The sequence below is a fragment of the Dasypus novemcinctus genome, chromosome 9 (genome assembly GCF_030445035.2).
Source record: "Dasypus novemcinctus isolate mDasNov1 chromosome 9, mDasNov1.1.hap2, whole genome shotgun sequence".
Taxonomy (NCBI): domain Eukaryota; kingdom Metazoa; phylum Chordata; class Mammalia; order Cingulata; family Dasypodidae; genus Dasypus; species Dasypus novemcinctus.
Genome location: NC_080681.1, coordinates 6,550,951 through 6,836,756, shown reverse-complemented (window position 1 = coordinate 6,836,756; position 285,806 = coordinate 6,550,951). Strand labels below are relative to the sequence as shown.

Below are 285,806 nucleotides of genomic sequence, written 5' to 3'. Positions count from 1 at the left end.
AAAAGCAATTAGTAGGGAGTGGATGTGCTCAAGCAGTTGAGCACCCGCCTCCCCCAAGGGCGGTCCCAGGTTCGGTTCCAGTGCCTCCTAAAGAAGACAAGAACAACGAGCAGATGACGACAGACACCAAGCAAAAACCACGAGCAGACAACGAGCGAAAACAACCAGCAAGACAATGAGCAGAACAGACGAGGGAGCCATCTGGGGAGGGCTGGGGAGGAATCAATTATTAGACGGCTTTGTAGCATCTTCATGATTGAAGGAAATGCCCAGTTTCATTTGGCCCTGACTCTAAGGCAAAGACCCTTTACAGACCCCAGCACAGAACCAGGGCAAATGACTTTGCCTCTCTAAATCCAGGTTTTTATCTGTAAAATGATGTCTCCCAGGTGGCGGCTGTTATTGTTGCGGTGGCAGCAGAGTAGTAGCTAGGGACCTCCTAAAGTCTGGAAATGCTCGGGTCACTTCTTGGTATGGACAGAGTTATCCCTATAAGCTGCCCCAACAGGCAGTCACCCTTCTCAGTCTGGGTTTCCTACCCCGAAAATGTCTCTTAATGGCCCCACATCCTACCTTGAGAGAAGCACGCATGCTTTTGGGGGCTGAAAGAGTTTCAGCTTCAAGAGACGTCTAATAAAAAGTAAATAGGGAAACGGACTTTGGCCCAGTGGTTAGGGCGTCCGTCTACCACATGGGAGGTCCACGGTTCAAGCCCCGGGCCTCCTTGACCCGTGTGGAGCTGGCCCATGCGCAGTGCTGATGCGCGCAAGGAGTGCCGTGCCACGCAGGGGTGTCCCCGCGCAGGGGAGCCCCACGCGCAAGGAGTGCGCCCCCTAAGGAGAGCCGCGCAGCGCGAAAGAAAGAGCAGCCTGCCCAGGAATGGCGCCGCCCACACTTCCCGTGCCGCTGACGACAACAGAAGCGGACAAAGAAACAAGATGCAGCAAATAGACACCAAGAACAGACAACCTGGGGAGGGGGGGAAATTAAATAAATAAATAAATCTTAAAAAAAAAAAAGTAAATAGGGGAGCTGATGTGGCTCAAGTGGTTGAGCACCTGCTTCCCACATGGGAGGTCCCGGGTTCGGTTCTCCATGCCTCCTAAAAAACAATAACAAACAAAACAATTGGAAAAACCAACTCAGGGAAGCCGATGAGGCTCATGGGTTGTGCGCTGGCTTCCCACATACAAGGTCCCAGGTTCAATCCCCTGCTTGGTCCCTCGAAAAAAAAAATTAATAGCAGAGCAGATGGAGCTCAGTGGTTGAGCACCTGCTTCTCATGTACAAAGTCCCAGGTTCGATCCCTGGTAGCTCCTTTAAAAAAAAGCAGATACGCCTCTTTAACTGTCACCCAAAACTCTAGTCATGCCCACCTACCATCCGAGGTTGGTGGGACATTTGTTAGCTGAGGAGGAAATGTGGGCAGCTAAGAAAAGGTGATATGTGAAACAGTCTGCCCCAGTTTCACTCTTTTTCTAGAGATTGAGACTAAATTGTTTGCCAAAGAAGATCATACTCAGCTGATAGTCACGGTCTCAGAAGAGTTTCCTAAAGCTCACTTGTGTTTTCGATGTAATTTTCAAGTGTCTAAATAGCCCGTGTTCTAATTCATTATCCAGTTAATTTCTATCTTAATATAGTATCTTTACAATCTTTAAATGACATTAAATTGGCTTTCAAGCGTTTGAGAGTTGCTTTCCTCTGGACCAAGCCCTCCAGAATTGCTCTCCTCAAGCTCCCTAGTAGAGAGCGTCTCAAATGCCAGTGTGCATCAGAATTCCCCGGAGGTGGCATTTGAACAGACTGCGGAGCCCACTCCCCGAGATTCTTGTTCAGTAGGTCTCTAAATCAGCTCAAATTTCTTTACCTCTATGAGCCCTGTTTATCATTAAACTAGGATACCTTCTTCACAGGGCTGTGGAAAGGATGGGAAAAAGATCAGATATGTAAATGTATTCAGAGCACTAATGGAAATTTAATAACCATCAAATCCCACGATGGAGGGATTGTGATAGAGAGAAGGGGCAGATGTCACAGAGCGCTTTCTGGAGAGGATACCAGAGCAGAGCCTTGAAGAATCAGTAATGGAGGGGGCAAGGGAGCATGAAAAACTGTGTCAAAACTGGGCGAACGAAAACCACAGTTAAATCAGAAAGCTGCCAGAAGTCCCGCTTTGCTGAAGCAAGTATGTGTATTATCATAGGCACCTGAGCAGGGACTTGAGAGCAAGGACCTTGGTGCCCTACTGAGGAGTTTCAAAGCTATTCCGAAGACAATGGCAACACATTTCTGGTGTTTTCTACGTAAACTAGTGAAATGAAGTAGGGGTAGCAGGACAGGAAGGGGTACAGGCTGATGCCTGTGTTTCTATCTTCAGTTTTTATTTAGGGGATGATGACACCGCCCCCCAGGAGAAATGCCACAGAGGAAACACCTGGTTGGGGGAAGAAGACAAGACCAATGTCGGCCGTGTTAAATTCAAGGCACTTGGAGGGCACCTGCATAGGATACCAAGGGGCAGTTAGATACAGAACGCCAGACGTCTCAGGGAAATCTTGACATACAGATTTGGAAGACCTCAGCGTGTAGGTAGAAATTACATCCACAGGGATAGATGAAATGACGCATGTAGCAAAAGAGAAGACCAAGGAGAATTCTAGAAAACACCCACTTTTAAGTGCAACCTCCAGCGGAGCTCAAGTCAAGTCTAATGGCAGTGGACAGGGCCCCCGTTTTTTTATTTTGTTTTGTTTTTAGGTACCTGAGCTGGGGGTTGAACCTGGGACCTCGTATGCGGGAAGCTGGCGCTCAACCGCTGAGCCACATTGGCTCCCCTGGGAGGTTTTTTGTTTGTTTGCTTATTGTTTGGAGGCAACGGGGACCGAACCTGGGACCTCTCATGTGGGAAGCAGGCGCTCAACTTGAGCTTGAGCCACATCTGCTCCCACAGTTCTTATTCTCACATCTGAACACAAGCAAACTCTGGTTTAAATGGGCATCAAGCTCAGCCTTGGCCAATGGTACCTACACCATCCAAAACAGCAGGGCAAGGGAATGTCACCGAAGGCAGCAGGGGACTTGCAGGAGCTGGGAGGGAGAGAACGTACTCATGAGCAGTGGGAGGTGAGTGTTATCACCAGCACTGCCCTCTCCTCACTCCTCAGTTGCCAGAATCCCTAGAGACACAGGTCCAGGAGCAACTCCTCCAATGGGACATCCACTCGAGATGGGTCACTGCTCCAAGAATTTTTGCATGAGTGAGATCTCTTGATTTGCCATAGCTCAGAAATCATCGCCAGGGAGAAAGATATTGTAAACTGTGAGTCATCACAAAAATATGGGAAGCAAACGTGGCTCAAGTGATTGAGCTCCTGAACATGGGAGATCCCGTGTTCAGTTCCTGATGCCTCCTAAAGAAGACAAGCAAGACAGAGAGCTGATGTGATGGGGTGGTGTGGTAAGCTGATGCAACAAGATGACACAAGAGACACAAGGAGGAAAACATAATGAGAGTTACAACAAAGCAGGGAGCAGAGATGGCTCAAGTGATTAAGCACTCCCTCCCACATGGGAGATCCTGGGTTCGATTTCCAGTGCCTCCTAAAAAAAATGGAAAATGAGCACACAATAAATAGCTCAAACATGAGGGGGTATTAATTTAAATTAAATTAATCTTTTTTAAAAAATAAAATAAAATAAATGTAGGGGGAGCAGTTGAATCTCAAGTGGCTGAGCACCTGCTTCCCATGTATGAGGTCTGAGGTTCAACCTCTGGTACCTCCAAAAAACAAAACATACAAATAAAAAAAAAAACAACTCTCATTGGGGAGCGGATGTAGCTCAGTGGTCAAGTGCCTGCTTCCCATGTACGAGGTCCTGGGTTCAATCCTGGGTACCTCCCCCCCCCCCAAAAAAAAGGTGGGCCTCTTTCCCTTCTTTAAGACAAACAAGATGCCAGCATGGATCACCAACACCCACCACCAATGCCCTTATCCCATGGGTGGCCACACCGCCACCGGCGGGCCTTGTGTCAGAGCAGCCCGTGCACAGGTCAGGCTGCCTTGCCCGCCTGCCACGGGCGTCTGAGGTCTGACCTCAGGGAATAGACTCAGAAGCCTGCCCCGGGATCCAGGATGAGAGCACAGTTCAAGAACAAAGAGAAGTAGGAAAGAGTTGGGGTGCTCTCTTTGTGGGATAGGACTCCAGAGTGGCAACTGGGGGAGCTGGTGGGGAGAAGGAAGCTCCCCCTGCAGCATCCTGCACAACCTGGTCTCCCCTTAAGGAGATCCAGTGTTCACGGAAATCCCAACCTACTGATAGAGGAGAGGGAGTTTCAAATGTGTTTTCCCCTTCAATAGTGAATTTAAGTATGATTTCACGCATGAACGTTCCCTCGACCCTCAGTTCAGAGAATACCTTAGGCACAGGATGAAGCGTACCTGCATTGGGGTCTTGCTACCCGCACGTGGTTGCTAAGTATCAGTTATCTTCAAAGCTGGAGCCCCTGGGGCCTTCCTCTCGTGAGAACGTCCCCAGCCTGCTGTCCCGGAGATCCGAGATCCGGGGCTGAGGGGCAGGGGGCCAGGAAGGCATTATCTGAGGTTTCGATAGGGGGGTCACAGGCTAGGAAAACACAGGAAATGTTGAACCAGAAGGAACGAAAACACAGTGTCCAGATGGGAATCTGATCGCCGTGGACCTGTCTTTAGTGGAGCCAAGGTGGTGGGATGGGGCCGGGCAGATCTAAACCGCCGGACCTCTGAAACAGAAGCGCAGCGGGGCGGAACACCTGGCGACAGGAGCCGACGCCGGGCACCTGGTGAACGCCTGGGCGCGGCCGGGAGCCGCCGTGGGCAAGCGCGCGAGTACCTGGGGCCGGAACATACCATTCTCACAGGCTACGCCCGAGAACCTTCTGGAGGGATTTGTTCCAGTTTGTGATCACTCCTTGGAATGTTCAGGCTTGAACTCTAGGTTTACAGAGCCCATCTCCCAAGGCAGTGTTCCATGACAAAGGAGTCAGGGCAATCGAAGTCACACCTGGCCGGTGGCCTGTGAGCCAGGGGGAGGGCCGGGAGCCCCCGAAGCTGCCCATCTGTCCATCAGAGGCTGGACCTCAAGGCCCTGGCCCAACGAGAAGGAGGGCTGCTTTCCCTTCTGCTATTTACAAAAGGTAACCGCGTCTTTATAGAGGAGAGAGCTGCTTCCCACACGCCCCTCTCCCCTACGCGGTGGAAATAAAAAAGAAGCTCTTCTCCTTAGCAGTGGATGCCAGTTCAGTACTTACTGGCTGAATTAGGTACGAGTTCAATTCGGTGGGGGCGAACAGCGATTTCGGCTGTCTGCCATAGGACATTTTCACAAAGAAACCCTCCAGGGCGGCGCTTCACCTTCAGCACAGGCGCGTCGGGCGTGTGCGTCTCCCTTCCCTGCTCGGCGTGGCCTGGCCTTTCCCTTCGGCCTGTCTGGGACGTCTTCCCGGGCCCAGACTCCACGGATTTGAGCTCGGTTTGGAAACACCGAATCCATCACTTTCTCTGAGCGGCTGCCCCTGGCTTACGTTCCAGGCACAGTCAGGCTCAACGAGCAGAGCGGCTCCAGCACGGCCTCATCGCGTGGGCGACGGGAGAGCTGGGTTCACCCACTGCTCCACGGAGCCGCAGGAGGCCTCTGAAAAGAGGCTGAGACCCCGCCTAGGGAAACAGAAGCCTAGTCCCGGGAGAGCGGCTCCTTCCTGGAAGGTCTCTTGCTACAGACCTCGTCGTGCCCCAAACCAGTAAGAGCTTTCTGGACGGTGTGCTTGGACTCCCTCTAACACGCAAGGCCAGCAGGAGTGAATAATTGCAGCGATACCATCGCACTGCCTTTGTCTGGTCTGGAATCAGCATGTCCCTCCTACTCACGCCAGAGGCTGACTGACGCCTCCTGACTTGGGAACTAGAGAGAGGGGTTACTTATTCCCACGCCTCTGTGTCAACCACCCACTTCAGGATCCTCGCTTGCCACTCCCGAACAATTAAAAGCCAAGGTCACCCGTGTCGCTGAAGAAACTTACAATTAACATCCCAGCGTAGGCATGAGAACCTCCAAATTGACTCAGATTGTTTTTGAAAGGGTGGTAGGAGAGAGAGACCTTAGCCTAATTTTCATCTGGGAAAAACAGCTTTTTGTGTTTTCACAGTTCTTTCTTCTAAAGAGATTTTTAAAAACCACCTTGAAGATAAACTCTCTCAGATTAAACAACACTAATCATTTTGTGGCTCAATCTTGCAAGCTTTTGAGACAGTATCGACAATATGATCCACGTGGTAGATGATGAAAGGAAGATCAGATATGATCAAACTGACTTGTGCCACCAGTGGAGAAATGGAGGCCAGTGGGGAGACGTTCTATGTAGCACAAGGCTACTTACTAGGAGGACAGAAGCCGGAGCCCCCGTGGCATGGTTCCAAATGCAGTGCTTTGTCTACCACATCAGGTAATGATCCCACAACACCTGGGAAACGTCTCTCAGAACTGCTGATCTGGTTTTGGTACATTCAAAGTGTTCACCATACGCAGTCACACTCAGCGAAGTAGGAACGCCCGCCTCCGCCGTGCCTGCTCACGTTTATTATAGAAAGAATTAGCCTTAGGCTTTCACATGTCACTCTCATTCACTGGGTCTCTGTGGACAAGACTCAAGGATTTGAGGTCCAAAGCTAGGGAGAGAGGCGGGAGGCCAGAACGCAAGGCTGTCTGTACTGGGAGGGAGACAACACGGGGTACTTGGGGGTGCTCAGTCCTGGATGACATCACAGCACTCAGAGATGTAGTGTTTAATGCCCAATGCCGCTCCAAATGCCGATTTATTTGGCCTGGGGTGGGGCCCAGGCACTGGTATTTTTCCAGGGTTGCTTGGGTCATTTACTCGTGCAAATAGAGTTGAGAACTACTGAAGCGCAAACAAAGGCGCTGCTTGCAACAGGACGTTTTCCTCTGTGCCAGGCTGAAGCCGGCAGTCGGAACCTTCATCTCCACCAAACCTCCCCTTCACTTCAGAACGGGAGTCTCCGAGCGGACGCTGCAGAGGCCAGCGCTCACCAGGCGGCCGGCGGACCTGCGCCGCCGCAGTCAGTGTGGGTTTGTGCACTTTTGTGTGCACGTGTGCATACGCCAGTATGTTTCCGTGTGTACATGCACACACACACTTTTTATTTCTTTAGACAAAAGATAAGTACTAAGTGCTCTTGAATTTTCCCTTTTCCTTCGTAGTTTTGGAAAAGGAGTGGGATCGTTAATTTGGGGGTGAAAGAGCACCCCTTGATACACACATACACACACATATGTCTGCAACTAGGCCCAATTTTGACAGAATAATTCTTGGTCAACTTCAAAGAGACAAATTGTTGTACCCATCACAGTTGCCAGCAAAAAATAAAAGGGGGAAGAAAACAAAAAAAGAAACAAACAAAACGTCCTCGAATAGAGAACGTATCAGATTTTAAACTGCTAAGAACAGACGCTACGCTTGATCTCAGCCAAAAGCAATGGTTTGGCGTCCCCCACTCTGCCACATATATGCCTGTCCCCCCTGAGCTCCCCTCATGCATCAAAAAAAAAAATCCCAGGGAAGCGGACTTGGCCCAGTGGTTAGGGCATCTGACTACCACATGGGAGGTCCACGGTTCAAACCCCGGGCCTCCTTGACCCGTGTGGAGCTGGCCCATGCGCAGTGCTGATGCGTGCAAGGAGTGCCCTGCCACGCAGGGGTGTCCCCCGCATAGGGGAGCCCCGCGTGCAAGGAGTGCGCCTCGTAAGGAGAGCCGCCCAGCAGGAAAGAAAGCGCAGCCTGCCCAGGAATGGTTCCACATACACGGAGAGCTGATACAGCAAGATAATGCAACAAAAGAAACACAGATTTCTGGTGCCGCTGATAAGGACAAAAGCGGTCACAGAAGAACACACAGCAAATGGACACAAAGAGCAGACAAATGGTGGGGGGGGGGGAGAAATAAATAAAAAATAAATCTTCAGGAAAATATTTTTAAAAGTCCCACCTGCTCGGGCTGCCGAGAGCATTAAGGTAGGTTGGCATATGGCGCACAGAGAGGTGCCTTGATGAGTGTGGCTCCTCTCTCCTTTCTAGTTTTAGGGGGCCCCAGGGAAGGCGCCTGCAGGCCCCCGGTATGGGAGTAAGGGAGCGAGGGTGCGTGTAGGGCCCGCGTGGTGAAAAGGGCTCGGTCCAGGCTGGGCGCGTCAGAACCCTTCCCCGCCCTCGGCGTGCTTCCCTTGGCCCAAATACGCATCTGCGTCCACCGCCGGGCACACCGACCCCCGGGGCGAGCCATTCCGGGGGCTCCACCTCGGCTGGGGCGGGCGCATCTGCGCACCTTCCGTCTGGGCAGGATTAAGCCACCAGGAGTGCGGAGGGGACGGTGGGCTTTGGCGCCGCGGCTGCAAGGACGTCCAGCCCGCCACCCAGCTGCAGCCGGGCGGCTCCCTGCCAGCCCTCTCGAGAGCAGCGGCTCTGAGCCTTCTCAGTTCCATGGACCCCGTGGCCAGGCAGGGGAAGCCACCGGCCCCTTCCTTCCTAAGCCCACACTATGCTGTGTGTTATTTAATAACATGCCACGCCCGCACCCACTGCCCCACAAGAGTGACGGCTGTTTGAATTTCCATTCAAGCGCAAGGGCCCCTTGTTGAGAGGCCCTGCCCCAGGACATTGGGACAGGCACGAGCGCCGTACCCTGCCCCAGGGCTTCCTGCCCTCCTCCCTTCTTTTGTTCAAGCTTGCTGCTATTTTTACTAGAACCCAAGGGTTCTCTGGGCACAAACTATTTTTAGAAGAGGTGAAATTCACATTACAGATCTGGGAGGCCCGGGTTTGAACCATTAAGGGCCTGTCCTGGCCTCTTCTGCTCTCCCTCCACTATGAATCAGCTTTCCAGCCCTAACTCTCCTCCTCGTTTTAAATTCAGCCCACGTTATGCCTCAGGGGCTTTGTCCCCCACAGGAAAGATGGACCTTTCCTTTTGGAGCCTCAGATGGAGGTTTTCTTTGGCCATCCGAAGTTCTGTGGGAATCCCTGAGCAAATGGTTTCCCGGGCTGAAAACTGGAGCCTAGAAAAGGCAAACACTTCCTGTAGAGGCGTGGGTGGGCCCTAGGTGACAGCCGGGCGACGGGCAGAGAGGGGCTGTGTCTGAGCGGGCTAATTCCAGGCACCTTAGGGCCCGGGCCCGCCTGCATGGGTGGGCTCCGGCCGCGCCCCCGGGGCCTTGGGAAGGTCTTAGCCCCCGCCCTGGAGGGGTCCCTGCAGTTGGCCCTCGAGGTCAGCCCCCCGCTGCGCCCTTCCCGGGCAGCGCTCCAATGGCCGGTCCAGGTTGGGTCCCCTCAGGACGACTCTGAAGGGGCACCCCAGCCTCAGGGATCCTGTGAGCCAGCCGAGGCCCCCGGGGGACAGGCCCGACTGCGCCCCCGCCTCTCCAGCGGGTGTAGACTGCCAGGGCACTCCCGTCCCCCTCTTGCGGGGTGATGGCCATCTCAGAGTCCACTTCCCGGGAGCCCGACTCCAGCAGACGGCCGGAGAGCTCAGCAACGCTTCCCCAGGCCTGCTTTTGGTTTTCCATTGGCACTGTCATTAGCAATGGAATTCTTAAAATGCAAAGGATGAATGCGCTCCCACAGCCTCCACCCTCGCTCCCCGAAAGGCAGCCCGCAGCCTCAGCGGCATGGCTACCGCTGCGGGGCGCCTCGACTGCAGAGAGCGGACGGGGCTCGAGAGGTTGAGCGCCTGCTTCTCCCACGGCAGGTCCTGGGTTCAGTTCCTGGTGCCTCTTAACACAAACAAAGGAAAATATCAACTCAGGGGAGCCGACATGACTCCGTGGCCGAGCCCCGGCTTCCCACATATGAGGTCCTGGGTTCAATCCCCTGGTAACTCAAAAAAAAAAAAAAAGCAGAATCTCAGTCCCCATTCCTGACAGGATAAACTAGAATCTATATCTGAATGAGCTGCTCTGATGACTCAGATGCAGATCAACGTTTGATAAATCCTGGCCTCCAGGATAATTTCCAGGTGGGAAATGGTTAAGCAGGAATGTTTACTGGTAGCACAGAAGAAGCAGTATGGGCCCCCTTTTGTTCTGCCAATGGCAGTTCAGAAATTATTTTTCCAACTAAAAGGAGTTGAAAACCCTATTATTATGTAATCACAAACAAAGGGGTGGAAAACAAAGGCAGATGGTCAGACAACAAATTGCTGGAGTTAGGACACCGAGCTGCAATATATATATATATTTTTTAAAGATTTATTTATTTATTTCTCTCCCTCCCACCCCGGTTGTCTGTTCTCTGTGTCTATTTCCTGCATCTTCTTTGTCCGCTTCTGTTGTTGTCAGCAGCACGGGAATCTGTGTTTCTTTTTGCTGTGTCATCTTGTGTGTCAGCTCTCCGTGTGTGCGGCACCATTCCTGGGCAGGCTGCACTTTCTTTCGCACTGGGCGGCTCTCCTTACGGGGCGCACTCCTTGCGCATGGGGCTCCCCCACGCGGGGGACACCCCTGTGTGGCACGGCACTCCTTGCGCACATCAGCACTGCGCATGGGCCAGCTGCACACGGGTCAAGGAGGCCCGGGGTTTGAACCGTGGACCTCCCTTGTGGTAGGCGGACACCCTAACCACTGGGCCAAGTCCGCTTCCCCCGAGCTGCAATATTAAGCTAACGGGAAAAGCAATGCTGAAGCGATGAGTAAAGTACGCTCCACCTTTCTCAGGGTAGAAGGGAAAGATGCAAAGCCTCTCTTGCCCTGTAGTAGGTGAACCATGAACACAAGCGGTGACTTAGAACTTTCCAGAAGGATAATAAGGAACCTAGAATAAGAAAGCCTTCATAAAGGACAGCCACACACAGCGGGACAAAGTCATACACAAATAAATCCCATTCTCTTAGTCTCACCGTCTAAAGATGTCACCATTCTTCAGCGAGAGGAACTAGCTTATCCTACAACGGCGAGCGCTGGCTGTGAGCTCAGGCTCAGGTGTGATGGTATAACGCAGCACTTCCACGGCTCTTGTTTCAAAGTGAGGGTTCGGTCGTTCTCCGCAGATCCGTCTGTGGCCCTCATGAAACCCTGTGTTAACCCTCCTCTCTGGAGTTCCTTAGAGATGGGTATCTAGGCAACGTTTGACCTGTACGTGCCCCTGATAAAAAAAAAGTCCCACTATACAGAAGAGACAAGCCCTGGTGAGTGGCATTCGTAAAGAGTGTGGATGTGGCATGATTTATTTATGTCTGGATGTGGCCTGTGCCCTTTTGGGGGCGGCAGGGAAGGAGGGAGCAGCAGGGACTCTGCCCACAGCAGGCGGCCCCAGTAGCCCCTGGGGAACATGTGCTGTCAACAGCTCTCGGGACAAGCACGGGTGAGATGGAAGAGACCATTCTACCCTGTCTCTCCCGCAGAAGCAGCTGCACGAGCAGGGCAGAGCCCATGGAACTGCTCCTTGAGGACTCCAAAAAGTACGTGGAGGGGAGCGGATGTGGCTCGGGCTGTTGAGCGCCTGCTTCCCACATGGGAGGTCCCGGGTTCGCTTCCTGGTGCCTCCAAAAAACAAAAAAAAACAAGCAAACAAATGAAAAAACCAATTCAGGGCAACGGATGTGGCTCAGTGGTTGAGCACCAGTTTCTCAAATATGAGGTCCTGGTTCAATCCCCAGCCCCCAGTACCTAAAAAAAAAAGTAAACACGAGCAGGTGGATTAGGGAAGAACAGAATTTCAAGGACTTCTGAACTGACAGTGAGTTTCCAGTTTCCCGCCATGTCCTCCAGTCAGGATTTGGGGCAGTCCCAAACCTGGAAGTGAGCACCAGAGGCTGGACGCAGGGAGCTCCCTTGACTTACAGCTCAAGGCAGGGGAAAGGAGACTCCTAACAGTCAGAAAGAGCAGGGGAGACCCCCCCGTTTACCCTTTACTTTTGTTCTTTCGTTTTCTTTCCTCCTTCTCTCCCGCTCCAGTCCCCAGGCCTCGCTGTGGCACCAATGGCAGTGGCAGGGACCGCGGTGGGCCACCTCCTCATGGCACTCAGAGCCACGGTCCCAGGAGAATAGGGACCCCCCCTCCTGCTTTTTGTGTCACTCTGTCCTCCCTGCCCTTGGCCCTAGATGTGGGCACATTGATAAGGAAGTATACAGCAGGCAAATAAAGCACCAGCTTCCAGGCCAGAGGATGGGAAAGGGAAGTCATGGAGAAATGGCAAGTACCAGGGAGATCACCAAGGAGGAGAAACTTGGGAAAGTGAACTGTAAAGTTGTTTATAAACTCCTGAGCTCAGGCCTGTGCTGTCCATGATCCTAAACATACACTATGGGTTTCAAAGATTTATTTTACTTATTTCTCCCCACCCTCTCATTGTTTCCATTTGCTGTGTCTGTTTGTTGTGTGCTGGTCTTCTTTTTGGGGGCACTTGGGGCCCAAACCCGGGACCTTCCATGTGCTAGGGAGACCCAAACCCGGGACCTTCCATGTGCTAATTGCTTGAGCCACCTCCACTCCCTGCTTTGTTGTATTTCTCACTATGTTTTCCCTCCTTGTGTCTCTTGTTGTGTCATCTTGTTGCATCAGCTCGCTGTCTTGCTCATCTTCTTTAGGAGGCACCTGGAACCGAACCCGGGACCTCCCATGTGGTAGGCGGGACCTCAAGCCCTTGAGCCACATCCGCTTCCCCACTAAGGACTCTGAGAAATGAATTAAGGGGCACATCACCGCCAAGTCCCAGGTTGGCCACTGGGACAGGTGCAAATAGCACTAAACCACAATCCACAGAAGACTGACAGAATTTTCAGCCTGAATCCATCCAGGCTGATTGCCTGTGAAAACAATCCTGTGGTTGTATAGATCAGAAATCCTGGCTGGGTCTCACTGGGCCAAGATCGAGTGTCTACAGGACCGTGTTTCTTTCTGCGGCTCTCGGGGAGAACCCGTGTTCTTGCCTTTTCTAGCTTCTAGAGGCCACCCCTACAGTCCTTGCCTGGCGACCCCTTCTCTGTCTTCCACAGTCACGTCTCTTCTTGACACAGCCAGGAAAGCTCTCTGCTTTCAAGGACTCCTGAGATCATATTGGGTCCACCTGGGTCATCCAGGATCGTCGCACCCTCTCAAGGTCATCTGCTCAGCAGCCCTCCTTGCACCTGCCGCCTGAATTCCCTTTTGCCGTGTAAGGCAGCATATCCACAGGACCCAGGTATGACACGCAGGCGTCTTTGAGAGGGACTAGATTCCTTCGCTCACTCTTGGCGTATGAAGGCCCATCGCCTCTCGATCCACATTTAAAAGGACGGTCGCCAGGCTCTCGACGCTTGCCCCGGGAAGAGGAGGGTTAAGCGGCAGGGGCTGGGGCCTGCAGCTGTCTCTCGGCTCTTTTCAGCGCCGCCCTCCTGGGATCCTCCTCTCATCCCAGCCCGGGACCTTGTCCCTGTCCCTGCTCCACCTCTCTCAGTCTGGGCTTGGGGCCCACACCTCGGATCTGGGGAATTCCCCTCCTCGGTCTCGCGCCTCGCCCCCCAGGCCCTTGGACGCCACCTCGACTTCTCTCCTGGCCTGAGACTGTCCTGCCCTCCCCGCCCCAACTCCCACTCCCCTCCCTTCAGCCAGCCCTGAGGGGAGGCAAAAAAGAATAGAAAGACAATCACCAGATGCCAAAATAAAATGAAAAAAAAGAGCCTCAGGAACCAGCAAAACAATACCAAAATGTCTAACATTTGTGTCAATGGAGTTGCCAAAAAGGAGGAGAAAGAGTGCAGTGCTTAACAAATGCCTGAAGAAATAATGGCTAAAACTTATCAAAGACATAAGTTTACAGATTCAAGAAGCTCAGCAAACTGCAAACAAGATAAACCCAAAATATCCATGCCCAGATACACCAAAACCAAACCACCGAATACTAAGAGAAATAAAACTCTTGAAAGCAACCAGAAAAAAATGACATATTCCTAATAGGAAAACGACAATTGAAATGATTGTAGATTTCTCATCAGAAATCAGGAATAGGCAAATGGAAACAAGTTGCAAATTTTCGCCCATCAACTTAGCAGAACATTAAAAAATTGCTACAATTTAGTGTTAGGACGTGAGAATATGCTAGTGGGAAAAGAAATAGAATAATCTTTGGCAAGAGCAATCAGGAATCTGTCAAAAATTTAAATATACATACTTTTTCTTTATTAGAAAAATTGTGGGTTTACAGAACAATTGTGCATAAAATACAGGATTCCCATTTACCACCCTATTATTAACACCTTGCATTGTTGTTGGACATTTGTTACAATTGATGAGAACACATTTTTATAATTGTACTGTCCATGGTTTAACTTAGGGTTAACTGTGTTGTGTAGTTCCGTGAATTTTTTAAAAACATTTTATTCTAGTAACATATATTCAACCTAAAATTTCCCCTTTTAACCACATTCAAATATACAATTCAGTGGTGAAGACGGGGACACAACGGATTCCTCTAGGTTCTTGGCTATGTTGCATAAAAGAATTTAAGAACACGTCAGTTTAGTTAGATCAGTAAAAAGAATTAATTAGAAGTGGGGGAAAGAACAGAGCTTGCTGAGAAATGGGAGAGAAGGACAGGAAAACATACCAAGATTTGGAGCAGGCTCCTCCAGGCAGAGAGAGTGAGCTCTGCGTCGTGTGGTTTCTTCTAAACTGGTAAGTGCTCCCATTGCTGATGCTAAGGGGCGGCGCCGCCTGTTATTGGCTACTCCACCAGCGGTGGGGGCCAACGGTGGGGCTGCTTTGGACTATCCGGGGCCAAGGGGGGTCTTGGAAAGAGAAACTGGGACCTCAAGGTTAAATTCAAGGTCCCACTGAGGTCTCGCAGCCCTGTTCTCTGTCGGCCACGTTGTCTTGTCTGTCGGCCACGTTGTGGCTCGTCTACTCCTCGTTTCCCCGGCTAACCTGCCTCAGTGCTGCTAATTACTCCTGGAACTTCCTACTCTGCCATCTTCCCACAATCCTCTGCTACGAATGCTTTTTTGTTTTTTTAAGGAGGTACCAGGGATTGAACCCGGGACCTTGTACATGGGAAGCAGGCATTCGACCCCTGAGTTATATCCTTTCCCTCACTAATGATTTTTAACCTTCAATCCCACACTATGGAAAAACAATGAGAGACAGCAAAGCAGGGAGCTGAGGTGGCTCAAGGGATGGGGCGCTCCCTCCCACTTGGGAGGTCCCAGACTTGGTTCCTGGCGCCTGCTAAAAAGAAGACGAGCAGAAGCAGAGAGAGCACAGCAAATGGACACAGAGCAGACCATGAGCTCGAACAACGGGTGGGGGCGGGGGTTAATAAATAAATCTCTTTTTAAAAAAGGAGCTAAAGAAATTACAAGTCTAAATAACTGATCTAGGAGAAAAGCGTGGGGTATAACCAGGCTCCCTTCAACAAGGGGGCGTATCATTTGCTCCTATACTGCAGCACAACCTTTAATCCTCAGACAAGTCAGGACAGCTATCTCCTCTCCCAAGTGGAAATTCCCATAAGCTTTGGAGACAAAGAAATGGAAAGTCTTCCTCGTTCTTAGATGAGCTCATAAAGACTGCTAAAATCATATGTTACTGAGAAAATATTACAAGGAAACTGATAAAATCTAGGGATTAAAGGATATTTATGTCTCTGCACAAGAAAAATATGAGGTACTTCAAGGCAGGGCATATCTGAGAATTTGAAAATTTCCTGGCATGCACATGTACTTAATTGCAAAAGATGTGTATTGTATACCTGGTAGCATCATTGAATGATATTATTCCACATAGCTTAGGTTCAGCCAAACATTTGATTAAGTCTCTCATAATATGCTTGTAAATTTGATGCAGAAATAAAAGTAAGAGTTTCATCATTGGTTGAGCAATTTTTATGCAAGTACTGATGACCATTGTTGTCAATTCAGAAGCAGTAGCATGCCTCAGGGCTTTGAATTGGGCCTTCTCTCGTTCAACAGCTTGGAGAACTACTTGGACAAAGAAGAGAAATGTACTTACCATATTTTCGGGTATTATACAGTTAGATAGGGGAGCCAAGAAGTTGAATAATGAGATCAGAATTCCCAAGGGTCTACTATAGGCTGAACTGAAAGGCCAGAGCTTTTGACATGGACATGAGCAGAGAGAGCATAAAATCCTGCCCAAATACAAAATGGGAGAGAACTGGCTCAACACCGGTTTGTGCAGGAAAGCTTTAAGTGAATCACAAATTTAACATGAGTCAGCAATTTGCCAGGCCTTTCAAAAATGCGAATGCCAAAAAAAAAAAAAAGAAGGAAAGAAAGAAATGTACCCTGCGTTGTGAAGAACAGAGTGCTCGGAGCCAGCGAGATCCCGTCCTGATGAGCCCTGCCCTGTCAATACGTAGACTGCTAGGACGGGTGGCCATCTGGGCTCTTGGACCGCAGGTACCCTCTAACTCTATACAGTTCTTTGCTTATAATATTCCCTAGAATAACCAATCTGGTAATTCTATCAAAAAATAAATGAAAGGAAGTTTGTTTTATGCATTTATTTATTCATTCAAGCAGTATTTGTTAGGGAAGAAGATATCACATGGCAGTTACTCTGCTAGAAGTCAAGAATGCAAAAATGCACGGGACTCAGTCCCTGAAGTTAGAGTCTGGGCAACGGGCAGATGGGTAAGGGGGTGGGCAGAATCCCAAGCTGGCCTCCCAAGCCCCCAGCCCTGGCACACGTACACCTCCCAGTTATCCCATCACAGCTAATACAGGTGCTGTCGTAAAGGGAATCTGTCGACATCATTAAGGCTCCAAATCAGCAGACAGGGAGATTCTCCACTCGGCCTGACCTAACCGTAGGGAGTTTTCCCGGGCTGGCGGGGCAGAGCTGGTCAGAGTCAAGGCCTGGGAAGGCTCTGATGCCCCACTGCTGGCTCGAAGATCCCGGGGGCCAGGAGGACAGGAATGCAAGGGGAATCCAGGGCGTGCCCCAGGTGACAGCAAGGGAATGGGGACCCCAGGCCGACCACCACAAGGATACGAGTTCTGACGACGACAGGAGTGAATCTGGAAGGGGACCCTGGAGGAGAGCCGCCACCCCAGCCAGCCCCTGACCTCAGCCCCCAAGAGACTCCGCCGAGAACCCAGCCGCGCCCGCCCAGCTTCGGGCTACGGACGCCGGGAGATAGAGCTGGGTGGTTTCATGGCACGAAGTGTGTGGCCGTTTGTCACACAGCAATAGGAAGCAAATAGGGGGAGAGACAAACAACGGCCGTGAGTGAGAGAAGTCCTGGGAGAGAACAAATGTGCAGTGCACGTGCGCGGTCAGCTCGGGACCCGCCGCTGCGCCTCCTCCTTCCTCGGAGCGTTTGATGTTCCGCTCAGGTAGCCCCCCCCATCCTTCATGGCCCCTAACTGTGCCCCCAGCTCCAAGAGGGGCCGGTTAGGGATTAGTCTAGAACGGCGCTGTTGACCATTGGGACTGGACAGTTCTCGTTGTGGGGGGCTGCCCTGTGCATTGTAGGGTGTCAACAGCACCCCTGGCCCCTACCCGGGAGGTGCCAGCAGCCACCCCATCCCACTCCCAGTCACGGCAATCAAAAATGTCTCCAGATAGTGCCACATGTCCCATGGGAGGGGTTACGGCAAGACTTTCCAGCTGAGAACCCCTGATCTGAACGTACGCTGTCCTACCTTAGTAATGATTGCCCCAAACACGGGCATGCGATCACGTTGCCACGCTGAGGTGTAAGGAAAGGGTTCATGGAGGTTTCTGAGAAAATCGTTCTCGTTTTTCAAGAAATGCTGCCACAAGGAACCTTCTTTCTCTTCCCCTAGAAGTCACTGTGCACAGATATGAGTCCTGGAGTTGGTGAAGCCCCTCCAGCCGAGCTTGGGATGGAGCCCACACACAGAGAGGCCAGAATTAAGAGCTCTGCAGAGAAGTGGAGCTAGGACTCTGGAGGAAGGCAGTTCTGAAATCTGCCTGAGCTCCAGACTTCTGGCTCTGTGAGTCAACAAGTACCTTGTTGTTCAAGACAGTTTGTGTTGCGATATCTAGGTTATGCAGACGACAGGCTAACTAGTGCCAGTGTACAAGATGCCATGACACCCTGAGGAAGATGTACCCTCAGGAAGCCAAGACAAGAAATAAAAAGAAAGGAAGGTAGACCAGCAGAGAACGGTCTTTCAGATCACCTCGTTCCATCCGAACAATCCCCAGGGCTGTGCTAGTATCCTCGTCTTACATCTCGGGAAAGTTAAAGGCTCATTGCAGGGCGAGGACGAGTCAAGATTTGAAATAGGTCTTCTGGCAACCGATCCCATACTCCCCCCCTATTTCTCTGAATCCTGATTGCTACCATTCTCCTGTTCAAAATATTCAACATGTTCCATTGTTTCTGGGAGAACATTCAAACTGTTTAGCTCTTCAGGGTTTCCCACCTCTCACAGCCGCGTGTAAAGCGTCATTCGCTCCATGCTGGGCCTTTTCTGGGGTTTCCCCCATCTACACTTCTCAACGTGTTTTAGTCAGCTCTTTCATGACGTCCAAGTTCATCCCCGATGTTATACAAAATTAGCCCTAGTCTATTAAATAGTGAGGTGTCTTCCTCTTAACTCTTAGGGCATTGACGCAGTGTGCGCCCCCAGACGTCCCTAGGCTCCACACAGGGCCCTCGGGGCAGACATCATTTAAAACGTCCATGGCTGTAGGCTCTTCTCCTCACAGACTCCAGCACCGTCCGACTTCTCCTACGAAGTCCTCCTCACTGCGATCCTCTCTTTGGGGGGCTTAGGTCCCACCCCTGCACCCCAATTCTCATTGTGAATGTCCGGAGCCTCAGCCACCACAGTCCCAAAGGGGTCAGCTGGTGGGACTCACCCTGAAGAGGGAAGGACACCTCCCTACCTGCAGTCACTCTTGGTCACCTGGGGCGGAAGCAGCTCTGTTTGTGCTACAGCCCCCACCACCCACCCCAGGGACAAAGCTCTTGAGACCCGCGCTGCTCTCTCTTCTTTGCCTACGCTTCCATAAATAAGATCAACCTCCAGGACCGACTGCTCACTCTGGGCAAGGCATTACGTCAAGCCCTCGACAAGGCCCTCGTCCCAGCCTCCTCACCACCAGAGAGGGCAGATCTCTGTAATATACCCATTTTACAGAACATTCTCTCAGAGCTTGAAGACCTTCAAGAACTAGGTCAAGGTCACACAGTTTATTGAAGAGTCTGGAAAGCCCTTGTTCGATCGTGCTGCTCTTAAGTCACAAACGTACCTATCTCCTTCTCTGTCCTTCCCAGCCTATATCGACGGCCCTTTTGAAAAATGAACTCAAGCAAATCAGCTCTTCTGGCATCCACTCATCGGTCTGCAGATGAGCTTAGACGTGCTGCACGGGGTAGTAAATAATGGTTAAAAGGTTTTGAGCATTTTCTAAGGCTGGGCTCTGTTCTAAGGGCTTTGCATTATTAATGCATTTAATCTTCCAAACAATTCTGTGAGGCAAAACACAAAATACGAAAATGAAGGTAGCACCAAGAGGTTAAGAAACAACCTGAGACCCCCAGCTAGTAAGCAGCGGAGCTGGAGGAGGACGGGCGGGCTGGGGCCTGAGCCCACGTGCTTCCGCTCTGCTGCTGGTGACGGAGCATCCGCTGGGCTCCAGGCGCTGGGCGAAGTCCTCCGCATACCATCTTCTCCAGTCTCCACAATAGTCCTGCCAAAGGTGTGCCCCCGTGTCCACAGCGGCGGAACCTGAGCGTCAGAGGGTCGAGGAGCTTTCCTAAGATCTTGGTTAGTCAGTGTAGAAGTCCACAGTCCACCACTCATCTACACTGTCTTGTAACGTTAGTCACCTTTTCATGTATTTGTGTGGTGGTTTGAAGTGCATGGACCCCAGAAAAGCGTGTTCTTAAAGTTGGTCCATTCCTGTGGGTGTGGACCCACTGTGAGTAGGCTCTTTGGGTGAGTAGGATCTGAAGATGTGACCCACTTCATTCAGGGTGGGTCTTAATCCTCTCATTGGAGTCCTTTGTAAAAGCATGAAATTCAGACAAAGAGAGAGAAAGCCACAGAAGCAAGAAGCTGAAAGCGACAAAATCTGGAAGAGAAGGGAGAGACCCGCAGACGCTGCCATGTGCCTTGCCAAGTGGCAGCGGAGCCAGGATCGCCAGCTGCCAGTCTTGGGAAAAAAGCCTTGCCTTGATGATACCTTGATTTGGACATTTTTCTCAGCCTTGAAATTAAGTTTAAGGAAGTGTATGTGGCTCAAGTGATAAGGCCTCTGCCTGCCATATGGGAGGACCTGGGTTCGATCCCTGGGGACGCCTGGTGAAAAAGAAGAAAAAGAGAAAGTGTGCCTGCGTGGCGAGCCAGGGCCCACATGGCGAGCTAAGTGCCAATGTGGGTGCCCACGCAGTGAGCCGAGTGCTCACGTGAGTGCCTGCATTTTGAGCCAATGCCCACGCAAGTGAGTCATGCAGTACGATGATGCAACAAAAGAGACAAAGGGGAGAGTCAAGGTGAAGTGCAGCAGAGACCAGGAACTGAGGTGGCATAATTGACAGGGAACCTCTCTCCATATCAGAGGTCCAGGATTGAATTCTGGTGAATCCTAGAGAAGAAAGATGAGAAGAGAAGACAAAAAGAGAAATAGATATAGAAGATCACACAGCGAATGGACACAGACAGCAAAATCAGCAGGGAGGGGGAGGGGGAGAGGAAGAAAAAAAGTGTAAGTTTTTAAGTTAACAAATTCCCATTGTTGAAAGTCAACCCAGGGAAGCAGACGTGGTTCAAGTAACTGAGCTCCCGCCTACCACATGGGAGGGCAAGCGTTTGGGTCCCAGGGCCTTCTGGGGAGGATGAGCAGATGCCCGCCCCCTGCAACAACAAGCAGACGCCTAATCGCGCAGATGCCACAGGCCAGCAGACACCGCAGCCCGTGGGGGGAGGGTGGCTCAGGCTGTTGGGCGCTCGCCTCCCGTGTGGGAGGTCCCGGGTTCCGTTCCCGGAGAAAGGCGAGCAAACAAAGAGGAGACAGGCAAGAAACCATCTGGGGGAGAAATGGGCGATCAATTTAAAATAATTTAAAACAAATAAAGTGAAAAGAAAAGCCAAATCCATTTCATAGTACCTCCTTGAGCAGCTTAGCAACTGGCAGGGTTGTTTTTTACAATAGCCCCAATCAGAGTCCCAGCTCCATCCTGCCAAGACCTGTCTGAAAGCTGTAGTTCAGGCCTCTGTTCTGGGCAAGGGTGAAGAAGGAAGGAGATAAAAGAAAGTGGGGGCTGCCCGCTGCTGCTGCAAACAGAACGCACCCACATCCGCATCCACTGAGCCCCGGGGGCTGGTTGCCTAGCAACAAGTTCCTCCCCCCCCCCAGCCTGCTCCACCCCCTTGCCCACCGCACCCTCCTTTCCAACAGCCCCTTCAAGGTGCCTTTGTTCATTTTCACCTGATTTGCTTGGTCATGCGCGTAGCTTGCGCCCTGCAGCAAGTCCAGGAAGCACCCAGTTGTAGCCCAGGAGGCCAGGGGCAGGCAAAGCAGTGCTGTCCTCTGCAGAGCCCCGGCCTGGTGTGCCCAGGGCTCTCTAATGCCCGAAGGGACGGGACTGGCAAGTGGGGCACGGTGGCCGGCTAACTCTAGCCTCTTTGTCACATCCCTGAAGGCTTAAAAAAACGAGTTTTGTTTTTCATCACATAAGTCAGAGCCCATAAAGAGTTGCTTGAAATAAAAGTTTGATTGTGATGGACTTCATGTAGGTTGTCTGGATTTCTTTTTATCTTATCTTCCATGTCTGAAAGTTAGAGCCTCTTAAATTCAAACTTCTCTCTAGTCCAACCAGTCCAAAACACTGTGGGGCTGTTTTTGTCCTAGAATCTTAAGGGGAGGCAGGATAAGGCAGAATACTCAGTTTTCTGAGCTCTTCTTTCAAATCTAAATGAAAGCAGGCAAGAGTGGAGACCCAGACAAGTCCAGAGGCTTCTGACTTCATGATGAGAAGGTGATGCTGAACAAAGAACCAGCCTGCATTGTGACTTTGGTGGGCTGACAGCAGCCTTGTCTTTCTGGGAATGAGGGAGGAAAGTTGTCTTAAGTGAAATGAATTAAAGTAAGTTTATAGGGAGCGAATGTGGCTCAAGTAGTTGAGCACCTGCCTCCCACAGGGGAGGTCCCAGGTTTGCTTCCTGGTGCCTCCTAGAAAAAACAAACAACGAGCAAAACAAACAATAAAACCAATTTAGGGAAGCCCATGTGGCTCAATGGTTGAGCACTGGCTTTCCACATAAGTGTATAACTTCCACTCTAAGTAGTTTTTTGGAATTTTTAGGATTTCCCATGTAGAAGATTATGACATCTGCAAATAAAGCTAGTTTTACTTCTTTCTTTTCCATTCTGGAACTTCTTTCTTTCTTCTGTTTCTTTTTCTTGTCTAATTGTCCTGGCTTGAACCTCCAGTACATTATTGGACAGAAGTACAATAAGCAGACATTCTTGGCTTGTTTCTGATATTAGGGGAAAAACCTTCCATCTTTCACCATTAACTACAATGTTAGTTGTGGGTTTTTCATAAACACTCTTTTTCAGGTGAGAAAGTTCCTTTCTTTTACTGGTTGGCTGAGTGTTTTGTCATGAAAGTGTGTTAGTTGCTGTCAGTGTCAATTTTTTTGCATCAATTGAGATGAGCATGTGGCTTTTGTCATTTTTTTCTATTAATATGTTATAGTAGATCAATTGATTTTCACATTAATCTTGCATTCCAGGAATAGATACCGCTTGGTCATGGTGTATAATCCTTTTTATGTACCTGAATTGAGTTTGCTAATAGTTTGTTGATGATTTGTGCTTCTATTTTATAAGCGATATTTGTTTGTAGTTTTCTCTTTTTTTTGCAATGTCATTGTCTGGACTGGTATCAAGGTAATCCTGAACGCATAGAATTATTTGGGAAATATCCCCTCCTTTTCTATTTTTTTCTTGTTTCTTAAGGTGAAGAGTTAGATCCCTGCTTGAGATTATCTTTTTAAAAATATATATAGACTTTTTACAGCTAAAAAAGAAAGTACTGCTTTAGTTGCACCCATAACTTTTGATACCATGTGTTTTCATTTTCATTCAGCTCAAAGTTTTTTCTCATTTCTCTTGTATTTTCTTGTCCCATTGGTTATTGAGTAGTATGTTGTTTAATTTCCATGTCTTTATGAAGTTCTCAAATTTCTCCCTGTTATTGATTTCTAGTTGTATTCCATTGTGGTTGGAGAACATATTTCCTATGATTTCAATCCTTTTAAGTTCACTAAAATGGTTTTATGGCCTAGTGTATGGTCTATACTAGAGAAAGACCCACATGCACATGAGAAGAATGTGTTCTGTATTGCTGAATGGAGAGTTCTACAGAGGTCTGCTTGGTATAGTTGGTTATAGAGTTGTACAAGTCTTCTATTTCCTGGTAATCTTCTGTCTAGTTATTCTATCCATTATTCAAAGTACAGTATTGAAGTCTCCAAATATTATTGTCGAGCTATCTATTTTTCCCTTTAATTTTCTCTCTTGTTCTTCATGTATTTTGGACTCTGTTTTTGGGTGCATGTATGTTTATGATTGTTATATCTTACTAACAGATTGTCCCTTTTATCATGATAAAAATTTCCTCTTTATCTCTAGTAACATTTTTATTGATATTTTGTCTTATATTAATATAGCCTCTTGTATTAATTTCCTGTTGCCTCTGTAAACAAATCACCACAAAGTTAGTGGCTTAAACAACACAGATTTATTATTGTGCAGTTTTCAAGGTCAGCAGTCCTAAAATCAAGTGTTGGCAGAGCTGCATTTTTTTTTTGGAGGCTCGAGGAGAGAATCCATTCCCTTGTCTTTTACAGCTTGTGGGAGCCACCTTCATGCTTTGTCTTATGGCCTCTTCCTCCATTTTCAAGGTCCGCAGTGTAAAATCTTCAACTTTCTCTCTCTGACCTTTGCTTCCATCATTTTGTCTCCTTCTCTGTGAATCTCATGCTTCTCTCATAGAAGGACCCTTGTGACTACATTGGAAATCCAGGATCATCTCTCCATATCAAAATCCTTAACTTAGTCCCATCTGCAAAGTCCCTTTTGCCATGGAAAGTAATACGTTCAAGGCCACGGGGATTGGGACAAGACATTTGTGGGGGACGCATTGTTCAATTTACCATAACACTCCTACTTTCTTACGGTTCCTGATTGCAGGGTATATCTTTTGGTTCTTTTTTTTTTTAAGATTTATTTTATTTAATTCTCTCCCCTTCCCCATCGTCCTTTGTCTGCTCTCTGTGTCCATTCACTGTGTGTTCTTCTGTGTCCATTTGCATTCTTGGCAGCACCAGGAATCTGTGTCTCTTTTTGTTGCATCACCTTGCTGCATCAGCTCTCCATGTGTGCAGCACCACTCCTGCGCAGGCTGTGCTTCAGTGCGGGGTGCACTCCTTGCACATGGGGCTCCCCTATGCAGGGGATACCCCTGCATGGCACAGTACTCCTTGCGTGTGGCAGTGCTGCACGTGGGCCAGCTCACCACATGGGCCAGGAGGCCCAGGTTTGAATCCTGGACCTCCCATATGGTAGGCAGATGCTCTATCAGTTGAGCCATGTCCACTTCCCTGGTTCTACTTTAGACCTTCAACTATAGAGTCATGCTATCTGCTCTTATCTTTCCTCCAGATGAACCATTCTAGTGACCATCAGCCATTCCTTGAATGACATAGTTTTGGATTCATCATACTGGCTTTCCTTCTCTGCATGCACTAAAGTTGTTGGAATAATAATCACTGTAATATCAATAACTACCATTTGTTACATGCTCACTCTGCACCAAGCATTATGTGAAGCTTTTACATGAATTGTTTCATGGATCCTTACCACAACCCTGTGAGAAAGATGTCATTTCCTGCATTATCTAGAATTGAGGAGAATGAGCCATGGAGAGGTTAAAAAACTTGCAAGAGCCTTAGAGTTAGCAAATGGCCAGAATATGAACTCAATTGTCTAATTCAGGAGTCTCTTTTCTTAGTTCTCTCTTAATAATGTGACACATATTCTGCTCTATTCAAGCAAAATCTGATTTAATAATTTAATAGAAAACAATAGCATGTATAGAGTGTAACAGTTTGATATTATTTATGAATTCCAAAAAGAGATATTGATTATGTTTATAAACTGGTCTGTTCCTCTGGGCATGACACCCTTTGACTGATTTAAATGCAAAGGCTTTATGTTTACTTGATTAAATCAAGATTAGGGCTTTGATTTGGCCATGTCGTTAGGGCATGCAGAGTTGAGTCCCTGCCCCTCCGGTGGGCCAATATATAGTGGACCCTCACACAGGAGAATAGAGAGAGCTCCATAGATGGCAGAGGAGAGGACTTTGTCAGCTTTGATCCTGAGGTCAAGAGAGATGATCCATTCGCCTGAAAGTTTACAGCTGGCGTTGTAAGAGAACAGAGCAGTTGAGCCAGAAAGAAATGAGCCCTCCAGCCTACGATTAGATTAGAAGCTGGGACTACCGAGCCTTAAGAGAAAAGAGAAAGGCCGAACCCTCGCAGATATTGTCCGCCATCTTGCTTCAACACACGCAACAGACATTTGGTGTGGAAGTACCTCTTATGGTACCTTGAGATGGACTCTTTGGGGCCTTGTAACTGTAAGCTTCTACATCAAATAAACACCCTTTATAAAAGCCGACAGAGTTCCGGAGTTCTGGTACTTTGCATCAGCATCCCTTTGGCTGTGACACCAATTTGCAAAATTATTTTTCTCCCTTTACATATCCATTTCTCCTTCTGGCTATCAATGAACATAAAAGAGATGTCTAGAATGATATTCCCCAAGTGTTGACCAATTTATTTCTGGTTGATGGGATTTGGGACATTTTCATTTGTTTCTTTGTGTTTTCTTTGTTATTGGTTTTTGTTTTCTTCTCTTGACTTTTTATGTTGCTCGAGTTTTTTTTTTCCCCCAATAAGCACATAATCTCGTTTTTTAAAATAGCTTTATTGGTATAATTTATATATCATAAAGTTCACTCATTCATGTGCACTCTTCAATCACTTTAGGGTATTTACGGAGTTGTACAACCATCACCAGTCTAATGTTAGAACCTTTCCACTACCCTAAAAAGAATGCTCATTCCCATTTGTAGCTACTCCCCAGCTAAGTCCAGCCCAAGTCAGACACTAATCTACTTTCTGTCTCCACGTGTTTTTCTATGTTGGTTTTTTTTTTAATATAAACGGAATCTTTCAACATGTCTTCTTTCGTATTTGGCTTCTTTCACTGAACAAAATGGTTTTTGAGGTTCATCCATGCTGTAGCGTATATCAGTGCTTTGTTCCTTCTGTGGCCAGATAATAATCCATTTTATGGATATATGCCACATTTTATGTATCCACTCATTGGTTGATAGACATTTGTGTTGTTTCCACTTTTGGGGTTTGTGATTAAAGCTGCTATGAACACCTCTAAACGAGTTTTTCATGTATTTTCATTTCTCTTATTTAGATACCTAAGAGTGGAATTGCTGAATCATAAAATAAATCCATATTTAATTTTTTTAGAACCTGCCAAACTGTTTTTCCAAAGTGGCTGCACCATGTTAAATCACCACCAGCAATGTATGAAAATTCCAATTTCTCCACATCCTTTCCAACACTTGGTATCTCATTTTGTTTTGGATTTTTTTTTTTTGAGGTACCAGGGGGTCTGGAGATTGAACCCTGGACCTCATAAGTGGGAAGCCAGCACTCAAACACTGAGCTATATCAGCTTCTCTGAGTTGGATTTTCCATTCGTTTGCTTGTTATTCGTATTTTTGAGAAGCTCTCAACTGCTTGAGCGACACCCACTCCCCTCTCCTTACAGTTTTAATTTGCATTTCCCTAATAGCTAATGATGTTGAGCTCACTGGCCATTTTAAACACATAACCTTTTTGGAACAACCATAACTCTATTCTTTTTTTTTTAATAAAATTTATGAACTCTGACTTGTCGCACTGATCCAGAAGTTATCTGACCAGTCTTGAGTACAGTAAACATGACTTGTTCTCTGCACTTCTACTAATGCAGTCAAAACATTGGTTAACTTTTTTAACAGACACATTATACCATAGGCTCAAATTAAGCCTTCTTAAGTCAATGAAATACCCCAGATTCTGTCCACATTGACTATTGCCCATTCTCTAATTGGGCAACTGATTTTCTTGCACCTAATTGCTGGCGCTAACTTTTATCTCTGTTGAATTTATTCTTGCCAGCCTAGACCCAATATTGCCACCTGTAAAAATAATATTTTTCTTAATTCTATCACCTCACTTTACCTACCTGGCAACCCCTTTTGTGTCTTGAAAGAATCCAAGAAGGTGGCTTTTCAACCATTAAAGTTTTCATCTTTTCTTAAAATGATTTTGTAATTTCCCATTAACAACACAAGGACTGAATAATAATGCATGACAATTTGTTTAAAATAAGCACCTCAAAAACAAAACCAATGCGGTAGATCTATAAAACTTTTTTTATTTTTCATAAGCAATGCAGACATCTTAAACACATGAAAAGTTGTTAAAACTAAGCACTGTCACTTAATTTTGCTTCATGGTAATAACTACTTTTAACGAACTTATGTTTAAAAAATATTGATGAGAAGAGAAAATATACACAATATCACTAAAATTCAAATATTTCATATGATAGGGTTTTCTGTTACATTTTGAGTCTTTCTAATTCCATAGCAGTGGAATTTTTTTCCTGGAAATTCTGAAAGTGATTTACTGTCACTTTTGCATACTAACTGCTTTATTCATAACCCAATCACATTCCACCTCTTCACTGAAAAGTCTTTTGAGGGAAGTGGACGTGACTTAACTGATAGAGTGTCCGCCTACCATATGGAGGGTCCAGGGTTCGATACCCAGGGCCTCCTGGTGCATGTGGTGAGCTGGCCCACACACAGAGCTGCCACGGGTAAGGAGTGCCCTGCCATGCAGGGGTGCCCCCATGTGGGGGTGCCCCACGCGCAAGAAGTGCGCCCTGCAAGGTGAGCTGCCCCGCATGAAAGAAAAAGTGCAGCCCATCCAGAAGTGGCGCTGCACACACGGAGAACTGACACAGCAAGATGACATAAAAAAGAAAAGTTTTTTGAGTCTGCCCAAGCCAATGCTGATTTCTTCCTTCTCTCACGTTCTTTTGCAGAACTGGAGTGTCCATTCACCTCAATTCACAGTATACCCTCCTCGGTTTGTGCAGGGCCCCTCTTCATTTTATTTTCTCTTTCACCCTCCATCCCTACTTCCTGCTTCCCTGCCCTCTCTAACACCACTCTGCTGTGTTTAATTTATGTCCTTCGCAGTCCAACTTTTGTATGTTTATTTAAATAAATGTGCATCTATTAACTCTGTGTTTATGTTTCATTTTAACATTTTTTTTATTTTAAAAGAAGTTTTAGATTATATAAATGTTACATCAGAATTTTAAGGGATTCCCATATATTCCATCCTCTCTCCTTCCCACACTTTTCCACATTAACAACATCTTTCATTAGTGTGGTATACTCGTTACAATCAATGAACACATATTGAAGCATTCTACTAACCAAGGACTATAGTTTACACTATACTTTATGTTTTGCCCAACACAATTTTATAGGTTTTGACAAAAAGTATTCCTACCCATCATTTCAAAGTCATGCAGGACAATCCAGTGTCCCAAAAATGCCCCCATGTTGTATCTATTCTCCCTCTCCCTCCCCTTAGAGCCTCTGGTGGCCACTGCCATTGTATCAGTGATACAAGTTCTTCAATTGCTAGAGTAATCATAAGTCTGCTTTAGTCCATAGTTGCTTTCTCCCCCTATATTTGTTCATTCCTCAGTCTTGAGGATTTGGGGATGGTGATGCCCACCCTGTCTCCAATTGAGAGAGGGCTTACATCCCATGGAGCAGATTCACGGAACTGTATTGCTTATAGTTGCAGACACTCTCTGCTTCCTGGGATGGGTACTAGCCATCATCATCATCCTTTGTTAGGTTGTCCTGGGTGAGTACAATGAACTGGTAAGTAGGTGTTCCAACTCTGCTGAGAGTCATCAGGGCAATATGCACAGACCAAAGAGTTGTCCCTGGGACATATATTTAACAAGTATAGTGCTAATTATAGCTTCAAATAAAAGGGGAAGAAGAGCCATGTCTAGGGAAATTATAAATAAATCTAAGTCTGTTACATTGGGGAGCATATATTCCAAAGTAAGGCCCACTGACAGGATGCTAAATTCCTGAGATTGTCTGCCCTGCCTATAGTGTCTAGATGTCTCTAGAGCCCTAGAGAGCCCTGTTGTTTGAGACTCTGTTTACTGTGGCAGTCATGTCTCAGAGATCCTGCTGAGACATACGTAAGTGTAACCTCTGGAATAACTTCCCAACTTACTTTGAAGTCTCTTAGCCATAAAAACTTATTTGTATTTAATATTTCCCCCTTTTGATCAAAGTCTTTTTCCCAATTCATCACTAGTCTATGCTTGGTAGTAATCCCTCGGTGCCAGGAAGGCTCATACCCAGGAGTCATGTCCCACACTGTGGGGAAGGTGATGTGTTTATATGCTGAGTTTGGCTTAGAGAGAGGCCACATCTGGGCAACAAGGAGCTTTCAAGAGATAACTCTTAGGCAATATATAATACTAGGCTAGTTTTCAATTTCACTAGGAAAGGTTCATAAGTACAACCATTAATATTAAGAGCCTGGTATATAATGGTCTGTCCTCCTTTGCTAGGCACTGCACGTGTACTCTAGGGATTCTTGCTGCTCTATTAGAGAATGTAGGAGGACTTCCCAGGATGGAAATTTAATATTCTTTTGGTTATTGTATGGGTCTCCACCCACTGAGACAATGCCCCATAACCACTTGAACATGTTCATATGCCATAGACACAAGCAGCAGGTGCACCCCTCCCCACACATCCCTCTATCACTGACTCCCCATCCCAGTGAACCTCCCTTGCCACAACTGTGACCCTTCTGTGATCCCAAACTTCCCCAAAAACAAAGCCAATAGAATAAACAAATAAAAATAGTAAGAAAATAAAATGATATTAAAAATAATAAAATACAAAAATAAAATAATAATAAAACTTTTTCATTGTCTTTCATCACTGTAAGCTCTGTTATCTTTTATGTACAGTGACAATTTCTTCTATATGTTCCCCTAGTGTCTTATTTTTTCATGTCTGTTTTTAATTACATAAATAATACTGTGTTATAAATCTTATCCAAGTCCCTACTTTAATTCTCCAATATTATGGTTTTTATGGGTTTTTAAAAACTTTTTATTTTGAAATAATTTCAAATTAATAAGATAGTTCAAAAAATAATACAAAACCCAGAACTCCAATATGCCCACCTACCCAGATACCCAGATCCACCAACTATTTTTTTACAGTCCTATGGTTATTGCTATTTTTTAAAATTTTCATTCTAGTAACATATAGACCATGTAAAATTTCTCCTTTTAACCACATTCAGATATGTAATTCAGTGGTGTTAGTTACATCCATAATGTTGTACTAACATCACCACCATCCATTATCAAAACTTTTCCACCACCCTAAACAGAAATTCTGTATCCATTAGGCATTAAATCCCCATTCCTTACTTCTACCCTTCTCTGCTAACCTTTATTCTAGTTCTGACTCTATGAATTTGCTTATTGTAATTGTTTTATTTTATTTTATTTTTTTTAAGATTTATTTATTTATTTCTCCCCCCCCCCCCCCCCCAGTTGTCTGCTCTCTGTGTCCATTCGCTGTGTTCTTCTGTGATCGCTTCTATCCTTATCAGCAGCACCGGGAATCTGTGTTTATTTTTTTGTTGCATCATCTTGTCGTGTCAGCTCTCCGTGTGTGCAGTGCCATTCTTGGGGCAGGCTGCACTTTCTTTCGCACTGGGCGGCTCTCCTTATGGGGCACACTCCTTGCGCGTGGGGCTCCCCTACACGGGGGACACCCCTGCGTGGCACGGCACTCCTTGCACGCATCAGCACTGCGCATGGGCCAGCTCCACATGGGTCAGGAGGCCCAGGGTTTGAACCGCGGACCTCCTATGTGGTAGACGGACGCCCTAACCACTGGGCCAAGTCCACTTCCCTGTAATTGTTTTATATCAATAAATCATACAACATTTTTCATTTTGTGTCTGGCTTATTTCACATAATATGGTGTCTTCAAAGTTCATCCATATTGTCATGTATAACAGAACTTTGTTTTCAAGACCGAAAAATATTCCACTGTATGTATAAACAACATTTTGTTTATCCATTCTTTGGTTGATGGACACTTGGGTTGCTTCCATCTTCTGGCAGTTGTGAATAATGCTGCTATGACCATTAGTGTACAAATATCTGTTCTCCAACATTACGATTTTGAGAGTTATCCATATGACACCTATAAACTGGGTTTAATATAATACTTCTGTCTGTTGAATAATACCTTGTCAAAAGCACATACCAGGGAAGCAGATACGGCTCAAGCAGCTGGGCTCCTACTTACCACATGGAGGTCCTGGGTTTGATCTCCAGCGCCTCCTAAAGAAGACGAGCAAGACAGCAAGCTGATGCAAAGGGCTGGCACAGCAAGCTGAAACAACCAGACGACGCCACAAGATGACACAGTGAGATGACAAACGAGACACAGCGAGGAAACACAATGAGAGACACAGCAAACAGGAAGCAGAGGTGACTCAAGCAATTGGGTGCCTCCCACCCATAAGGGAGGGTTCCCAGTGCCTCCTAAAAAGATGAGCAGACAATAAGCACAAACAACAAGGAGGAGGGGGAGAAATAAAAAATAAAATAAAATAAATCTTTTTAAAAAAAAAGGACATACCAGGGTAGTGGCTGTGGCTCAAGTGGTTGAGCACCCACCTCCCACATGGGAGGTCTCAGGTTCAGTTCCTGATGCCTCCTGAAAAAACAAAAACAAACAACAAGCAAAAAAAAAAAAAAAACAACTCAAGAAGGCCTATGAGGCTCTGTGGTTGAATGCCGGCCCTCTACATATGAGGTCCCAGGTTCAATCCCCAGCCACAGTACCTAAAAAAAAACAGGACCTACCAAATATACTTATCCATGTACTTCACAATGGACTATCAGCTTGCCTTCAAAAACACTTTAGTAAGCATTCTGGTAAGATGACTTTACTGAACTCTGCTCCAGGCTGGTTAGAGAAACCGTAAAGCAGAGAGTTACAGTTTCGTTATCTTACAGACACTTTCTCTGAGATGTGTACCCAGGAAGGAGATCGCTGAGTCATAAAATCACGCAGGCTCCTCTTTGCCTGCAGGATGTTGGGTGTGTGCTGCTGTTCTTTTCTCTCATCTCTCAATAAACTCTTCTAAAAAAAGAATGATCAGAACACCCCCTATAAAATCTAGAGTAGTTTACCCTCTGTAAACTATGAACCTTTCCAGCAGTGCAAAGGTTTTGTTGCAGCTCATACTTGCCGGCACTTGGTGTTGTCTGACTTGTTAGTTTTTGTCAGTCCCTTGGGTGTGAAGAATAATCTCAGCGGTGCCCTACTGCGCCTTTCTCCCAGCTGGACAGGCTGAACCTCTAACTCTTACACAATGAGCCGCTCAGGACCCCTTCCTGAATTGCTTATGCATACCACTGTCCATGTTTTCCGTCTCTTTCTTGCTTACTTGCATTGATTCCCTGTGCATTCTGGATGTTAATATCTTCAAGGGTTTGGGCATTGTAAATATCTTCTAGACTGTCACCAGTCACCTGTTACTGTTGCTTTGTCTATGGTGCCCTTCATTGAACTCAAATCTTTCATTTCTGATTATTATAGAATTTTGTCTCTTGATGGCTTGAGATTTTAGGCTTCAATTAAGAATTTCCTACCACCCATGGGAAAACAGATATTACCCTACATTTTCTTCTATTACCTCTAGAGTTTTACTTTCACACTTCTAAATGTAACCCATTCTGAGTTTTTAAATGGGTCAAGAGATTCAACTTTATTTTTCCCTATAGAGTGAGCCCACTTCTTGCAAAGAATTTTCCGAATAGCCAATCCTCTTTTCACACATTTGTTATGCTCTCCCTTTCATTAACTTAGTTCTCATAAACACATGGTTTTATTTTGGGACTTTTCATTCTTTCCATTGGTCCACTTGCCTGTTGCATCTAAACCTTATCATTTTAATTACTATATTTGTCAGATACCTCATTTTCTAATAGAATACTTCTATTTCTTTTGCTTTTTTCTTTTATAAAGTTGCCTTGGTTACTCAAGAGCTCTTTTACTTCCATATGAAATCTAAACTCAGTTTATCAAAATCCCAGTAATTCCTGCTGTGGTCTCGATTTGAATTGTAATGAAGTGGAAAACAATCTGGGGACAACTGACATCATAGCAATGTTAAGTTGCTCCAGTCATGTATTTAGATCTTTTCTTTTGTCCATTAATAGAATTAAATTTTTTGCCTCAGTAATGGTCCTGTACAATTTTTATGAGGACAATACCAGATTCTCTTGTTGCTTTTGTAAATCTTCTTATCTTTTCTATTGCATTTGCTAGTTGATTTGTTGTTCGAGTGGGGGAACTTAAATCTTTAAAATGATTTTGTATCTAGAATCTCTACTGACAGTTTTTTCATTGGTTCTGGAAGCTTGTTGATTGTGTTGAATTTTTCCATAGCGTCTTGTGTCATCTTCTATAAATAGCAGCTCTTTGTTTCCCTTTCATGTCTTATTCCTCATTTCTTTCTACTATTTTTGTCATTTCTGCATATTTAGGCAACAGTAGACTTTACCAGTTATGTGCTAACCTTCCTTCCCGTCTCTCTCCTCCCCTGGAGGAAGAAGCACGTGTGCACGACACAGGGTGGGGAGTAAAGGAAGCCGCTGAAGCCAGCCCCCCGGCAGGGCTGGACCCCTGGCCAGCGCGGGCCTCTGCGTGGAGCGGCGCCTCATCTATGAAGTGGGGGCTGAGCGCCGCAGCTCGAGGAGACGCTGGAGGAAATGAGGTGCGCTCGTGCTGAGGCGGCCGCCTGGCTCACGGTGGAAGCGCCTGCTGAGATCCGCCCCGGGCCTCCTCCTGGAGCCCTTTCTCTCAGCGCCCTTTCAAAGAGAGTCCTGGTGCCATGGGCTTTTCTCAATCGTGCCAGCTGCAAGTCCTTTTCACCCTCGCCTTCACCTTCACACGGCTGTCTGGGTGGGGGTTGGGTCTCTGCTCCCTAGTGTCGCGCGGGGCCCAGTGCCACCCTCTGTTCTCCTCGGGAGCCTCCTGGTACCCCCAGGCCGCCACCCATCTGCCCAGGGCGAAGCGGTCAGACTTCAGGGCCCAGCCAAAAGCTCTTCCCCGGGCCCCGGGGGCTCCCGTAGTTCTTAGGACAGGGTGAGCAGGAATCCCAGGCGGAGCAGAGGCGGCTGGAGCAGTTGGGCGCCTGCTTCCCACATGGGAGGTTCCGGGTTCAGTTCCCGGTGCCTCCCTAAAGCAAAACAAACAAACGGAAAAACCAACTCAGGGGAGTCGAAGTGGCTCAGTGGCTGAGCACCGGCTTCCCACACACGAGGTCCCTGTTCAAGCCCGACCCCGGTATCTCCAAAAAAAAAAAAGTATCCCAGACACGTCCATCTCCCTGGACTCCTGTGGCCCCTCTAGGGGTGAGTTTGGGGAGAGCCAGCCAAGAGCTGAGCGCTCCACCCTTGCCTGCAACCATCTCTACCATCTACGTGTCCAGGTACACACTGGACGTCTTTATCCCGACGCCTTACGTGTGGCTAGTGGCCCCATCAAGACGTGACCTCCACTACGACGGCCACCGGTCCATTCCATCCCACGTCACTCTCTCAGGAGCCAGCCCAGCGCCGGGGGCCACGTGCGCAGGCAGCAGGAGCGGGACCGTGAACTTGGAATCCCAGCAAGCACGATCCCCCCTCTCCCTCTGACTCTGAACCAGTCTCAAATCCCTCCAAGCCTCACCTTCCTTTTTCTGATTACAGGACTAATGAGGTGGCCACAAAAATTTGAAGAGGGGATAGTTGCACAGAACTTGGCACCTGGAAACAATACCTGCTTATGTGAAGCTAAAGGCGAAAATTACTTAAAACAGCTATAGCCAAGAGAAGAGAAATGGCATTAAGAATTATGAATGCCAAAAACTGCTCCAACGATTAAAAATTGTTACCAGACTTACTCTGGGCAATGACATTGAAGATAATTTATAATTTTGTCTCATGATACCAAGGGCTTTCATCAGAGGTTGTTTTTTTTCAAGATTTATTTTATTTATTTATCTCTCCCCACCCCTTCATTGTTTGCGTTTGCTGTGTCTGTTCATCTTCTTTGTTCTTTTTTTTAGGAGGCACCAGGAACCAAACCCAGGACCTCCAATATGGGAGGGAGGTGCCTAATCACATAAACACCTCTGTTCCCTGCTTTGTTGCGCTCTCGTTATGTTTTTCCTCCTCTGTCTCTTGTTGCTAATCTTGTCATGTCAGCTTACAGCAGTGCCTACCCATCGCGCCAGCTTCCTGTCCTGCTCACCCTCTGTAGCAGGCACCAAAAGATTCTGCTCCCTGCCTTTTCACGTCTCTAATTACGTTTCTCTTCTTTTGTGTTTTGTTGCGTCATCTTGTTGTATCAGCTTACCACGCCTGCCAGTTACACCAGGTCGCTGTGTTCTTTAAGAGGCACTGAGGACTGAACCACTGACCTCCCACGTGGTAGGCAGGAGCCCAATCGCTTGAGCCACATCCACTTTCCTCATCAGAGTTTTTTAAATCGTGGCTGAAAGGAGAGGCCCTCCCCTCCTTGAAGACTGCTGCTGCCCCTGGACTTCCTAAAGCAGCCACGATATATTTGCTCTGAGAAGCTGGTCTTTCGGGTGGTGGAAGAAGCTGCCGTGGGCGATGAGATCGTCTTCCTCGGCAGAGAGACAGTTTGAGCAGAATCCCAAATGATACCTAGAGTTACTGTACTCAAAGGCAAGTGTTGCACACGTTTCAAATTATTGTTGAAACAAATAGGAATCACGCTGAATCCCAGCCTTCTATCTTTCCATAAAGGAGACACTGGGAGGAAAGGTAGGTATAGAGCGAGTGTGTATTTGTGAGAGGTAGGGCCCTGAGGAACGCTGCGGGGGGAGGGGGGTTCCCTGAAATCCTTTCCGAGGGTCCCAAAGCAGGAAGGCTTTGAAACTAAGCCCCGCCAGCCCTGGCGGAAGAGCAGGGGCAGAGGTGGAGAAACCCCTTTAAAAAGAGAATTTGAAGAACAAGCCATGCAGTTCCCAAGTTGAGAAGACTCAGGTCAATACTGGGCACCTCCTCAGAGCAGCCCTCCTTGACCACCCTCTGAAACTGTAACCTCTCCCCCGCCCCCACCCTCACCCCTCCTGATCCCTTTTGGCTTTACTGTCTCCGGAGCCTTATTGCTCACCTTCTTGTGTTACCTTATTTATTTGTTTGCTTCCTTATTGTCGGTTCCCTGCCTGAGGCTGGAAGCACCCTCGGGGCAGGGTCGCTCTGCCTTGGCAGGGAGGTTCCCCGGTGTCCCGAGGGCGCCGGGCACAGAGTGGACACCCAGGAAGGTCATGGAGGTGAGCGAAGGGGGCCCGGCTGTATCAGAAAAAGGAAACGGCTACCTCTTGTTTCCTCACATCCGGTGGGGTCAGCAGACCTTGGCGGGGGGAAGTGCAGGGAGGGGCTGGAAACACGACAAAGTGCTTTCGGGAGAACCGCTCTGCCCGGGCCGCCCCGGGTAAGCCCTGGGAGTCCTGCCTGGAACTGGAGCGATAGAGGGGTGAACACGTGCTGACCCTGACCTGCCTGCACCCGCGGTTCCGGCGAATCCACACATTCCTGGGCTTATCTTTCAGCTAATTAACGTGGAGTAATTTGCGATAAAGAGCCTATGGCCCGGGTCTCGAATGAATGAGTAATTCGAGCAGTGACAAAGGTCTTGAGAGAAGGTGGAGGGCATCTGCTCAGGCTTGTGGGCTTCTCCAGTCTGTTCATTGAAGGTGGTGGGTGGGGCCAGGAGAAGGGGTTATATAAAGTCATAGTCAATTGTTCTGTTTCGCCTTTGCTCCCACCCCTCTCGTGTTGTTTTTTAACAGTGAGAAGCAAGAGGATAGAATTAGAAAGGGGGCAGGTTTCTAATGAAATCACCATATTTTTTTCTCCTGTAAGAGCGTGATAACACTAAAACCATAAGGCTAACCAGTAGGGGGTGTTAAAGATGAAATTACCACTCAGAAGTCAATGGAAATGTAGTTAGAGGCAATTACTGTGTGTCCTCCATGTCCCTTGTAAGCTAATTGACCTTTAAAAATAAAATTGCTCTTGATTTTTTCAAATCTCATTTTCTGTGCTTCCGAGATTGCTTCCAATTGTTGTCCATATAGCTTTAAAATCTCCAAATGTACCCTTATAAATAATAGCAACCAAAATTGTTTGGATTATTGTCTTTCCCTTGTATTTTTAAAATGTTCATATTGTATATTTAGCCATGGAAGCATGAATCAACAAATCGTGGTATTACCATAACACAGAATATTATACGGTCATTAAACAGTAACTTTTTAAAGACTATTTTAAGATATGTGGAAATGTTCATTACATAAGCTTATGCTAAAAAAAAAAATAGGACACAAAACCACACATAGAAAATGTTCTCCATTTATGTTTTGCCATGCTTAAGATGATGATTTGGGGATTATGAGCGCAATTATAGGTGCATTTTCTTTTCTTCCTCGTACTACGTAACCATTTCGCTGTCATTTCCCAATTCTCTTCACTAAATGTCATTCTTAAAATCAGAAAAAAAATTATGAAAATGCTCAGATGGCTTTTCAATAGGCCTAATCTTTAAGATATCTTTTTGAAGGAGGTAAGGGGATAGTCATTACTTTTCTATGGTAAAATGGAACTAATGAGACATCATGAAATGCCTTTAATCAAACCATGTGACGCACCTCAAAGAACTGGAATCTGAAAGAGAAACCGACTTGTGGGCGGGGCAGGCCCCACTTACACAGTCGTGACGCCCCCGGCCCCCTTCTTCCCAGTGCCCCTGGGGGCAGATGCACAGGCTTACCCTCCTCTGGCACTGAACGTGCCCCAGCGAGGGGCAGGAGCGAGCCCGAGGCTCCCCCTCAGAGGAAATCCTGAAATGTGTCTCTGGATTATCACAATTTTCAAATAACTGGTTGAGATCAAAGTCTCTCCTTGCCTACTAGCAGCATAGGGCAACCCTGCCGGTTTGAAATTGCTGGAAGCCTGACTCCAGGATCACTGTGCCACTCTCTTCTTGAACTCTTTTAGAGAAAAGGAGCTGCTCTGTTCTTTTCCAAAGCCTCCTACCCAAACGCCCTATACAGAGATAGCGTACTGGCCATGGGACCTTTATAAATGCTCATTACCTCAACAAACATCAGCCTCAAAACATCGGGCACTCATAGAGTACATATACCTTTTTCAACCTTAAACGATAATTCCAAAGTGTTTTCTACAGTTGCTTTGCCATTTATACTTTTCCTGACAGTATATGAGCGTGCCTGTTGTCAGGAACGCTCCAACTCTTGGTCTTATCAGTCTGATATTTACCTATTCTAGTGGGCAAGGAACAATGTCACAGTGGCTTTAATTTGTATTTTCTTGGATATAATCAAACACCTTTTCATATTTTTTACTCTTTTGGGAAGCCCTATTTGTCTCTCGGCTACTTTCCTATTGAGTTGTCTTATCTCTTCCTATTGGTATATTGGAGCTCTTTATATATTCTGGATAGGAACCCTTTGTGTGTTATAAATATCTTCTCTGCTCTATGGCTTGCCTTTTTATTTTCTTAATCTTATCTTTTGAAGATGTTTTAAATTTTAATGTGTTTCAGTTTATCAGTCTTTTCCTTTATAATTGGTGCTTTTATGGCCCTAAAATTTTTTTCACTTTTCTTGAATTAAAAACAACAACAACAACAACAAACATAGGGCACTAGTTCGAGTTCCGACTTGGTGCTCCCTGTATACAACATGAAGCATCTCACAGCCATGTGAGGCGAATCGCTCACCAAATGTGAAGTCTCCAACTTCCTATTTAGAGAATAAATAAATCTTGTGATTTACTTTCAAGTGGCTCTTGTAAGGTTCTGAAGTACCAAATGGCAGCTATTTCTTTTGATTGTGGCTATTGACAAACAAGCAAAGATGATTGCTGGGGCTCCACCACAGAGTCGGCTTCAAGTGTTTCCACATGGGCCCAGGCACTGGAATTCTTAAAATCTCCTTTGACAATTCTCATAATGCTCAGACAGAGAACCAGCGTTTTCAACTGTGAATCTTTGCCTCGATGACATATTTGGTAGCTAAGATTTATTCGATGCCAAATCTTTGGTCAAGAATGCAACATCCAACTATAACACAGATCCCATGGGAAAATAAGATCAGTCTGAGGATTTTCCATGTGGTTCCAAGAAATGTATTGCAGTGAGAGATAAGTATTGTTGGATATTTTATATTTTTCCAGTGCCCCAATACCATCAAAGGAAGTACCTAGAAAAGACCCATTTTCTTCAAGTTTTAGAGGCTGTGGCCAGGACTCAGAACAAATCACAATATGGATCTCCTCCCAAAAAACCACCATGTTACTCTCAGTGAGCTACGATTTAAGGTAAGAAGAGCAGCCTTCAAAAGGAAAACAAGATCACCAAAAGAAGGGCTGACTCCCCGGTGGCTGGTGGAGCCTGTGCTGCTGGCCAGCAGCTCCCAGGCCTCCCGCCGCCCGAAGGACCGTCCAGCAGAACCAGGACCCTCCCCTCCCGCCGCTGCCCTGTTCCCGCGCGGGCATCTGCTTTTCTGCGCGTGAAGCTTGGATGCAGAAGACCGAGCCCAGGCTGGTGAGCGTCTGCAGAGGGGCCCCCAGGAGAGGCTATTTTCGGTAAAGGGAGAGTCGTGGCTAGATGGACGCTGCGCGAGCAAAGGAACAGGCGTGGGAGGAAGAACAAAGAGCGCTACGACACTGTCCATTTGGCAAGGAAGAGGCGAGTAGGAGGGGCGAGAATGCCTCCGAGGCTTGGACAAATGCAGACTGGGAAACGTTAGCGACTCCGCATCAGTGCTCAAGGGTTCCAGCAGGCAGGCGGGAGTTTTGGGGAGGAAATGGGTGGACTCCCTGGTTCAGGCCCGCACATTGTGGATGAAATAATCTTATGGTGTGTCTTCAGATTTAGGCAAGGGTCCCTCTACTCCTTAAGAAGAGAGGTCCTGAGGCTGAGCGGCCGTAAGGGAGCCTGCCAGGGGCTGGACAGGCTCCTCTGGGCTGCTTTAGCCACCGTAGCCCAGCTGGCTTCAACTACCCCCGCTCCGTCGTATGTTCCACCTCACGTCAGCTTCACGCCCCCAGTCTACTGCCCTCTGGAATCCCCACGGGATGCTTCTGCCCCATCAGCCAGAAGAGGGAGGGGACCTGGGTGAGGCTGGTGCCAAGGATGACCTTGGCACGGGGGCAGTTGTCGATAGCCTGACCTGGGGTGCAGATCTGATGACGGGCATTCAGCAGAAGAGGCTTCCCAGGAAAGAGGCAGAGGGGGCCCCCTACAAGAGAGTGCCCACTTAATCTTACTTTGACACCATTTGGACAAACATGAATTTGCTGAGATTCAAAACCGCAGCACACGTGTGTGTGTTTTCAGATGCAGCTCTCTTGAGAAATGACTGCAGAGAGGTCGAGTGAGGTTTTTCAGATGAGCCTGTATGAGCATTCAGGGCATCGATGGAAAATTCTAGTTTAAAGAGCCAGTGTTTGAAAATACATGTGTTGTTGTTTGTTTGTTTTTAAAGACTTTTTAAAAATTTCTCCCCCACCCCCTCGTTGTTCGCGTGCTCTTTCCTCTCTGTTTGTCTTCTTTTTAGGAGGCACTGGGAACGGAACCCAGGACCTCCCATGGGGGAGGGAGGTGCCCAATTGCTCGAGCCACCTCTGCTCCCAACCCTTGTTTTTCGTTCAGAAGCAAGACATGTCTGTTCTTAGAACTGATTCTTTTCCAGGGATACCCAGTTAACGAAACAGCGGAGTGCGGCGGAGAGGGAAGGGGTGGGGGCTTATGATTCAACGTTAAGCAGGGGCTCTTTGACCTTGGGTTACAGGTTATTTCTGGTATAAAATTCTCATTCTGAAAACTCAGAGCCCTCTGCAAAACCAAAACCCCTGTGAGCAAGATTCTTCCCAACCCGTTGCTCCGTCCCCAGGGCTGAGCCGGGCTCTGAGTTGCTCTCAGTCCGGTTGTGCACATTTCAGACACACACCTGGGAAACAAACTCAAACAGAAGCACAAAGTCTTGCTCGAGAGCACTCCAGGGAGCCGCAGTGGCTCAAGTGACTGGGCGCTTCCTTCCCACATGGGAGGTCGTGGGTTCGGTTCCCGGCGCCTCCTAAAAAGACTAGAGGGCAAGCACAAACGGGGGAAGGGGGGCGAATAAATTTTGAAAACTAAAATTGAAAACAAGACCACTCGAGCTCAGAGCAATGCTCTGTCTTCCCAGATCTCGTCCTAGCCAATGCCCCCCGGCCCAGCTCTGTCTCCCCGGGGAAAGGGGCAATGCCCTTGGTCCAGGCAGCCGGGCGTGGCCACCTGCCTGGCAGTGCCCGTCCTCAGGGACCGAGGAGCTGACAGCCTGAGAAAGCCACCGAGAGGGGCAGGGCGAGCATGCAGCCCAGAGAGGCCTGCCTTGCTGCCCACGCATCCCCTCTCCGCGGCTCGAGGCGCTGGAAACAGCCTCCTGAGTGCTCCAGAAGGGCAAGGTGATTTAAATCACACATTTTCTGTGACATGGGTGTCCAAACAGGAAACTAAGGGAATGGGCTTTTCGGGTTTTGTTTTTCGAAGGGAGTGGTTGGCTGGGGCTGGAGGAGTCCAGCCATGACGGACAGCATTCCAAACGCCAGCCTCCGAGCTCTGCCGAGCGTCGAGGTCACCCAATGGAAAACGGCTGCCACCCTTTGCACACTAAGGTCCCTGGGCAGCTGGCGGAACGTGAGCCTGCGTTTAGAAGTCAGCCCGGGACCTGCCAGGAGCTGATGGGAACCAGGTGGCCTGCTGCAGGCGGAATCCAATTACCCAGATGGCAACTGCTCCTTAATTCAAAACTTTCCCGGCGTTTTTCCCCCCGTTATGGAAAATGAGAGGGGAGGGGGATCCAGGAGCCTGGGTGTTCTGCTTGATGAGATTAGAGGCAGGGGTGGGCAGCGGGGCTCGGGGCCTGGCTCCAGCCCGGCTCGCTCCTGAGGAGCGAGGCCCTCAGTCCAGCACGGGGGAAAATGAGCAAAGGTTTTCACCTGCCTTTGGGGACAGGCTTTCTTCCCCCCCCCCCCCCCCCCCGCCCCCCCGAGGAGGTTGTGCCAGCTTCAGGCCGGGCACCGATGTCCAGGCAACTCCTCCTGAAGGTGCCGACGCGAGGGGACCTGGACCTTGTTGGAGCAGGTGTCTTCCCCAGGGGTCTGGTAACAGCCAGGCCGGATCAGACAGGTGGAGGGTGGGCCCGGCTCTGCCCACCGACCTCCCGGCAGGTGCACGCTGCGATCCAGAAGACACGCCTTGCAGTGGGGAAGGGAGACTGGCAGGAGAAGAGGGAAGCTAGCGTGAAGTAGACCTGTTCCCTGCTCCCTTCTCCTCCGCACAGATTTTCATGGCAGCCTTGATCCTTGGGTTTGTCTCTTCCAGGCCAAATAGAAACTTGAAATTAAGGTAAGCTAATTCTTACACTTTCTGAACAATTACTCTGTGGCAGGGAATGTTCCAACGTTTCAGGTGTGTCGTGCCAATTGACCCTCAGAGCATCGCCCCGATGTGGTGACTCATATAATACATTAAAAGCTTCACGTGGGAAGCGGATTTGGCTCAACTGATAGAGCATCCGCCTACCACATGGGAGGTCCAGGGTTCAAACCCAGGGCCTCCTGACCTGTGTGGTGAGCTGGCCCACATGCAGTGCTGATGTGCACAAGGAGTGCCGGGCCACGCAGGGGTGTCCCCTGCGTAGGGGAGCCCCACGCGCAAGGAGTGCGCCCCATTAAGGAGAGCCGCCCCACAAGAGAAAAGCACAACCTGCCCGGGAGTGGAGCCGCACACACGGAGAGCTGATGCAGCAAGATGACGCAACAAAAAAGAGACACAGATTCCCGGTGCTGCTGACAAGAATGCAAGCGGACACAGAAGAACACACAGCGAATGGACACAGAGAGCAGACAACTGGCGGGGAGAGAAATGAATAAAAAATAAATCTTTAAAAAAAAAAGTTTCACGTGACTAAGGAAAATGCGACTGCTTGCAGGAGGCACGCGGTTGGGACCCTGTTACTGGACCACTTGCTGTGGGACCACCTCTACCACCGCCCCCCGTCAGCACTCCCGTCCCCGCCTCCACCACCCCATTAGGGGCCAGAAGCAGACTGAAGAGCCTCGTCAAAAGAAGCAAGGAGCTACGATTTGTTGGCACAGGGACCTCTTTCACTTGAGCTCTCTGGACAGTCGAAACTAAATTATTTATTAATTTGGCCTCTTCTACTTTCTTTTTATCCTCTTAAAGCCCCTATTTTTGCATGTGCGATTAGGAGCTAAGTGGCTTCACATTTCTTTAGCCAGAGAAATTGAATCAATAATTCATCTCTAAAACAGGGGTTCTTAGCCTTTTTTGTTCCACAGACCCCTAATTTATTCATTGCATACATTCATAAGTGAAGGAAACGCTAGTTTTCAGTTCTCAGAGAAAATAAAGATAATGAGTTGATGTGGGTTTTTTTCCAATCAAGCTCATGGACCCCCTGGAATCTTTCCACAGACCCCTTGGGGGCTCGTGGACCCCTAGTTAAGAACCCCTGCTCTAAAAGAAGTGAAAGCCAAGAAATCCTTGGTCTGTTTGGTTTAGCAACAAACAAACAAAAAAACCTGGGAAAACCAGATGAACTGCCAAGGCTTTCCTGGCAAATGGAGCCATTTCCTGAGGTCAGGGAATTGTATGATGACAAATTGTTAAAATTACGTCCAAATTCCCGTTTTTCATCCTATCTGGTCATTTGAAAACCTCTGTTGGGGGGGCGGGAAGTAATGGATAATGAGAATCAAGTTATGCTGCCTGTGTATGCACAAGAGAAGTAGGAAAATAAAATTTGTATTCTCTCGTAAAGATGCATGGGGAGGGAAGTAGATGTGGCTCAAGCAACTGGGCTCCCGTGTGCCATGCGGAGTGTCCAGGGTTTGATTCCCAGGGCCTCCTGGTGAAGGCAAGCTGAGCCACACAGAGAGCTGGTGCAGCAAGATGACTCAACAGAAAGAGACACAGAGGAGGGACAATAAGAGACGCAGCAGACCAGGGAGCTGAGGGGGTGCAAGAGATCGAGCGCCTCTCTCCCACTCCGGAAGTTACCAGGATCGGTTCCCGGAGCCACCTAAAGAGAAGACAAGCAGACACAGAAGAACACACAGCGAATGGACACAGAGAGCTGAAACCCCGGGGGTGGGGGGATATAAACAAATAAATAAATCTTTAAAAAAAAAAAAAGATGCATGGGGAGCCATAGAGGTCTTAGGATGCTGAATCGAAGAAAACAATCAGAGGAGCTTCGACAAATGCCCTGGTTATGCAGGCTTAGCCTAGGATTTTGATGATGCCAGAAAAACCCTCCCAAAGAACAAATGTGACCACGCCTCTCCCCTGCTGGAAACCCCGCAGCGTCTCGCCGTGGCCCACAGCACAGAGTCCAGCCCCTGAGAAGGGCCTCTGAGCCCTCCACCATCTGCGGCCCGCTACCTCTCCAAGCTCAGCGCCGGGGTTCTCCCTCTCCCAGCCCACGCTCCAGCCATTTCAGCTGCCGGCCGGTCCTTCAGCGGGCGAAGGTGATGTCCTGAAGATTTTGCGTCTGCTGCTCCTTTGGCTTGTATACCACCCCCACCCTGCCCCCCGTGACAACTCGTTCCCCTCTCTGAAGATCCTGTCCAGCTCTTCAGGTAGAGCTGACCCCTGCTTCCTGCGTGCCTCTGTGATGACCTGCGAAGAAGCAACACCTGTCCCCAGATTACTACTGCCTCTTTGCCCATCGGTCCCTTACCTGGGAGGTGAGCTATTTGAGGCTGGAGGCTACGTCTCAGTCACCTGTCTACACCAGCACCAAGCCCTGTGCTCGGCTCAGAGGAGAAGGCTAACAATGACTCTTCTGATGTTTGCCTAGTCTTGCTCTTACCTCTGTTCAACAGTAGAGAGTACCAGAGGTAGGGTTGGTGAGGGCTCTTTATGAAGGTGGAGGAAAGAAAGAGAAACTTTCCTGGGAGTTTATCTGTAAGAGTCCACTTGTGGAGGTCACCCATTCACCAAAATGGCAGCCTCCAGAGTACAGCAAGCTGATAAAAATGAATTGCACTGGTTACTATTTGTGAACCTGACCTACTTTTGGTGCACTTTCTACTGCTGTTACAAAAACTTGCAGACTTTTGTAAATGAACCAAACCACTTTTTGATGACTTTGTATTCCATCCTCTGGCAGTGGTTCTTTAAAAAAAAAAAGATTTATTTATTTCTAGCCCCCCTTGTTTCCACTTGTTGTGTCTGTTTGTTGTTTGCTCATCTTCCTTTTAGGAGGCACCAGGAACTGAAACTGGGACCTCCCATGTGGGAGGGAGGCACTTAATCTCTTGAGCCACCTCTACTCCCTGCTTTGTTGTATGTCTCATTATGTTTTCCTCCTTGTGTCTCTTGTTGCATCATCTTGTTACATCAGCTCACTGTACCAGCCCATTGCATCAGCTCATCTTCTTTAAGAGGCACCAGGAACTGAACCCAGGACATTCCAAGTGGTAGGCGGGAGCTCAATTGCTGGAGCCACATCCACTTTCCATGGTGGTTCTTAACTCTTCCAAAGAGAAAGTCTGCACAGACCCTGAAACCCAGTTTTAGTGCAGAGGCATCTATGATAATATATTTTTCCCAGGTAGGACCAACTTCCACAGGACTGTCTCCATTTTTTTTCCATGGAAGATTTTAAGGCCAAGAATAGCAAATCCATCCATCCTAATGATGGCATTTATTTCCTTAGTGCTCAGGGCTGTACTTTCTGAGAGCAGAAAGGGTTAGGGGACAGCTGTCTCCTGCCTGTTCTTTTTTTTTTTTTTTTTAATTTTTTTAAAGATTAATTTTCTTTCTCCCCACCCTCTTGTTGTTTTTCCCTTGCTGGGTCTGTTCATCTTCCTTGTTTTTTTAGGAGGCATCAGGAGTGGAACCCAGGACTTCTGATGTGGGAGGGAGGTGCCTAATCACTAGAGCCACCTCCACTCCCTGCTTTGCTGTGTCTCTCATTCTGTTGTTCCTCCCTGTGTCTCTTGTTGCGTCATCTTGTTACGTCAGCTCACCATGCCTGCCTATTGCGTGAGCTTGCTGTCTTTTTTAGGAGGCACCAGGAACCTCTGCTCCCTGCTTTGTTGTGTCTCTCATTATGTCTTTTCTTCTTTTGTCTCTTGTTGTATCTGCTTGCCACGCCTGCCCATCATGCTAACTCGCTGTCTTCTTTAGGAGGCACTGGGGTCTGAACCAGCGACCTCCCGTGTGGCAGGCCCAGTCGCCTGAGCCACATCTGCTTCAGGCGTGTGCACACTGGGCTGGAAGCCCACCTGAAGCCTCTGCTCTCTGGATGCGGCTGGGACTCCAGCATTAGGGCATCTCTTTGGGGCCTGTCTCTTCTCGGGAGCCATTTGACTTCTGTATGTAATGCCTCAGGAGTTTTTGATTTGTAGAAGACACACGGTGAGGTTTAAAATGCCAGGATATGGTGACATTTAATAGCGTTTTGAGGTGGGGTTGGAGGTGGGGATGAGTAGGAGTCTTGGGGGGGGGGGTAGGGGTGCAGGGAGTTCTAGAAGAGAAGACAGGCTCCTGGCCTGCAACTTCAGAATCCCACGTAAAACACACGAGAAACAGCGAAGTAATCCTTTACTATTGTTTTGTTTACAAAGACTGATATTAATATCAGCAAATTGTTTAAGTGACAGTTATGTTAAAGGAATAATGAATAAAAGACTGAGGAGAATCTACTCGACTCTATTTAAGTTCATAACAGCCTATGACAGGCGCTAACTAAAACACCGACGTTTCCAAATTTCCACGGGCAACGCTTGAGGTCTTCAACAACCATTTACAAGAGAAAATGGGTTGAGAAGACTATTTGGGAGCTTTGAGAGGGAATTAAGAGCATGGCAAATATGGCAAAACGCACCAAGAAGGTCAGAATCGTTGGTAAATAATGGGACAAGTTATGGCGCCTCCCTTAGGAAAATGGTGAAGAAAACTGAAGTCGGCCAGCACGCCAAGTTTACTTGCTCCCTCTGTGGCAAGACCGAAAGGAAGAGACGAGCTGTGGGGATCTGGCACTGCAGTTCCTGTGTGAAAACAGCAGCAGGTGGTGCCTGGGCCGACACCCATCGGGAGACTGAAGGCGTAGAAAGACCAGCAGAAGCGCCACCACTTGAAACACCTCTAGCCTGCAATAAATGGGTTAATTTTAATCAGCCAAAGGAGTGCTGATGCAAAATACTAGAAATTGGTTGGCTTTTATAAAGGGTGTTTATTTGGGGTAGGAGCTTACAGATACCAGGCCATAAAGCATAAGTTACTTCCCTCACCAAAGTCGGTTGCCACATGCTGGAGCAAGACGGCTGCCGACGTCCGCCAGGGTCCAGGCTTCCTGGGCTCCTCTCTCCCCAGGGCTTGCTTCTTTCCAGGCTTAGGGTTCCTCTCTTCCCAGGGCTCCAGCTTAAGGTTTCAGCATCAAACACCAACATCAAAAAACCCTTAACTCCATCCTTTGCCATGCCTTTTATCTGTGCGCTACTGGCACAAGAGGTTTACATAATTACTTAATCAAGTAAACCTATAAATCCAGTATAATCTAATATACCCAGAGGAAAAGATCAGTTTACAAACATAATTCAGTCTTTCTTTTTGGAATTCATCAATAATATCAAACTGCTACAATTCATGTTTAAAAAAGAGAGGGGGAGAGATTAAGAGATGAGTAGAAAATGGGGTCTGGGAGGAAAAGTTAAGAGAGTCAGAATTCTTTGGCCCAAGAAAATAAAGACCTATTGTGATCATACTTTATTTTATTTTTTTATAAAAGTTTTATTTGTATTTATTTCTTTCTCCCCCTCTCATTGTTTTGAGCTTGCTGTCTGCTCATCTTCTTTTTAGAAGGCACCTAAAACCAAATCGGGGGTTTCCCATGTGGGAGGGAGATGCCTAATTGCTTGAGCCACGTCCACTTCGTGCTTATGCTTTAGAGCTTCTTTATTCCCATGTGGTCTGATGGAGAATTAAAAGGCTGAAAGGCAGAACAAGGTTCTATATTGTATCTGCTGCTAAATCTCTTAACGAAACCTTAGCTTTTTTTCATCTTTTGAAATAACATAGTGATATTTAGGTATAATAACATCAACAGGATTAGTATTAAAGAGTTGTCATGAAGTTAAAAGGACAAAATAGATGTGAAGGTGCTTTAGGACAAAGCACATTTTAATCCTGTTATCAACTGACAGCTTTTTCACGGTCAGTGATGGCCCTAAAACTGTGCTTTTTTAAGCAAGAGCTACTACATCTGCTGCTGCTTAAGAGAAAAGAAAACAGTTTTGCCATGGCAGCACAGGCACTGGCTTGGAGGAACCTTCGGATGGTGAGAAGAGCTGGCTTTAAGGCAGTGAAAGCGGCAGCAAAGTGGCTTCTGGGGAATCGGGGACATGGAAGAGGACAAAGATGCACGTTTAAGATGGTTTCCATGATAGCTCCAGTGTAAGCCAGGGCAAAAAGATTCCCATGCTTCCTGATCTCTAGCGCATTGAGCTCCCCAATTTTTATTTCCTATGGAAAAGGTGACCTGGGTGCAGGCTCCGACTCCTCGTCTATAGTCCCTAATTGCAGCGGTGCATTTATTCCATTCAGCAAGCACTTGCTCAAAGTGCTAGCATTCTTGGCTCAAATTACCGACTTGCATCCTATTTTTCATACAAATCTGCCGACTCTCTTCGGGAAGACGCGGCCAACCCTCCAGAGATGGGCTCAAAGCCTCCTCGAGGCCATCCACACTTGGCAGCCTTGGGGTCTGCAAGGGCCGAGTCTCTGGGACAATCGATTTAATTGAGCCTCGAGCCAGGAGCCTAAAAAGAGCTGAGAGGGTAGGAGGCAGATAGAAAAGGGAGATCGACTTTCTCCAGGCTCTTTTCTGCAAGCCCCACCACTCCCTGCTGGTCTGGGAGTTAGGTGCCATTGCGCCCAGGGACTCAGCTTCTTCATTGTAAAATAAGAAGCTTTTCCCGAGAAGAAAAGAAGCCCCTCCCAAGAAAAGGACCTTTTCGGCTTTGGGCACTGTGTTCCAAGGTCTCTCTCGCATCTGAGGCTTCTGCACTGGCCCTCCCTTCTCTTCCTCTGAATTCCGCAGGCGTGTCTGGGGGCCCCAGGGTACAGCCAGGTGGGGATTCTTCCCAGCACTCCTTCCCACAGAAGGTGTGCAACACGTGCTTCTTTCCCACGTTTCCCCCCTTCACCCCTTAAAACCGGCCCTCTGCTCCTGCGTTAATCCTACCCCTGTCCAGACGTCCTCGGCGCAGCGTGTAGAGGAGGACCCAGCGTCAGGGAAGCAAGAGCCAGGGCCTTTCCGCGACTCTGAAATGTTGCAGGTCCGAGGGGCCTGAAATGGAAAACAGCATCATCAAACACCCTAGACACGGAATGGGATTCACCTCCGGAGGTGGGATCGGGTGACGGGTGACGGGGGGTGTTTGTTGATCTGCTTAGGCCATTTCTATGAGGTAGATCGCTCTCTCGCTTACAGCGATGCACACATTAGACTGATGGAGGCTGGGACGCAGGAGGGAGGAAAAGCTCTAGCCAAGGTCCTTCAGTATTGAAGAGGAGAGACGTGGAAACCTTCTGTATTTGTGGGGACAGCAACACTGGAAGTTGTTATTCTCCAACCAAACCTTCCTTGGTGTTATGATCAGAGAACAGACTTTAGAAGGAGGAAGATGGTTCCAGTTTTTGAGATTTTATGAGCCCAGGCAACCCCAATCACTAGCTGAGTGAACTTGTGAGGTCTCTGTGCCTCAGTTTCCCACTCTGTAAGATGCAGGTAAAGCCCTTTACCTTGCAAACATGTGAGAATCCAAGGACATTATATATGCAAAAGCGCCCTGTGGAGTCAATGGCAAAAATATAGATTTTAGTTAGTAGTCTTTTTTTTTAATATTCTTATATGCCTTTTCCCCACCCTGGAACAAGCTAGAACTTTGGGATCCTCCTGGAAGGCACCTTGAGCAACCTTCAGCTGCCAAAGAAAGGGCTACAGAGACAAGGGGGGTGCCTTGCTCCATCTGGGCTGTATTGGGGAATGAATGAATATTTTGCATACCAAGGGGCAGAAAGGAGATCAGCTGGCAGGAGAGATTTACATTGTTCAGACTCCTTTTGCTCTCTGCTTTTTCGCTGCTGTTGTCCTTGCTGCACTCTTCCCACTCAGACCACTGAATAATTAACCTTAAAGAAGCTAAGAGATCTCTAGCAAGAAAAAGCCTCCTGCAGGCGGCTTTGGGGTAGACAAATGAAGCATTTTCTGGAACCTTGAAGTCAGAGCCCTGATAACACTCTGTAAACACCTGCTGTTAACTTGGCAGTGTTAAGAACGAGGGATTTGGGGGCTCTTACCCCATCAGTTATGATTTTGGAGTCAGTTTATAATTCCTCTGTGCTCGAGGGCCTGGACTCCTTTAACCCAGTCTATAGATTACTGAAGGAGATGCCAGCCCTTCGCAAGGCATTCCTGGGCAAGAGGGAGGGACTGTAAGGAACAGTTTCTTCCCAGCAAGGGGAGAATTACCCTAATTAACTGATAAAACAGTGGCTAGTTTTTTCCCCTTCCCTTCCCTCTCCCCCCCATTTCTTTCGTTTTACATTCTTATTTGTTCATGTTAAATTAATACCTGCGGTTGATATAGAGCCAGTTTTAACTTGCTCAAGAAGTTAATATTTTCCTTAGGAGTTCTCAGAGAGTTGGAGTGAGTTTTTCTTGCGAATCGTGTGCTTTCCCAGAGCGTACATGACCTTCGGAAAGCATGGTTGATGATAATAATGTTTTTTTTTTTTTAATGTTGGACAACTTCAGCCATTGCAGCCTCTACTAAAAAACAGAAACTATAATGGGAAGGAAGCCCCGGACGCAACCTGCCCAGGCTCTGGGGGATGGGGAGGGGTGGGGTGGGGGTGGCACGGGGGTCCTGAGCCTCGCACCACACTCCGGGCACGGGGCCCCTCAGAGCAGCCAAGGCTGCGCTGGCGATGACACTGCTGTGTCAGGTGGGGGGGGTGGCATGGGAGTCACCAGACAGGTACCCACACATCCCCTGGAGTCAGCCCCGACGGCTTAAGTTATGCATTCTTCTGGCGTTTCACATTTTCCTTTTCCAAAAAAGCGAATCCGCAAACTGGACTGGCAGGTTTCATTCCCACAGCAGACATCCTTTCGATTGTCACTTGGGGACCTCGAGGCCAGGACACTGAAGGGGAGCGCTGAGGACTGCTGGCCTGGCCGGCGCAGGCTCACTCCTCGCAGGGCCGAGCGCGAGGCGGATCAGGGGCCCCCAGGCCAGAGGCAGCACCGAGCGGGCACCGGGGGGCGGGGGAGGCCACGCGCAGGTGGGCGCAGGGCCCGGACGCGGGAGGCAGGGGCGCCGCTCGGGCGACCGCCGGCCGCAGGGCCCCCGGGGCGCGCGGGAGAAGCCCCTGAGCGCAGGCCTGGCGTCCCAGGCCGCAGAGCTGCGGGGAGCCCGGAGCCGCCCCCACTGCGGACCCCGGGTGCCCGCCAAGGCGGGCGCGTCCCGCCGAGCGGCGGCGGAGGGGCGCGGGCGCCCGCGGCTGGAGGCTCCCGGGGCGCGGCCGGCACGCGCGCCCCGCACGGTCGCGGCCTCGGGCGCTGGGCACGCGCGCCCCGCCCCGCCGCCTCCCGCCCGCTGCGCCGCAGCCCGCGCGTCCCGGCCGGGGGGCGGGGGCCGGCGGGGGCGGAGCCGGGCCGCGGGCGGGTGTCGGGTTGCCCGGGTAACGGTGACGTCCCGCGGCGCGGGCGGGGCCAGCTCGCAGGTTGCATATTTTAGGAAGTGAGGAGGCGGCGCGGGCTCGAGCCGCGGCGGGGTCTGGGGCGCAGCGCAGCGGCGGGAGGAGGCCGACACGTGGCAGCAGCGGCCGAGCAGCCCCGGCGCGGAGCGGCCGCCTCGGCCCGAGCTGCGGGCGCCTCCCCGCCCCCGCCCCCGCGGCGCGAGCTCCGTGCCCGCTCGCCCGGCCCGCAGCTGCCCTCCGCTCTCTGCTTCTCCAGCCACCCGAGCCCGCGCGGGCGCAGACCACCGCCGCCATGGGGAAGGGGGTGAGTGCGGCGCGGGGCGCGGGCCGCCGCGGGGGCGGGGAAGGCCCGGGGCGATCGCGGCCGGCGGAGGCCGAGGCGGAGGAGGAAGCGGCGCGGCGGGGCCGCGCGGCCCACGAGACCACGCGCTCGGGAAAGGGAGGGAGCGCGGGGAGACCCCCCGAGGGGCTGGCGGCCCCCGAGAGGGGCTGCGGGCCGCCGAGCCGGGCACGGAGCGGGCCGGGGTCCCGCCGCTGGGCCAGCCCCGGCGCCGAGAGGCGGAGGGCGAGCGGCCTCCGGGCGCCCCGCGCCGCATCCCCGCGCCCGCGTCCCCTCGCCGCCCGCCCTCGCCTCGCCTTCCCCTCCGCCCGCCGTGCCCGCAGGAAGGGCGCGCTCCTCCCCTTCCCCTGGGGCGCTCCCGCGGGCGCCCGGCGGGTCGGGCCCGCTCCGGGGCTGCGGAGGGCCGGGCGCCGCCGGGGTCTCCCGGGACGCGGGCAGCGGCGCTGGCGAGGCTCCGGGTCCCGGAGGTGCGGGGCCGTCGCCAGCACCCGGCGCAGGCGTCCGCCTTCCCCTAAGGAAAAAAACAACCGGCTTCCCCTGACTGCGGAGCCGGTCGAGCGGGCCGGTGCCAGAAAGGGTGTGTCCCCACCGCCCCGAGATGGCCTTTAAGGTACACTTTTGAGAGCCTTAATGGGCCAGCTCAGGAACACAGGATGTGCCCGGGGCGCCGGGCTCGTCCCCCGAGCTCCTGACTGGCGCGGTGTGTGTAGTTTTTTGGAAGGATGAGTCCCGGAGGCGCCCGGGCCTGCTTCCAGCGCCCACTCGCTCAAGGGCGGTCCCCAGAGGACAGGAGGGGTCCCCAGGGCCGGGGGCGCCGCGGGCAGGCCGGGACCACCTCACTTCCTTCCGCATCGGCGGCACCAAGCCTTGGTTGCCCGTAGTCCCCGCAGAAGGCTGGCTTCCAGGCCGCAGAGGACACTGCCCAGTTGAGAAAAAGCCCACACGAAATAACGCCCCAGTGCCCCGACTCCTGAAATACAAAGGAGCCGGTCCCGAGAGTGCCGGGGGGCTGGGGTCCTCGCCTGTCCCCTGGGCTTTGCACCGTGCGCGCACTGGCACGGCCCCCCTAGACTCCGGCGAGTGGATTAGTGACTGGGGGACTAAATGGATTTTTAAGGAGGTTATTTGAAAGGCTTGGAGCAAGTAGGGAGACGTGGGGAGGCACCATTTGTAGGGCGCTGGAGAGCGCAGGCAGGGCCAGCCCGAGGGGCTCTGGAAATGGGTCAGGGGCCTGTGCCTGTCCCACACTGTCCAGCTGCGGCTCATCCCCTAGGCGAGCGCTGCTCAGGCTCCCCTTTATCTCCAGAGGGAGGAGACGGCCCAGGGTGGGGGAGTCCACAGAGCTCTTAGACGCCTGGCGGAGGCTGGGAAGGTGAAGTGACTGCTCAAGGTCAAACAGCTGGTTGGCAGGTTAGTGACAGATCAGGAGGCCCCGAGTGCCCCCTGCTCTGTGTTCTCACAAGCCTGACGATACGTGCTCTCTTAACCTTGCCTTAAAGCCAGGACTCGGGACATTTTTTCAGATGAAATGGGGTATCTGTGCTTTTCGCTTCACGGGTCGGCGAGATGTGTGGGTCAGTCTTGTTCATATGTCTCTACGTCTCTTTCATAATCGCCCAGGTACTGTAGTGGCAAAAACAGCCTCCCACTTGGGAGGTTGGTGGCGCTTCAACCTAGATAGATGTCTTAGTGGATCCTCCACCACGACGTGCTGAGAGTCTAGTGAGCACAGTTGAACCGTGACTGGTTAGCGCAGGCCGGTGTGCTTGGCTAAGGGGTGGTATTTCCTGCTCCGAGAACTCCGATCCAGTGTGCATTAAGTTGCCTGTGTGTGTGGCGCTGGTGGCCGTGATTCTTCTGGCATAAAGTTGCCCCTTTTGTCCCCAGTGACTTATTGTGATAGTCCCAATGTTCAGAAGGCTATTTCGTGCTGAAACGTTGGGATTTTTCCACACGGGGATTAAATGTGGGTGGGGTGGTGACTAAAGCACTGCTGATAATTGGTTAACCAGGACGCCCGTGCCGCATCTAATTTTTAAGGTCATTGTGCATTTCTCCCCCACCTTTTTTCTCCTGCAGCTTGGGGCCTAGGTTTGAATGATATTTCAGGGGGTTTTGTATCCTTTAAAACGAGGCCCTCAACTTCTGATAAGCCAATGAAAGAACAGCTCTTGCTGAATCATTCCTGGAGGAAATAGGATTCTGGTCTTTTTTTTTTTTTTTCCCTTGGGTGTTTTTTGCCAGTAATTTGGCTTAAATCCTCAGCTAGGCCTGCCACCCAGAACTATTTAGTTCACCAGAGGCACACACCATAACTTACTTAGAAATGCAAGAAACTGTTTTCCCAAGCTTAGAAAGGATGGGGGAGGGGAGGGGAGGTGTCGCTAGATTTCTCACTGCAGTTCTTGATTCAGTTTGAATATTAACTTAGTCACCTAGAAAATAAATCATAGCTTAATGGGTAGTGATTTAAAGAGGCACGAGGGGAAAAAAGGTTCAGGTGAAGTTGCACAAGGCCACACATGTCAGCAGAAATCCTGGTTGTATGGTAACATTATCAGCTGCCCTTTTGGAGCTCAGCTTGAAAGTGTGACTAAATATTCTCTGGCTGCTATAAAGTAAGTACTTTAGACTCAAAACATGGTAAGGCAGAGCCCTCCCAGTGGAAAATTGCCCAGGCCTGGCCAAGAACAAGCCGGGCAGTTAGAGGAGAGCCAGGCACCTGCAGTGGGGAGGGGGGGTTGGGGGTTGCCTCAGCCCCTTGGTCTGTTAATTGTCCAGCCTGGTAGAGTGTAACAGTTGCCTGCTGCTCAGGTTCTTTCTGTACCCTCTTCTGAGGGTGTCTCCCCTTTTGGTAACTGACTCTTTGTTAATTTGTAATGTTCTTTGCCAGTAAGTTTGTAACACTACCAGTGACTCACCTTTGGATGGGAGGGTAGGAGAGAGAGAGGCCTGAATCATAAAATTTGAGATGATTGAGAGAGACGTAATTCCCATATATATATATATATATATATATGAAAGAGCTTTCAAAAATCCAGTGAAATGTTTGTCCAAGTGAGGACTAAAAACATACAGACTCCTGGGAGTGTTTTAAATGCCTAAATTGGCATTTAAAAATTAAAAAGTGGAATTAAACATAAGCACAATAGACTGGCATGCATCCATTCTCCATCCCAGAACTCTTCTAAGTCATTGTTTTAAAGATTTATTTTTATTTATTTTTCTCCCCTTACCCCTTCCCCCCCATTTGCCTGCTCTCTGTGTCCATTCGCTGTGTGTTCTTCTGTATCCACTTGCATTCTTATCAGCGGCACCTGGAATCTGCATCTCGTTTTGTTGTGTCATCTTACTGTGTCAGCTCTCCATGTGTGCGGTGCCACTCCTGGGCAGGCTGCACTTTTTTTGCGTGGGACGGCTCTCCTCACGGGGTGCACTTCTTGCGCATGGGGCTCCCCTGTGCAGGGAACTCCTTGCGTGCATCAGCACTGCATGTGGGCCAGCTCCACACGGGTCAGGGAGGCCCTGGATTTGAACCCTGGACCTCCCATGTGGTAGGCGGACACCCTATCCACTGGGCCAAATCTGCTATCCATAAGTTATTGTTTTAAGAGTTCGGTTTTCTGGTTATTTTAGCGGCAAGTGAGCAGATGAATGACTTTCTGTTTAAATCAGACAATATTCTTTTGAATGTATCCAATCCCAAGAATGAAAAAGAAGCTCCAATAATGAGAAGTTTTTTAACTAAAATAGTTTGAAGGATTTTGTATGGAAAGTTAATTAAAATTACTTTCTTTATTTAAAAACAGAGGGGGAGGGTGGGGGAGCATCCTGAAACTTGAGGTTCTCAGCTGTGTCTCAGCTGTCCCATGGATAGAATACTCTAGTGTGAAGTGACCTGTGTTCTGTTTGCAAGTATGAGGTGAAGCTATTGTTATAGGGTGGAGACCTAGAGAGGGATGGTAACCGAGAGAAGAGCAAATCTTTATAAACTGGGTTTGCTGTTCATCAGTTAGCCTTAAACCCTTGCAAAACTAGAGAACAGTTTTTCTTGCACCTGAAAAACACTAAGGACAAATATTGTATGACCTCGCTTATTAGGGAATAACTAGAAGATGCAAATTCATAGAGACAGTAGATGACAGGGGAGAGAGGAGAGTTAACGCCTCATGGGTAGAGTTGTTCTGTTTGGGGCGATGGAAAAGCTTTGGTAACTGATGGGCGGTGATGGTAATGCAGCATTGTATATAGGTTGGCATCGCTGAATTGTATACTTGAAAGTGGCCAAATGGGAAATCTTAACGTTGATCTATGGTACCACAATTTTTAAAACTTAACCGTATTAGGGACTGGAAATAATGGGAAATACTCCTAATTACTCTCCAGAAGGTCTCCTATTTAGAGTTGTCCTTGACTTTCACTCTTCAGTTACAGGGTTTCTTTATGATTGGTTGGCATTTTCACGGTTTTAAGTCTTTGCACTAGTCTTTAAAAAAACAGAACGAGCCTTTCAGCCTTCTGTGATGGGAGGAAGCCTGAACATTTGTGCCGAAGTCCCTTCTTGGAGCTGCCAGGGCTCCTGGCCAGCCAGCAGGCCAACAGAAGAAACACGAGTGTCCCATCAGATGGGCTCACCGTAATCAGAGTGGCAGCGCTTGGGCAGCAGATCGCTGAGCAGAAGGCTGCCCCGTCCCTGCCAGAGCTGTCCAGGGCTAGACTGCACTGAAAATACATGTCCAGCTAGTGATAACATGAGGAAAGGAGACTTCTCAAATCCACGGAGCCTGTTTTGATTCTAAGCTCTCCTTAGTTGATACATTTTTGGAAAAGATGTAACCAAGTCAGTTCTGAACTTTCTCACATTGCTATGAATTGAGTGTATGAGAGGAAGTGTATTCTTTGGCTGTTCTTTGCATATGACTCACCTCATTGGTTGTGCTGAAATCTGCTGTCTGGAATCCACAAGAAGTTCTTCGCATTCATTTGACTGATGAGTTCTGTTAGTGAGAAAAAAAAGGACCCCAACCCCTACCCTACAACTTTTCTCTCTGGTTTGGATTCATTTGGATCCGGAGCCAAGGGATTTTGGCCAGCAGACCTCATTCCTTTGTGACTTTACAGTGACATGGATCTGAACATTACCTACGTATCTGGTTTTATTCAAACCCTACTTAGTAACAGCTCTGGACGTTTTGTGTTGGTGATCCGAAAAGTTGATTCCTGATGGCCTGTGCTTTGTCTTTGCAATTTGTTTGGGGACCTGCTAACAGCCCCAAACAAAGCGTAAAGTTTTGTGGATTAATGGGCCTTGGTGTTTGATTTATCTTTTCTGTTCTCTTATCACTGGTGAGGGCAGTGCCCTACTGCACTTTTTGGGCTTGTCCTCTTGTGTTCTCTTCTTTTATCCAGCGTATTTGTTACTGTTTTGTTTGGTTTTGTTCACTGAACTTGTCTTCAAATCCTATCGCATTTCTTTAGGGCCTTGTGCAGCCTTTACTCCTTTTCAGCCAGGGGGTCGTTTTACTTCTCTTTCTAGGGTTCAGGGTACCGGTTAAGAAGACACCAAGAATTCTTAGGAGTTGCTTCATTCCTTTCGTAATGAGGCTTGTGCCAGTTATTAACCTGCTGTCTCTCAAACTGACATGTTCTTTTGAGTAGCACTAACCAAGGACTGGGCAGGCAAAATGAAAAACCGGGCCGAGGACAGCAAATGGAGGCGATTAAAGAATAGACAGAAATGCTTAACTCTTTATAACCCGGGTGCCAAATGTGTAGCTGTAGAGTTTCCCGGGGAAGCTAAGTTTTTTCTGAGCTTTGGAACACCAGAGCACATTTTTAGGATTTTTCCCTCCTGGTGATCCTGTAGGTAGACTTAGCTGGCGCAGGTAGGGTGGTCTGGCCAACTCTTGGAGAATTTACGTGGGGGCACGCTGGAAGGGAGGCGCATACTGGCTCATTGTGGGATGAGGCAGCCCGCTGGGGAGAGCTGCGGCTCTTTGACTGCAGCCCAAGTTTGGAGACACTCTGCTGGGCTCACAAAGGGACCTGCTGCTTTGGCCTTGCTTCATCCTCTCGTCTCCAGCACGCTGCACGTGTGGGTGAGAGAAGGCATGTGGAGGCATGGTGGTCCCTGGGGTCCGCTCTGCAGGGGAGAGCTGTTCTTCCCTGCTCGGCAAGTGGTACCCCTGGAGGTGGGGCTGCTGCAGTATTAGGACACCGTGTGTGCTCCCTGGCTGCCAGCCACCTCCTAGCCCTCCCGGCCCTGGCTAGAAAATTCCTTGTAAATAAACTCAACTACTTAATCATTTAGGAGCTAATGTAGGTGTAATGAACTGGGGTGTGTCTTTTTTTTTTTTTTTTAACTTATATGTTCTTTAAGTTTTAGTCAATGAGATGAAATGAAAAACTACCCAAAATAACAAAATGAGGTTTTTTTTAAAGGCTTAAAAATAGGTTTTCAGAGTAAATGAGGAGTGGCAGTCATTTATAGGTTAATGAAAGCCAATTTATAATACTAACCTTTGTGTAACACTTCACAGAGTACCTGGGCATCCGTGATCTCTTTTGTGTGTGTGTTAGTGGGCCCAGGGACTGGACCCGGGATCTTGTACATGGGAAGCCGGCACCCTCAGTTGGTGTTTTCCTGTTTGTTCGCTTGTTGCTTGTTTCCTTTGGTTGGTTTTTAGGAGGCACCAGAGATCGAACTCAGGACCTCCCGGATGGGAAGCAGGTGCTCAACCTCTTGAGCCACATCCTGCCCACGTGGTTGTTTTTGATAATGATAAGACCTAGGAAAACAAAAGCACCACCCCCGGGTCTCTCATTCTCTCTCTAACATAAAGATTTAGCACAGCCGAGGCAGTTGCTTATTAGCAGCCAGCAGGTTCTGCGACCATTCCACAACTTCCCTGCTATTACGGAATTTGCCAAGAGGCAAACGTCCTTCAGGCCTCCTCTGGACTGGGTTGCATCCAGCAGTGGCATTTCCCGCCCTTCTGGTCCCTTCTGCTGGGCAAGGGTTTCTTTCAGGTGGTCTTGGGAACTGCAGTTTTGTCGGCGTTTTCTTCTCGGGTTGGGGGGCAGCTCCCTGTCAGAAGGCCTCTCTGAGTTCTTTTAGTTGTATACCGAGTGTTATTCCCATTTCTTGGATGCGGAAGCGGAGGTCGACTTGTTCAAGGTCATGTAGCTGGCCCTGGCAGAGTTAGGATGATTTGGGGCCGACTCAGAAGTGCCACGCACAGCCCTGCCTTAGGGAATGGACATTGTCACAGCAGCCCGGTGGGCTTGCAAGGGGTCTCTGGGATTTTTCCAGTGTGAAGAGCACCCTTGCAGCTGCTCCTGGGCACAGGGCACTGTTGTGAGGCGGCGGGGACGCTGCGCGGGTGGGGGAGCCTCCCAGGCCTGCCTGGGTGGGGGCTGGTGGTTGGCAGGGGGAGATGCTGGTGGCGGCTGCGGCTCGTACAAACCCGTCCCAGACCCTCCCAGACGTCACTCCGGGCGTTTGGGGTGGCTTTTCTTTGTTTCTCTTTACTGTTTATTCTGGGATCATTTTCTGTACCTGCCGCACCTGCTCCCTGCCACCGCAAGTGTTACTTACTGCTGAGAGGAAGGAACGTCGTCAGCCCAGCATGGCTGCGCGTTGTGAGGACTCGGTGCATCTTTTTGAAGAGTTCCCTCTCCCCATCTCCTGGGCGCGCGTCCCCTTGTCCATGTGGTGGTGGCAGACGTCCTAGCGATGAATCTTTGAGGGGACGGAACCCCTGGGCGGTCCAGGGTGGAGGGGACAGCACCTCAGCCAGGTGACACTGGACACGCCCCACCCCTTGCTGTGCGTTCCCGGTGTCTAAACGAGGGTGGAGGAAGAACAAAGAAAATATGGGCCCCGGTGGACAGCGTTGTCGCCGTGGCGGTTTCGAGAAGGCTCTCAGCGCAGTGCTTCCCGCGTCCGGGGTTGCAGTGCGTTGCTGTGAGAGTGAGAGCATGATCTGAAAGTTTTTATTGAAAAAGTAGGGATCGAGTGCCCAAAGTGAGGGGAAAGGCCACTTTTAGTCGGTTGAGGGCATACCTTATTTAGCGTTTTCCTGGGCCCTGCCTGTCTGTCATCCCCCTCCCACCCTTGAAAGAAACACTAGAAGATAACCTGAACTGACCTCTTGTTACCATGGTCCCCTGTCCTTCCCTGCACCCCACCCTCACCGCGCACACACACACACACACACACACACACACACACACACACACACACACGGACTTTCTGCTTTGAGAACTGCCGTCCTTGAGCCGGATGGGGACTGCAGTAACTGATCTTTGGCTCCCACCAGAATAAGCTAGTCGTATTGTGTATTGTGTTAGGGGGGCAGGCACCGACTTGTGGAAGCCACCCGGCCCTTCTGGACAAACTCCGCCTAGTTATAAAACCTAAAATTCAGAAGAAAAGGAAATTTCGCATGATAATATTTCTCACGTCTTTCCCAAAGGGGTCTACTATAAAATGATGCCTTACCAGCAGGGAGTTAGTTTAAGGGATGGGGCGAGGCACGGTTTACTAGGAAACCTAGATTTCCAGTTAACTTTGCCATTGATAACTGTGACACTATTGGCAAGACATTTTGTAAATGGGCCTAAAACTTTGGAAGGTTGCCAAGACCTTAGCTGCTTCAATTATTCTCCTTTCTTGGAGTGAAAAATAATGGAAATAGAATAAATCAAAGCACGCAGATGGCGAGGCAGAGGGATTCTAACTCTGATTTTCATATATTTAAATTAGATCTATTTTACCCGATACTCCACTTGTTTAAAGAAAATCTGTGAAGTCTTTTTAAAAATCGATGCACACTGGCCACAGAAGTCTTTTAGAGAGCCATAGTCAATGACTTTAAAATGATAATGTTTAGTGTTGTGCTTTCCCATTAAAAGCATTAGGGAAATCCCGCTTTATAATAAAGATTGTGGTTCCTCTTGTCTCCAGTGTGGGGGATTATTTTCCATTTTAACTCTGGCATCAAGAGCTCTGCTCAGCTAGGCACTTACAAATGTGGTTGCTCCATAGTGGAGAAAATGTCAAGAATGCGGGCTATCTTTAGACCTGCTCCATTCTTAACAGATAAGAGAGAAACTAACCCCACTCTTTGTTGGAAGAAGTTAGTCAAGTAATGCTGCAAACGTGACCTCAGAAGCCGAGTGCTGTGAGTAATATGTCGCCACATTGGACGTTTGTGGGCAGCATCAGCTAATATGGAGCACAAATTTTCCTTGGAGTCTTAGAGGGCAGGATCAAATTCAAGTGGACATTGTATTAAGTTGCAACCATATCAGCTATGACCGAAACAACACCTTTTCATTTTTTTTTTTTTTTAAATTTTCATTTCAGCCTGGTAGAATTTTAATCTGGACACATAAAATTACTGCTGTAATAGCTGGCACCAAAATTCTGGAAGTACAAATGAGCACACAAGAGCCGAGAGATACCGCATCCCAGAAGATGCACAGGCATAGTAATAGCATAACCCATCGCTCATTTTAAGAAAATTGTTGACATTGACTTTGTCATTCTTTTTTTTTTTTTCCCCCTGAGATGGCTCCCTCTTCTCTTTGCTTGTTACCTGCTCGTTGTTTTTGCTCATTGTTTGCTTGTTGTCCGCTTGCTGCTTCTTTTGGAGGCACTGGGAACTAAATCCAGACTTCCCATGTGGGAGGTGGGGGCTCAACTGCTTGAGCCCCTTCCTCTCCCCTCCTGTCATTCCTTTTTTCCCCCTTGTCATTCTTAAGTTGTGGTTACAGCAGGAAGTATCTTTGGGCTGGAGGATGTCTGGAACGGGGGGCCCCTTCTGTTCCACTGGCTGAGCTGTGGGGCAGCAGGTTCGGGTATTGTGTAGATAAGCTAAACATTTTACACCGGGCAGGGGAGTGGAACGATCTAAATTTAAACTATGGAAGCAACATTTTCTCTAAAAAGTGTTCCCGTTTTTCAAGGGGCGTAGGTGGATCCTGTGAATTGTGTGATAATGCACATGCTTTTCCTACATCCTGCTTATGTCAAAACATTTTCAGTGACTTTCATTTTTGGGGGTTTTATTTCAGACTGCAGATTGGGGTGGGGACTCCCTTTTATTGTCTTATTTAAGGAGTTTTAAGGACTCTTGGTGATTTTTTTTTTTGTCACTTTTTTTGTTGTTGTTAAATGAAAATGAAAGGTCAGCGTTTTTATGTGAACATTAAAGATCCTTAAGCTTGGAACTTAAAGGCTTTGCAAAGCTAAGAATTAACAAAAAATAAATAACTCGAATTTAAGTGTATTACATCATTTAATCCTCCAAAAAGCGCTCTGAGGCAGACGCTATCTCCATGCTATTGAAGGGGACACTGAATCTTGGGAGTTAGTGATTTGCTGAAGGTTACACAGCTGGTTTATGGGGAGCCCGGGATTTAACTCGGACCACCTGGTTCCCGGATTCAAACCCAGGTCCTGCACCACTGCCTTGAGCTGATCTTGTAAAGAAGCTCCATTCCTCCCTGGAGGAAGACGGAAGGGGCGGTGTGGATTTCTGCAGCACCACCTCGAACCCTCTCCCGTTCCCTGGAAGTGGAAGTGGCTCTCGCAGCCCCTTCTGGAGGGCCTTCCTCCCTGGTCTCGGGGCACTGGGGTGGAGCTGGCAACGCCGGTATTAATAGCAGGTTGCGTCGTTTAGCATGCGGCATAAAGAACAATTTCCCTGGATGGTCCTGCAGATTATTCCAGACAACGGCTAATCTAAAAGCTACCGGAATCCCTCGCTCCAAAAACGTCAGGTTTGACATGCCCTTCGTAACCTACAGCCACACCTTTCCCCCTTCTCCCACAGGTCGGACGTGATAAATATGAGCCTGCAGCTGTCTCAGAGCATGGCAACAAGGGCAAGAAAGCCAAGAAGGAGAAAGACATGGACGAGCTCAAGAAGGAAGTTTCCATGGTAAGTGTCAAGAGGAAGGCTGCTCTTTGTTTTCCTTCTTTGAAAAAACCGAGCATATCTTTGAGGATGTTTTTTTTCCCCCCGTCCCCTTCAGTTAGAGACATGCTTTATTTTATTTGGTTTGTTTTTAGGAGGTACCAGGGATAGAACCCAGGACCTCATAATGGGAGGCAGGCGCTCAACCACTTGAGCTTCATCTACTCAAGCAAAGAGATCATAGCAGCGAAGAGTTGTCGAGGACGATATTGGACAATTTCATTAGGGTGTTGGAAAAGTTATCCGACCACTCTGGTGCAACCTGAGATCCACAGAAGGAACCGGTTGACATCCGGGACTTTTGCTTTTCTCTCTCCGGGTTATGCCCGACATTGGGAGAACTTGCAACCTCTGCAGGCTCTGAAGTCCCCACACGTTTAACCTGTCTAGATGCTGTCTGGTCATCAAATGACTTTTACTGGTGGGAGTGGATGTGGCTTAAGCAGTTGAATTCCCACCTCCCACATGGGAGGTCCCAGGTTTGGTTCCTGGTGCCTCCTGAAAAAAAAACAAAAACAAACACCAGGCAAAAGAAATGAAAAAAACCAACTCAGGGAAGCAGATGTGGCTCGGTGGTTGAGCACCAGCTTCCCACATATGAGGTCCCAGGTTCAATTCTGGTCCCCTGGTACCTTTGAAAAAAAAGGGAGTTTACTAGATTTCCAAGAGTGTCTGGATTTCTTTGAGGTGATGTGGTCGGCGGCAGGGGCTTCCATCACCCAGGTCCCTCGTCCGGGTGAAGAGCTCCCAGGAGACAGCTGCGAGGTTGCTGTCACTAGGCAGTCGTGAAAAGTACAACTTCCTCACTAAAGAAAAACTTGTGTTCTAAGCATAATGATAGTCTTGAGTGGTGATGATGCTTTTTTTATGCCATGATGATGAATTCTTTTGTTTTTGTTTTCCCTTAGGATGATCATAAACTTAGCCTTGATGAACTTCATCGCAAATATGGAACAGACTTGAGCCGAGTATGTTCTGATTCGCATCTTGTTTTACTGAATCCTATCACATTTTTCCTCTAACCTCGGGGCCTGGTAGGGAAATAATGACAGCTGTCCTCTGGGGGTGCCTACTGGGTGTCAGAGTTTGGGCTTTATATGTTCCCGTTTTGTTTTCCCTGAAACTGTTTGAAAGTAGCCTTTTTCCTATGTTAGGGAAGGCGAGAAACCCCTAAGTGGGAACGCCAGGGTTTGAAATTCAGTGGCTTCCAAGCCACATGTTCGGTGACCTTTTGTTTAAAAACCCTCTCTATTTTCCCACGTATGTTAAATTGAGTTGGCTATTTCAACTGGTGTAATCTGCAACAGTTGAAACGTTTGCACTTTTCCCAGCTGGCTCATTGTAGTGTGTCAGGATCTTGGTTATTCTATCAGAAACAAGTATAAACAATATATAAACGTAAAACTGAAAAGTATATACAGACAACTTGGAAGTAAACAGTCTTGGGGTGGGAGGGAGTGTGTTATTTTTACACAAACACTAACACGTCCGGGGAATAACTTGACCGCCCCGCTAATCAGTAGCTGCCAGTGCTTCGATAAAGCGTGAAGAGGGTCCAGAAGGACGTGCTGGCGCCGGCCCCTGCGGTCGCAGAAGGCTCGGCCTCTGAGGAGTGAGCCAGGAGTGACCACGCGCTCCCCGTGTGCCAAGCGCTTCGCACGTACTGTCTCACTTCAGTTATTTTTATTTTCATTTTTATTGTGGTAACGCATATATGCAACATACACTGTCCCATTTCACCCCTTTCGAGTGTGTGGCTCAGTGGCGTTACGTGCAGTCGTAATGCTGTGCTGCCGTCACCAGCACCATGGCCAGAACTCACTCACCTTTTATTAGAACCCCGAAGGTGAGGCAGAGCGAGGCTGAGAGGTGAGGAGTTTTGTTTGTTTTGTTTATTATTGTTATTATTGGGCATGATAGGGGTGATGATGCTCAAATATGTGATTACACCAAATACCGTTGATTGTGCTCTTTGGATGGATTTATGCTTTGTTAATATGTAACAGTAAAATTGATTTAAGAGAAAAAAAGAATCCTAAGAAGTAGTAAGAAGTAGGTTCTCAGAGACACTAAGCCAGTTACTCAAATGCTGTGGGTCTGTTTCCTGACTTGTTAAAAGTGATTAATAAAACCTAAGAAAAGGTTGTCACGAGAATTAAATAAGCTAGGCAGCGTAAAGCACTTAATTAAGTACCTGGCGTGTAGATGGTGCTCCAGTATCTAGGAGTGGTTGTCTGTATATATTCAACCTGAAGATGCCAATACAAACTTGAGGCAGAGGAAGGTTCTCAATATTTCCTTTTTTCCCCCCTTCCTATCTGTTTTTATTTTCCCCATACTCCCTAGTTCATGCAAATATTAAACTCAAGACAAACACAAAATATATATGACCAAACCTTTTAAGCAAAAAGGTGTTTTAAGTGTTTTCTGACTTGGATTTTGATAGTATGAAAGTATCATATTTTGCCCTCTTAATCAGAAGCAGCAGACAATTGTCTGCTCTCAATGAATTTCAGTTTTAAAGCCTATTAGAAAATTATAGGGCCTCAGTACAGTGGGCTTTTGCAGTGAATACTTCTCAGACTTGACAGGTTTACTGTGTATGAGCCCTTCCTTGCCAGGCAGGTGTTTTAATTATATCTAAAATATAAAGTTCTATACCTAACACTTAGCTGTTAACCTAATAAGAGATTAGATGCCTACACAGATTTTTTTTTCTCCTTTGATATTTGTAGAGCTTTTTGTGTGTGTTCCCTGCCCCCCCCCCCCAACAGATCAGATAAATAGAAAACTCAGAGCTCTTAATATACAAAACTAATCAATTAGTTAAGATATATACCATTTTGGTAAAAATGCCAATTAGGCGTGAATCATTTGGTCTGAAACTTAGAAGAAACCAGACGGGACCCAATCTGTCCATGGACCAATTTTAAAAGGCTTTTAATCTGGGGGGGGGGTTGTGGGTTTTTTAGGAAAACTGAGCCGTCGTTCGCCTCAGCCACGTGGGAGATCATCCTCAGAGTTGTTCATGGTGAAACGTGCCAGGTCCCCCCCAGATTCCTTTCCTGTGGCTTCCCGGCTTTCGGGGGCTCTGTTGGTGTGGGAGCAGGTGCAATGTGTCTAACCGATGCCCCCGTTCCTCAGGGCCTGACGACTGCGCGCGCCGCGGAGATCCTGGCCCGGGACGGCCCCAACGCGCTCACGCCCCCTCCCACCACCCCCGAGTGGGTCAAGTTCTGCCGACAGCTGTTTGGGGGCTTCTCCATGCTGCTCTGGATCGGGGCGATTCTCTGCTTCCTGGCCTACGGCATCCAGGCCGCCACGGAGGAGGAGCCTCAGAACGACAACGTGGGTGCACGGCCCCGGGCTGGGCTTATCTGGGCTCCGGGTGCCGGCCTGCAGCCCTCCCCTCCCACCTGTCCTCGTCCCCACTCGGTGGTCTTCAGCCCGCTGGGGGGTTAGCGCCAGCAGCTGTCGCCTTCCGGCCCGCCCCGGGGAGACGGCCGGGCTGGGCGCACCCCGCCGAGTGTGGTCCCATAAATAGAGGGCCTGGGTCCCGGCCCTGCCCTGCCGCCCGCCGCCCTCTGTCTTGCTGGTGACGAAGTGTCTGTGGGACTGACTCTTTTTGGGGGCATTTTTTTTTTATGAGTTCGAAATAAGTTCTATTTCCCAATGATTTTTTTCTCTATATGTTCATTTCTTTAAATATATTTTTTATTTTTTTTTAAAAGATACTTAGATGTTACATAAAATATTACATAAAAAAATGGGATTCCCATATGCTCCCCCATTCTCCCCCGTCGACAGCCTCCCTCGCGGGTGTGGCGCGTTCCGTTACCGTTAGTGGACACGCACTGAAGTAGTGATGCTAAGGAGGGATCGTACTTAACTGACTCCTGGGGCCCTGCGACACGAGGCACAGGAAGGGGGGAGAGCCGTCGTTCCGCGGCCTCGGCCTCTGCCAGCAAACCTGCTTTCCGTGCGGTCAGAGCCTAAGCGCGTGTCCTTGGGTGCTGGGCGCCGGCCAGCGGGCCCTTACCTGTTGGTTTCCTTCCAGCTCTATCTTGGTGTGGTGCTGTCAGCCGTCGTCATCATCACCGGGTGTTTCTCCTATTACCAAGAGGCGAAAAGCTCAAAGATCATGGAGTCCTTCAAGAACATGGTTCCGCAGGTACCTGCTGCTCGCTTCCGCGGCTTCACAGCCCCACCACGGGAACTTAGTGCGGCCCTGACTTGTTCCAGCCACTTAGTGCCCTTTTGAAAAGAGACGGATGCCTCTAAATGGTTTTGGCTCCCCACCTTCCCAGACTAGACCCGTTTTTCACACACCCCAGAGGGGGAGAGCTTCTTTCTGAACATAGACTTGGAAAGACCAATCCCGAAAGGAGGCATGTCTCATGGATCGCCGCGGCTCCTGTCGAGCAGGCTTTTATAACCTGACAGAGACCGGGAGACTGGCAGCGCCTTCATAGGTTCAGATCATTGGGATCATGGGGCATTTCGCAATCGACTGTCCCCTTTTGACCCTGGCTCTCCCCGTGGGGACCCGTTTTCATCCTCTTGCGCGGTGTGAACCGTTTTCTCCTTCCAAAGCAAGCCCTTGTGATCCGAAATGGCGAGAAAATGAGCATCAACGCGGAGGACGTTGTGGTCGGAGACCTGGTGGAAGTGAAGGGCGGCGACAGAATCCCCGCTGACCTCCGCATCATCTCCGCCAACGGCTGCAAGGCAGGTCTCCCCCGCGCCCCGCATGGGCACCGCTCGCCGGGCATTCGCTGGGCACAACGCATCGAGGTCCGTGGGGGCCCACGCCGCTGGCCGCGCGCTCACCGGTGCCTCCGGCTTCCCTCCCGTGCAGGTGGATAACTCTTCGCTCACTGGCGAATCCGAGCCCCAGACCAGGTCTCCGGATTTCACGAATGAAAACCCCCTGGAGACGAGGAACATCGCCTTCTTCTCCACCAACTGTGTTGAAGGTGAGGTGTTGGGCGGCGGGGCACTGTGTCTCGGGCGTGGGGAACAGCACGGCGGGATCGTGGGCGCCGCTCTCGTTTCCCTGGCCCCACGTCCGACAACCTCGGTGCAGCACAGAGCAGGTGGAGGTGGACGGCTTGCTACACCTGGGAAGCCCCGAGGCTGTTTGCCCTTCTCTCCACCTCATGTGCCTCTGCTGCCTCTGCTCGTGGACAAAATTCCCTTTGCCAAAGTCTGTGGCCCAGGGACCGGCTGTAGCACCATGGTTGAGCACCTGCCTCCCACAGCCCGGGTTCAGTCCCCGGTGCCTCCTCAACACACACACACAAATAAAGGTTATGGTTGAAAGCCAGCAGCCGGTCCTTAGAAATGTGGGGGTTTCGTCGTGTGTGGTTTTTTTAAAAACCAGGTCAGGTAGTTGCGCACGCGCTGTGGCTTCTCTCTTGTTGGGTAGCACTGGCACGGCGCCCTGTCCTCCCTAAGGCACTGCGCGTGGCATCGTGGTCTACACTGGCGACCGCACCGTGATGGGCAGGATCGCCACCCTAGCCTCGGGCCTGGAGGGGGGCCAGACGCCCATCGCCGCCGAAATCGAGCACTTCATCCACATCATCACGGGCGTGGCCGTCTTCCTGGGCGTGTCCTTCTTCATCCTCTCGCTCATCCTCGAGTACACCTGGCTCGAGGCCGTCATCTTCCTCATCGGCATCATCGTCGCCAACGTGCCCGAGGGCTTGCTGGCCACCGTCACGGTAAGGGGCGTGGGGACGGCGCCGGCCGCCCCTGCCCGTGCCCCCCGCCCGACCCCCGCCTTCTCCCGAGGCGCCGCCGAGTGCTGCCCTGGCCCCCGTGTTTCCATGGAGCTTTTCTCTAGAGCCTCGAGGGAAACCGACAGTCGGGGCAGGGAAAATTCCCCAGCGTGCTTTTACGGGGTGGGTCGTCACCTAAAAGCATAAATTTTGTTCTTGAATTTCCACTGAGTTGTTCCACGATCCCTCACGGGGCGATGGAGAAAGAACTTGGGGGGGGTGGCGGGAACAGAACGTGGTAACTCCTTGGCCTCTTGCTTTCCTCAGTTCCTTGCTGTTTTGTGGGAGAAGTAAAGCCCAGTATGTTTTTGTTGTTTTGTTTTTTGAGGTCCCAGGGGCCGGGGATTGAACCCGGGACCCTGTGTGAGGGAAGCCGGTGCTCAGCCACTGAGCCACATCGGCTCCCCTGCGTCGGTTTTTTCATTTATTTTGCTTGTTCCTGTTTTTAGGAGGCACTGGGAACCGACCCGGGACCTCCCCTGGGGGAGCAGGCGCTCATCCCCGTGGGCCACATCTGCTCCCCCAGTACATTTTACCACTGTCTTATTTCCTCAGACTTGGAAGGAAGGTTGGAAAGATTGTAGTGTTAAGCAGCGAGTGTCTTCCGTGTCAGGGTGGAGCAGGGGTTTGTCCAGGACCCCAGCCCGCGCCTGAAGGCGTCTGCTCTTAACTCCGCTAGGTGTGCCTGACGCTCACTGCCAAGCGCATGGCGAGGAAGAACTGCCTGGTGAAGAACTTGGAAGCAGTGGAGACCCTGGGCTCCACGTCCACCATCTGCTCTGACAAGACCGGGACCCTCACTCAGAACCGCATGACAGTTGCCCACATGTGGTTTGACAATCAGATCCACGAGGCTGACACCACGGAGAACCAGAGCGGTAAGCGGGTGGGGGGGGGGGCTCACGCTTGGCCCTGCCTGCTCGCGTTGCCTTTTATTTATTTGCTTTTAAGAGATGATGATTTTTTTATTTGTTTTTAAGCTCCTGGTAGTTTTTGTTTGCTTGTTTTTACCATTTGGTAAGGAGTCAAGGATATGGACTTTAGATTTTTTTGATGTTAGAGAAATTAATTTGCATGTGATGGGAAAATGCATTATATTAATTTGGAAATCGGTATCATTTTGGATTTTGCGACTTTAGTAAGAAAACTGAGAACATAGCAATTAAAGCAGAAGATTGGCATTGTTCAAAAGTTCAGTGCTTTATTTTCCTATGCTTTTCATTTTGAAAACTATTAAAGTGTCTCATTTATGCATGAGCGTACATAAACAAGTGTAGAGTAAAAGTCGTGAAATTACAAAGCAAATATGCATGACATCATACAGGGTTCTCATACATCTACAACACCCCACCTGGCACTGTTGGGAAACATTTGTAACAAATTATGAAAGTGCTTTGTCATGGTATTACCACTAACTATAGTTTGTAGCTTACATTTGGTGTGTTTTTCCCCCAACTCACCTTATTGTTTTCTTTTGTTAAACCGTATATTTTAAATAAAGCGTACCATCAGTGGCATTTGATATGATCCCTGAGTTGCACACTCATCATTTCAGTCAATATCAGAACATTTTTATTACTCCAAAAAAACCAGCAGAATAGAAACCACGCTCTTACCCGTATGTTAGTGCTACTCATTACAAATCCTGTGGTGTGCTTTCACCATTTCCATTCATTCCCCAACAGCTTTACCACTTGCACACACATTAAGCTTTCTGTTCTTTGACCACATTCCTCTCTTTTCTTGCCTCCATCAGGTGTTTCGTTTGACAAGACCTCAGCCACCTGGCTTGCCCTGTCTCGAATCGCAGGTCTCTGTAACAGGGCGGTGTTTCAGGCCAACCAGGAAAACCTGCCTATTCTCAAGGTATGCTCGGAGTTCCTGAAGGGCTGTCGACTGCCTCCGGGAGCGTGGAGCTACCCCACGAGAACTGTCGTTCAAGAATTCTTACGCAGCGCCTACCTGTTCACTATGGAATACTAGGAATTGCCTTGTGGGACACTGCGCTGTGTTTAACTTAAATAGTATTGCCCAAAGACCCCAAGTACTTGTACTGCCTCATGGTCTGTATAGGTTGGGAGCAGGGGAAGATAAAGTAGAAAGTGGCCCAAAGTGGGCTTGGAGATGGGAAATAGTTCTTACTGGTTTTTTTAAAAACAGAACAAAACACAAAACCCTAGTTTGTTAGTAAAGTCTTTTTTTTAGGATTTATTTACTTACTTTTCCCTACTCCCTCCTTGTTTGTGTTTGCTGTGTGCTGGTCTTCTTTTTAGGAGGCACCAGGAACCAAACCTGGGATCTCCACTGTGGGAGGAAGGTGCCCAGTCACTTGAACCACCTCTGCTTCCTGCTTTGTTGTGCCTCTCCTTATGTTTTCCTCCTTGTGTCGCTTGTTGCATCAGCTTGCCGTGCCTGCCTGTCGCGTCACCTCGCTCTCATCTTCTTTAGGAGGTACCAGAAACCAAACCCAGGACCTCCACTCCCCCCGGCCTTGTGGTAGGCAGGAGCTCAATCGCTTGAACCACATGCACTTCCTAGTAAAATCTTTGAGAGCTCCAGTTTATTTATAACCTAACCTAGCCGGCAGTGAGGGCTACCTTAGTGACTCGGTAATCATATTGGCATATTAGATCCAGTAAATCCCTGAAGCCATTTATTTTCTTAAAATAACTGAGCTATTTTTTTTGTTTCTGTTTAGCTTGCTTGGTAATGATGCAGAAATAAACTTGAAGGGAAGATCCCATGCCTCATGGAATTCTCGTGAATTCCAAAGTGACTGACATTTTACTGTTACCTGAGGGGGAAGACAATCTCAGAAGGGCCACGTGGTGGCAAGGGTCGTTAGAAGTCAAACGAGCCGTGGGGGGCTCTCTGAACCCGGTGGTAGTAGTTCTAGACAGAAACCGTGTCGCCAGAGACAGATGTGGCTCACCTGTACTGAAATGGCCGCTAAGGGGAAGATAGGATTCTTTAAAGGAGATTTCCTTAAGCGCTTTGAGGATGATGACGTTTATCTTGCGGTAAAACTTAGTTTTTCCTTACGTCAAATTTTCCAGGCTTTAGAGAATAAAGACACATACGACTGTAGGGTCAAATGATTCTGATTTAAAAGCCCCAGAAAGGAAGCAGGCTGGATAACTATTTCAGGTATTCGACAGGTGGGGCCATGTCATTGACATGATTAAAAATAAAATAGCCCGCTGCCCTATTCCAGTTTTAAAGTAGTCCTCCTCATTTTCATGTTTCTTTCCTAACCTAAACCACCTTTCTTATCATACAGGGTTACTATATCTGTAAGGAAGCACTAATTTGCTAATCTGTATATGTGGCCTTGCATGTTGGAGTTCTGAAATGGTTATATGTTGTTTACAACCAGGATTTTTTTTTTAAAGAAAAAGCAAACAGGTCTTTACTTAAACTAGAAGAGATTAATGACAAGATTCACAAAACAAAACTTCCTTTTGCACAACCAGGAATTTTTCGGTATATCAAAATATGTGCATCACACAAAATAGAAGTGTGTAACCTGAAGTTTGGGCTCTAACTAAAATGTTGGCCAATTGTATTATTGTCAGAACTAATGATAGCTTTCAGTTCACATCCTTCAGGCCCAGGTAATTTTGTACCCTTGAGTTATGTTCGGGTATAAACATAAAGTCCTTTACTTTGTCCCTGACAAGGCATTTTCTTGTAAACTGCAGGGCAGTGAAGGACGCTGTAAATGTTTACTTTCTCAGTTGGAATTTTCAAATGCAGAACTAGAAATAGATGCGCTGTGAGCTGCAGCAGCCCTGGGATTAAGTGGTTCTTGCTATTCCTCGTCTGTCGTCTCCTCTCCTGGAATACAGTCCAAATTCTTTCGCCTGTTTTCCAGCAGTGCCCGTCAGTGAGGCTTTTTCAGGGTGATTAACAGACGGTGTCTCTGTTCACAGCGGGCTGTTGCGGGCGACGCCTCTGAGTCGGCCCTCTTGAAATGCATTGAATTGTGCTGCGGTTCTGTGAAGGAGATGAGGGAGAGGTACACCAAGATCGTGGAAATACCCTTCAATTCCACCAACAAGTACCAGGTCTGAGGATTTGGGAGAGCTTGTGGGGTGCAGACCAAGGGCACGGGGGTGGGGAGGGTGGAACATAGAAACCAGGAGAAGGAGAAATAGTCTCCCTCCTTGGAGTCTACAAGCTGTAAAAGCTTTTCAAAACTAAAATCACTCAACCTTTTATGTAAGCTTGGATATTAAATTTTACACTTGACATAAGGAGAAAATCCTAATCTTTTTGCATATTAGTAGAGTAAATGAAGGTAAAGTATTGAGAGAATTTTGTATGTGAAGATGTATCACGAATTTATGACTGTAGCAACATGCTTTGTTTTTCCTTGTTGCATTCAAGGTATTAAGACATTTCAAAGTTCAGAAACAAGAGATCTTGGGTTTTCCTGTCACAGAGCCCAGGTGTTAACTGGTGCTTTTTCTTTTTTCCTTCCACGGGCTGCCACATCCAACTACCCAACGTTTACCTTGGCGTACTCCGTCACAGTTGTCCATTCATAAGAACCTCAACCCATCCGAGACCCGGCACCTGTTAGTGATGAAGGGTGCCCCGGAGAGGATCCTGGACCGCTGCAGCTCTATCCTCCTGCACGGGAAGGAGCAGCCGCTGGACGAGGAGCTGAAGGACGCCTTCCAGAACGCTTACCTGGAGCTGGGTGGCCTCGGAGAGCGAGTGCTAGGTACGAAGAGGAGACGGCTAAGTGCCCAGGGCACGACTCGTGGTGTACTTAGTTACGTAGTAACAGTTGCAAGTTACCATATTGCTCTTTGTACCTTTTTTCTTTTAAAATAAATCAAGTTTAGTGATACATAGTAATAGAGCATAAATCCATCCAATCAATACAATCTATAATCATTGGTATTCAGTATAATCACATAGTTGTGCGTTCATCCCTTCATTGTTAGAGCCCTTTGATTATTCCAGTAATAATAATGAAAAACAAAAACCAAGCAACCAAACAAGACTCATCACCTTTTTTTCCTTAGTGCATCTAGAATGAAGCCATTTCCTGGCAGCCACAGAATGGTTGTGAATTTACAGGAGATCTTATGCAGTTATTTCATAAGTTAGAGTAACAGGAATCACTTAGTTGGTGATGCCATTTGTCTTTTCTACCCTGTGAGAAGCCTTTTCTACCTGTTTTGAGAAAGTAGCATCTGTAGTATTTACAGATCGACGGATAGAAGCGTCTTCTCTGTGTAAGCCTCCCGTTCTCCTTGGCTGGTGTGGTGTAGCACCGCCTGCCTCACCCTGTACTCCGGTTCACCCCTGCTTCCTCGTGTCTAACTCCAGGAGTCTTTCCTGTGTGTCTTTCCAACTTAAAGATCGCCGTCTCCATAAATGTTTTGTTTCGCCACTTGCAGCACCCCAGAGTAGCAGCTGTCTCTGCACTCCACATGGTACCTTCCACTATTTTCAGGGCCATAGTATTGTAATACAACATTGAAAGGAACGTCGTGAAGGTCTCGGTTCTAACTTACGAGATGATAAACCCCGTGGGCAGAACCTGTCCACGCAGCGCTTACCCTTGCAGGACCTAGCACGGCTCTCCACAGTGGTGCTCAGGAAAGATTTTGGTTAAACGAACGGGTGGGCGCAGGTGCTGCCCTCGAGTTTCCGTTTAGGGAAGCAGAGGCCCAGGACTGCGTGATTCGCCCAGTGTTTGGGGGCCAGGCCTGGGACCCCGGCTGGGGCCTCAGCGATCGCCCTTCAATCTTGCCCACGTTAAACAGCCCCTGTGTTTGGGGGCTCTCTGTGGCAGTCTTCCTGAATATCGTCACCCCATCGCGTGTCAGTGTCCATTAAGCCTTCACCGCGTCCTAAGAGTGGGTCTTAGGAAACGGCGTCCACGCCCACCCCCAGCCCTCGCGCCTCCCGCCCCGGGACGGAGCCCTCTCAGACCCTCCCTCCTTGCAGGCTTCTGCCACCTCCTCCTGCCCGATGACCAGTTCCCGGAGGGCTTCCAGTTCGACACCGATGACGTGAACTTCCCCGTCGACAACCTCTGCTTCGTGGGGCTCATCTCCATGATCGACCCTCCGCGGGCCGCCGTGCCCGACGCCGTGGGAAAGTGCCGCAGCGCCGGAATCAAGGTGCGGTGCCCCGGCTGCCGCCTCGGCTGCGTCTCGACGGCCACAGGCCGGCGGGGGACGCGGCCGCCACCACGATGTCCGGGCGGCGGCCGGTGCTCTCGCCGGGAGTGGTAGTTTCTCCTCCAAAGCGTTAGTGGTCCCTAGGAAAGAGCAGAGAGGGTCAGAAGGTTGCAAACGTTATAAAAGCTGTGAGCAGCAAGTACGGGGTTAAAAAAAGAAAAAGGAACACAAGCAAATGAAAAGGCGAGAAAGATTTGTAAGGTTTTACGTTTGAAATCCTTGCGTTACGTGATTTCTGTGTTTTCTTTTTTTTTTTTTTTTTTAAAGATTTATTTATTTAATTTCCCCCCCTCCCCTGGTTGTCTGTTCTTGGTGTCCATTTGCTGCGTCTTGTTTCTTTGTCCGCTTCTGTTGTCGTCAGCGGCACGGGAAGTGTGGGCGGCGCCATTCCTGGGCAGGCTGTTCTCTCTTTTCACGCTGGGCGGCTCTCCTCACGGGCGCACTCCTTGCGCGTGGGGCTCCCTACACGGGGGACACCCTTGCGTGGCACGGCACTCCTTGCGCGCATCAGCACTGCGCATGGCCAGCTCCACACGGGTCAAGGAGGCCCGGGGTTTGAACCGCGGACCTCCCATATGGTAGACGGACGCCCTAACCACTGGGCCAAAGTCCGTTTCCCTCTGTGTTTTCAGTGAACGTTTTCTTTTTTATAGGTTGTGGGTTTACAGAATAGTCATGCCTAAAATACAGGATCCCATATACCACACTGTTATTAACACAGTGTGTGGTACATTTGTTAAAATTGATGAAAGCACATTTTATATTTATTATAGGATATGTGTTTATATTTATGTATTATTATATATCAGTTATAGTCTGTGGTTTAACTTAAGGTTTACTGTGTTGTGCAGTTTCATGGATTTTTAAATTTTCCAGTTAACACATACAACCTAAAATTTCCCCTTTTAATCACATTCAAATATATAACTCAGTCCTGGTAAGTAGTAATACAATGTGCTTCCGTCACCACCATCCGTTACCAAAATTTTTTTTCCATATTCCCCAATAATAAATACTTTGCAGATTTTAAGCATTAACTCCCTATTCCCTACCCCTACCTTATCCCCTGGTAACCTGAAGTCTAGATTCTGGCTTTAAGTTTGCTTATTCCAATTTTTTCATATCGATGAAGTCATACAGTATTTGCCCTCTTGCATCTGGCTTGTTTTACTCAACTTCATGTCTTTCAGGGTTTATCCACATTGTCACATATATCAGAATTTGATTCCTTTTTGAGTGACTAATAGTGTCTTGTGTTTATATACCATAGTTTATCCACCCAGTAGTTGATAGACACTTGGGTTGCTCCCATCTTTTGGCAGTTGTGAATAATGCTGCTTTGAACATGGTTTGTGCAAGTATCTTTTCACGTTCCTGCTTTCACTTCCCTTGGGATATATATAGAAGTGGAGTTGCCAGGTCATATGGTCATTCTACACTTGAGTCTCTGGGGAACTGCCAAACTGTTTTCCGCAATGGCTGCACCACTTTATTTTCCTGCCAGCAATGAAGGAGTGTTGCTGTTTCTCCACATCCTCTCCAACACTTGTAATTTTCCATTTTTCACTAGTAGCCATTCTAGCAGGTATGAAATGGTATCTCATTATAGTTTTCATTTCTGTTACCCTAAAGGCTGTTGACATTGAGCTTCTTTTCATGTGCTTTTTGGCCTTCTGAGAAATGTCTGGTCAAGTCTTTTGCCCATTTTTTAATTGGGTTGCTTGTCTTTTTTGTTGTTGAGTTGAAGGATTTCTTTGTATATCCTGGGTATTAAACCACTATCGGCTATGTGGTTTCCAAATATTTTCTCCCATCAGGTTTATTGTTTTACTTTCACGATAATGTCCTTTGCACAAAAGTTTTAAATTTGGTGAGATCCCATTTATTTATCGTTTCTGCTGTTGCTTGTGCTTTGGGTGTGAAGTCGAAGAAACCATTGCCTAGTACAAGGTCCTGAAGATGCTTCCCTATATTTTCTTCTAGAAGACTGATAGTTCTGGCTCTTGTATTTAGGCCTGTGATCCATTTTGAGTTGATTTTTGTATATGGTATGAGGTATAGGGTTTTGTATATGGTGTGAGGTAGGGTTCTACCTTTGTTCACTTGCAAATGGAAATCCAGTTTTTCCAGCACCATTTGTTGAAGAGACTGTTCTTTCCTGTTGAGTGGTCTTTGCCCCCTTGTCAAAAATCATTTGGCCATAAATGTGAAGGTTGAGTTCAGAGTTCTCAGTCTGATTCCATTGATTTATATGCCTGTCCTTGGGCCAGTACCACACTGTTTTGATTACTGTGGCTTTGTACTAAGTTTTAAGATTGGGAAGTATGAGTCCTCTAGCTTCATTCTTCCTTTTCAAGATGGCTTTGGCTTCCATGTAAATTTGGTGATTGGCTTTTCCATTTCTATTAAGAAGGTTCTTAGAATTTTGATGGGGTTGGTGTTGAAGCCCAAAATGATAGAAATCATTTTGGGTAGAATTAACATTTTAACAATATTGAAAATTCCAATTCAAGAACACAGAATATTCTTCCATTTATTTAAGTCTTAGATTTCTCTTTGCAGTGTTTTATGGTTTTCTGTGGACATGTCCCTTGATTTCTTCTAGTTCTTCATACTAGTGTATAGAAACACTACTGATATTTGACTGTTGATCTTGTTCCCTGCCATGTTGCTGTATTCTGGGAGCTTTGATGTGGATTTAATGAACTTTTGTTTATATATAAAATATTTGGTGTGCTCTGTGTGCCTGCTAGCTGACGTGTTCAGGTGTGCTAATGCATCATGATTTGTTTAGTGTCCCCTGGTATTGGGTATTTGATTTGTTGCTATTTTTTTCCTTTGCGTAAGTAACAATGCCCTAAAAACTTTGTACAAATTATTCCCCCGCCAATTTAGTTCTCCTGCAATATATTGTAAGTAATGTCATTAGGTCAAAAGAATAATAGTAACGGTTTTATTTCTTGTTACATATGATTTTCCACGAAAGTTGGGCCACCTCGATGGTGCTGACTAGCAATATGTGACGCCTATGTGTATATTTTTGACTAATTGTTGGTTTTCAGTTTTACGTTCATGTTCCTGTCCTTTTGCTGTTTGAAGCTGAAATTACTGTTACCTACTTATAAGAGTCTCTTTAAGCTCGTTTTGCTCGGCAGCTGCTTTCCGTGAAGTGTCCTGTTTCCTGTTACAGGTCATCATGGTCACAGGAGACCATCCAATTACAGCCAAAGCCATTGCCAAAGGCGTGGGCATCATCTCAGAGGGCAACGAGACTGTGGAGGACATCGCCGCCCGGCTCAACATCCCCGTGAGCCAGGTCAACCCCAGGTAAGGCAGGGAGCACATCACTCACTGCCCTGAGCGTGCAGACGTTGGTAGTTTGAGATCTTTAGCTTCCGTCCGTGTTTAAGCAGTTGGCCACCAGGCTTGCTCTGAGTAGGGCGCACCTGCACTCTCAGCAAGCAGCCACAAAGTTCCTAAGTCAGGCTTTACGTAAAAGCAAACCCTAATAACCAGCACCGAGGCGCAGCTTGCTTTTCTAAACGCTTGCTAGATGGCCCGTGAAGTAAGTGTCTCACTTAGCAGAGCAGGGACGTTGCTGCTTCGTGAAGCTCAGAGCACTGTAGGAAGGGCTAGTTGTTGGCAACCTGGCTTCCAGCTTCACACACTTACCCTCTGAGCTGCGATGCCCAGCTCCTCGTGCCTTAGCAGTTCCCAAGTAAAGTGAGGGAAGGACAACCACCAGGTAGTCCAGGCCAAAGCAGGACAGCTTTGTATTGCCGTGCGTTCTGCTATAAAGATGGGAAGGGACGGAAGGTGAGGGACAAGCCTGTCCCGGGGTGGTTGTGAGCCTCGAATGCGATAACAGATATGAAAACGCTTGGTGCCCTGGGAGGTGGGGAGGTCCCCTCTCGGTCTGCACAGTGTCCCTCAAGGTGACCACGTCCCACTGACGGCGTGGGGCTGCCTCTGTCCTGGGGTCCTCCTTCTAGAGATGCCAAGGCCTGCGTGGTACATGGGAGTGACCTCAAGGACATGACCTCGGAGCAGCTGGACGACATCCTGAAGTACCACACCGAGATCGTGTTCGCCAGGACCTCTCCTCAGCAGAAGCTCATCATCGTGGAGGGCTGCCAGAGACAGGTCAGAGAGCAGCGGTGGGGCAGAGCGCCGCCTCAGGCCTCCCCGCGGCCGCTTCCTGCACGGTTAGCCCCAGAGTGGCGCTCCCCCGCCAGCAGAGCCACAGGGCTGGACATGCTGCCCAGCTCCTTCCCGGCTCGGCACCTGCGCCAGTGGGGTGACTGGTGCAGGACAGTGCACGTGGCCAGGCTCGGAACCCTCAGAATGTTTGGATAGCAGTATGAATAGATCGAGTGGCCTGGAGCCAGAGCCTCCTACCTTGAAAAGAGCAGCTGGTCCATAACGCACCAAACCAGCCGTTATTTGAGTGGCTCTTGGTGAGGGGGGAGGCTGTGCTTGTGCCACTTCTCAGCTCTGATTGGTAGCCACCTTCTGGTGCTAAGCTGAGCCAGGATCCGAGGACCCCCCCAGGCTCTGGGTGTGCAGTGAGGAGCGGCAGGTGGAGGCATCCCGTGGTGTCCCCGTGCCTGGGCTGAAGGGTGCTCACGGACCCTTTTCCTGCGTAGGGTGCCATTGTGGCTGTAACGGGCGATGGCGTGAATGACTCTCCAGCTCTGAAGAAGGCGGACATTGGGGTTGCAATGGGCATCGCTGGCTCCGACGTGTCTAAGCAGGCGGCCGACATGATTCTCTTGGACGACAACTTCGCCTCAATTGTAACTGGAGTAGAGGAAGGTGAGGACGATACGTTTCAGCGGGCCACCGAAACCTCCACCCGATACGCTCGGTTGTACTGCCTTTCCGTGTGCCCGCTGGCTCCGTTAGACGTCCGCTCTGCCCATCTCTTGCTACACGGGGAACCTTCTTGCTTTCCTAGGTCGTCTGATCTTTGATAACTTGAAGAAATCCATTGCTTACACCCTAACCAGCAACATTCCGGAAATCACCCCCTTCCTGATATTTATTATTGCAAACATTCCACTACCGCTGGGCACCGTCACCATCCTCTGCATCGACTTGGGCACCGACATGGTGAGTGACATCGCAGCGCCCGCTGGGGGCTCAGGGTGGGTCCGACCTGGTACGCTGGCACCGCAATCACGTGGCGGTCCTTACCTAAGATTTTCCGCAGCAGTAGACAGTGTGTGCCCCTTTGCAGCCTCAAAAGATCACGTTATCCCGCCAACACCTGTTCACCAGCAGGGGTAATTGGAGATCCCACGTGCCCTTCCTTCCCTAGGTCCCTGCTATTTCCCTGGCTTATGAGCAAGCCGAGAGCGACATCATGAAGAGACAGCCCAGAAATCCCAAAACGGACAAACTCGTGAACGAGCGTCTGATCAGCATGGCCTACGGGCAGATTGGTGAGCTGCCAGCATCTCCCAGCCCTGAGCAGAAAGCTGGCCCCTCCAAGGTGCTGCAGGAACGGGTCTGCCCCAGACTGGCTGGAGGGGGATTCCGGCTTCAGATCTAGGGCGGCTTTCAAATAGAATGCACCAGAAATACAGGGAGATGTTTTTTTCTTGCTATTTTTTTTTTCTCTCAGATTATCTTCCATTTGAGAAGGAAATGTCAGTCTGGTAACTTTTTGCGAAAAGCTAATTCCTTAGACCTCCGTGCTCTGTGGCCTGGCTCGGGACCGAGGGTGACTGTCCGGCAGGTCCCCGGGGGACACTAGCGTGGCCTTTACCTCGTGCCGGGCCTGGTTCTAACGAGGGGTGTGAACTCAGGAAGGCTTTTGCGGGGATACATGGCATCTGTACTAATACGGGCTGGAGAGGGGTCTTTGAGGAAACTGTGTGGCTTTGCAGGCCTGGCCCGTAGGCTCACGCCAACAGCCGGTCGCCCTGTACTGCCCTTCCACCACTTCGGTGTGAGTGGTCTGGTAGTGAGCAGTCAGAAGCCCTGTTCCCGAGTCCTCAGAAGAAACCTGGTGATGCCGCCCCCGAGTCATTCAGTATTAGAGGGTGACGGCACCGGGAACAAGTGTGGAAATCGTACCCAAGGTGCACTTGACAGACGCCGTCCAGCAAAAGGGTCAGCTGCAGTCCACGCTGACCTCCTCCAAGGGGGCCTGATTGTGAGAAGCAGCAAGACGAGGGCCCAGAGCATGGGAGGAAAGCCTGCCCTGCGGAGCTTAGGCTGGCGGGGTGCGATGGAGTGCGAGGGGAGAGGGCCCCTAAAGGAGGGGAGGAGAGGGCGGTGGGCCTTCTGGTGAACGCCTCGCTTCCACGAGGTGGCACAGGGCCCTGCGTGAACATTTTGAGAGGTGGTAAGAAGACAAGCGTTCACAGATGAAAAGTAGGGAAGCTGGATTTCCCCGGCTCCGCCACCCAAGGGTCATATCCTGATGGAGGCAGCTGATCAAGTCGTAGAGGAGGGTGCCTAAGGGCAGGCCAATAAAACTTCTTTTAGGCTCTAAAAAGTGGCTAAGAAAGCGGAGAAAGCACAGCACTAGGAGCCACCGGCTGGGGCTCCCATCCCATCAGTCGGGAGAGGCCGGGCCGCTCCGTCCTGCCTGTGCCGTTAACAATCACAGAGGCCTCCCCGCCGCCCCCCGGCCGGACGCAGCGGCCGGACGCAGGGCGGGGTGCTCCGCACCCAGAGCTGGGGTGCTCAGGGCATCTTTCCCCCCGCCTAGGAATGATCCAGGCTCTGGGGGGCTTCTTCACGTACTTCGTGATCCTGGCCGAGAACGGCTTTCTCCCCATCAACCTGCTGGGCCTCCGCGTGGACTGGGACGACCGCTGGATCAATGACGTGGAGGACAGCTACGGGCAGCAGTGGGTGAGTCGCCCTCGGCCCCCCGGCCCCCCGGCGCCCCAGCGCCCCAGCGCCCCGGGCCCCCAGTGCAGAGTGGAGGCTCATGCACCTGCCCTCGGGCTTTCAGACCTACGAGCAGAGGAAGATCGTGGAGTTCACCTGCCACACGGCCTTCTTCGTCAGTATCGTGGTGGTGCAGTGGGCGGACCTGGTCATTTGTAAGACCAGGAGGAATTCCGTCTTCCAGCAGGGCATGAAGTGAGTAACGAGGACACGTGCGGGGCCCTGGCTCAACGGGAGGGGGCGGGTGGCTTTTAAGACCCTCTGCGGGCAGCCCAACACCTGACACACGCAGCGGTTTCCGGACTCTTGTTTTGCAGATTTAAAAAGCAAGGGGGAATTTTCTAGGTTTTTCTCTGACCTGAGTGCCTGAGTGATAACAGTACATACAGCACTGGCCTGCCGCTTAGTGCATAGCAGGAGACGAGCTCTTAGGACCTCGGTGTGCTGGTTCTCTGTTTGCTTTGTTGTTGTTGTTTACAGTGGCCCTTGGGGTTGAACACAGTGCCTTGTACATGCGAAGCAGGTGCTCAGCCACTGAGCTGCATCCGCTCCCCTCTGTTGGCAGTTGTTAAAGCTTTTATCATCCCTTAATTTCAGGAACAAGATCTTAATATTTGGCCTCTTTGAGGAGACGGCCCTTGCTGCTTTCCTTTCCTACTGCCCTGGAATGGGTGTTGCCCTGAGGATGTATCCCCTCAAGTAAGTTGATTCTCTTATAGCTCCAAAAGAGCAAAATGGTGTTTGTGGCTTTTTCCCTTGTGACATGCATTATTAGCTCTTACTTCCAGAACTTTGGGGTGGCTGTATACCAGAACGCCTATGGGTTGGAAAATTAGGAAAGCTTGACTTGTTGGGAATTCAGACTCGGAAATCCAGAAGCTGAGACGGTTTCAGCCAGTGCTTAGAATTGGGCCCAAGATAGGCCAGGCAGCTTTTATACCTCGAGTGTGGGCCGTTGTTGAAAAGAGGACTCTCGGGGCGGTTACCGCTGTCCCAGAGGCAGAAGTGGACCCGCACGCTGAAGCAGGGCAGCCTCTGCGGCTGCGGTTTCCTGGCCCTTCCGTCTTCTGCTGCAGCTAGAGAACTTGTTGGCAAGGTCCCGTGGTTTGGTTCCCCTGGTGGCGGCGTCCCGGGAAGCGTCTTCAGTGGCTGCTTTGGCGTGGACATGGGGCAGGAGAGGGCGGCTCGCCGCAGGCCCCGCTTCCTCGCGTGTTCACTGAGGGAGACCCGTGGTTAAGGAAGTGTCCCTGGACCGAGGCGCCAGCGCCTGTGGCAGGCGGGGGCTGCGCGGCGGCCTCCGTGAGCTCTGTTAGGGCTCAGCGTTTCCTCGTCCCCCAGGCCTGGGCCTCAGGACCCCGCTGGACTATGAGAACCCAGCTCGAGGGGCAGAATCAGCTGGTTTTGACCCACACTGGCATTTCATGATTGAATGCCAGGGCATTCGACAAACGCACTCAAGAGCTTCGTAAACACTTTGAAAGCAGAAGGAAAGGAAATGTCCAGCCACCCAGGGATGGTCAGTAGAAAATGTGCTCACCTCATCCCAACGAAAAGCAAGCTGAAGACGGGGGCAGGGGGCTGCCGAGAAAACCTGCTGCCTCGACGTCTGCCCCCTAGACCAGGGCGCGTGGAGCAGCCTGTTCTGAAGGCATCTGCCGCGCTCTGGGTTGACGGCTAACAGCTTCCTCAGTTCTCCTTTCAGGCCGCCGCCTGGTCCCGGCAGTGGTGTGCAGTTGCCCTCTTGCGTTCACGTGTGTGAGTCGCACCCACTTCTCTTTCCAGGCCCACCTGGTGGTTCTGTGCCTTCCCCTACTCTCTTCTCATCTTCGTGTACGACGAAGTCCGAAAACTCATCATCAGGCGACGCCCTGGCGGTAATTCGGGGCCTTCTAACTTGGGAGGGGGCAGGGCGGGTTCTGCGGGCTTTTGTTGTGTTCCTGCGGAGTGCCGGGGCCCCTGCGGTGGCTCAGGCCACGGGACCGTCAGGCTAAACTGCAGCCGCAGCCACGCCTTCTCAAGGCAGGTCTCGAGACTTGAGAGGCCATCCCATAAAACACAAACCGAGCAGGGCAAACCGAAAACCTGGCCAAGAAACCTAAACCGTCGCGCCAAGTCACACAGTATCCCTACCAGCAGGTGTGAGGTCGGCCCCACGTCCAGCGTGGGTGTGCACTCACTGCCCAGGCTCCGTCTCGTGTCGGCGCTCAGCGCCGCTGTCCTGTCGGGGACGGGAACGCAGGGAGGGCTCACCGATTGTCTCTCTCTGCTGTCCCCAGGCTGGGTGGAGAAGGAAACCTACTACTAAGCCCCCCGTCCTGCACGCCGTGGACCGTCAAGCCACACTCTGCATCCGCCACCCACCCCCCCTTTGTGTACTTCAGTCTTGGAATTCGGAACTCTACCCTGGTAGGAAAGCACCGAAGCATGTGGGGGAAGAGACACGTCCCGGAATGACGCATGCCGCTCGGGGGGAGGGGGGAGGGCTGCCTGGAAAACCTCTGTCTGTGGGAATGACAGCGGGGAAGGTTTTTACGTGCCTTTTTGTTTTTGTAAAAAAGGAAAACCTGGAAAGACTGAGAGAATACATTTTATATCTGGATTTTTACAAATAAAGATGGCTATTATAATGGACTTTCTCCGGGGCCTTGCTTCTTTGGTGCGGATGCCCGCGTGTCTTTAGTGCTGGGGTTCTCAGCAAGACCCCCCATCCAGCAGCAGCAGCTCGTTAGAAATGCAGCGCTCTGGCCCCGCCCCAGGCCTGCTGAATCAAACAAAGCGGCAGTCCAGTTTACTAAGCTCTGCAGGTGACTCAGATCCACATTCCAGTTGTTCGCAGGACACTTTGTGCCATGTCTTTTTTTTTCAAAGATTTATTTTATTCATTCCTACCCCCCCCCCCCACCCTTTGGTTTTGCACTCACTGTCTGCTCTCTGTGTCCATTCGGTGTGTGCTCTCTCTGTCTGCTCATCTTCTCTTTTGGAGGCACTGGGAACCAAACCTGGGACCTCCCATGTGGGAAACAGGTGCTTAATCACTTGAGTCACCGCCATTCCCTATTTTGTTGTGTCTCTCATTGTGTTTCCTATGTGTGTCTCTGTTGTGTCATCTTGTTGTGCCAGCTCACAGCACCAGCCTGTTGCACCAGCTCACTGTCTTGCTCATCTTCTCCAGGAGGCACCAGGAACTGAACCTGGGACTTCCCGTGTGGTAGGCAGGCACCCAAGGGCTGGAGCGACATCCGCTTCCCTCATGTCTCTTAGTAGATGGGTTTGCCTGACCCATTTCTCGATGTCCCACCTTGGGTGGCATGGCCATACCTCCACTGCTGCCTTACCAGCCTCACTTCTTGATGGAGAAGAACCTCACCTAACAGGTTTCCAGGCCCTCGGAGTATGGAGATACGGTAAACTGAAGCTGAGGTGCTTCTCCCTGTTCCAGACCCTCAGGCTGTCCTGCTTTCTCTTTCAGGAGATCCCCTCCCTGTAGCCTCAAGTGTTTCTAGACCAAGGTTTGTCTAAGAAGCAGAAATCTCTCTACACAGTCCGTTAGGACATGCTGTGCATTAAAAAGTGGTTCTCTTCCATATAATTTGTTCCTAATTTAGCATCAGATAGCACCATTTCAGAAAGTTAGTATGTGCCAGAAGGCACTTAAGGAAAAGGTGAGAGAGCTCTCTTTACTGCAGGGCCGCCTGCTCTCAGCCCCCACCACCCGGCAACGCGTCCCTGAGTGCTGCGAGCTGGCCCTGCTGCTCAGAGGCGGGCACTGCCGGTGTCGGCTTCATGCAAACACCGGGCGTCCTGACCTCGGGCGCTGCACTGAACGCCACCGCCTGCCGGATGACCACAGGGCAGGCTCCCGTGCGTTTCTGAGACGCTTTGTCCATCCCCCTGCTCCTTTGTGCTGCCCACTTCTGAGCTGTGCAGATGGGTGGGGAGGCGGGGGCTAAAAGGAACCCACACAATCCCACACGCCGGCGCCCGTCCCCGCTGCCCCCCACCCGCTCTGCTGAAGGTTTCCCACGGACTCGGGAGGAACCGGGAGGGGCGGGATGGTCCGTGCCCCCCCACCCTGGTCTCGTCCACCGGCTCCTCCCTCTTGAGGGCACTTTCCCCTGGTAGGTTCTCTCTGCTTAGTAGATAAGTTATCTTTCAAGAGAGCAGTTTGTTCAGACCAACAAGGAAACTGGGTTGAAGCCGATGGAGTGAACAAATAATGATCTCCAGATTAGAGGGTTGTGATTAGAGGGAATTCGTCCTCCTCGGACATCTTGCACCGCTGACTCAGCTGCGTGGACAGTAAGGAGGCTCCCCCACTCTGCTTAGCCTACCACAGTCCTCTGCAGATACTTGCAAAGACCCTTGCTGTGCCCAAACCTACCCCCACGCACCAGTGAAACACGCCGTTGTGATGAAAACTGCCTCAGACCCCGAACTTTGGGGAACCCAGGTAGCTTCTAAGCCAGGGGTTCTCACACTGCTCTCAGAAGTAAGTCAGCCTGCTGGGAGATACCCTGGAGTGGGGGGTGCGAGAAGGCAGGGCAGAAGGGAGGCTGAGAACCCCTCGCCCCTTTTTCCACCAGAACATTGCTGCCTTTTTTCTATGTGGGAGTTATTTTAATAAAAGTTTTATAGGGGGAGCGGATGTGGCTCAAGCGGTTGAGTGCTTGCTTCTCATGTGGGAGATCCCGGGTTCAGTTCCTGGTGCCTCCTAAAAAACAGAAAAGCAAACAAACGAAAAAAAGTTTTATGGACAACTCAGTTAAATGACCTGCAAATACGGGGCTGAAGCTTTTTGAGCTTCCTAAAAACAGTAGAGAACGTTTATAACTGTCTTCACACTCCAACATCCCTTTAGCTCTGTCAGTAGCAGCTAAAAATCACCCTAGAACAATAATGAACGCCTCCGGAACAGTGACCCCCAGCTTCTGCCTAGCCCCTCAAATTTCTCTGCACCTGAGCCCCGTCCTGATCACCTTCATACTTCCCAAGGCTTTTGATCACACACCTCTGGCCACGCAGTGTTTGCATTCCCACTATTTTCAACTTCCTTATTGCCGTCCTCTTCTCATTGACATTTTTAAGGCGGTACCGCGGATTGAACTAGGGACCTAGTACATGGGAAGCAGGAGTTCAAACACGGAGTTCCACCTGCTCTACTCTGCATTTAAGTTTTTTTAAAAGATTTATTTTTCATTCTCCCCACTCCACCCCCGTTGTTTGCGCTCACTGTCTGCTCTCTGGGTCTGTTCCTTGTGTGCTCAGTGTCTTGTTTTTTGGAGGCATCAAAACCAAACCCTTCCGTTGGGAGGAAGGTACCCAATCGCTTGAGCCACCTCTGCTCCCTGCTTTGTTGTGTCTCTCATTGTGTTTTCTTCCTTGTGTCTCTTTGTTGTGTCATTTTGCTGTGTCAGCTTGCTGTGCCAGCGTGTCACATCAGCTCGCTGTCTTGCTGGTCTTTAGGAGGCACTGGGAACCGAACCCGGGACCTCCCATATGGTAGGCGGGAGCTCAGTTGCTTGAGCCACATCCACTTCCTCCACATTTAAATTTAAGTCTCATCCATCTTTTACATCCTTGGCTCCCACCACTTTTTCACTCACCACCATTCCGACCCTTTACGTAACAAGCTTCTAAGAGTAACTATCACTGCCTCCTACCTTCGCCTCCCAGTCATTCCGCAGCCCCCTTCAGTCTCGCTCCCACTAACCACTCCCTGAAACTGTACCAGCCGAAGCCACCCCTTGCCGCCTGTGAAGTCTGGTGGCACTTTCTTAGTCCTTCCTTGGCCTCTTGCACCCCTAAGCATGCCCTTCCTGACGCCAGCCCCCTGCTTGCCTCATTGTCTCAGCCACGGTTCACCTTTCGGCAGCCTCTTCACTTCCTGCTCTTCGACTGTACCTCTCCCCAGGAAGGGGTTTACCCCATAACATGATCATGTAGAGGATGATTCCCAAAACCCTCCAAACAAATCTTTTTCTGAGCCCCAGCCCCATACATCCAGTTGGCTACTGGACATCACTTTTTGTTCAGAAGGCACAGTGCATTAGAGTCTTAACCCTCATGACAAATCTAATTTTGGGTCTCTCAAAATGCACGTGCCCTAGACAGTGACACCCCAAGCCAGAAACCTGTATGTCATGTAAGACTCCCTTACCGTGCTGTGCCCCCACCTCCTACCCAGTCTCCACTCGTGGTCTTAGGGTGGTGGCTGTCTTTAACGGCCCAGAGGCACACCTTGCCCTTCCCTTACTGGGCAACCCCTGGGCGCCTCACATAACCTTGTGTTTTCTCTAGAACGAAGATGCTGCTTCCGACTTGTAAAAAGGATTAAGGGAGGTTGTAGGTAAAGGGATTAGCACGGTGGCTGGTGCCCAATAATCATTTTCTGGGCCGCCTCTGTCCCATACGGCAGCAGCAGCCGCCCGGCTGTTCTCCTCGCCTTTTGCCTTCCCCTGATTCGGTGGTTCCCACTGTGACCCCTGGGTCAGTGACATCAGCATCAACTGATGCTTGTTAGAAATGCAGACTATCAGGCCCCACCCAATTCTACAGGAAAAACTCTGGGGGTGGGGGTCAGCAATCTGCTTTGGTAAGCCCCAGGCGACATGCAGGCAAACTTGGAGAAGCCCTGTCCCATCCATCTTCCAAGCCCCACGCGGCTCCCCTCTCCACCGTCCATGCATCTCGCACCCACTAGGCCAGCAGGGAGACTCGCCTCTTCTCAGCCACCTACCCCTGGCGCGGCCCCCTACCGTGCCACGCCCTTCCCACCAGCACCCAAGTCCCCCTGCCACTCCCTGCAGGCCCACCCACTTCACCTTCCTTCCCCTGGCTAAGCACTCGCCTCTGGGGACTCTAGTCAGGCCTGCCTCCTGGGGACAGGGAAATGGGCATACCTTTCCTTTCTGCACTTAGCGCCCTATGGATGCCTGCTCCCTGCTGGAATGAGTGCCTCTCCAACAGCTAGCGCCACCACTGTTGAATGAACAAATGCTTGTTATCGCTTTTATTTTTCTGCTTTCCAAGCATTATATTTTAAACATTTCCTTCACACCTGGAGCCATTGCTTCTTAGAGCTGAAAATTTTACTGCAGGGAAACCCACGCCCAGGCTTGCCAGCCTTCTGTGAGTTCGGGCCTCTTTCTGTCAAACCTTTGGAGTTGGGAATTGAAGGGTGGAAGAGGGCTGCCATCAAGTTAAGGGGGGCTGTGGCACGCGAAGGTGGCGGGTGAAGGGGGTCCACAGAGGCGAGGTACAAAGAGGTGTGGAGAAGCCCAGGTCCCTGGACCTGCCGGGGTTCCAGAACGTTCCAGTCCATGCCTGGACCTCAAGTTATCCCAGCCTGCCCGTGACACCCTCTTCCCCAATTAGGTTGAAATCCTCCATTAGATAGTTGGTTCCACTTTACAGTTCTTCACAGAACTGTCGATTCTGATTATTCATACTAATTATGTAGCTGTTAGATTAATATCCATTTTCCCTCCATTTTATCTCCAGCGCTCAGCTCTGTGCCTTCCAAAGAGAATTCAGCATATTGTTCAAAAAAGGGGCCACGAGGCCAGGGGCTGGCGGTGAAGGCCGGCGGCGGAGAGACCGCAAGGCTGAGACTCCCACGTCTCTGCTGGGCGCCTGCCTGGGTGCAGACCCCGCCGCGAGCGGGTGTCCTCAGGGTGCAGGCGCCTCCTGGCTGGGCTTGCGGGTGTCAGGCACTGGGGGTGTCCTCCTCTGCCCCGCCCCTCGCCCCGCATGCCTGGAGAGCCCTCAGCAGGGTGTGGGAGTCCTGGTTCCTCAGCGGCCCGCTGGGCAGTCCTGGCAAGTTAACCTCCTGCAAGCCTCTGTCTGTCTGTAAGGTCGGGGAGCCTGCCCGACCTACCTCCTGAGGCCATGGTGAAGGCCAAATTAGGAAGTCAGTGTGGAAGGTTCTTGGCACAGGGCCCGGCCCTTTGGAAGGGTCCCTAAGGGGCCCCTCACGTCTACCCCTGGCCCCCTCTGCCGTCATCGTGCTCGAGGCATCTCCTGAAGATAAACCTGGGGGAGAATGCGTGGTGCTCCCACGTAATGGAAGGGTTGGCGTGCTGCACAGCAGTCGCCACGTGCCAGGCCATCTCCCAAGCTCCAGTCGTTTCACGAATGGAAAAACTGAGGTCCGGAGAGGTGAAGTCACTTGCCCAAGGTCGCGAGCGAATAAGGCAGAGGTGGGCTGCCCGGCACCAAGGAAACCGGGCTCAGGGTCCAGGCTCCTGACCATTTGCGCCTGGCACACAGAAGTGCTAGGGAAGTGCTGGCTGTTGTGGTTGAAGGTTAGTGCTGGGGCCAAGCACCGGAAAAGGTCAGCGAATTTTGATGAAAAACAAAGAGCAGGGAAGGTGAGTGTTGGTGTTAAAACATCAGCTCATGGAAAGTTTCTTGGAAGTGAAGCACATGCTTGTTCAACAGTTCCTCAAATGGATTTGCCCCCAGGAGCTGCTGGGTGACCAAGCTGCAACTTGCGTAACAGGGGAGCACGGAGGCCGCAGCCCTAATCCCAGCCAGCTCTGTGCTGCGCTCCCGCGACGCTCCAGGGCAGAGCCGCTTTTGCCGGGGCTGCGGCTGCCAGCCGCTTGGCGTGAAGGGCAGTCCTCCCCTCCTCCTCCGTGTTAGCAGCTCCTCAGGGGTGAGAGGTTCTGGCGCTGTGCTTCCTGGCCCCGCCCTCTACCAAGGCAGGGACCCCTTCCCGCTCCTAGGACTGCGAGGCAGTGTAGCTCATCTGTGCCCAGCGAAGCAGAGGTGTCCAAAGAGGTTCTTCCATCACGTGAAGGATCCCTTTGTAGTATGAATAATTGCTCCATTTGAAGCTAGTTGCCAATTTTTAAATTATTTCTTAAAATGACAGACCTGTGTAGACATGATTGCTAAGTGTTGTCCCAGAAATGTAGTTCCATCCTGACCACAAGGACAGTCTTCTGTGGGTGGGCTGTCTCCCAAAGAGTAGATGGCACAAGCTCAGAGCCAGCCCTTCATCCCCCGTGCCTGAGCCGGTGAGGCTTCCAGGCCTCCAGACCACAGCCCAGCTCGTCCTGGACGGCAGCAGGGCAGGACTCCTAAGGGAGAGGAACGGCCTTCACAGAGCGTGTGTACCCCGCGGGCAGCACCATCTCTGGGCCTTTATATTTACTTCACTGGATCCTATGAGGTAGATACTATTCCCACTCTACAGAGCGAGGAAGCTGAGGCTCAGAGAGGTCAGCTGATGAAGGGGGCAAGTGGCTGAGCACAGAGCATAGGTCTGTAAAGCCTGGGGTGTCCAGCACATCGACCTGCCTCCCTCCAGGGACATCAAAGCATCCTGTGGTGCCCCTTGTAGTTTTCACCCAGCGAATTCCCCCTTAAACCAGAGACCCACAGGGAACAAAGGCGCACCCAGAGCTGGGATGCACACGCACAGGCGTCTGTCGAGGTACACCTATCCCCACGTCCAGGGACGGCAGCAACCGGCTAGCCGCCTCAAACGCGCAGGGGCGCAGCCACGTGACCCTCTGCCAACTCACGTGCTTCCAGGCCTAGCCCATACATTATTGTTAGTCTTATTATTTTAATCTGGTTGCACCGTCGTCTTCTTGGCGCAGCATTTTGTCACGCAGGGGCGGGGGCCTGCACCTCACTGAGCAGGTCTGGGGTGTTTGTTTGTTTTTGAGGTACTGGGGCCAGGTACTGAACCTGGGACCCTGTATGTGGGAAGCCGGTGCTCAATCACTGAGCTACGCGGGCCCCAGAATGCGACTTTTGCCCAGGTGCACCCCCTTCCTTCCCTCACACCCCTGGCTCCAGGGGGGACGGAATGGGGGTGGCCGCCCAGTGCTGGCTAGTGAGAGGGAGAAGTCAGCCAGGGGGCTTGCAGGAAAATGTTTTCACTCTTCAAAAAAGAGACACAAGAAGAGCTGGTCCTTCATCGCTGTGAATGTTCTCTAGATTTGACTACGGGCTTCTGCAGCTATCTGGCTACCAGCCTGCGCAGAAAGCCAACCATGGAGGCTCAGCATCCTTGACGGACACAGGATTAAGCCCGGTACCAAGGACGCCGGGGCCAGCCACCTCCGGACTGTCTTTTAAGTGGGATAATAAGCATTCTTGTCTAAACTAGATGGAGCCAGGGTTTCTGACACTTGCTCTGAGATGGACCTGAGCCCCTAAACCAGCGGCTTTTGAATGTTTGGATCACAATCATTGAAAAGAATTACTTTTTTATATCACAATCCAGCATACACAACTGAAACAACACTTCCCTTTATTATGTATCGGATCTATTTGGATAGACTCTCTTCTCTTCTCTTCTCCCTCCTTCCTTCCCTTCCTCTACTGAGTCATGACCCCCAGGTCTCAGGCCTCTGAACTGAGGGTGTTGGTCAAGGGAAGTGGGAGCTGGGAGGTGGGAAGGGGTTGGGTGTGTGTGAGAACAGCCTCAGAGGCTCTCAGTGGGGAGACCCTGGCAGGGAGCAGGGGCCTCTGTGCCGCCTTCCTCCCCCAAGGATGACCCACCGAGCCCCTGATGAGCCTTCCTCCAGGGGCTGTGCCCCTCCCACCCTCTCCTCCTCCCCGGCGGCCTTTCTGCAGCCCTGCTGGTGAGGAGACCCGGCTAGAGCTCTTATCTCACCCTGCCTGGCCCTGGTGACACTGAGCCCTGACGTCTGCTAATTAGAGATGGCTGGAAGGATTATCAGGCTCTGGTCTGGCAGCTATGCTCCAGCTCTGAATTCAATACCCAGTGCCCCACAGGGTACGGGCTCACCTTGATAACCCCCCAAGACAAGGCAGGGAGACAGGCAGGGTTTGTTTGTAGCAGAGCACTCACTCTCTGAATGCGGTTTTTGTTTAAGCCCCAAGGCTGGGAACATTCCATGGCCTGGTGAACTGGCTGTCTCCTCAAGGTCAGTCCTTCCTCAGCATTCCTCTTTGGAAACCATTTCCCACAGCTGGCCCCGCTCCTGCTCCTGGCTTTGGGGGCAGTTATATAACTCTTAGGAAGACCTAGAAATGCAAGCATATGGTGTCCTCAATTCCCGGCACAGACTGGCTGCTTCACATTTTTAGCGGGTGCTGAGAGACTGGCTTTCACACACACATACACACACGCACACACACAACCCTGAATCATAACCACATTTCTGCTGCAATGTCGCAGAAACGTCTCCCAACCTCCCCCAGCCCCCATTAAATCCAATATCTGGAGCCATACCATGGTGAAAGCATAGCCCAGTTGTCCCAATAACTTCTGGGGAAGGGGAGGTGCATTCATGAGAAAAAGATAGGACCGAGGGGACCATATCACAGAGCTGCTCCAGAGCCAGGGGTCCTTGCGCCCCTGCATTTGCCTCTCGGGGTTTGGCTGAGCAGATGCTGGACTGCAGCTCAATTCTCTAACCAAAGCCTGCCAAGCAAGGTGTACTTGCAATGAAAAGTTAGAAAAGGAAGTCTGCTTCCAAGATGGGGGTGAATTGGGCGTAGGAACTAGAAAATGTGTTCTGCAAAACACTTTATTCCAAGAACACCAAGTTACAGCACGGAAAGCATTTTATTTAAAAGAAGAAAACATGGGTAAATATCTACAGGAGTAGTTCCTAAGAGCACACTTGTTTAGTAGAGATCAACCCAGATTCTGGCCACTAATGAACTGCGACCTTTGGCAAGTTGCTCTTAACCTCTAAGTCTTAGTGTTTTCATCTTTCAAATGGGTAGACTATTGTGCGTGTGGTTGTGAGGATTAGAATTACGAGCATTTAGCGCAATGCTTGCACAGAGAAGGGGCTCTATAAATGCAGCTGGTACTACAGCCCACTTTAAATTCAAGTGAAATGCCTTTCACCTGGACAAGGGACTACAGAGTCTGGTGTCAGTTGTCTTCGCTGTGTGTCCTGATAAAGTCGGATTTACTGAACAGAAGGGTAGGGGTTAACCTGGCAGGTCCCTGAGCTGCCTATTTTCAAGGCACTGACTGCGAGGGCCCTGCTCACCCAGGAGGCAGGCTTTTAGGACAAGTCACACTTGTGCACCTGCCCTCAGGGACCAGGGGTAGGCACTGATGGGTGCAGCGAGTGCTAAAAGCAGGCAAGACAGGGCAGAGGATAGTCACTGAAGGGGACACTGTGGACGCCCTGCAGGCTCCCAGGCGTGGCAGGCTCTCCTGGGCTCTCTATTCACTTGGTGTCTGCTTCTCTCTGCCCACCTGTCCTCATAAGAAAAGGGTGCTAAAGGTGTGTGTCTCTGACAGCCCAGGTTGTGTATACTCACAGTGAAGAAAGAATTGCTACCACTTCCAAAATCCTAGTGCTATGCCAGGTTCTGTATGTATCTGCAGTTTCTCACTTAATTCTCGCGACAGCCCTGGGCGTTAGATACTGCAGTCTGCACAGCAGAGCCACGGGGAGGCTCTGGAAAGGGCCGAGGCGCTAGAGACGTGACTTCCTGAGCACCAGGCACTGTGCTAATCTCACTGAATCCTCCTTTCGAGAGTAAACTGCCTTCGGCTCTCTGCGGAGATCGCCCCGTCGCCCTGCCCAGAGCCCCGAGTGCCGACTGCGCCTGCGCGGTGCAAGCCGGCGGTCTTCCCGGCAGGGGCTCTAGGGACGGGCTTCCCGGGGCGGGAAGGGCCCGCAGCCCGGCGAGCGCGCTGCCCACGTGGGACGTCGGACCGCGGGCCCTGCGGGGAGCGCTTCCCTACTGCACACGCGTGACCCCACCCAGCCCGCGCGCACGCCGCAGCCCAGGAGGCCGAGGTCCCGGGGCTCCGCGCGCGCAGCCTCGGAAGCCCCCGTCGTCCGGGAGAGGCGCGGGCTCGCCTCCGGGCTACGGCGGCCGCCGAGGGTCAGCCCGCGAGGCGCGCCTCCGACGGCGCTGCCGGGCCAGGCCTCGGCCTGTGACCGCGTGGGGCCCGGGCGGCCTCGCCAACCTGCCCGCGCCTCCAGGGCGAACGGAGGCGCTTCCCGGCCGGGCACCGGGGCGCCGCGAGGGCTCCCGCGGCCCGGGCCGCCCTCCCGCCTGCCGGCGCCGCCGCCGGGCCTCGCCCCGTCGCGCCGGAAGTCGTCCTCTTGGCGGGCTGGGGATGGTTCTGGGCGCTCCAGGGCACGGCGCTGCAAACCCTGGCCCCCAAAGATAAGTAAAAACGTAAGGAGGAAAATACATAAATAAGGGAAACTGGAGCTCAGGGAGAGCACGTGGCTCCAGCTGGCTGAGCGCCGGCTTCCCACGGAGGAAGTCCTCGGCTCATTCCCCGGCCCTGGTACCACTGAGAAAAAGAAAAACGATACAGGAATTTAATAAACAATTTATTAAAAAGAAAAATAACTATAGCTCAGTACAAAAGTATTACGAGTCAAAAACAACGTTTTGAGAATTTGGTTTTAAGAGTACTAATTGTAGTATCATTGTTAAGCAAACCGTTAATATTTGCATATACTTCACGTCATTTTATGTATATAGATTTATTTTTACATAGCTGTGATAAAATGCACATACCGCTGTGAATCCAGGGTGGTTTTCCCCTTATTATTATAACAAAATTTTCACCATGTTGTTAACGAACACTTCTAACTCTAATTTTTAATAAGTCATTTTCCCCCGTAGAGAGGATATGCTATCATTTACCTAAGTATTTTCAAGCGGTTTTAAAAGTTCCACCATTATAAATTATTCAGTAATAATCGTTCTTGTGCATAAAGTCCTCTCCGTTTTTTAGGCCAATTTCCTTAGGCTATATCCACAGGAGTGGAATTACTAGGTCAACGGGTATGCGCACTTAAACACTTTCAGGATGACTGCCAAAGCTTTCCATGGACGCTTTAGGGAGAGTGCTGCTGCTTAGAGGACCCTACCACTTATATTCAAGAAGCTTCTTTCAGGAAAACATCTCAAACGTACTTGCATTGAGATGCAGTCATCCTTCCTGGGAGTGTCTGCATTTAAATCGGGATCAGAGCTTGTAATTGAAAGATACTGTGCCCTGACCGGGGTCTTTCAGGCACCAGAAAGCAGGTTTGGGAGGTTCTTTTGGGTGAGGATGGTTTTTCTGGTGACCCTGAGGAGGTGGCCCCCCATTCTACCTATGCGTAAGACTAAACTTGACTTCCAGCCCCTGTATAGAATTCTGTGGGGACCAAGGATCACAACGTGTGTGGGAGAGAGTTCACTTAGGGAGAAGTAAAATAACTTGTGAATTGACAAATTATCAACTTGTCCTCCTCCAGATGACAAAGTAACAAAGACTACTGAGAGGCGATCACGGGATAATGCCCCAAACAGCCACCATGTCTGAAGGCACATAAATATTTCTGAATTGACTCTACGGTAAAAGCATGGGTTTCTGAGTTGAAAGATCAAGGCAGAGCCTAGAGCAGCTTCTTGCTGGCTCTGTGTAAATCCACTTGTTGTCAGGAATCATTTAAAAAATTTCGCAAAGACATATATATATATATATATAAATAACGGGAGTAAGGCAGATTAAATTTGTGATTAAGTAAATGTAATAGCATAAAAGAATATGTTAGCAACTAGTATTACATGGCCTCTGAGCACTGAAATGTGTCTGGTGGCACATGTGGAAAGGAAAACATAGTGTATATAATGAGTTAAATAAAATATGTTTATGTATATTTAAAAAAAAGAATCATAGGCCAGTGATACCACCATTTGTTATATCTATGATTCCAGGAATGAGTTGGAGGCTACCAGCGGCAGGTGTCACCCAAAAGAGAAGGAGCCTGAGGGTCCTGCAGGAATGGGTGGGGGTGGGAAGGAGATATGAAGCATGCCTTCTGAATCAGCCATCTCCCTGCTCATACCCTTCCTTCCCTGGGACCCTCCCCTTCACTCCAGCTTTAGAGAGGACCTAAAGTCCTTAGCCCAATTGTAGTGGGTGTGGTGATGCCTGTAGCAGTTTGATATGGTTATGAAATCCAAAATAGATACTGGATTATGTTTGTAATCTGGTCTGTACCTGGATGATATTAAGTTATGATTGGGACTTTGATTGGGCTATGTCATTAGGGCGTTGAGTTCCTGCCCCTTGGTGGGTGGGGAACTTACAGATAGGAGGCATGGCAAAGGAGGGTTTTCTGATGTTGGAGTTTTGATGCTGGAGTCTTTTTTTTTCCTTAAAGATTTATTTTATTTTATTTCGCTTCCCCTTCCCCTACTCCGGTTGTCTGCTCTCTTGTGTCCATTCGCTGGGTGTTCTTCTGTGTCCACTTGCATTCTCGGCGGCACCGGGAATCTGTGTCTCTTTTTATTGTGTCATCTTGCTGCGTCAGCTCTCCGTGTGTGTGGCACCACACCTGGGCAGGCTGAACTTTTATCATATGGGGCGGCTCTCCTTGCAGGGTGCACTCCTTGTGCGTGAGGCTTCCCTACATTGAGGACACCCCTGCATGGCATGGCACTTGTGTGCAGCAGCACTGCACATGGGCCAGCTTACCATATGGGCCAGGAGGCCCTGGGTTTGAACCCTGGGCCTCCTATATGGGTAGGTGGACGCTCTATCATTTGAGCCACATCCGCTTCCCATGATGCTGAAGTCTTAAGCTGGAGCCCCAGGAAGTCAGCATGCAAAGGAAAGAGAAGCAAGCCCTGGGAAGAGAGAACCTGAGCCAGGAGAAGAACACAGAGGAACAGAGATGACTCCTTAGACACAGCAGAAACCCCAGGGAGAGAGACAAAGCCATTCACCTGAGAGTCTACAGCTGACCTTGTGAAGAGAGGCAAAGCCTAGAGAGCCTCATAGTCTACGGCTGACCTTGTGGAGGAAACAGAGGACCTGAGCCCAGAGGAGCCCAGGAAGCCTGAACCCTCGCAGACGTCAGCAGCCATCTTGCTACAACACGTGGAAATAGACTTTGATGAGGGAAGTAACTGATGCTTATGGCCTGGTATCTGTAAGCTCCTATCCCAAATAAATACCCTTTATAAAAACCAACCAATTTCTGGTATTTTGCATCAGCACCCCTTTGGCTGATGAATACAATGTCCTACCCAGATTCCAGGACTGATGGACTTATTCCCCTAGCTGCTGGGGACACGGCTGGCAGACAGTTCTCAGCTGTCATCCCTCTCTAAGAAGTGCCACAGTTGAAGGCAAGTGCCTCATTCAAGGTCACACCCCCTCCCCAGGGCAGGCCACATCCAGTGACTGATCAGCCTGGGTATAGAGGCCTCACCCCAGCCTCAGAGCTCCCCAGACTTTTGTTGAGGCTGCGTTAAAACCCAACGTCTCTCTCTGCCCAAGCCTTCTTCCTTATTTTGCTTCCCTTCCAGAAGTACCTGTCGCAAGAGCACATCAAGAAATGGCCTGTATACGAATCCCTACCGGTGGGTCCACTTCCTGGGGAATCCAACCTGAACCCCAATCGTACATAAACTCCTCACCTGCTCATCTCTGGGACCCTGCTCAACACATTTCATCTAGCAGTAATATGTGGGCTAGTGTATGGCTTTGTGGCTTTTTTGTCACTTCTTTGTTTTCTGGGCCTCACAGTTCCTGCCACATTGTCACTCCTATTTCCAAGTGTGGGCGACAGAGTAATGGTCCCCCAACGATGCCCACCTCCTAAATGCCTGGAATCCGTGAACCTACATGGCAAAAGGGAATGGAGGTTGTTGGGCAGCTGACCTTAAGAAAAGAAGATTATCCTGGATCATCTTGATGGGCCCAATGTAATCCCAAGCACCCTTCAAAGTAAAGGAGGGAGGGAGAAGATGAGGATCAGAGAGAATTCAGTGTGTAAAGAAGGACTCAGACCACTGCTGCTGCCTTTGAAGATGGAGGAGGGGGCCACTAGGCAAGGAAGGTGGGCAGCCTCTAGAAGCTGGAAAAGGTAAGGAAGCGGATTCTCCCCTAGAGCCCCAGAAAGGAACACAACCTTTCAACACCTTAGTTTTAGCCAGTGAGCCCCGTGTTGGGTTTCTAACCTACAGAATCATAAGATAATAAGTCGGTATTGTTTTAAGCCATTAAGATTGTGATGATTTGTTACAGCAGCAAGAAGAAATTAATGCACTAGGCAACTATACTCCTTTAATGAGTTCAGGGGGTAACCTACAGGGGAGTTCTCAGCAGGAGCAATGAGGAGGAAGCAACTGGTTTAACCTCTCACCCAAATTACCCATGACCCTGTGGCCTTGAAGCTACTATCTAAGATGAAAGCTTCTGGAATTTCCCTATAACCGACCTTTTGGGGGTGACGTAATAAATTTGAGAATTAGGAAGTGGAGGAGGGCGTCGAGTTCATCTCTAGCAATAGTTTTGGAGTTTCTTTCAGCAGAATTCTTTTTTGGGGTGGAGGGTGGGGGGAGAGGTACTGTGATTGAATTGGGGATCTCATACATGGGAAGCAGGTGCTCGGTCACTGAACTACACCCACTCCCCAAGAATTCTTCTCTTTTTTCCAAAAAATTTTACAGGGAATCATGGATGTCTAATATCAAAAACGGACTGAAATAAAGGTTATCCTGGATGAAGGCCAAATCCCCTTATCTGCCCCCTCACCTGAAGGACTTAAACTCTGAGGACAAACTCTGACAACCTGGAGCCTGTGTTGCTGCGTCCCTGGGCTGGAGAGCAGCAAAGCCAAAACCAGAACTCAGGTTTCAGCCTTCCTGCCTAGAAGCCTTATCAAAGCATTGGCTGAGGACAGGCTTTCTGGGCCCCTTCAAGTTGATGATGGAGTTATGCAGCGGCACCCAACACCTGTGAGTTTCTTTTGGGTGGATCTACTCTTTAATTTACGTGGTTTTTGTTTAGGTTCTATTATGCTGTTGTATTCTAAGGCTTCACACCCTCAGCCACTCCCTCTGTAGATGGGCAAGCAGCTCACTACATGGTGTGATTTGTGTAACAACAGAAGCACCACCTGACCCCAAACCTGTCTCTCCAGCTGCCTGCCAAGAAGCCTGATCCTCCACCCTGGAGTCACTAAGGCTTCCAGAAGGCTCCCTTCAAAATTCAAATTTCACATTTCATTGATTCTCAGGCTCACATTGTGTCACACTGAAACATCTGCAAAATCGGGACATGACATGAAATCCCTAGATTCTTGCAGGTACGAGTTTTTCCTTTCTTAATTGTACATAAACTAATGGAGCACCTTGCAATCAATGGCATCATAGATTTGAAGAATGTGGTGTGTGACCTGGGAAGATGAGAAATAAATTAATCCACTAGTACCCTCGAAGGCTGAAGCAGAGCTCAGACTCCGCAAAGAATGGAAAACCTCAGAGAAGAGCTTAGTTAAGGGAGAAAAGAGCAGCACAAAGTTCTGCTTGTAAATAGGTGTGTGTGTGTGTACAGGTGCGTGCAGGTAGAGGTGCCACAGGATCAGGGACGTGAACAGGAAGAACAAGCGTGAGGGGGGTGGGGATGGGGTTGAGGGAGGGCTTCTCCAGGGCTTTATAAAGTTTATATCCTGATATAAGAGATTAGGTAAAGATTCTCATTTGTTCTTTGACTCAAATGAGATTCCAAAATGGTTCGTAGAGTTTATGTGACAATGACTTCCCTTATTTCAGGGTCTGTAATTAATCAAGTAAGTATAAAATACAGTTTCAAATATAAAGTTAACTCCATTTTACAGAGTGGGCGTTACTTATCAGTCCTGGGACTGGCTAAAGAATAGACGGCAGCTAATGTTAGCCACGAAGGGTAACAATTGGTCAATTGATTTTGTTTGCTCTTTTAGTTCATTTGATTAAATGAGCTGTTAATTCACTTAACCAGAATTCTCTACCTTAATCAAAGGCAACATGTCAAAGGTATTTGCCAATCTTGGGATTTAAGATTTTAAAAATAAAAGAATGCACTTTTGAAATGCAGACATACTTTCATCACCTAATAATTATAATCAAGACAGAAGTTAGTTATTTAAACAATTTTGTTTGGGAACAGAAGGAGAAACAAAAATTGCAATTCGGGGACTTGTTATTTAGCCTTCCCTGCGGCAAAAATTAGCTATCAGTTGGTCTCTGGCCAAGGCCCGGAGTCCTATTTTGTTTGCCTTTCATTAGAAATTTAGAGATGTGCTCCTCTGGAAAACAAATTGGCACCGAGGCATAATAAAATTCTGTACAAAGGGACAGCAGACCTTTAAAAATCATGCAGAGGAAAAACAACAGTTTTCTCTTGGAAGATTCATCATGTTATTCTCTGTATTGCACCAGTATGGATGCAAATGGTTGGAATATTTTTACGTTTGGCAGAAAACCATAAAGGTCTAAAGAAGAAATATCACCCGTGCCTTAATGAAACAGAACATAATGAACCAAAAATCCCTCACTTTCGAAACTCCCTCTCCAGGCCTGCCAGCGCTGTCAGGGGCGGCCTGGGCCCTGTTCCCCGGGCGCTCTGCAGAAGCTGCTGGCACTCGGCGCTGTGCTTGGCAGGCCGCGGAAGGCAAGGCCAGCGAGCTGCGGAGATGCGGGAGTGGCATTCGACGCAGCCCTAGGTGAGCACGTGGGCGGAGGGAGCTAAAAGCCCCGGAGCAGGTGCCATCTGTGCAACCAGGTCCCCGGGTTTCAAGCTCTTTGATGGTGAAGAGTGTTGGCTGAGTTTCTGTAGAACGCGGCCTGCCCCGTTAGAAAGAGGCTCACAGCCCAGTGCAGCAGCCATTTCCTGCGGGCAGGTGCGTAGGTCTCCCCTTGGCAACAGGGAGGCTGCGGATCGGCATTGTGTAGGCCCTGCCCTTGAGGAGCTCGAAGGGGCGGCAAGGGGCAGATGGAGTAGTAAGTGCCGTCACCCGGCCACAAAGGACAGCGTGGTGTGGGCGGGGCCAGGGGGGCCTCGTTCTGGCGGGGACGGGCAGGAGGGGAGGAGGCCGTCAGGCGTTCCTAGTGGAGGGAGGGGTGTTTGGTGCAGATCTCAAAGGAGGAGTAAGATTTTAATGGGGGAAGTGGAGAAAGGGTGGTCAGGGCAAAGGAACAAGTGGGTGGAGCGTAGAGTTGTTTGGAGGATGGGTGAGTTGCCTAGATGGTGGTCCTGGAAAAGGGCGGTGGCCGTGCACCTTCCTTCAAGACCAGGAGACGTGGTGACTGTGGAGCACACCGTCTGTTTCGGCCCCAGTCCCTCCCCTCAAGGGCCCTCACAGGGAGGGCAGTGGCCCACCGTGGCCAGGTTTCCCAGCGGTTACAGGCATCAGTGCACCTGCTGAGCTCCCGCCGTAGCCTCCCTCTGCAGAAGCCAAGGCTTTGCTGGTCCAGCGGCACTGCCACGAGCCCCCTGGGCGCCATGCCCTCCCTGGGCTTCCAGCCAGGGAGCAACGGGGGAAATCCAGCTCCTCCCTCGCCACGTGGAGCGTGATGCGCCCACCGGGTCACCGCCGCTCCCCCATGCCTGCAGCAGGCCTCAGGGGAGAGCGCTGTCGGCCCCGCAGCGCTGCGCGTCCTGGCTGCGGCCGGTGTCATCCCAGTCCCGGCTATGACGGGCACCTGGTGCTGCCTCGGCAATCAGGGCCACCACGCCGACCTCGCGAGTTCCTCCAGGCTGCAGTATGACAAGTGGGGGAGCAGCTGGGGTTACCTCGGAGCTGAGAGCTTCGCTTGGGGCTTTTAAAGGGAAGAAGACTTTCACCCCCAAGCTTACAGGCAAGGTCCTCTCTCCAGCACGGCCCTTGGGCCCGGGCTGGCCAGAGCGCAGGTGGGTGCGGGGTTCCTGTCGAGATGGCGGCTAGCCTCAAGGTTCCCGAAGGTAGCATCACGCAGCAAAGGCCATTGCTGCTCCTGAGAGGATGGGATGAATTTGTGACCTGAGGCAGCAAAGCCCATTGTATTTACTCAGGCAGAGTAAAATCACGTGGCATCAGTAGACACGATCCCTCAGCTCAACTAGGTCAGTGAAAATATATGGAGAGGAGCGGACGTAGCTCAGTGACTGTGCACCTACTTCCCATGTAGGAGGCCCTGGGTTCAAGCCCTGGTGGCTCCTTAAAAAATTATATATATATATGTATGTATATATACGGAGTGAATATATGGAGTATATATATGGAGCTCCTACAATGTGCCAGGCCCTGGGCTGCAAAAAAAGCCCCAGTTCTTTGGGGAAGAACAGACAAGCAAACACTGAAGGAGAATGCGTGGATGCTCCCCCCACTATGAAGCTTTGCCCGACCCCCAAGGCTGCTTCTAAGTGCTCCTGACACACCCCGCGCTTTTCCTGATCACAGCCCTCACTATGGGTTCTGGGCAAATCTGGCTACCTATCTGATTTGTGAGTTTCTAGGCATGTCATGTATGTATGTATATATGTATGTATGTCAGGTACGGGGGCTGGGGACTGAACCCAGGACCTCGTATGTGGGAGGCCAGCGCTCAGCCACTGAGCATATCGGCTCCCTTGGGTTGGTTTTTTGTTTGCTTGCTTACTTGTTTCTTTAAGGAGGCATCGGGGACCGAACCCGGTATTTCCCATGTGGGAAGCAGGTGCTCAACTGCTTGAGCCACATCTGCTCCCTCTTGTTTTTTAACAGCTTTGTTGAGATGTTATTCCTATACTGTACAATCCACCCATTTAAAGGATAAACTTCAGTCCTTAAAAAATCATATCCACAGGGTTGTGCAACTACCAGCACTGTCAATTTTAGAGCATTTTCATCACCCTGTAAACAAAACCAGTTCCCCTTAGCTGTCACCCCAACCCACCCCCTGCCTCCCCAGCCTTAGGCAACCACAAGTCTACTTTCTGTCTCTATGGATTTGCCTTTTCTGGGCATTTCCTATAAATGAGTCATACTTCATGTGGCTTTTGTGACTGTCTTCTTTCACTTAGCACAATATTGTCAAGGTTCATCAATGCTGTAGCATGTATCAGAAGTTCACTTGCCCTTTCTTTAAAAAAAATTGTGGTTTTTTTAGAGCATCGTAGGTTTACAGAAAACTCATGCAGAATGTACAGAGTTCCAATATACCACCTCCGCACAGTTTTCACTATTATCAACATTTTGCATTAGTATGGTTCATTTGTTACAATTGATGAACCAATATCCTTATAGTTACATTATTAACTAAAGTCCATAGTTTACTTTATGGTTCACTCTTTGTGTTTTCCAGTTCTATGGGTTTAAAATTGTTTTTTGGGGTTAACATATATACATGGCGCGGACTTTGGCCCAGTGGTTAGGGCGTCCGTCTACCACATGGGAGGTCCGCGGTTCAAACCCCGGGCCTCCTTGACCCGTGTGGAGCTGGCCCATGCGCAGTGCTGATGCGCGCAAGGAGTGCCCTGCCATGCAGGGGTGTCCCCCGCGTAGGGGAGCCCCATGCGCAAGGAGTGCGCCCCGTAAGGAGAACTGCCCAGCACGAAGGAAAGTGCAGTGCCCAGGAATGGTGCCGTACACACGGAGAGCTGACACAAGATGACGCAACAAAAAGAAACACAGATTCCCGTGCCACTGATAACAACAGAAGCAGACAAAGAAGACGTAGCAAATAGACACAGAGAACAGACAACCGGGGTGAGGGGAGGGGAGAGAAATAAATCTAAAAAAAAACCATATATATAATATTAAAGTTTCCATTTTAACCACTTTCAAGTATATAATTCAGTGGTGCTAATTGCATTCACAAGTTGTTCTGCCATCATCACCATCCTTTACCAAAATGTTTAGAACTCCATTCCTATTTACTGACAAATAAGATTTCATTGCGTAGATATCTCACATTTTGTTGATCATTCTTCAGGTCATGAACATTTGGGTGAACTTTTTAGCTGTTATGAATAAAGCTGCTGTGAACATTCATGTACCAGTTTTTGTGTGGACAAATGTCTTCATTTCTCTTGCATTTACACCTAGGAGCAGAGTTGCTGCATCATGTCTTATCTATCTCCCCTAGAGCCTAGCATGAGACCTTGTTCAATAAATATCTGTTGAGTGAATCCATGAATAAAAGACATTTGATTTTCTTAAAAGATTGAGGGAGGGGGTGGTTTCCACAAAATACAACAACATTAACAGCTACCCTTGGCTCTTAAGCCTTATCACAGTCCCCTTCTTGGCTTTGTCTAGGTTGAGGTAAACCTGGGGTCCATCTGCTCACCTGCCTGATCCTTCTAGAAAGCTGAATAGGCCAGAGTGAGTGGGGAGCCTGCAGGTGCACCCCCAAGTCACCCGGGAGGGAGAGGCTTGTCCGACTCAGCACATTCTCAGAGCAGCGAGGGCCCCACAGTCCAGCTGACCAATCCTGGGAGATGGAGTTGTGGGGAGCCCCATCAGCTGAGAGGGACCTCCCAGCAGGGCTGCAGGATAGGGGGAAGGAAAAGGAAAGGGGCTGCTCTCCCACTGCCCCAGCAACCCGAGACACGCTTGAGGAGGAAGAGTGCAGCTGGGCTTGTGTGTGGGGCTGGGGGGTGGCCCAGGGTACCTGCAGCCAGGTGTGTGCCTAGAATTGTAGTGAGCATGCTGCCCGTATCCCAGGGGGCGTTATCAGTCGCAGTGGGCCACGGCGAGCTTGCAGTTCTTACTCAGGTAGGAGACACCAGGGTGAGGTCGTGGCAGCACACACACCTAGTGCATTGCACACACCCGGTGCACCGCACACACCCGGTCCACCGCACACACCCGGTGCACCGCACACACCCGGTCCATCGCACACACCCGGTGCATTGCACACACCTGGTCCATCGCACACACCTGGTCCACCGCACACACCTGGTGCACGGCACACACCCGGTGCACCGCACGCACTCCTGCCCTGGCCTGCTCCGGGCTGCCTAGCGGGAGAGCACAGGGCAAGCTGCCATCACCGCTGTAACCCAGGCTCCATGAGGGCAGTGGGCAGTGGGCAGGCTCCCTTCCAGCGGGTGCCAGGCACGGCCGCCCTGCTGCAGCCCTGTGGCCTCCTGGCCTGGTCAGGCTCCTCACAGATGGTCCTGCAACACGTGCCTCTGACGGAGGTACTTGGGTCTGAGCAGAATTGCAACAGAGGGTTTGGGTTTCTGGGAGAGGAGCAGAAGGAAAGAACTCTTCCCACCAGGCAGCTACTACTGACTTTCTCTCCACCCTCCAAGGCCAGCTGCCCGCAGCCTGCCTCCCCACCACGGCTGGAATTACGTGGCCACTCCTTCTCATCCATGACCCTCAAAGTTTGAAGTTTGTGGTTATTTTTTTTCTCTTTCCAGTAAGACTAAAAGCCTTGAGGATGAGGGTGTTTCTTCTTCCATGACAGCTTTCCTGAAACCTCTGGAACAAAACCCCTACTCAGAAAGCAGTAGAAATGTTTTCTCTGCCTCTTCAAGTAATGGAGTCCAAAATTCACCTTGTCTGGCCCTTACCCAGAGCCCCCATCTCTTATTTAACATGTAGCCAATACTTCATGCCTAAGTATTATTTTTATTTTATTTATTTATTTCTCCGCCCCTCCCCATCATCTGCTCTCTGCATCATTTGCTGTGTGTTCTTCTGTGTCTGCTTGTCTTCTCTCTAGGTGGCTCTGGGAACCCATCCTGGGACCTTCTGGAGTGGCAGAGAGAAGCTCAATCTCTCGCGCCACCTCAGCTCCCTGGTCTGCCGTGTCTCTTTTTGTTGCATCATTTGCTGGGCCAGCTCTCTGTGCGCTCCTGCACAGGCCAGCACTCCACGCGGGCCAGCTCGCCTTCACCAGGAGGCCCCGGGAATTGAACCCTGGACCTCCCATATGGTAGACGGGAGCCCAATTGCTTGAGCCACATCTGCTTCCCCCCAAATACTATTTTTAAGGTTTTTGTTTTCATTTCAAAAGTAGTACCTGTTTAATGTAGAAAATAAGAAAACCCGACAAAAAGAAATAAAACCACCCATAATCCCTCATACCAGAAGTAACTTCTATATATATTCTCCTGTTTTTTCTATTTATGTTTACCTATTTTTTTCAAAATTGTGATTATAATGTGCATGTTGTTTTACAAACTGCTTAACATATTATGAATATATCATAGTGCCATTAGATAGGTTTGGTTTTTTTTTTTAATGATTTTTATTTTTTATTTTTTTTTAAAGATTTATTTATTTATTTAATTCCCCCCCTCCCCCGGTTGTCTGTTCTCTGTGTCTATTTGCTGCGTCTTGTTTCTTTGTCCGCTTCTGTTGTTGTCAGTGGCAGGGGAAGTGTGGGCGGCGCCATTCCTGGGCAGGCTGCACTTTCTTTCGCGCTGGGCAGCTCTCCCTACGGGTGCACTCCTTGAGCGTGGGGCACCCCTACGCGGGGGTACTCCTTGCGCGCATCAGCACTGCGCATGGGCCAGCTCCACACGGGTCAAGGAGGCCCGGGATTTGAACCGCGGACCTCCCATGTGGTAGACGAAGCCCTAACCACTGGGCCAAGTCCGTTTCCCTAGACAGGTTTTTATAGTACAGTTTCAACAATTGTATATCGTATATTCTAGCAATCTATTAATAACTTTATCTACTCAATGCCCAATTATATTGGCGGCTTTCAATTTGCCCATTTATAAATAATACCATGATAAATAATCTTATACAGAAATAATTTTCCTAGTTATATGTGGCAGTTTGGTATTATTTATGAATCAAAAACAAAGAGAAAGATTATGTTTATAAACTGATCTGTTCCTCTGGGTACGATACCCTTTGATTGCATTAAATTCAAAGGTTTTAAGTTTACTTGATTAAATCATTTTAGGGTTTTTGATTCAACCACATCGGTAGGGCATTACTCTGGTTGAGTCCCTGCCCCCTTGGTGGGTCTATACAGATAAACAGACGCTCACTCAAGAAGACACATGGAAGAGGCGTGAACCCGGGCATTTTGGCCCTGCCATTTGACAGAAAGGAGAAGGCTCAAACAGCTAAAACCCCGGGACGAGAGATGAGCCCACAGCTGAGATCAGAAGAAGCTGGGCCCATGGAGACTTAAGAGGAAGAAGGAAGGAGAGACCAGGCAGAAATCTTGCTTCAACACGTGCCAACAGACTTTGGTGAGAAACTGTACATTTCTACCTCAAATAAATACCCTTTATAAAAGCCAACAGATTTCTGGCACTTTGCATCAGCACCCCTTTGGCTGACTACTACAGTATGCATTTCTAGAAATGGTATTTCGGGATCAATCGGTCTGAACTTGTGTGAAGTTTCTTAAACTCATTGCCTAATTGCCCCTCAGAAGGGTTGGGGCAATTTCTTCTCCGACACCTACAACAATTCCTAATAAGCTTGACTTCTGAGGGGACGCTCCAAAGTAAAAGGAAAGGACAAATGGCTATGATGAGTAGGCCCAGTGACATCAAAAAGAAGGCAAAAGGGAAACTGATAAAGCAGGCATCTTACTGGCAGAAATAGAGAGAAATGTGTTCCCAAAGATACCCTTATTTGTCAAGAAAATGTTTCGCCATACCATTCACATATCCCACCCCTAATGTCCTCTGTTTAAAAGTCAGGGAAGTATGGGGGAGCAGATGTGGCTCAAGCAGTTTGGTGCACACCTCCCACATGGGAAGTGCTGGGTTCAATGCCTCCTAAAGAAAACAATGAGCAAAAACAATGAGCAGACAACAAGTGAAAATAAGCAGACAGCAAGCCAAAAACAATGAATTGGCAAACTATGAGAAAAAACAAGCAGGCAGTGAGAGAAAACAATGAGCAGACAACAAGCAAAAACAAGCAGAAAACAAATGAAGACAACAAGCAGACAACAAGCAAAAGCCAAACAAGCAAGGAGCAGAAGTGACTCAAGCAGTCGAACACCTGCCTCCCATACGGGAGGTCCCAGGTTCCATTTTCAGTGCCTCCGAAAGAAAACAAAACAGACAACAAGCAAAAGTAATGAGCAGACAATGAGAGAAAAACAACACGAGCAGTCAATGTGTGAAAACAACAAGCAAACAATGAGCAAACAGAGCAGAAAGTCAGCTCAGGGGAGCCATTGTGGCTCAGTGGTTGAGCACTGGCCTCTTACATACAAGGTCCTAGGCTCAAACCCCTGTCCTGGTACCTCAAAAAACAAAAAAAAATTAGGAAAATATGTAATGAATTTTGAATTTCAGAAAGAGTCCCTTTCAAAACCATCACAAAAACAGGCTCCCTTTCAGGCAGCCTAGTATAGCGAACAAGGAGGAAACCCAGCTCACCTGCCAATGCCACAGGACATTGAGTCAGTTGCCCTGCCTGGCCCTCGATCCCCCCAGCTGTAAATTAAGGAGAAGAATGTTAGAACCTACCAGCTGGGATTCACGTGAGACTCAAACAAGCTCATGTGTGACAAAGCACGTGGTCAGCAGCCCAGTGCTGACCTTATTGCTAAGACAGGGCACAGGAAGGATGAAGAGGGCTCCCCACGAGTAGAAAATGTCCTTCCCTGGAGATGCCAGAATTCTAGGGTGTGTGCCATCCCCTCCTACTCAGCACCCAAGAACACAGCAGCTGCCCACTAGCAAGGGCGAGCAACGCTGCAGAGACGAAGAGCTGGTTTCCGTCAGGCCCAGGAGGAGAAAGGAAAGGCCTTTCCTGTTTAAATTCCAGTCCGTAAGGTTTTGCTGTAGACACAGCAAACTCAAGGCTTTCCTGGGTCCTTCACGCCGTGGGAATTCAGCCGCTCTACACTCGCAGGTAGCTTAATTGGCTCCGTTGCTAGAGAAGCTGCTCCTGCCGTTTTCCGTGGCATTCGCCTCGGAGCAGCAGCTGGAGGTAATAACGTCCCAAGGTGAAACGGGGAGGCGTGCTGGGAGTTGCTTGGAAGAGTATATAGTGGTACGCAGAGGTAAGTTCTAACCCTCCATCATTTGTGACCAAAGAAGTAGCTATGCGGGAGACCGTGGAGAGCCGTGAGCCGGGAGAGTGGATTTCAGCGCCACGCAGGAAGGATTCTGAGCCTTGGCTTTGCCCCTCACTGAGCGCGTGACCTTGGCGCCTCCGCTAATCTCCCAGCCCATTCCCTCCTCTTGGAAGCACGGTTACCACTCGGAAGCAGTCCTCGTTTATGTGTGCGACGTCTGCCTCCTCCACCAGACACAGGAGAGCACCAGGCTCCAAAAATATTTGCCAGGTGCAGGAGTGATTCCGACCCCCCCAGGACCCCACCTTTAGGCACTCTGCTTTGTCCTCCTCACCTCTTCAAGGGCAGCTTGGTGGCTGGACTGAGTGTGGCCTTCAGGGGTGTCAGTGGCAAGAAGAGGGGAAAGGGAATTAATCTGCACGAGGACAACAGCTGTAGGGAAGGCGACCCGCACCTTCACACAAAAAAAGTGTAACTGCTGAGGGCATTGTTTTTTATTTTTATTTTTTTTTACCGGGACCTGGGATTGAACCCAGGACTTCATATGCGGCATTCAACCACTGAGCCGCAGCAGCTCCCCGGGACCATTAATTTTGAATTGTAAAACACTCTTTGCCCTTTAAGTAAATGTATTAATGTATTCAATAAAAATCAATTTCCCACCCATACCCCCCAAAGAAAAGTTAAAGACTCGAGTAACACAAGGACTAAAAACACATTGTGACGTGCCGGTTGTGCCGTGAATCTCAGCAGAGTTGCAACACCTACTCTCTTAGCAGGACTTAGCAGGACAACTAACAAGGAGATGATGATGGACAACAACCATCCCAAGGAAGAGAGAGTGTCTGCAGCTGCAGGCAAGACAGCTCCATCCATCTGCCCCATGTATCTAAGCCCCCTCTCAATTAGAAGCAGAGTGGGCATCACCATCCTCAAATCCTCAAGATTGGGGAATGAACAGCAGACTAAAGTAGACTTATTACTATTCTACTATAGACTTAGTTATTCCAGCAATGGAAGAACTCACCATTGAAGCTCTGAGGGATGGGAGAGGGGAGAACAGGTGCCATACGGGGGCATTTTCAGGACATTGGAATTGTCCTGAATGACTCTGCAGTGATGGATACAGGGCATTGTACATTTTGTCATAACTTACAAAATTGTGTGGGACAAAGTGCAAATCATCATGTAAACTAGTCCATGGTTAGTAGCAGTGCTCCAGTCTGTGCTCATCAGTTGTAACACACGTACCACACTAATGAAAGAGGTTGTTAATGTGGGGAAATGTGGGAGGGGGAGGGAGTGGAGCAGATGGGAATCGCTTACATTTTTTATGTAGCATTTATGTAGTCTAAAGCTTCTTTGAAAATAACAAAACAGGGAAGCAGATGCGGCTCACCAGTTGACCTCCCATCTATGATACAGATACCCAGGGCCTCCTGGTGAAGCACGGCAAGCTGGCCCACACGGAGTGCCGGCCCATGCGGAGTGCCACCCTGGACAGGAGTGTCAGCCAACCTGGAGAGCTGGCGCAGCAAGATGACGCAACAAAAAGACACAGAGGAGAGACAATAAGAGACTTAGCAGATCAGGGAGATGAAGTGGTGCAAGAGAATGACCGCTTCTCTCCCATTCCAGAAGGTCCCAGGATCAGTTCCCGGAGCCACCTAATGAGAAGACAAGCAGACACAGAAGAACACACAGCAAATGGACACACAGAGCAGACAATGGGGGGAACGGGGGTGTCAGGAATAAATAAATAAATCTTAAAACAAAACACATTGTGGCCAAAGCCAAACACAGGCCAAGGCCTTCTCTGAACCTTCCTTCCTCTCCTTTCTCCATCTCCCACCCAGCACCTCTGTCCCGCGCCCACATCTCTGACAGAAGGCAGCTGCTGTGGTGGGGGGGTGGGTGTACAGGAGCCAGACTTTCCTGAAGAAAAGTCAGAGCAGCGCGTGTGGAGGGCCCCCGAGGCTCGGCCTCGCTGCTGGGCGTTCCTCAGTGGCGGGGAGCTCCCAGGGATGGGGTGCGGCGCACTCAGGGCTGGCTTGGCTTGTCTCTGCATCCCAGGCAGCCTAGGCTGAAGGACGAAGGAGGGAAAGCAGCTCTGAACAAGTGAATGAATGAATGAGTGAATGCTTGCACATGGAGGCCCATTTACACGCCGAGTGCTGTGTGAGGCATGGCCACGTATTTCTCAGTCACTGTCACGGCAACTCTGAGGCAGGAATGGTCATTCTTGTTCAAGGGGTTAGCTAAAGAACCCACTTGGTCCTCCAACTGTGTGCTGGCTGAGAGACAATCCGCGGCTTGAAATACGGGTCCATAGGTGCTTTTAAAAAGTGCCGTGGCGCTGGAGGGTTTTTCACCATGACCTTAGCCTAGAGAGGGTCTCGGGACTGCCCACATAACCAACATCCTGAGAGAAGACCTAGAGCATGTGCTCCGGGACCTGTCGTCAAGAACTTGAGGGAGCTAGTTATTACACTAAACCACAGGATCAGGAGCCAGAAGATCTCGAACCCTTGAGTGAGAAGCTAACTCTAAAATGATACCCCCAATCCTGTTCATTTAAAAAACTTGGGAAGAGGATTTGGCTCAACTGATAGAGACCTGCCTACCACATGGGGGATCCGTGGTTCAAACCCCGGGCCTCCTTGACCCGTGTGGAGCTGTCCCATGCACAGTGCTGATGCACGCAAGGAGTGCCCTGCCACACAGGGGTGTCCTCCGCATAGGGGAGCCCCACGCGCAAGGAGTGCACCCCGTAAGGAGAGCCGCCCAGCGTGAAAGAAAGTGCAGCCTGCCCAGGAATGGTGCCACACACACGAAGAGCTGACACAGCAAGATGACACAACTAAAAGAGACACAGAGTCCCGGTGCCACTGACAAGAATACAAGCGGACACAGAAGAAAACACAGCAAATGGACACAGAACAGACAACCGAGGTGGGCAGGGGGAGGAGAGAGAAATAAATAAAAATAAATCTTTAAAAAACTTAAGAGAGTAGATGTGGCTCGAGCAGCTGAGCTCCTGCCTCCCACGTGGGAAGTCCCGGGTTCTGTTTCTGGGGCCTCCTGAAAAAAAAAAACAAGCAAAACAAATGAGAAAAGCAACTCGGAGAAGCTGATGTAGCCCAGTGGCTGCGCGCCAGCTTCCCACGTAGGAGGTTCTGGTTTCAACGCCCAGCCTCCCTGGTAACTTGGGGGGAAAAAAACAAAACTTAACAAAACAAAAACACTGTTCACAATAGCCAGGTGCCCATCAGTGGCTGAATGGACAAACAAAATGGGCTACAGCCATACCATGGAATGTTATTCAGCCATGAAAAGGACTAAAGTGCTGAGACAGTCTACGGCATGGGTGAACTTAGGAACATTATGCTAAGGGAAAGAAGCCAGGCACAAAAGGCCACGTACTGTGTGGCTTCATTTATCTGAAATATCCAGAATGTGCCAATCCATACATCTGTGGTTGCCGGGGCCTGGGAGGAGAGGAGGCCATAGAGTGACGCTTCAGTGGGTGTGGGGTTTCCAGTTGGCGCGTGAGAAAGTTCTGGAGCTGATGGTGGTGGCGATTGCACAACACTGTGAACGCACCAAATGCCACTGAATCGTACGCTTTAAAATGGGGAATTTTGTTACATGCATTTTATCACAATAAAAAAATTAAGCAAATCATTTAAAGTTAGACTACAAAAATCAATGTGAGGAGGCAGGGGGGAGGACTTGTTCAGCAGTCAATCATGTACGTAATTGCCTATTTTATAGCCTTTGTGATGTTCAAGATTAAGGAAATTAAACTAGCTGAGCTGTAGGACACAGTCCAAGCCACAGAGAACCTCCCACTTTCTACGTGCCCTGGAGGAAATGACATGTTTTATGGAGGTAGTAGCAGTTACTGCCAGATAATAACTTTTCCAGTCTTAGAGAGATGTCCTGAAGATTGGACGAACTAATAAAGACTTTAATGTGACTGCTGCAAAATAAGCACTTAATAAACTAGTCATTATTTCCAGCTTTTCCATATTATAAGTTTTTGTGATGAACATTTTCATCTGTATGAATTTTCTCATATTCAGGTTTATTTTCTTTAGCTCAACTCCCAAAGTCAGATTCCCAAATCAGAGTGTAAACACCCTTATACTCTTAGAAGAGTATAAACACTCCTCACACTTCCTACACATTGCCGAAGAACGTTCCTAAAGAATGACGGCGATGCACACCACGGCCAGCTGCAAGGGGCCAGGCTTTCAGCACCATCACCAGCGCTGGGCGTTATTGGTGACTGACTGATCTTTAGAATTAGTCCTTCTACAAATACCCATCCAGAGAAGCAGTGGGCTGGATTGAGCTGGGTACAGGGCCAGACCAAGCAACCCTGTTGGAATAAGCTCGAAGACAGAAAAGGGCCCCTGAGGTCTGGGAGGGGAGAGTTGAGGAAATCAACAAGGACACAATTTTTTTTACTACAAAATTTCGAGGTTTCATTATATTGGTTTTTTCACTTATGTTCAAAAGTAGAAGCCCTTTTAAATGATTTCCAATCAGGAGCTGATGTGGGAAACCAACACTAGATGCTAAAACGCCTCCTACCCTTCACCGTGTACAGTTTAACTGTTTAAAGTACACTCCCATCCCTCTTCACCCTTCCTTGTTGGCGATTTAACCAAGTGCCTGAGCTGGGCATCTGACGCATCCCTGACCCGGGAAGGACATCGTCTCTGCACCTGCGGCCAGTGAAGTGGGGCAACGTGCAGGTCCTGCCCATCCCCAGGTGCTCACGGTTCAAGGAGGGGGATTGCAGGCTGCAGGTGGAAGGAAGGAATGGTGGGGGCGGTAAAAGGAAGGTTTCCCAAATTGCATTTCCCTTTGGAGTAATTAGAAGGAAACTCTTGGGAGCTTCAGGGTCCCACTATCTTTAAAGAAGGATCCCCAGAGGCGTAGGGCTATCCCGTGTACCTGTTAATAGACAGAAAGCAAGGAACTCTACACCTGGCGCATTGCTTAGGCAAAGTGACCTGCGGGCCCCTGTGCGGGGCAGGCGGGAAGCACAGGGCTCCAGAGCTCCCTGGAGGCCAAGTCCGTATTCCTCACTCCCCAGCATGCTGACATGCAGGTGTATTCCCAAGGCTGTAGTTTGAAATTGGGAGTGACCAAGAGTCAGGGACCTGGAGTCACCCTACTCGTAGGCTAAGGAAGCGAGTCTCAAAATCTAGCGGGCCTAAGAATCACACGTGGGGGAAACGGACTTTGGCCCAGTGGTTAGGGCGTCCGTCTACCATATGGGAGGTCCGCGGTTCAAACCCCGGGCCTCCTTGACCTGTGTGGAGCTGGCCATGCGCAGCGCTGATGCGCGCAAGGAGTGCTGTGCCACGCAAGGGTGTCCCCCGCATGGGGGAGCCCCACGCGGAAGGAGTGCGCCCGTGAGGAAAGCCGCCCAGCGTGAAAAGAAAGTGCAGCCTGCCCAGGAATGGCGCCGCCCACACTTCCCGTGCCGCTGACGACAACAGAAGCGGACAAAGAAACAAAAAAGCAGACAAAGAAACAAGACGCAGCAAATAGACACCAAGAACAGACAACCAGGGGAGGGGGGGAAATTAAATAAATAAATAAATCTTTAAAAAAAAAAAAAAAAGAATCACAGGTGGGAAGCGGGTGCAGCTCAGTGGTTGAGCGCCTGCTTCTCACGTACGAGGTACTGGGTTCAATCCCCGGTACCTCCTAAAAAATGAAAGAAAGAATCACATGTTGGGTGGGCAGTGGGTTATCGGTTAAATGCAGATTCCGAGGCCATCTCTGCAATGGAATCCAGAGATCTGTATTTTAAACAAACATTCCATGTGGCTCTGCGATGGGGGAGGCAGCGTGGGGGGGCGGCTGCACTCTGAGAATCTAATCACCGCGTATTTGGTCCCTGTGAGACCCCTGAATGGGCTGGTGAGCCTCAAACCTGAGTGGCACTCCCACGGCGCTTCTGGGAGGGACCTGGCCGTTTCCAAAGAGAGCAGGGCCGTGGGGATCTGAAGAGGCTGCGTGGTCTGGCTCTGAGGGCCCCAAGAACGGACGCCCAGATCTTTGAGCCTGGAGCAGGGTGGACCAGGGCCCCGCTGCCACCCCGCACACCCCACGCCCACACCGGCCCCTGCATCTGGGGCAGTGAAAGCTGTCCCCCCACACACGGGATGTGAACCTCGGCCTCTGGAGGAAACCCTGTGCCTTTCCACCCACAGGTGATGTACCCTCCCGTGTTTGCCATGGAAACCTCAGCCCCTGGGCCCCTTCTGGGGGCCCCAGAGGCGCTCCCGGCACGGATCCACATCGCGGTGAGCGCCCACCCCACCCCGGCCACAGTGAGGTCGCAGATTTTGAGGCAGGAAGGGAAATAGACCTCCTCCCTCCCTCCAGGAGGAGGGGAAACTGTGAGGTGAGGCGAGGGGCACCCTTCCGCAGGGGCCTCGAGGGGAGCCAGGCGGCGCGCGGGGACCCCAGCTCGCTGCTTTCTCTCCTCGTTGCTCAGCCGCCGTGGTTCCTTGGGCTCCTCTGGCGCTTCAGTCCTCCTGAGCCCCTCCCGGGGCGGGGGAGACGGGGTGCTGGAGCACGCGGGCTGGGGACCCGGGCTGCCCGCGGCCAGCGCTCCCCTGCGTCTGGGAGCAGGAGCAGCTTCCCACGGGGACCCGGGGAGGCGAGGGGCCAGGCGCTCGCGGGAGGCCCACGAGGCCCGTTGCACACGCCCAGGAAGGCAGAGCTCAGACGCTGCAGACCCCCCGCGCCCTGAGGTGCCTCAGCACGAGCTCTTCTGAGGCCCTGTGGGCCCACCCCGGCGCCCCGGATCCCCCCACAGCACCCCGGCCTCCTTCCGTCCGCACACACTGGCTCGCTTCCAGCTGCGGGATTTCGCGTGGCTGCTCTCTCTGCCTGGAAATTCCTCCCCCAGAAACCTGCCTGGCTAACTCCTCCGAGAGTTTACATAAAAACTTCTGGAAGCGGAGGTAGCTCAGTGGTTGAGCGCCTGCTTCCGTGTATGGGCCCTGGGTTCAATCCCCCATACCTCCTAAAACACAACAACAACAAAAAACCTTCCAAGCGAGGCCTTTTCTGAACACCTCCTTTAAAACTGCAGTCCTCCCCCACCTCCCGATGCCCCTCACCTTGCTCTGTCTTCCCTACGCTCCTATCACCTTCTGAGATGCTGAATCCTCTCCTTCTTCCTTCCATTTACTGTTTCTTGCCTGTGGCCCCCAAGCAGACGGGACATTCTCCGAGGGCAGGAATTTCTGCCTGTCCAGTCCACTGATTTGTCCCAAGTCCCTACAACAGTGCCTGGCACATGGAAAGCACTCGGGAATTGTTGGGAGGATGCACGAAGGCTGCTGGGCGTTGCGTGCGTGTGTAAATGCGTGACACCAGTGGCGCTGTGCTGGCCCGCGAGTGCCCGTGGAAAGTGCTCGACAGCCCAGCGGGGCAGGAACTGCTCCCTCTGCGTGTGAGACAAGGAGCCTAAGAGGCAGAGAGGTGGCGGGCAGGCCTGCACATCTTCTCACCCGGGCCCTGGGCGTCCAGGTCCAAACCCCGGGCCTCCCCGCCCCAGCGCCCGCCGGCCCCTTGCTGGGGCCCTTGCAGGGGCTCCATCTGGAGAGGAGCCTCCCCGCCCCATGTCCTGGGGCTCAGGGAGGTGGGCCGGGCAGCTGCCCAGGGTCCCCGTGCCCCGGTGGCCGCCGCCCGGCTGGTGATCTCCCCAACAGCCGGCCTTGGCTCCCCGGCGCACGGCTGCGGCCAGATCACGCCGGATCTGGCTGCGCGCATATGTGCCGGGAAGGGCGAGAGAAAGGGGAGACGAGCAGGGCAGCAGATAAGCGCGGGGGCAGCAGGCTGCTGCAATTCTAGCTCGCCAGCAGCCGGGCGGGCCTGCCGGCTGGCTCGGCGGGCGGCCGGTGGGCAAAGGGCCCGCGGCCCAGCTCCGCCAGCCCGGGGGCGGAGGGACAGGCTGTGACTGTGCGCTGGCACTGCCACGGCAGAGCAGGAAACAAGAGCAGCTGACAGGGCTGGCTCGGGCACACAGGCTGCGCTTTGTGTCCCGGCCCAGACAACGGGTGCATTCTTCCCCCCCTCCCAGTGACGGCCTCCACGGACACGGCCCGAGGGCGCTTTCAAAGGCTTCATCAGCCGGGGATCAGATGACACGGCATTCCCCCTGCTGCCCCCTCCCCGGCCGCGCCTTCTCCTCGCTGACTCTGGGCACAGAGTGGGTGGCCGGCCCCGCTCTGCCCCGGGGGCAGCTGCAAGCCCCGTGGATCTCGGGTCTCAGAACCCCAGAGCTGGGGGGCTGCGGCCCCCACGTTCCCGGGGAGGTGGTGGAGGTATCCATCAGGCCAGCGCAGAGTCGTCCCAGCGGGCGGGCCTGAGCCGCCCGGGAGCCTGGCTGGTGCAGGCGCTGCCCCTCACCCCAAGGGCCCAGGCCGCTCCCACGGAAGCTGGGAGAAGCCTGGGGGGGGGGGCCTTAGGAGGGTGGGCCTCGCTCGCACTGGGTTGAGTGGTCTCCAGAGCAAGGGGGTTCACTGGCCGAAGCCACATGCAGAAGCAGCCGGCACGCGCCTTGCCGGCCACGCTGTGCTCGGCCACACTGCAGGACCGCTTCGGGTCAGCTCCCGGGCAGCGCCCTCTCCAGGGTGCAAAGACGGCCGCCGCCCTGGCGCCCCCAGCCCCGCCTGCGGGGTGGAAGACCCGGCTTCTCCCCCCAGAGGTGGCGATCGCCAGCTGCAGGTCGCCCGCCCTCCGCGTTCTCACCGCGAAGCAGGGCTGGGGTCTCCGCGTTCCCCCTCACGAGGTGCTGCGAGGACGAGCAGAATAGCGCGAGGGAAACGCGGCTGCAGGTGCGGAGGCTGCGGCGGCTGCTGGCGGGGTCCCCGGGGCGGGCGCCTCCTCGCTGAGGGGTGCACTGCCGCGCTGGGGTGCGGTGTCCTCAGGCACAGAGCCTTTCCACTGGAGAATGGCGGCCCCCATACCAAAGGCGTTTTATATTTAGTTTCCACAGATTCAGGAAACACAGACAAGCATAAAGCGAGTGAGTTTTCCATTTTATTGACCACGAGAGTGTTCCCACGCCTTTTTAAAACCATCATACGCTATGTTCAAAGAGTGCGGTTTACTTTCTGTGACGTGCTGGGCCTCTGCAGGCAGCACCGGGTCCCTCGTTCGGTCGGGGCCCCACAGCCACCCTGTGAAGCGGACAGCCTCCCCTTCTGTTTCAGTTTCCAGGCTGCTTAGAGCAAACACCGTGAAGTGGCTCCGCTCGAGCAATGGGGATGTATTTGCTTATGGATGGGGCCCGTGAAAATGCCCAAATCGGGGCACGGTCGGGCGACGCGCTCTGTCTGGGACCCGCTGCCGGCGCCCGGGCGCCTGGGCCCACGGCGAGGCTCGCGGCCGCGCCTGCTGCTCTCTCCCTGCTCCTCTGGGCTGCGTTGCTTTCCGCTTCCGGCTCCGGTGGCTTTCCCTCTTTGCTTCCTTGGTGTTCCTCATTTATAAAGGACGGCGGTAAGAAGACTAAGACCCGTCCTACAGGGAGTGCGCCCCACCTTGACAAAGAAGCCTCCGCAGGAGCCCACGGGCCAGGGGTCCACCCGCAGGAGTGGGCTGGCCTGAACAGCTTGGTTTTCAGGGGTGCATACAGCTTCAAGCGCACAGGTAACGAGGATTAGCAGTTCTGCATACCTAGTAAAGGGCGAGCCGAGCTGTAATGCCCGCCACAGCGGCCTTCACCTCCCTTTAGCTCCACTGCACTGAGGCGCCTGCTCTCCGGCCCCAGGCCCTCGGCCTCCCTCTCTCCCCAGCCTCACCCCACCAGGGCCCCTGGGAGGCTCCCGCCCTCTCCCCAGTCTCACCCCACCCGGGTCCCTGGGAGGCTCCTAACCTCTCCCCAGCCTCACCCCACCCGGGCCCCTGGGAGGCTCCTACCCTCTCCCCAGCCTCAGCCCACCCAGGCCCCTGGGAGGCTCCCACCCTCTCCCCAGCCTCACCCCACCCGGGCCCCTGGGAGGCTCCCACCTGGTGAGCTCCCTGCCCCCCTCCCCTCCTGCCAGGTCCTTACAGACTCCAGGGGCCTAACGTCCACCGTGGACAGCATTCTGCCTTAGATGGCCTGGCTGCTCGGACAACGCCCGTGCGGCGGGCTGGCTTGGCGGCAGGCCTCTCGGCTCACGGTTGGGTTTGGACGGCTAGTGGTCCGAAGGAGGGCGTTGGCAAGGCCACGCATCCTGCCCAGAGCCTGCTGCCTTCTGGTGGGGGCTTGCCTGGGCCTCGGTCTCCTGGGGGGCACCGGCCTCCTGTGCCATGGCCGCCCCTCGCTCCTGTGTCTGGTCTTCTGGTCCTCCCTGACTTCTAGCTCCTCCTCGTTAGACCTGCGGTGATATGGATTAACACGGATTACGACCCACCCTGAGTGCACGAGGACGTCGTCCAAAGAGCCTCTGGACAAGGGGGTTCAAACCCCCAGGAAGGCGTTAGCGTGCGTAATTCACTCTGCCATGCGTTCTGAGCCAAGTGGTCCTGCAGCACATCAGGATATGACTCACCTGTCCCAGCGATCACACTGCTCGCCCACCACCATCCTTCAGCTGCTGCTGACCCTCTGAAAACGCGCTCTCCTTCGTTTCGCGGGGTTGCGCTCCACTCTCTTTCCGCTGCTGTGGGAGCGGTGACTAAAGTCATCTCTGACTGATTTACATTCTCTGGTGCGGTTTTTTCCTTTGACAAGAACTTCTAACCCAAAGTTTTATTTTGTTCACTGTACTCCACTCAACATCTTCCAAACCTATATTGAGTTAAGCCAATTTAAACTGTTGCTGTTATCCAACCAAACTCATCCAGAGTCTTTAAAAAACAAATGAGCTGTGTGTGTTACTAATGATTTTTCTTGGGAAGCAGATGTGGCTCAAGTGATAGCGCCTCCGCCTACCATATGGGAGGACCCAGGTTTGATGCCTGGGGTCTCCTGGTAATGAAGAAACAAAGAAAGCGTGCCTGCATGGCACGTCAGTGCCCGCGTGGTGAGCCGAGTGCCCATGTGGTGAGCTGAGTGCCTGCATGGTGAGCCAGTGCCCATGCAAGTGAGTCACGCAGCAAGATGATGACACAACAAAAGAGATGAAGGGGAGAGTCAAGGTGAAGCACAGCAGAGACCAGGAACTGAGGTCGTGCAGGTGACAGGGTAACTCCACACCAGAGGTCCCCAGGATCAAATCCCAGTGACTCCTAAAGGAGAAAACAAGAGGAGAAGACAAAAATAGAAATAGATACAGAAGATCACACAGCAAACGAACACAGACAGCAAAATCAGCAGGGTAGGGGGAGTTGGAGGGGAAAAAATAAATCATTGGTTATTATTAAAAACTAATAATAATTTTCCTTTCATGTTTTCAGTGATTATACATCAATATCAGATCTAGGAATTTTAGCACATGTATAAACTTCATACAACCATCACTACAGGCAGAATACAAAGCAGTTTCACCCCCCAAAAATCCCCTCATGCCAGAACTTTGTAATCAGACCCTCATCCACTCCTAACCCTGGATAACCACTGCCCTGTCCATCATCTCCATAGTTTTATTTTGGTCTTTTCAAGAATGTCTTGTAAATGAAATGATACACCATGTAAACCCCCTCCCTTTTTTTTTACATTAAACTTCTTGAGATAAATGTAGATTCATATGCAATTGTAAAGAATAATACAGAGAGAGCCCATGTAGCCTGCACCCGGTGCCGTAGTTTGCCAGGGCTGCTATGACAAATACCACACACTGGTTGGCTTAAACAAAAGGAATTTGTTGGCTGACAGTTTTGGAGGGTAGATGCCCAAAATCAATGTGTTAGCAAGGCTATGCCGTCTCCAAAGTCCGTCGGGTCCCAGTGATAGCCATCCTCTACTACACGGACTCTCTCGGGCTCTTCTTCCTTCAGCTTCACTTCCGTGTGCAGTTGCCTCTGATTGTAAGGATTTCAGCCCTATTGGACCACGGCCCACCCTTGCTCAGTTTGGCCATTTCTTAACTGATAATAGCGTCTTGTAGATCCTATTCACACGTAAGTTCCCATCCACCGGACTGCCAGTTAGAACACAAACATGTCATTGTGGGGGCATGATTCAATCCCCAAAACCAGGTTTCCCCTAATGGTGAGATCTTGTGACGCTATAGGACAATATCGCAACCAGGATATTGACACTGGCAGAATCAAGGTACAGAACAAATCCGTCACCACGAGGACTCCTCATACTGCCCTTTCATTCTCACACCAGCTTTCCTCCCACCTCCACCCCTTCCTCAAACCTTGGCAACTGCTAATCTGTTCTCCATCTCTAAAACTTGGTTGCTTCGAGAAGGTTATGTAAATGGAATCATGTAGTATGTAACTTTGGAGATTCACTGAGGATAATTCCTTGGAGATGGAGCCAAGTTGCTGTGTGAGTTGGTAGGTCACACCTGTTTACTGCTGAGTGGTATTCTATGGTACATGTGAACCGCAGTTAGTTTAAAACGTTCACCCATTAAAGGGTGTCTGGGCTGTTTCCAGGTTTGGGCGATTACAAATAAAGCTTTTATGTGAACATTAGCCTTCATTTCTCTGGGATAAATACCCAGGAGTGGGAAGTGGATGTGGCTCAAGTGATAGAGCTTCCACTTAAGATACGGGAGGACCTGGGTTCAATCCCTGGGGCCTCCTGGTGAAAAAGAAGAGGAAGCGTGCCTGTGCGGTGAGCCGGCGTCCCGCGAGTGCCCGCGCGGTGAGCCGGCGTCCCGCGAGTGCCCGCGCGGTGAGCCGGCGTCCCGCGAGTGCCCGCGCGGTGAGCCGGCGTCCCGCGAGTGCCCGCGCGGAGAGCCGGCGCCCGTGCAAGTGCCCACGCGGTGAGCTGGCGTCCTGTGAGTGCCCGCGTGGTGAGTGCAAGTGCCTGCCTGGTGAGCCAGTGCCCCACACAAGTGAATCACGCAGCAAGATGATGACACATCCAAAGAGACACAAGGCGGTAAGTGGATGTGGCTCCAGGGCTAGAGTGCAATTATTGGTTCATATGATAGTGACATGTTTAGTTTTTTAAAGAAACTGATGAATTGTTTCCAGAGTGGCAGTACCATTTTACATTCTACTTGCAATGTATGGGTGATCCAATTTCTCCACATCCTTGCCAGTAGTTAGTGTTGTCACTGTTTTTTAAATTTTAGCTATTCTGATGTCTGTGTGGTGATATATCATTATGGGTTTAATTGCATTTTTCTAATGGCTGATAATGTCACACAACTTTTCATGTGCTTATTTGCCATCTGCCTTTTTCTTCAGAGAAATGTTTCCTCATGTCTTTCACCCATTTTCTAAATAGATTGTTCGATATTTTACTGTTGAGTTTTGAGAGTTACCGATTTTAGTCCTTTGTCGGGCAGGTGGTATTTCCCCCTTCTTGTCCTTTCTTCCTCTTAATAGAGGCTTTTGAAAAGCAAGTTTTTAAATTTCATTAAGTCAAATTTATCAACTTTTCCTTTTATGGGTTGTTGCCAATGAGTTTGTTTAACTCTTTGCCAAGGCCTAGATCTTGAAGAGCTTCTGCTTTTTGCTAAAAGTTTTATAGTTTTATGTTTTACATTTAAGTCTGTGATCCATTTTGAGTTAATTTTTGCAGAATGTGTAAGACTCACGTCAAGGTTCATTTTTATGCCTGTAAGTGTCGACTTGCTCAGCACCATTTGTTGAAAAGGCTTTCCTTCCTCCATTGGATTGCTTTTGCACCTGTCAAAAATCAGCTGTGCATGAAATATACAAAACAGGCAAATTTATTGAGACAGAGATTAGCAGTTGCCTAGCTGGTGGGGGAGAGAGGTGGGGGAACTGAGGATGACTGATAAGGGACAAAAGGTTCCTTTGGGGCCAGTGAAAATGTTCTAACATTGATTCTCATGTTGGTAGCACAACTCAGTGACTACACAAAATACCACTGATTTTTTTTTTCACTTTAAATTGGTGAATTGTATGGTATGTGACTCATGTCCCAATAAAGTCATTATTTTTAAAAATCAGTTGGACTTCTGGGAAGATGGGAGACTAGGAAGACATGGACTCTTCCCTCTGTCCAGAAGAGAGAGGGGCAAAGGAAAAGAATCTTGATGGTGAAACCGTGAGTGGAAGCTGCAGATCCAGCTGCTGGCGCCGCCCCCACCTTATAGACAGTTTTGAATTCATAAGCCTCCAGGCTTGTGGGTACAGACAGAGAGGGCTGCAGGGATCCCCCTCCCCAGAAAAGAAGAGAGAGAACACACCCTAGTCCACTCAGCTTTTGACCCGCAGCACTGGTCGGCTGTGTCTCACGAGCCTTTCCAGGATGGGTGGGAATGCACTGCTTGCCTTGGGAGCCAGCAGGGAACTAGAGATCTAACCCTCAGGCATCCTCTCTGCTGACCAGGATGGAACGTTGAGGAAGCAAGAGAGCGGAATTCTTTCCTCCCTGGGAAAAGGGAGGGGGCTGCCTGCAGAGGTTGGAGAAATACCTCTGAGAATCAGGAGGCTCTTAGGCTCCAAACAGGGTCCTCTATGATGCTGATCCCATCATTGTTAGGCTGCAAACACACCACCTGCCAGGCTTTGAACTGAGAGGGCTACTGAAGATTGCCACCTGCTGGCCATCCAAGGAAGTGCACGTAGGAAAATAAGTAAGAGGCTATTTCCAGCCTTTGCAGCCTCCCACCCCAAAGCTCTTGGAAGTGGGTCTGCAACCCATTACCGGGTTCAAGGCCCAGATTTGAGCACTAACAGGGATAATCCTAAAGACCAAGAACAGGTTGAGCCAAGAAACAAAGGGGAGCAGAAGTGATTCAAGCAGTTGAGTGCTTCCTTCCCACTTGGGAGGTCCCATTTCGGTTCCCAGTGCCTCCTAAAAACAAACAAATGACAAGCAAAACAAATGAGAAAACCAACTCAGGAGAGCTGATGTGGCTTAAGGGTTGAGAACCAGCTCGCCACGTAAGAGGTCCCTAGTTTAATCCCTAGAACCTGGTACCTCAAAAAAAATAAAATAAAATGATCAAAGAACAGCAGTAACACACAGCCTCCTGCCACTAAGCCCCGACGAAAGAGAGTAAATTCATCACCATAATCAGATGCCTAGATATCAGCAAAAAATTACAAGCCACAGTAAGAAAATGGAAGAAATGGCCCAAGCAAAGGAATATATCAAAACCCCAGATAAGACACAGGATTTGAGACAAGTAACCAACAAGATTCTTACAAATTTCCAAAATCAAATTAATGAGTTAAAAGACAATATGGCTAAAGAGATAAAGGGTATCAAGAAGGTACTGAGCAAGCACAAAGAAGAATTTGAAAACCTGAATAGAAAAGTAACAAAGTGCATGGGAATGAAAGATAGAGTAGGTAAGATAAAAAACACATTAAGGGAAGTAGATTTGGCTCAACGGATAGAGTGTCTGCCTACCACATGGGAGGTCCGCGGTTCAAACCCTGGGCCTCGTTGACCCGTGTGGAGCTGGCCCATGAGCAGTGCTGATGCACGCAAGGAGTGCCCTGCCACGCAGGGGTGTCCCCGCATAGGGGAGCCCCATGTGCAAGGAATGCACCCTGTAAGGAGAGCTGCCCAGTGCAAAAAAAGTGCAGCCTTCCCAGGGTGGTGCCGCACACATGGAGAGCTGATGCAGCAAGATGACACAACAAAACGAGATACAGATTGCCAATGCCGCTGACAAGAACACAGGTGGACACAGAAGAACACACAGCGAATGGAAATAGAGAGCAGACAACTGGGGGAGAGGTTGGAAGGGAAAGGGGAGAGAGATAAATTTTTAAAAAAATTTAAAAGGGGAAGAAAGAGTATTTGAGGAAATAATAGCTGAAAATTTCCCATCTCTCATGAAAGAAATGAACTTATATGTCCAAGAAGTGCACCAATCAGAATAAATGCAAATAGACCTACTCCAAGACACATACTACTCAGAATGTCAAATGTCAAAGATAAAGGGAAAATTGTGAGAGCAGCAAGGGAGAAGCAAACCACCACATACAAGGGATACTGAGTAAGACATAATGCAGTTTCCTCATCAGAAACCATGGGGGCAAGAAGGCAGTGATATGATACCATTAGGATACTGAAAGAGAAAAATTGCCAACCAAGAATTATTTACCCAGCAAAATTGTCCATCAAATATGAAGGTGAGTTTAAATATTCACAAACAGAAACTAAGAGAATTCATAAAACAAGAAATCCACCTTTGCAGGAAATATTAAAGGGAGCATTAGAGCCTGAAAGAAACAGACAGGAGAGAGAGGCCTGGAGGAGAGTGTAGAAGACAAGAATAGCAGAAAGGATAAACAAAGAATAAAAAGACAAATGAAAATAAGACATATGAAAACCAAAGAACAAAATGGTGAAAACAAATAATGTATTTGCAGTAATATCATTGAATAAGAATGGATTAAACTCCCAAATCAAAAGATATAGGCTGACAGAATGGAAAAAAAAAACAGAAAACAAAAAAACACGAGCCATCCATATGCTGCCTAGAAGAGAGTCACCTTAGACCCAGGGATACAAACCAGTTGAAAGTGAAAGATTGGAAAAAGATAATCCATGCAAACAATAACCAAAAAAGAACAGGGGTAGCTATACTAATATTGGACAAAACAGATTTTAAATGCAAAAAATTATAAGAGATGCAGAAGGCCATTATATAATAATAAAAGGGACAATCCACCAGGAAGAAATAACAGTTATAAATATCTATGCATCTAACCAGGGTGCCCCAAAATACATGAGGCAAACTCTGGCAAAACTGAAAGGAGAACTGGACATCTCTTCATAATAGCTGGAGACTTCAACACACCACTCACATCATTAGATAGAACAACTATACAGAAGATTAACAAGGAAACAGAATTTAATGGTATGATAAACGAGCTAGACCTGGGAGATATACAGAACGTTGCAACCCAGATTGGGAGGTTATGCATTCTTCTCAAATGTTCATGGATCCTTCTCTGAGATAGAACACATGTGAGTTCACAAAGCAGGTCTCAATAATTATCAAAAGATTGAAATTATACAATGCACCTTCTCAGATCATAAAGGAGTGAAAGTGGAAATCAATACTAGACAGGAAAAAAGTAAATGCAGATGTGTGGAGGCCCAACAACACACTCCTACATAATGACTGGGTCAAAGAGGAAATTGTAAGTGGAATTAGTAAATATATTGAGATGAATGAAAATGAGGCCACAACTTATCAAAATGTATGGGATACAGCAAAGGCAGTGCTAAGAGGGAAATTCATAGCTCTAAACTCCTGGGCGAAAAAAAGAAGGAAGAGCTAAAATCAAAGATCTAGTGAACAACTGGAGAAATTAGAAAAAAGAACAGCAAACCAGTCCCAAAGCAAGCAGTAGGAAAGAAAGAAAAAAGATTAGAGAAGAAATAAATGAAATAGAGAATACCAACAAAAAACAATAGAGAAAATCAACAAAACCAAAACCCGTTTTTTGAGATCAGTAAAATTGACAAATCCTTAGCTGACTAACAGAGAGGAGAGAGAGAGAGAGAGAGAGAGAGAGAGAGAGAGAGAGAGAGAGAGAGAGAGAAAGAGAGAGAGAGAGAGAGAGAGAAGATGCAAATAAATAAAATCAGAATGGAAGGGGAGAAGTTATGACTGACCCCACAGAAATAAAAAGGATCATAAGAGGATATTATGAGAAACTATATGCCAACAAGCTAGACAACATACATGAAATGGACAAATTCCTAGAAATGCACAATCTACACTGACGTTACAAGAAATATAAGAACTTAATAAACCAATCACATTGAAAGAGATTGAATCCATCATCAAGAATCTCCTGACAATGAAAAGTCCAGACTTCACAAGTGAATTCCACCAAGTGTTTTGAGAAGAATTAACACCAATCCTGTTTAAACTCTTCCAAATATTGAAGAGGAGGGAAAATTACCCCATACATTTTATGAAGCTAACATCACCCTAATACCAAAACCAGATAAAGATACTACAAGGAAAAAAATTACAATCTCTTGAATGAACATAGATGTAAAAATTCTCAACAAAACACTTGCCAATGAAATCCAACAGCATATCAAAAGACTTATGCATCACTACCAAGTGGGATTTATTTCTTGTATACAAGAGTGGTTCAACATAAGAAAATCAAGTAACTTAATACACCACACTAACAAATTGAAGGAAAAAACCCACATGATCATCTCAATCAATGCGGAAAAGGCATTTGACGAAATCCAGCATCCTTTCTTGATAAAAACACTTTTAAAGATAAGAATATAAGGAAAATTCCCCAATATGATAAGAACATATATGAAAAACCCACAACCAACATTGTATCAATGGAGAAAGGTTGAAAGCTTTCCCTCTAAGATTAGAACAAGACAAGAATGTCCAATAGCACCGCTGTTATTCAACATTGTGCTAGGAGTTCTAGCTAGAGCAATGAGGCAAGAAAAAAAAAGGCATCTGTAACAGTTTGGCATTATTTATGAATTCCAAAAATAGTTATTGGGTTATATTTGTAAACTGGTCTGTCAGAGATATTACTTTTAATTTATTAAATTATGATTAGGACTCTGATTGGGCCACATCAGTAGGGTACTCAATCCCCACCCCTTGGTTGGCAGAAATCACAGAGAAAAGACATGGCAAAGGACAGAGTTAGGAGTTTTGAGCTGGAGCCTGGAAAATGAACACGCAGGAGAAGAACACAGAGGAATAGAGATGGCTCCTTAGATATGGCAGAAGCCTGGGAGAGAGAGACACAGCCATTTGCCTGGTAGTATACAGCTGACCTTGTGAGAGAGCAGAGCAGCTGAGCCCAGAGAGAAACACAGCCCCAGGAAGAGAGGAACCCAAGAAGCCTGAACTCTTGCAGACATCAGCAGCCATCTTGCCCCCATATATGGCAATACACTTTGGTGAGGGAAGTAACTTATGCTTTATGGCCTGGTAACTGTAAGCTTCTACCCCAAATAGAAACCCTTTGTAAAAGCCAACAGATTTCTGGTATTTTGCATCAGTACCCCTTTGGCTGACTAATGCAGCATCCAAATAGGAAAAGAGGAAGTAACACTCTCACTACTCACAGATCACGATTCTATATTTAGAAAATTCTGAAATGTCTTTAACAAAGCTAGCTGAGGTAATAAATGAGTTCAGTAAAGTGGCAGGATAAAAGATCATAGTGCAAAAATCAGTAATGTTTCTGCAAACTAGTATTGAACAATCTGAGGAAAAAATCAGGGAAAAATTCCATTTACAATAGCAACAAAAAGATTCAAATACCTAGGAATCAATTTAACCAAAGAAGTACAGGACCTATATGCAGAAAACTCCAAAATAATACTAAAAGAAATCAGTGAAGACCTGAACAAATGGAAAGACACTCCATATTCATGGATTGGAAGACTAAATGTCATGAAGATGTCCATCCTACCCAAACTGATTTATAGATTCAATGCAACACAAATCAAAATTCCAAAAACCTACTTTACAGAAATACAAAAGGTAATTACCAATTCATTTGGAAGGGAAAGTGCACCTGAATAGTCAAAAGAATTCTAAAAAGGAAGAGTGATCTGGGAGGAATTTCTCTGCCTGAACTTGAAACATATTCCAAATCTACAGTGGTTAAAAACAGCATGGCACTGGCATTAAGGTAGACATATCAACCAATGTATAAGAACTGAGAATCCAGAAATAAGCTCTCACTTCTATGGCCAACTGGTTTTTGACAAACTGGTCAAGTCCATGTTGACAGGACAAAGCAGTCTCTTTAAAAAATGGTGCTGGAGAACTGGATATCCAAAACAAAAGAAAGAAAGAGGACCTCCAGCTCACTCTGTATACAAGAACTAACTCAAAATGGATCAAAGACCTAAGTATAAAAGCCGGGACCACAAAACTACTAGAAGAAAAGGTAGGGAAAGATCTTAAATATCTTTCGGTGGTTGATGGTTTCTTGGACCTTACACCAAAAGAAAAAGTAGGTAAATGGGACCTCCTCAAAATTAAACACTTTTGTACCTCAAAGGACTTTGTCAAAAGGGTGAAAAGGCGGCCTACTCAATGGGAGAAAATATTTGGAAATCACATATCTGATAATGGTTTAATATCTATGATATATAAAGGGATGCTGCAACTCAACAATAAGAAGACAAACAGCCCAATTAAAAAATGGGCAAAAGACTTGAATAGACATTTGTCCAGAGAAGAAATACAAATGGCAAAAAAAAAAAACAACAACACTTGAAAAAATGTTCAACATCACTAGTGATTAGAGAAATGCAAATCAAAGCTATAATGAGATATTATTTCACACCTATTAGAAAGGCCACTATTAAAAGGACAGACAACTGCAAGTGTTGGAGAGCTAGAAACAATTATTCACTGTTGGTGGAACTGTAGAATGGTAAAGTCACTGTGAAGGACTGTTTGTTAATTCTTAAAGAAGTTGGATATAGATTTACCACATAACCAGCAATAGCACTACTGCGATATACCCAGAAGAACTGAGAGCAGTGACACAAACAGACATCTGCACACCAAAGTTCATAGTGGCATTTTTCACGATTGCCAAAAGATGGAAACAGCCCAGGTGTCCATCAGCTAATGACTGGATAAACAAACTGTGGTGTATACACATGATGGAATATTATGTAGCTGTAAGAAGAAATAAAGTTGTAAAACGTACGGCAACATAGATGAACCTGGAAGACATTATGTTGAGTGAAGCTAGCCAGACACAAAAGGACAAATAGTGTATGACTGTGCTACTAGGAACTAAATACATTGTGTAACTTCATGGAGTTACTAACTTGAATATGGGTCACCAGAAAATAGAAGGAATTTAGAGAATGGAAAGAGGAGGGTTAATTTGTGCAGAATTGGTAAAAAATGATGTGTGTTAATCTTTGGGAATGAATAGAAAAGGTGAAAACCCAATCTAAAGTTTATAACAGAGCTATTATGTGGGTGTGACAGTGGTTGAAAGGAAAAGTCTAAGATAATGTGAATTACTAAAAGGAAAACTAAAAAAATGTTACATGGGACTGTATAGCATAGTAAAATCTCACATGAAATATGAATATGGGTAATATTGCATGTATGAAATGATTTTTGAAACCGAACAAATGTATGTTAATGTAACAAGTTGTTAATATCAGACAAAAAAACTCACAGTATGCGAAGTGAAAGAAACCAGATACAAAGTACTATATATTGTATGATTCTATTTCTATAAAATGTAAATATAAATCAATTTATAAAGATGAAATTAGTTTAGTGGTTATGTAGGGATGGGGAAGGATAGAGGGATTGAGAGGTGAGCGCTAATAAGTGTGGAATTTTTCTTTTTGGAGTAATAAATAGTTCTAAATTTTTTTGTGGTGATGAGTGCACAACCTTGTGGTTATTCTGAAAGTCATTGCTTATACACTTTTGATATTGTATAATATGTGAACTTATCTCAATAAAATGGTTTTAAAATTAATTAATTAATTTAAAAATACTAGAATTTAAAAAAATCAATTGGGCATATTGTGTGGTTTATTTCCAGCTCTCTCTTCTGTTCCACTCATCTATGTGTCTAGCCCTCCAGCAAAACCACATGATTTTTTATTACTGTAGCTATATGATAAGTTTTGAAATTGGGTATATGGATTTTTACCACTTTGTTTTCCGAATTGTTTTAGTTAGCCTAGTTCCTTTACCTTTCCACATAAATTTTAGAATAATCCTATCTATACCTACAAAAACCATACAGGGATTTTGATAGGTATTGTCTTAAACTTGTATATAAATTTGGGAAGAACTGACATCTTTACCACATTGACTCTTCCAGTTCATGAACATGGTATGTTTCTCCACTTACGGAGTAGCTCTTCTTTGATTTCTTTCATCAACATAATGTCATTCTCAAAATACAAGTCCTATTCATGACTTGTTAGATTTATACCTAAGCATTTCTCTCTCTCTTTCTCTCTCTCTCTCTCTCCCTCCCTCTCTCTCCTTTTCTCTATCTTTATCTTTATTGCTATCTCTAATCTCTTTCTTTTGGCACTTATGGATGGTATTGTACTAATTTCAATGTCAAATTTCATTGCTGGTGCATAGATATACAATGTATTTTTGCATTAATCTTGTGTCCTGAGAACTTGCTGAACTCACTTATTAGTTCTAGGAAGGTTTTTGTAGATTCTTTGAGACTCCTATGTAGGCAGGCATATCATCTGAAAACAGGGACAGTTATATTTATCCCTTTCTGATCTGTCTGCCTTTTGTTTCCTTTTCTTGCCTTATTGTACTGCTGGAACTTCCAGTGCTATGTTGAATGAGAATGGTGAGAGCAGACATCCTTGCCTTGTTCCTGATATTAGGGAAAACATTCAGTATAATGTTAGCTGCAAATTTCTTGTAGATGTTTTTTCTTTTTTTTTTTTTAGATTTTATTTTTATTTATTTATTTAATTTCCCCCCCTCCCCTGGTTGTCTGTTTTCTGTGTCTTTTTGCTGCGTCTTGTTTCTTTGTCCGCCTCTGTTGTCGTCAGCGGCACGGGAAGTGTGGGCGGCGCCATTCCTCGGCAGGCTGCTCCCTCCTTCGCGCTGGGCGGCTCTCCTTACAGGTGCAGTCCTTGCGCGTGGGGCTCCCCTACGCGGGGGACACCCCTGTGTGGCACGGCACTCCTTGCGTGCATCAGCACTGCGCATGGGCCAGCTCCACACGGGTCAAGGAGGCCCGGGGCTTGAACCGCGGACCTCCCATGTGGTAGACGGACGCCCTAACCACTGGGCCAAAGTCCGTTTCCCTAGATGTTTTTTCTTAAGTTGAGAAAGTTTTCCTCCCTTCTATTTTCTAAGAGTTTTTATCATGATTGGGTGTTGAATTTCGTCAAATTGTTTTTCTAAGTCAGTTGATATGATCATGTGGTTTTTCTTTGTTAGCCTCTTAATATGGTGGATTACTGTGATTGAACTTACATTGTATTCAACCTTATAACCAGTCCTAGAATAAACTCCAGTCGGCCAGGGTGTGTAATTATTTTTGTATATTGCTGAATTCTGTTTTCTAATACTTTGTTAAGGATTTTTGCATCTATATTTATGCTCTACAGTTCTCTTCTTTTGTACTGTCTTTGTTTGGCTTTGATATCGGGGTAATTCTAGCTTCATAAAATGAATTGGAAAGGGTTCTCTCCTATTCTATTTCCTGGGAAGTATTGTGTAGAATTGGTGTTAATGCTTCTTTAAAGATTTGGTAGACTTCTCCAGTGAAATACTCTGGGCTTGGAGATTTCTTCTTTGGGACTTTTTCTTTATCAATTCAATTCCTTAATAGTTACAGGGTTATTTAAATTACCTGTTAAATATTGAATGAATTTTGTGTTTTTCAAGGAATTGGCCATTTCATCTGTTGTCAAATTTATGTATATAAAGTTGTTCTTTTAAATATACATTAGAAGTTAGTTTTCAATCCATACATGTCCAAAAATAAATTATTCTATTCTCATATTTGATTAACAGTTTAGCTGGATATAGAACTATAGGTTGAAAATAATTTCAAACTATAAACCTAAAACCTAAGCCTAAAACCATAGCTTTTAATGCATTCTATTCCTTGAATTCTAACTTTTAGTGTTGCTTAAGAGAAGTTTGATAACTCTCTGATTCCTGAACCTTTGTATGGATCATTTTTCTCTCCAGATGATTATAGGGTTTTCCCTTTATACACAGTGTTCTGAAACTTAACATTATTCCCTTGGCATGAGATTTTGTTCATTCATTGTAGCAGACAATCCATATCTTTTTCATTATGAAGACATGTACTTCAGTTTTGGGAAATGTTCTTGTACAATTTTGGTTTTATTTTCCTTTTCATTAGAGCAGTTATTGATTTATTTTAATTCAATAGAAAGACTGGAAGACAAAGTCATGGAAATTTCACAGAAACTCAAATAAAAAGGCAAAGAATTAGAAAACAGGAGAGAAAAGATAAGAAATTTGTCTTCCAGTCTTTCTATTGAGTTAAAATTCATGCAGAAAGTACAGAACTGCCTTATACCACTTCCCCCCCAAGCATGGATTTCCCTATTGTTAACATTTTGCATTAGTATGGTGCCTTAGTTATAACTGATGAAACAATGTTATTATAATTATATTATTAACTATTGTCCATAGTTACCTTAGGGGTCATGCTTTGTATTGTACAGTTCTATGTATATATTTTTAAAAGATTTATTTATTTATTTCTCTCCCCTCCCTCCATTGTCTGCCCTCTGTGTCCACTCGCTGTGTGCTCCTCTGTGTCTGCCTGTGTTCTCATTAGGCAGCTCTGGGAACCCATCCTGGGACCTTCCAGAGTAGAGAGAGGCGCTCATTCTCTTGCGCCACCTCAGCTCCCTGGTCTGCTGCGTCTCTTATTGTTTCTCTTCTGTGTCTCTTTTTGTCGCGTTATCTTGCTGCATCAGCTCTCTGCGTGGGCCAACTCACCACACGGGCCAGCTCGCCTTCACCAGGAGGCCCTGGGCATCGAACCCTGGACCTCCCGTATGGTAGACGGGAGCCCAGTTGCTTGAGCCACATGCGCTTCCCAGTTCTATATTTTTAAATCTTTACTCTGGTAACATATATGCAACCCAAAAGTTTCCATTTTAACCACTTGCAAGTATAAAGTCCGGTGGTGTTAAATACATTCACAATGTTGTGCTGTCATCTCCACCACTTTTTCATCACCCCTAACAGAAACTCAGTACCAATTAGGCATTAACTCTCCACTACCCGCCCCACCCCTGTACCTAGTGCTGCATTCTAACTTCTGACACGCTGGATTTCCATATTCTTATTACTTCATGTAAGTGCGGTCATACAATATTTGTCCTTTTGTGTCTGACTTTGTTCCCTCAACGTAACGTCTTCAAGGTTCATCCACTTTCGCATGTATCCTAAGTCATTCCTTTTAAGGGTTGAATAACTATTTTTTATAATATCCTCTCCTCTGATTTAATTCTTCCCTCTTTCAGAAAATCCTATTAGCCTGATATTGCACCTTTGGGGATGTTTCTCTAAATTTCTTATCTTTTCTCTCCTGTTTTTCTATTTCTTCGTCATTTTTTTTTGAGTTTCTGTGAAATTTCCATGACTTTGTCTTCCAGTCTTTCTACTGAATTTAAAAAAAAAAGAACATCTTATTTTTAATTTGCAAGAGTTCTTTGTTTGCTCGTTTCATGATTGTAGAACCTTCTGTAATTCCTCTGTGAAGTTTAGTTAATGATTTTAAACATTTCCTTCTGGTTTCTGCATTGTATCCAGTTCCTCCAGTTCCCTTTTGTTTACTTGTTTGCCTTAGTCTTTTTCTTTCATGTTTAAAGTCTGGTGATGTTTTGCTCGCCTTTCATATTTACAAGTGAAGCACCAAAACAAAGAGAGGTTGGGGAACTCTTTCAGAATAATGGAGACTAAAGAGAGATAAGTAAATACAATGTGCGATCCTAGATTGACACCTAGACCAGAAAAAAAAAGAATGACTGTAAAGGACGTTATTGGGATAATTATCAAAATTTGAATAAATGGGCTGTAGTTTTTTATAACTGTACTGTAATACATTATTATCTATTACATTAATAATATAATACATTATTTAATAGAAAGCCATTGTCATTAAGAAATACACAATGAAGTATTGTGAATAAAGAGCAAGATTTCTGAAATTTACTCTCAAATAGTTAATAGATACAGTGAGATCAAGTTTGCTGCGACATGCAAGCTACATAGCCTCCTTATGCTGTCTCTATAAAGGTTGACCAGATGCTCCTTTCCCCTGTTTCCTAGGAATAAGCATTTGATATTGTCTTGATTATACAGGGGAAAGGCTAATGAAATGAGTAATAGTCATGCCTGTAAGGTTGACCTTGTGAGGAGGATAGTATATAATTTAAGTCATTCTCTATGCATGGCTGAAATGCCACATTAGAGATTCAATTCTGTAACTCACGAGCGCTTTTCGGATGTCACAATAAATAGATTGGGTAGCTATAACTGCAGCTATTTAGCACTGAGCTGTTTAGTACCCATGATTGCCCTTCATACCTCAGTCCAACAAATTCATTTTCTTAATCGTTTCACTTATTTTCATCATCAGTACTGGGAAATTCTCAGCCTTTATCCTTTCCCCGGTTCTCCTCTGTGTCAGAACCCTGGATGGTTTCTTGCCCATTGCCAGAATCCAGCATACAGCAACCCTCAGCTTTCTCTGAAGCTGGGAAAGACCGCTCAGAGCACACAAGAGCAAGTTCATGTCCTGAGGCCCTCTTTCCACATTGGAGGGCAGGAATCCCGGGGGAAGGGCTCCAGCATCTGAACTGCGTTCTACAAGGTCCCATAGAAGGTCCCAGGAGCGTGGAGCCCTAATGGCCCACACAACAACTAGCACATTAGTCATATTGTATTGGCTCTTCCTTCTCTGCCTCACTCTCTCTCCTCTTGCACATTTGTTTCCTGGAGCCAAATCCCAAATAAACCATCCACACTTAAGTGCTTGTCTTCACCTCTGCTTCTGGGCAATCCAAATCAAGGTACTTCTTCCACTCTCAAATCCTGACGCTTCTGTGTTCTGACTAAGCAGAACTACTTTTGGTTTCTTGTTCAGTACAGCATGCTTCTATCATGTCTCTGAGACTTTGCATCAGGCTGAAATAACTTCCATCCTTGCCTGTCTGGCCAAATGATCACTCATCCTTCAAGACTCACCTTCCATTTCATCTCTTCTGGTGTCTTTCACCTTATATTTCACAAGTTTGTTATCCCAATTAAGCTGCAAGCTAGAGGATCTGGCCCTTTCCTACTTATCTCTTGTACCTGCTGTGCGAAAACAAACGTGTTAAATGAGTGAATTAATTCATTTTCGTTATCTGTAGAGAGCATTGTGCACGTCTACCCTCTTTTCTTATAGTAAGAAAGATGATCATCAGAATCCCCATCATTTTCTAGCACTCTAGAAGTTACAAAAACATACGTTATCTCATTTGATCTTCATAATCCTACAGGACTGACAAGGAAATTGCCATTACCGCCATTCATTTTACTACTGAGAAAATTGAGGGACAGAGAAGTGAAGTGACTTTTCCAAAGTCACACAGAACTAGAACCCAGGACTCTCAATGAGTGGTTCAGTGCTCACCCTACTAAAGACATTTTAGGCCTCAGAGCTAAGCTCTGTGTTGTACTTGCCGTGTCTGCAGGAACCACCTCCTGTCCACCACCTCTTCCCATTTGCCGGCCATTCATCCCTAAAAGACAAACTTGCTCGAAGTCTCCGCAAACCTTTCCCCAAATGTTCCACGGCTCCCTCTGAGCCCCATCCAGAGCCGTGGTCCTAGACTGTCCTCACTTTCCAGGTCCCCAAGCCCGTTCTCAACGTTCCCAAGCAACTCTGTGAATCCTTCTTGGAACTCCTCTGTGCTGGTTCGGAAGAAAGGCTGCTCCAAAGCGCCTCTGCCTACTCTGTTCCGACGCATCCTCTGGGTCTCAGCTTATACGTCACTTCATCTGGGAAGTCCTAACGTCCCAAACCTTGTTGGGTTCACCCAGCGTGCTCCGCTTTTCCTTCATAGCTATTACCCCAGCCGTTAGCGATGATTTGTTAGTCTCTTACAGTAACAACGATGGCTGACATTTATTGAGCACTGGGGCTGTGTTCTGTTTTGTCCTTGTTTTTGATTTGAGGTTGCAGGGGCCGGGGATGGAACCTGGGACCTCGTACGTGGGAAGCTGGCATTCAACCACGGAGTCCCATCGGCTCCCCTGAGTTGGGTTTGTTTTCTGTTTTGTTTTGTTTGCCATTTGTTTTGCTTGTTGGTTTGTTTTTTTAGGAGGCTCCAGGACCAGAACCCAGAAGCAGGTGCCCAACTGCTTGAGCCACATCCACTCCCTGTGTTCTTCAGAATCCTGTAGAGTGGAAGCACACTTGGTTAATTGATGGGGGCTGTACTTTGTACCTACTCATGTATTCTCAGTTCCTAACACAAGGCCTGGCACAAAGCGGCACGCAAGGCCTATTTGTTAAATGAATAAGTGAAACTTGCTGCTCTCAAGACACATCCCCCACTGATTCAACAAACAGTCATCGAGTGCCTACTGCATGCCAGATTCTTGCTAGGTGCTGGGGCAACCACGGTGAGGAAGGCAGACGTTGTCACTGCTCCTCTCCCCCAAGAGCTTGCTTACAGTCTACCGAGCGAGAAACACGATTGAACAGGTAATTATTTCGAGATTTATTTTATTTATGTATCTCTCCCCATCCCCTCGTTGTTTGTACTTGTTGTGTCTGTTCATCTTCTTTGTTTCCTTTAGGAGGCAACAGGAACCAAGCCCAGGATCTCCAATATGGGAGGGAGGTGCCTGATGTCTTAAACCAGCTATGTTTCCAGCTTTGTTGTGTCTCTCATTTTATCTTTCCTCTTCTGTCTTTTGTTGCATTATCTTGCCACATCAGCTCACTGCGCCTGCCCGTCGTGCCAGCTCACCATCCTCTTTAGGAGGCACCGGGAACCTCTGCTCCCTGTTTTTGTCATGTCTATCATTATGTTTTTCTTCTTCTGTCTCTTCTTGTGTCATCTTATTGCATCAGCTTGCCCATCGCACCAGCTCGCTGTCTTCTCTAGGAGGCACCGGGAACCAAACTAGGGACCTCCCTTGTGGTAGGCAGCAGCTCAACCACTTGAGCCACATCTGCTTCCTTAAAGGATAATAAACATAATTAGAGAAGCACAAAGTGCTGTGCGACTCCAGTATAGGAATGCCTAACGCCGTTCAGCATTCTAACTCTCCAGGGTGTGCTGAAAGAAAGGATTTTTCCAGCAGCTGGTTGGGACTGGGGTTTGGAGAGGGCACAGCGTGTCCTTGGTGGCCTGCTGTGGTGGTGACCAGCAGGAGGCCTGGTCCAGAGAGGGCACAGGCAGGGAAGGCCACTTGTCCCCTGTCCCTCCACCAGGGCTCCTTCTCAGGCTTCCCCTCTCAAAGCAGTGCCCGCTGTACGTTTGGATCTGGAGTCCTGGCCCTTTGGAAGGCAGGATATCAGCACTATGATTATTAAAAATTCCATCCTGCTTGACCTTAGTCTCCTCGCTGTGGGATAATCCAGTAACTAGTCTCCTCTTAGTACATGTTCCAACAGCCCCTGAGGGGTGGGGGTGGAGCAGAGGGAATATTCTTCTGAGTTAAAGTGGATCCTAAGCATTTATTTGATTTCCTCTTCCTTTCATCTCCAAGCAGATCTCAATGTGCTGCTTGCACAAAAATTAGTACACGGCTAAAGAAATGTGCTGATTTTTGACTCACTTTCTAGACTTGCCCCTGAATAACTGACACATGAGAGGGTTAATTGGGCACCCGAAATCAGGGCTGTGCCCCAACAGCCCTGGGCATTCCTGGGCTAAATTCTAGAAAGGACAGCCAGTGTGTTCCTGCCCTGCTATGGCTGGTAGAGGACAATTCCGCAAAAAAACACAACCGACGGGCAGCCTGACCGAAACCTGACACCCAACCCAGTCCTAACAATGGGACATTCAGAGGCCTGTTTCCAGACCTCGGGACAGCTCCAGGCATACCGCGCCTCTCCAGGGGCCGAGCCCCAGCCGTGCAGGACAGGTCTACGGAGGCAGGCCGATTTCCACCCACGCGGGCTTGCCCCTTGCTTCCTCCTCAGCCTTGGACCCAAAACCAAGCCAATCGCAGCCTCAGTTTCCCCCTAGAAAAGGAGGAAACATCTCCCTAAATGTTTGGTTTGTGGTGAGGTCTGTGATTTGGTTTAAATACTATTCCTTACTGGCTCTGCTCCTGAGGGCAAATCACTCATTTTCTGTGGGGCTCAGCTTCCACCTCTGTGCGATAGGGACGTGCTTCAGTGCTGAGGTGGCGAGCAGCAGGTGGTGCCGCGCTCTGGACGTAGCAGTAGTGGGTCGTCTTACCTTCCCCGGCGGCTGGGCCGACTCCCGGTGGAGCGACGTCACGGATCTCGTGGGCTCGCCGTGCAGGGGCGAGGGGCTTGCCCGCTCCCTCCGCAGCCTCCTGGCTGGCCCTCCTGGGGTCCTTGGCGCTCCTGCCCCGTGGCAATGCCTCTCCCTTCTCTCCTGGGCGCCCCCGGTTCCGCCCTCCTCCCCATGGCTTTCTCCTGACAAGGCTTCGGTACTAGGATGCAGGCCCGGCCTGGCCCGGCTGGCCACCCCTTAACACAAAACACCGCCTTCAGAGGGTTCTGTTTATAGCGGGTCCTGACCTGCAGCAGTGGGGTTCAGATTAAGATCATGTTTGTTTCTGGGGTACATGGTTCAACCCAGCACACAGGCTTATTCAGCTGGTGAAGAGTCATCGAGCTATCTACTAATGACGTGCACGTGTCTTGGTTTGTGGAACCAGCTCTGACGGTGCTTCCTCCAGGAAGCCTTCCCGGATACCCTCCCTGACTTGGAGTTAATCCCGCCCTTTTCCTGTTTGTGCTGCGCTTCTCCCTTTTTTGGCATTGGCTACGCTGAATTGTCATGCAGTGGTTGACATCTCTCTGTCCCCTCTTAGACTGTGAGCACCTTGGGGACAGGACCCAAGAATCCCCAGCCCATGCCCGGGGCTCGGGACGCACCTGCGTGGGCTGCAAAAGGAAGAAAACCAAGGGAGCTTCAGCGCAGCGGCGTTGGCTGCCCCTCCCTTTCTACTGAGAACGCACCACGTGGTGCTGTGGCCCTGCGCTCCAGCTACGGGCTGACCTGGACAGGGGCTCTGGCCGCCCCTGCGGGAGGAGGCCCGTCCTCACAGCCCCTGCGGCCCAGTGCGCCCCCCCCCCCCTTGCAAACCCCGGAGCCCAGAGGGGCACCCATGGGGCCGCGGGGCTGCATCTGCTCACCGTCTGCCATTGCTGCTGCCCGGAGCCAACACTTTGCTGCTCCAGGCAAGTCGTTAAATAATGAAAAAACAAGAAAGGAAGGGGGGCTCCTAGGACCAGGCGGAGTGCTTGTGCCCTTGTGAGCAGACGCACTGCCTGGCAAGGGAATAAAGCCGGCAGAGCTTTCCCAGGGTGCCCCCGACCTCCTCACCTTCGCATCTTCTCCCCCGCCATCCCGCAGCGCCCGCTTCTGCAGCTTCCCAGGCCGCCTGCCTCTCTTCATGCTAGAAATCCTGCCTCTGGGGCTAATGGCCACCGACAAGTTAGTGTGGACACCCGGGGAAGTCAGAAACAGTGCTGGGGGGTGACAAGAGCTCTGGACCTGGAATGGCGAAACCAGGGCCTCGGAGCTAACTCGGTCACCACTGTCCTGGACGAGTCCCGCCAGTTCTTTAGGTGCAAACCGAGACGGGAACAGACCCTCCTGGGGGCAGGGGTGGGGGTGGGGGGCGGTGTAACTAGAGAGTGTGAATGACTCCCACACAACTCCAGGGGTCTAGGGGCCACGGTGCTGCTCCTTCCAGGGGCGGTTGCATTTCAAACCTCACACCTTGCAGCAGGGGGGCGGGAATGTGAGTCAGGCACCTCCCTGGACAGGGGGAGGGGGCAGCATGGAGGAGGGCTGGCCTTGCGGCTCAAGCTCCACGCCCTGAGCGCCCTGCCTCCGGGCTGGCCGCAAACCCGTCCCCCCAGGTGACAGGTGCATCACCGCTTAGGAGGGGCTATTTCTCAAAAGCTTGGTTGAGGCTCCAGCCTCATTTTGGGGACGCTATCGGTGGCCCAGCCCGGCCTGCTGTCCTTATAAAATTCCCTGCAAACACCTTCACCATAATTACTCAAAGTCGCGGGGACCGGAAAACACGGGTGCCCACGTCAGCACATCACGGCGTTGGGCTCCAACAGCAAAAGTGAGATTTCTAAAAACATTTTATTGTAGCGTATATACATACCTGAATATTTCCTATTTTAACCATTTTAAAGTGTACAGTTCAGTGGTATTGATTTTGTTCACAGTATTCCACTACCCTCGCCTGCGCCCATTGCCCCAACACTTCACCCCGTGCCCATCAGTAGCTGTATCCCTTCCTCGCCGCCCCTGCTAACCTGTTGTCCACCGTCTGTCTCGGTGAGATTTGCTTTTTTCTATGTATTTCATATAAGTAAGATCATACAATATGTGTCTTTTTGCACCTGGCTTGTTTCACTCAATACCACCTGTTTAGTGCTCAGCCCCGTTGCAGCACGTATCAGAACCTCACTCTTCTCTTTACAGCCGGGTAATATTTCACTGACTGTTTTGTTTATCCACTCATCTCTTGGTGGGCACTGGCTTGCTTTCACCTTTTGGCTACTGGGAGTAACGCCGCTGTACACATAGGTGTAGAAACACTTCTTTGAGTCCTTACTTTCAAGTCTTTGAGGGATATACCTACGAGGAGGACTGACTGCAGGATCAAATGGTAATTCCTTGTGTAAACTTCTGAGGAATCACAAGCTGATTTCCATAGTGGTGGGACCATTTAGCAAGCCGCCAACAATGCCAGGGTTCCAATTTCTTTGCATCCTTGTCAACACTTACTTTTTTATTTTTTTAAATAACAGTCATCCTAGTAGGTATAAAGTGGTATTTCATTTTGGTTTTGATTCGCCTTTCCCTGATAAAAGGGAGTTTTGAGAGGCCATTTATAGCAAAGGACTGTCAGCTTATCAACGAGAGAGAGAGAGCAAGCTGGCACTAAAATTTTAAAACGGATTTACAGGGTGCCCTGCGCTTTCCTCTGGGTTAACCCTTACCGGGTGTGCGTGCCCATGGGATCCCAGCGAGAGGCCCGTGCAGCCGCCCGTGAGGCTGGCCTGGCCGCCCCGTCAGCGTCCCCGAGGGAGGCTGAAGACGTCTGTCCTCGGATGCCCGCAGCCCCGACACAGCCCCGACAGCCCTGTTACTACAGCTAGAGATGCTGGCGTCTGGCAGATTGAGGATTGGGCCCTGGTTCTGCCACTTGTTCACCACGTCACCCCGGGAAATTTACCAAGTCCTGGACCAGCACCTCGTCTCCTCATGGCAGAGCTTTGCGAATTAAAGGGAGATGATGCATTTCAAGTGCTTACCAGGGAAGCGGATGTGGCTCAAGTGATAAGACCCCCACCTACCATACGGGAAGTCCCGGGTTTGAGCCCTGGGAACTCCTGGTGAAAAAGAAGAGAAAACGTGCCTGTGCGGCAAGCCAGGGCCCACGCGGTGAGCCGAATGCCCGAGTGAATGCCCGCGTGGTGAGCCGGTGCCCACGTGTGTGCCCACGTGGTGAGCCGGTGCCCGCACAGTGAGCCAGTGCCCGCGCAAGTGAGTCACGCAGCAAGATGATGACACAACAAAAGAGACACAAAGGGGAGAGTCAAGGTGAAGCGCAGCAGGGACCAGGAACTGAGGGGGGCGCAACTGACAGGAAGCATCTCTCCAAATCAGAGGTCCCCAATATCGAATCCCTCTGAATCCTAGAGGAGAAAGATGAGAAGAGAAGACAAAAAAGAGAAATAGATACAGAAGATCACACAGCAAATGGACACAGACAGCAAATACAACAGGGCGGGGGAGGGGGAGGGGAGGGAAAGGGGGAGGGGAAAGATGTGGAAAAATAAACAAATAAAGTGCTTACCAGGGAAGTTGATGGGGCTCAAGCGACTGAGCTCCAACCTACCACACGAGAGGTCCCAGTGTCGGTTCCCAGTGCCTCCTGGAGAAGGTGAGCTGGCATGGTGGGCAGGCGTGGTAAGCTGACGCAACAAGGTGATGCAACTGAAGAGACACAAAGAGGAAAGAGTATGAGAGAGACGACAAACCAGGGAGCTGAGGTGGCTCAGGTGATTGAGCACCTCTCTTCCATACAGGAGGTCCCAGGTTCAGTTCCTGGTGCCTCCTAAAGGGAAGGCGAGCAGACACAGATAGCACACAGTGAATGGACACAGAGAGCAGACAGCAACTGCAAACATGGGGGGAAGGGTAAATAAATAAAATAAATCTTTAAAAAAAATAAAGTGCTTACCAGTGCCTGGCACATAAAAACTCAATAAATGATAGTTGTTTTAATATTCTGCCTCAGAGCTAATTTTCTATCAAGTAGAGACCCAAACACAGGCACGGTTAAATGGCCTTTCCATCCTTTCAAGATCCCTTAGGAAAGAAAGGTGCTGGCTTAGTTTGTTAAAGCTGCTGGGAGCAAAATAGCAGAAATGGGTTGACTTTTATGATAGGGATTCATTGGGGTAAAAGCTTTCAGTGTCCAAAACAAGGCATCCTCAGAGATGCTGTCTCACCGAAGGTCGGCGGCTGGCGGCCTGGACTCCTGCCATGTGGCAAAGCAAAATGGCGGCTGACTTCTGCGCTCTCCCCCAGGCTCTTGCTCCCTGAGGTCAGCTGTGGGCCAATAGGCATCTCCAAAGCTTTGGGCTGCTCCAGGGATTCCAGCCTCTGGCCTCTCTCCCAGCCTCTCTGGGTCTCTGTGATCCTGGGCTGCTCCCTCATCTGGCAGGTCTTTCTAGTGAACCCCTGCTTTCAGCGCCCAGTTTCTCTAAGACCCCAGTGAGAGGGTCAGGACCCCCCGGGCTCTGCAATCTAATTAAAGCAGTTTAATCCACAGTGACCTAGTGAAAAGGCCCCTTAGCTCCCTCTAACAAAGGACCCACATGCAACGAACGGGCTTCCGTGCACAGGGTCAGCTTTAAGCACATACTTTTCTGGGGTCCACAAAAGATTCAGACCAGGACTCGTATTTACTGCTATGATTTCTTATCCTTCCATTTGGGCTGTGGTGCAAGCTGAAGGTGAAAACGTGCCTGAGGGTTCGTTCTGGTCATCCATGGAGCCCTGTCCAAGAAAATGAGATGCTTCCAAGCTGGCAAAGAACAGAACTTCCTGAGACAGGTGCAGCCTAAGCAGCCCACACCACACAGAGTTTCCTAAAGCCTCGGCCCCGCCCCAAATCTGGCCCCCTTGGGCTCTCTTCTGGAGCCGGCTGGGTAGCCCCCAGATTCTTAAAGAGAATGCCTGCCCTGCGGGGGCTGGGCTGCCCACCCACAAGTAACTCCCCAAGCCTCCAAAACCATTCAGCCAAAAGAAAAGGAGTCCCTCACGTTTCAGACCGAGCCCAGGCCCCTAATTAAACCACCTTCCCCCAGCCAGTTGCACATCTATGCTGACAATTCCAGCTGCTTTGGGGGACAGTCAGGTAATGGAGAAGGAGAATCTCCTTCCACGGTGATCTCTGCTCAGCAGCTTCCAGGCCACAAACCGATCGTCCTGCCAAACCCTCGGGAGGGTCAATAGTCTAAACATTGATGGAACAACTGGCTGACGCACAGATTCACTAATTCATTTATAAAACAAGTGCATGCTGGGACCCTTACTCCTGCAAGCCTCAAGGGTCAGAGATGAGGAAGACACAGTCCTTGAACTTAAGAAACTTAAAAAATCCAGTGGGAGATTTTTTTTTTTTAATATTGAATGAAATAAATGCTGTGGATGAGCTGCCAGCAAAGCGCTGGGGAAGCTCGGGGGAGGCGCCCCTGCCGGGCGGGGAGGAGCCCTCCATAACGAGCCAAGGACAACGCCGGGCGCCAGCGCCTTCCGCACCCGCCTGCTCGCGGCCCCACCTGCCCCCTCCCCAGCCCACCTCTCCTGAGGCTCTGCCAGGGGTGCCCTCCACCGAGCAGGGCCCCGGCGTCCAGCGCCTGGCTCTCGCAGCATTCTCCGCTCGGCCTCTCCCTGGAATTCAGGCCAGCACCGCGCGTCCCGCCTTGGTCGCACGTCACGCCACGCCGCATCTCAGGGGCTCAGCCTGCAGGAACATCGGTTCGGTTCCCAGCCCTGTTGTGAATAATCTTTTCCACCGTTAAGTAGACGGGGACCTTGTCAATTTGGGGGTGGCCTTAGCTCTGCCTGGGTATAGAATAAAGAGACGAGAGGGTCAGAAGACAGAGGAATGCGCTGACGGGGGCATCGGGTCTTTTGCCAAGAGGAGTTTCAGGGCCCAGCGGCGGGCAGTTTCCCTGTCGTGCCAGTGGAGCGGCTCGATGGCTTAACACAGGAAAATCCCGGCAAGCCTCTGTGATTTCTCATTATCACAATGTCTGGGACTTGGCTGTTTTGAGGTTCCCAGCGTGCTAGTATTCATAATCTGATGGCTACCTAGAACCGAAGTGCAGCCTTGGGCAGACCTGATCTCATCAGCCCCGGGGCTTCTCTTGGTCAAGGGCAGCCGGGGCCTGGCAGAGGGAGACGGAGAGAGTGGAGCTGCTGTGAGCACCGGCCACGGGGCAGCTTGGAGGGACTCAGCTTTGTAGCCGGGGACCCGGATTTGGGTTCTGGCTATCTACATCACCAGATGTAAAGCCTTGGATGCACCGCTTCACCTTCGTGAATCTCAGTTTTCTCATCTTTAAAGTGGGAGTCTTGGGAAGCAGATGTGGCTCACGCAGTTGGGCACCCGCCTACCACATGGGAAGTCCTGGGTGTGGTTCCCAGTGCCTCCTGAAGAAGATGAGCAAGACAGCGAGCTCATACGACAGGCTGGTGCAGCAAACAGATGCAACAAGGTGACGGAACAAGATGACGCAACGAGATGACAAAATGAGATGTTGCAATTGAGATGACGAAACAAGGAGACACAACAAGGAAACACAAGCAGGGAGAGGAGGTGGCTCAAGTGATTGAGCACCTCTCTCCCACATGGAAAGTCCCAGGTTTGGTTTCCAGTGCCTCCCAAAGAGAAGACAAGCAAACCCAGAAAGCACACAACAAATGAACGCAGAGAGCAGACCGTGGTGCGAACAACGGGGGAAGAGGGGAGTGAGGGATAAAAAAAAATACGGGAGTCTTAATATCTACTTTGGTGAAATGCCTCAGATTTACCCAACTGTGAAATCCTTTTCCAGAAAACAGAAATCAATGCAAACAGGAATTAGATGCAGTGAATTCAGAGAACACAAACGTAACTAACACACAGTAAGAATCTAGCTTTTCTTTTCTCCCTCTCTCTTGGAGACAGAGTAGGATGGCCCTCATCTCGTGAGACTTCTGGCTTCCTACAATGGTCATGAGTCATAATTACAATAACTATTTTCCAAACATTTACTCTGTGCCAGACATTGTGCTAACCTCTTCTTTGATATTATCTCATAGAATCCTCCAGATATTCCTACAAGTTAGATGCATTTCACCTCATGTTTACAAAGGAAGAAGGAAAGGGTCAGAGAGGGGAGGCAATTTGTCCAAAGCCACACAGTGGGTGGCAGAGCCAGCATTTGGATCCAGAGCTGAACCTTCCTCACAGCTAGTGTAGGTCCCAAAAGCAAAGGCAGGGGAATGGCGCATTCTGAACCAGTATGACTTTCCCAGGCCATCATCATAAAGTCAACTCTTCTTCCTGGGGAGACTCAAGTCTCTTCTTTCTTCACTCCCTTCCTGGGACCCTTCCAAGAGCAGGAGTGGAGAAGAAGCAAAGCTTCCAGCTTACAAGCTCTGATCCCTTCACAGATGCCACAGCCCAGTGTGACACTGGGGGCAGGCACCAGTAGTAATTATTATTCTAGCGGCCACGCTTATTGAGCAATTATTACCTATGCCCGATTCGTCATGCTCATCATTTCATGCAACCTGTCTGTCCTGCTGTAAGTTCCCCAGCTCTGCGGGGTGCCCTGATGGACGGAGGGCTGGAGTACCAGGCCCCGGGGCTGGTGTTGGGAAGTGCCTTGGCCCCTTGTTTGTGCTGCCTTCTCTTGGGGCTCGGAGCTCCTTCGTCGTGGGCAGTTTCTGCATCCCACCCATTGCTGATGTAATCTCCCAGGTGGAAGAGAGCTGGTTTCTGGAAAGTCACCAAGGGCCACCTGCAACGCACGCTGGACCTGCGTCTGTCTCTTCATTGCTTTGAGCTGATCTGAACTTGGGTCCCTCCCCCCGGTGTGGCTGCGGCAGTAGCAGCGAGAGGCGTGGCAGAGAAGGAGAGAAGTGGCTTTCTGCCGCCTAGGGGAGGGAGGGCTGGGGGTGGCCGTGCGCTCAGAGCCCCAGCCTGCTGTCGGGCCCAGCGGGCACCTTTGCTGTAGGACAGGCTCGCTCACAGCAGCCTGCTGCGGTGCGGAGGGGCTTTGCCGCAAGGCGGGACCCTGCTGGCTCCTCAAGGTTAAGGGGCACCGCTAAGGAGCCCCTCTCGTTAGGGTCGCGGGGCTCGGGAGCGGATGTGGCTCAGGGGCTGAGCACCTGCTTCCCACGTGCGAGGTCCTGGCTTCCGTCCCTGGTGCCTCCTGAAAACAACACCGGAAAGACCACCGGGTCTCTGTGGGCCGTTTGTTTGGGTCGCGTCCTCAGCGTGGGCAAGCGGAGCAGCAGACCCCGGGCAGACGAAGGGAGGGAAGGAGGCGGCGCGGGAGGAGAGCAGGAGCGGAGGAGGAGAGGCGGCAGCGGAGCCAGCCGTGACGGCCAGTGACCGTGACCGGCCACGCAGGCAGGGTCTGCCCAGCCCGGCCGCGGGAGAGCGGGCAGGCCGTTGTAGGGTGGGCACCGGGCGATTCCAGGGGCGTAAAGCTCCGAAAGGGGCAGAGCTGGCCCCAGCCCAGGTCCAGCCAGGGGGGGTGAAGCCACGACTCAAAGCCAAGCTGGACGGGCCTGAGCGCGGAGCCCGGGCGGGAGGGGGGCGGTGGGAGGGGAAGGGGGGGCGTCAGGCCCCGCTGGGCCTGCGAGTCCTGTCCTGTGGAGCCTGTCCGGTGGCAGAGGGGAGGCCCGCGGGGAGCCAGGGATTCCCGCGCCTGCTCTCGCGCCCTCCCACCCTCCTGAGAGCAGGCCCTCCCGACGCAGCTCCAGATGGAGCCTGGGGCGGCCCCGGAGTCCTGGCCCCCAGCACCCAGCGGCCCCCCCACCCGCTCTCCCCAAGGCCGCTGCTCGGCTCGGGGCCCCCCTCTGCCCGCCGGACGCCCCGATGGTATGGGGCCGCCCTGGACTGGGGCCACCCTGCTGTGGCCACTCGGTCCGCAGCATAGACGACACAGGGCTTTATCTCAGTGCCCACACGCAAACCAAAATGAAACATGTTCCTGAAGCGATGGGAAAAAACAAACAAAAACAGTGACCTGGGGTACCGGAGGCCGGAGGCCGGTGATTTCAGTCAACACAAACACGCCTTGTTTACAGCACAAAGAACAAGGCTTGGCCTGGGGCAAAGCGGCTAAGCCACCGAGCCTCGCCCTCCCGCAGCCTCCACGCCCCCAGACCGCAGCGTCCCTCCCTCCCGCTCCACGCGGGCCGCGGCCCAGCCCCGGGACGCGCAGCTCCCCACGCGGTCCCCACGCGGTCCCCGCGCCGTCCCCGCGCCGTCCCCGCGCTCCAGCTTCCCGACCCCCCACCACGCCCGTCAGAAGAGATGTGCTGTGGGGGCGTTTTCAGGGCTTGGAGTTGTCCTGGGTGGTGCTGCAGGGACAGATGCCGGACGTGGTGTGTCCTGCCATGGCCCACTGGGTGGACTGGGGCAGAGTGTAAACTTCAGTGTAAACCACTGTCCAGGTGGTGCAGCAGTGCTCCTAAATGTATTCACCAGGTGCAGTCAATGTGCCACGATGATGACGAGGTTGTTGATGTGGGAGGAGTGGGGTGAGGGGGGTGGGGGCTATATGGGGACCTCATATTTCTTGAATGTAACATTTTAAAAAAATAGAGAAAAATTAATTTTTTTAAAAAAGAATTAACCTGTGCCCCCTCCCACGCCCCACAGTCATATCCCAACAGCCATTTCCAGCCTTTGAAAGGGAAACAACATTAACTAGCTGTGCTCCTACTGCATTCCAGCCACTGAAATAAAGCCTTTCCCACTACTGTGTCATCAACCCTTTCAACGACCCTTTGGGGTAGTTGTTGATCTCATCATTCCATTTTGGAAGCAAGAACCTGAAGCTCAGAGAGGTTAAATGACTTGCCCAGGACATACAGCAAATAGTCCCAGTGCTGGAATCACAACTCTTCTTTTTTTTCACTTGAGCATCCCAAATTTTAAAGTTTTTTGAAAGGGCACACTAAGTTAGATTGGGATGGGCTTCATTCAATCTTTTTTTTTTTTAATTTTTAATTTAATTTTATTTTGTTTTTTATTGATTTTGTAAAAATATTACATTAAAAAAAATTATATGAGGTCCCATTCAACTCCACCACCCCCACCCCACCACTCCCCCCCCAGCAACACTCACTCCCTTCATCATGATACATCCATTGCATTTGGTAAGTACATCTCTGGGCACCTCTGCACCTCATGGTCAATGGTCCACATCATGGCCCATACTCTCCCACATTCCATCCAGTGGGCCCTGTGAGGATTTACAATGTCCAGTGATTGCCCCTGAAGCACCATCCACGGCAGCTCCATGTCCCAAAGACGCCTCCACCTCTCATCTCTTCCTGCCATTCCCCATATCCATCAGCCACCATGTCTGCTTTTCCCATTCCAGTGCCACCTTTTCTCTGTGGGCCTTGGATTGGTTGTGTGCGTTGCACCTCTATGTCAAGAGGAGGCTCAGATTCCACATGGATACTGGGTGCAATCTTCCTGCTTTCAGTTGTAGGCACTCTAGGCTCCATGGTGTGGTGGTTGTCCTTCTTCAACTCCATCTTGGCTGAGTGAGGTGAGTCCAATAAATCAGATAGTAGGAGTCATTCAATCTTATATGCCCAAGAGCTGACTTTGTGTCCAGCAGATAACAGGTGCCAAATAAATACTGTTGAATAAACGAATGAATAAGAGAAAATGCATATGCTGAAATGAACTTGGAAGGCCATTTTTAAAGTATTGATCTTCTGAGATATTATCTTTGTGTGTAGGATTCGGAAGACAATTTGGAAGAAATGGTCTCAGTTTAGTTTGTGTCTTCCTTATCAGTTCTAGGAAAACTAAAAGTGGTTGAGAAGAAAATGTCAGGATTTAAAGGGGACCCGGAGTGATTTATCAAGAGAAACAGTTGTTGGGACTGCCAGAAAAGAAAATATTCTGCGTTCATCTGTCTGAAGGTTGGGTGCAGGATATGTGGAAGAAGAAATAAGCTTGCCTTATGTTGGTCCAGGCCTTTAGAACAAGGATCAAAAAATGAAACTAGGGGAGCAGGTGGAGCTCCGTGGTTGAGCGCCTGCTTCCCAAGTACAAGGTCCTGGGTTCAAGCCTTCGTACCTCCTAAAACAAAACAAAACAAGAAAAATGAAACTATGGTGGGACTGGTTTATCATTAACATATTGTTTTGCAAACATATATTCCAAAAACACTTTTGGGGTGCCTCCTGCCAGTGAGGCACAATCAAAGCAGTCTAGAGAAGGAATCTTCCCTAAATTTTGATGCCTCTTTAAGGAAAAGAGTACAAAATTGCCAAGGCTGCTCCTAGGGCCTTGAAAGGAGTGTATGTGGCAAGATCCCTGAAACTCAAGTTCTACTGCCATCACAGGCAGTCCACCTCTGACTCAAGATTCCCTCCACCCGGATCACTCCCTCCCTTATTTACTTTTTGGTGTATCCTTTTTAATATTTTTCCTCTTATTTATTTTCAACACCACTTTTATCCAGTACTTAGCTTCCAAATTTTTTTTATTTCTGCCCCCACTGAGATGGCTCCCTTGTCTGTTTGTTCATTGTTTTTGCTTAGTGTCTACTCGTTGTTGCTGGGTTTTTTGCTTGTTGTCTGCTTGTTGTACTGTTTGTTTCTTTTTTAGGAGGCACCAGAAACTGAACCCAGGACCACCCATGTGGGAGGTGGATGCCCAACTGCCTGAACCACATCTGTTCCCCTTTCCTCTTATTTATTTCGTTTTTTTGGTGTATCATTTCATTTAACAAAAACCAGTATAATTAAAAAAAAAGAAAAATCATTTAAAAAGCACAAAAAAATTAAAATAAAAAAATAACAAAACAAAAAATATATTAAAAAGCTAATATTTATATCCCCTCACTTTCTTAGATTAAGTATAGCATACTATAAGTTTTTTTCCAACTTGAGTTAACATCAATTCCTGGAGATAACTGAATAGCATTATATAAAATTATTCCATATTCTTTTTCACAGTTGTGTAATTCTCCAGTATGTGGACATATCCTGGTTTATACAACAATTTTGCTATTGATGAACATTTGATTCATTTCCAGTCTTTTACTCTCTAAATAGTGATGCAATGAATGGCCTTGAACATCCTCTTTATTTTTTATTTTTCATTTTTTAGGAGGTACCAGGGATTGAACCCAGGACTTTGGACATGGGAAGCAGGTGCTCAACCACTGGGCTACACTTGCTCCCCAGTGAGAGCTGGCTTTTTTCTTTGTTTTTAGCAAGTACCAGGGATTGAACCCCAGACGTCATACATGGGAAGCAGGTGCTCAGTCACTTGAGCTGCTTCCGCTCCCCTGACCATCATTTTTGTATTTTTGCCAGTACATCTGTGCCGTAGATTCCTAGAGTGGGATTGCTGGCTCCAGGGGCCGATGCATATGGATTTTGTCGAGCTCCCTCTACAGGGGCTACGGGCAGGCCTCTCAAGCCTGGCCCCTCCCACCACTGCCCCCTCACGCCCTTGACCCTGCCGCCCACCGCCCTTGACCCTGCCGCGTGGTGCCTGTGTCCCCTCCAGGGTCTCAGGCTCCTGACTGCATACCCAAGATGCCTTGCCTGCCTCTGGCTCCTTGGATTTGGTCACTCTCAAATTCTAGACTTTCGGACCTCGTAGCAGGCTTTAGCGCAACCCACAAGCCTCCCCGCTCAGTCCCCAGCACCGAGGAGGGGTTCGCCACCCACGGGTGCCCCTCGGGTCTTTCCTCTGAAGGGTTGGGATACTAGTCTCCACCATGCAGGCGGGAGCAGGGGCTCTTAAGGGGTCCGTGAGCTTGACCTGAAACTCAAAAAAACCACACCACATCATCCTTGTGTGGACGTGTGGGCATATTCATTCAATAACACACAGTGTAGTGTGGACTCAGCAAAGGTCCGTGGTTCTCTCTCGACTGGCAAGGGGGTCCCGGGGAGAAGGGAGGCTGGGAGCCCCGGCTGGGGGAGCGCTGGGCCTGCGGGGGGACCTGGAGAAGGAGCTCGCCCCGGCCGCAGCGGGCCTGGCCTCAGCCCGCAGGCCGCTCCTCAGGCCCCAGCCGCTCTGGGCGCGCAGCGAGGCGTCCCTGCTGGGCCGGCCGCTCTCCACCCCGTGCCGCCCCCTTCCCGGCCTCCCCCGGGGAGGCGGCCCCCTTGGGCCTGGTCCACGTCCCTGCCTCCTCGCTCCTCATTAGCAGTGATTGCGTTTCAGAGACTCAAGAATACCCAGCCCCGGACAGACCTGGGAAGCCTGACCAGGACCCCTCAGGAGGCGCCGAGGCTGGGGGCGGCCTGGGGTCGAGTCAGTGAACTCCAGCCAAGCCCTGGCCGGGTGCTAAGGATCCCCCCCGCCAAGCCCTTGTGCCCCCGCGAAGCCTGCGGCTGCCTGGGGAGGGGCGCGGCCGAGCTGCCAAGCCCCTGCCCGCCAGGCGCCCACCCCTTCCCTCCCCAGCCACCTGGGAGCTCCACCCAGAGGGCCTGCCGGGGTCCCCAGCTCCCCGTCCGCTTTGCTGGCCCTGGGAACCGTGAGGGGGACCCTTACGTTCTGTTAACCTCCCCGCCTTCCAGCTGACGCAGGTGCCGAGTCCTGGGAGGACTTGGCACGCACGTGAAGCGGGGTCTGTCAGTGTTGCAGTGGCGCACAGCAGCGGGCAGTGCGTCTCCTTATTTTTTGTCAAGCCGCTGGGGGTCCTCTGAGCCAAACAGAGTTGAACCTGCATCACTGTTAGCACCTGGCCACAAGCCCCACCTGTCCCCCCGCCGCCCCCAGGGTCAGCTCAGGCATCCCCGGGTCACTGCCAGGTCTCTGGACCTGGGAGCACTTGCTACATTTTATGGGCACAGAGGTCAAGGGGGTGCTCCAGAGCATGGGGTTCAGAAGTAGCAGGTTTGAGACCAGAAAAGGAGTTTAGAAATCTCACTTCAGCAAAGCAAGTGCTTGGCGACTTGACTGAAGACTGGCTTTCCAGAAAAATGTCCGAAGCAGTGAACCTTGAACTTCAGAAAAAACTGTAAAGTACTTGGCCTTTCTCATGTGTGTGTTTCTTTAACCTTAAACAAAACAACTATATATATATATATATATATATATACTTTTTTTTCCAGGCACTTACAGAGTGCTACTATGTGCCAGACTCTTCTAAGCACTTGACAAATAGTACCTAATTAAATTCCTCAAAACAACCCTGTGAAGTAGGTGCTGTAGTATCCTGGTTTTATAGATGAGGACACTGAGTCACAGCAAGATTAAGTAACTGGCCCCAGGTCAGCAGAGCCAGGATTCACACCCGGGAAAGTTTAGCCCCAAGCACTGTGCAAAATCTACCGTAAAGCACGAGGCATCTATGGCAAATGGTACTACTCTACTAATAAGAGGGTATTATCACCTCCCACAGCTTCAACTCCTCTACCTGTTTACTAGGTAAACGCTGAAAAATGACTGCGAATAAGCAATCGTTTGGAAAGTGACCCATTCCGGTCAAGTCAGGGGTACAGAGCTCCACAAAGCAATTGCAAGCGCCTGTCTCTGACGCTCCCACCCGCCGCGTCCACTGTCTGACTGAAGGTCTGTACTGAGAGTGACTGCTCGTTTTGCTGCGGCCCGACCCTGGAGCCGGGCTCCTCGAGGAGCTCGTGCGCAGGAGCTGGCTCACGAGCGAGCCCAGCCAGGTGCCTGGGACCCACGTCCCATCCCATTGTCCTGTTTGCTGCTGCTCACATGGAAGGTCGTGTGACTCATAAAAGTAACGTTTCTTTGTGGAAAATGGACTCCACAGAAGGACAACTGCTGGAATGGGTGATGGAAGCAAAGAGATCTAAGAAAAAAAAAGATCACTGATACCTCGAACTAGACGTCTTGAACAAACTAGAGGGGGCGTCAGTGGGCGGTGGCTCAGGGCGTGCCAGGAGCAAGCCACCGTAGGCTCCGCACAAAACCTAAGAATAAGCAGTTTGCGGCTCTGCAAATACCTGTCTAAAAAAGGGTGAGAACGCTGAGAAGGTGTAACCCTGAGGTGTGAGCACATTTAAAGGGAACAGGAGACCTGACAGAAATTTTGTGCAGTGGGCGTCTTGGCAACTGTGAGAACTGACCGAGGTCTGGGAACGGAGGCGTCAGCACTGTTCTGCCTTAGTGCCCAATTTGGTGGGTGCTCAGATCCTGGGCACTCTCACTTTCTTCAGGGAAGAAAGCAAACGGTAGCATCTGGGGCTAAAGCAACCCCAGGACAGAGAGACCTGCGCCAACGAACCCCCACAGTCGCGGGTTCAGCCAAAGGCTAGCCCAGCAGGCAAAGGCTGCCCCAGCAGCTAAAAGCTAGCCCGACAGGCAAAGGCTAGCCCGGCAGCCAAAGGCTAGCCCGACAGGCAAAGGCTAGCCCGGCAGCCAAAGGCTAGCCCGACAGGCAAAGGCTAGCCCAACAGGCAAAGGCTAGCCCAGCAGCCAAAGGCTAGCCCCACGCTCCTCTTGGCTGGCCCCCTTTCCCCAGTGCCAGCCCCGTGCCTGTTGCAAGATGGGCAGGGTCAAATTTGCTCACTCTACACTTGGCCCCAGAGTCCCTGGAGTCCTTGCCCTGCTCGATCCTCTGCTTTCCCACCTTCAGTGTTCCCACAGGACCTTTTCAATATAGAAAGGGACTCATCAGAACAGCTTCTCTTCAGGCCTTATATTTAACTTGCCGCGGAGCCAACATTCATGGCATTAAGAAGGAACAGTAAGAGCAAAGGCTCCACCGACAACAGGGACAGCCAGCGAGCTATTTCGTGCACAAATGGTCCTTTGCCATTCTCATCAAGCTGAAAACAAAAATCCTGCAACCACTGACTAGCAGCCAAAGAAGTTAGATATCTAATTAAGAGAATTGGAACGGTTTTAAAGTCGAACACTTCAAACCTTTGCCGATCAGAACATGTTCAAAGTGGGGATATTAATAAACAAGAATTATTATTATATATAATCCATTTACAGACCTCAGCAGAAGTAAATGCACAGATGCTCATTTTTTAAGGAAAATGTACATTTAGTCATTTCAGGTCCACTTTGGCAGAGGCTTGACGCCTCAGAGGTAGAGAATGTGTGTGTGGGGGCTGGGGGCACAGAATGTCGGGGAGGTGTCGTTTGCCAGGAAATGGCCATTTCATATTGAGCGAGGAGGACACAGAAATGGGAGTCCAAACCAGGTTCCCTGATGAAATACAGGACAATGAATAATATTTTTAGCATAAGTCTGTCTCAAATATTATACAGGACATACTTATATTAAGAAATTATTATTGTTGGAAGCAGATGTGGCTCAAGCAATTGGGCACCCACTTCCCACACAGGAGGTCCCGGGTTTGGTTCCTGGTGCCTCCTAAAGAAGACAAGGAGATGGCGCAATGAGCAGATGGCGCAATGAGCGGATGCTGCAACCAGCAGGGAGTGGAGGTGGCTCAAGCAGTTTGGCTCCTCCCTCCCACATGGGAGGTCCCAGGTTCAGTTCCCGGTGCCTCCTAAAGAAGACTAGCAAGACAGTGAGGGAGCCATCTCGGGGGCGGGGAGGGGGCGGGGGTTAAAAAATTATCTATTGTTTATCTGAAATCCATATTTTACTGGTAATCCAGTGTTTTGATTTGCTAAATCTGACAACCCTAAATCCAAGCTATGCAAGTAACCCCCACGACCCAGAACCGTAGCTGAGTGAGGGGCCGGGAGGAGAATCCTAGAGGGGTCAAGTGCTGCAAAGCTGTGTGAAAATTCGAGCCTCCGCTTCCTCGTCTGAAGAGTGTGGAGAACACCACCAGCAGAGCTCGTACTGCAGAGTTACAAAGCACCCCACCGGCTGTCACATTCGACGGGCTCAGAGAACACGAGGTTATGTGTATGGACAGGCCTGTAGCCCGCGACCGTACACAGCAGGCCCTTGATTTGAGTTCTTATCTCTAACAGAAAGAGAGTTATTAGACAAAAATAGCCCCCAGCTATGAGTATCTACAATATACCAAGCACTTTACAAACATGATCTCATTTAAATCCCATTGTAACCCTGCAAAATAGGTCTTATTAGTGTTTTTCTAAGTTTGGAAACAGAAGCTCAGAGCATTTAATTAGTGTACCTAAAGATATATTACCTATCAACGGGAGAAATGGAGTTAAAACTGGTTAACTCCAAACTCTGTGCCCTTTCCACTCCCTCACTCTTTTCCCCCAGAATTTGGTTCTAGGCAGGTTTAATCTTGCTAAAAAATAGAAGATTATCCTGTTTGCCTCTTCTTACCTCTTCACTTGAAAGAAGGGGTTTTCTTTTCCTGTGGGAACACATCTGTGGTCTCCTGATAAAGTCAGTGGAAAAATGGGATCTGCATTTTAGAAACTGAATTTACTGCTGTCAACCTCACTGACAGGTCTGCTTTGCATAAAATAAACTATACTTGTGAAAATTTGAAATCAAGAAATACATAGCTCCTTTGGGCAGCTGGCAGGAAGTTAAATAACAAACTCTAGGTTCTTTACAGGCTTCTGCTTTGTCCTATTAATCTCTCCACGACCACCACTCCATCTTTTTAAACCTCATCAGAAACGCCTGTTGCTCTTTTACCCTCACTTGCTTGACTAGTGAGAACAGAAAATAAAATGGTAGGCAGGAAGGCTGCCAAGGTGCAAAAAGAGACATCTTTTGTTTGTTTGTTGTTTGATTGCTTTAAGGATTTATTTCTCGCCCCCTGCCCCCACCTCATTGTTTGCTTTCACTGCTCTCTGTGCCTGTTCATTGTGTGCTCTCTGTGTCTTGCTCATCTTCTTAGGAAGCACTGGAAACCGAACCTGAGACTTCCCATGTAGGAGGGAGGCATCCAAACACTTGAGCCACCTCCACTCCCTGCTTGTTGTGTCTCTCATTGTGTTTCCTCGTTGTGTCGTCTTGTCGTATCATCTCGCTGCACCAGCCCATCCCGTCAGCTTGCTGTCTTGCTCGTCTTCTTTAGGTGGCACCTGAAACTGAACCCAGAACCTCCCATGTGGGAGGTGGCGCCCAACTGCTTGAGCTACATCTGCTTCCCAAAGAGATATCTTTTGAATGACAATAATTAGAAGTCAATATCTCTTTCAGCAATACCAGGGATCCTGTTTGGGGGTTTCCCCCAGGAAGGAAGACTTCCTTTGAGAATGCCTGTGCTGTGGGAGAACATGACTAAGTGTTATTTCTTGCAGGCATCGCTTGGGAGAAGACATGGGAGCAGTGTCATGCCAACGAGCCCAGAATGGGAGCTCAAGATGAAGCGACAGCACCCTCGGTAACATGGAATGCTCATCACTCACAGCTTGAAGAGCTGTCTGAAATGTCAAATTGTGGGGAAAGGGCCTCCCTTCTGGCCATGTATTTTCACTCTACGCTTTCCCAGGATGAATTTACCTTCAACTTCTTTTATTTTTATTGGATAAAGATGCCCTAGAACTCTGGGAGCTTTCCCCAGTCCTGCCTGATTCTGTACTGCACTTTTGGACAGAGCAGACAAAGCCGCCTCCTTACCCTGCCCCTTACAACAAGGGCTTCTTGAGAAGGGCTCTGAGGCACTCCCCATGGCCCTTACCCTTTTCCCTCGCAGCCCTCTCCAGCCTCTTTCCCTTTCACTCTCCTTTCACTTTGTCAGCAAAGCTCGTCTTTCCTGGCGAGATCCCAGCGCTTCTACTGATTGTACATTTCCCTTCCAAGCCCTGTTGGAGCTGGTCCCCACCCGCCTCTCGTGACTCCCCTCTTTCACACCGCGCCTCCACAGGGCCCACACCCCTCAGCAGCCGCCCTGGGCGCCCTCCTCCCGCTGCTCAGGCCGCTCACCGATCTGAAGCAAGGGCACTTGACCTTGAGTCTGCATCTGAATGTCAGCTGGAAAGCTGTTTACCAGTCTGTAGGCCCCAGGGGCCTTATTTGCACCCTGCACTTACCTAAGCAGCAGCTCTGAGCCCCAGGGGGCCTTCCAGGGCTCTCGGGCAAGGACGCAATTAGGGAGCTGGGGGCCCTTGTTGCCAAAGTCAGTTTTCAGCTTCCAAAAACAAGCCTTCTGAGGTGATCCCAAGCCCTTCCCCTTGTTTATGTCAGCAGGCTCTCGAGTCTGAGATTCCCCTTTGGGCCAAAGCCCTCGCTGTGGAGCTGCAGGCCTCCTGAGCGCCCTGTCAGCAGATCGCGGGGCCCTCTTAGACAGCGCTTCTGAGCTCCCACTCAGGGCAGAGATGGGGAGACCGCACCGGCCCCCCCAACGCCTGGGGCTGCCAGACACTCCTTTCTTTTATCCCTGTGACTACAGTTTCAGGGGCTGCCCCACGGCCACTGGAAGAAAGCTGAGCTCCCTTTAGGTCTGTTTTAGATCAGGTTTCATCTAAGGGGATTCAGAAGCCTTAAAAATCTGCTCCTTGGTTGTTTTTTGCAGAGTTTGAAGAAAGGGCTGATGGCTCTGGCTTTTACTTTTTTTGTTGGTGTGATAGTCTAGTTCATGCTCCTTGTCGTGTGGCTCGTTTGAGGGGGGAACGCTCTGGCACAGTGCCCTGATTGGGTTCCTACAGCTCTCCGTGCAAAATAATTAACTTGTCATCATAAACAAGTGCAGCTGATGGTGGAGGTGGTGGTGGCAATGACCATGGTGGCTATGATGGCGGCAGGGGAAGTGGTAGTGACAGTGGTGGCAATGAGTGGTAATGGTGCTGAGGGTGGTAGGAACAGTGCTGTGGGTGGTGGTGGTGGTGACTGGTGACGGTAGGGGTGATGGTGGTGGTGGCAGTAGTATGGTGACAGTGGTCAGGTGGGGGGTGGTGGTGATGGTGGTGGTGATGGTGGTGGTAAAGGTGGTAGTAGTGATGATGGTCGAGGTGGTTACAGTGGTGATGGTGATGGTGGTGGTGGTAATGGTGGTGATGGTGGTGGTGGTGGTTACAGTGGTGATGGTGGTGGTGGTAATGATGGTGGTGGTGATGATGGTGGCAATGGTGGTGGTGGTGGTGGTGGTGGCGATGGTGGTGGTGGCGGTGGTGGCGATGGTGGTGGTGGTGGTGCTGATGTGATGGCGGTGGTAGATCATGGTGGTGGTGATGGTGATGGTGATGGTGGTGGTGGTGGTGGTGATGGTGGTGGAGGTGGTGGTGATGATGGTGGCGGTGGTGGTGGTGATGGTGGTGATGGTGGTGCTGATGTGATGGTGGTGGTAGATCATGGTGGTGGTGGTCATGGTGATGGTGATGGTGGTGGTGATGGAGGTGGTGGTCATGGTGATGGTGATGGTGGTGGTGGTGGTGGCAATGGTGGTGGTGGTGGCGGTGGTGGCGATGGTGGTGATGGTGGTGCTGATGTGATGGCGGTGGTAGATCATGGTGGTGGTGGTCATGGTGATGGTGGTGGTGGTGGTGGTGATGGTGATGGTGGTGGTGGTGGTGCTGATGTGATGGCGGTGGTAGATCATGGTGGTGGTGGTCATGGTGATGGTGGTGGTGGTGGTGGTGATGGTGATGGTGGTGGTGGTGGTGATGATGGTGGTGGTGGTGGTGGTGGCGATGGTGGTGATGGTGGTGCTGATGTGATGGCGGTGGTAGATCATGGTGGTGGTGGTCATGGTGATGGTGATGGTGGTGGTGGTGATGGTGATGGTGGTGGTGGTGGTGGTGATGGTGGTGGTGGTGGCGATGGTGGTGGTGGCGATGGTGGTGGCGATGGTGGTGATGGTGGTGCTGAGGTGATGGTGGTGGCAGACCATGGTGGTGGTGGTGATGGTGACAGTGGTGGTACTGTAATGGTAAATAGAAGTGGTGGAGATGGTGGCTGTTGAAATGATGGGGATGAGGAAGGCAATGAAGAAACAAGAGGACAATAAGGATAAAGAGGAAAGGGGAAGGTGCTGGAGGGGAAGAACTCATGTCCATCATTTCTCCTGATTCTGAGACCCTCACCTTTAGCCCTGAGCTGAGAACTCATCTTGTCTTGAAAGATTGTCCAAATAGCATCCCCATCCATTAGCTGCCACATTAACTCTGCCTTTATTGGATTCAAAAATATCAAGTTTTTGCAGGCAATGGGAAGATAGGAAATGAGGAATATACAGTAATTTCTCACAGAGCTTCCCAGGATCAAGGTGCTTGGAAAGAGTTTCATCATCCTTACATGTTAACTCATTAGGTCATCTTGACAATCTTATGGATAGGAAAAGAATACTAAAGATGATGACAGTGCTTTGTATCCTAGCCCTGCTTGCGGGAAAAGACATGGACTTTGGAGTCAGACAGACAGATGAGGGTTCAAATTCCAGGTTTCCCATTGTCTAGTAGCATCTACTCTCTGAGCTGGACTTTCCTCATCCATAAAATGGAAATAACGCCTGTCTGAGCGTAGATTAAATGAGATAGTGTATGTGATACATGCAGAGCAGAGCCTGGCACATGGTAAGTTCTGAGTAAATATCTGTTCCTTTGGTGCTCACACCATTCCCAGGATGGGATCCAAAGTAAGATGATACTTGAGGCAGTTTTGTTCTAACTTCCTGCTTCTCCTATCCTAGAACTTAGCCAGAATCAGTAGGCACTTCCAGTCCTTAGTCACTTTCACAAGCCACATTTGTACTTATAAAGAATCATCTTGGTTCCTATGACTTAGAGTAACACAGCTTCAGACATCAAAACAACAAGGAAAAAACAGAGAGAGTTTAACCACTCAGTTGGTTGTTTTTTCCAAATGCTCCCAACTGGCTTTTTCCACTGAATGCACTGACTGATATTTTGGTTGACTTAACATGTGAAATGATTCTATAACATTTTTTTCCCCACTGTCAGAATGTTTTCACTGATATCTGGCCCAAGTTCCCTTTGCTTATGTCATTCCATTACTCCTACTTACGCCGTCTGGTACCTGAATAAAACATCTAGATTCCACCATTTGAGTTTGTTCCTTTCAAATATTTATAAACCATAGTCATGACTTCACACAGTCAATCCTATCCATATTTAATATTTTCTTTATAAACAAGTCCTATTTTCCCTAAATCATTTATTTCCTCTGCTAAAATCTTTCCAAAATTGCTGTAGCGTTAAGATGAAGAGATGCCCCTAAGCGGATTATTATCAGACAGACTAAAAGTCCTTCTTGGAATCTGGAATTCATTTCAAAAGTGCAGATTTTCTGACCTCATTGCCATTGATTCTGATGTGGCTCTGGGGCAGCGTGGGGTCCAGAAATGGGTATTTTTAACAACCCTCATTCTCCCCCAAACTCCAGGGCATTTTGATGTGAGGTCCCTATAGATTTCACTTAGTGGCACATCAAACTTAGCATGATGAAGAGAAATGTAAGCTATGGCATTTCTGCTTCCTAATTTGCAGTCACTTTCAGACTTGTCCTGCTGAGATTTTATATGAAAGTTACCTGGATCAGAGTTTTAAGTGTCTCCAAATCCTTCAAACACTTAATTCCTTGGCTTACCTCTGCCCATGGCTAAGCACATCCCCTGAGAACAGATTTTGCTGGTTTAACTCCTAGAAGGCAATCTCATTTCCCTGTCTTCAAGATTCTGACTTGAGGAAGAGGCTATGGCTCAAGCAGCTGAGCTCCAGTATACCATTGCATCCTCCCGCCCTCCTGGTAAAATAAGAGAGAGTCGCAGAGAGGCGCAGGCCCCCGCCCGGTCAAGCTACACGCCAAAAAGTCGACGAGGCTACCAGATGGAAAAAAAGAAAGCTTCTGGGCTGGGTGGGGACAGGGCTGAGGAGCTCATGACCACCCCATGTTCCTAGAAATCTAGTATATCGCGTCCTGAATGATGACGACTCCTATCTCTTTTTTGTGAGACTATGACTCCCGTTAATGATTCTTCATTTTTTTACAGCATTTTGTGGTTCACAAAATATCTCCACCTCTATGATTCCATTCAATCCTCACAACAGCTCTGGGGAGGCGATTTGCCAGGTATCGTCGCCACTTGACAAATGAGGACGTGCAAAGAGAGAAGAGCTCGTCCAGGGAGTTATGACAAGCAAACAGAGGGCCAGGACCTAGCTGGCAGATCCTTCCCACGCCTCTGACTCTTGCATTATCTAATCAGCAGCTTTGGAGATGGTAAATCAATAAAGGAGATGTCGGCTTCATTAAGGAATTTGCCCCAGCTCTTTGGAATGGGTACGGAAGATTCAAGTAGGGTATTTTCAACCTACTCTTCAATCACTGCACTGATATTGCCACTGTATGAACCGTTCTCAATTCCACTAAGTTTTAGTCCGAAACCTGAACATGAAGGTGTGACAACTTATCACTTTGTGGAGAGTGGACCTCGTAAGCTGGTGGAGTCAGGCCGGGACGGAAGATGTGCACACAGAGCCCTCTGGCAGAAGCCGGAGAGGCAGGGCTCGGGGTTCCCGGATACGCCCTGGGCCGTGGGGCTGTTATCAGTCCGTGGATCATGACTGAAGTATTTATTGGACACTCACTATCTCCAGAGTCCACATTCGATGATAGAAAAGGGATAGAGGAACGCAGGTGCTCAGGGCCTTGTGAGTCTTTGGACTTGCTGCTCGTACCTCCCTGCATTCATTCGTTCGTTGAATAAGCATTTATTGGGCACTTCTTGGGAACCCCACACCGGGCCGGGCACTGGGCTCCAGCAGCGGACAAGATAGACTGGCCCTGCGTCACCCAGAGCGGGGTGCAGATGCGGCCCCTGGCGTGATCGGCGCTGGGAGAGGGGAGGGCCCGGTGCCCTGGGGCACCTGCAGGAGGCGTCCAGAGGTGGGCCTGAAGTGCACTGGCCGGGGGGCTGCGCTCGCACGAGACCCACTGCTTTGACTTGGACCAGGGCGTCCTTGGTGTGTCACGGGAGCCAGCTGTGGGCCCGGCCCCACCCGCCTTGGCCCTGAGGGCCGGCAGGAGTCAGTGCCTTGCGCTACGGCTCCCTGGGCCTGAAACACTTCCCCCTCCTCCTGCGTCAGCTGTTAGAGCACACACCGCCCCCCTCAGTCCCCAGCCGTTGCTGCATTGGGGGCATGTCATGTTCCACCTCTGTGCCCCCTAACACCTGCAGATCTCTACCATCATCTCTGTCACCCCCACCCTCCGTCAAGTGTCTCCCCCATCGGTCCACAGGCACTTTTGGTGGGGCCTGTGTCGTTTACTCTGTACTGCCTGCACCCAGCCAGCACCTGAAACAGAGCCGTCGGTAAATGTCCTTCGAGGGCACAATGAATGAACGCCCCTGGCTGTCAACATCTGGCTAAGGAGGAGGTGCAAGGTGAACCTGGACAAGTGAAGCTACCTGAAAACAATTAGGTGCAAGTCAACACTTCAATATGTGAAGTCGTGAGGCCACCCCTGCCCCCCCCGCGGCTGTTTCCAGCGCCTCCACTTTATCTTTATCTAGAATGCATACTCCCGCGTGGTCGAGGACTGTGCCTCCAGGAATGAAATGTGTGCACCTGTTGTGTAGGTTTAACTTCCTCTAAGGAGAACAGTATCAGAGAAATAATTGGAATCATCACTAATGGTACTATCCCACCCCAATAAAGAATAAATCATTTCGGAGCTGCTCGGGGTAGGGTCTCTCCGAAATGGGGGTTGAGTGGATAGGTTTCCATCCAAAGGCTGCCCGAGTGGGCTGAGGGAGACTCTTGGGGCTGGAATTAGAGTGAGGTGAGCAAGGTCAAGTCGCCAAGTGCAGGGTCAGATTTATTACCGTTTCTGATGGTTTGATTGTCATGGATTTTAGGGGCATTAATTTTGGTATTTTTAAATACCACATTGAAACACGGTCCTGATTACTGAATCTCTGGTGCCCCCTGACTATCGGGCCTCTCCTCGGCCCCGGCTGCCCCGCGGGGACCCTCGTCCCACGACACCTGTTGAGGGCATACTCCAGGCACCCTGCGCGGGGGGCCGCCTGTGTCCAGCCCCCCACCCCGGGGCCCGCCTGCCGCTCCCAAGGCTCTCTGCTTCCCCTGCCCTCCCGCGGGCCCTCCCAGCAGCCTGAGCCTTCTCCACCTCTCTCTCACCAAGCCGACTGCGCCCACAGCTGCCTCTCCCCAGCCTCGCTCGCGCTCATCAGCACGGTTTCACCTCCGACACCCACACTTCAACACCGCGTGAGGAGTGCTTTGTCTACCGCCCCCTTCCCCATCCCCAACTGCCCTGCTTTATCATCTCTCATGAGAGCCCATCATCTGGGCAGGAAAAGATTTTCACTGTCATCAAGAAGACGATTCCCAGGAAGAAGATGTGCCTCAAGTGACTGAGCTCCTGCCTACCACATGGGAGGTCCTGGGTTTGGTTCCCAGTGCCTCCTAGAGAAGACGAGCAAGACAATGAGCTGACATGATGGACAGGTGCAGCGAGCTGATGCAATGAGATGACGCCACAGGAGACACAGGGAGGAACACATAATGAAAGACACAGCAAGGAGGTGGCCTAAGTGATTATTGCCTCCCTCCCATGGGGGAGGTCCTGGTTTCAGTTCCTGGTGCCTGCTAGGGAGAGGACGTGCACACAACAGACACAGCAAAATGCAAAGAACGAGGGGGAGGGGAGAAATAAATAAAATAAATCTAAAAAAAAAAAAAAAGACACCTCCCTTGTAGAAAAAGTCTCTAAATCCTCCACAGTCTGTGTTACCGTTTTCCGCCTCCAAAAGTGTCTCCTGGATTCTGTAAAGAAGTTGCCAGATTGAAAAGAAAAAACAAAAAACAAAAAATTTTTTAAAAGGAAAAATAGAGAAAGAAAGAGATTGCCAGACCAGAGTAAGGTCTGCCTGCCCCGGCTGGCTGTGCGGTCGAGCTGCCCTGGCTCTCGTGCCTTCCCGCCCACCACACGCCGGGCACGCGCTCAAACCCCAGGGCCTCTTATAACGTTTCACGCATCCCGGCTGCTCCCATGTGGCAGACGGAGAAACGGAGTCCCCGTCAGACAACGTCACCTCCACCTGCCGCACGATGCCACATGACGGATCTGGACTAATACAGAGAGGTACGCCCAGTCGGTCGGTTTGTTTCTTGTTTTCCGCCCTAGCCCCGTGTTCACTCCATTACGCCACGATCCCCGCCTGCCCCCTCCACCCCAGGCCCCCAGCAGCTACCTGGCCGGGCAGCCGGGGCCAAAGCAGGTGCTTCAGCACAGCAACTCTCACCCTTCCAAACATCCAAGTTGCTCTTCGACCTCCGCAGCAACCCATGGAAGAACCCTCTCCCTCTTCTTCTCTCCTGCTTGAACGTTTGCCCCCACTCTCCCCAGCCCCCCGCCCCGGGCTCTCCCCGGCTCCCACGCGGCGCTGCTGACGGCGGGCTGAGCTGCAGCGGCCTCTCCTCGGCTGCTGCGTGCTGTCGAAACACGGGCGCCGCGAACGCGTGCGTGGCTTCTCCTGTCTCGGCGGAACGTCCTCAGAAGCTGGGGACGCTGTTTTTTCCGCTCAGGCCTGCGGAATCTGCAGTCCCAGAGCCTGTGGGGGGTCCGGTCCTGCAGAGGAGCCGTCGTTTCCCGCCCCTGCGGATGGCATGAGCCCCGCGGTGACGGTGGCACGTCTCCACGCCCAAGCCCGGGGCCAGCGCGGGGCCGTACCGGCACGCGGGACACGGTAAGGCGAGCAGCGCAGCGCCAGGCCTGCCTTTTCTGGAGATGGAAGCCCTGAGCCCTTGAGGGCCCAATGGGTTTTGAGGTTCCTGTGGGGGGGGCAGTGCCAGGAACCAACAAATCACTGTGACCCCCATCGCCTCGGTCGGCATCTGAGATCCCCATGGAGAGCGGCGGGAAAGGCTGTGTGGTGGGGCAACCCCGCGGCCGACGCGGATTCGGGGGCCCCGGGGAATGCCATCACTCGGGGCTCTCCAGGAGGCCTCGGTGGAGCCTACGCTTTCGCCAGACCCCACTTGGGGGCCTCACATATATCATCTCGCACGCCATGGGGTCGGTGTTCTCTGCCCCTTTCAAAGGTGGAGAAAGTGAGACTCAGAAGAGAAGATCGTGCAGCTCTTAAGAGGTGGGACGAAACCCAGGGCCTGGGTCGTCTGATTCCACAGCGCGTGCTCTTCACAGCCCCACGCTGCCGGCGTCGGCGCTCCCGGGCCAGTTATGCCAGGGATCCCCAGCCGGAAGTCACCCCCCTCTCACTCACCCGCCATTTGACCATCTTTACTGAGCACCTACATTGTGCCTGGCCCTTTGTCAGGCACCGGGGCTTCCCGATGAAGACGTGGAGCCCGCCCTCATGAGCTGGCGTTGATGGAGGAGCGCCAGCAAGCGAGCGTCCACTGAGGCTGGGCAGGTGCGCGGCGCGAGGTCACCTGGCGTTGACGGAGGAGCGCCAGCAAGCGAGTGTCCACTGAGGCTGGGCAGGTGCGCGGCACGAGGTCACCTGGCGTTGACGGAGGAGCGCCAGCAAGCGGAGTGTCCACTGAGGCTGGGCAGGTGCGCGACACGAGGTCACCTGGCGTTGACGGAGGAGCGCCAGCAAGCGGAGTGTCCACTGAGGCTGGGCAGGTGCGCACGGCGCGAGGTCACCTGGCGTTGACGGAGGAGCGCCAGCAAGCGAGCGTCCACTGAGGCCGGGCAGGTGCGCACGGCGCGAGGTCACCTGGCGTTGACGGAGGAGCGCCGGCAAGCGAGCGTCCACTGAGGCCGGGCAGGTGCGCGCGGCGCGAGGTCACCTGGCGTTGACGGAGGAGCGCCAGCAAGCGGAGCGTCCACTGAGGCTGGGCAGGTGCGCGGCGCGAGGTCACCTGGCGTTGACGGAGGAGCGCCAGCAAGCGAGTGTCCACTGAGGCTGGGCAGGTGCGTGGCGTGAGGTCACCTGGCATTGACGGAGGAGCGCCAGCAAGCGAGCGTCCACTGAGGCTGGGCAGGTGCGCGCGACGCGAGGTCACCTGGCATTGATGGAGGAGCGCCAGCAAGCGAGCGTCCACTGAGGCTGGGCAGGTGTGCGTGGCGCGAGGTCACCTGGCGTTGACGGAGGAGCGCCAGCAAGCGAGCATCCACTGAGGCTGGGCAGGTGCGTGGCACGAGGTCACCTGGCGTTGACGGAGGAGCGCCAGCAAGCGAGTGTCCACTGAGGCTGGGCAGGTGCGCGGCACGAGGTCACCTGGCGTTGACGGAGGAGCGCCAGCAAGCGAGTGTCCACTGAGGCTGGGCAGGTGCGCACAGCGTGAGATCACCTGGCGTTGACAGAGGAGCGCCAGCAAGCGGAGTGTCCACTGAGGCTGGGCAGGTGCGCGGCGCGAGGTCACCTGGCGTTGACGGAGGAGCGCCAGCAAGCGGAGTGTCCACTGAGGCTGGGCAGGTGCGCGGCACGAGGTCACCTGGTGTTGACGGAGGAGCGCCAGCAAGCGAGTGTCCACTGAGGCTGGGCAGGTGCGCGGCGCGAGGTCACCTGGCGTTGATGGAGGAGCGCCAGCAAGCGAGTGTCCACTAAGATGGGCAGGTGCGCGTGGTGCGAGGTCACCTGGCGTTGACGGAGGAGCGCCAGCAAGCGGAGTGTCCACTGAGGCTGGGCAGGTGCGCGGCGCGAGGTCACCTGGCGTTGATGGAGGAGCGCCAGCAAGCGAGTGTCCACTGAGGCTGGGCAGGTGCGCGTGGCGTGAGGTCACCTGGCGTTGATGGAGGAGCGCCAGCAAGCGAGTGTCCACTGAGGCTGGGCAGGTGCGCGTGGCGCGAGGTCACCTGGCGTTGACGGAGGAGCGCCAGCAAGCGGAGTGTCCACTGAGACTGGGCAGGTGTGCGTGGCGCAAGGTCCACTGGTCCAGGGCCAGGTGTGCTGAAACCCAGCTCACGGGCCACGAAGCCACGCGCCCGCAGAGCCGCATCCTCGCAGAGGAAGCACCTTTTAAAAAGCTTCCTGAAGTACACTACGGCGGCTATCTGGGCGGTCCCATTTCCCTTCAGCTTTTCAAGCCAGGGCCACCCTGAAAGACACCCCCGTTCTGCAGGCGCAGCCCCAGTGCTCAGGGAGTGAGTCTACGCCAGAGCGGAGCCTGCACACTAAGGAAACCAACGGCCAGACAGGAGGTCGCCGGTCCGTTCGACTCCCGCCAGTGTCCACGCCCACTGTCAGGGAAGCCTGATCAATCAGACCCCCACCCCCCGCTCCCCTCACCCCACCCCCACCCCCACCCCTGCAAAGTGCCGGGGTGAACGCCCCCTCCAACAGTTCCCCCAATTCATGCTCTCAACTCAGCAGGGAACGGAGTCCCTTGCTTGGCCCTGGGCCTGCAGACCTTCTGCCCACAACTGCCAGACTCCCAGAGGTATCGCTGCAGAGGGCGAGGGAGAAGAGCAGCAACGGTGACAGCAAGCCAAAGCCTCAGGAGTGAGGAGAGTGTTCCTCTTAAAAGAAACAGGGAGCGGAGGTCGCTTAAGGGGTTGAGCACCCACCTCCCACATGGGAAGTCCTGAATTCGGTTCCTGGTGTCTCCTGAAAAAAACAATGCAGAGGAGCTGATGTAGCTCAGTGGTCAAGCACTGGCTTCCCAAATAAGAGGTCCCAGGTTTAATCCCCTGCCCTGGTGCCTCAAACACAAACAAACAAACAACAACAGCAGTGACTAAAGGAGAAATGCTTTAGGAAGAGGGATGAGTTCCTTGTGGCTAACAAACTAAACAAAAAAGCCAACTCAGGGAGGCCAATGTGACTCCAGAGTTGAGCTCCAGCTTCCCACATATGAGGTCCCCGGTTCAATCCCCGGGGCCCAGTACCTAAAAAAAAAAACAAAAAAAGGACAAGTCCTCAACCCTAAGATAAAGATCAGGAACGAGGACAAGAAAGAAGGAGGCAGATGGAAAGAAGGGAAAGAAGAGAGAATCAAAGTTGGTGGAGGGCCAGCCCGAACGCCTTGGCATCGGCAATAAAAAAGTCCAGCTACTGCAACTAGATGGATACGGATTTCCTTTGTCTCAGGACCTGAAGCGGAGAATGTCAGAGCCGGAAAGAACCTTTGCACGCTCATCCAGCCCCTCACGTTCCCGCTGAGGAAAGAGAAACCTCGGGGCCCCCGGGGGTGTCCCCAGGTTTCCTTCGGCCGTCATGGAGGCAGAGCCACGGCCAGGTCCAGGGTTTCCTGAATCTGAAGCCAAATGATTCCCACCACACCTGCGCCCCTGCTATTCCTGCTGTCAGGGGAGAGGGGACATTTGCCGTGTGGGGCTGCCTGGTTATTTGGCACCTGCCGCCCGTCAGCCATCCTAGCTCCGAGGCTGGAAGGAAACACGACCCTGCTGGTGTGAGTTTCGGGGGAATGGAAAATTCCAGGGCAGCGAACACCCCTCCAGGTATCCTTCTGCATCGGCCCTGCCTTCCGAGGCTGCCAGGCCCTTTGGTGCCCCCACCGGTTAATATTTCACTTTGGCGAGCCTTCAGGGAACAAAGAACACGGAGCTGGCCTTGAGGGGTCAAAGGTGGCAGCCCGTGGTTCCCGATCCTGCTTATAAATCAGAACAGAGAATGCACTTTGGATAAGGAAGCAGCTCGCTCTCCTGCAGAACAGCTGGGAGAGCTAATCATAGAAAAGTCTGCTATTTGCGTCCGCCTGGCATTTGAGTTAGGCTCACCTACCTGCGTCCCGCAGATGTGAGTCACGCTCCGCATTCGTGAGTGAGGAGGGCCTAGGGGCAAAGGAGAATTTCTCCTGGCAGCCGGCTGAGCGAAATGCAGAGTCCAGCAGTGACCTTTGCAAGGCCGTCGCCCCAGGATGGAGAAAACTCATCTGGTAGCAATGTCAGCCTGATTCTCCTGTAGGGGAAGGCGCCTTCCAGGCACTGCCTAAGACCCTCCCTGAATTTCCTGTGTCCAGGCGCCCAGTCAAGCACAGGGGACAACAGGCTGCCCCCTCCCTGGGGACCCACGCTCTCTCCCGTCTCAAGGGCCTGGGAGAGCCAAGCAGGCGCCGTGGGAGATTAGCTCCCACATGTCAGAGGGCCTCCTCCCCACTGCCACATTAAGAGGCTAAAGAGCTGTCGCCTTGGGCTGCGGTCACACGCGGCAGGGCGGTGCAGGCAGATCCTCTCCCAGGCTTGGCACCGGCCACCCTCTGAAATGCCACCCCCCGGACCTGCTTCCTCCAGTGGCCCCTGCGGTCCAGAGGGCTCCAGGAGGTCAGGCTGGGCCTGGGCACCCCTCGTCCCCGGAGCCCCGGCATCGAGCTCCAGGCCGCAGCTGGAGAGGCGGCCCCACGCACCCTGACGGTGCAGACCGTGCGACGACTTCCAGCTCTGCGCCCCAAATAAAGGGGCGTCTGGATGCCCCGGGCCCGGAGGCCAGGAGAGGCTCAGGTCTACTCCCCACTGGGCTCGGCTTCTTCCTGTCTTCCTCTCCTCCTGCGCTCCCAAGCCCGAGCACCCAGCGAGGGCCCCGCGCACCACACCGCGGGCGTTGGCAGGCAAGGGCGGCCCCCGTGGACTTAGGCCACGCGCGCGCTGGCGTGTGCCATCAGTGAACGCCTGGGCCCCCCGGCTGGCGCGCGAGCTTCTGGAGCCTCGACTCTGTGTCCACACGCGCGGGGCACGCGGTCAGCACGCAGACAAGGGCGCCGCGTGCACACGAGGCTTGAGCACGTCTCTCTGCCTCCTTGATTCTCCTTGCGGCAGAGGCTGTGTTTCCACGGGGTCTCACGGGGGCATTAGGCGGGGCGGGGCCGCGGTCAGTGTGGTGGCTCAGAATTGCCCGATTTGAGGACAGCGTTTTCTAAGTGATTCCCCGTTATGACATCACAGGCATGGGCAAGAAGCATGCCATGCACTCGGGATTTACAGGAACGGGCGCCCGACATTAGACGCTGTGGACAAATGGGCTGATCCGAATCCCAGTAAGCAACGCGGCCACCCACTTAGAAATTAAGCTTTGTACCGTGCTTCGTGGGCTAAGCGCGGCCCTGCGTGGCAGGCATGGCGTTCGAGCTGCCTTCCCGGTGGAAGGGACGGGCCCACCGCGAAGTCACTCCTTTCACAACGTCTTGTCACCTACTGTGTGTTAGGCCCGGCGCTACACGCTGAGTAAAGCAAGTCGCAGGTGGACCCTGCCTGGGGGGGCTCCCAGCCTGGGGGGTGGAAGGCGCCTTCCCAAGTTCCCCTTACGCTGTCCGCGTGCTGCTTTCGAAGGATCCCGTCAGCGCCGCAGGAGCGATGAGAGCTGAGCAAGTCCTCCTGGGGTGGAGAGGATGACTGAAGCGCGGGCAGCAGCCTGCTCTAGGCGGGCAGGTATTAACAGCGGCACCAGCACCTGACGGCGCTTTGGGAATGCGGCAAGATGCCCGGCTCCTCCTGGCGCCCACGGAGGCCGGGCTCAGGGTGGCCTCCTTGGCTGGGGACGGGGCGTCCCCTTCGCTCAGAAGTCAGCTTGTCTCAAGGGCTCTTCCTATGTGAAAAGGGCTGCCGGATTCATCTCCCCCATCGGTCCCAGAGTTCCAGCCACGGGTGAACGAGCCTCCCACGCGCAGGACAGAAATCATCACTGGAAAACTGGACCCAAGGACAACGAGGGATACCCGCAGGGGCCCGGCAGGAGGTCCTGCCGGACCATACCTGAAAGGTGGGACAGACCCGCCCTAGCCACTCGTGAACTCGTGTGATTGGGAACTTGGTCACAGCAAACACCATAACATGTCAAGCTCGCACCTTCGTGGAGTCGCTCTGGGCAGGTCTTGCCACCTCCAACAGGATTTTACAACTCAGCTCTGCAACTCGAGTCCTTGAACAGCCCGAGGTCTGTTGAGGCCCGTGCCGGGTGACTCACGTCTTCGTATGTTGACCGCCCACCCCCATTCCCTCCCGCCCTCTGCCCGCCCCTACCCCGGCCCCAGGGGCCCTTCCAGAATGGCCTTCTGTTTGGTTATAATGGAGCCTGAGAAATTTCCACCATCCTGGACCTGGGAAGAATGTTCCGTGTACCCTACAGCGCTCATCAGCTGACATGGTATTTTCCTCTGGATTAATGAAGCGCAGTGGAATTTTGAGCTGTTGTTGTAATGATTAATATGTCAAATCAATACCACAGGAGAGGCGAGCGGGAAAGCGATGGGAGGGAGGCTGGGAGGGAGGAAAGGAGGCCAGACGAGAGAAGAAGGGAAGGACTGAGAGCAAGTGTGTGTGCGGGGGGTGCCCACCCTGACCCTCACGGCCTGGGTTGGGGTCTGACCCAAGCACTTTTTGGGGTCCCCCCTGCCCCAGGCCACTCTGATAGGAAGTTGGATTTGCCAGTTTCCTGTGGAGAGGTCTCCGGGAAGGAGTTATTAATATAAGGTTCTGTGTCTTTGGGGTCACGGACTCTTGGAAATTTGAGGACGGGGATGTGTGGGATTTCTCTTCCAGAAAAATTATTCATGAAGTGGAATTTTGCATCCAGGGTTAGGGAGTTCGTTAAACCCCTAGACCTCTGTAAAAAATAAAATAAAAATAAAAGGCCTGTGCGCAGCTGGTGGAGTTTTAGCACCGGGGACTGCGCCACCTCCGTCAGCACCTCCTGCGCAGCGTGATGCCTTTGAGAAACACGTTTGGGAAGGTGACAGTGTGTCAGCCACCGCGCGGTCCTCTCTGCTAAACACCCGCCGCGTCCCAGCCCTCGGGCCCACCCCAGGGCACTCCGTAGGGGTTGCTGTTGGCAACCCCGGGGGTCTGGGCCCTTGAGCCCAGCGCTGATGGACGGGGCTCGGCAGCCCGCGGGGGGGCATTTGCAATGCAAACGAGCCCTCCAGAGCCACCCTGCTCGTCTCCTGCCCGTTACCTCCGTCAGGCTGCACGGCAACGATCTCGTATTCTGGGTAGCCAAGAGCTGGGCTCCGTGGAAATGTCATCAGTCCCACCCTTGAGTTTCAGTGGCTCCTGGATTTCCTCCCCAGTCTGAGCCAGAGTGCTTGCCCTTGGCTGAACCCCGCGCCGGTCCCGTGGGCTGTCACTCAGTGTAGCTGCCTCTCCAAAAGCAGAAGGGAAAGAGCAGGTTCTGTCCACCCCACAACCATCACACTATTACTGTGATTGGAAAAGTAGTACGGAACTGGAGAACACTCGCTGGTCCACCCCCTCAAACAGGAAAGAGTCAGCTAATCCACACACGTGCTGTCTGATTACACCTTTTTTAACTTTTTATTTTTAAATAACTATAGACTCACAGGATGTGGGGGAAAAATGTAGGAGGCGGTCCCGTTCACCCTTTCCCAGCCTCGCGCAATGGTGATGACTTAACTACAGAACACCGAAAACAAAAAACGGAAACGAAACCTAGGAGACTGGCATGGGCACAATCCACAGCGTGTGCTAGGGTTTCGGCAGCCTCAGAAGCACTCCTGCCCTCGTGCACCGTGTGCGCACATGAGGCCGTGCGCGTGGCTCTGTGAGCTTCTATCAGCTGGGCAGCGCGTCACCAGCACCACATTCGAGATCCAGCGCCGTCGCACCACCGCAGGGTCCCCTGTCCCCACTTCCGGTCAGACCCGCCCCGTCGCCCCGCCTCTGACCCCTGACAACCGCTCATCTGTTCTCCATCTCCATAATTTTGTCATTTCAAGAATGTTGTACAAATGCATCCTACGGCATGTAACCTTTTGAGATCGGCTCCCCCACCCCCTCCGCTCAACAGAATTCCTGTGTCCTTTTTCTTACCGAGGAGTATTCCGTGGCGTAGATGTAAATTTCTGATTGTATTTTACACCTGAAACTAACGCTTCCATTTTCCGTCCACTTTATGACTGATGGACGAGGCGGCTTTGTGGCCACCGCAGATGCCCCGCCCCACGGCACTCACCTGGGGAGCCTCCTGGCCGCCTGGACACGGCCTCTGTCCCCAGGTGGCAGCGCCCATGCGTTCGGCAAATGGTGCCTGAGTGAGGAAAGGAGCCTCTCCTTGAAGAGAGATGTCCTGCGGGGCCATCTGTCCAGCCCGTGGGAGCCGGGCGGACAGGCCCCTGCAGAAGGGCATGCTGGGAATACCCTGTGGGTTAGACAGTCCAGGCTCAACCCCCCTCTGCGCCCGCCCCAGGGACCCAGGCTCGGCCTGGCGTGGCTTCACGGAGACAGGCCCCGGGGGCTCCTTCAAGATGTAGCTCAGGTGCTTGAGCGCCAGCTTCCCGTGCATGAGGTCCTGGGTTCAATCCCTGGCACCTCCAAAAAAACAAACAAATGAAAAAGCCATCTCTCATTGGGGAGTGGGTGTAGCTCAGTGGTTGAGTTCCTGCTTCCTATATGTGAGGTCCTGGGTTCAATCCCCAGTACCTCCTAAAAAAAAAGCACATCTCAAGAACCATTGTTTACAAAGGTGGGATCGTTTCCAATCCTCAGCAGAGGGCTTTTCTGTTTCTTCTTTCTTCTTCCTGCTAACTTTCCAACGCTGCCTGCTCTCTTCCCTTCACACCCCGACCCACCCCGGGACGTGGCCCTCCCAGGCCGAGGGGGAGAGCAATGTGTCCCGGGCCAGGTGGGCGTCTTACGGGCAGGGAAGCTGCCGTGCTTAGGCTGGGGTGGGGTGGAGGAGGTGGGGGTGGCTCAGGGGACTCTTCAGCCACCTAGAAACCAAAGGGCAGGAGTACCACGGCCAGGAAAGGAGCGTCTCCCTCTATCTTCCTCTCCCCACAGCCATACCTTGGCTTCCAACCTTTGCCCTTACCATGGACAACTTGAAAAGCTGGCATTTCTAGACAAATAGTTGGAAACAAAGAGCAGCCAAGGTTCCTGAAACTCTGACTTGAGGCCTCAGGTCCTTTGAACTTTCCTAACAGCCTGGATTTCTCCTCCCAGAAGGATAAGGAAAAGGTGGCTGGAGCTAAGTTGAAAATGCAGCAGGCGTAGGTGCAGGCTTTTTGAAAAGAACTAAGTTCCATTCAAAGCCGAGGATCGGTCCTGAAGGTGATGGCTTCAGAGACGCGTGAGCACATCAGCTTCCATGGGCATCAGTAGCAGGCAATGAGGAGCCGGTGCCAGCATCTCCTCGTACAGAAATCCCCTCCACGTGTCCTTCGTGTTGGTTGAGCTGAGGCCCAGGGCCCACGGTCTCTGTTGAAGAGCTAAGACCTTCCTTTAGCCCTGGAGATGGAGTGGGGGCCTTCTTTGAGACCACTGAAGGCTCTCACCACTCCCTCAGTGTTGGGGAGATTTTTATTAGCCTTGTCTTAATAAGCAGAGGTGCTGTGCATTCTGTCTGGGACTTGGTTTACCTGGTTAACGTCCCAAGAACTTGGCATTTCTTCAAGCCACTCAATATTCATTTAAAGGCTGAAAAAGTGCCTTTGTAAAAAGTTGTGTCAATCAGTGAAAATCACCAAGTCCTAAGAGTCTCTCCTGAGGCTCTGGAATTAATAGAGTCTCCAGTGAGTTGGCCGTTGCTGGGAGACTGGGGTAAGCAGGAGGTCACCTGGACAGTCAATATTATCTAGCATAAGGCCATGCCTGAATTAGCCTGTCGCTAGTGGCATGAACATAAGGACCCACTGAAGATGAGCACGTTTCAGCCTCTTTTTTTTTTTTTTAAGGCAGTACCAGTGATTGACCTGGGACCTCGTACTCAGACGCTCAACCACTGAGCTACGCCCACTCCTCAGCAGCATCATTTTCTAACGTGAAGAGTGGTGGGTTATACAGAACATTTCAAACAAAAGTCCCCGAGAAGTCTGTATTTCTAGACACCAGTAACGCCTTCCTACCGGTGAAGAGGAGCAGAACTGACTCCTGCCTGGCGGAATTGCTTTCAACTATAACTGCTCTGCGGGGCCTCTGGGGCCGCGTGCTCCTTCTCATCAAAGCTTCGATTCCATCCCCCCACAGTGGCTTCCTGGACCACCCTCTCCAACCAGAGTCCACCTGCTCTGCTCAGCCAGGCAGACTGATTCAGGAGGGCTCGCCCTTTCTAGGGGAGCCGGGGTTGGCCGCGGTGGGCGCTGGAGAAGCAGCCCGAGAAGAGAGCGGGGAGGCCCCCGGTCCAGCCGAATAACCGCGGGCCACGGCCAGGAGGCGGCCCTCTGTCTTAGCGCCACAGCGGGGCGGAAGGACCAGCACGCTCTTCAGGTGGGCTGTGGTTGTATGAAGCTCTCTGCCGTGGGTCAAGCCACAGCCTGGCCCCCCTGAGCCGGGCACCCGGAGGAGGAGCCAGCCCTCTAGAGGGGCCCAGAGTCCCGAGAGCAGCACGGCCACCCCGCAGTGGGGCCCGAGGGGCAGGGGGACGGCGGAGCTGGGCGCCGAGGCTCCAGGAGCCCTGTCTTCTCTGGGCAGTGGACTCCTGCTCCTTCCATGTCTAGGTGGCAGAAGAGCCTCCTGACCTGCCCCCCACCTGCCCTTTCCACCAGCCGTGCCACCTTCCCCTTCTAGGGGCCTCGCCCTGCCCGGAACACGGCGTTCTCTGCGGGAGCTGGGCAGGGCGCGCGGCTTGCACACGATGTGCTGGGGCAGGTGGGGCGTGTGAGCGCAGGCGGGTGGGGAGGTCACAGATGGGAAGTGGAAGGTGGGGGCGAGGCGGGATGTCCTGGGGCCCCCCTCGCACACTGTGCTGGCAAAACGCAGAGGGAGGAGGTTTTACAAAATGAGATCCGGTTGAAGCCTGTTTGGCAGACTTGGGCAGCCCTCACCATCGCTGGGGACCCCCACTTTGCCCCTCTGCTTCCGCACACCCGCAGCGCCAACCACCACATAAAGTGCCTACTGTGTGCAGGCAGGCCCTGCGCGAGGCTCGGGGGATGGGATTAACCCCGCCCGCTGCCTCTACGCGCCCAGGATGAGGGGCAGCCCGTGCTAAACCCGGGGCGGCCCTGGGGCCCTGGGACCGTGGATCCCGCGGCCGGAAGCTGCCCACCCAGGGGCGCTCAGTCAGCACCGGGTGGCTGGTGGGCGGGGGCAGGAGGGGAGATGGAGCTTCCCACCATAAATCGAAGGCGCGGCGTGCAGACGCTGCCCCGGCCTGTCCACTGGGCTCCCGCGGGCAGAGGTCAGCTCAGGACAGGCCGGGCAGCGCGGCCCTGGTGCCTTTCTCCTCCCCACACGCTCCGGGCGCAGAACAAAGGTCCCTGGTGCTGCCCGGGCACCGCCGGTGGCCCGCGGGCGTGCTGCCACCTGCCGGCCACAGAGGCTGCCTGCGGGGGGCGGGCGGGAGCCCCAGAGGCAGGGACCCCTGCTGCTCCACCAGCCTCCCAGCCACCTGCCACAGGGGCCCGGGCCAGACGTCCAGGGAGAGCAAGCTGGTGACCCGCCAAGGCACACCTCGGGACCCACTGGAAGGCTCTCCAGCGCCAGGACTCTCGAAGGCCGACCGTGGATTCCCATCCTTCCCATTTAGAATGGACACTCTCAGCTAAGAAACAATCTCCCACCCCAGGGGCGAGCTGGTGCCGGCTGTGCCGGGGCTGGTTATGGAACATGTGGGAATTTGACCAGCTCTTTATCAAACCGTTGGCCATTTGACATCAGCCGCAGTGGGAGTGTTTACACCGTGCGAGGAGAGAAATGCCGCCAATTAGGGTTCCCTCCGGCCTAGCTGGTTTGTCAGCACACCACTGCAAGGCATCCAGTGAAAAGTCAAATGTTGGGGCGCAGATGTGGCTCAAACAGTTGGGGGCCTGCCTACCACACGGGAGGTCGCAGATTTGGTTTCCGATGCCTCCTAAAGAAGATGAGCAAGACAGCAAGCTGACGCAATGAGGAGGCACAACAAGAGACACAACAAGTAGGGAGTGGCTGTGACTCAAGTGACTGGGCACCTGCCTCCCACATGGCAGGTACCAGGTTTGGTTCCTGGTGTCTCCTAAAAAGAAGATGAGCAGACATAGAGCACCCAACGAACAGACACAGAGAACAGACAACAAGTACAAATAACAGGGTAGGGGGGGCGGCTAGAAATAAATAAAATACATCTTTTTTAAAAAAGTCAAATATTGTCACCTGGGAGAGAGAACCAGCCATTAGCAGGAGTTTTCGCAGGTAAGCCATTAAGTACGCAATTGTCATAGAGAACAGATACATTTTGATAAGAGAGGTTGTGGGTGAGGGATGTTTTTTCTTTTTTTTTTTTTTTAAACAAAAGCTCCCTAGGAATAACTAATGTAGTTAAGGGCCCTGGAATCAGAAACACCTGGATGGAGTAACAGCTCTTCTACTGTTACTCGGGGTAAACTGTGTGACACGGGGCAAATTCTGCACCACTAGCTCCCAGTAGCTACCTCATCCAGCAGTTAGGAAGGGATGCATTTAAGCTTAGAACATCGCTGAGCACAAAGCAATCAATATATATTAGATATTACTTGCTATTGATCAGAACTGCAATGTCTGAAGCTGATCTTACCCCCTCCCTCCTAAACCACGAGTTTTACCCCTAGATGGGCGGGGAGGTGGGGCCTCCATCCTCCACTCTCCCCAGCATTGGAGCTTTGAGGTCGACCTCACTTTCGGCTGTTCATTTGTGATGTCCCCTTTGGCGAGCACAACAGGGCTTGTAGCAGTTTGATACGGTTATGAATTCCAAAAATAGATACTGGATTATGTCTGTGATCTGGTCTGTACCCGGGTGTGATTAAGTTATAGATTAGGGCTCTGATTGGGCCATGTCATCAGGGTGTTGGGTCCCCGCCCCTTGGTGGGTGGGGACTCACAGATAAAAGGCATGGCAAAGGACAGAGTGGAGGGTTTCTGATGTTGGAGTTTGATGCTGAAGCCTTAAGCTGGAGCCCTGGGAAGTAAGCACACAGAGGAAAGAGAAGCAAGCCCTGGGAAGAGAGAAACCCTGAAACCAAAGGAAAGCAAGACCCTGGAGTAGAGGAACCCGGGAAGCCTGAACCCTTGCAGATGTCAGCAGCCATCTTGTTCTAACATGTGAAAATAGACTTTGTGAGGGAAGTAACTTATGCTTATGGCCCGGTATCTGTAAGCTCCTACCCCAAATAAATACCCTTTATAAAAACCAACCGATTTCTGGTACTTTGTGTCAGCACCCCTTTGGCTGACTAATACAGGCTGAAGTAAGTTACCCGCCCCCCCCCCCCACACCCAACAGAGAAATAAGGTAACACCTGGAAGTCAAAGCTTTAAGGAACAAAGCGTTGGACACAGAACCGCCGCCTGCAGAAGCAGCCTGAGGGATTCTCTGTAAAGGTTCGCTGGGCAGCTAAGTTCAGCAAGGACAGGGCTGGAGTCTGGTTGTAACTACCAGACTTGAATCCTCAATGGTAATGGACCTGATGGAAAGGAAGACCGTCTCCAGAGGCGAGCATCTGCAAGGACTCTAGAAATAGGGAAATCAGAGAGGAGCGCTCTTCCGTGGAAGGAGACAGCAGGCCCAGGGGACAGGAGCCTTCTGTTACAAGAGACGAGGGCCCGTGGGTGGCCGGGAGGCCTCGTGAGGCTTCTCTGCAGCCTCATAGACTAATGCCTGTGACCGCTGCACCCTCCAGACTTGCCCCTCAATCTTTGGATGAATAATTTGGCTTCTTGGATGCTAAAATCCTTGAAAGAAGGTCCACCATGAAGCAGATACAAATATTTCTATTCTTAGAAAGTTTGGTTATAGAGGGGTATCCAGTAAGATTAGATTTGGCTGCACAAGGCAGAACACATAAAATGGTAGCTTACCCAAGATGGACATCTTTTTCACTCTCGTGCCAATGAAATCCAGACATTGGCAATCTGGGACAGGGGTGTTGACTCCACATTCCTCACGGCTCCTTCTGTCTCATAGTTCCATCATTCATTCATAGTTTTGACCTCGTGGTTCAAGATAGCTACCCAAGCTCCAGCCATCAAGCCAGCTTTCTAAGTCAGCAGGGAAGAGCTGTTTCCCAAAAGGCTGGTACTTCTGCCTTGCCAGCCACTGGCCAGAACTTAGCAATGCAACCACACCCAGATGCAAGAAAGGTGGGAAAGGTCTTTATTTGGGGGTGAGGGCTGGGGGCAAACAAGTGCCAGGTAAAAAAATATCTATTTTTAGAAAGGAAGAACGAATGTTAGGGAACACCTACAGTTTCCGGCATTGTGGGTTCACTTCCCTAAGGGAACTTCTGGGCAAGCCACCGTCAGCGCCCCGTCTGGGCACGAGCTGGATTCCCCCGCGACATCCCCTCCTGCCTCAGTGTGACTTCAGCTGCCACATCCCGCCCGTGGCAGAGCCCACTCCACAGCCACTGCAGCCCCTTCCAAAGCTCCCTGCTTTCCAGCCCTGGTCTAACCGCTGACATGCAGTGGCCACAGCCTGGATTGTTCTCAGAACCTGCTTTGCCCTCCCTGCCTCACTCTTGGTCTCCTCCGAGCCCCACTGCTGGCTAGTTCCCAAGGTCCAGGTCCCACCTGACTCTCCGAGGCCGGCTAGCTTAGGGAGGAGAAGACGAATCCCGGACCGGGCAGATACCACGGCTGGGAACCACAAGGCCATGGAATTCCACCTGGAAATCCTCCGAGAGAAAGAGCCCCTCTAGAAAGCTGCTGGATGGACCTGCGCGGATTTTCCTTGATCATCCGGGACCAAGGAAAAGCCCCGCATATTCTCAAGGGGCCTTTTCACTGCCCAACCCCGCCCCGGGGATGTTGACGGGTGGGTAATCAATCAAAACCCCTCCCCTGATTATTAGCAAGCCCAAACCCTCCCATCGGGCAAAGCTGAGTCCAGAGTCTTCCTCCTCCCGAATTCTCCCCTGAGCTAGAACGAGTCACATCCTCAAAAGGGTTATCACAGGACTTAATGTTCCTAGAAGGCCTTGCGCTGCAAGTGTTTCTGCTTTCCCTCCTGGAGTGTAAGGTCTCGTAGCTATTGCAGGGCTGGGGCCATGCGTGCCTGCTGAGCTTTGGTTCCCTCGTGGTATCTACCATTAGTGCCTGCCACTGTCAGTGGCCCACAACCAACATTTGAGCGCTGAGCTGCAGAATAAGGCAAGGGAGCGGGTGTGGCTCAAGCGGTTGAGCTCCTGCTTCCACACGGGAGGACCCGGATTCAGTTCCTGGTGCCTCCTAGAAACAAAAACAAAAACAAACAACCAGCAAACAAACTAGTAAACCAACTCAGGAGAGCAGGTATGGCTCAAGTGGTTGAGCGCCGGCTTCCCACATACAAGGTCCCAGGTTCAATCCCCAGGCCCAACCTCAAAAATAAAAAAGGAATAATGCTAGTGCTCCATACAAAAGGAACACTTGGGAACTGGACATGAACTTGAGCAGCTCATGGGAGGACCTGCTGAGGCTGCTGGAATTCAGAAAACTGGACGGCCATTTGCACCCAGTCGGAGAGCAAGAATTTAGGTGCTATTTGAATATATGGAGCCTCTTCACAAGCAGGCACCCTTACTGGCCTTGTGTCTGAGGGGTCTATGGGGTGATGGGGTGGCACTGTAAAGATTGCTCTCATTCCCTCCCCACCAAGGCTCAAAGTCTGCGGGACTATGAAAAGCAAAAGTTTCCGTTGCTTTTGCTGATGGTAAATTATCTAGTCAGATGACTCAATTTTCAGATAAAGACCCTCAGTGCCAGAGATGCTAGTGGCTGGACCAAGGACACACAGCGGTAGAGTATCAGGCGGGACTTGGACGGTCCCGAGCCCCAGCCCACTGCTTTCTCTGCTCTCCCGCACCAGCTGCCCAGGGCAAAGGCTCCGTGGATTGCCAAGGTCACGGTCAGTGTTGGGAAGTAGAGCTGTGTGCTGGTGATTTTATTCAGTGCTTGCTGTCGGAAGGGAAGCATGCAATCAAGTATCAGAGTTTACATTCTGTTCGGTCTTTCCAGCCATTATTGGTATTTTCCCTTCTTTATTCATTGTCACTCTCTTTTATTGGGAACGCATCCAAATGACTTCCCCAGGTTTCTGTAGGGGTGAGGACCAGTCACGCTCCCTTCGGTTTGTAACTGGGTAGATTTTATTGCTGCACACCAGCCCTTGGAGCTGGGGCTGTTGAACGGCCCCTTGAGGTGGGTTACCAGCGGGTCCACGGGTTACCCACTCATTATGCCGTCCTCCTGCTTAGAGTTGCAAGGTCAAGGCCTGGGGCAAAACGTTAATGGGAGGGAACAACAGGCCGCAAGTTGGGCTGTGCTCTGCTCCTTCCCACTCACTTGCACCTCCCGTAGCTGGTGAAGGTCATGACTACAGCCCAGCCACCTGTGACTCACTCCAGGAAAGGGACGCGTGACTTGAATCTGGCTCTCCCCACTGCTCACCAGGGTGCCAAGACAGAGATGGGCATTGTTCGGGGAAGATTCAGGAAGTCAAACATCCGGAGACAAGCAGGCACGGTCAACTCACCCCACAGGCGGGAGGAGAAGAGCTTCCCCCCACCCTGTGTATTTACCCCCGCGAGGTCACCCAGAGGACTCCTGAGTATTTATTCCCTGGGATCTCAAATGCAGCATTCCCATGGGCCAAGAAAGGGAAAGGCCACCCCTATTCCCCGAAGCCATGCTGGGTGCACCGGCTGTCACCTTTAATGCCATCCTCCCGGGACCCTGAGACATAAGCGTCACTGCGCTTCCCGTTTTACAGACGGGGAAATCCAGGCACGCAGAAGTTAGGCGCTTGCTCGGCCTTGCCCAGCTGCCCAGAGGCGCCCCTGGGATCCAGCCCCGGTCTAGACTGACAGCGACGGGTATGAAGAGCCTTCCCACCTCCTTGTCCGCCGAGACGGGGCGCTTCGTAGCAGCTGCGGACCCGGCGCTTCGGCCCGACTCGGGCTCTCCACGCCCCCCACGCCCGTCTCTGCTCTGACCTCCTTCTCTCCACCTACCCACCATCGAGATCACTCAGCTGCCACGTGAAGATGCCCGTGTCCCCAGACCCCAAGAGAATGCCCTCTTCCACCATGCGACTTGTCTTCCGTTAACTTGCCACGTGCACACGTCCATTCCCAGCTAGTCTCCAAACTCTCGAGGGCATGCACAAGGCCCGCTGCTCCCCGAGACTGCCGAGCGTGACAAATCAGTGTACCTGCCGGCAGCTGTGTACCCACCGATGGGCTGGGGGGCTTCGGAGGGGCTATGGGAGATTGTAACCAAGAGCCAAGCATATGGACCCGGGGGCCGGCGACGGCTGTCTGTGTCCCGTGGCCAGCACCCGCCTTTGCAGCACAGGCCACATAGCCGTCTCCCCCACCTCGCCGGCGCCCTCCAAGGAGAACGGCATTGCCCTGCACCCAGGCTGCGCCCCCCCTCCTGCCTGCTTTAGGGTGGCCTGGCTCCTCACGCCCCTGTCGGTCAGCGAGGCACCTCGCGCTTGGGCACGCGTCGCCCTGCTCCTCCCCAGCGTGCCATCCGTCAGCCTCACCCCAGCACAGTGGCCGTGGCCCGCCACGCCTCCCACCCCTCTGGGCCGCCCACCTCAACCTGCAGCCTCTTCTCTCCCCTTAGCTTCCGGGCCCCCCTCCGAGGCTCTGCTCACCCGAGCCCTTTCAGGGGAGGTCACACTGCACTCCGGCCGCTCCCACTCCTCTTTCTGGTCCCTGGGCCATCCGGGGCCTCCTCAGCACCGCCCCTCCGGCCAGCTCGCCGCGCCCCCCTCCACGGCTGCCCTTGCTCCCAGCCCCTCCCGGGGGGCACGCGCATGGCCCACCAGCAGCCCCCGGCCTTCCCCAGCTCTGTGCATCTGGCCACGCCAGGAGGCGCGTCAGGGTCCCTGGGTCTGAGCGGTGCCCGCCCGGCCCCCACGCGTCTGGGGGGACCCCAAAGGCGCCTCCCGCTCACGCCTCACCCCTCGCCCCGTGCTAGTCGCCCGGCTGGCAAGAGTCAGCGTCAGCCGCCGGCGGGCGCGCACGGTGAGGGGCACATGCCCAGGCTCCGCTCTGTCCCCAGGCTGGCATGGGATCTGGGCCAAGCTGAGGGACTGCCCGAGTCTCGGGCCCTTTTGCGGAGGCAGGAGCAAGGCTCCCTCCGCCCTGGTGGACGTGTTCCAGCGGAGCCGCTGTGGCTCGAGGGGCCGAGCGCCTGCTCCCCACGTGAGGCCCCGGCTCAAGCTCCAGGAGCAACTAAAAACAAAAAAAGTACTTCAGCTGCCATGTGCTTTCAGGTGTTTTATAAACTGTCAAGTAGCATACAACGTAAGGTCATGTTATTACAATTTGCTTTCTTTTCTAAAAAAGTTTTATTCACATACCGTACAAGTCCACCCAAAAGGTACAATCAGTGACTCTCCATATAATTAGAGTTACGCATTCACGAGCACAATCAATTCTAGAACATTTTCATTGCTCCAAAAAGAAAAATCCATGCCCCTCAGATCCCCCTATTATGGAGAATTAGCATTGGCATAGTACCTTCGTTACAACTGATGGAAGAATGTTATAACTGCTAACTACAGTCCAGAGTTTGCCTGAGTTGTATTTCCCCCATATACACCCTATTATTAGCACCTTATAATAGCGATATACTTTCGTTCTAATTCATGAAAGAACATCCCGGTATTTGTATTATTAATCACAATCACCCATAGCTGTAATTTGTTCTTGCTAAGCCTTCACTGAGTAGACCGTCATAGTTTTCCTTACAGCTTCAAAAAAGGGATGATCATAGAAGTTAACCCACAATTTGCAATCTCTGGCCTAATTCTTTGTTCTTCAAGGTGAGCATCTCAGTTTGCCAAGCTGCAGTGACAAATTAACCAAATGGTCGGCTTAACAATAGGACATTTTGGGTTCACGGTTTTGAACCTAGGGGAAATCCAAAATTGAGGTGTCAGCAAGGAATGCTTTCTCCCAGAATTCCCTAACCTTCTGGTGCTGGCTGGCCAGCAATCCTCGTGCTTCCCGGGCTCGCAGCGCTGCTTCGTATCGCATGCCATGCCTTCTCCTTTCTCTTCCACATTCTGTCGACTTCCAACTTGGGGCCCTCCCTGTGGCTTCCTCTCACTTTGCTCCAGTTTCTTTCTCTTGGTAAAGCTTCCAACAATATGGATTAAAACCCAACCTCATTGAGTTGGGCCACCCTTAAGTTTTAAAAAATCTTCAAGAGATCCTGTTTGTAGTTGATTCACAGCCACAGGAATGAGGATAAAAACTAAGAACATGTCTAAACCGAGGTACATAATTCAAACTCCCGGAACGGGTTAAGAAGTCACTAGGGCCCTGTATTAGTCAGCCAAAAGGGTGCTGATGCAAAGTACCAGAACTCTGTTGGCTTTTATAAAGGGGATTTATTTGGGGTAGAAGCTTACAGTCACCAGGCCCTAAAGAGTCCAACTCAAGGTGCCATAAGAGGCACTTCCTCACCCAAAGTCAGTTACCACGTGTTGGAGCAAGATGGCGGGCGAGGTCTGACGGGCTCAGCCTTCCTCTTTCCTCCTAAGTCGCCGTGGGCCCAGCTTCTTCCCATCTCGGCTGTAGGCTGGCATAGGGCTCAGCTGCTCTGCTCTCTTCAGCTGCAAACTCTCAGGCGAATGGCTCATCTGTCTCTGGGTCCCGGGCATCAACTTCTCTCCTCTTCCTCTCCTGTCTATCCTCCTCTGTCTCCTTGACTGAGTGGCCATTTATACAGCCCAGCAAGGGGGCGGGGACTCCACCCTGCATGCCCTAATGACATAAAGATGGGGTCGAAGCAAAGCCCTAATCTCGATGTCATCAAGTAGACGTAAAGCCATTGAATTTAAATCAGTCAAAGGGTATCATGCCCAGGGGGACAGTTTACAAACATAACCTGTATCTCTTTTTGGAATGCATAAATAATATCAAACTGCCGCAGGCCCCCCGTCTCCGTGTTCTCCTCTGCCCATCCCCCTGCGCCCCTCTCCTAGCTCTCCAGCCCCCTCCACCTCCCCACGGTGAAGGAAGGCAGGGGCAATATGGCAGAGGGACAGCTTCATTTCCCCGTGAATGTGGTGGCTGCCTCACCGTCTGCTGACGCTGCTTATTTCCTTACCAATTTCATTAATATATAATTTACATGCAATAAAATTCATCTACTTTAAAAGTACAGTTTCAGCAAATGCCCACAGTCACTTATCCACCACCACAATCAATACACAAAACTTTTCCATCACCCAAACGTTTCCTCCATGCCCAAGGGTTTTTTGGTGTTTTTTTTTTCACTGTTTTTTTTTGTTGTTGATGTTCTTTTTTCCAAGGGGAGTTTTTAAAGAACATCTTTGTCTCTGTCCCTCTCCCCATCAACCTCTGCTATCTTCCATACTGATGATGGTTCACAAAGACGTCCACCCCCACTCAGAAAACATTCAAATACACCAATTGTCCAACTTTACTTAATACTCATAATCTCGCCTTCTCTGCTTTGCATAATGCAAGCTCATTTACTTCCTGGCCGATGCGGCTTTGCATTTTCCCTGGTTAACATTCATCTCAGCTTTACTACAGGTGGCTCTTCCCTACCGATTCCCCTGTCTAAACACCGCCACTTGGCAGGCTGAGCTCCCTCTGCTGTCGCCGGCCGGCTCCTCCACACTGGCGGAGCCCCTGGGCTCCAGGCAGCTGCCAAATAACAAAGAGCTTGATTTGGAACCTCCTGATTTGCATCACTAATTATTCAGACAAATGCAGAGATAAAGTCTTCCTTTTTACCATGTGTGAAAGGGCATGCAAATGGCTGGCGAAAGGAGTGGAAAAAGTCATAATTATCTTTTGTCGTGTGTACCCCCCCTCCCCCCACCCCTCCAACACACACAGGCTAAGAAGTTTCCTGAGGACAGATACCCTGCCCGTTTTGCTCACACAGTATCTCCAGCACCATGCACACTTCTTGGCTCAAGAAATATTTGTTAATGACGGATGGGTTCTATTTTTTTTTTTGAGTACCATGATAATATCCAACACATCAAACGCACCTAACATTTCAGTTTAGTTATTTAAAGCGGTCCCTGGCCTAGACAGAACTGGGAAGCATGAGATGGATCTGGCGGTGCTTCTGGATGCCATGAAGTCCGATCTCCTCGGCAACAAAGGCAGGCGAGTGACTTGTTCAAGGTCATTCAGAATGTGAGCGGCAGACCCCTACCAGACCAGACTTTCCCATCCCCTGCCAAAGGCACCGCCTCAGTCATGCCTTTGAAGTAATAACGTCCTAAAATATCTTTTGATTCAGGCCCACTTTTCTCCCAGGCATTTCTAATTAGGGAGGTTTGTGCGTGGGCTACTCAACCCCAGCTAACCCTGATGAGTCCTCCACAAATGGATGCAGGAATAAATGAACGAACGAATGAAAGCTAGGATCCCGTCGGATTGTGCAGGAATCGTGGTCTCGGCAGTGCAGCGTTTCCAGCGAAAGCCTTAGGGATGTGAGCAAGACGTGAGATGCATTTAAGGCTTCTCCTTTCTTCGTCACAAACCGGCCTTGTGCATCCCCAGCCTTGCATTGCCCTTAAGTCAGGCAGACGGACAGAAGCTGTCCGTGCTAGCATCATTTTTGTTGGACCTATTAGGTTGTTGTTGTTGTTAGCAAACAGCTGATGCTTCATGGAAAATCTGGCATTTGCTCATCCCTGTTCTGTTTATCTGCTGGTTTGTACATTTTCTCTTCTTTATTAGCAGGTGCACTTACTGGAAAACTAGATCTGTCATTTAGTAGTTTCATATGTCCCTTCTGTTCACAACCCACCTGGAGTCAGAATCGTGTCTCTGTGACGGAACAGTTGGTTGCTATAGAAATGACCGTACCACCCCAGGCAGCAGGCGTGCGCTGGAAGGAAGCAGGGTGCTGGACGCGGCGGGGGTGGGGCTGGGAGCCTGCGTGGCTTCCCAGGCTAACGCGTCCTGCTGCTCCTCTTCCTACCCTAAATGTGCTTCTAGCTACCTGTCTATCTATCTATCTATCATCTATCTATCTATCTATCTATCTATCTATCTATCTATCTATCTATCTATCTATCTATCTATCTACCTATCTCACCCATCTATCAATCATCTATCTCTATCACCTATCTATCATCTACCTTTATCACCCATCTACCTATCCATCCATCCATCTTCATTATTTATCTATCTATATCCATCTATCTATCCATCCATTATCTGTCAATCTATCCATCATTATCTATCTGTCCACCAATCCATCTATCCATCCATCCGTCCGTCTGACCTCACATACACACCCACTCCACTGCCACTAACCACCCCCAATCCAAATATGGAAACCTTCCCTTAGCTTCTCTCTGCCTCCAAATCCGACTTAAACTCACCTCCTCAACCTGTCGTGGTTAACTGTTCCTGGCTCATCTGTCCTCCCATCCAAAACCCTCGTGATCTCTAGTAAGTTGGCACGTGGTGTGTTGCTCATGGTACTATTTCCTTTTCTTATCCTGGTCAGACTTGATCTCCCCAGCAGTGTGGGGGAGGGGGAGAGGGCAGGGCCCGTCTGGGCCCGTCGCCTGCACCCTCCCACCAGCCAGGCGGGCTCAGCTGAGCACAGGTGCCTGTAAGTGCGCTCCCTGACTCTGAGAGGGATGGGTGGACCCAGCCCCCGCCCGGCCAGTTCCACCTACTCACCCTCCTTTCTTGAGATCCAGCAACAGGCAGGTGAGCAGCTCTGGGGATCATTTTGAATGTCGGCAACCTAACAAAAGAAAAAATAACCTCTGAAGCTTCCGTGGCCTAAGTACCCTCAAAGGTTAAAGGAAGAGTGAGAAAACAGTGCTTTGTGATTGAGAAGTTTTATTTTGTGTAGGTATTAATGCAATTGTTTCGAGTTGTTCTTCCATCTCAAGAACAAACCCAGGGCACTGTTTTCCCCAGGGCCCATGAGCCCCCTTCCATTTTGTGGGACGCTCTTCTGAATTTTCCCATAAAGGACTGCTGGAGACCGCCCAGCCTGATGGCAGCTCCCCCGTGGCTGGGAGGAGCTGGACCTTTTCCAGGCGCATCAGGGCAAGGGTAAGCTTACCGACACGGCGTGCGGGTTTGAGGCCTTCCCTGTGCCGAGCGGGCAGTCGTGTCCCTCTGTCCCGAGCCTGCTGGGTAGAGGGCAGTGGGCGCCGTCCCGCTGCACGTGGCTGAAGACAAGCAGGGGCTGTGCTGGGCCACGCGGCCAAGGAGGCCAAGTGGGCCTGGGGCCCGGGCTCCTTCCTCTGGAACCTGCCCCCATTCGGTCCCCGAGGCGGGAGCACGCTGCCAGGGTGGCCCCCTCCGGTGAGAGGCAGAAGTCAGGGTGCTCCGGGGTGCAGGCCAACGTCGGCGCAGGACGCCATAGCCCAGGGACGCTCAAGGAAGGGCCTGGCCCAGCGGCAGAGTGCAGGGACCCAGCTGTCCCCTTCCTCCGGGGATCCGTGCCCTCAGGAGGACGGGTGCCAGCCTGGAAAGGCCCGAAAGCAGAGAAGGGCGCCTCCGGCGTGGAGATGGGGCGTGGGGAGTGGCGGTGAGGGCACACGCGTGCGTGCCCATGCACGTGGGCCCCTGTGGGGGCGGCTGGCCGGTGCACTCGCAGGGCCCTTGCAGCGGGGGTTCCTCCTGTGCCTGGCGCTGAGCTGGTGCTGCGCGGGGGGATCTCACAAAGGAAGCCCCAGCCCGCCACGGTAACGGAGTGGGTGGGCTGGTGCACAGTGGGCAGGGGGTCCTGAAGAGCTGGGCTTGCCCCGTGGGCCTGGCGGAGGGGCCCGCGGCCGGGGCTGCCTCTCGTGCCCCAGCCCCCGGCGGGCAGCAGCCTGACCGCCCTGTCCTGCCCAGCCCGGGCTCGGCGCGGCGGGAGGAGACGTCCCTCGGTGGTCCGCCGGCTTCTGGCCAAGCTCCAGTCGGGGCCTTGCGGCCCAAGAAGCGCTGGGATGGCCACTCGGGGACTTTCTGGCTCCACCTGGACTGTAAAAGCGAAGAGGAAATGCCCCTTGGGCACGGCCCCGGGGGCCAGCACCCCCCAGCCCGCGCTGATTGTGTTTACTTCGCAGTCACCCAAGGGTCAAGGGCCCTCTCCAACACTGTCACCGGCTGCCGGGCGAGGCCGCTGCTGAAGCTTGGCCTGCGTGGCCGGTGGCAGCACGGCCACTCTGAGCCACTGTGGAGACAAACAGGCGAGAGCCGAGTGGCCCTCAGGAGTGCTACGGGACCCCGAGACAGGCAGCTTCCAGTGATCCTTCCGTTCCGGGCGAGACGCATTGTCTTTTCCAGAGAAGCAGTTCAGCGAGTGGCTCCTAGGAGAGAGCTGCGCACAGCGCCGGCACCAGGGCCCAGCTCTAGCCTGAGGCCGAGTCGCTCTGGGGGCCGGCAGCCGCCAGCCCCCCGCCACGCTGCCCAGGCAGGGCCCCCCGAAGGCACCAGGGCCCCTGGCCTCTGCCCCGCAGCTGGGGGGCCCCCCAGGCATCCTTCACGCGTGGGAAAGCTGCAGCAGGTGGGGAAGGGGGAAAGGCAGCCCGAGGAAAAGGCCTGCATCCGTGGGAGCCTCTGAGCTGGGGGGGCTGGAGTCGGGGTGACTGCTGCACGGGGAAGATGGAAAGGTGGGCATGGGCCCAGCTGACACGGGAAGGCGGAAGGCCTTAGCCTTAGCGTGGGGACTGCTGCAGGGGAGAGCTCCCAGGAAAGGAGCTGCAGACAGAGCTGCTTTGTGGACGCGCTTGGCCTGGCTTGGTTGATTTTTTTCCTCCTCCTGGTAATTGAGAGAAAATTGCCCTTCATTCCCATAAGATTCATTCTCCTCTCCTTTCTGAAAGCATCTGATTTTCTGTAGGTTCTGGAATGAATTTTCGGGTCCCTCCTGTTATCCTGTACTCATCTCAGCCTACAAGGATTCTGGTGCTTTATAAGAATGTTCTTCTCAGTGTCGGATATCTCCTCATGGTATTTCCAGGCCATTTGATCCTACGGCGTGTATCTTGGTTCATCTTCAACATCAGACCCTGATCTTTGAAACTAGTGGTTTTTAATCAAAGCTGGCTTTATCGGAGGCAAATAACACAGGCACTACTGTTTTAAAACAACGAGCGGGACTGTGTGTGCTTCTGTACACACAGACCAATGGCTCCTCCCAGGAAAGGTTATCTCAGCCAGTAAGCAGTTCACCTGAGCACGGGCAGCCAGGCTTGTGGACGTTAGATGGCGAGCAGACTTGGAGGTTGGGGCACCCAAGGGGCCCAAACCCAGCAGCTCATCAATCCCCTTAGGGGGCTTTCTCACGACAGATCCCCAGGCTCCAGCCCGGCTGGCTGAACTTTAAACAGTGCAGGTTCCCAGGTGCCTGATTCTGAAGTCTCACCAGACCCTCTCAGTCTTTACCGTGTAGAATTATTGGCCAAAGGGTTTTTTCTGGGCAGGGAAGGGAAGGAAGCCAATGTTGTGGTTGAACTTAACACCAGTTGGTGCCCCCTCATCAGCGCCCTTTAAATATATATATACCAAGGAGCGGGTGTAGCCCAGTGGTTGAGCGCCTGCTTCCCACATACGAGGTCCCAGGTTCAATTCCCAGTACCTCTTATATACTGTAGTCCAGTGAGATAGGAGGTGTACCAAATGGCTAAAGTACACTTTAGAATCATATGGTGTGTATCTTTGTTCCTCTTCAAAATCAGAAACTGGCCTTTGAAAGCAGTGGTTTTTAATCAAAGCTGGCTTTTAGGAGGAATATAATATATTCACTACTGTTTTGAAACAATTAGCGGGAGTGAGTGTGTTTCTGTCTTAAACTGGTTTGGAAATAATGTACCCATATGGATTAGCAAAGTAGTATGTATGGGATCTCAGTTGTAAATAGAATAATCTAATTCAATAAACCCTGTAGCGCTCCTTGAAAAATAAAAAGGAGGCTCCTGGGAATCTCACATTTTAATGTTCCTCGGCTGACCTGATGACCAGGCAGGTGTGAGAGCCACTGGTTCAGGAGTCTGTGGAAGCAAGGCAAGGACGGGCCTTGAGCCCAAACCTCTTTGCACCACGTTCACGGTCATTTATGTGATTTCCTGTCTTCCGTTCCAGCTGGTGGGTTTCTTAGGGGCAGACATTTAATTTTAATCATCTTTAGAATCCCCACACAAGGAAGTGGGTGTGGCTTAAGCAACTGGGCTCCCGCCTACCACATGGGAGGTCCGTGGTTCAGTCCCTGGTGCCTCCTAAAGAATATAGCGGGCTGGCAAGACAGGCAGATGTGGCGAGCTGACACAACAAGATAATGCAACAAGAGACACAAGAAGGAAAACATAATGAGAGCCACAGCAAAGCAGGGAACACAGGTGGCTTAAGCAATAAGGTACCTCCCTCCCACATCAAAGGTCCCAGGTTCAGTTCCCGGTGCCTCCTAAGGAAACAAAGATGAACTGATACAGCAAGAGCAAACAACGAGGGGGTGGGGAGAAATAAATAAATAAAATATATCTTAAAAAGAAAAAAGGATCCCTACACAGGGCCGCTTACATTCAATACGTCAGAGCGGAATTATTTTTCAAAATCTCTCCCCTTCCCTGATCCTGAGACACAGTCGAGGTTTCAAAGTGACATGTTCAGAGAGTTGGCTGATGGAGACCAAACCTGGTCACACAGAAATGGGGACAGGCCCCAAACACCTGCCAAGCACGAGCACGGGAACACAGAAGCCCAGAGCTGGCAGGGCCTTCAGAGACCCTGTAGGCCAGCGGTTTTCAAACTGTGTTCCTAGGAACACCGGGGTTCCGCAGCGGGACTCAGAGGGCCTGAGAAGACAGAGATGGGGCCCAGTGGCGGGGCGGCAGGCTGTCACCTTCCCAGGGCAGCTTTGCCCCTCTAGCTTTGTATTGATGCGGCAATAACCTCATAATTGGGCTCCTAGTCTCCTTTTCTTGGCAACCCCCAGCCCAACTCCTATGTCGCATCCTGTGTCCAGAGTAATCAATTCAAAGCACAAGGCCACTTGTCACTCTCCTGTCACGTCAAGAAATCCTCTGCTCAAGACTGTTGGATTTCCACTCCACTCAATACACCCCACGGTTCTCGGCATGCCTGAAGGGCCCACAGCCCAGCCCGCCGCCTCCTGCTTGCTCACCAGCACACCAGGCAGGCTCCTGCCCAGCGCCGGGCACTGCGGCTCTTTCGGAGACGTTCGTCCACAGAGACCCCCTCAGAAGAGTGCCCCGCACCGCCAGGCTCTGCCCCTTAGCCTGCTCTAATGTCTCCACTTCTGGGATGTGAGCTCCAGCGGGTAAGGCCTTCATCTTGCTCACTGCAGAATCCCCAGCACTGAAAACAGTGCTGGCACATAGTAGGGGCTTGTATTCATCAGCCAAAGGGGTGCGGTGCAAAATACCAGAAATTGGTTGGCTTTTATAAAGGGCATTTATTTGGGGCAGGAGCTTACAGATACCAGGCCATAAGCATAAGTTACTTCCCTCACCACAGTCTATTTTCCCGTGTTGGAGCAAGATGGCTGCCGACGTCTGTGAGGGCTCAGGCTTCCTGGGCTCCTCTGGGCTCAGCTCCTCTGTTTCCTCCACAAGGGCAGCTGTAGACTGTGAGGCTCTCTAGCCTTTGCCTCTCTCCACAGGGTCAGCTGTAGACTATCAGGTGAATGGCTTGTTTCTCTTCCCAGGGTCTTTACTCTTTCCTTACAAACAAGCTCTCTGAGTGTTTACTTCCTGTCCTCCAGCTCAAAGCGCAGCATCTAAACTCCACCCCTGTCCTTTGCCAACTCTACCAAACTGCTACCGTGGCCCAGTCGAAGGCCTCATCATAATTTAATCACGCCCAGGTACAGACCGGTTTACAAACAATGCAATGCATATATTTGGAATTCATAACTATATCAAACTGCTACAGTACTCAATAAACTTTTGCTTCCTGAACAAATCAGACTGGTTTTTTGGTCAATCATTCTGCAAGCTTTCTTTTTTTGCACCATTCTGTGTTTATCAAATTCTCTGTGGTAAACATGTACCACTTTTTCAGTCACAAAAAAGCCATCCATGACAGTCATTCCTGCAGGACTCTGCGAGACACAGAGCTGCTGTCGAGTGACTTCAGAAGATGAAGGGGAGACCCTGCCCCAGCCTCCGGGGTCTGAGTGGCCCCAGGACTGGCCTGAACTCCGTGGAGTCAGCCTGAGATGGGAGGAGCCACAGGTGGCTGATGGTGGACGGGCACTCGGCGGGGCCAGGCCGCCCTAGTTACCTCCCAGCAGCTCTCCTGGCTCGGTGAGGGGAGGACTGAGGAAGGAGAGAAGGGGAAAGGGCCAGCCACGTTCCCAAGCCCCGCCCCATCCCCCAGATGGGCCCCCCAGCCTGACACGCAAGCACCACCACACGCAGGCTGCCTGGCGCCCTCCGTGGAAGGCATTGGCCGTGGGCCGCCAATTCACCTGCCCAGCTCGCTGTCCCCAGTCAAGCTTCCCCTTGCTCGTTTTTGTTTTTTTAAGGAGGTACTGGGGATTGAAACTAGGACCTTGCACATGGGAAGCAGGCGCTCAGCCACTGAGCTCCGTCCACTGCCCACAATCAGAGCTGGTTTTTTCATTTGTTTGTAGGAGGTACTGGGGATTAAACCTGGGACCTCGTACATGGGAAGCAGGCGCTCAACCACTCGAGCTGCAACTACTCCCCTCCTCTTACTCTTTTTTTCCTCACTTTAATAATTAATCTTTTATTTTGTATTGCATACTTTAACATTTTACAGCAAAAAAGATTAGGAACTCCTTAAAGTCCAATTAATTACATGTCCTCTGATTCTTTTCAATGTGGAGGCCTAAGCTGTTACGTAAATATCATTAGTAAATACAATTTCTAATTAACATTTTTGAATTTCACTTAGCAATTCCCCACCCCACCCCCAGATGGCTCCCTAGTCTGTTTGCTTGTTTCTTTAGTTTTTTCGCTCTTGTTTTGGATTGTTGTCTGTTCCTTGTTGTTTTGCTCCTAGTCTGTTTTTTCTTGAGGCGGCACCGAGAACCAAATCCAGGACCTCCCATGTTAGAGGGAGGTGCACAACTGCTCAAGCCATAGCTGCTCCCTGCTTGTTTGTTTTGCTTGCTGTCTGATTGTTGGTTTTTGCTCAATGTCTGCTCGTTGTCTGTGCAGTGTCTTCTTTAGGAGGCACCAGGAACTGAACCCAGGACCCCCCATGTGGGAGGTGGGTGCTCAACTGCTTGAGTCACATCCACTCGCTCCCTCCCTGAAACATTTCTGCATACAATTTAATATCTATCAACAATATTTAATATACTAGTCTATGGTAGCAAGAACAATATACCAAAACATATCCATTTCCCAACTGATGGGCTTTTTATAAAAAATCTCTTATGAATGAAATTGCTAGAAACCTCTTTGTACAAGTATGGCTTTTTTTCTTTTAAATATTGACCTGGGCATATACTACTCAAAGAGAATTAGAATGTCAAAAGATAGATCAGCTATAGACCTCACTGTATTCTTCTAAATAGTTCTTTCAAGACAACTAATATACAATGCTACCGGAAGGAGGACACAGGCAATTTTTAAAGTTTTGCTAATACAATAAGGAACTAGGTCAAAGTTGCTTTTCATTTTTAATATTAGGAAATCTATACATCACTCTAAGCATTGATTTTAATTTGTATCTTCTCATCTTTATCCTTTCATAAATTTGTCTCATAGAGAGGAGAAAACTTGAAAAATAAGTATTTTGTCCATTTCACATTGTCTTCTTTCTGTTCAGGATACATTTTTCTTTCAGTTGATCTCTTCTACATTTTCAATAATGCTTTTCAATTTCCACAGTTTCCTTTGTACCACTATCAGTACAATAGACTGGTCTTTCGAACTTTTTTTAAGATTTATTTTGTTTATTCATTTCTCCCCACCCCCTCGTTGTTTGCACTTGCTGTGTCTGTTTGTCCTCCTTGTTTCTTCAGGAAGCACTGGGAGGGAACCGAACCCAGGACCTCCGATGCGGGAGGGAGGTGCCTAATCTCTTGAGCCACCTCCATTCCCTGCTTGGTTGCGTCTCTCATTGTGGTTTTTTCCTTGTGTCTCTCGTTGCATCAGCTTGTTGCATCAGCTTGCCGCACCTGCTCGCTGTCTTCTTTAGGAGGCGCGGGGAACCGAGCGGGGGCCTCCCATGTTGGAGGCTCAGTCGCGTGAGCCACCTCCGCTCCCCTAACTTTTACATGTACCCTTTTAACCCAGCTGCCTCTCACTCCTGAGGACTGTTTCTCTGGGCCTGACCCCCGTGTCTGCTCACGTGCATGACTGATCCTAGAACCAAGAGGCAGCGTCTTGGTCCCCGGGGCAGCCCTTGACCTACAGAAGCCCCCTTACCCCGTGTCCGTGTCAGAGCCCCCAGCTCCCCACCCGGGCTTTCCCGGGCCCCAGAATATTCCCGCTCACAGAGAACTCAGCAGGTCCAGGCGAAGGGGCATGCCTACTCACGACTCAGGAAATGAAAGCCCCTTGGACCTGGTTTTTGGTCCACGTTTTGACAGGCCTTTTCCTTCCTCTTTCATAAGGCCCACTGGAAATAGACAACTCAAAAGAGAACCGAGGGGCTGAGGCTTCCCTCTGCTTCCAGCCAGGGTCCCCATCTGGGGAGAGACCCAGAGTCCTCGGCCTGCACAGGTCACCTGGTTCCCGGCTGGTTTTCTTGTGACTCTCCGGCCAGGTCCCGCAGCCCGGGGGTCAGAGCTGCTGCGTAGTCTTTTTTTTTTTTTTTTTTTTAAGATTTATTTATTTATTTAATCCCCCCCCCCCTCCCCTGTCCCCTGTCCCCTGGTTGTCTGTTCTTGGTGTCTATTTGCTGCGTCTTGTTTCTTTGTCCGCTTCTGTTGTCGTCAGCGGCACGGGAAGTGTGGGCGGCGCCATTCCTGGGCAGGCTGCTCCCTCCTTCGCGCTGGGCGGCTCTCCTTACGGGGCGCACTCCTTGCGCGTGGGGCTCCCCCACGCGGGGGACACCCCTGCGTGGCAGGGCACTCCTTGCGCACATCAGCACTGCGCATGGGCCAGCTCCACACGGGTCAAGGGGGCCCGGGGCTTGAACCGCAGACCTCCCATGTGGTAGACGGACGCCCTAACCACTGGGCCAAGTCCGTTTCCCTGCTGCGTAGTCTTTACTTTTCCCCTCTCAACTCTTTCAAAATGGTAAAAACAGCTCTTAGTTTACAGGCCTTACAAAAACGGGCTGCGAGGCTAGGCCAGCTATGGCCAGTGGGTCATCCAACCTGCTGGCTGTTTTTGTAAATACAGCATTTTGGAATACAGCCACGCGCACCCACTGGCATCCTGCCTCCGGCCGATTTTGCGCCGTAGCAGGAGGGTTGAGTAGTTGCAACAGAGGCTGTGTGGCTTGCACGGCTTATGGTATCCACTCTCTGGGCCTTTCCAGAAAACCTTTGCCAAGCCCAACTCTAGGGTAATAATATAAACATAATTCATAATACAGAGACTATTACTATATAATTAGACATAATCAACGTAATTATAGAATATACAAATATTTAAGTATGTAATATAAATATCATGTATAAATGATGCACACACATTCTTGTTTTCCAGGCAGTTCCCATGCGTTCCCATTTAAGACACAAAGCAATTGTTGAGCTTGGTATTAGCCCCATTTTACAGGTGAGGAAATTGAGGATTGGAGAGGCTAAGGCTTGCCCAAAGTAACACAACTCCTGAAGGGCAGACCCAGACCCTACACCGGGACCCCCGGCCCTCAAGGCTGGGTTTTTCGACCAGATGGAGCTGCTTCCAGACAGGGTGTGTGAAGCCGGGAATACACTCTAGCTTGGGCCGGCCAGCGAAGCAGCGGCAGGTCTCTTGGAGCCAGCATCTGAAAGAACGATGGGCATGGAGAGCGACAGAACAACCTTGTACAGACTCTGAAGATTGCCATGGGACCCCCGTGCGCAGAAAATGTCTCCAAGGGCTGCCTAAACCTGGTAAAGCCTCCTTTGACAGGCCTGCAGGCTGGCAGGAGAGCTGGCCCTCAAAACCCGAATTCGTCCCCAAGATAGTCACGTCACCGTGAAGGGCCACCAGGCTGTGGCGATGTTCCCCCGTGGCCTGGTAGCCCCCGGGGGCAGGCAGCCGCTTCCTGCAGACCTGGGGCTGGCGATGCCATCTCCTGTGTGAGAGCGGCCCCTCGTGGTCACTGGTGGTATTGCTGCCCCCCAGAGCAGCTCTGAAAACCCGTCGGGGCCTGGGGAGCGGCTGGCGGGACTGGCAGTGTCCGAGGCGACTGTCTTCAGCAGGTGTGCGCGCGTTCTGACACTGCTGCCGTTTCACAGAGAGGGTTTCCAGGGCTTCCTCTGGACTTGTCCTCATGGCCTTCCATGTGCTTCTAGAAGTTTTCTGTAGTGGCAAATCCGACTCCCCAGCAGAGCATGTACTTTGTGATGCCTTGTTTTAGTTGCCTCATTCCAGCTTTGCTCCAAGACCTGTTGTGTGTCATATAGCATTGTTAGTTTTATTGTTATGGTTTGTGGTGTTTTATTAGAATTAGACGCCAAAATTATAAACTAGGTTTTTCAGCGTTTCTGGAAAAATCTGATCAGACAACACTTGTCCTGAGTCCCCCCGACCTCCATCCCACCCTGACAGCCAGTGCCTGAAGCTGAGGAGCTGCTGCCCTCTTTGGAAAGGCAAGGATCCTCGAGTTTGCCACAGTTCCCCCCACTCCCTACTGTCTCATTGCCTGTGCTATTTGGTTACATTACCTTCCTAGCCCCTACGTACAGAAAAATGCCGTGATAACAGCTGCAGCATCAGACACCAGGCACTATGCCCAGCCTTGTGCATACATTCTCATTTAACCTGGCAAGATAGGCATCGCTATCCCCAACTGACAGGTGAGGAGACTGAGGCTCAGAAGTCCTAAGAGACTTGCCCACGGTCAAAGAGCAAGTACTCACCCACGCCCATAACTGCAGATGCCCTTGGGCCACCCCCACGGAGCCCTGCGGTTATGACGCTGCACTCACAGGCAGTCAGGCCCGGGTGTAACTCCTCCAGAGAGTGTGAAGTCAGGTTCCCCCGACTTGTGGAAGTGTGTTTTTATGAGTCACGAATGCGATGTGAACTTTGGCTCTGGATTTGTGTGCTTTGCTTTGTCTGATGAGCTCCGCTTGGGGCTCAGGCAGCGCCCCATCGCTGTGACTTCCTCTCCTCGTCCTGTTTTCTTCTTTTTTTTTAATTTTTATTTTTTATTTCTCTCCCCTTCCTGCCCCCTGCCCCCTGCCAGTTGTCTGCTCTCTTGTGTCCATTCGCTGTGTGTTCTTCTGTGACCGCTTCTATCCTTATCAGCAGCACTGGGAATCTGTGTTTCTTTTTGTTGTGTCATCTTGCTGTGTCAGCTCTCCGTGTGTGCGGTGCCATTCTTGGACAGGCTGCACTTTCTTTCGTGCTGGGCAGCTCTCCTTACGGGGCGCACTCCTTGTGCGTGGGGCTCCCCTACGCGGGGGACACCCCTGCGTGGCACAGCACTCCTTGCGTGCATCAGCACTGCACATGGGCCAGCTCCACACGGGTCAAGGAGGCCCGGGGCTTGAACTGGGCCAAGTCCACTTCCCTCGTCCTGTTTTCAGGAATGCCTAGACCTGGCCCCAGGAAGGAGGCGGGCAGCAAAGTATCTTGGCTGTTAAAGACACTGCCCTGCTCCCCCTTTCTTCCTCAGGAAACCCTCTTGGCTCTGTGGGGCCAGGAACCCCGTGCACTGAGCTCCCCCGAGGGACCTGGGCTAGTACTCATCTTCCAGATCCCCCGCTGCCTCTGTCTACCAACACATCCCCGGTTGCATTCCGTTTTCCCAAGCTCTTGTTAAATGATGACTTCTGATCAACGAACTGGGAGCTAAAGGGTGCCAGCGACCACTTACTGAGTGTCCCTCCTGTCCTGAAAACCAGTCACGGGGTCACCACTGCTGGAGGGGACCAGCCTGCGCCTGCAGCCGTCCTCCCCTGTCCTCCCCTCTCGCCCCCCCCCCCCCTCGCCTGCCCCCCAGCCTCCTCCCCGGCCTCCTCCCTCCTCCCCGCCCACCCCCAGCCTACCCGGTCGCCTCCTCGCGCCCCCCCCCCCCCCGTCCCCTCCCAATCTGCCCCCGCCCCCCCCTTGCCCTCCCTACACTAGCCGAGCCCTCTGCACCTCCCTCTTAACCAGCGACTGCCTCTGCCCATCTGATGGCTGACCCGCGTTATCAAGAAGCACCCCGACCTCCGGGCCCCCGCGGCCCCCGCCAGGAGGCAGCGCAGGCGCGGGGCGCTCCCCTGCGCTCACAGGGCGGCCCGCAGGTCGCCCTTCCACCCGCGCCCGGGGGCGCTCCCTCCCCCGCTGTCCGCCCCGGGGTCTGGATGCTGCGCCCCCGGTGTTGGGGGGGGAGCAGGGCCGGGCCTGGCTGCCCGAGCCAGCGCAGGCACTGCCTTCCGCAGGGGAAGCGCCCGCCCAGAGCTCGCCGCGCCAGGCCCGCAGAGGGCCCCAGGAGCCGAGCGCCCTCCCCCCGGCCGCCACGCGCGACCCAGGCCCGGCGAGGCCGCCTTCCCGCCGCGCGCCCTGCCCCGGCTGTGGGGCACAGGCCGCCCCAGCCGCTCCCTGGGGGCTCCGCGCTCAGCCACGCCGCCCCCGCTCAGCCCGCGGGGCGCCCACGGCACCCTGAGCCCGCCGCGCTCACGCGGTCCCCGGGAGGCCTCACGCGGAAGGAATGGATTCATTCAACGATGGAATCAGGGATGTAGCTGTGGCTCAATCAGTTGGGCTCCCGCCTACCACGTGGGAGGCCCTGGGATCCGTTCTCCTTGTGAAGGCAGGCTCGCCCGTGTGTGTGGAGAGCTGACGGCCCACCCAGTGGAGAGCGGCACGGCAACGTGACCCAGCCACGGGAGACAGCAGACACAGAAAAACACACCAACAGTGGACACAGAGCAGGCAGCGAACAAGCCGGGGTGGGGGGGAATAGATTTTTTAAAAATAAACCCTTAAAAAACAAAAACGGAATCTTCCTCTTCTGGGGATTCTTTTCAAACTGTCCCAGGAGCGATTTCCGTTGCTTTTCTACCGCTCAAGTGTAGAACCTGAGCCGTGGGGGGCTGGTGACGGCGCAGAGCTGGGGGCACACTGCTTTCCTCCTGCACCGCGCCGCCTCTGGGCCCCGGCGGGCCTCTGGGCTGTGAGTAACTGCACGCTGGAAATTACCAGGCTCTGCAGGCACGTCCAGGCCGGCTCCGGACAGAGGTGGGACAGTGCCAGGGAGCCGCAGCAGCGCCACTGGGCCATGTAAGGGTGACATGAAGACGCCTTCTACCTGGGGCCCTCCAGCTGGGCTCCCGGGCAACTCCCGTTGAGCTTACCAGGGATGGGAGCTCCTGGGTAACTGCCCTTGCAGCAGAAAGTCTCCGTCCTTTGAGCCCCTGTAATGTGCGAGACACTTTAAGGTCACCTCGGTTGATTCTGACACGGAATTTGCCAAAGAGATATTATTTTCCCCCATTTTACAGATGAGGAAACTGAGGTCCAAGGACTGGGTTTCAGTCACACAGCTACTCAGCGGCAGGACTGGCTTTCACCTGGGTGTGCCTGATTCCTAACTCAATTCCTTTCCACTAAGCAGCACAGCCTTGAAAAAGAACAATATTAATGAAGGCAGGGAGCAGACGTGGTTCGGGCCGTTGGGCACTCGCCTCTCACATGGAAGGTCCCAGGTTTGGTTCCTGGGGCCTCCGGGGCCTCCGGGAGAAGGTGAGCAAACAATGAGCTGACAGACAAGAGAACCATCTGGGGGAGGGGGGGGGGGTAATTAAATTAAAAAGAAAGACCAAGGCAAGGGGAGTGGATGTGGCTCAAGCAGTTGAGTGCCTGCTTCCCACATAGGAAGGTCCCGAGTTCGGTTCCCAGTGCCTCCTAAGAACAACAACGAAAGCAAACAAGCAGACAAACAAAAAAGCCAACTCAGGGGAGCCGATGTGGCTCAGTGGTTGAGGTCCAGGGTTCAATCCTCAGCCCTGGTACCTAAAAGAAAAAACTAAAAAAAAAACACAAAACAAGCAAACAAAAACAAGACAAGAAAGCAAAGTAAAAATGAAGAGAGAACTAGAGGGAAATGGAAGGAACAACCACAGCTGAACAACCAGTGGAAGGCTGGGGGCCCAGGGACCAGGACCCGGTACCTGGGAGCACAGAATACAGAAGCCAAGAAGCAGCCAGCTGCGGGCCTGGGGATGTGGGGAAGGAGCTGGCGTCAGGGCAGCCGGGGGTCTTAGAAGCCTAGAGGGTTCTGCAAATTCAGGGCGCCGTCATATTCCCAGGCTGTGCCCTTTGTTCTCTCCCCATTTTTTTTAAGGAGGCAGCAGAGATTGAACCCAGGACCTTGAGTGTGGAAAGCAGGCGCTCAACCACCGAGCTACACCCGCTCCCCTCCCATTCTTTTTTTTTTAATTCCCCCGCCTTGTGGCTTGCTTGCCGTCTGCTCTCTGTGTCCATTTGCTGCGTGCTCTTCTGTGTTTTCACTTGTCTCCCTTTTTTGTTGCGTCACCCTACTGAGTCGGCTCTCTGTGGAGCTTGCGGGCCGGTGGCACTCCATGGCCTGTGGGCCAGCCTGCCTTCACATGGAGGTCCTGGGACGTGAACCCAGGGCCTCCCATATGGTAGGCGGGAGCCCAACTGATTGCACCCCAGCCACTCTCCCCCTCCCCATTCTTTTTAACAAAAAGATTTATTATTTCCATTTGCTTGGGAAAGATGAACTTCTTAACAACCAGATATCCTAGATCTTGAAGAAAACTGGGTGCCATGGTGTCCAGCTGTCCAGGTAAAAGGCACAGGCAGTGGCGCTGTCCGACTTGACACGTCTCTGTCACCTGCCTCCCAAGAAGGGGGCACAGGAGCCCAGGCTTCCAGCCGGGGGCTCTGGGCACTTGGTGCCCTGGGGAGCGGCGGGAGCAGGTGAGCTGGGCGGTCTCTTCACTTTAAGACTTTGTGCTTTTCCACCCAGACGGAGACGGAGCCATAAGAAAAGATCGGGCTGGCCAGGAACCGCCAAAGAGCTGGCTTCCGGGGTGGCAGGAGAGTACGGGGCGACTACGAGGCCACATTGGGAGCCCAGCTCCTCTGGAGGTATTCGGCACCTCGAGATTTTCAAACTCATCAAGGACTTAAGCACCTAGACTAACGGTGCTTTGCCCCGTGCTGAGCACTCCTCCATACATGATATACACAGCAACCCTGTAGAAAAAGTAATTTTTTTTACAATTTTTAAAAAATTTAAGTTAGTAGATCATAAAGAGCATTACATTAAAAAACATTTTTAAAAAACATAAAAAACATGAGGTTCCCATATATCCCACTCCCCACCCCCCACCCCATCATTTTTGTAAATTTTTTTTTTAAGATATATACATCACACAAAAAAAGTCACATTAAAAAATATGAGGTTCCAGTATATTCCCCCCCCCCCCCCCACCCTACTCCTCCCACACCAGCCACCTCCTACATCACTGTGACATACTCATCGCATTCAGTGAACACATTTTGGAGCACTGCTGCACCACATGGATCATAGTTTATGTTGTAGTTCACACTCACCCCCCAGAACATTCAGTGGGTTATGGCAGGATGTATAAAGTCCAGCATCTGACCTTGCAATATCACTTAGGACAACGCAAAGTCCCAAAAATGCCCCCACATCACATCTCTTCTTCCCTCTCCCTGCCCTCAGCAACTACTGTGGTCACTTTCTCCACCTCAGTGCTACAGTTTCTTCTATTACTAGTCACAACAGTTTCATAGAAGAATATCAGTAAGTCCACTCTAATCCATATTTTATTCCTCCATTCTGTGGACCCTGGGATGGTGACATCCACTCCACCTCTGGATCAAGAGGGGGCTTAGATTCCACAGGATGATGGATGCAATCCTCCTGCATGCAGTTGTAGGCACTCTTGGTTCCCTGGTGTGGTGGTTGACCATCTTCACCTCCCTCTTAGCTAAGTCCAATGAACACGAGAGTAGGAGTTGCAGGGCCCAGCTGGCACATGGGCGGTCCAGAGATTCAAGTCTCCTGAGTATGGACCTTCACTAGCATCAACCACGGGTTCAGTAAAAGTGACAGAAGAGGCATGTGTAGGACAGTCACGTCTGAGTCCAGCTCCATCACACTCAGGAGCACAAATTCCAAAGTAGGGCCCTTTGACATGGCACAGAACTCCAAATCCATCTGGCATGACCATATACCCTGTGGATCTCCATAGCCTTCAGGAGAGCCAGCACCTAGGGTTGTATCTACTTTGTCTCTCTCTGGGGTCCTGCTGAGGTGTGCATAAGCATGACCCCTCTGATTACCTTCCGACTCTTTTTGGAAGACTCTTAGCCATATGAACTCATTTGTCATTGCCATGTCCCCCTTTTATTCAAGGTCAAAAAGCAGTTTTTAACACTTGATCCAACATGTAGGCTGAGATATTCTGCTGATCTGAGTTGACCCTTTTATTCAAGGTCTATTTCTAGTTGCATCACCAGTTAGTGATTTGTCGTAATCCCTCAGCACCAGGGAGGCTGATCCCAGGGGTCATGTCCCAAGCTTGGGGGAAGGTAATGCATTTACATGCTGAGTTTGGCTTAGAGAGTGGCCACATGGGAGCAACATGGAGGCTCTCAGGAGGTAACTCTTAGGCACCCTGCGGCTCTATGCCTAGTTCACATTTCAGGCACACAGGCTCATAAGCATAGTCATCAGTATCAAGGGCTCAATATTGGGCCATTCTTCCTTGTTGGTCTTTGCCATTGCACTCATGAGATTATTGTTGTTCCATTGGGGAATGTGACAGAGCTCCACTGGGTAGGAACTCAGCAGCCCCTCAGTTGACGTTTGTGACTATAACTACTATAAAAATACCCAACATATATCAGAACATTTTTATGTTCCCTATATACATGCCCTGGAGAACTCCCCCCACTCATGTACCCCCATCAATAACACCCCACACCAGAGTTCCTCCCCTGCCATAGCTGAACCTCTCTGTGGTCCAAAACTTCCTCAATAGTGAAGCCTAATATATTGCCAAATTCAATTAATAGGAAATTAAAATATAGTGATGGATTTAAAGTTTAGAAATAGAATACATAATAATTTATAAATACTAAAATAAAGTAAAAATTAATTGGTGTATTAATAAAATGAAAAATATTATAAAGCTTTGTTTCAAAAAATTTTGCCTTTCATCACTGTAACAGGTATTGCCCTGTATGTACAGTGGCAAAGCACTTTCTTTCATTTCTACCTCAGGGTCTACAGCCTTTTATTTTTCTATTTTTTAATTTTGTCTTCAAAAACGTTTTAGATCACAGTAATTCACATATACAATATAGAGGACTCCCATATATCCAACATCAAACCCTTTTCCCCTTTCCCCAGCAATGATCTCTTTACATGTTCATGTTATATTTGCTGCAGCTGATGTACGGATGTTGAAACATAGCTATTAAACATGGTTCCATTTTGGTTTACATTATGGTTTATATTTTAGATTGTACAAATTTCTAAATTTTTAGCTTCCTTGTGTTTTACATTATGGTTTACGTTTTAGCTTATAGACTTCTATGCACTTTTGGTGTAAGTTAACATGTCCTATATCCATCATTGCATGATCTTGTGGCGCTCTTCCATTGCCCCCCAGCTGCCCTGCTTCCATCTATTCTATACCTCTCTCCCCCTCCCCTCAGGGCCCACAGTGACAATCAGTCTTCACTACCTGAGGGCCCAGATTCAGACACTATACTAGATTCTCTCAATAGACACAATTCCCTCTATTTGGGAGTATCAGTCCTCCCCAGGATGGGGGTACACCTTCACACTCATTGTATGGGTCTCCACGCAATGATATAACCCACTATGAGAAGATGAGCACTCACACACTCCCTAGAAGCCTGCCCCTTGCCAGATGCCCCCCTTAAGCACCTTAAACACATAATCCTTCTTTATTATATTTTCTAAAGAGTTTTCTCAACATTTTATTGCTTCAAACATATACTTGACATTCTCACATATTCAACTGTTCCCTCCAGTCCTCCCCCCGATTCCTTGGGCCATCTGACTCATCCTCCCAACCCTAGCCCCCCTCAAGCCCACAAAGCCCCACCCAAATGTGCCCCTATGTCCCCATCTTTTCCCTTCCCTGTACAAATACTTACGTCCAGCTTATCATAGACTTCACCCATGTAGGCATCAGCTTGCAACCTTCCTCTCCCCCCCAAATTCCTTTAAGCCTATCTCCCAGTCTCTAGTTCTCTAGACAGCTTAGTTTGCTTGTTTCATATCAGAGAGGTCACGCAGGATTTGTCCTTCAATGTCTGGCTTGCTTCACTCAACATAAGGTTCTCAAGATTCATCCATGTTATCACATGTGCTTGTACTGTATTCCTTCTTACAGCTGAGTACTATTCCATTGTATGTATATTCCACATTTTATTTATCCATTCATCCGTTGATGGGCATTTGGGTTGATTCCAACTTTTGGCAACAGTGAATAATGCTGCTATGAACATTGGTGTGCATATATCAGTTTGTGTCCTTATCTTCAGTTCTTCTGGGTATATACCCAGCAGTGGAATTGCTGGGTCATATGGCAAATCTATAGCTAACTTTTTGAGAAACCGCCAAACTGTCCTCCAGAATGGCTGCATCCTTCTGCATTCCCACCAGCAGTGGATGAGGATTCCCATTCCTCCACGTCCTCTCCAGCACTTGTAGTCTTCTGTTGTTTTGATAGCTGCCAGTCTTATGGGAGAAAGATGGTATCTCGTTGTAGTTTTGATTTGCATTTCCCTAATAGCTAGTGATTTTGAGCATTTTTTTCATGTGCTTTTTAGCCATTTGTATTTTGTCTTTGGAGAAGCATCTGTTCAAATCTTTTTCCCATTTTTTAAATGGGTTGTTTGTCTTTTTATTTTCGAGATATAGGAGTTCTTTATATATACAGGATATAAATCTCCTATTAGATATATGGTTACCAAATATTTTTTCCCATTGGGTAGGCTCTCTTTTCACTTTCTTGACAAACTCCTTTCAGGTGGAAAAGGTTTTAATTTTGAGGAAGTCCCATTTATCTATTTTTTCTTTTGCTGCTCGTGCTTTGGGTGTGAAGTTCATGAAGCCATTTCCTATTACAAGGTCCTGTAGATGTTTCCCTACATTGTTTTCCAAGGTCTTTATGGTCTTGGCTCTTACATTTAGGTCTTTGATCCATCTTGAGTTGATTTTTATATAAGGTGTGAGATGGTAATCCTCTTTCTTTCTTTTGCATATGGATATCCAGTTCTCTAGCCACCATTGGTTGAAGAGACTATTCTCTCCCATTTGAGTGGGCTTAGTGGCCTTGTCCAATATCAGCTGAGTGTATATATGAGGATCTACATCAGAACTCTCAATTCAGTTCCATTGGTCAGTGTGTCTGTCCTTGAGCCAATATCATGCCCTTTTCACTACTGTAGCTTTGTAGTATGTTTTGAAATCCAGTAGTGTGATTCCTCCAGTTTCATTTTTCTTTTTCAATATGTTTTTGGCTATTTGGGGTCTCTTTCCTTTCCAAATAAATTTCATAGTTTCTCTAGTTCATTAAAGAATGCTGTGTTGATTTTTATTGGGATTGCGTTGAATCTGTAGATCAGTTTTGGTAGGGTAGACATCTTAATAATATTTAGTCTTCCTATCCATGAACAGGGAATATTCTTCGATTTATTTAGATCTTCTTTGATTTCTTTGAACAGTGTTGTGTAGTTTTCTGTGTATAAGGCTTTTACATCTTTAGTTAAATTTATTCCTAGGTATTTGATTTTTTTATTTACTATTGTAAATGGTATTTGTTTCTTGATTTCCTTCTCAGATTGCTCATCATCAGTGTACAGGAATGCTACTGATTTTTGTGCATTGATCTTATAACCTGTTGACTTTACTGAACTCATAAGTTCTAGAAGCTTTGTTGTAGACTTCTCAGGGCTTTCTATGTATAGGATCATGTCATCTGCAAATAGTGAAATTTTGACTTCTTCCTTCCCTATCTGGATCCCTTTTATATATGGGTCTTGCCTCAGTGCTCGAGTAAGTACTTCTAACATAATGTTCAAGAGAAGGGGTGATAGTGGGCATCCTTGCCTTGTTCCTGATCTTAGAGGGAGATTTGAGGATTTCACCATTGTAAATGATGTTAGCTGTGGGTTTTTCATATATAGCCTTTATCATGTTCAGAAAGTTTCCTTCTATTCCTATCTTTTGCAGTGTTTTTATCAAGAAAGGGTGCTGTATTTTGTTAAATGCTTTTTCTGCATCTATAGATATGATCATGTGATTTTTCCCCCTTTAATCTGCTTATGTAGTATATTACATTAATTTTCTTATGTTGAACCATCCTTGCATACCAGGAATGAAACCCACTTGGTTGTGGTGTATAATTCATTTAATGTGTTGCTGAATACAATTAGCAAGTATTTTGTTGAGGATTTTCACATCTAGGTTCATTGGTCTATAATTTTCCTTTCTTGTGGTGTCTTTGTTTAGCTTTGGTATTAGGGTATGTTGGCATCATAAAATGAGTTAGGCAATGTTCCTTCTATTTCGATTTTTTGGAAGAGTTTAAGCAGGATTGGTGTTAGTTCTTTCCGGAATGTTTGGTAGAATTCACCTGTGAAGCCGTCTGGCCCAGGGCTCTTCTTAGTTGGGAGGTTTTTAATGACTGATTCCATCTCTTTACTTGTGATTGTTTTGCTGAGATCACTGATTTCTTATTTTGTCAATGTAGGCTGCTTATGTGTTTCTAGGAATTTGTCCATTTCCTCTAAATTGTCATTCATGTTGGAATATAGTTTTTCAAAATATTCTCTTATGATAGTCTTTATTTCAGTGGGGTCAGTTGTGCTATCCCCTTTCTCATTTCTTATTTTGTGTATTTGCATCTTCTCTCTTTTTTCTTTGTTAGCCTAGCTATTGGTTTGTCAATTTTATTGATCTTCTCAAAGAACCAGCTCTTTGTTTTGTTTATTTTTTCAAGTGCTTTCTTATTTTGTATTTCATTTTAGTTCTGCTCTGCTGTTTGTTCTTTTCTTTCTTTCTTCTTTCTTTGGGGTTAGTTTGTTGTTTTTTTACTAATTCCTCCAATTGTGCAGTTAGTTCTTCAATTTTAGCTCTTTCTGCTTTTTTGATGTTTGAATTTATGGCTATAAAATTTCCCTCTCAGTACAGATTTTGCTGCATCACATAAGTTTTGATATGTTGTGTTATCATTTTCATTAGTTTCAAGGTAGTTATTGGTTTCTGTTGAGATTTCCTCCTTGACCCACTGTTTTTCTAAGAGTGTGTTGTTTAGCTTCCATTTCTTGGTGGCAAACCTGGGTCTCTGGCCCTTTCAGATTTCCAGCTTCATTCTACTGTGGTCAGAGAAATTATTTTTTATGTTTTCAATCTTTCTGAATTCATTGAGACTTTCTTTGTGGCCTAGCATGTGGTCTATCTTGGAGAATGATCCATGTGCACTTGAGAAAAACATATATCCTGCTGTACTTGGGTGTAATGTTCTGTATATGTCTATTAGGTTCAAAACCTCTAATATATTGCTCAAAGTCTTTGTTTCTTTATTGATTCTATTTTGAGATGTTCTGTCCAATGGTGGTAGTGGTGTATTAAAATCCCCCACTATAATTGTAGAGGCATCTATTCCCTCACTTAGTTTCTCTAGTGTTTGCCTCATGTATTTGGAGATGCCCTTGTGAGGGGCATAAATGTTTATGATTGTTCTTTCTTCTTGAAAGTGTATCCCTTTCACTAATATGTAGTGTCTTTGTCTCTCACAATAGTTTTGCATTTAAAGTCTATTTTGTCCAATATTAATATAGCTACACCTGCCCTTTTTTTGGTTATTGTTTGCCTATAAGATTGTTTTCCAGCCATTCACTTTCAACCTCCTTGAATCCCTGGGTCTAAGATGTGTTTCTTGTAGACAGCATACAGATGGGTGATATTTCCTTATCCAATCTTCCATTCTGTGTCCCTTAACAGGTGAGTTTAATCCATTGACATTTAGTGTTATTACTTTCAAGGAATTACTTACATTAGCCATATTTTCTTTGGATTTGTGTTTGTCATATGTTGTTTGATTTTTTTTCTCTTTTTGTTGTTTTAGTTGAACTTACACTCTCCTCCAACTCTGTCTCTCCTATTTTTTCTTTCCTTCTGCAGAACTCCCTTTAGTATTTCTTGAAGGACAGGTTTCTTGTTGGCATATTCTCTTAGTTTCTGTTTATCTGTGAATATTTTGAACCCTCCATCATTTTTGAGTGCTAGCTTTGCTGGATAGAGTATTCTTCTTTGGAAATTCTTTTCTTTTAGTACCTTGACTATGTCATACCACTGCTTTCTTGCCTCCATGGTTTCAGATGAGAAATCAGCACTTAATCTTATGGAGACTCCCTTGTATGTGATGGTTCTGTTTTCTCTTGCTGCTTTTAGTATTTTCTCTTTGTCTTGTGCTTTGGATAATTTGACAAGTATATGTCTTGGGGTGGGCCTGTTGGGATTTATGCTGTTTGGGGTGCATTGTGCCTTCTGGACATGTACATCCATCTCCCTCAATAGGTTTGGGAAGTTTTCAGCCATTATTTCTTCCATCACCCCTTCTGTCCCCTTCCCCTTCTCTTCTCCTTCTGGGATGCCTATGATGCATATGTTTGTGCATTTTGCTTTGTCATTCAGGTCTCTAAGTCCCTACTGCATTTTTTCTATCTTTTTATACATCAATTCTACTATCTGTTTGATTTCAGATCTACTGTCTTCCACATCACTAATTCTTTCCTCTGCCTCTTTCAAATCTGCTGTTATTTGCTAAGAGTGTATTTTTGATTTCTTGGATTGTGCTGTTCATTACCATCATATCTTTTCTTTTTGAGTATGTTTACAATTTCTTCTGTATGCTCTCCAAGTGTTTTCTTTTTTAGATTTTTTTTTTAAGATTTATTTTATTTATATCTCTCCCCTTCCCCCCCACCCCTCCCTGTTCTTTGTGTCTATTTGTTGCATCGTCTTCTTTGTCCGCTTCTGTTGTCGTCAGTGGCATGGGAATCTGTATTTCTTTTTGTTGCGTCATCTTGCTGTGTCAGCTCTCCGTGTGTGCAGCACCATTCCTGGTCAGGCTGCACTTTCTTTCGCACTGGGCGGCTCTCCTTATGGGGTGCACTCCTTGCGCGTGGGGCTCCCCTATGCAGGGGACCCTGTGTGGCACAGCACTCCTTGCATGCATCAGCACTGCACATGGGCCAGCTCCACACGGGTCAGGAGGCCCAGGGTTTGAACCATGGACCTCCCATGTGGTAGGTGGACGCCCTAACCACTGGACCAAGTCCACTTCCCTAGATTTTATTTTTCTTTCTTTCTCTCCCCTTCCCCCCACCCTGCTTGCCTGTTCTCTGTGTCTATTTGCTGTGTGTTCTTCTTTGTCCACTTCTGTTCTTGTCAACAGCACAGGAATCTGTGTCTCTTTTTGTTGTGTCATCTTGCTGCGTCAGCTCTCCGTGTGTGTGGTGCCATTCTTGGGCAGGCTGCACCTTCTTTCGCACTGGGCGACTCTCCTTATGGGGCGCACTCCTTGCGCGTGGGGCTCCCCTATGCAGGAGACCCTGTGTGGCACGGCACTCCTTGCATGCATCAGCACTGCACATGGGCCAGCTCCACATAGGTCAGGAGGCCCAGGGTTTGAACCACAGACCTCCCATGTGATAGATGGACGCCCTATCCTATGGGCCAAGTCCGCTTCCCTAAGTGTTTTCTTAATCTCCTTAATATAGCCCTGTGCTAAGTACTCCTTTATATGTGATATCCATAGCAACCCTGTAGAATAAGTATTGCTAGTCTACTAGACCGATGAAGAAACTGAAGTTCAGGGAAGTGAAGTGACTGACCCAACATTACACGACTCATTAATGGAAGAACTGACAGGTGAACCTGGCTCTGCTGAACCAGCCTGCAGTGTCTCCCTACCAAGCTGCATTCACACATCAGGAGCAGATGCTCCGGCAGAGAAATTCACCAGGAGAGGCTCCCCGACTACTTTATAGTCACCCTGACACTGGCCATGCTCGTGGGGGGCCTGGGCCTGTGGGAAGCAGCCAGCATCCTGGTGCCCTAAGCCAGGACACCCCTCAGCTGCTGCTTACGGCTGGCCGAGGGCCCCACCACTCCCACTCATCACGGGCGTCACACCTGCGCGGCGGGTGGGCCGCGCCCTCGTGTCCTTGCTTCACAGCTAGGACGGGCTCTGGGAGGTCCCATCTTGCTGGAGCACTGAGTGGGGGCAGCCTCCCCTCCGCCCCTTCAGGCAGGTCCCCAGCCTCGCCGTGTTTCCTTCTGAGGGGCTCTTGTTCCCCCAAAAAGGCTGACAGGGTCTCGAGAGTACAAGCACTTGCAAATTCAGTGGTACAAGACTGTTGGTTCTTCTCTCCAGGCACCCGGCCTATCATAGTGACAGTTCCTTAAAGGCACACTTCAACTGCCCTGACGCTCATTTCAGCACCGGGGGTGGCGTGGTGTCAGGGTGGGGAGTTACGTTACCTCCCGGCTGTGGTGTGGTATCAGGCGGGTGCTCTGTTGCATGCTCCGCTCCACCCCCCACCCTGCATGGACTCTGCATGGGCTGACAGCTGCCCCCAAGGCTCCCCTGACCGCACCAGTTCCTCAGGAAATCACCAGCGCAGGCTTGAGCTGCTCTGACTTCCTTCTCACTTCCTTTTAACCCTCTCTCAGGTCCAACTTAGAATGCCGGGCCAGGCCGGAGCTCCCTCAGTGCCAGCCTTAGCCACACTGCTGCTCCTGGGTGGGCCTCTGGCCCCACCAGCTACCAGCTGAGGGCTGGGGTGCAAATCCTGACTCGACAACTTACTGTCACCCTTGGTCAAGTCACTAGAGCTCTATGGACCTCTGTTTTCCCACCTGCTGAATGGGAATAATCGTACTAAGCATGGTGCCTGGCCCAGAGTAAATGCTCAGTGAGTGATAATGTGTACGTGCGTGTGTGTTTTCTTAAGTCTGTCCTCCCCCGAACACATGCCTTTTCTTTACTTTTTTTTACATTTACATTTTTCACCACACACCTCAAGGCTCACGTCATTTCTATCTTCTTAAGCATCCTGGTTCCTTGTTTCATCCCTCCTTTTGCTCTGGGTTTTCTAACCTCTTCTTCTATATCAGTTTTTTTCATTGTCCTTTGCAGCTTTCATTTTCTCTGTTCATTTCCAACAGTTGGTGATAAAAATATATCAATATATACAACATTTTTCAGTCTCATCCTACAGGACAAGGAATGGAAGCTGATGGGTTAACTGTAAAAATTGATTAAAGCAATAAATTAGTTTTAAAGAAGAAAGAGGGAAACGGACTTTGGCCCAGTGGTTAGGGTGTCCGTCTACCACATGGGAGGTCCGCGGTTCAAGCCCCGGGCCTCCTTGACCCGTGTGGAGCTGGCCATGCGCAGCGCTGATGCGCGCAAGGAGTGCCGTGCCACGCAAGGGTGTCCCCCGCGTGGGGGAGCCCCACGTGCAAGGAGTGCGCCCGTGAGGAAAGCCGCCCAGCGTGAAAAGAAAGTGCAGCCTGCCCAGGAATGGCGCCGCCCACACTTCCCGTGCCACTGACGACAACAGAAGCGGACAAAGAAACAAGACGCAGCAAATAGACACCAAGAACAGACAACCAGGGGAGGAGGGGACATTAAATAAATAAATAAATCTTTAAAAAAAAAAAAAAGGAAGAAAGAAAACAGGCAAAGGATACAAATATGCAATTCACAGAGGAGCAAACCCAAAATATAGGAAAAACATAGGAAAAAGTTTCAGAATCTAGTAATTAGGGAAATGCAAATTTAAGTAGCAATGTGATATTGCTTTACCTATGTCAGAATGACCAAAATGAAAAAGACTAATAATATCTATTGTTGGTAGAGATAAAAGGAAAAAGTAATAATTGCTCATGGATGTTAGAGTTTTTTTGAAAAACAATATGGCAACACCTATTAAGATTAAAATTACATACTTTTTGACCTAGGAGTTCCACTTCTGGGAATCTACCCTACAGAAATAAAAATAGCAGAAAGTACAGCTATATGCACAAGGATGGGTAATGAATTATTGTTTATTTTTTATAGGTTTTTTATAGGTTTTGTTTAAACAAAACCTCAAAACAAAGAAAATATCCCTCAAAAGGGCAATGGCTGAATATATTATGACATATCTTAATAGTCTGTAGCCATTAAAAATAATAAATTAGGTAGCGGACTTGGCCCAGTGGTTAGGGTGTCCGTCTACCACATGGGAGGTCCGCGGTTCAAACCCCGGGCCTCCTTGACCCGTGTGGAGCTGGCCCATGCGCAGTGCTGATGTGTGCAAGGAGGGCCCTGCCACGCAGGGGGTGTCCCCGCATAGGGGAGCCCCACACGCAAGGAGTGCGCCCCATAAGGAGAGCCACCCAGCGTGAAAGAAAGTGCAACCTGCCCAGGAATGGTGCCGCACACAGGGAGAGCTGACACAACAAGATGACGCAACAAAAAGAAACACAGATTCCCGTGCTGCTGACATCAACAGAAGCGGACAAAGAAGATGCAGTAAATAGGCACAGAGAATAGACAACTGGGGTGGGGGGGGGGGGGGAAGGGGGGGAGGGGAAGGGAGAGAGAAATAAATAAATAAATCTTTTAAAAATAATAATAGTAATAAATTAGAGCTGTACCAATGACTCCTAAGGAGTGCTGTAATTGATGAGAAAACACAAAATGCAAAGGAGTTAGGTGCCTGCCTCCCACATGGGAAGTCCTGGGTTTTGGTTCCCAGTGCCTCCTAAAGAAAACAAGTGGATGGGGCAACCAGCAGACCATGCCAGCAGCAATGGATGCAGCCCGCGGGAAGCAGGTGGCTCGGGCCGTCGGGCTCTCACCTCCCACATGAGAGATACCGGGTTCAAATCCCAGTACCTCCTGGAGAAGATGAGCAGACAGATGAGGACGCCATTTCAGATTGGGGAGTGGAATTGAAAAAAAAAACATTAAAAAAATTTTTTTGTCTCTAATAAATAATTTTGTATACAATGAAAAAAAAAACACAAAATGCAAAAATCGAGGTATAAAATTATCCCATTTTAAGAACAACTAGGGAAGTGGATGTGGCTCAAGTGATTGGGCTTCCGTCTACCATATGGGAGGCCCAGGGTTTGATTCCCAGGACCTCCTGGTGGAGGTGAGCCGGCCCACGCAGAGAGCTGGCCTGTGCAGGAGCGCTGGCATAGCAAAATGACCAGCCAAAGAGACACAGGGGAGACACAATAACAGACGCAGCAGACCAGGGAGCTGAGGTGGCGCAAGAGATTGAGCCCCTCTCTGCCATTCTAGAAGGTCCCAGCATCAGTTCCTGGTGCCGCCTAAAGAGAAGACAAGCAGACCCAGAAGAACACACAGCAAATAGACACAGAGAGCAGGTAACGGGGGGGCAGGGAGGGGAATAAACAAATAAATCTTTATTTTAAAAAATAACAAATAATGCCAGTCTTCCCCCTCCCAACACACGTGAGCACGGGGGAAGCACGGCAGGACAGAGACCAAGCTATTAACATGGGTTTGGGAGGCTGGACGGGAAAAAATGAGGGAGGACCCAAGCAGAAGGAAGAGGGGGGAGAAATACTGCATTAAACTAGACTAAAAATTTTAAAAGAATAAAAATAAGAAACAAAAAAGACTGCATTGAGAAGAAAACGACATATATGACATAATCATATTTATGCATTAATGTAAAATTACATGTGCATAAATTGATGTAATACGAAAAAATTTAACTATACTTACATATCTTAAACATTTGTTGTTAACCTAAAACATATAAATGTACATTCCTTCACCAATGTTTTAACCCACTGCCAAGATCTTTCCCCTGAGAATGAGTCCATTTTTAGGACTTCTGCCCCATCCTCTCTTTCATCCAAAAATCACCCCCTTAATGTCTTGTCTATAATTTCTCATTTTCATTCCTGGAGGGTGGAGTGAGCATACAATCACTTGCAAAGAAATTTCAACGCAGGCAGCTTTTAGATGTTATGCCTTCCCCACTTTTTCCAATGTCTTGCCTATATCCAATTCAGCAGCAAACCTTGTATTAGCACCTCCCTTTTATTAAGGCTTCCCAAAACTGTCAACTTGGTTCTCACAGAGACAATTATCCTCCTTCTTTTCATTCACATCTCATCAGTGGACATGACATGTATTCAAGTGCAGCGGCGTGAACCAGGTATGGGGACTCACCCAGGGCAAGCACGTAACACATGGATCGACCGCAAGGCGCAGCTGGATGTGGCTGTCCTGCAGACCTGAGCAGCCTCCGGCCTCAGCACTTGGTGGGCCCCAAGCAGTAGCCCACATGTTTTCCAGAGAGCCGGGACCAGGCCTGGGATCTGGTGAGTGGGTTATGAGAGCTGGAGCTTCACCAGAACCCTTAGGTTTAGAGCTGGTGAGCCGGTACCAAGCCGGGGCACACCCACTTTCTAATTGGCAGTTATCCTGTGACTGGAGCATCCTTGGATTCGAGGGGCAGAAGGGCACGGGAGGCAAGGAGGGCTGCGTCCTTCTTCTTATGAGACGTCCTGGAGCACCTGCCGATGTGGAGCAGGCTGGGCTCAGCGGCTCGGCTGAGCGCATCCTCGCGATGCTGTCTTGAGCCTGGCAGTGCCGTGCTGGGCAGGATTCCAGCCCAGCTTCACGCCCAGGCTCTGCTGCTTCTCCCTGACCATGATCTGTCATCTGTTGCTCCATCTTTCCCTCGTCTGCCAAGTGGGTGACATCAGCTAATTCACGGATTGCTTTGATTCTCAGATGAGATGGCTGTTTCTACAAGGGTTTGCCACAACAACAGGACCACTCCTGGCTGTTTCAGACCTGTCCTTCCCGTAGAACATTCACAGCAATAGGGATGGGATGAGGGACCCATCCTAACGACGAGCAGCAAGGTCACGGGAAAGAGCACAGCACCGAAGGGACTTGGAGATGGCCCTTTCCAGTTGATGTTCAGGCTGACTTTTCCTGTCCCCAGTCTAGGTCCCAGACACATCTGCAAGGTTTGGAAAGCCAAGGTCAACATCAGCCAAGTCTTCATGTCCATCTGCATCAAGCTTCAAAACTAGGAGCATGGGCTTGAGGCATTGCATGACCAAGTTCAAGTTCCCTGGATGCCAGAAGATCTCCAAACAATGGGGCTTTACCAAGTTCAATGCTGATGAATTCAAAGACATGCTGGCAGAGAAGCACCCCATCCCGGACGGTTTTGGGGTTAAATACATCTCCAGTCGTGGCCCTGTGGACAAGCGGCAGACCCTGGACTTACGAGAGCTTTGCCAGCACTGCCCTCACCTGACTTACGCCTGCCAATAAACTACTTCCTGACCTTAAAAATAAAAGAAGAAAAAGAAATAGAAGACCTCAACAGACCAATAAAACAAGTAAAGAGATATAATCAGGAAACAAAAATCTTCCAGCAAAGAAAGGGAAACCAGGTAGCGTCACTGGCGAAGTTTACCAACCATTCCAAGAACAATTAACACCAGTCCTGCTCAACCTCCTCCAAAAAATTGAAAAGTAGGGAACATTCCCTAACTCCTTCTAAGAAACCAACATCACCCTCATACCAAAGTCAGATAAAGATAATACAAGAAAAGAGAAATTACAGAACTATATCCTTCAGGAATAGGGATGCAAAAATCTTCAACAAAATACTAGCAAACTGAATCCAATATTTTTTAAGAATTATACATCATGATCAAGTGGGATTTTTCTAGGTAAGTTCAACATAAGAAACTCAATTAATGTAATACCCACATTAATAGAATCAAGGGAGAAAAATCACATGATTATCTCAGTGGATGACAAAGGGATTTGACAAAATCCAACCCTACTTCTTGATAAAAATACTTAGAAAACTAGAAATGAAGGAAAATTGCTCAACATGATAAATAGCGTACATGAAAAACCCAGAGCTAGCATCATACTTAGTGGCGAAAGGCTGAAAGCTTTCCCTCCAACACCAGGAACAAGGCAAGGATGCCCACTGTCACCACTGGTATTCAATATTGAACTGAAAGTTCTAGCCAAAGCAATTAGGTAAGAAGAAAAAAGGCATCCAAATTGTGAAAGAAGAAGTAAAACTTTCCCTATTTGCAGATGGCACAATCTTACATATAAAAAATCCTGAAAAACCCACAACAAAGCCACTAGAGCTAATAATCAAATTCAGCAGTGGTGGGGTACAAGATCAACATGCAAAAATCAGTAGTGTTTGTACGCTAGCAATGAGCACTCTGAAGAGGAAATCAAGAAAAACTTCCCATTTACAATAGCAACTAAAAGAATAAAATATCTAGGAATAAATTTAACCAAGGATGTAAAGGGCTTATCAGTGGACACGACAAAACATTGTGGAAAGTAATGAAAGAAGACCTAAGGAAATGGAAGGACATTCTGTGTTTGTGGGTTGGAAGGCCAAGTGTCATTAGGATGTCGCTTCCAACCCAAACTGATTTACAGATTCAATGCAATCCCCATCAAAATTCCAACAGACTTCTCTGCAGAGAGGAAAAGCCAATCATCAAATTGATATGAATGGGTAAGGGGCCCTGAAGAGCCAAAACCATCTTGAAAAAGAAGAATGGAGTTGGAGGACGCACTCTGACCAATTTTAAAACTTATCGCAAAGCTACCGTAATCAAAATAGCACGGTGCCAGCACGAGGACAGACATGCAGACCAATGGGATAAAACTGCGAGTTCAGAAATAAACCTTCACATCGATGGCCAGCGGATGTTTTTTCCAATTGATTTTTGACAAGGGCACCAAGTACATTCAGTGGGGAAAGAATAGTCTCTTCAATAAATGATGGAAGAACTGGATGTTCACGTGCAAAGGAATGAAGGTGGTCCCCACCTTACACCACCTACAAAAATTAGCTCAAAATAGATTAAAGACCTAAATATAAGAGCCCAAACTATGAAACTCCTAGAAGAAAACATAGGGAATTATCTTCAGGATCTTGGTTTAGGCCTTACACCAAGAGCATGAGCAAAAAAACAAAAAATAGATAAATGGGATATCATCAAAGTTAAATCACTTTGTACATCAAAGGACCTTATCATGAAAATAAAAAGAGAGCTTACAGAATGTGAGAATATATTTGGAAACTGCATATAAGGGTTTAATATCTAGAATGTATTGAAAAATCCTGCAATTCAACAACAAAAAGATAATCTACCCAATTAAAAACTGGGGAAAAAAAGACTTGAATAGACATTTCTCCAAAGAAGATAGACAAACAGCCAAAAAGCACATGCAAACATGACCAACATCATTAGCTATTAGGGAAACGCAAATCAAAGCCACAATGAGATACCATTTCATACCCAGTAGGTTGGCTATTATTTTTAAAAAATGGAAACTAAGAGTTGGAGAGAGTGTGGAGAAATAGGAACAGTCATTCACTGCTGATGGGAATATAAAATGGTGCAGCCACTGTGGAAAAGCTTGGCAGTTCCTCAGAAAGTTAAGTATAGACTTACCATATGACCTGACAATCCTACTGCTATGTATGTCCACAAAATAACTAAAAGCAGAGCCCGGAACAGGTATTTGCACACTGATATTGACAGTGGCATTATTCACAGTTGCTGAGAGGAGGAAGCAAGCCAAGTGTCCTTCAACCAATGAATGGGTCAATGAAATACACGTTTTGTATATTATGTATATACATGCAATGGAATGTTCTTTGGTTGTGAAAAGGGATGAAGTCCTGATACACGTGTCAACATGGATGACCTGGAAGACACTGTGCTGAGGGAAATAAGCCAGAAGGGGAGGACAAGTACTGAATGGTCTCACTGACTGGAAGTTTTTTAAAAGTAAAAATAATAACATTTTGTACCACATGAACAGTGAACCCTAAAATAAACTATGGACTATAGTTAATAGTATAATATGATATTGGTTGAGCCACTGTAACAAAGGTACTACACTAATGCAAAGTGTTAATAAGAGGGACAATTGTGTGTGAGGGGTATATTGGAACTCTACTTTCTGCATGATTTTCTGTCAACCTACATCTTCTCTAATAAAAAATAAATTTTAAAAAATTGAAGGCGCCCCAAAAAACTCAGTAATCAAGGTAAATATTTTAATGCACCAATTTTTAAAAAAAATTAATGTGAAAAATCCATGACGAACAAAATATGAAATTTTAAGTAAAGACAAGAATCTGAAAGAAGTTGCAATGAGCTAAAATTAATTAGAACTCATTTAAGATCATCACTGGGTCAAGAGAAATCTTCAAACATGAAAAGGTTCTTAAATGAACATTGGTTAAACAGAGAAGCAGACTTGAAAATTTTATTGATGTGTTTTCTTACAATAAAGACAGGGAAGTAACATTATAATAAATTGTGGTTTGGGTATAAATACAATATTTAAACTTAAAATAATGAGTCTTAATACATGTACTTTTCAATATTTCAACATTCTTTCAGCTGCCTTAATTACCCGTTCAAAGTAAACCTTAAAATGTAGCTGGGGCACACAGCTGTTCCTTTGCCTCAGACTCTAACGTGGGTCGGCCGGTGCTGGTTCTCAGCAGGTAAGTGCTGATTAAGTGGCTGCACGAGCTGTCACTCCATGAGCGCTCAACCCCGCCCCCCCCGTGGTATTTTTTGTGTTGTTCTTTTTTTTAAAGTAATTTATATTTACATTTTATGGAAATAGAATCATACAATATGTTACACAATGTATTCCGTCCATATGAACAGTAACGCAGTCACACTGTATGTTGCTTGTTCTTTTTTTTAGGAGGCACCGGGACGAGCGTGGGACCTCCCACGTGGGGAGCAGGCCTGAGCCACATCGCGTCGCCGCCGTCCCTTTCCACGGCCTGATTCGCTGTCATCTAAAGGAATGAGGGGTGGGGGCATTTCAGGAGGTTGCAGAGGAAGACGACCTTGCTGGGGGGACTTTCCAGGGACCCCCAATCCACCCACATGGCCTACGCCGTTTGAGCACCAGCTTTCCCTGGCACAGAAGGATCTTGAAACCGAGGGGGCGGAAGACGAGAAATGAGGTCAGGAAGAGGAAGAGCCTGGAGAGCCGAGGCCCCTCGCCTTCTTCCCCAGCCCAGGCGGCTGGAGCCCCCCGCCGACTTCCTGCCAGCCCGTTCCTCTGCCGGGGACGCAGGCCGCGCCGCCGGGCTGCCAGCCCGGCCCTTCCCCGCGGGCCCGCGGCAGCAGGGGCCGCGTCCTCAGCCGCGCCCACCCCGGGCGGGTTTTAGGGCTAAGGGGGTGGCGGTGTGGACAGAGCACGGAAGCCGGGCCGAGGCCTGAGAGCCCGCCTCGGGTCCTCTGCTGGGGTAGTGATGGCACGCTGCTCAGGGACCTTCCCCTGCAGGCCTGAGAGCCCGCCTCGGGTCCTCTGCTGGGGTAGCGATGGCACGCTGCTCAGGGACCTTCCCCTGCAGGCCTGAGAGCCCGCCTCGGGTCCTCTGCTGGGGTAGCGGTGGCACGCTGCTCAGGGACCTTCCCCTGCAGGCCTCCGCGTTCTCATCGAGACCTCCGCGCACCCAGGGTCCAGGGCCTTTGCTACACACCCAGCCTGCGTGGTCACAGCAAGCCCGCGAAGGCGCCCGGGGCAGGGAGGAGCGCAGCCGGGGCCGGTGCGCGGCGGGCAGGGCTTCTCTTGGCAGTGGTGGAAAGTTCTGGCGAGGATAGTGGTGGTGGCGGCACAGCATCGCGAATACAATTACTGTAATGTAAGCTTAGGGTGGCTGGTTGGGAAATTTTATGTTGCGTATATGTTACCCCAATTTTAAAAAGAGAGACTAAAGAGTCAATGGCAGCAAAACGCAACCCACGGTGGAGAAAATGCTCAAGGGCCTTCACGGCACAGCTGAGGACGCTGGCATCTGGCCTGCACGCTTTGTATCATGCTGAATTTCTTGAACTTGACAGCTGTACTTACGGTGGTTATGCAAGTGAGTGTCCTTTGTTCTCAGGACATGGGCATGGAATTGTTCAGTGTTAGAGGTCCATCACGTAGTGCACCTACTCTCAGAGGTTTAAAGGATATATACATATAAGATCGATGATTGACAGATGATAGATAGATGGACAGACAGATGGGTAGAATGATATAACAAATGTGGCGAAGTGCTAATAGTTGGGTATCTAACTGGGTATCTGGATGGGGGTATGTTGGAGTTCTCTGCATAGTTTTGTATTAGGCTTGCAATTTTCCTGTAAGTTTGAATTTATTTCAAACTAAAAGTTTTTTAAAAAGCCCTCTCTCAGGAGCAGATGTGGCTCGAGCAGTTGAGCACCTGCCTCCCACATGGGAGGCGTTTGGTTCCCCGTGCCTTCTGAAAATACTAAACAAAACAAAAAACAAGCAAGACAAACGAATAAACCAACTCAGGGGAGCCACGTGGCTCAGTGGTTGAGCACTGGCTTCCCACATGGGAGGTCCCGGGTTCAATCCCCAACCCCGGTAGCTAAAAAAAAAACAAAACAAAACAGCTCCCTCTGCAGGGAGCACCTAAATCAAGGATAAACCCCTTCTTAGAGTAAACACAAAGCACAACCTGAAGCGTCAGAGGCCTCCAAACAGCAGGTGGAAGAGGGAGTGCGGCATGTGGCTTCTCCAGGAGAGCTGGCGCAGGGAGCGGGGCCTCGGGCGGGACCCTGCTTGTGCCACGTGTGGCGGGCCCTGCGCAAGTCCTATCAGATTCCTCCATCCCAAAACAAGGGTGCCGCACCCGCTTCTCCCCTGGGGGGCGCGCGGGCCGGCACCGTCCCTGGGCGGAGAGGGGCGGGCCTAAGACCAGACTGCAGCCCAGGTCAGGCGAGCGCCGGCTGCGGGCAGGGGGCAGGGGCCCGGGCGCTGCGCGGGGCGCCGGGGCGAGGGCAGGAGGCGCCGCGGCGCGGGGCGGGCGCGGGGTCAGGCGCGCCGGGCGCGCGGGCGCTGGCCGGGCCGGCTCGGGGCGGCAGGGAGGGGCGCCCCGTGGGAGCCTGCCGCAAGGTTCCGCGTGGAACTCAGGAGCCTCCGCGGCTCTTCGCTGAGACTGACGAGGAGAGCGCTGCTCGTGCCTGGTGGCGCCCAGCCCCTAGGGGCCCGGGCGCCCACGCAGCCTCTCCGCCCCCGGCGCCCAGCCTGGCCGGGCCGAGAGGGAGCGCGGCGCCCGTGGGGGAGCGGACTTCTCCAGGAGGGCGAGCCGCCCGCCACCCCCGCTTCTGACGCCCCCGCCTGCGTGCGCTCGGGCCTCGGCACACCCGCCGTCCGCGCGCGGCTCTGCTCGCCCTGTCCAGGGCCCGTGCCCTCTTCCCGCACACCCCCGAGGGCCGCAGCCCCCGGCAGTCACCGAGTAACGCGTGGGGGGCGCTGGGCGCACAGCCGGGGCCCAGGTGGGGGGTAAGCGGGTCCTGAGAACTGACCGCGGGTCTTACGGTGCACTGAGGTCCCTGGTGACCTCGACAAGCAGTGGAGGCCAAAGCCTGATTGAAGAGGGTTCAAGAGAGAGGGGACTCTTTTGAGGAGCTTTTCCATAAAAGAGAGCGGAGAAATGGGCCAGGGGCTGGAGGGGGAGGTGAAATCAAGCCTTTTGATTTTTTTTAAGGAGCCAGTGATGGAACCCAGGACCTCCTACCTGGGAAGCAGGTGCTCAACCACTGAGCTGCATCCGCTCCCCAAGGAGAGTGGGTTTTCCTCTTGGTTTTTAGGAGGTACCCAGGATCGAACCCAGGACCTCCTATCGGGGATGCAGGCGCTCATCCACCTGAGCTGCATCCGCTCCCCAAGGAGAGTGGGTTTTCCTCTTGGTTTTTAGGAGGTACCCAGGATGGAACCCAGGACCTCCTATCGGGGATGCAGGCGCTCATCCACCTGAGCTACATCCGCCCCCTTTGGGGTTTTGTTTGAAGATGAGGGAAATGACGATATGCTTGTATGATCTAGTGAATGAAGAAAACTGAGGGTGAGGAGAGAGGAGGGCAGTGACAGGCAGGGCCCCTGAGCAGGCCGAGGGCATGGGGTCCTGTGCACAAGTGGGGAGCTGCTTTTAGGAGGAGCACACAGTGTGTCCACAGCATCAGGAGGGTCAGGGTGGCCTCTTCCAAGTGCTTCTACTTTCGCCAGTGAAATGGGCAGCAAGGCAGCCAGGTGAGAGCAAGGACGTGGGCTCAAGGCAGCCAGGTGAGAGCAAGGACGTGGGCTCAAGGCAGCCAGGTGAGAGCAAGGACGTGGGCTCAAGGCAGCCAGGTGAGAGCAAGGACGTGGGCTCAAGGCAGCCAGGTGAGAGCAAGGACGTGGGCTCAAGGCAGCCAGGTGAGAGCAAGGACGTGGGCTCAAGGCAGCCAGGTGAGAGCAAGGACGTGGGCTCAAGGCAGCCAGGTGAGAGCAAGGACGTGGGCTCAAGGCAGCCAGGTGAGAGCAAGGACGTGGGCTCAAGGCAGCCAGGTGAGAGCAAGGACGTGGGCTCAAGGCAGCCAGGTGAGAGCAAGGACGTGGGCTCAAGGCAGCCAGGTGAGAGCAAGGACGTGGGCTCAAGGCAGCCAGGTGAGAGCAAGGACTCGTGGGCTCAAGGCAGCCAGGTGAGAGCAAGGACTCGTGGGCTCAAGGCAGCCAGGTGAGAGCAAGGACGTGGGCTCAAGGCAGCCAGGTGAGAGCAAGGACGTGGGCTCAAGGCAGCCAGGTGAGAGCAAGGACGTGGGCTCAAGGCAGCCAGGTGAGAGCAAGGACGTGGGCTCAAGGCAGCCAGGTGAGAGCAAGGACAGGGGCTCAAGGCAGCCAGGTGAGAGCAAGGACGTGGGCTCAAGGCAGCCAGGTGAGAGCAAGGACGTGGGCTCAAGGCAGCCAGGTGAGAGCAAGGACGTGGGCTCAAGGCAGCCAGGTGAGAGCAAGGACGTGGGCTCAAGGCAGCCAGGTGAGAGCAAGGACGTGGGCTCAAGGCAGCCAGGTGAGAGCAAGGACGTGGGCTCAAGGCAGCCAGGTGAGAGCAAGGACGTGGGCTCAAGGCACCCAGGTGAGAGCAAGGACGTGGGCTCAAGGCACCCAGGTGAGAGCAAGGACGTGGGCTCAAGGCAGCCAGGTGAGAGCAAGGACGTGGGCTCAAGGCAGCCAGGTGTGAGCAAGGACGTGGGCTCAAGGCAGCCAGGTGAGAGCAAGGACGTGGGCTCAAGGCAGCCAGGTGTGAGCAAGGACGTGGGCTCAAGGCAGCCAGGTGAGAGCAAGGACGTGGGCTCAAGGCAGCCAGGTGAGAGCAAGGACGTGGGCTCAAGGCAGCCAGGTGAGAGCAAGGACGTGGGCTCAAGGCAGCCAGGTGAGAGCAAGGACGTGGGCTCAAGGCAGCCAGGTGAGAGCAAGGACAGGGGCTCAAAGCAGCCAGGTGAGAGCAAGGACAGGGGCTCAGGGTCTAAGAAGTGAGAAGACATGGGGATTCGCTCCACCTCCTTGGCAAGGGCAGGGTTAAATGATTAAAGCTCCTCTATTCTGGTCAGAGCAAAAATAGCTCTGTCCTTGCTTATCTGGGCACAAGCTATCTCTTTTTGCTTGAAGTTTGAAAACCGCTTCTTCTCGCTAGATAAGATGTGAGTCTGGAGACAACGTTTCTTGTTCCAAGACTAAACATCCTTGAGAAATTTAACTTTAACCCAGCCCTTGGCCAAATCCAGAAATACATGATATATAAGCAAGAGCAATAAACCTGATGGGGCCCTCCCTGCATGTGAGTTTGGTGTGCGAGGCTTTCATTCCTGTGGCAAGTGGCGCCCAATGTGGAGCAGCTGATATTCCCCCCAGCTGAGGGGAAGTTTGGGGAGGGCTCCGGGAACGTGTCTGTGTAATGGAATTGGTCTGGACCCCGCCTCCTGCACAGACTGGACGTCAGCTGCCCTGAGAGGGTGAGCTGACGGCAGACGCCAGTGTAATAGGGGAAATACATTATCAAAGCAACAGGAGATTTATCCCCGCGCTTTACAACTATTGAAAGCAGCTAATTGTACAGTGAAAGAAGAACAAATTATTATATTGCTTCAAACAGACATTTTGTCTGTACTTCCCCAACGAGGGAACCTTAGATTTTGAATTATATTAACTCTAGACCCAGAATTATGGGTCAAATTGTAAACTTTGTATTACTGTTGGTGTGTTATAATTGTTTTTGTGTTTGTCTGTTTGTTCAGCGTCAGTGTCAAGAAAAGTGTGTCTTGTCCTAAAATAAAATGGCTATTTTTCATAAAATCAAAATGGAAATATGCAGGACAAAACTTGAATGCATATGGCAAGTTGTAAAAAGTATTGGGGTAGCATTCAGTAAGAGAATGTGTTCTGTGAAGGTAAACTTTGTCTTAAGATAAAGTAGTTTTAATCTATGTGGATATGAATAATTATAAAAGTTTGTATAAGCATTGTTTGAAGTATTTAAATAGCTAATTCCAAGAAGACATTATAAACAGAAACTAAATTGATAATAATAAAAAGTAACTTCATAATAAGAAAACTTACTGGCAGCCAACCTCCCCTGCCAACTTGTTTCTAAAAAACTGTTTCTAGTATTGCATGCTACTAGGTATTTGGAAAACAAAAGGAAAAGTTATATTTGCATATAACCAAATTGAATCATTATTTTAACAAATTTGTTTAGTGTTGATGGTAATTGCATGTTGTAAAAAGTTTGTTTGGAGAGAGTTTCCAAAATCATTTTGGTAACTTATGTATGTAGGGTATATAGGATGTGTTTTTATTATTTTTTTATTATTATTAAGAAAACAGAAAATAATTTTGTCCTAAGATAAAATGACTAGTTATTAACGAAGAGTAAAATTTAGGACAAAACCTAAATGAACACAGAAAGTGCAGAAGGTGTACAGAAAAGGAATTTTTGTGAATAAAGTTGCAAGTCTTATCACTTTTAAGAGACCATAAAGTTCAAACATGCTTTCTCAATGTCAAATCCTGAAGAGTATCTTTTATTTAGACTGTTGCAAAAGATTTGTTCTTTTACCTTGAAAGAAGTGAAGTAATAAAATACTTAAGTTCATTTAATATATGTTAAATGAGCAATATTTAAGTGTTATAAATTCAAAAGGAATTCTTTAACCCTCTTAAAATTGAATGAGTAAAAAGTTCACATGAATACTTAAAAAGTATACAAAATTCCTAGAAATTTAACAATGTTCCAGCATAATATTAAATAAAAAATAATGCTGTTAATCATGGTTTTAATTATTATTAAAAATAATAATACATCACAGAAACAACCTCCCTACCTGGAAATCAAAAAGCAAATGCTTAAACTCATACTCCTCTAATTTCCACTAACAGCTGCTGCAAAACAAATACTTTAGCTCATACTTGTCCAATTCACACTGAAAGCTGCTAGGGAGTGACACGTAACAGGAAGCTATCATAAATTAAAGTAACACCACTGCTGTGTGCAGCAACCCTAAATATTGTTAGTTTATTACAAAAATTAAAATCCAATTATGTCACTATCACTTTATTTTAAAGCTTGCCCAAGGTTTCTCTAATATCTCCTTAGGCAAGTCAAGCCAGCCTGCATTCATGTGTGAACAAGCCAACAGTAAATTTTGCGGTGCTTTCCCAAAGCTGTGTGCCTAACCCAATCAGCTATCCTAGCCTAATAACAAAAATCTAACTGTATAAAACACATGCAGTTTTAACCCTACTTCATTATATTAATAATATTAACAAATATATATATTTTTACAGAATAATCTCACTCCACCTTAAAACAAAAAAAGGGGAATAGGGTGATAGGTTAAACAAGTCCAAAGGACGTCATACAAATAGCCTTATATACTTTAAATTTTTAAAATCACAATGAGGATGGTTATACAACAGCAGAATGACATTTTCAAACATGAATTGTAAAAATTTATCCTGAAGTGTTAAACAAACCCCTAGATGGACAAGAAGCTCATGGTAACTGGCATGGTCTGTAAACTTACTGGCCTGGGGCTGCGGGTACGCCTGTGTTCTCTCCCAGGGGTCCTCTCTGGCTTCCGGCAAAGTCTGTAAGACCATGCCGTGGCCTGGTGGAATCCGCCGCCCAGCCCGCTGCCGAGCCTGGAAGCACTCAACCCGCAACCAACCAGCACCCCTGAGGACTGCCCAAGGGGCGGAGCCAGTTGCGTGGGGGAGTCTTAAAAAACTGGGCAACCAAGCACAAGCTCTTTTGGCACGAGTTGGGTGCCCTAAGATGCCTAAAAATACCTTTTTTGGCAGTAGTCACTACTGCTTCTGCTTAGGTGGGAACATGGAAAACGTACATACTGCTCACCCTTGTCTTTTAACCCCTGCACTGCTCATCACACCTACTGGGCCCATGTAACAGACCCACCTGGTGGGATCCTGGGCCCCGCTATCCTCAAATGATTCAACATGGACAGGAGGACACGGGGTTCCTCCTGCAGGGCCTCTAATAAGTGAAACTGACTGGAGGCATTCTAGCACTGGTGCCATTTCCTTCAGAATGGAACGACACCCACATAGCTGGAACCAAACAAAACAACACCTTCAAAGTGCCTTCTCCACTCATGTATCAGAGGAAGTGGAAGCTCTCCACGTCCAAGTAGAGCCGCAATTCTGGAACTGAAAAAATCTAACTCAACAAACCACACTAAAAATCTTAGCTCAACAGGTACAATGGCTGAACCCTTCACATGGTTTTCCAATCTAAATTTTAAATGGTGGACAACAACAGGAGGATTAATTTTCCTGTCTTGTTACATTTATAGGATGCTGATGCTTCTTCCAGCTATGGCAATGTACCACAACACCATGAATACCTGGCTGCCATATATACAGCTACTCAAATAGAGCCACCTGCTCATAAAAGAAAGGGAGGAGGTGTGGGGATTAGTTCCACCACCTCAGCAAGGGCCGTGGTTGAATGATGTATTAAAGCTCATCTGTTCTGGCTTCAGAGCAAAAATAGCTCTGTCCTTGCTTATCTATGCACAAGCTGTCTCTTTGCTTGAAGTCTGAAAACGGCTTCCTCTTGCCTTTTCTGCTGCTAGATAGGATGTGAGTCTAGAGACAAGATTTCTTACTCCAAGACAAAACATCCTTGAGAAATTTAACTTTAACCACAGCCCTTGGCCAAATACAAAAATACATGATATATAAGCAAGAGAAATAAACCTGACGGGGCCCTCTGTGCATGAGTTTTGGTGTGCAAGTCATTCATTCCCGTGGCAAGATGTGAAATGGTTGCCCAAAAGAACGAGCTGGCGAGGGGACTAGGGCAATGAAATGAGGAAATCTGAGCAGCTCTATGATTCGTTTAAAGTTTGCGGAGAGAACAATCCACCGTGGAGGTGTGCTTTTTCTCCAGCCTGTTTAGTGGTGCAGGGAGGGAACTGGTAGAGTAGACGATAACCATGGTTGAGATTTGGCCAAGAGCCTGCCCAGGGGAAAGGGCAAGGGAGTGGTCAGGGAGCGGCTGCAATGATGGACCTTGGGGAGCTAACCCTGGTAAGAAGGATGGAGGGAACCGGAAGGGTTGAGGGCCAGATGGACAGAGAATCAGTGGTAGGTCTTGCTGGGGCTGAGGAATCCGGGAGACGGGGCCCTCGGGAGTGACGTGGAAGTGGGACTGGGAAGGAGATGCTATGAGGCTATGGAGGGGCTGCAGGAACTGGGGGTGGGAAACCAGGAGGAGGGCCACCGAGCTGAGAAAGGGGAGAAGAGAGGGTCCTTGGAGGAAGCCCTGCCAGGGTAGTAGATCTGTGGTTTTGAAAGCACTCAGAACGATGACTGGGGTCGTGGTAGAGCTGCTCCGAGCTAGTGCTAACATCTTTGAAGGATGGGGAATAGCAAAAGCTAACTAGAAAAGGGAAGTCAGGTGGTGATATCTGTTGGCCTGAGCATCAAAGCTGAGGAAAGAGCAACAGTCTGGAAGGAGGAAGAAGCAGAGAGGACTCTTCCTCCCCTTAGGCCCAGCACACACACAAGGGGTAGGTGGGAGAGAAAGCAGACACTCGGAGAGGCCTGCAGGAAGCAGCATCCTCGGGGAAGGCCGGGTTCCAGGTAGAGCAGAACAGCGGGGGGGACACTCACAGAAGAGGTGGGGGTCACTGGGAATTCTGGGGTCCACGGATGGGCTCAGAAAGGAGACACGCAGTTAAAGGGGGCAAAAATCTGCAAGTGTTGGGAGTTCTGAGTCCTGGGCTTCCTGTAGGGTTTGACAAACTTGGTCTCGAAGGCAGATTCTGAGAGATTCTGGTGGTGGAAGCAGGGGGCTGGGGGTCTTCCAGGCCCCTCCCGCACTTGCTGACGGCTGTGGCGAGTGGGGATGGAGCTCCTCTGACTGAGAACACGTCACCTGCAGGCCCCTTGTGCACACACCGGCTTGGGGTGGAGAAACGCTCTCTTGCAGGCTGTAGTCTTTCTCCAGGAGTGGGAATTCCAGGGGCGGCGTGGGCTCTGGGTGAGGCCTCTGCACGTGCACCCGGGTGGGCCCTGAGCTCCCCCCGGCCACCCGCCTCCGTATTCCAGAGTGGCTACCACTCTGTCTTTAGGACGTTACAACTCAGGTGTTCTCTGCTCTCACCTCCCCATACAACAGCTACAGAATAAACTGACTTGAGTACGTGGGTTAAGAGATGCTGAGAGAAGTCTCCCTGCCCCACCCATGTTTACAACTGCACTTGGGCGACGGTGATCTGGTCTTTTTGAAAGAAACAGAAAAGAACTAAGTATTTACGTGCTGTCCATCTGTCCACCACAGCCATGGGCCCATCGGGCAAAAGCTCTTTGTCTCTCTTCCCTTTCCATTGCTGATTCCAAAATGAATGGTTTTCCCTTCAAAACACAAGAGAGATGGAGTACAAATTCTAAAAAGCTTTCACATTTCCTGGGGAAATGTGACGTTTATTTTTCTAACTTAGGAAAAACACTGCTAAACCACCTAGTCAGTTGTGTACACATTTACAATTATTACATTATTTGTTATTTATAACTGTCCAGCGTAAACAGTCCTGGAATAAAAAGTGAGCTACCATTTTATTTGTTGATGCCTCTTCTTAAAAAGGAGTTGCAATGAAGGGCCTCCTCCGGTTAGACTTCCAAGGCTTCCCGCAGAGGAGGTGGAATATTCAAGGGGTAGACCAGATGGCATTTCAAAGTTACTTAAACAATTCAGTCGCCCAGGTGATGGTCTCATCGTCTTCTATTTCCAACAAGGGAGACTATAAAAGAATTGTTTTTTCATATTAGTAACTTGTAGCGTGCAGTCTGTGCCGCAGACCGAAAGTCTCCATTACCTCCTCCTCACGTGGAGGCAGCCCTTCTGTCTGGGACCCTGGCCACAGCCCGGGGCGCGGAGCAGCGAGGGGAGGGCGCGGGCACAGCCCGCAGCGAAGGAACAGCCCGACCCGTCCAGCTCAGTCTCTGAGCAGAGCTGAAACTTCCAAGTAAGAGACCCCAAACCCTAGACCCACATGGCAATGAGTCACCCGTTTCTAACAGTCATTTTCTTCTCTGCCACCCAGCTCTCCTGGGTATAAGGTTCTTTCCACCTCAACTTCTCTTCCTGCTTAGTCACCTCCGCGATGACAGAATGGTCTCGGGTTATCTAGACGAAACCAGAGAGCAAAGCCGCAGCCTCGCCCCACCACGCGCCTTCAGCCCCGCCACGGTCCGGGTGCGTTTCCACGGCGTCCAGGGGTCCCCACCCATTCATATTCCGTGGGAGTTAGCAGGAGCTCATGGATCACAACAAAACCTGGGGTCTTGGGTTTTTGACAAGGGTTTCTTAGAACTTCAGCCAACGTACCCACGGGGGCTGTGAGTCTGAGAGGGGCTAAAGGGGGCCACGCTTCTCAGCCCCGCTGCAGCCTGCGCCTGCCAGGCCCTGTGCCTCCCCAGGGGTCGCCTCGTCCACGCCAGAGCCCGGGCCCGCCCGTGACCCCCACCGAGCCTGCTTCCAGCTGGGCGCCAAGCTGAGATTCCGCCTGGAAACCTTTCTCCAAAGAGACGAGAGTCTCGGCTCCCTTTCCAGTGCGGTGGGTGCTGTGATCTCTTCTGTGAACATTTACACAGAAAGGAGGGGCATTGGGACGTCCAGGAATTGGCTACTTTGAACAGTCTGGGGGAGAAGTGGAATCTCAGCCGTGCCGACCTGGCTCTCCTCTGGGATTTCTAGCTGGGCTCAGGGCGTCCTGACGTGCTCTCACCCCGCGGTGACAGGTTTGCATCCGTCTGGCTATGCTTGGCCCACCCATCTCCTGCCTCTGTCCCCGACCCCTGCCCCTCCACCATAGACATTAGCCCTTTAATAACTGAATTTAGGGAACTCTCCCTGCAGCCACAGCAAGGTCTTCGAATTTAACATTTATTATTAAATGGTATAAAATGCACACGAGGCAAAATTTGAATAGAAAATAATGATATGCAGTGAAAAGTAAGTCCCCCCCGCCAAGCTGTCCAGGTCCCTCCCCACTACTGATCTTTCTCCAGAGCTATTTCATATTTGGATGCACTGCTATTTTGTCCTCAGGTTCAAATGTGATATGCTACAGAATCTGGTTCCGAGAGCTTCCCATGAGTCATAGCCCTTCTAGGGTCTCTGGCTGTGCTCTTTTCCAGTCTCATCATCCCAAGGCTTTTCTGCAAAGCTCTCCTGCTCCAGAACCGACAGTGGCTCCCTATTTTCATATCACTCCATCTTAATGCCCTGGCTGACTCCCAAGTATCTCCTTGCAAATGTTCAGTCTCTTTTCCTGTTTCCTCCACTCTAGGTGAGCCACCTTCATTTGCTAAATAAACCGCAACCTGTTCTGTGCCTCCCCATATCCTAGCCTCGGGGGCGTCTCCCACTTGGAGCGCGTTTCTTACTCCACTCTTGCTTTGAAAATCTAGCTGGCATTCTAGCCCTCCAGCAAGTCCGCATGACCACTCTGGCCTCTCCGACGAGCCCACCTGACTGTCGCAGCCCCTACCGTGCATTTCCCACACTGGAACCGTCGCCGTGTGCTCCTGCCCCGGCTCTCCGGGGACTGTCTCACCAGCCAGTCCTTCTCCTCAGTGTGACTTTAGCTCCCCCACTCCTGCCTCCTGAGCCTCTTCCCAGCACCCACGGGCTCCTCCCTCTTCTCTCTTGGTACCTCAGATGCCAGGGCACCCTGTGCTGTCCTGAGGAAGACGCTCCCCGGTCTGCCACTCAGGAGTCCAGCCCTCACGCCGCCTCCACGACGCCGGGCAGCTCCCTCTGGTCACAGGCCAGCACCCCACACTCCTCAGCTCTCCTCCCCAGCAAGGGCCCCCTCTACGCCCAGTAGTCGACCACCTTCTGGGCACCAAGACTCACCACTTCTGCTGTTTCTGCCTTCTTTCGTGAACGATAATGATAATGGTAAGGACAGCTAACGTTTATCGATCACAGTTACCCGCCAATCACTGTTCCAAGCAGTTGCCTTGGTCACCTTATTTCTACATACGGTAGGTTGGTACTATTTGACCCATGCTGTTATTCCTATTTTATTACACTGTCTTCCCCTTTTTCCACAGATGACAACTAAGGCACCGACAGCTGAAGTGACTGTCCAGGGCCTGGGGTTTGGCCAGGGAGTGTGGGAGCAGAGCCTGCAGTCTCTGCCGATAAGTTTGGTTAATATGACCTCGACGCTCTCTCTCAACCTAGCCCTTCCCATTCATTCCTGCTACTACGACACCCTGGCTCAGGTGCTTTCCACAGGGTTACTCACCAGCGCCCCACCGCCAGACCCGTCTATGACTCATCTTACGCTTTGCCAGCACAGCGATCTTTCTCAAGCAGCGCTCTGCTCAAAAGCTCTCCGTGGCTTCCCGGTGCCTTCAGAAAAGCCACCCAAACCTCTTGGCCATGTAGCAACCCAGCCCCATCATCCTCCAGCCACCCCCCACCTCCAGCCCCAACAGCTGCTGCTCCAAAGAGATGCCTGTCACTCTCCCCGCCCTGTCCAGCCCAGGTCTCTACTCGTCCCTCCCCCCGAGGCCCCTGCCCCCCTGACCACCCCTGGGACCTGCCAAGAGGGTCCTTCAGAGCGTCCTTCCGCCGTTTTACTCGGCCAGCACTGCCAGCCGTTCACCGTGTCCGCGTCATAGCCTCTGCTGGCGACTGCGGGCAAAACTCTGACCCTGGCTCTCAAAGGAACCCCAGTCCTTGGCTGAAAGCCGACTGAAGCAGCTTGGCCTTGTTTATGAATTCCAAAAAGTAGATATTGGATAATGTTTGTGCCCTGGTCTCTTCCTCTAGATTGTATTAGATTCAGGGGTTTCTCTTTTACTTGATTAAATTATTATTAAGGCTTTGATTCAGTCAGTAAGATGTCTAGTCCCCGTCCCCTTGGTGGGCAGAGACTCACAGAGAAAATGACAGGGCAGAGGAGAGAGTGGAGTTTGGATGCTGAGGGCCCGGGAAGTAGACACACAGAGAAGCAGATAGGAGAGGAAAGAGAGAAGGCTCCAGTAGACACGGCAGAGGCCCGGGGAAGAGAATGAGCCTCAGAGTCTACAGCCGACCCTGTCGAGAAAGCAGAGCAGTGGAGCTCGGGAGGAAACGAGCCCCGGGGATAGAGATGAGCCTTCTGCCAGCCTACAGCTGAGACCAGAAGAAGCTGGGCCCACAGAAGCTGAAGAGGGAGCCTGAGCCCTCACAGACGCCGGCAGCCCCCTTGCTCCAACACGTGACAACAGACTTTGGTGAGGGAAGTAATCTACTCCTTAGAGCCTGTAACTTTAAGCTTCTACCCCAAACAAATATCCTTTTATAAAGGCCAACAGGGTTCCAGCACTTTGCATCAGCACCTCTTTGGCTGACTACTATAGCAACTATTCCAGAAAGGGAGGAGGAATATATGTGATAGTTGACATACAGCCCTGGGATTCTCAGACCTGGATGTGCACCCCAGATCTAGCACCGGGCAGCAATGTGAGCCGGCCACACAGCTGGACGCCCTGTCTCGGCTCATTAAGAGCGCTCAACGAGGTCAGATACGGGAGGCTAGCAGTGCCCAGGGCGCGGCCAGTGCAGAGGGAGGGGAGGGCAGCGTTACTCCCGCCGTGACCTCCTCCGTGCTCAAGGCAACCAGCATGAGTTGAATCTGGCTCCCACTTCCCGTGGACACTTCGCAGCAGACATGTTCTGGTTCTAGTGCATGATACTCAACTCATCCACTGCGGCTGCAGGGTACTTACAGGGTTCTGCAGTTTCTCAGCCAGATTTCTGAACACCTACAAACAAAATTTCATTTCAATTAAAGAACTGAAGAAAGAAGCTGCAGTCTGGGGTTATTGATTGCCGATGTGTGACCTGAATTTGGAAATCCCAAACCAGTGCCCTGTCAAGCTGATATTTCCTACTATCCCAAATGTTTAAATCAGATGGGCTATGGAGTTGGTCCAAAGAGTTGTAAAAAAAACTGGTCAGAAGACAAAGAAAAACAATGCCACACCTGCCCCCTCAAAGACAAGTGTTGTCAAAATGGTTAATTTTTTTGTCAAAATGGTTAATTTTATGACAACTTTTGCATAGACTAAAGATGAAGGCCAGGTGAGAATGGTTTGGATTAGTGCTGCCCAAAAGAAATATAACATAAGCTGCTTAACTTACTAAATGTTCGTAATAGCCCCATTAAAAAGTAAAAATAGATGAGTAAAGTTCATTTTAATAATATATTTTATTTAACCTAAGATATCCAAAATATTATCATTTCAACATATAATTAATTCGAAAAAATTTAAGGTATTTTACATTCATCTTTTTACCCTTGGTCTTAGAAATCTGCTGTATATCTTAATTTGGACTCGGCCTATTTCAAGGGCTCAACAACCACATATGACTGCCAATTGAGATAGTACAGGTTTAGACATGCAGATAATGTTCCCACTCACATACTTATGCATCAGTTTCCCCGTCGTAAAGGGCATCAGCTCTAGTCCAGAGTTATGCTAGCAGCTGAGCAGTCAGTCCACAGGGTTGACCAGAATGTGTAAAGTTGTTACTGCAGCTAGCCATTTGGAGGAGCTGTTTAAGTCCAGCCTTCTCTCTCACTGAAGGCTCCATGCCAAAAATCTCATAATTTTCCAACTAGTGGCTTTAGGGTTGAGATCTGTCCTGATGTAATTATTTTTTTAGGACAATTTTTCCCCCCAGGCTACAGAGTGTTAACAGTACTGACTATTGGGGAAAGTGGATTTGGCTCAACTGATAGAGCGTCCGCCTACCACATGGGAGGTCCAGGGTTCAAACCCAGGGCCTCCTGATCTATGTGGTGAGCTGGCCCACATGCAGTACTGATGAGCACAAGGAGTGTCATGCCATGTTAGGGGGGTCCCCCGCATAGGGGAGCCCCATGCGCAAGGAGTGAGCTCCATAAGGGGAGCCACCCATGCGAAAAAAGCACAGCCTGCCCAGGAGTGGTGCTGCACACATGAAGAGCTGACGCAGCAAGATGACGCAACAAAAAGAAATACAGATTTGCAGTGCTGCTGACAAGAATACAAGCGGACACAGAAGAACACACAGTGAATAGACACAGAGAGCAGACAATTGGAGGGGAGAAGGGGAAGAAAGAAATAAAAATAAATAAATCTTTAAAAAAAAAACAGTACTGACTATTGGAATAATTTCTCCTTCACTGAATGAACTTCTTTTTAAAAAGTTAAGCCAGCCAAATCAATCAATGGTTTGAAGTCACACGGGCACTCAGGGCCATCCCTCTTTGGTTCAGGCATACTGGCAAGGGAAAATGATTCCGGTTTCTGGGGAACAGTCTGTTAAGGAGATAATTAACTATCATATCCTTACTTGCGGATTAAAAATAAATTTTTTTAAACATTAGCGCTCCCAAAATATTTTACTCATTGGGTAATGACTCCTCCAAACTTTCCACAGGGGATTTTCATAACATTGCTTAGAGGGGAGTCAAATGATTGATAATTGTAGAGTTTGATATCGTTTATGAATTCCAAAAACAGATACTGGGTTATGTTTGTAAACTGGTCTGTTTCTCTGGGCATGTCAGATTGGACTGAATTGGATTCAGAGGTTTCACTTTTACTTGATTCAGTGATGATTAAGGCTTTGATTGGGCCACGTTGGCAGGATGTTGAGTCCCCACTCCCTTGGTGGGTGGGGACTCACAGAGAAACGCACTGCAGAGAAGGGAGGGTGGGGTTTTACTGCTGGAGCCCCGGGAAGTGAACACACAGAGGAGCAGCCATGCGAGGAAGGAGAGAAGGCTCCGTTAGACGCGGCAGAGACCCCGGGAAGAGAGATGCGCCGTCAGCCTGAGCGTCTACAGCTGGCCTTGTGGAGCGAGCAGAGCAGCTGAGTGCAGGGAGAAACCAGCCCCAGGAAAGAGACAAGTCTTGTCCCAGCGTATGGCTGAGATTGGAAGCAGCTGGGACCCCCGGCCTTGGGAGGAAGAGGGAGCCTGGACCCTGGCAGCCATCTTGCTCCAACACGTGGCAACAGGCTTTGGTGAGGGAAGTCACTTAAGCTTTATGGCCTGGTAACTCTAAGCTTCTGCCCCAAATAAGTACCCTTTATAAAAACCAATCGATTTCTGGTATTTTGCATCAGCATCCTTTGGCTGACTAACACACTTAGCAACCCCAGACAATAAGTAAACCAGGAAAGTTTTTGTTTCTTTTCACATGAACTTTTTTCAATCTTTGAAACACATTCTCATCTTTGAAATAAAAGAGAATTTAAGTTCAAAAACTTAGTTTTTAAAAAGTATTCCTACCTTTTGCAAACAGCAGAATCACTACAACTGTTGCTACAGCTGCCACTATAATTAGAAGCCTGTGCCTCAAATGAGCTGTAAATAAAGAAAAGAAATACAATTAGCTGAACTGATCAAAATAAAGATATTTCTAAATGAACTAATACGTATAAGGTTGATATAGACCAGGTCCAGATTTATTAAAAGAAACAAATATTCTAGGATGTTTGTTTCTCAAAATATAATTTAGCATCACGAGTTTGATAGGGTAATTTGGCAGATGTACATAACACCCTTAAAAGTGTTCATAATCAGGTAACTAGATACTGCGCTAAGTGACGTGCCTACAGTCGCACTGAGTCATTATAAAAATGTTGGGGAAGGGGAGTGGGTGTAGCTAAAGTGGCTGAGTGCCTGCTTCCCATGCACAAAGTCCTGGGTTTAATCCCTGGTACATCATTTAAAAAAAAAAGTTGGGCCAATGCCTTAACCTCTTGGTGCCTCACCTTCCTCATGGGGTAACTGAAAATGGACTGGTAAATATACTCATCCCATAGGGGCAGCTGTGAGCTTTAAATGAGTTAATACACTAAAGAACAGATGTTAGCTATTATAAATCTACCCAGTAGATGCTCGTGTTATTTCTACTAATATCCTTTGGCCTTGCAATTCCATTTCTAAGATGACATCCTAAGGGATCCACCAGTGTGCGCCCCTCCCACCTCCCAAAGCCACAGCGCTCACTCCTGAGCCTTTCTTACAATACTGAAAAGCTAAAACAACCCAAGTTCCTTAACAGGAAAATACGGTATGTCTGTGTGGTTGATTATCCAGCTATTTAAAAATCCGGATGCAGGATACATAAGGATATGGAAAAATGTAAACCGTGCACTAAGAGGAAAAGCACAAAACAACACAACAGGTCTAATAGCAAGTACAACGTGGAAAAGATACAAAGACTGTGAATGAATGAGCGCGTGAATGGACGCCTGAGAATGAGAATATGAACGCACGCCCTTTCCTCTAGTACCAGCTGGGATGGGCTGAACAATGAGGCGGTCACCTCTGAGTTTAACTTGAGAAGACCCTGCCCAGAAGCTGCTGGTTGCCATCTAACATCCATTCTCTCCTCTTCGACAACAGAATCCAGGTTTTTAGCAGAGTACACTGCCCCCTATTAAAAGACTGATTTCTCAGCCTTTCTTGCAACTAGGTTTGACTGTGTGACTAAGTTTTGGACAATGAGATGCAAGAAGGGGTGAATGGTTATTTCCCAAAAGTCCCTCTAAAAGGGTCAAAGCATAGCAATCTCCCCTCTCGGCACCTTGCTATGCATGTGCTGGCTAATCTTTAGAAGCCACAGCCCAGGGAAGGTGGCAAGAGCGGAGCTGCCCTGGGTCTCTGGCAACTTCATAAAGCAGCAATATACCCAGGGCTACCCACCTCCAATTTTTTTTTCTTTTTTTTTTAATGTATGGGGCTGGGGATTGAACCTGGAACCTTGTATGTGGGAAGCTGGCGCTCAACCACTGAGCCACATTGGCTCCCCTGAGTTGATTTTCTCATTTGTTTATTTGTTGTTTGTGGTTTTTTTTAAAGATTTATTTTATTTATTTCTCTCCCCTTCCCCCATTGTCTGCTCTGTGTCCCTTCACCGTGTGTTTTTCTGCATCCGCTTGCATTATCCGGTGGCACCAGGAAACTGCATCTCTTTTTTGTTATGTCATCTTGCGGCATCTGTTCTCCGTGTGTGCAATGCCACTCTGGGGCAGGCTGTGCTTTTTTCACGTGGGGTGGCTCTCCTTACAGGGCGCACTCCTTGTGCGTGGGGCTCCCCTGTGCAGGGGACACATCTGCGTGGCACGGGACTCCGCGCGTGTGGCACCACTGCGCGTGGGCCAGCTCATCACACAGGCCACAAGGCCCTGGGGATCGATCCCTGGACCCTCTGTATGGTAGACGATGCTCTATCAGTTGAGCCATATCCACGTCCGTTTTTGTTTGTTCTGAGGAGGCACCAGGAACTGAACCCAGGACCTCCCATGTGGGCAGCAGGTGCTCACCTGCTTGAGCCCCCTCTACTGTCAACACAAGCTTTAATTCTCTCTTCTTCCTTCTTGACCTGTCTGCGGCATCGACAGCTGATCACCCCTGCTTCCTTGCCTTCTAAGAGCCCCCATTCCTAGGATTTCCTTCCTGCTGCCTCGGCGACTCTTCCCAGGCTCCTTTGCTGGGCTCTGTTCCTCTTAGCACCTCGTTGTGGAGTACCCAGGAATCGGCCCCAGCGCACTTCCCTCTGACATCTGCTCCCTCACGCCTAGTTCCATGGCCTTAAGCGCCATCCAGGAAGGTCCAAGGTGCATCTTCAGCCCTGGCCCCCGACCTGAGACCAGACTCGTGAATCTAAGTGCCTCCCCACTTGAATTAGAGCAGGCGCCTCAAACATCACACTTCCAAAACGCGGCTTGCGGTTTCCTCTGCAAACCTGCTCGTCCGCAGTCTTCCCAATCTCAGGAAATGGTAAATAGATTGATCCAGTTCTTTGGGCTAGGAATCTAGGAGTCACTTGAGTATTTCTTATTAGGCACCTCTCCCCCCGATTCAAACCATAAGGAAATCCTCTTGGCTCTACTTTCACAATATATCCTGATTTAGGGAGTGGGTGTACTCAGTGGTACCTGCTTCCCATGCAGGAGGTCCTGGGTTCGATCCCTGGTACCTCCTGAAAAATATATACTGAAATGAACTCCCAACCTCCACTGTTACCACTATAGCCCAAGAAACCATCAACTCTTGCTTAGAATAAGAGTTTCCAAATTGGGTGCGTGCATCCCAGAGGGTACCTAAGATGACCAATTTGGGGGGAAAGAAAAGAATCTCTACTTATATTTATATCATTCTTCAAAAAAATTTTTTTTTCCTGTGGTACCGGAGCTGGGGATTGAACCCAGGACCTCATATGTGGGAAGCTGGTGCTTGACCACTGAACCATCTTGGCTGTTTTGTTTTAAAATTATACAAATTATAATCAATCCTTATTATTCATAGATTGCAAATTCGCCTACTCACTAAAATTTATTTCTAACCCCAAGTCAGTATGCAAGGGCATTTGTAGACATACAGAGGGGCAAAAGCCTGAGCGGCACCTTCCCAGCGGCGGCTGAACGAGGTGTCACTCCACCTTCCGGTTTCAGCTCTCGAGTGCCCCATTAGTGGTAGATTTAGCACCCTCGTTTTTCACACTTTTGGTGTTGATGTCACTGTTTAAAATGGCCCCTGAGCGTACTGTTAGCTAGTGTTCCTAAGAGCAAGAAGGCAGTGATATGCCCCATGGAGAAAATACGTGCGCACTTGGGTTTGAGTTGTGCTGCTGGTTGTGAGTTCATATTTGTTAATGAATAATATATAACAAATAAGATGGCTTTAAATAGGAACACACAGAAAACAAAGTTACTTACTGATCAGTGGATGAAAATATGCTCAGAGGCTCGCAGAAACCGAGCCTTTACTCTCCTAGGAGCACTAGTGGTTAGTATTCACTAACTCAGGCACCGTGGCACCTTCCTAGAACGTTGTAACTATCATGAATGAGAACTGGCTGTATAGTCATAGAGTAGCAGGCGCTTATGCTGTTCCCCAATATTCAGTCTCGCCTACTCCTTTAACTGGGCACAATGCCAGCCAACTAAGGACTTTATCTCCCAACCTCCCTTAGCTAGGTGTGGCCATGGACTCGCCTGTAGCCAAGGGGGTGAGAATGGAAGGAAAAAACGATCCACTGGGCTGGCCTTTAACAGGGAAAGTGGGAAACGGACTTTGGCCCAGTGGTTAGGGCGTCCGTCTACCACATGGGAGGTCCGCGGTTCAAACCCCGGGCCTCCTTGACCCGTGTGGAGCTGGCCATGCGCAGGGCTGATGCGCGCAAGGAGTGCCGTGCCACGCAGGGGTGTCCCCCGCGTGGGGGAGCCCCACGCGCAAGGAGTGCGCCCGTGAGGAGAGCCGCCCAGCGTGAAAAGAAAGAGCAGCCTGCCCAGGAATGGCACCGCCCACACTTCCCGTGCCGCTGACGACAACAGAAGCGGACAAAGAAACAAGACGCAGCAAATAGACACCAAGAACAGACAACCAGGGGAGGGGGGGAAATTAAATAAATAAATAAATAAATAAATAAATAAATAAATCTTTAAAAAAAAAAAAAAAAAAAAACAAAAAAAAAAACAGGGAAAGTCACGCTCCGCCCTCTTCCTTCTCCCTTCCCACTGCTATGAAGCCAGTAGAGAGGGGAACGCCTTTCTGACTCCGGAGAGCACTATTTTTAAGCCAAGCATATTCTAGTATATATTTCCAAAAGGTAATGATTATTTTAAAGACATAATTATGCTATTAAGTGTTTAATATAATCAATATGCAGTATTAAAATTTCTTTTAAAATTTTATTTTACATTCATGTTCGTTTGAATCGGAATCAAGGTCCACATATTGCAATTAGCTGATACTTTCATAAATGTCTTTCATCTATAGGTTCCCTCATCATCTCTCATTTTCTTCCCCTCATAATTTATTTATTGAAAAAGCTGATCGCTGGTCCTGTAGAATTCCCTATAGTTTCTAGGGTCATTTCCTTTATTTGATCAAATTGTTACTTGATCAGATTGTTTCCTTTATTTGATCAAATTCAGCAAATGGGCCTACTTGTGTGGGTTTTGGTTGTTGTTGACAATTGTATTCCCTAAGCAATGTTCTGTGCTTCCCTCTGGGGGCATGTAATTTTCGGTTGCTTCTCCTTTCATGATATTAACTGCCATTGAGAATCACTGGCCACATCCATTATTTCTTTAAGGGTTTGCAAAAATGGGTTAGTCTATTTTTCCTCCTTTACTGAGTAGCTAAAATATTTTTATAAAGAAAAACTTCCCCTTGTCAATGAAGTATTAATAGTTACTCTGAGGAAGAGTTTGCGTAAGAAAGGCAGAATAAATTCTAGAACCTTCCCCTTTATTTACCAGTTTAAAACAATAAGTTGGCTCTCAAGCATCTTCTAAAGGTGACTAGTGAGTTTTCTTATTTGTGTTTAGTATCATTACGAAATCGTGAACTGAACATAATTGATGTGTTTCAAATTATTGCATTTGATATTCTTACTGAATATCAGATTGTATCATCCTGATACACTTCACGTCTCAGACATCCAGTCCGCACTTGGACAAAGCAGCCTGATGCGCTCCAGTGTGGCATGTGAGTACAGACCACGACCCGGGTCAGGAGCGACCTGCTGGTCTCCCGGCCCGCGGCCCGCCGGGGTGTGGGACTGCAGTGCTAACACTAAGGAAGTCCAGGAAAACCAGGACAAAGCGGCCACCCTAATTTGGGCAGAAGGGACACAGAAATTGCTATTAGGTTATTTTTTTCTACAAATTTTCAGTGAAGAAATAAGAAATATGTCATTTTTAAAAGATAAAATACATTATAAGTTCATACTGATACTAGGTTGAACCCTGTTCAGTTGCTAAGAATCAGCTGTTTTTTGCCTCAGAAATGGAAATTTCAATCATATGGTTCAACTTATCACTTTTGAGTAGATTCAGGACTACAGTTTAACTTATCAATCTTATTTGGCATGGCCAAATATTCCAATTCTCAAAAACATTACTAGAGCTATTCATTTGCTTTTTCCCACAATACACTCAATAGCTTCTGAATACCAGCATTAACACTGACTGTATAATTACTGAGAACAGTTAAGATTTGGTTCTTTGCAGTTCATTTTATCCTTTGAGTGCATCCTGTTAGGGATATATAGTCAAATCACTATGTTTGAAAGACTGTTGGAATAGTTCCTCTCTTTGAGGATATTTGACCAACTTGAGTCACAGCTCATTTATTTCATTTGGTTTTATATTTTTAGGGAACACTTTTAAAAATGTAACTTCACTTTATAATTATAAAAAATATTTAGTTACGACATCAAAACAAGAATACATGATATAGTCAGATATGCTTATACCTTCTTAGTTCTTCCTCCTATTATAAGTAACCTTCTTTAAAATTATAGTTTATCCTTATATTTTTAAATATAAAAATATGTATTTTATGCAGGACACACATATACTTGTTATCTCGCCCTTCTTAGATAAACTTTGCATATGATACGCAGTTTCCTCCTCCTGGCTTTGTCACTTAATGTTCTGTCTTGGCGATCACCTGAAACACACCATAGAGGTGTTCCTATTTCTGGTTACAACTAACAGAGTCCATGGTGTGGATTTACTGTATTTTATTCAACCCGTACCACACTGACAGACACTCGATTCCCCTCCCAAGTCTTTTGCTATTAAAAACAGTTCTCCAATGAAGAGTCTTGTGTATAGTCTTTTTACATATTTAAGATAGATTTCTAGAAAGGGAATTACTGATTCAAAAAGTACATGCATATGTTATTTTGCTGGATATTGATAAATCTCCCTCCACCGGGACTGCACTGTTCTGAGCTCCCGCCAGTCCTGGAGGAGGAGCCCTGCTTCTCACAGCCAGGCCAAGAGGGCACCGTGACTGTGATGTCTCCGTATGTGGCTGATCTGTGTCCCTCATTACAAGGCTGAACTTCTTTTGATAAGGTTAATGGCCATTTCTTTTTCTGTGAACTGTCTATTCACATCTCGAGCACATTTCCAGCCCTTTTTATTTTCGTACAGCATCACTGGTCTTTTCCTCCTCAATCTGTAAAAGCAGTAGTTACATTCTTAACCACCACTTTTTCAGCGGAAAGTCCAAAAAAGCCACAAAAGACCAATAAACACCACTTCAAAAAGTCTCCTTGTTCTGTTTCTGCCTGCTACATCGCATCCGATTCAAAATTTGTTCAGAAAGTCCCAATGTTCTTCATCTCAGCTACATAATCTAAATTCCCGTTCTGCATTTCTTTCCCTCCTTTCCTTTGTCCTACCTCCCCAAGTTTCTGTGTTTTTATCATGAACTTTTCCTGATTCCTTCCACTTATTTTACAGGTATGACCAGACGATATGTTTTTGCTGTTTTGTTGTTTTTAGGAGGTACCAGGTATGCAACCCAGGATTTCGTACATGGAAAGCAGGTGCTCAACCACTTGAACTACATCCACTCCCCAATGAGAGTGGTTTTTTTTTCACCTGTTTGTTTCCAGGAGGTACCGGGGATCGAACCCAGGACCTTGTACATGGGAAGCAGGCGCTCAACCATTCGAGGATGTTTTTTCAGAGACTTTACCATCAGGCCCTTCGGGGGCTCCCTGTTGGTAACCCACGTCCTCCCTGGCTGTAGCAAGAAGACCACCTAGCTGACATCAGAATAATGCTCGATGAATGCAATAAAATAATAAATAAAAGAAAGTCATAGCATGTTTTAAAACAAAGTGATAGTGGCATAGCTGGATATTAATTTTTTGCAACAAACTAGCAATATTTGGTACTGCTGCATACTACAATGGTGTTACTTCAATTTATGATAAGTTGTTTCTGTGATGCACACCTTTTTATATTAATTAAAACCATAATTAATCATTAAAAAAAAAAGAATAACGCTCGCTGTGCATGACTTCAGGGGGGCCACACAATGCTTCCTCTGAGCTTCTGATTCATGAATGTGGACGACAGACAGGAAAACTGGTGCCCTCGGGAGGATCCTCTACTCACCTCCTGAACAAACGCACACTTGCCCGGGCTCTCTTAGAGCTCTGGGCCAAGGTCACTCCATCTCGTCCCTTTCCCCAGCAATGACCCCAGAAAGGACGGCCAAGGCCCTTGGGTTTCCTTGCCTAGAAACAATCTTTAGTTGACTCCATGAGGTCCTCGGTTTCTTTTCTTTCCTTTCATAGCCAAACATATAACTGGCTTCTTTAATGCCTTTCCGACCTAAAGTCCAAACACCTGGCTTCTGTCCTCGCCCACTCACAGGCCAGTCGCCAGTGACCTCCTAGGTGTCAAAGCCACAGACCACTTCTGTGTCGCCCTCCTGGAACCCTTCGCTGTACGCGGTGCTATCCTGAGCATCATCCCATGAAACCCTCCTTTGCTGCCTGTACTGTGAGAAAAAAATTAGCAATTTTACAGTGACTAACCACTGTCAAAACCCTTTCTCATCCATTATTTCATTTAATTCCTCCAGCCCCTGTAAAGTATGTATTATTATCCCCATTGTCTGGATAAGGAAGCAGAGGTTCACGGAGGTTGACAGAGCACGCCGCTGCCCAGGTGCACAGTGCCAATGAGCAGTGACATCAAGGCCTCTTGCTCCAAACCCGTGTTCTCCTCCAGCCGGTATTTCCTCTGGCCTCTGACTTCTCCGTTTTCTAAACCATATAAGCTTGTTCGTGGTCAGGTGCTGTGACAAACCAACCTGCTGACCTTGAGAAAACCATTTAGCCTCTCTGATCATCTGTAACAGGGTCACGAAGTCCCCGTGCTATCTACCACCAAGGTAGAGGAGGAGCAAACTGCAGAGCAGGACGCCAAGACAGGAATCATAACTGCTCGCTGGCTGCCTCTCCACCTCCCAGGGCCTTGAGTTTCTGCTCTGTCCCTTTCAAGTGCTTGCCAATTGCTGTCGATTCTCATTTTGGGATCATAATTCCACATCTGAGTCATTTCTTCACTTCCACTCCACCGATACACCGGGGAAGATATGAGCGCCAGATAAGAGTTGGACGTCCAATCCTGGCTGTGCCTCTGAATAAATGTGTGTGCTTGGGCAAGTTATTTAACCCTTTTGTGACTCAAATTCCTCATTTATAAAATGAGCAAAATAGTACCCATCCAAAAGGGTTGTGGTGTGGATTAAAGGTGATGTATTTACATAAGGCACTTAGGAGTCTGGCATGGAGCAGATCTTCAGAAAATGCTGGTTTTCTTTACTTTCCCTGATAGGATCAGTGGTGGACATGAACTCCGTTTTCAGGCTCCATTATCTCTAAATCTCCCCTTTAACCTGTATACCTTTTAACTGGTTAGCAACTCCTCCCACTTCTGAGGTGTGGTGACAATACCTCAATAAATCTCATGTCCAAAATGACCACAAATCACAAAAAAGCCCATCAGACAAAATGTTGCAAGAAATAGAAAGTAACGGGGTAAAAAATTAAGTTACACCTGACCAATATCTATATACATCTGACTCCTGTGAATAAGTTTTTTTTAAAAAGTTTTTAATTAGATTTATTTTGAGACAGAGTCAGGATGGTGTCATGGAAAAAAAAAACCTCTGAAATCCTAAAACCTAAATTTTAATTTGATCTCCATTACTTAAGTGATCTTGGGTAAGTCAACCCACCTGGCTGAATCTATTTCCTTACTTTTATTAATAAAAGGTAAATAGCAGAGAAGCAGATGTGGCTCAAGTGATTGAGCTCCTGCCTACCACATGGGAGATCCCTGGTTCAGTTCCTGGTGTCTCTGAGAGAAGATGATCAAGACAGCAGGCTGCTGCAGTGGGCTGGCACAGTGAGCTAATGCAACAAGATGATGCAACGAGAGACACAAGGAGGAAAACATAATGAGAGACATGGCAAAGCGGGGAGTGGAGGTAGCTCAAACAATTAGACACCTCCCTCCCACATGGGAGGTCCCAGATATGGTTCTGGGTGCCTCCTAAAAAGAAAACGAGCACACAACAAACAAACACAGTAAATGCAAACAATGAGGGGATGGGGAGAAATAATTTTTTTAAAAAAAGGTAAATAGCAATACCTGTCTATCCAGCCTCAAAAAGTAGTGATAAGGAGTAAATGAAACACTTATTTTGAAGGGTTTGCTAAAGAGTATCAGGTGAGTGAAAGTGAGTTACTATTACAATGCTTTGTTGACAAAGCTTGGATGAAAAATCGAAACTGGAAAAAAAATAGATCCAAGATTTAACTCTTATACTTTCATGGATTTCTATCTGTTATGGTGCAAGCAGTGCCATATGAAAGCACTCAAAAGAAATCAATGGGGGAAAAAACATCCTAGACTTTTACAATTGTAGAGAACCATTAAGATCATTAATTTCAGGCCCTGGTTTTGCAGAAAAGGAAAAGGTCCCTCAACATTTGATTGGCGGGGACTGAGGACAGGATCCCGATATGTGTCCCACGTGTTGATACTTCTCCAGATTTGGAATGACCTGAGAACTACCCAGCAACGTGTCTCAAACTTTCAATACCTACAATGTAATGTGAACTGTCAATTTCGGGGGAAAATGTTCCAAAAAGACAAATCAGAATTATTTAATAGCACAAAGAGTTTGTTTTAAAATTAATAACAATAATTCATCAGTTGATTTCCACTGCATCTACAGAGAAGGGCATCTTCCTTGGGCATTCAATTCTACTAGTAAAGCAAAAGCCATGCAAGGTCAAAGCCTTTGAAAATTCCTTAAAATATCCCGTATCAGGAACATATATGGCTCAAGCGGTTGAACATCTACTTCCCACATGGGAAGGTCCCAGGTTCAGTTCCTGGTGCCTCCTTAAAAAGCAAAACACTAAGCAAAAGGATGAAAAAAAGCAACTCGGGGAGCCACTGTGGCTCAGTGGTTGAGCTCCGGCTTCCCATATACAAGGTCCTGGGCTCAATCCCAGTACCTCAAAAAAAAAAAAATCCCAAATAATTCTCTTGTGGGATCTTATTTATAAATTATTAAAGCATTTAGCTCTTCAAACATGATGTTTTTCAAAATTCCAAGTTGTCTGTTTTTCACATACATGATCACCTTCTTCCTTGTTGATCATGTGCAGCACGCACATACAAATGTTGAAAGCACATTGGTTTTGTTCTTTTCCTTTCCCACGGTAAAGCAAATATCTACTAGCCCAACAGACTGCATTTCTACATTGTACGCCTTGGATATTGCACAACACCTAATAAGCGCACATTGTCTAAAGGACTGTTGGTCAATAGCTCGTTCTGCTTTATCTTCCCCCGTAACAACTGCCATTAACTTTACACCTGGCTTTAAACACTTCTTGGCAACTGTGCGACTTGTGCAAACGTGCTGTTTTGAGTGACACCTCTGTGGATATGCTCCTTCCCCGGCCTTCAGGGGTTGAACCTGTGAGTTACACTTTGGAACTCATTTTGCGCAGGTTGGAGAAAAACTTTGTTTTACCCAAAAAGTCCCTCTGTTTTATTGGCTTTATGTCATTATTTGAAAAGTTCCCCGAAAAAGGCAACACACTGGGGACACCGGGAGGGTGGCTCACTAGTCAAAGAAAATCCTGTTCTCGTCTGGCCTCGCCCTGTTCCAGCCCAAAGGGGCTCCTCTTCCGTACGTGCCCTGGGGTCCCATTCACTAGCTACAATTCAGGTATTATTCTGAATCATAATGTTTACTATTTTCATCCCTCCTTTTGGGTTTTGATGAACCACTTTCAAGCCACTGATCCTCCTGTTTACAATGTAATGTAAAAAATATAATGGGGATATAATATAAAAAAACGGATAATCCAAATTGCAAATTGTAAGTATGAATGACACTTAAACAACCTAAGACCACAAGCAAGACCGACTGTCGCGGTGGGCGTGGTTGCGGCTGAGTGGAGCCCAGGCAGACGCACCAAACGCACGTGCAGCCTCTAAGCACCTCTGCGGTGGCTGGTGCTCAGCGCCCCAGAAAAACATGGGCTTGAACTCAGCCCGTTCCTGTGGGCCCGCCTGTCAACAGGACTTTGTGATGAGACGACCTCAGTGACAGTGTGACCCCAGAGCGCCGCTGTCTCCTGGAAGGGAGCATTGCCTCGACCATGCCTTGAACTTGGACTTGTACGAGCCTCCAAACCACGAACCACTAAATTCCTTTTGTTTAAGGCAACCCATTGCATGGTATCTGATTTAGCAGGCAAGAAACTAAAACAGTGATTATTAAGAATATTGTATAAAGCAGCTTTGCAGATGGTTACGTGCCTGGGCATCAGAGCCAGAAGGCCTCATTTCCAAGCCAGGTTCTGCCACTCACAGGCTTTTTTAAACTTGGGCAAGTAACTTCAACTCCCCATGTCTCGGTTTCTCACTGTAAAATAGGGATAATCACAGGTACCCAATTCAGGGATGTTTGTGGATTGAATTAATTAACGCATGCATTAGTACAGTGCTTGACACAGAAAGTACTCAAAAATGAAAGTTTTCTATCTTAAGGGAGGTTTCTGTGAAAACGGGACCCAGCTTACGTTTCAAATCTGGGGACCGTGTGAGAAGGACCACCCCTGCAGTGTGAACCCCAAGCGCACTGGTCCGTGGCCCACGCAGGTCTCCGTCACGCCACGTGTAGTGTTTTACTCACATTTTGGAGCACAGCTAGCCAAAACGATGGACGATTCACTTTTGGAGACTGGATTTTCAACAATACACTGTACTTCCTTTGAAAGATCATCCTCCTTCATAAAATACATCTCAGTTTTTGAGTTATTTTCACAGTTTACAAAGGGGCAGTTCCATGAATACTTTGTCAGTTCGGGATGGATGTTGGGTTGTCTCTGGAGACCACACTGAACTACAATGCTTTCATTGACCAAGGTACAATTTAGTTCCAGAGGTGAAAGAGTTTCTGGAAAAAAAAATAGTTCAATATTTAGTACAAAAAGAGTAATATTAACATGCATCATCTGCAAGTTGTGATCTCAATATCTTTACAAACTCAAAAGAGACAAGCAGCCCAACTCCTTGAGCACCAAGAGGAGAGAACTCTTTTCTGCTGGGTCAGATCTACCTGCTCACATTCAGCAGAATAAACACAAGCCCCAAATCTTGTATCCTCAAATCTGAGACCTACAACACTCTGAAGCCAAAATGTGTTTTTGATAAATTGGTAGCTAGTCATTTAGCTGCAAATCCTGATCTGAACTGGCATGAGGATTTACAGTGTTTCTTTGTCTCAGTTACTTCAAAGATTGATGATCATGTTTCATTGCAAAAATCTCCACGTGCAGGGTGCTTCCCAGCTTGCACTGTCAGGCCCCCGCATCACACAGCGACTTCCCTTTCCACTCGGGACTTCCTCAGGTGTTAGGTTCACTCGAGCCCACACAACCCATTACATGCCAGCTTAAAGTTTCCTTAACTAAAAGAACTTTTAATCTTTTTTTAAACAGAGGAAACCTTTTTCCAAATTAAACCTTAAGCAACAGACCAATACATCAAATGAATGAAAAGTGGTTGTCTAGTTGACTCAAAACTGGAGAGCCTAGAGCCTTGCCCCTTCGCTCTCTCTGGTGCTTTTTGCCCACCACCCCCCTTGGCACCGGGCCACAGTTCTTTTAGAAAAGGAGGTTCTTACCCTTTTTTGTTCCATGGACCCCTTTGCCAGTCAGGTGAAAACCACAGACTCCTTCTCAGAATGGAGCGGCAGAGAGCTTCCCCCACATCAGACTTCTTCCTTCTGTTAAACTCCCATGATCTCTCACTGCCCATGCCAGCTAGACATTAGTTATAGCTGAACCTTAAGCAGCAGTAAAGTGGTAAAAAAGGATGTGCCCATTTCATCCCTAAGAGTACCTGCTTAGTCCACTTATAATTAATGAACTCAGCTTGCTGCTCTGTAAGTAATGAGGATTTCTTACATATATCTAATACACATATCTAATGACATTTTTTAGAAACACTTGTGCATTTCCATTAACTTCATTAAAAGGTCACACACCAATCCAGAAGGGCAGAGCAGTTCATTCTACTTACAGGAGTGTCACCATCACCAACGTGAGGAAGGCTTGTGCGGGGATGGGAAAGAAACAGGCACCAGGAAGAGTGGAAATTTTAAGGGGACCTGCGGATGGCAGGGAAAGCCCAATCTCAGTTTACACACAGAAGGAAGTGGATGCCCTGGATTTAAGAGGTGCCAGGAAATCCCCCTGAACTACTTCTTTTGCTAAACTTCTCCCACCAGGTCTGGTCTCTGTGAGATTACCAAGTCACTTAAACAAATGCCAAGGTACCCTCAAGGAAGTATTACTTCCTCATTTCTTTAAAAAAAAAAAAAAAGTCATTTTAGATTTTTTTTCCTCATGTCTGTATCTTTTTATATTCAAAACCTATTCTTTTTTTTTTTAAACCTAAATATTCTTGGAAGTTATCTTTTGATTCTACTACCAACACCTGTGTCCATTTGGGTGATCACCAGCAATGAACAATCTGACAAGGAAATTATGAAACCAAGTCCATTTACAACGGTATCTAAAAGAATAAAATACCTAGGAATAAATTTAACCAAGGAGGTGAAAGACTTGTACACTGAAAACTACAAAGTATTGCTGGAAGAAATCAATGGAAGGACATCCTCTGTCCATGGAGTGGAAGACTCAATATTATTAGAGGTAACACTGCCTAAAGCAAACTGCACATTCAATACAATACCTATCAAAATTTCAACATCTTTTTTGTTGTTGTTGCAGAAATGGAAAAGAGGATTGTCAAATTCACATGGATTTGCAAGGTCCCTGAATAGCCGCAGCCACCTTGAAAAAGAACAAAGTTGGAGGACTCACACTTCCCAGTTTCAAAGCTTACTACAGAGCTACAGTAGTCAAAACAGTGTGGCACGGCATAAAGACAGACATATAGACCATGAAATAAAAGTGAGAGTCCAGAAATAAACCCAGATGTCTAGGACCACTTGATTTTCAACAAGGTCACCAAATCCATACAACAGGGAAAGAATAAGCTCTTCAAGAAATGATGTCAGAACAACTGGATTTCCACACGCAAAGGAATGAATATGGACTCCTTTCCCCCACTATTTTCAGGAGTAAAGTGAAACTGAATCGATGGCCTAAGTATAACAGCAAAAACCATGAAACTCATAGAGGAAAAGAGAGGGATAAATCCTCATAATGTTCGGTTTGGCAAGGCATTTTTAGATATGACATCAAAAGTACAAGCAACAAGAGATAACATAGATAAATCCGACATCATCAAAATTAAAAACTTTCGTGCAAAGGTCATTATAAAAAGATCTAAAAGAAAACCTACGGAGAAAATATTTGCAAACCATATATTTGATAAAGGTCTAGTATCCAGAGTATATAAAGAACTCTTACAATGCAACAACAAAAAGACAAACAACACAGCTGAAAAATGAGCTAAGAATTTAGATAGCCATTACTCCGAAGACATCTACAACGGGTCACGATGCTCAGTGTCATTAGTCACTAGAGAAATGCAGATCACAACCACAAGGGGATGCCTTCACACCTACCACAAGGGCTATTATTTTAAGAAATGGAAAACAGCAAGTATTGGCAAGGATGGGGAGAAACTGGAACTCTTGGGCCCTTTGGTGGGAAGATGCAGTGTTGCAGTCACTGTGGAAAACAATTTAGTGGTTCCTCAGAAGTTAAACATAGAATCACCAGGTGATCCAGCAATTCTACTCTGAGGCCTATATCCAAAAGAATTGAAAACAGGGACTCAAACAGATACTTGTTACAACAACTAAAAGGTAGAAACAACCCAAATGCCCACCAACGGATGACTGGATAAGCAAAAAAAGTGGTAGGAACATATGATAAGCTATTATTCAGTCGTAAAAAGGATGAAGCGCGGATGCCTGCTATAACACGGATGAGCCCTGAGGACACCTTGCTGAGTGAAATAAGCCAGACACAAAGGGACCAACGCTGTATGGTTCTGCTCACGTGAAATACCCAGAAGAGGCAAACTCATACAGACAGAATGAAGAGGAGAGGGGACGGGGGCTGGGAGGAGGGGCCTGGGGCGTTACTGCTTAGTCGGTACAGAGTCTTTGTTTGGGGAGGTGGGACAGTTTCTGCAGCTCTATGGGCATGAGAACGAATAGGCAGATTTGCCCGGCTTTTAATCTGGGTACAGAAGCTAAGTGGGTCTGCAAGGGGCGGATTCGAACGCGTGAGCAGCATATTTAGGCTGAGTAAGGACAGCAGGGAGGCCGTCAGCAGGTGGAGGGCTATCGAGGGCAGGCTCGCAGAAGTGAGCTGTGCGTACAGAGAGCGGTGGCCAGAGTGGTCCTTCTGACGTCGGGCGACAGGGGTTGGGGTTTTCAGTTCCGACAACTCAGGGTTATGCACGCGGGAAGGGGACAAGCAGACAGCAGCAGAGCTCGTTACGGGAGAGGAGCTCCACGACCGAGGCATCAGCGTGTTAGAAGGGGCGTTTATGCCAACAGCGAAATCGCCAAGAATCGTAACAGCAGGAGCGGTAGAAACAGTAAAAATGGTCCCAGAACTAAACGATCAAGAAACGCTGAGGGACCGGCAGGAAGGTGATGGGCTAGAAAAACATGGGACTCTCTTTTCTCCCAGAAAAATAGCTAGAAGACAGGCAGAAGCAGCCTGGAAAAAATGTTCCAGGGTTTAGGACACAAGGGGAAGGCTGGACACTGTCCAGAGGAGAGAGGGACCAAGGAAAAGAAACGTGACAGCAAAACTGTGAGTTAAAAGCTGCAGCTGCAACTGCCAGCACCCTGCCCACGAGAAACACTTCTGAACTCTCAGGGCGGCGACTGACAACGGGGGCCCCAGGGATCCGCTCTCCAGGAACGGGGGAGCGAAGGCCACAGCCACCTTCTGACCCGAGGTGTGGGCTGCCGTGTCCCGGGGGCCCCTCCAGGCGGGTGGGGCGGGCACAGCTCTAAAGAGACGCCCCTCTCAAGTGCCCTCCCTGTGGACCAGGCCTGGGTGCTGAGGATGCAGAGGGGAGTAGAATTATTTCCTATCTGGAAGAAGGGAAGGCGGCTGCCAGCAAAAGTTGGAGGCTCTCAGCCTGCAGGCAGGAGCCTGGGTCACAATGATCCACTCCCCTTGCAGCAAACACACTCCCACCAGGCTTTCCAGAGCGCGCCATCTGATGGCAGATGAAGGAAGTGCACGTGAGGAAACTAAAAGTAAATAGGGAAGAGAGGCGTTTTCAAGCCTTTCCAGCTGCCCTCCCCAAGACCCTTGGAAGCAGTCTGCAACCCAATACCGGGTCCAGGACCCAGATTTGAGCTACTAACAGGGACAGTCCTAAAGACCCAGAACAGGTGGAACCAAGACTCAAAGAAGAGCAGTAACACACAGCCTCCTGCCACTAAATCTCTGGGAAGGAGACAGAAATTGAGCATCTGAGTAAACTCACCCCCCTAATCAGACGCCTAGACATCAGCAAAAAATGACAAGCCATACTAAGAAAATGGAAGAAATGATCCAAGCAAAGGATTATATCAAAGCCCCAGGTGAGACACAGGATTTCAGACAACTGAGATTCACACAAATTTCCAAAATCAAATTAATGAGTTGAAAGACACTATGGCTAAAGAGATAAAAGGCATCAAGAAGACACTGAACAAGCACAAAGAAGAATTTGAAAACCTGAATAGAAAGTAGCAGAGCTCATGGAAATGAAACAAGACGGATGTGATCAAAAACACACTAGAGGCATACAACAGCAGACACAAAATGATAGAAGAAAGAATAAGTGATACCAAAGACAGAACAGCCAAAATTGAAGAGAGAAAAAGAACAGAGAGAAAAGAATGGGAAAAAATTAGTAGGGGCTCAGAGAGTTGAATAACAACACAAAATGTAACAACATATGTGTCATGGGAGTTCCAGGAAGAGAAGAGAAAGGAAAGGGGCAAAAAGAGTATTTAAGGAAATAATGGCTGAAAATTTCTCAACTCTAACAAAAGAAATTAACTTACATGTCCAAGAAACATAGTGTACCCCAATCAGAATAAATGCAAATAGACCCGTTCTAAGATACATAAAACTCAGAACATCAAACATTGATGATAAAGAGAAAATTCTCAGAGAAGAAGGAGAGAAGCAAACCATCATATACAAGGGATGCCCAGTAAGACTTAGTTCAGATTTCTCACCAGAAACCATGGAGGTAAGAAGACAGTGGTATGATACAATTAGGATACTGAAAGAGAAAAACTGCCAGTTGAGAATTCTTTATCCAGCAAAACTGTCCTTCAAATATGAAGTGAATTTAAAATATTCATAAACAAACATAAACTAAGAGAATTCATAAAAAAAGACTCTACCTTTGCAGGAAATTTTAAAGAAAAAACCTTATAGCCTGAAAGAAAAAGACAGGAGAGGGAGACTTGGAGGAGAGTATAGAAGACAAGAACAGCAGAAAGGATAACCAAAACAGTAAAAAGACAGACAAAAATGAGATATGACATATGAAACCAAAGAATAAAATGGTGGAAGCAAATAATGAAATTAAAGTAATATCATTGAATGTGAATGGATTAAACTTCCCAATCAAAAGATATAGGCTGCCAGAATGGATAAAAAACCATGAACCATCCATATGCTGCCCCTAAAAGACTCACCTTAGACCCAGGGATACAATTGGTTGGAAATGAAAGTTTGGAAAAAGATACTCAACACAAATAGTAACCAAAAAAGAGCAGGGGGTAGCTATATTAAATCAGGCAAGAACAGACTTTAAATGCAAAACAGGTAAAAAAGATATACAAGGCCATTGTATATCAATAAAGGGACAATCCACCAGGAAGAAATAACAGTTATAAATATCTATGCACCTAACCAGGATATATATATGAGGCAAACTCTGGCTAAACTGAGGGGAGAAATAGACATCTCTACAATAATAGTTGGAGATTTCAACCACCATTCACATCATCAGATAGAACAACTAGACAGAAGATCAACAAAGAAACAGAGAACTTGAACAATATGATAAATGAGTTAGACCTAACAGACATATACAGAACACTGCATCCAAACTCAGTGGGTTCGACATTCTTCTCAAGTGCCCAAGGATCTTTCTCCAGGATAGACCACATGTTAGGTCACAAGGCAGGACTCAATAAATATTAAAAGAATGAACACCTAAACAAATGAAAAGATATTCTGTGTTCAGGGGTTGGAAGACTAAATATCATGAAGATGTGAATCCTACCCAAACTGATTTATAGAGTCAGTGCAATACCAATCAAAATTCCAACAGCCTGCCTTACAGAAATAGAAAAGGCAATTACCAAATTCATTTGGAAGGAAACTGCACCCATATAGCCTTTTAAAAGCATTCTAAAAAAGAACAGCAATGTGGGGAAATTTCACTGCTTGATCTTGAAACATATTACATAGCTACAGTGGTCGAAGCACCATGGTATTGGCATAAAGACAGACACATGGATCAGTGGAATAGAATTGAGAGTCCAGAAATAAGCTCTCACCTCTATAGCCGCCTGGTTTTCAACAAACCTACCAAAGCCATGCTGATGGGACAGAACAGTCTCTTCAACAAATGGTGCTTGGAGAACTGGATATCCATAAACAAAAGAATGGAAAAGGACCTGTCTCACATCCTACACAAGAATTAACTCAAAATGGATCAAAGACCCAATATAAAAGCCAGGACTATAAAACTACTGGAAGAAATATTAGGAAACTTATTAAAGACCTTGTGGTAGGTGGTGGTTTCTTGGACCTTACACACAGTGTATGCATAACAAAAGAAAAAAAATAGATAAATGGAACCTCCTCAAAATTCAACATTTTTGCACCTCACTGGACTTTGTCAAAAGGATGAAAATACAGCCAACTCAATGGGAGAAAATATTTGGAAATCACAAGACTGATAAGGATTCAATATCTATGATATATAAAGAGATGCTACAATTCAACAATAAAAAGATAAATGACTTGAATAGACATTTGTACAAGGAAGAAATACAAATAGCAAAAAAACACATGAAAAAAATGCTCAATACCACTAGTGATTAGGGAAATGCATATCAAAGCTATAATGATATAGCATTTCATACCTATTAGAATGGCCACTGTTAAAAAGAAAAGTGTTGGAGAGGATGTGGAGAGACAGGAGCACTTATTCACTGTTGGTGGGAAGTGTAGAATGGTACAGCCCCTGTGGAGGACTGTTTGGCAGTTCCTAAAGAAGGTGACTACAGATTTGTCACATGACCCTGCAATACCACTACTGGGTACACACCCAGAAGAACTGAGGACAGTGACATGAATAGACATCTGCACACCAATTTCACAGGACTGTTAGTCATGATTGCCAAAAGTGGGAAACAAACCGGATGTCTATCAACCAATGAACTGATAAACTGTGGCATATTCGCATGATGGAAAATTATACAACTATAAGAAGAAATGAACTCATAAAACATATGACAACACGGATGAACCTAGAGGGCAACATGTCGAGTGAATAAGCCAGACACAGAAGGACAAACACTGTCTGACTGCGCTACTATGAATTAAAGATATTGTGTAATCTCATGGAGTTAATAACTCAAATACGGGCCACCAGAAAATAGAATGAGGCTAGAGAATGGAAAGCTGAGGGTTAACTTGTGCAGCATTGTAAAAAGGATCTGTGCTAATATTTGGAAATGAATAGAAAAGTGAAAGCACAGCATAGTGTTTGTAACGAGCCGTGCTATTATATGGGTATAACTGGATTAAGGGAAAGTCTAACGTCATGAATATTACTAAAAGGAAAGCTAAAAAATGTAACACTGGACTGTATAGCATAGTAAAACCACATGTGAAATATGAATATTGGTAAAATTGCATATATATAAGGCCATTTTTCTTTGAAACTGAACAAATGTATATTAATACTAAGAGACATTAATGTCAGATGAAAAGAAAAACATTATGCTAAGGAAAACCAGACATATTGTCTGATTCCATTTATATAAAATGTAAACATAAATGAATTTATGAAGTTGAAATTAGATTAGTGGTCATGTAGGGCTAGGAAAGGATAGAGGGATTGAGAGGCGACTGCTAAGGGGTGTGGAGGTTTTCTTTTTGGAATAATGAAATTGTACTAAAAATTTTGTAGAGATGAATGCATAATATTGCAACTATACTAAAAGCCATCGATTTATTCATTTTGGATAGATTGTATGGTATGTGAATGAATCTCAATAAAACTGCTTTAAAATAAATAAATAAATATGCAATAGCCAGAAACACTGGCTATATACATTAGGGGGAGCATAGAGAGTCTGAGAGGTGAAGAATTTCCTTGTTTTTTATTACTATTATTCAAAGAGTGAAAATGCTCTAATAATGATTGAAGTGATGAATGCACAGCTATGTGATTATACCAAATACTATCAACTGGACGCTTTGGATGAACTGTGTACTTTATTAACATGGACCAATAAAACTGATCTGTATAAAAAAAAAAAGAAAGAAAGAAAGACTGAGGTGTGACCCAGGGCTCTAGAAATGACTGCAACAAGGAAGTGGCATTAGAGACAAGAAGAGAATAATTTGGAAACATCAAGGAGAAGCAAGGAGAGCCTCTGCCCTGCCTCCTTGCCCAGCTTAAAGACGTAGGGGAGAAAAAATCTGCTGCTTGTGTGGGCTGCAGCAGGGAGCACGAACTCTAATCTATGAGCAGAATTTATCTATGGAGCTCAGAGTTGGGGGAAAATGGATGCCACTACATCCCTTTCCAGAACATTCCCAGCAAGGCAAGTGATGCTGCTGGCAGCAGCACTGCCCCCCAGTGCTGTTTTCCCCACACAGTCTGAGTCTCTCCTAACCCAGAGGCTGGCAAGGCAATTGAGAAGTAGCTCCTCTGTACCAGAAAGAAGAGAAAACCCTGCAACATGTGATATCCAATTATTTTCTTTCCCTAAACCATTCATTTGTATCAGTGTCTTAAAATGGTTGGAAATGTGCCATTTTAAACAAACCAATTTATGGAATACTCACCAACCACATAAAGAGAGTATATGACGTTATTTGTAACACTTTGGGACTCGATTTCATAATTATCTTCATCTGATGATGTTAAATTGAAGATGGTGAGGTTTCCCGATCCAGTGTCTAAATGAAGCCTATCTTGAAAAGGTGGGAAATAGGTAATATTCAAATTTTCTTCCCACTCTACAACTTTATCTTTTTGCTTTTTCCACAAGATCTCTTTAAAAGGCGTATGAGACGGTGGACGGAGAGTTATATTCTTGTTCACAGCTCCAAATAACTTCAGGGAATCACAGCTGATGAGACCTAGGAAGGGAAAAAAGTGGTTTGGAAAAACAACATGAGTTTATTAATACTGGAAAACTATCTTCTGAGATGTTCTTTGGGGGGAAAAAGTTAAATTTAGGGGTAAAATTTATTCATCGGCTACTTTTTTTGCTTAATTGATAATTTGCTGAATGAAGAGGGAGCCAGAAACAGTTATGTACAGCAGGAGAAACAGAGAAATTGAGAGGTAGAAAATGTTGTTTTCCTGTTTTTTATTATTGAAATAATGAAAATGCTCTAGTAATGACTGAAGTTATAAATGCACAACTATGTGATTATACCAAATACCACTGCCTGTACACTTTGGATTAATTGTATGCTATATTAATATGTATCAATAAAATTGATTTGTTTAAAAAAAAAAGGAATAGGTGAAACTGGGAACAAAAAAAAATAGAGAAAATCAACAAAACAAAACAAAAAATACAGGGAATAAAACATCCTTGCCCGTGTACAGCTGACTGGTTAGCCGGGAACGGGCGGAAATGCATGTGGCCCAAGCGACTGGGCTCCCGTCTACCACGTGGGAGGTCCAGGGCTTGAGTCCCAGGGCCTCCTGGTGGAGGCGAGCGGCCAGCGCGGAGAGTTGGCCCATATGGAGTGCTGGCCCGCATGCACAGCTGGTGCAGCAAGATGACGCAACAAAAAGAAAACACAGAGGAGGGACAGTAAGAGACGCAGCAGACCAGGGAGCTGAGGTGGCGCAAGAGATCTAGCACCTCTCTCCCACTCCAGAAGGTCTCAGGATCGGTTCCCGGTGCCGCCTAAAGAGAAGACAAGCAGACACCGAAGAACACAAAGCAAATAAATCTTAAAAAAGAAGAGGGAACTGGGGCCCACGGGAATCGAAGCTACTGATCCTCCACTCGTGGAGGGCTATGGGCGATACCGGGAGCAGGTCAGCCAATGGGCAGGCAGCCCCGGCCTTCGAGGGGCTCTGTCTGAGCAGCCACCCCCAAGTCGTGCTGCAACTGCACGGGGCAGAGCCACTGAAGGCTCGAGAGGAGTTAGCCAGGTAAGGCTGGGAAGGGGGCGGCGGGGGTGATCCCAGAGGTCAAGGGCACAGCACCTCCCGAGCCCCCGCGCCAGAACGCTTGGAGTGCCCCAGGAAGTGAAAGCAGCGCCGCAGGGGAGCGCGCGAGGGGTGGCTGTGGGCAGTGAGCCTGGGGGGGGAGGGCGGGGAGGTGCCAGGGAAGACACGCTAGGGGCTGGGAACGTCACCCCAAGCTCCCGGGGGGCCCAGGCAGGTGTCAGCAGAAAACGGAGCTGACCACATAAGCCCACGGGGCGACGCTGCGTGTGGGGAGTGGGTGACAGGCAAGCACGGAGGCACAGGCGCCAGACTGGAGCAGGCAGAGCAGCGGGCAGGGAGGAGGAGAGCAGGGTGCTGCTGGGGGGGTGGACACGCGGGTCAGACTCCAGACCTTCGGGAGAGAGTGGCAGGGTTTACAGCTGGACGGGGGCGTGCGCAGGGAGGCGCAGCGGCGGTCAGGCCTCTGTCCTGGTTAACTCAGAGGTTCACCAAGCAAGTCAGGGGGCGACAAAGACTAAGGAGTCAGGGCTGCCGAGCCCACTCTGACTCGACAAGCCGCCTGTCACACGGCATCTCTGCCAGCTCTGCTCAGGGAAGTCTGGTCGAGAGCTTCAAACCCACTGAGGTGGGGGACGCATCCGTGGAAACCGGCAAGTGCTCCAAGCCACCCCACCAAGCTGCTGTTAAACATTTACCACCACCACTGCACTGCGGTATTTTTCTTTCTTTTTTTTTTTTAGGAGGCACCAGGGATTGAACCCAGGACCTCCTATATGGGAAGCAGGTGCTCAACCCCTGAGCCACATCTGCTCCCCAGGGATATTTTTCATATTCCCCAAAATGCGTTCAATGGTGTCTTGCTCCAGACTTGACTTTCTTGTTCAGAGAGAAAAGCAGGTGTTAAGGGAAGGACCCAAAATGTAAACTAAAACTCGACTGAAGTGTTTGCCTAGTAGCAACTGGGGTAACTGAAAGAGCGTGGAAAAAATTCAAGACCATTAAATAGATCGATTTCGGGCAGCTGTGTCCAGTAATTCGAATAGAAGCAAATAGCTCCCGCTCCTCTAGTTGCAGGCTTTTGAGAAGCTCTCTCTTACTGAGGAGGGGCTGCCCCGCTCTGCTGATCGTGTACTCTCTCTCCCCCGCTGCAGAGTGCTTGCAACGACAGAGGGCCTTAGAAGTAAGGGGATGGTCCCTGAGCGGCAGTGAGTGGGGCGGTGACGGACGGGAACTGAGCGGAACGCCGCGGCCTGGCTGCACCGGACGGCTCCCGTCTGTCCGACGGGGCCGTGCTTCCTGGGCTTGAGAACAAGCAGGCCTGGAGGCTGGTGGAGGAGAACAGGGGAGACTTCGGCTCAGAAGAAAACAGACTTCAAATCAGAGTAGTTTTAAGCTGACAGATAATTCAAGTAACCCCCATTTCACAGGTGAAGTGACAGGGCCCCAAGAAAATGAAAGAAAAGTTTACTGAATGCCTACTCTCTGCCAGCTATCTGTGTTTACATATTCTTAGCTCTTTTAACCCTCTCCACGTCTATGTGCAGTAAGGGTTTTTGTTTTTGTTTTTCTGAGCTACTAGGGAATTGAACCCAGGACCTTGTGTGTGAGAAGCTGGTGCTCAACCACTGAGCCACGTTGGCTCCCGAGGTGGTTTTTTCGTTTTGCTTGCAGTTTTTTTTCTTGAGGAGGCACTGGGAACTGAACCTGGGACCTCCCATGTTGGAAGGAGGCACTCAACTGCTTGAGCCACATCCCCAACCCAACAGCAAGTGGTTTTTTTTCCTAGTAAAAAAAAGTAGGCCCCAAGAGGCCTATGACTTGGCATGTCTGCAGCAGCACAGGGAGCTAAAAACAGATTTCTGGACTCCTTGGCAAGCCCCACATTCATTCATTCATGCATTCATTCATTCAGGAAACATCCACTGGGTGTCTAGTGCATCCAGTCGCTGCAGGGCCCTGCGTACAAGGCCACACAGCCGCGGCTCTCTTTGGGCTCAGCGTATACCAGTCCACATGCACCTACTCCTGCCGGGCGCCCGGGGAGCCGGCAGGAGCGGAGGAGAGGCCTCCCTGGCGTCTGCAGGGGAGCAGGAGGGGAGCAGACCCTTGTCCAGAGACAGCCGCGAAGGGCCCTGCGGGAGGGCAGCTCCGGGGGACAAACGGAGGGGGTTGGGTCACGGGCAGGGGTCCTAGACACACAAATCCTGGTCTTTACCTTGAGATAAGAAAGCCACCGAACGGTTTTAATTAAGGTGGTGAAAGATAAAGGTTAACACTCTTATAAACAGTTGCTTAAAAACATTATACAAAGACACACACATAGACTTTGCCATGAATCCAGAATGGTCACTTAGGTATTTCTGCACAGTCTTCTCACCTGGTCTTATTTTTTCCCCCCTCCACTTGGATGCCTTACCCCCAACCCCTGGAAACCTCCAGCTCTGCAATAACATCCCAGAGCATACCCTTCAAGGTCTTTTCCTTGTTTGTATAATCAAATAAAGACAAGTCTATAAATATACCACGTAATGCATATATACGGGATTTGCCACTGTTTAACAAAAATGACCCGATGCGTCGTGTCTCTCATCAATAATATCTCATAAAAGTCTGACCAAACCAATAGCATAAATATCCTTTTTTTTTAGGATGTACTGGAAATTGAACCCAGGACCTCATACATGGGAAGCAGGTGCTCAACCACTGAGCTACAACTGCTTCCCAGGGAGGGTTGGTTTTTCTTCATTTTTTTATTTCTCTCCCCTTCCCACCCCACTTGTCTGTTCTCTGTGTCTATTTGCTGCGTCTTCTTTGTCTGCTTCTGTTGTTGTCAGCAGCACAGGAATCTGTGTCTCTTTTTGTTGCGTCATCTCGCGTCAGCTCTCTTTGTGTGCAGCAGCTCTCTTTACGGGGCGCACTCCTTGTGCGTGGGGCTCCCCTACGCAGGGGACACCCCTGCGTGGCAGGGCACTCCTTGTGCGCATCAGCACTGCGCATGGGCCAGCTCCACACGGGTCAAGGAGGCCCGGGGTTTGAACCGCGGACCTCCCATGTGGTAGACAGACGCCCTAACCACTGGGCCAAGTCCGCTTCCCTTCATTTGTTTTTGTTTGCTTGTTTTTAGGAGGTACCAGGGATCAGCCCTGGGACACTACATGGGGAGCAGGGGCTCGACCACTTGTGCTGTATCTGCTCTCCAATGCTCTACTCTTTTGAATGGCTACACTTTCCAGGATGTGAGTGCACCTTAATTTCCTCAGCCATTCACCCTGTTGAACATTCCTTCTGTCCCCAGCTTTTCCCAGTGCAAGTAACACTGCAGCAACTATTCTTGTGCACACGTCCTTATGTACTTATGCTTTCATGTCTATGGGTGAATGCCCCAGAAGTGGGCTGGGAGAGGCTGAATCAAAGAGTAAGCAGAAATAAAATAAACTCTGTTATATTTTAACAGAAGGGGCCACGCCACTTACAAAAAAGACTCCTTCAATTTACATTTCCATCAGCAATGCCTGAGCTGCCTTTTCCTTGCACTCCTTCTTGCATTAGGTGATTTTTCTCCTTTTTCTTTATTTTTTGATTTTTTTTGCACTTTTAACTTATTGGCCATACAGTGACATTTCGTTATTTGGATTTGCACTTCCCTGACCTCTAGCAATTTCAGCATATTTTCTGTGTGTTCACTTGGATGTCCTTTTCTGAGAACCGTCTTTCAGATCCTTTGCCATTGTTTTCTGTTAGTGAGGCAGCTTGGCACAGTGAGAGGGGGCAGCGCCACGGCCGGGACCCCGCCCGGGACCTCCTGAGAGGAAGGCCGCCCCGAGGACCCCACGAGGTCCCGGCTGTGAGACTCTCGTTTGCAGTGAGAATCCTGGTCAGGTCCAAGGGAAACCCCCGACGCCCTCAGGAGCCCACGCCGTGGAGAAACGACAGGTGGGGCAACCGATCCCAGCCGCAAACGGGCTTGCTTTATTTATTTATTTATTTATTTAGTCTTTATTTTTTGTTACATTCAAAAAGTATGAGGTCCCCATATAACCCCCATCCCCCTCCTCCCCCTCCTCCCCCCATAACAACACTCTCCTCCATCATCATGAGACATCCATTGCACTTGGTGAATACATCTCTGAGCACCGCTGCACCTCATGGTCAGTGGTCCACACCATAGCCCACACTCTCCCCCAGTCCACCCAGTGGGCCATGGGAGGACACACAATGTCCAGTAATTGTCCCTGCAGCACCACCCAGGACAACACCAACCCCCCAAAATGCCCCCACATCACATCTCTTCCTCCCACTCCCTACCCCCAGCAGCCACCATGGCCACTTTCTCCACACCAATGCCGCATTTTCTTTGATTACTAATCACAATAGTTCATGAATAGAATATCAGTAAGTTCACTCTAATCCATAGTCTATTCCTCCATCCTGTGGACCCTGGAATGGCCGTGTCCACTCCACATCTACATCAAGAGGGGCTTAGATTCCACATGGATGCTGGATGCAGTTCTCCTGCTTTCAGCAAACAGGCTTGAAAAGGGCCCGGCCTGCCTGCCCCCGGCTCGCCCTCCACCGCGCACTTACCTCTGTTCTAAATGCTCTCTCCTCCCTCGCCCACCCTGTGGCGTGTCCTTCAATCCTTTACGTGACAGAAGCCAAGACCCCAGGAGCCCGGAGCCCAGAGGCATCAGTGACAGTGGGTCGTCTGTCTTTCTCTCGTCGGGTTTAAGCTCCCTGTATTCATAGATAGACTTTTTGTTCGCTGTATTACAGGTGTCTTTTTTCCCGACTCCGTCCTTTGTCCGCTGACTTTATTAAGTGGATGCCCTCCACACAAAGGTGATACATGTTCACGTAATCAAATGTGTCATTTCTTTTGTAGCTTCCAGATCTTCTCTTGAGAAAAGAAGAGGAAAGAAAAAAGCTCGCCCCTGTGGTGGTGTAGAAAATGGACGGGGGGCAAGAGGGGCGTAGGGGGCAGGTGCAGCGGCCGGCGAGGGCGGCCGCGCTCGGAGGAGCGGCTGGAGAGGTGTCTGGGGGGAGAGCCACTAGGACTGGGTGGTGGCAGCCTCAGGGTGAGGAGGGGGCTGGGATGGCCCCGAGCCCGGCCGTCCGCAAGGCGGGGTGGGGTCGTGCCCACGGGAGGGCACCCTGCAGGAGGCCGGCTTGGGCGAGGAGAGGGAAGGCGCTGGCTTCCGTTCCTGGCACTGCCAGTGGGAGGCGCTTGTGAGACATCCAGAGAAGACGCCGGGGAGTGGCGGGGGCCGAGGTGAGGCCTCCCCCCGCACGGTGCAGGAGTTTTCTCCTGGCCAGTGGCTCCCATGGAAGCCAGCCACGAGGGCAGGGTCACCAAGGAGAATGCAGGAAGGGAGCACAGGGGGCTGGATTCCAGTCTGGGGGAGCTACGGTGTCTGAAGGTTGTCTGGAGGGAGATGGGCCGGCAAAGGAGACCGAGAGCAGCCCGAGCAGGAGAATCAGGAGAGGAGGGCATCTTCACTCCAAGAAGAGACCACACACAGATCTGGCTGAACAGAAGCACCGAGGTATCACATGGAGAACAGGAAACGTTTAGAAGGAAATTCAAATGTTCAACACGGAGGAAACTGTAAATGACTTTACAAAGCTTGTAAGAGAGATTGAATACACAGTCACACGTATTCATACATTTATTCATCCATTCATTTATTTAAAGCTTATGCATGCAAAAGGCCTGAGAGGAAATATACCAGAAAGTTAACTGTGGTTATCATTGGATAGCAGGATCTGGGTGTCACTTATTTAGAAAATAAAGATTGAAACAGTAGTATAAACTACATAAAGATGCATGCACAGTGAAATTCATTGTACAATCCTCTGTAGCATTTTTAAAAAATCAATTTAATGTAATAGTTAAGTAACAGTATACGCCATGGAATACTATGTGACTATTTTTCTTTAAAAAGATAGTTACAGAATTACAGCAAGATGACGGTGGAGTGAGGCGCTCCTAGAGTCAGCTCCTGCTGCAGGGCAGTTAGCAAACACCCCGAGCTCTCTGGAGCTAGCTACAGCACCTGTCTGGGGGCTCCGGGGCGTCCTGCAACATCCTTGGGGGTGTGGAAATAGGAGCCCGCCCGTCTGCAGAGAAGACGCGTACATAGAGGCTCCACGCCCCGGAGGCCGGTGCCCATCCTCCACTGGAGGCACAAGCCGCCTCGGGAGCTGTTCCGTGGCTTGAACTGAAAGCTCCACTTCCCCAAAACGGGGAGGAAAGAGAAGGCTGGGCACCAACTTCAGCTATGATGAGGAAATTCTGTGGGCTAAACAATAATTCTAAGAAGAGCTAAAGTTTGCGCCTGTCCAGGTCAGGAGGAAGCTGGGAGCCGCCATCCGAACTGCGCGCCTGGCACGAGGGGCAGCGGGGCGGACTGAGAATCCCAGGGCTGGTGGGGACCGGCTTCTTCCCATCCAGATCACGTTGCAGCTCTGGCCTGGGCCCCAGTGCCACCTCCAGCAGGGAGGAAGCGGGGACCCCTGCCAGCCTCTCCCGGAAATTGCCAGCCAAGCCGCGGAGGCTGGTGACTATCCTCTGGTGGCACAAGCCGCCCCAGGAGCTGCTCTGTGACCAGAATTGGAAGCTCCATTTCCCAGAAATAGGGGAGGAGACGGTTGACAGCCAATTTCAGCTACTGATTGGTAGACTCGAGTAGCTAAGGAATAACCCTAGGAACAGCTGGGGTGTGAATTTGTCCAGGTTGAAAAGAGGCCGGTGGCCGCCATTTTGACTCCGTCCCCAGCCCGCGGGGAAGCGGGGCTGTCCAAGTATCGCAGTGACATAGGAACCAGTCTCTTTCACCTAGATCAGCCTGCAGCCCTAGCCTAGGCTTCAGCCCCACCTCTGGCAGGGAGGAGGCTGGCAGGCCCTGAACCAGCCTATCCAGGTAACTGCAGGTACCTTTGGCTGTCACAAACTGAATAATTAAAGTCTACTGGGGCAACTGTGGTCATCTGGGGCCTGTACTGCATAGATTGTGCCCACAGCTGCAGCTCCATCCATGCCCCAGGCAGGGGAGAGAGGGGCATGAAGCTTCCGCAGTCTCTCTGGGCAACTACAGTCTAGGCCTGCACAACTTGGATTACTCCACACAGCTGTGACTCTGTCCCTACCCCTGGAAAAGGAGAAAGTTGGGAGAAGCTTCATTGATCCCTGGGGCAATGAGGGCACCTTGAGCCTCCACAATTTATAGCACCAACTACCTCCTTGGCTCCTACTGCACAACCAGCAAGGGAGAAAGGGCAGGAAGCCCTAAACTAAAGAGGAAAACTGCACCCAGAATAAATACCCTAGTAATCCAGATGCCAAGACACCAACAAAAAATTACAATCCACACCAAGAAACAGAAAGCTATGGCCCAGTTAAAGGAAGAAGATAAGCCTCCAGATGACATAAAGGAGTTGATACAACTAATCATAGATGTTCAAACAAATCTCCTTAATAAATTCAATGAGATGGCTAAAGAGATTAAGGATATTAAGAAGACATTGGATGAGCCCAAAGAAGAATTTGAAAGCATACATAGAAAAATAGCAGATCTTATGTGAATGAAAGGTGCAATGAATGAAATTAAAAAAACACTGGCATCATATAATAGCAGATTTGGGGAGGCAGAAGAAAGAATTGGTGAGCTTGAAGAAATGGCCTCTAAAAGTGAACATACAAAAGAACAGATGAAGGAAAGAATGGAAAAAATTGAACAAGGTCCCAGGGAACTAAATGACAGCAAGAGATGAGCAAACATACATGTCATGGGTGTTCCAGAAGGAGAAGAGAAGGGAAAAGGGGCAGAGGAATATTTAAAGAAATAATGGTAGAAAATTTCCCAACCCTATTGAAGCATAATGTACTCCTATCTGAAAAAATCCAAACAGACCAACTCCAAGACACATACTAATCAGAATGGCAAAGACAAAGAGAATTCTGAGAACAGCAAGAGAAAAGCAATGCATAACATATAAGGGGCACCCAGTAAGATTAAGTGCTGACTTCTCACCAGAAACCATTGATGTAAGACAGTGATCTGATATATTTAAGATAATACAAGAGAAAAACTTTCAGACAAAAATTTTGTTTCCAGCAAGACTGTCTTTAAAAAAGTGAGGGCATGATTAGAATATTCACAGATAAACAGAAACTGAGAGAATTTCTAAGTAAGAGACCAGATTTTCAGGAAATACTAAAGGGTGTGCTAGAGCCTGAAAAGAAAAGACAGGAGAGAGAGGCCTGGAAGAGAGTCTAGAAATGAAGATTATATCAATAAAAGTAACAAAGTGTCAAAAGAGTGGTGAAAATAAAGTATGGCAGATAAAACTCAAGTAGTCAGGAATAAATTTAACCAATGATGTAAAGCACTTGTATTCAGAAAACTGCAACCCAATGTTAGAAGAAGTCAAAGTCCTAAATAACTGGAAGAAGATTCCATGCTCAGGGATTGGAAAACTAAATATCATTAGAAGTCAATTCTACTCAAATCGATATACAGATTCAATGTAACCCTGATAAAAATTCCACCAGCATTTTTTTTAAAAATTGAAAACACAATTAGCAAATTTATTTGGAAGGGTAAGGGGTCCTAACAGTCAGAAACATCATAAAAGGATAAGTGAACCTTCATCTCTGGACTTAAAATCATATTACCAAGCTATAGTAAAACAGCATGGTACGGGCATAAAGACAGATACGTAGATCAGGGGACCAAATTGATGGCTCAGAAACAGACCCTCCCTCACATGTATGGTCAAGTGATTTTTGACTAGCCTGTCAAACCCACACAGCTCGGGCAGAACAGTTCATTCAGCAAAATGGTGCTGTAAGAACTGGATATCTATAGCCCAAAGAAGTAAAGAGGACCCCTATCTCACACCTTATCCAAAAATTAACTCAAAATGAATCAAAAACCTAAAAATAAAAGTACCATAAAACTTCTAGAAGAAATTGTAGGAAAACATCTTCGAGACCTGGTGATAGGAGGTGGATTCTTAAAAGTGATAAGAGGAGGACTGAGATGGATTACTGATGTTTAATGTATGTAGAAGTTTTAATTAGCTTTACTGTAAAAGTGTGGAAATATATAGAATGGATGGTAAAAATAGTAATAGCTAGTTTATAAATAGGGATGTTCCTGAAAAAGGTAGTCTAGGTATGTAAATGCCAATTGACAGAATGCTAGAGAATAAGCTAGGAACTGTATAGCACAGTAAACCAAGAGGTGGAAGAGAATTGTGGTTGATGGTACAGATGCACGAGTGTCCTTTGTGAGCTACAGCAGATGTATATCACTACTGCAGGGTGTTGGGAACACATGGAAAAAATACAACTGGAATGACCTATGGACTGAGGTTAGCAGTAATAATATAATATTCTTGCATCTATGCCAAAGATGTACTGTGTTGATAATGGGGCAGTATGGAAAACGTGAGCCAAATGTACACTATGGACATGGTAACAATCAGATGATATTATATTATCTGTAACAAATGTTCCACCACAGTGTGGTGTGTTGATAGAGGGGTGTTGCTTGGGAGTTTTGCAAGTGTGCACGATTGTTTTATAAATTTACAATTTCTGTCACAAAAAATATATTTAAAAAATAATAATAAGGTATGTTGGGGGAAAAGCACACCAAATGTAAGATAAGGACTATAATTGGTAGTAAGATTTTGACAATATTCTTTTGTAATTTGTAACAAACATCTCACGACAATGCAAGGTGTTGGTGGAGGGCTGATGTATGGGAGCCCTGCATGATGCTATGCATGTTTGCTTTGTAAGTTCACGACTTGCACTATACACTTGTTTATGTATGTTCATATATAAATGACAAAGATAATAATAGGAAGGGTTGGGGAAAAATACTTTGGTTAGTAGTAATATTTTGACAATGCTCTTTAATCATTAGTTAAAAAGCTTTAACAACAATGTAAGGTGTTGGTGGTAGGGTGAGTTATCAGAGTCCTTATGATGTTATATATGTTTGTTTTGTAAGTTCACAACTATTACTATACACTTATTGTTTATGTATGTTTGTGTGTGAGTGACACATTGCAATAAATTTTTTAAAAAAAAGAGTTACATATATTAAGTTGGAAAATAACCTAATATTTTTTTAAAGTCAGAATATGTTTGAAATAGGTCTTAAAAACAAAACTTGAGGGAGCAGGTATAGCTCAGGGGTTGAGTGCCTCCTTCCCATGTATGAGGTTCCAGGTTCAAGCCCCAGGACACCTAAAAAAATGTTTTTGTTAAAAAAAAAACAAAACTAGAGAGAGATATATGGTTACATATATATCTCACACCCACCTCCACTTTTCAGTCTGGAAAGAGACATGCTAAATTGTTGTACAAGTTACTTTTTTTTTTTTTTAAGAAGTTACCAGGGACTGAACCTGGAACCTCGTACCTGCAACACAGGCAGTTAACTACGAACCTACACCAGTGCCGGAGGAATTACTTTTATTTTTTATTTTTCATATATTTTTATATTTTAAAAATATTTTTTGTAGTTACTTTTAAAGACTAAGATTGTGCTGACTGAGATTTCACTTAATACTTTATATATATTTGTGTTTTAGTTTTGACAAATGAGCATTACTTTTTCATACAAACCTCATTTCACCATTATAATAAAAAATTACGTAAGTTAAAAAAATAGACGTATTCAACCAAGAGGAATAATTGTTGAGAATTGTCTACAAAGCTAATGACAAATTTTTAAGCATAGCTAAGTCTATCATTTCCTTCCTACAGTGGTATTTTCTGTTGTACTTCCAAGACTAGTGCTACAGTTAGTTGCTGATATAATTTCTAACGGAAAGGAGAAGTGGAGAAAGGAGAGTGAGTTTTTCTCAAAGTTCACCAGACTTCCCCAAATCAAGTTCTAATTTCACCAAGCAAAGGGATTATTCGCTATCCACCTCTTTATTTCCAATGCTTAGCATAATACTAAGTCTCCAGCGCTTGGGCTCAAATATTACGTGTTTATATCATTTTACAGATTGAATTGTATCCCCCAAAGGATACGCTCAGGGAAGCCGACGTGTCGCCTGCTTCCCAAGCATGAGGTCCTGGGTTCAGCGCCTGGCCCTCGTGCCTCAAAAATAAATGAATAAATAAACGAGGATGTGTTCAAGTTCAATCCCCTCGACCTGTGAGTGTGAACTTATTTTTAAACAGGACAGGTGAAGAAGTTACTAGTTAAAATGAGGCCAAACTCTACTATAGGCTCATTGTGATTCCAGCAATGGAAAAAAATTTGTGGAGGCCGTGGCAACTGGAGGTGCTGAAGGCAGCGAGAGGGAAAAACAGGTGTAATACAGGGGCATTTTTGGGACTTGGGAACTGTCCTGAATGACATGGCCACGACAGACACAGGCCATTACATATCCTGCCATAACCTACAGAGCGGAGTGGCAGAGAGTGTGCTACAACGTAAACTCTAATCCACACTGAGTGGCAGTGCTCCAGCGTGTGCTCATCAATTGCAAAGAACGAACCACACTAATGAAGGATGTTGTTCATGCGGCAAATGTGGGCGGTGTGGGGCGTGGCGGAGGGGAATCCCTATATTTTTTATTTATGTAACATTTATGTAATCCAAGTATCTTTAAAAAACAACAACAACGAGGCCAAACTGGATACAGGGGGCCCTAGTCCACTATGACTAGTGCCCTTATAAGAAGAGGAAATTTGGACATGACAAAGGCAGGGGCAGAAACAGCCACTGACGGAAGCGGAAGGTGAGCCCCAGAGCCTCCAGCCAAGAACGCACGGCTGGCTGCCACGGCCAGGAGCCAGGGAGAGAAGGAGGGGATCCCCCCTCTCAGCGGAAGCAGGGCCCTCCTGGCACCTTGGCCTCCACCTCCAGAGCCGGGAGGTAATAAATCTCTGCTGTTTAAGAAGACTCGTCTGTGGCACTTTCTTAGAGCAGCCCTGGCAAAGACACATCATAATTTTTTTTTAAATTTTATTATCTTTTTTTTTTTTTTAAGATACATAGATCACACAAAATGCTACATTAAAATATATGAGTTCCCCATATACCCCCCACCGCCCCACTCCCCCCACATCAACAACCTCTTTCATCATTGTGGCACATTCATTGCCTTTGGGGAATACATTTTGGAGCACTGCTGCACCACATGAATAATAGTTTACATTGTAGTTCACACTTTCCCCCAGTCCAACCAGTGGGTTATGGCAGGATATGTAATGTCCAGCATCTGTCCCTGCAATATTATTCAGGACAACTCCAAGTCCTGAAAATGCTCCGGTATCACACTGACTCTAGCAATGGAAGAAACTGTAGCACTGATGTGGAGACAGTGGCCACAGGAGTTGCTGAGAGCAGGGAGAGGGAAGAAGAGATGTGAAATAGGGACACAATAATTTAAAAAATGAATCTACAAGCAAACAAACCGCAGCAAAGTAAGGGAGTCAGCTTTGCAGATAACAGAAAGAGAGCAGTCAGCAAAGGGGCCACTAGGATGCAGGCTAACCAAGCCAGGTTTGTGGGGGAACGGGTAAACTCAAGTGACTTGAGCTCTTCAAATGCTGACATTCCAAAGGAGGCTGGCCCTGATGGGGTCCTGGAAAGAGAATGAAGGAAAAGGAGGAGGAGGAGATCTAGCAGTAATTGCCTAAAAAGATTTTCCATGATAGCCAAAACCATTTTTGGGAGATCTATGTGTTTTAAAGAATGATCTTTTTTATTTAAAAGATACAAGGGGGAAGCAGATGTGGCTCAACTGATAGAGCATCCGCCTACCACATGGGAGGTCCAGGGTTCAAACCCAGGGCCTCCTGACCCGTGTGATGAGCTGGCCCACGTGCAGTGCTGATGCGCAGGAGGAGTGCCATGCCACACAGGGGTGTCCCCTGCATAGGGGAGCCCCTCATGCAGGGAGTGCGCCCCACAAGGGGAGTAGCCCCACGCAAAAAGCGCAGCCCACCCAGGAGTGATGCTGCACACACGGAGAGCTGACGCAGCAAGATGACGTAACAAAAAAAGAGACTCAGATTCCCAGTGCCACCGAGAACACAAGTGGACACAGAACACACAGCGAATGGACACAAGAGAGCAGACAACAGGGGGAAGGAAGGGGAGAGAAATAAATAAATCTTAAAAAAAAAAGAAAAGATACAAAGGTACCTAATACCTAATCAATCCTCCATCTAGAATGATCATACATTGAAAAACAACTCCAATTTCAAAAATTTTGCTTCACTCTTCTTATAAAACATCCTCGTTACACTCCAATTTTGATAGTTCTTCTTACATCTCTTGATCTTGTAAGTGGGCTCCAATTTTTTTTTATACATGAGGCGTACTGATTTTTGGTTTAGAGACCATGGATGCCATAATTACGGGGCTAATGGAAAGAAATCCCATTCCGAGCCACAATTTCCTTGGCAAATTTTTACTTTGGTCCTGAGATTGAGATTGACAGCTATAATTAGTTTATCTAGCAAGCACTTATATAGCATTTTGTATATGCCAGACATTGTTGGCAGAGCCTTACAAATACGTACTCGCTGAATGATATTAAAACCCATATCATCAGAGCAGGTGTAGCTCAGTGGTTAGCACCTACTTCACCTGCATGAAATCTCAGGTTCAATCCCAGTACCTCCTAAAAAAAAGGGAAAAAGAAAAAATAGGGAGATGTGCCTCAAGCAGTTGAGCACCCGCCTCCCACATGGGAGGTCCTGGGTTTGGTTCCCGATGCCTCCTAAAAACAAAAACAAACAACAAGCAAAACAAATGGAAAAAAAAAAAACAACCAATGCAGAGGAGCCGATGTGGCTCAGTGGTTGAGCGCCAGCTTCCCACACGAGGTCCCAGGTTCAATCCCTGGCCCCGGTACCTCAAAAAACAAACAAAAAACAAACAAAAAAACTCCAGCGTTCTCTGGAGAACCCTGACTGACACAATCAAAACAGATCCCTTTCAGCCGCAATGACCGCCTCTATCACCAGAACCAGACCAGAGGCTGTGCAGGCTTCCTCTTCTCTAGCTACCCCTCCAACCCCCAGCCCCACAACTGTTCCTCTGAGATGTTCCCCTCTGCCCACGGCTGTTGCTGTCCAGCCAGGTGCCACCTCAGTGTTGTGGATGCAGGGCACCACCAGGTAAGCTTGCACCAGCTCAGGGACATCGTCCTCTAACGACGGTTAATGGCCTGTCTGAGGTTGAGGCGATGTAACTTGGTCATCCATGCCCTTTCTTAGAGATGAGCTAACCACCCTCTCAGGGTTTGAAGGGAACTTTTTTCCTGAGTTTTTCTTAGAAACAATGTGATTTTAAAATACTTCTCTCTCTCTCACTATTTTTAAGACTGCACATTGCCTGCAGATTTTAGCAGTTAAGGTAAAGATTCATTCAATGAAAGAGGAAAATCCCCTAACAGTTTCAGTACCCAAGTATATAAGCCTTAGTATTTCCCCCGAATGTGATTTGGCTAGAGCTTAGTTCAACCCCAAGGACACGGGGCATTTTTTAACGAAATGAGCAGATGGGTTTCACTATTGTTTAAGGGGAGGCCGTTAGGTGACGGTTGAGCAGAACCCTGAGGGGGGAATGCAGTGAGCCTGGAGAAGATCTGGGTCAGAGCATTCCACAGAGTGAGAACCACCAGGTGAGGAAACGGGCTCAGAGCGGTGAAGGAGCTGGCGAGCTCACACAGCTGCACAGAGCACAGCTGGCTGGCGTTCGGCGCGGGCACTCCAAGGGCCGAGCCTGGACTGCAAGCCGGCAAGAGATGCCTCCCGTGGCTGGGGCCATCCTTCTGTCTTTCCTTGCTTGTCCCACCCTAGCTCAGTCCCATCGGCTATTTCTCATCCACTGAATAGCCCCACGATTGCTGAAGGCAGCCTCGGCTCACCTGCACCGTTTCGGACAGACGCCGCACCCACCTAACTTCCCACAGGCCATCAACCTTCCCGTCTCCTGGTTCCAGAAACTCCCCGGCGTTGACCGCACCTGTGCTCTCACGTGCTACTTCAAGTTCGCCAGGATTACGATGTTGGTTCTCTAAAGCAACGTCCTTTGTGAGGGTGTCTAGCTTTTGTCACACTAAAATTATTTCCTATAATTCCTTGTTCTTGCACTTAAGAGTCCTTCTGCTTACCCCCAAAATTTCCCTCTAGATGCGCGCAGGCCAGTACGGCGGCCAGAGGCCACCTCTGGGCAGTTAAGCTGGGGAAACGCGGCCGGCCTGAGCCCAGACTGCTGTGGCCACAAAGGACACGGCGGACTTGGGAGATTCAGTAGGGGAAAAAAGGATGTAAAACAGCTCATTAATAACTCTTTGTACTGACCACACATTGACACATAACTGTTTGGGCTATCTTAGGTTAAACAAACTGTTATCAAAATTAATTTCACCTGTTCCTGTTTTTTGGGAAAATTTTTGAGAAAGTTTGAAGTTGCAGAGGTGGCTCATGTTAGATTTACACAGGTGTCTAGCCTGTGCTTTCAAGACACCCAAATAGTGCTCGAAAGTCACATTTTCCTTTCACTGTTGCTGGCGACCCACATCTTGCTTTAGGGCAGGGGTTCTGAACAGCTTTTATTCCACAGGCCCCTTTGCCAGTCAGATGAAAACCACTGACCCCTTGCTAAGTCCACACTATACTATGAATATTTAATAAATATATCACACCTGCACCAATGCGTCCCCATAGGAAAAATGTTTTTTTTGAATTTCAATTCAAGCTCATGGACCGCCTATTAAGATCCCCCGCTTTAAAAGGGAATAAGGTGACACAGCCTTATTAGTTTCTTATTCGTCTGAACTTATTTCCTCAATGTGTGTATTAAACTTCTAGTTTTAACCATTATAAGGGAAAAATAATCAGGAACTACAGACCAGTAAGCCTGATGGAAATTCAGGCACTAATTTCAATAGACATTTGGGGGAATATTTTGAAAATGAGGTGAAGTTACTAGAACCCAATATTGTTTCATCTCCTAAGGACAAATAAATCAAAATAAGTTGATTCCCTCTGATGGATACTTAGTGGATAGCTGTCAAATAGATCAAAGGCACCAACAGACGTCTGAACTAATGATGCAATGAGCAGCATGAGTTAGTTAGTTCATTCATTCATTCATTCATTCAATTATTTTTGGAGGTACCAGAACTGGGGATTGAACCCGGGCATTACATGTGGGAAGCCAGCACTCACTACATCTGGCTCCCAAGAGTTTATTCCAGTGATTCTCGGCAAAAGTTTGCCCTCCAGGTATCTGTTTGATCTTCTGAGCCCTTGGGCTAAAAATTCTCCAGCCCAGACACCAGCACCCCAATTGGGAAAGCCTCAAACAGCGGGGCTCCCTACAGATGGCTCTTCTGCCCCTTTTATTTAAACTGTACTTAGCACTGTACTTGTTAAATATGCGCCTCAGAGACTTGAACCTTAGGTCCATTCACATGCTGGTTGAGCCCTGAATCTCAGCAGAGGTGCAACACCTACTCTTCACTTCCTTGGACTCACCCTAGACAAGTGACGAGATGATGATGGACAACACCCATCCCGAGGAACAGAGAGAGTCTGCAGCTGCAAGCAGGATAGCCCCATCCACCTGCCCATGGGATCTAAGCCCCCTCTCAGTTAGAAGCAGAGTGGGCATCCCCACCCCCAAATCCTCAAGATTGGGGAATGAACAAACATAAGGGGGAATGCAACTATGCTCTAAGGTAGACTTCTTATTGTTCTAGCAATGGAAGAACTTGTATCACTGATATAGACGCAGTGGCCACCAGAGGTTCTGAGAGGAGGAAGAGGGAAGAATAAGTAAAACATGGGGCATCTGGGGGACACTGACATTGTCCTGCGTGACACTGCAATGACAGATACAGGCCATCACACATTTTGTCAAAACCTATAAAATTGTGCTGTGCAAAGCATAAACTATAATGTAAACTATGGGCCATGGTTCATAGCAATGCTTCAACATGTGTTCATCCATTGTAACAAATGCACCTCACGAATGAAAGAGGTTGTTAATCGGGGGCAAGCGGGGGAGGAGGGGTGGGGTATATGGGAATCGCCTATACTTTAGAGGTATCGTTTATGATATCTAAAGCTTCTTTTAAAAAATAAAAGTAAACATTAAAAAAAAAAAAAAAAAAAAAAGAGGAAAGAGACCAAAGAAGAAGATCCTGAGCCTGTGAAGTCACTGAAAGGTATTCTCCTTCAAGGCTAGCGGGCAGGCACTGAAGGCCAGCTCCAAAGAGGAACCGCCAAGCTGTTTTCCAGCACTGTTCTGGGCGCAGTCTCACAGGCACACCTACACCTGTCTGAGATAAGAAAAAAAGCTGTATCCTAGTTTCAGTTATAGACCTGAGTTGGTAGGTCTGATGTGTAACAGCAGAACTAAGGGGCTGTGTCCTCAAGTACTTAAAAAATAGCTTCTCCTCACTGCTTGAATAAATGCTTCAGAAATCCTTTTGCACTTAAGAAGAAACAACATGAGAAGACATCAAGAGATAGAAAACTGGTATAAATAAAGGCAATGTATACATTTCTGCTTTTAAGCATAGAGAAACCGATACCCACCTCACAGCCTGTCTTCAAAGGAAACGTTAATGAGCAAAAAGCAGGCAGTGCCCTTCAATTAGAGCAGGAGTGGGCATCGCCACCCCAGAATCCTGAGAGTTGGGGAATGAACTGTGGACTAGAATGCACTTACTGTATTCTACAATAGACTTATTGTGATTCTAAGAAAGGAAGAAATTATATCATTGATGTGGAGACGGGCCACTGGAAGTGCTGAAGTCAAGGAGAGGGAAAAAGAGGTGTAATATGGGGGCATTTTCAGGACTTGGAATTGTCCTGAATGACACTGCAATGACAGATACAGGTCATTATATATCCTGCCATAACCTACAGAATTGCGTGGGAGAGAGTGTAAACTACAATGTAAACTATAATCCATGCTTAGTGGCAATACTCCAAAATGTGTTCATCAATTGCAATGAATATACCTAAGTTGTTGGGAAGTGGACTTGGCCCAGTGGTTAGGGCGTCCGTCTACCACATGGGAGGTCCGCAGTTCAAACCCCGGGACTCCTGACCCGTGTGGAGCTGGCCCACATGCAGTGCTGATGTGCACAAGGAGTGCTGTGCCACACAGGGGTGCCCCCCACATAGGAGAGCCCCACGCGCAAGGAGTGCACCCCGTAAGGAGAGCCACCCAGCACAAAAGAAAGTGCAGCCTGCCCAGGAATGGTGCCGCACACACGGAGAGCTGACACAGCAAGATGACGCAACAAAAAGAAACACAGATTCCTGTACCGCTGACAACAACAGAAGCGGACAAAAGAACATGCAGCAAATGAACACAGAGAAGAGACAACTGGGGTGGGAGTTGGAGGGAAGGGGAGAGGAAAAAAAATAAATCTTAAAAAAAAAAAAGAAGTTGTTAATGTGGGAAATGTGGGAAAAGTGGGAGGTATGGGGAGTGGGGCATATGGGAATCCCCTATATATTTTTAAGGTAACATTTTATGTAATCTACGTATCTTTTAAAAATAAATAAAAAATGTATTTTAAAAAATTAAAAAGAGGGCAGTAAAACAAATTCCTGGAACTAGTTCTTAAAATCTTAGAAGGGGTTTCTAAATCTCAAGGTGCCTATCAAAATTAAACCAAAAACAGCCACAAATGCACTGAGTGAAACTTGATTGGTTCTCGTTGGTTCCTGTTTTAGTAAAAAAAAAATTTTTTTAAAGACATTCTTGTAACAGTTGAGGAAATTTGAATAAGGGGAGAAATTAAATGATATTAGGGGGATTACTGTTAATTTTCTTAGATAAAGTATAATGTTATTTGGACTATGCAAATATTTCAGGAGTGAAGTATATATATCTGTTGGGAGAGTATAAATATGGAAAAATATCAATAATGATAAATAGATAAAGTCCATGGTCCAAAAAGTTTTTTTTCTAATTTTTCTATTATAGACTATGATATTGAATACAATCTTATACGCTTGGTAATTGTGCTAACCTATATAATTCACACACTTTAGCAAAATTATACTGTATAATACATACATGTTATTCATATTATATTATAACCAATTACAGTTATACCAATTTCTACAAAAAGATGGGGAATCTGCTGTTGGGTATGTAAACTAGTGGTAAGGCACAGCGAAGGTTTTGACTCAGACAGACCTGGGGTCAAATGCCCTGTCACTTACCAGCTGTGTGAACTTGGACAAGTTTCTTAACCTACTTCAGCGTTCCTAGCCTCCTTAACGTCCCTCCCTACTAAAACTGGTAGAGTAATTAAGTGGGAAAAAACCCACAGACACCATCTAAAACATTAAGCTTGGTGCCTGCCATACGGCATGTGCTTATATAAGCCTTATAAACAATCCCGCCCCCATGTAACAATGTGTCTGGGTTTCCCGCTGGAATACTCCCAACACTATTTTCACTTGGATTTTTTTTTTCCTAAATAAAAACACAGGAATCTGAATCTTGAATTCAGCAAAACACATGAACAAGCCTTACATAACATCCTTGTGCTCTAATGGAGACGATAACATCGCAAGTGCAGCCTTAACCATCTGGATTATTAAAAGCTCGGAAACAATGAAAGGAAAAATTTTTTTTAAGTTTATGACTTGGTTCTTGCGTACAAGGAAGTTAAATTCAGCTGGGGAGCTAACTGGCAAGACAAAAGATCTATAAAAGGTCAAGGAAGGCAGAATAAGTAAGGCTCTGCTAAAAACAGCCTTCCTCTGCGCCCAGCACTTCCTAAGCCATGTCCACGTTCCTCTATTTAGTGCAACCCAGTACCAAATCCTGCCAGCTCTTCCTTCAAAAGGCAACCAGAGGACGCGGACTTGGCCCAATGGATAGGGCGTCTGCCTACCACATGGGACGTCCAAGGTTCAAACCCCGGGCCTCCTTGACCTGCGTGGAGCTGGCCCATGTGCAGCGCTGATGCACACAAGGAGTGCCCTGCCACGCAGGGGTGTCCCCCGCGTAGGGGAGCCCCACGCCCAAGGAGTGGCACTGCACACAAGGAGAGCTGACACAACAAGATGACGCAACAAAAAGAAACACAGATTCCTGGTGCCGCTGATAAGGATAGAAGCGGTCACAGAAGAACACACAGCGAATGGACATAGAGAGCAGACGACTGGGTGGGGGGGGGGAAAGGGGAGAGAAATAAATTAAAAAATAAAGGCATCCAGATTCCTCCCCCTTCTCCCCTCCTCCCCCGCGAGCGCCCCCAGGCCTCTCAGCAGCACTGCTCTGGAGTTCCCTAAACTGTGCCCCGGCTTCTGCCTTTGCACCCCTCTGCAGACGGTTCTCCACTGAGCAGCCAGCAGAATTCTTTTAATAGCTCCAGTCATCATGAAGGTACTCCCCGTTCAAAACCCTCCAGAGCTTCCCATTTCACTGGAAGTTTAAAAAAGTCGAAGCCTTTACTTCACAGGACTCAGCCCTGACTCCTTTCACAACCCATTCCCCAGGCTCTCCCTTGGCTTCTACGCGGCAAGCTTCTCTCGGGGGTTTTGCCTCAAAGGGCTCCCCTGCCTGGAATCCTGCTCCCCCGGGGAGTCACGGGCCTGCTCCCCCACTTCCTTTCAGTTCCTGTGGTCAACTGCCACCCTACTAAAGACATCCTCCCTGATGACACTGAAAAATATTAATCACCAAAGAGCAGCTGAACAGACGCCCATGAGTGCTTGGATAAGACATAAGGTTAGCAGGATCAGCTCATGACACTGTAGCAGCTTGGTGTCCCAGCTCCAGGAGGCGGCTCGCCTACAAGCAATAACCCCGGCACAGCTGAGCACACCAGGACCCAGATCTTGCTTTCTAAATACCATTCCTCAAGAAAGGCAGCCAGGGAATCTAATGAAGACAAGGGAGGAAAAGTATAAAACATGTCCAGAAAGGAAGGAAAACTGATGAGAACATGTCAGAAACAAAAATAAAAAACAGTGATGTCAGCTTGATGAGGGTCTCACCCACCACATTTTGGATAATTGAGCAGCAAAATGAATAATGACAGGTATGGCTTATGGCACATTTTAAAAATATATCCATAAATCCATATTAATAAAAAATAAAATAAAAAGGGGATGTGAAAAATTTCATTACTGAAGAATGCCAACTTATAAAAGTATATAAAAATAGAAAAAGAAAATTGTTATGTACAAATATGGCAATGGATCCTGGGAAGAATCACCAATGGAGAATAACACCACTGGGGGCAAGGTTGTAGGGGACAGGATATTCACAAAGCATCACTTAATAAATCAGTTATTAGCTACCAAGAGGGAAAAGTTCCTCTACATGCATAAATCTGGTGAATCTGGTGGACCTGATCATAACCAAATAACCAAACACAGTATCTTCAATAATGGAACAACTGCCTGCAATTGCCTTTTTTTTTTTTTTAAGATTTATTTTATTTATTTCTCTCTCCTTCCCTCCTCCCCCAGTTGTCTGTTCTCTGTGTCCATTTGCTGCATGTTCTTTTTTGTCCGGCTTCTGTTGTTGTCAGTGGCACCAGGAACCTGTGACTCTTTTTGTTGAGTCATCTTGCTGTGTCAGCTCTCTGGGTGTGCGGCACCATTCCTGGGCAGGCTGCACTTTCTTTTGCGCTGGGCCGCTCTCCTTACGGGGCACACTCCTTGCACGTGGGGCTCCCCTATGCGGGGGACACCCCTGCGTGGCACGGCACTCCTTGTGCGTGGGGCTCCCCTATGCGGGGGACACCCCTGCGTGGCAGGGCACTGCTTGCGCGCATCAGCACTGCACATGGGCCAGCTCCACACGGGTCAAGGAGGCCCGGGGTTTGAACCGCGGACCTCCCATGTGGTAGGCGGACGCCCTATCCATTGGGCCAAGTCCGCTTCCCTGCAATTGCCTTCTGAGGTGACGCCCTGAGAAGAACACATCCTCTATGAAATATTCCTGCAAAAAAAGGTCTAACCAGAATCTAATCATGAGGAAACAATCGGACAATCTAAATTGAGGGACATTTTTGTAAAACAACTAACCTAGGTTTTTTAAAAAAAAATGGCCATAGCATAAAGTACCAAAAAAAAAAAAAGAGGGGGAGGAAGTAAGAGTTTTAGATTAAAGAGAACTGAAGAAGCAAGGGCACTAAATGCAGAGAGTGATCCAGAATTGGCTTCTGTACTCTATATTAGAAACACTCTTGTATCAGTGCTAAAGTTCCTGGATGGGGTGATAATTTTGTGATTCGTTGAATGCTCTCATTCTTAAAAATTTAAGGGTGAGGTGATGTAAGGTCTGCACTCTCAAATGGTTTAGCAAAAAATAAAAATTTTAAAAACCCTGTATTTGTGTTTAAAGAAAGAAGGAAAAGAAATGTGACAAAATATTAATAACTGGTGATTTGAGGAGAAAGGTATGCAAGTATCATTGTATTATTTTGGCAAGTATTCTAAAGATTTTAAAATTTTCAAAATTAAAAAAAAGTAGTATTAACCACTTGCACTTTGCTTTATTCTGCTTTACTAATCTCAATTTGGTAAGTGCTTACGTTATCACCATCCAGCACCTACATTTTCACTGGCTTATTATTTGCCGTCTCTCTCCCTCACTGTAATGTGAGCCTCATGAGGCAGGGGGCTGTCTGCTCCTAGCTCTGTACCACCCATACAGCGCCTGACACAGGTGACTGCTTGCCGAGTGCTGGCTGTCCACATTCCAGCAAGGAGACGCTCTTATCATCCTTTCTCTCATGCGCCATCTCGGAATTTCAGGAAGGACGAAGACATCCAGGCACGCAGAGGCTACCTAAGTTGCCCAGGTGGATAACTCAGGTGACGGACCGTACAAAGGTGGATAACTCAGGTAATGGAACGTGCACGGGTGGGTAACAGGTGACGGGGGAGCCAGGCGTCTGACTCTTAGGTCCGCTCCTGTCAGGGCCAGCAGCAGCTGTCCTCTGGCTGCAGGAGAGGCCAGCTCCCAAGCTCCGGCTGGGGAGCTCCCCTTCCCCCCGGCCTTCTGGGGCCCTGGTCCAGCCCCCACACCGCTGCTCCCACCTTTCTTTCCTCCTCAGAGTCGGATCAAATACCCTCCCTTTCCTGAGGTTTCGGTCGCAGCGCCCTCTTCTTTCTCTGCCCTCGCAGCGCCCTTCTACAACGCTGACCCTTGACCTTAGAGTGAGGTGCTCGGGAGCAGGTGTCCAGCCCCCGCGCTGGGCGGCCCTCCACGGATGAACGGACCTCCAGGGCACGCAACGAGCGGGAACGGAGCTGACCGCAGAGAATGGAAGGCTGTGCAGTCAGGTGCCGAGCGCTCCAATCCCGGGAGCCCTCGAGGAAGAGGCCGGCGCCAGGGGGGGCGCTGGGAGGCGCGCGCGCCGCCCGGGAAGTCACCAGGCCGTCCCGCGGCTCCGAGCGGCGCCACGCCCTTCCCGAGAGCACCCGGGCGGGCCCGCGGGGGCCCCAGGCCAGGCAGCTCCGGGCGGCGCGGGCCCGGCGCCCCCGCCCCGGCCAGGGCCCAGGCGCCTCGGGCCGCAGCCTCCTCCCGACCCGCGCCGGCGGCCCGGATGAAACGGCACCCCGCCCGCCCGCCCGCCCGCGGCGCTCCTCCCCGGCCCCGGCCCGGGCGGCGAAGGCTCCCAGGCCCCCGGACCTGCCCGGCGCGGGCCCGCCCCCGCGCGCCCCCGGGCCGGCCTCCACTCACCGAGTCGGAGCAGCAGGCAGAGCACGCCGAGAGCCCCCGGGAGCCGCCGCGGGACGCGCCCTGCGGCCATGGCGCTGCGGGGCGGCCTCTGCGCGCTGCCAGGCCCCGCGCCGCCTCACTCTCCGCCCGACCCCAAAGGGTGGCGGCAACGCCCTGCGCCGCTCCCGCCTGGCCCCGCCCCCGGCCTGGCCCCGCCCCCGGCCTGGCCCCGCCCCGGCCTGGCCCCGCCCCGGCCTGGCCTGCCTCCCCCTAAGCCCCGCCCCGCCCTGGCCCCGCCTCCGCCTGGCCCCGCCCCGCCCTGGCCCCGCCCCTGGCCCGGCCCGCGCCCGCCTGGCCCGCCTCGGCCTGGCCCCGCCCCCGGCCAGGCCCGCCTCCGC

At 49.3% G+C, this 285,806-nt stretch overlaps 2 protein-coding genes, 3 long non-coding RNA genes and 1 pseudogene across 13 annotated transcripts; 2 read left to right on the top strand and 4 right to left on the bottom strand.

Annotated features, from left to right (window-relative positions):
* Positions 1–7,363: 7,363 nt before the first annotated feature.
* LOC111760511 (U2 spliceosomal RNA) lies at positions 7,364–7,539 on the bottom strand (annotated as a pseudogene).
* Positions 7,540–46,974: 39,435 nt separating this feature from the next.
* On the bottom strand, positions 46,975–51,956 carry LOC101416706 (uncharacterized). Of its 4 annotated transcripts, XR_001117671.3 has the most exons (4): positions 51,433–51,956; positions 49,627–49,731; positions 47,675–49,211; positions 46,975–47,533 (listed from the first exon to the last, which is right to left on the bottom strand). It is a non-coding gene; the product is annotated as an uncharacterized lncRNA (long non-coding RNA). The 4 variants fall into 4 exon arrangements; XR_011649590.1 differs by lacking the exon at positions 46,975–47,533 and having other exon boundaries at positions 47,550–49,211; positions 51,429–51,956; XR_011649589.1 differs by lacking the exon at positions 46,975–47,533 and having other exon boundaries at positions 47,550–49,211.
* Positions 51,957–52,209: 253 nt separating this feature from the next.
* On the top strand, positions 52,210–84,996 carry ATP1A1 (ATPase Na+/K+ transporting subunit alpha 1). Of its 2 annotated transcripts, none has more exons than XM_058302992.1 (23): positions 52,210–52,452; positions 63,330–63,437; positions 64,382–64,441; positions 66,618–66,821; positions 67,531–67,644; positions 68,067–68,201; positions 68,332–68,449; positions 68,931–69,199; positions 69,936–70,134; positions 71,013–71,122; positions 73,189–73,323; positions 73,793–73,985; positions 75,224–75,399; positions 78,650–78,786; positions 79,452–79,602; positions 80,106–80,274; positions 80,417–80,571; positions 80,780–80,903; positions 82,181–82,326; positions 82,430–82,560; positions 82,963–83,064; positions 84,148–84,239; positions 84,642–84,996. In XM_058302992.1, the coding sequence occupies exons 1-23, from the start codon at positions 52,441–52,443 to the stop codon at positions 84,668–84,670; spliced, it is 3,069 nt and encodes a 1,022-aa protein (XP_058158975.1). In that variant the 5' UTR covers positions 52,210–52,440; the 3' UTR covers positions 84,671–84,996. The 2 variants fall into 2 exon arrangements, with proteins under 2 accessions (XP_058158975.1, XP_058158976.1); XM_058302993.1 differs by lacking the exon at positions 52,210–52,452 and adding an exon at positions 53,072–53,098.
* A 1,970-nt stretch (positions 84,997–86,966) lies between these two features.
* Positions 86,967–95,052, bottom strand: LOC105744691 (uncharacterized). Its single transcript, XR_011649588.1, has 4 exons — positions 94,633–95,052; positions 93,134–93,372; positions 89,265–89,343; positions 86,967–87,076 (listed from the first exon to the last, which is right to left on the bottom strand). It is a non-coding gene; the product is annotated as an uncharacterized lncRNA (long non-coding RNA).
* A 6,415-nt stretch (positions 95,053–101,467) lies between these two features.
* On the top strand, positions 101,468–166,017 carry LOC139439641 (uncharacterized). Its single transcript, XR_011649587.1, has 3 exons — positions 101,468–101,828; positions 158,355–158,437; positions 163,001–166,017. It is a non-coding gene; the product is annotated as an uncharacterized lncRNA (long non-coding RNA).
* Positions 166,018–227,854: 61,837 nt separating this feature from the next.
* Positions 227,855–285,605, bottom strand: CD58 (CD58 molecule). Of its 5 annotated transcripts, none has more exons than XM_071217183.1 (6): positions 285,430–285,605; positions 260,347–260,643; positions 250,938–251,201; positions 238,674–238,748; positions 236,091–236,154; positions 227,855–232,130 (listed from the first exon to the last, which is right to left on the bottom strand). In XM_071217183.1, the coding sequence occupies exons 1-5, from the start codon at positions 285,497–285,499 to the stop codon at positions 236,135–236,137; spliced, it is 726 nt and encodes a 241-aa protein (XP_071073284.1). In that variant the 5' UTR covers positions 285,500–285,605; the 3' UTR covers positions 227,855–232,130; positions 236,091–236,134. The 5 variants fall into 5 exon arrangements, with proteins under 5 accessions (XP_071073284.1, XP_058158973.1, XP_058158972.1 ...); XM_058302990.2 differs by having other exon boundaries at positions 236,119–236,154; XM_058302989.1 differs by lacking the exon at positions 236,091–236,154.
* Between the last annotated feature and the right edge of the window lie 201 nt (positions 285,606–285,806).

What these genes read in the sequence shown, in the direction of transcription:
- ATP1A1 (XM_058302992.1), top strand. An exon ending in TGGAGGGCTGCCAGAGACAG is followed by an intron (nt 79,603 to 80,105) that starts GTCAGAGAGCAG and finishes TTTCCTGCGTAG; the next exon opens with GGTGCCATTGTGGCTGTAAC. An exon ending in CTGAGGATGTATCCCCTCAA is followed by an intron (nt 83,065 to 84,147) that starts GTAAGTTGATTC and finishes TTCTCTTTCCAG; the next exon opens with GCCCACCTGGTGGTTCTGTG.
- CD58 (XM_058302989.1), bottom strand. Translation starts at nt 285,499, where the DNA reads ATGGCCGCAGGGCGCGTCCCGCGGCGGCTCCCGGGGGCTCTCGGCGTG. An exon ending in ATACTCTCTTTATGTGGTTG is followed by an intron (nt 251,202 to 260,346) that starts GTGAGTATTCCA and finishes TTTTTTTTCCAG; the next exon opens with AAACTCTTTCACCTCTGGAA. An exon ending in GATTCTGCTGTTTGCAAAAG is followed by an intron (nt 232,131 to 238,673) that starts GTAGGAATACTT and finishes ATTCTTTTATAG; the next exon opens with TCTCCCTTGTTGGAAATAGA.